The sequence below is a fragment of the Aspergillus fijiensis genome, assembly GCF_003184825.1.
Source record: "Aspergillus fijiensis CBS 313.89 unplaced genomic scaffold BO72scaffold_12, whole genome shotgun sequence".
NCBI lineage: Eukaryota > Fungi > Ascomycota > Eurotiomycetes > Eurotiales > Aspergillaceae > Aspergillus > Aspergillus fijiensis.
This window is the reverse complement of record NW_024468988.1, coordinates 444,291-692,743: the sequence shown is the minus strand read 5'-3', so window position 1 is coordinate 692,743 and position 248,453 is coordinate 444,291. Positions and strand designations below refer to the sequence as shown.

The 248,453-nt window shown below is 51.8% G+C and overlaps 86 protein-coding genes across 86 annotated transcripts in view; 41 read left to right on the top strand and 45 right to left on the bottom strand.

The window, feature by feature from the left end:
- Window positions 1-4,881: 4,881 nt before the first annotated feature.
- Window positions 4,882-6,471, bottom strand: tom40 (TOM complex pore protein TOM40). Its single transcript, XM_040941057.1, has 3 exons — window positions 6,026-6,471; window positions 5,299-5,946; window positions 4,882-5,231 (listed from the first exon to the last, which is right to left on the bottom strand). Exons 1-3 carry the CDS (start codon window positions 6,335-6,337, stop codon window positions 5,124-5,126), a joined length of 1,068 nt encoding a protein of 355 aa, XP_040803804.1. The 5' UTR covers window positions 6,338-6,471; the 3' UTR covers window positions 4,882-5,123.
- Window positions 6,472-7,494: 1,023 nt separating this feature from the next.
- BO72DRAFT_466874 (6PF2K-domain-containing protein) lies at window positions 7,495-13,150 on the top strand (the record flags this gene model as incomplete). Its single annotated transcript, XM_040946799.1, has 14 exons — window positions 7,495-7,508; window positions 7,679-7,867; window positions 7,924-7,959; window positions 8,015-8,112; window positions 8,168-8,337; window positions 8,400-8,480; window positions 8,528-8,635; window positions 8,687-8,806; window positions 8,862-9,236; window positions 9,292-9,468; window positions 9,534-9,755; window positions 10,359-10,362; window positions 10,645-10,802; window positions 10,859-13,150. The coding sequence occupies 14 exons, from the start codon at window positions 7,495-7,497 to the stop codon at window positions 13,148-13,150; spliced, it is 4,044 nt and encodes a 1,347-aa protein (XP_040803803.1).
- Window positions 13,151-13,437: 287 nt separating this feature from the next.
- Window positions 13,438-14,338, bottom strand: BO72DRAFT_466873 (putative ABC transporter; the record flags this gene model as incomplete). Its single annotated transcript, XM_040946798.1, has 2 exons — window positions 13,438-14,144; window positions 14,206-14,338. 2 exons carry the CDS (start codon window positions 14,336-14,338, stop codon window positions 13,438-13,440), a joined length of 840 nt encoding a protein of 279 aa, XP_040803802.1.
- Window positions 14,339-14,756: 418 nt separating this feature from the next.
- Window positions 14,757-16,277, top strand: BO72DRAFT_456968 (tRNA dimethylallyltransferase; the record flags this gene model as incomplete). Its single annotated transcript, XM_040946303.1, has 2 exons — window positions 14,757-14,807; window positions 14,904-16,277. The coding sequence occupies 2 exons, from the start codon at window positions 14,757-14,759 to the stop codon at window positions 16,275-16,277; spliced, it is 1,425 nt and encodes a 474-aa protein (XP_040803801.1).
- A 171-nt stretch (window positions 16,278-16,448) lies between these two features.
- Window positions 16,449-18,628, bottom strand: BO72DRAFT_475964 (DXO/RAI1 family decapping nuclease). The gene is made up of 8 exons (XM_040947363.1): window positions 18,444-18,628; window positions 18,093-18,335; window positions 17,984-18,015; window positions 17,897-17,928; window positions 17,686-17,793; window positions 17,432-17,602; window positions 17,067-17,366; window positions 16,449-16,991 (listed from the first exon to the last, which is right to left on the bottom strand). Exons 1-8 carry the CDS (start codon window positions 18,516-18,518, stop codon window positions 16,846-16,848), a joined length of 1,107 nt encoding a protein of 368 aa, XP_040803800.1. The 5' UTR covers window positions 18,519-18,628; the 3' UTR covers window positions 16,449-16,845.
- A 212-nt stretch (window positions 18,629-18,840) lies between these two features.
- BO72DRAFT_446098 (protein GET4) lies at window positions 18,841-20,726 on the top strand (the record flags this gene model as incomplete). Its single annotated transcript, XM_040944217.1, has 6 exons — window positions 18,841-18,982; window positions 19,075-19,331; window positions 19,434-19,586; window positions 19,645-20,447; window positions 20,497-20,562; window positions 20,628-20,726. Coding segments are annotated over exons 1-4 (1,040 nt in total), but the record flags the coding sequence as incomplete, so codon positions are not given.
- BO72DRAFT_36807 (uncharacterized protein) lies at window positions 20,292-21,120 on the bottom strand. Its single transcript, XM_040940869.1, has 3 exons — window positions 20,628-21,120; window positions 20,497-20,562; window positions 20,292-20,447 (listed from the first exon to the last, which is right to left on the bottom strand). The coding sequence occupies exons 1-3, from the start codon at window positions 21,022-21,024 to the stop codon at window positions 20,350-20,352; spliced, it is 561 nt and encodes a 186-aa protein (XP_040803798.1). The 5' UTR covers window positions 21,025-21,120; the 3' UTR covers window positions 20,292-20,349.
- A 246-nt stretch (window positions 21,121-21,366) lies between these two features.
- Window positions 21,367-23,320, top strand: BO72DRAFT_424763 (replication factor C subunit 4). The gene is made up of 5 exons (XM_040942887.1): window positions 21,367-21,808; window positions 21,862-22,082; window positions 22,135-22,234; window positions 22,293-22,715; window positions 22,775-23,320. The coding sequence occupies exons 1-5, from the start codon at window positions 21,720-21,722 to the stop codon at window positions 22,998-23,000; spliced, it is 1,059 nt and encodes a 352-aa protein (XP_040803797.1). The 5' UTR covers window positions 21,367-21,719; the 3' UTR covers window positions 23,001-23,320.
- On the bottom strand, window positions 23,091-24,524 carry BO72DRAFT_446096 (polysaccharide deacetylase family protein). The gene is made up of 4 exons (XM_040944216.1): window positions 24,277-24,524; window positions 23,588-24,165; window positions 23,422-23,525; window positions 23,091-23,360 (listed from the first exon to the last, which is right to left on the bottom strand). Exons 1-4 carry the CDS (start codon window positions 24,380-24,382, stop codon window positions 23,222-23,224), a joined length of 927 nt encoding a protein of 308 aa, XP_040803796.1. The 5' UTR covers window positions 24,383-24,524; the 3' UTR covers window positions 23,091-23,221.
- A 495-nt stretch (window positions 24,525-25,019) lies between these two features.
- Window positions 25,020-27,167, bottom strand: BO72DRAFT_446094 (acetamidase). Its single transcript, XM_040944215.1, has 6 exons — window positions 26,694-27,167; window positions 26,602-26,623; window positions 26,254-26,526; window positions 26,009-26,203; window positions 25,179-25,956; window positions 25,020-25,037 (listed from the first exon to the last, which is right to left on the bottom strand). Exons 1-6 carry the CDS (start codon window positions 26,945-26,947, stop codon window positions 25,033-25,035), a joined length of 1,527 nt encoding a protein of 508 aa, XP_040803795.1. The 5' UTR covers window positions 26,948-27,167; the 3' UTR covers window positions 25,020-25,032.
- A 531-nt stretch (window positions 27,168-27,698) lies between these two features.
- On the top strand, window positions 27,699-30,221 carry BO72DRAFT_466866 (CeGAL family transcription factor; the record flags this gene model as incomplete). Its single annotated transcript, XM_040946797.1, has 5 exons — window positions 27,699-27,872; window positions 28,020-28,111; window positions 28,190-29,194; window positions 29,256-29,850; window positions 29,937-30,221. 5 exons carry the CDS (start codon window positions 27,699-27,701, stop codon window positions 30,219-30,221), a joined length of 2,151 nt encoding a protein of 716 aa, XP_040803794.1.
- Window positions 30,222-30,871: 650 nt separating this feature from the next.
- BO72DRAFT_373110 (glycoside hydrolase family 32 protein) lies at window positions 30,872-32,754 on the top strand (the record flags this gene model as incomplete). The annotated part of the gene is made up of 2 exons (XM_040941067.1): window positions 30,872-32,315; window positions 32,375-32,754. The coding sequence occupies 2 exons, from the start codon at window positions 30,872-30,874 to the stop codon at window positions 32,752-32,754; spliced, it is 1,824 nt and encodes a 607-aa protein (XP_040803793.1).
- Window positions 32,755-32,816: 62 nt separating this feature from the next.
- Window positions 32,817-35,420, bottom strand: BO72DRAFT_424750 (putative amino acid transporter). The gene is made up of 2 exons (XM_040942886.1): window positions 34,125-35,420; window positions 32,817-34,065 (listed from the first exon to the last, which is right to left on the bottom strand). Exons 1-2 carry the CDS (start codon window positions 35,160-35,162, stop codon window positions 33,268-33,270), a joined length of 1,836 nt encoding a protein of 611 aa, XP_040803792.1. The 5' UTR covers window positions 35,163-35,420; the 3' UTR covers window positions 32,817-33,267.
- Window positions 35,421-35,576: 156 nt separating this feature from the next.
- BO72DRAFT_446090 (cytochrome b5 reductase family protein) lies at window positions 35,577-37,042 on the top strand. The gene has a single exon (XM_040944214.1). It carries the CDS (start codon window positions 35,619-35,621, stop codon window positions 36,822-36,824), a length of 1,206 nt encoding a protein of 401 aa, XP_040803791.1. The 5' UTR covers window positions 35,577-35,618; the 3' UTR covers window positions 36,825-37,042.
- Window positions 36,948-37,639, bottom strand: BO72DRAFT_36604 (uncharacterized protein). Its single transcript, XM_040940775.1, has one exon. It carries the CDS (start codon window positions 37,491-37,493, stop codon window positions 37,071-37,073), a length of 423 nt encoding a protein of 140 aa, XP_040803790.1. The 5' UTR covers window positions 37,494-37,639; the 3' UTR covers window positions 36,948-37,070.
- Window positions 37,640-41,724: 4,085 nt separating this feature from the next.
- On the top strand, window positions 41,725-42,610 carry BO72DRAFT_36594 (uncharacterized protein). Its single transcript, XM_040940773.1, has one exon. The coding sequence runs from the start codon at window positions 42,015-42,017 to the stop codon at window positions 42,546-42,548; it is 534 nt and encodes a 177-aa protein (XP_040803789.1). The 5' UTR covers window positions 41,725-42,014; the 3' UTR covers window positions 42,549-42,610.
- Window positions 42,539-44,965, bottom strand: BO72DRAFT_36599 (tRNA modification GTPase). The gene is made up of 3 exons (XM_040940774.1): window positions 44,643-44,965; window positions 42,836-44,550; window positions 42,539-42,691 (listed from the first exon to the last, which is right to left on the bottom strand). The coding sequence occupies exons 1-3, from the start codon at window positions 44,898-44,900 to the stop codon at window positions 42,673-42,675; spliced, it is 1,992 nt and encodes a 663-aa protein (XP_040803788.1). The 5' UTR covers window positions 44,901-44,965; the 3' UTR covers window positions 42,539-42,672.
- A 686-nt stretch (window positions 44,966-45,651) lies between these two features.
- On the bottom strand, window positions 45,652-51,705 carry BO72DRAFT_505090 (formin sepA). The gene is made up of 2 exons (XM_040949173.1): window positions 46,745-51,705; window positions 45,652-46,681 (listed from the first exon to the last, which is right to left on the bottom strand). The coding sequence occupies exons 1-2, from the start codon at window positions 51,464-51,466 to the stop codon at window positions 45,863-45,865; spliced, it is 5,541 nt and encodes a 1,846-aa protein (XP_040803787.1). The 5' UTR covers window positions 51,467-51,705; the 3' UTR covers window positions 45,652-45,862.
- A 481-nt stretch (window positions 51,706-52,186) lies between these two features.
- On the top strand, window positions 52,187-53,457 carry BO72DRAFT_446087 (uncharacterized protein). Its single transcript, XM_040944213.1, has 2 exons — window positions 52,187-52,610; window positions 52,681-53,457. Exons 1-2 carry the CDS (start codon window positions 52,584-52,586, stop codon window positions 53,092-53,094), a joined length of 441 nt encoding a protein of 146 aa, XP_040803786.1. The 5' UTR covers window positions 52,187-52,583; the 3' UTR covers window positions 53,095-53,457.
- Window positions 53,458-53,530: 73 nt separating this feature from the next.
- On the bottom strand, window positions 53,531-55,562 carry fdh (formate dehydrogenase (NAD+) FDH1). Its single transcript, XM_040944212.1, has 5 exons — window positions 55,540-55,562; window positions 54,937-55,209; window positions 54,684-54,859; window positions 54,057-54,601; window positions 53,531-53,999 (listed from the first exon to the last, which is right to left on the bottom strand). The coding sequence occupies exons 2-5, from the start codon at window positions 55,126-55,128 to the stop codon at window positions 53,653-53,655; spliced, it is 1,260 nt and encodes a 419-aa protein (XP_040803785.1). The 5' UTR covers window positions 55,129-55,209; window positions 55,540-55,562; the 3' UTR covers window positions 53,531-53,652.
- A 1,903-nt stretch (window positions 55,563-57,465) lies between these two features.
- On the bottom strand, window positions 57,466-60,873 carry BO72DRAFT_36467 (leucine--tRNA ligase NAM2). Its single transcript, XM_040940765.1, has 3 exons — window positions 60,282-60,873; window positions 60,054-60,194; window positions 57,466-59,998 (listed from the first exon to the last, which is right to left on the bottom strand). The coding sequence occupies exons 1-3, from the start codon at window positions 60,819-60,821 to the stop codon at window positions 57,680-57,682; spliced, it is 3,000 nt and encodes a 999-aa protein (XP_040803784.1). The 5' UTR covers window positions 60,822-60,873; the 3' UTR covers window positions 57,466-57,679.
- Window positions 60,874-62,350: 1,477 nt separating this feature from the next.
- On the top strand, window positions 62,351-63,227 carry BO72DRAFT_36249 (uncharacterized protein). Its single transcript, XM_040940753.1, has one exon. The coding sequence runs from the start codon at window positions 62,595-62,597 to the stop codon at window positions 63,060-63,062; it is 468 nt and encodes a 155-aa protein (XP_040803783.1). The 5' UTR covers window positions 62,351-62,594; the 3' UTR covers window positions 63,063-63,227.
- Window positions 63,228-64,022: 795 nt separating this feature from the next.
- Window positions 64,023-66,765, top strand: BO72DRAFT_36273 (putative serine-rich protein). Its single transcript, XM_040940755.1, has 3 exons — window positions 64,023-66,243; window positions 66,307-66,503; window positions 66,555-66,765. The coding sequence occupies exons 1-3, from the start codon at window positions 64,368-64,370 to the stop codon at window positions 66,591-66,593; spliced, it is 2,112 nt and encodes a 703-aa protein (XP_040803782.1). The 5' UTR covers window positions 64,023-64,367; the 3' UTR covers window positions 66,594-66,765.
- A 1,115-nt stretch (window positions 66,766-67,880) lies between these two features.
- On the bottom strand, window positions 67,881-69,770 carry BO72DRAFT_466856 (lysophospholipid acyltransferase; the record flags this gene model as incomplete). Its single annotated transcript, XM_040946796.1, has 4 exons — window positions 67,881-68,374; window positions 68,430-69,548; window positions 69,631-69,675; window positions 69,749-69,770. 4 exons carry the CDS (start codon window positions 69,768-69,770, stop codon window positions 67,881-67,883), a joined length of 1,680 nt encoding a protein of 559 aa, XP_040803781.1.
- A 520-nt stretch (window positions 69,771-70,290) lies between these two features.
- BO72DRAFT_446078 (Sec1 family protein) lies at window positions 70,291-72,266 on the top strand. The gene is made up of 3 exons (XM_040944211.1): window positions 70,291-70,420; window positions 70,488-71,513; window positions 71,585-72,266. Exons 2-3 carry the CDS (start codon window positions 70,581-70,583, stop codon window positions 72,221-72,223), a joined length of 1,572 nt encoding a protein of 523 aa, XP_040803780.1. The 5' UTR covers window positions 70,291-70,420; window positions 70,488-70,580; the 3' UTR covers window positions 72,224-72,266.
- Window positions 72,267-72,607: 341 nt separating this feature from the next.
- On the bottom strand, window positions 72,608-77,621 carry BO72DRAFT_424718 (TRAPPII-specific subunit TRS120). Its single transcript, XM_040942885.1, has 3 exons — window positions 77,172-77,621; window positions 76,087-77,072; window positions 72,608-76,031 (listed from the first exon to the last, which is right to left on the bottom strand). The coding sequence occupies exons 1-3, from the start codon at window positions 77,335-77,337 to the stop codon at window positions 72,732-72,734; spliced, it is 4,452 nt and encodes a 1,483-aa protein (XP_040803779.1). The 5' UTR covers window positions 77,338-77,621; the 3' UTR covers window positions 72,608-72,731.
- Window positions 77,622-77,785: 164 nt separating this feature from the next.
- On the top strand, window positions 77,786-83,817 carry BO72DRAFT_399796 (histidine kinase-like ATPase domain-containing protein). The gene is made up of 3 exons (XM_040942139.1): window positions 77,786-78,315; window positions 78,374-83,407; window positions 83,467-83,817. Exons 1-3 carry the CDS (start codon window positions 78,188-78,190, stop codon window positions 83,534-83,536), a joined length of 5,232 nt encoding a protein of 1,743 aa, XP_040803778.1. The 5' UTR covers window positions 77,786-78,187; the 3' UTR covers window positions 83,537-83,817.
- Window positions 83,818-84,037: 220 nt separating this feature from the next.
- Window positions 84,038-88,718, top strand: pabA (aminodeoxychorismate synthase pabA). The gene is made up of 5 exons (XM_040947362.1): window positions 84,038-84,275; window positions 84,345-86,701; window positions 87,226-87,357; window positions 87,436-87,797; window positions 87,881-88,718. The coding sequence occupies exons 1-5, from the start codon at window positions 84,250-84,252 to the stop codon at window positions 88,427-88,429; spliced, it is 3,426 nt and encodes a 1,141-aa protein (XP_040803777.1). The 5' UTR covers window positions 84,038-84,249; the 3' UTR covers window positions 88,430-88,718.
- Window positions 88,719-88,750: 32 nt separating this feature from the next.
- Window positions 88,751-89,966, bottom strand: pre5 (proteasome core particle subunit alpha 6). Its single transcript, XM_040944210.1, has 3 exons — window positions 89,829-89,966; window positions 89,629-89,740; window positions 88,751-89,506 (listed from the first exon to the last, which is right to left on the bottom strand). The coding sequence occupies exons 1-3, from the start codon at window positions 89,864-89,866 to the stop codon at window positions 88,865-88,867; spliced, it is 792 nt and encodes a 263-aa protein (XP_040803776.1). The 5' UTR covers window positions 89,867-89,966; the 3' UTR covers window positions 88,751-88,864.
- A 267-nt stretch (window positions 89,967-90,233) lies between these two features.
- On the top strand, window positions 90,234-91,378 carry BO72DRAFT_446071 (Vps55 family protein). The gene is made up of 3 exons (XM_040944209.1): window positions 90,234-90,528; window positions 90,603-90,816; window positions 90,965-91,378. Exons 1-3 carry the CDS (start codon window positions 90,490-90,492, stop codon window positions 91,096-91,098), a joined length of 387 nt encoding a protein of 128 aa, XP_040803775.1. The 5' UTR covers window positions 90,234-90,489; the 3' UTR covers window positions 91,099-91,378.
- A 181-nt stretch (window positions 91,379-91,559) lies between these two features.
- On the top strand, window positions 91,560-93,248 carry BO72DRAFT_525928 (uncharacterized protein). Its single transcript, XM_040949993.1, has 2 exons — window positions 91,560-91,685; window positions 91,742-93,248. The coding sequence occupies exons 1-2, from the start codon at window positions 91,634-91,636 to the stop codon at window positions 93,130-93,132; spliced, it is 1,443 nt and encodes a 480-aa protein (XP_040803774.1). The 5' UTR covers window positions 91,560-91,633; the 3' UTR covers window positions 93,133-93,248.
- A 277-nt stretch (window positions 93,249-93,525) lies between these two features.
- BO72DRAFT_446068 (UPF0220 family protein) lies at window positions 93,526-94,766 on the top strand. Its single transcript, XM_040944208.1, has 4 exons — window positions 93,526-93,696; window positions 93,806-94,066; window positions 94,193-94,290; window positions 94,359-94,766. The coding sequence occupies exons 1-4, from the start codon at window positions 93,598-93,600 to the stop codon at window positions 94,420-94,422; spliced, it is 522 nt and encodes a 173-aa protein (XP_040803773.1). The 5' UTR covers window positions 93,526-93,597; the 3' UTR covers window positions 94,423-94,766.
- Window positions 94,767-95,385: 619 nt separating this feature from the next.
- On the bottom strand, window positions 95,386-96,114 carry fes1 (Hsp70 nucleotide exchange factor FES1; the record flags this gene model as incomplete). The annotated part of the gene is made up of 2 exons (XM_040948434.1): window positions 95,386-95,628; window positions 95,683-96,114. The coding sequence occupies 2 exons, from the start codon at window positions 96,112-96,114 to the stop codon at window positions 95,386-95,388; spliced, it is 675 nt and encodes a 224-aa protein (XP_040803772.1).
- A 3,250-nt stretch (window positions 96,115-99,364) lies between these two features.
- On the top strand, window positions 99,365-100,303 carry act1 (actin ACT1; the record flags this gene model as incomplete). Its single annotated transcript, XM_040941065.1, has 2 exons — window positions 99,365-100,018; window positions 100,073-100,303. 2 exons carry the CDS (start codon window positions 99,365-99,367, stop codon window positions 100,301-100,303), a joined length of 885 nt encoding a protein of 294 aa, XP_040803771.1.
- A 973-nt stretch (window positions 100,304-101,276) lies between these two features.
- Window positions 101,277-104,617, bottom strand: ade1 (bifunctional aminoimidazole ribotide synthase/glycinamide ribotide synthase). Its single transcript, XM_040944207.1, has 4 exons — window positions 104,252-104,617; window positions 103,862-104,186; window positions 103,261-103,788; window positions 101,277-103,208 (listed from the first exon to the last, which is right to left on the bottom strand). Exons 2-4 carry the CDS (start codon window positions 104,139-104,141, stop codon window positions 101,566-101,568), a joined length of 2,451 nt encoding a protein of 816 aa, XP_040803770.1. The 5' UTR covers window positions 104,142-104,186; window positions 104,252-104,617; the 3' UTR covers window positions 101,277-101,565.
- A 290-nt stretch (window positions 104,618-104,907) lies between these two features.
- BO72DRAFT_424683 (Pet127 family protein) lies at window positions 104,908-107,886 on the top strand. Its single transcript, XM_040942884.1, has 3 exons — window positions 104,908-105,423; window positions 105,497-105,560; window positions 105,627-107,886. Exons 1-3 carry the CDS (start codon window positions 105,015-105,017, stop codon window positions 107,455-107,457), a joined length of 2,304 nt encoding a protein of 767 aa, XP_040803769.1. The 5' UTR covers window positions 104,908-105,014; the 3' UTR covers window positions 107,458-107,886.
- Window positions 107,616-108,060, bottom strand: BO72DRAFT_35892 (uncharacterized protein). Its single transcript, XM_040940740.1, has one exon. The coding sequence runs from the start codon at window positions 108,020-108,022 to the stop codon at window positions 107,774-107,776; it is 249 nt and encodes an 82-aa protein (XP_040803768.1). The 5' UTR covers window positions 108,023-108,060; the 3' UTR covers window positions 107,616-107,773.
- A 260-nt stretch (window positions 108,061-108,320) lies between these two features.
- Window positions 108,321-108,967, bottom strand: BO72DRAFT_35876 (uncharacterized protein). The gene has a single exon (XM_040940739.1). It carries the CDS (start codon window positions 108,830-108,832, stop codon window positions 108,494-108,496), a length of 339 nt encoding a protein of 112 aa, XP_040803767.1. The 5' UTR covers window positions 108,833-108,967; the 3' UTR covers window positions 108,321-108,493.
- Window positions 108,968-109,101: 134 nt separating this feature from the next.
- BO72DRAFT_373210 (uncharacterized protein) lies at window positions 109,102-112,992 on the bottom strand (the record flags this gene model as incomplete). Its single annotated transcript, XM_040941073.1, has 1 exon — window positions 109,102-112,992. The coding sequence occupies one exon, from the start codon at window positions 112,990-112,992 to the stop codon at window positions 109,102-109,104; it is 3,891 nt and encodes a 1,296-aa protein (XP_040803766.1).
- A 93-nt stretch (window positions 112,993-113,085) lies between these two features.
- On the bottom strand, window positions 113,086-113,838 carry BO72DRAFT_35863 (uncharacterized protein). Its single transcript, XM_040940738.1, has one exon. The coding sequence runs from the start codon at window positions 113,585-113,587 to the stop codon at window positions 113,180-113,182; it is 408 nt and encodes a 135-aa protein (XP_040803765.1). The 5' UTR covers window positions 113,588-113,838; the 3' UTR covers window positions 113,086-113,179.
- Window positions 113,839-114,858: 1,020 nt separating this feature from the next.
- Window positions 114,859-115,340, top strand: BO72DRAFT_35830 (uncharacterized protein). Its single transcript, XM_040940734.1, has one exon. The coding sequence runs from the start codon at window positions 114,891-114,893 to the stop codon at window positions 115,203-115,205; it is 315 nt and encodes a 104-aa protein (XP_040803764.1). The 5' UTR covers window positions 114,859-114,890; the 3' UTR covers window positions 115,206-115,340.
- A 665-nt stretch (window positions 115,341-116,005) lies between these two features.
- BO72DRAFT_525921 (uncharacterized protein) lies at window positions 116,006-116,963 on the bottom strand. The gene is made up of 2 exons (XM_040949992.1): window positions 116,703-116,963; window positions 116,006-116,647 (listed from the first exon to the last, which is right to left on the bottom strand). The coding sequence occupies exons 1-2, from the start codon at window positions 116,793-116,795 to the stop codon at window positions 116,270-116,272; spliced, it is 471 nt and encodes a 156-aa protein (XP_040803763.1). The 5' UTR covers window positions 116,796-116,963; the 3' UTR covers window positions 116,006-116,269.
- A 156-nt stretch (window positions 116,964-117,119) lies between these two features.
- Window positions 117,120-118,312, top strand: his3 (imidazoleglycerol-phosphate dehydratase HIS3). The gene is made up of 2 exons (XM_040944206.1): window positions 117,120-117,649; window positions 117,772-118,312. Exons 1-2 carry the CDS (start codon window positions 117,331-117,333, stop codon window positions 118,185-118,187), a joined length of 735 nt encoding a protein of 244 aa, XP_040803762.1. The 5' UTR covers window positions 117,120-117,330; the 3' UTR covers window positions 118,188-118,312.
- A 92-nt stretch (window positions 118,313-118,404) lies between these two features.
- Window positions 118,405-119,217, bottom strand: BO72DRAFT_466840 (uncharacterized protein; the record flags this gene model as incomplete). Its single annotated transcript, XM_040946795.1, has 2 exons — window positions 118,405-118,712; window positions 118,881-119,217. The coding sequence occupies 2 exons, from the start codon at window positions 119,215-119,217 to the stop codon at window positions 118,405-118,407; spliced, it is 645 nt and encodes a 214-aa protein (XP_040803761.1).
- A 1,049-nt stretch (window positions 119,218-120,266) lies between these two features.
- BO72DRAFT_35769 (glycosyltransferase family 32 protein) lies at window positions 120,267-121,884 on the bottom strand. The gene is made up of 3 exons (XM_040940730.1): window positions 121,279-121,884; window positions 121,061-121,216; window positions 120,267-121,009 (listed from the first exon to the last, which is right to left on the bottom strand). Exons 1-3 carry the CDS (start codon window positions 121,555-121,557, stop codon window positions 120,365-120,367), a joined length of 1,080 nt encoding a protein of 359 aa, XP_040803760.1. The 5' UTR covers window positions 121,558-121,884; the 3' UTR covers window positions 120,267-120,364.
- Window positions 121,853-122,758, bottom strand: BO72DRAFT_35780 (uncharacterized protein). Its single transcript, XM_040940731.1, has one exon. It carries the CDS (start codon window positions 122,683-122,685, stop codon window positions 122,212-122,214), a length of 474 nt encoding a protein of 157 aa, XP_040803759.1. The 5' UTR covers window positions 122,686-122,758; the 3' UTR covers window positions 121,853-122,211.
- Window positions 122,759-127,033: 4,275 nt separating this feature from the next.
- Window positions 127,034-127,855, bottom strand: derA (putative ER-associated proteolytic system protein Der1; the record flags this gene model as incomplete). The annotated part of the gene is made up of 2 exons (XM_040946302.1): window positions 127,034-127,570; window positions 127,667-127,855. 2 exons carry the CDS (start codon window positions 127,853-127,855, stop codon window positions 127,034-127,036), a joined length of 726 nt encoding a protein of 241 aa, XP_040803758.1.
- Window positions 127,856-128,511: 656 nt separating this feature from the next.
- BO72DRAFT_35711 (histone H3 family protein) lies at window positions 128,512-129,658 on the top strand. The gene is made up of 2 exons (XM_040940727.1): window positions 128,512-128,997; window positions 129,054-129,658. The coding sequence occupies exons 1-2, from the start codon at window positions 128,760-128,762 to the stop codon at window positions 129,398-129,400; spliced, it is 585 nt and encodes a 194-aa protein (XP_040803757.1). The 5' UTR covers window positions 128,512-128,759; the 3' UTR covers window positions 129,401-129,658.
- Window positions 129,659-130,832: 1,174 nt separating this feature from the next.
- BO72DRAFT_466836 (uncharacterized protein) lies at window positions 130,833-135,573 on the bottom strand (the record flags this gene model as incomplete). The annotated part of the gene is made up of 7 exons (XM_040946794.1): window positions 130,833-131,683; window positions 131,751-132,403; window positions 132,453-132,568; window positions 132,619-132,636; window positions 132,694-132,804; window positions 132,860-133,865; window positions 134,426-135,573. The coding sequence occupies 7 exons, from the start codon at window positions 135,571-135,573 to the stop codon at window positions 130,833-130,835; spliced, it is 3,903 nt and encodes a 1,300-aa protein (XP_040803756.1).
- Window positions 135,574-136,578: 1,005 nt separating this feature from the next.
- Window positions 136,579-138,617, top strand: BO72DRAFT_35669 (putative hydrolase, alpha/beta fold family). The gene is made up of 6 exons (XM_040940726.1): window positions 136,579-137,570; window positions 137,626-137,786; window positions 137,843-137,923; window positions 137,980-138,103; window positions 138,160-138,288; window positions 138,339-138,617. The coding sequence occupies exons 1-6, from the start codon at window positions 136,785-136,787 to the stop codon at window positions 138,522-138,524; spliced, it is 1,467 nt and encodes a 488-aa protein (XP_040803755.1). The 5' UTR covers window positions 136,579-136,784; the 3' UTR covers window positions 138,525-138,617.
- loc1 lies at window positions 138,606-139,705 on the bottom strand. The gene is made up of 3 exons (XM_040942883.1): window positions 139,146-139,705; window positions 138,908-139,057; window positions 138,606-138,835 (listed from the first exon to the last, which is right to left on the bottom strand). The coding sequence occupies exons 1-3, from the start codon at window positions 139,434-139,436 to the stop codon at window positions 138,710-138,712; spliced, it is 567 nt and encodes a 188-aa protein (XP_040803754.1). The 5' UTR covers window positions 139,437-139,705; the 3' UTR covers window positions 138,606-138,709.
- A 110-nt stretch (window positions 139,706-139,815) lies between these two features.
- On the top strand, window positions 139,816-141,099 carry BO72DRAFT_446046 (putative NADH-ubiquinone oxidoreductase B14 subunit). Its single transcript, XM_040944205.1, has 4 exons — window positions 139,816-139,983; window positions 140,121-140,182; window positions 140,405-140,551; window positions 140,781-141,099. Exons 1-4 carry the CDS (start codon window positions 139,941-139,943, stop codon window positions 140,898-140,900), a joined length of 372 nt encoding a protein of 123 aa, XP_040803753.1. The 5' UTR covers window positions 139,816-139,940; the 3' UTR covers window positions 140,901-141,099.
- Window positions 141,100-141,551: 452 nt separating this feature from the next.
- Window positions 141,552-142,722, bottom strand: BO72DRAFT_446044 (DNA-directed RNA polymerase core subunit RPC19). The gene is made up of 5 exons (XM_040944204.1): window positions 142,534-142,722; window positions 142,265-142,443; window positions 142,099-142,190; window positions 141,895-141,971; window positions 141,552-141,790 (listed from the first exon to the last, which is right to left on the bottom strand). Exons 2-5 carry the CDS (start codon window positions 142,373-142,375, stop codon window positions 141,657-141,659), a joined length of 414 nt encoding a protein of 137 aa, XP_040803752.1. The 5' UTR covers window positions 142,376-142,443; window positions 142,534-142,722; the 3' UTR covers window positions 141,552-141,656.
- Window positions 142,723-148,448: 5,726 nt separating this feature from the next.
- Window positions 148,449-150,414, top strand: BO72DRAFT_35548 (uncharacterized protein). The gene is made up of 2 exons (XM_040940719.1): window positions 148,449-149,058; window positions 149,115-150,414. Exons 1-2 carry the CDS (start codon window positions 148,853-148,855, stop codon window positions 150,322-150,324), a joined length of 1,416 nt encoding a protein of 471 aa, XP_040803751.1. The 5' UTR covers window positions 148,449-148,852; the 3' UTR covers window positions 150,325-150,414.
- BO72DRAFT_35549 (uncharacterized protein) lies at window positions 150,415-151,075 on the top strand. Its single transcript, XM_040940720.1, has one exon. The coding sequence runs from the start codon at window positions 150,505-150,507 to the stop codon at window positions 150,991-150,993; it is 489 nt and encodes a 162-aa protein (XP_040803750.1). The 5' UTR covers window positions 150,415-150,504; the 3' UTR covers window positions 150,994-151,075.
- Window positions 151,076-151,156: 81 nt separating this feature from the next.
- rrp36 (putative pre-rRNA processing protein) lies at window positions 151,157-152,290 on the bottom strand (the record flags this gene model as incomplete). The annotated part of the gene is made up of 2 exons (XM_040941071.1): window positions 151,157-152,026; window positions 152,111-152,290. The coding sequence occupies 2 exons, from the start codon at window positions 152,288-152,290 to the stop codon at window positions 151,157-151,159; spliced, it is 1,050 nt and encodes a 349-aa protein (XP_040803749.1).
- Window positions 152,291-152,531: 241 nt separating this feature from the next.
- Window positions 152,532-154,987, top strand: BO72DRAFT_399718 (NIF domain protein). The gene is made up of 2 exons (XM_040942137.1): window positions 152,532-152,716; window positions 152,778-154,987. Exons 1-2 carry the CDS (start codon window positions 152,645-152,647, stop codon window positions 154,719-154,721), a joined length of 2,016 nt encoding a protein of 671 aa, XP_040803748.1. The 5' UTR covers window positions 152,532-152,644; the 3' UTR covers window positions 154,722-154,987.
- Window positions 154,988-155,689: 702 nt separating this feature from the next.
- BO72DRAFT_505058 (putative translation elongation factor eEF-1 subunit gamma) lies at window positions 155,690-157,361 on the bottom strand (the record flags this gene model as incomplete). The annotated part of the gene is made up of 3 exons (XM_040949172.1): window positions 155,690-156,852; window positions 157,068-157,269; window positions 157,332-157,361. 3 exons carry the CDS (start codon window positions 157,359-157,361, stop codon window positions 155,843-155,845), a joined length of 1,242 nt encoding a protein of 413 aa, XP_040803747.1. The 3' UTR covers window positions 155,690-155,842.
- A 302-nt stretch (window positions 157,362-157,663) lies between these two features.
- On the top strand, window positions 157,664-159,015 carry BO72DRAFT_446039 (mitochondrial 37S ribosomal protein uS9m). Its single transcript, XM_040944203.1, has 2 exons — window positions 157,664-158,620; window positions 158,677-159,015. The coding sequence occupies exons 1-2, from the start codon at window positions 157,750-157,752 to the stop codon at window positions 158,766-158,768; spliced, it is 963 nt and encodes a 320-aa protein (XP_040803746.1). The 5' UTR covers window positions 157,664-157,749; the 3' UTR covers window positions 158,769-159,015.
- A 5,161-nt stretch (window positions 159,016-164,176) lies between these two features.
- On the top strand, window positions 164,177-166,024 carry BO72DRAFT_35456 (uncharacterized protein). The gene is made up of 3 exons (XM_040940713.1): window positions 164,177-165,274; window positions 165,510-165,776; window positions 165,842-166,024. The coding sequence occupies exons 1-3, from the start codon at window positions 164,344-164,346 to the stop codon at window positions 165,919-165,921; spliced, it is 1,278 nt and encodes a 425-aa protein (XP_040803745.1). The 5' UTR covers window positions 164,177-164,343; the 3' UTR covers window positions 165,922-166,024.
- Window positions 166,025-168,977: 2,953 nt separating this feature from the next.
- On the top strand, window positions 168,978-171,064 carry BO72DRAFT_446036 (Zn(II)2Cys6 transcription factor). Its single transcript, XM_040944202.1, has 3 exons — window positions 168,978-169,338; window positions 169,396-169,431; window positions 169,509-171,064. The coding sequence occupies exons 1-3, from the start codon at window positions 169,232-169,234 to the stop codon at window positions 170,962-170,964; spliced, it is 1,599 nt and encodes a 532-aa protein (XP_040803744.1). The 5' UTR covers window positions 168,978-169,231; the 3' UTR covers window positions 170,965-171,064.
- Window positions 171,065-172,224: 1,160 nt separating this feature from the next.
- cnaB (calcineurin regulatory subunit B) lies at window positions 172,225-173,139 on the bottom strand (the record flags this gene model as incomplete). The annotated part of the gene is made up of 4 exons (XM_040941059.1): window positions 172,225-172,636; window positions 172,784-172,857; window positions 172,925-172,977; window positions 173,031-173,139. 4 exons carry the CDS (start codon window positions 173,137-173,139, stop codon window positions 172,225-172,227), a joined length of 648 nt encoding a protein of 215 aa, XP_040803743.1.
- A 353-nt stretch (window positions 173,140-173,492) lies between these two features.
- Window positions 173,493-176,055, top strand: BO72DRAFT_399701 (enhancer of polycomb-like protein 1). Its single transcript, XM_040942136.1, has 4 exons — window positions 173,493-173,832; window positions 173,973-174,455; window positions 174,512-174,808; window positions 174,862-176,055. Exons 1-4 carry the CDS (start codon window positions 173,674-173,676, stop codon window positions 175,660-175,662), a joined length of 1,740 nt encoding a protein of 579 aa, XP_040803742.1. The 5' UTR covers window positions 173,493-173,673; the 3' UTR covers window positions 175,663-176,055.
- Window positions 176,056-176,126: 71 nt separating this feature from the next.
- Window positions 176,127-178,125, bottom strand: BO72DRAFT_475915 (ribosomal lysine N-methyltransferase; the record flags this gene model as incomplete). Its single annotated transcript, XM_040947361.1, has 4 exons — window positions 177,675-178,125; window positions 176,967-177,559; window positions 176,679-176,906; window positions 176,127-176,618 (listed from the first exon to the last, which is right to left on the bottom strand). The coding sequence occupies exons 1-4, from the start codon at window positions 177,823-177,825 to the stop codon at window positions 176,127-176,129; spliced, it is 1,464 nt and encodes a 487-aa protein (XP_040803741.1). The 5' UTR covers window positions 177,826-178,125.
- A 129-nt stretch (window positions 178,126-178,254) lies between these two features.
- Window positions 178,255-180,159, top strand: kae1 (O-sialoglycoprotein endopeptidase). Its single transcript, XM_040944201.1, has 2 exons — window positions 178,255-178,830; window positions 179,057-180,159. The coding sequence occupies exons 1-2, from the start codon at window positions 178,479-178,481 to the stop codon at window positions 179,782-179,784; spliced, it is 1,080 nt and encodes a 359-aa protein (XP_040803740.1). The 5' UTR covers window positions 178,255-178,478; the 3' UTR covers window positions 179,785-180,159.
- Window positions 180,160-180,266: 107 nt separating this feature from the next.
- BO72DRAFT_446031 (putative Snf1 kinase complex beta-subunit Gal83) lies at window positions 180,267-182,481 on the bottom strand. The gene is made up of 3 exons (XM_040944200.1): window positions 181,411-182,481; window positions 180,649-181,246; window positions 180,267-180,576 (listed from the first exon to the last, which is right to left on the bottom strand). The coding sequence occupies exons 1-3, from the start codon at window positions 182,133-182,135 to the stop codon at window positions 180,529-180,531; spliced, it is 1,371 nt and encodes a 456-aa protein (XP_040803739.1). The 5' UTR covers window positions 182,136-182,481; the 3' UTR covers window positions 180,267-180,528.
- Window positions 182,482-182,920: 439 nt separating this feature from the next.
- BO72DRAFT_35277 (uncharacterized protein) lies at window positions 182,921-183,732 on the top strand. Its single transcript, XM_040940703.1, has 2 exons — window positions 182,921-183,221; window positions 183,295-183,732. The coding sequence occupies exons 1-2, from the start codon at window positions 183,048-183,050 to the stop codon at window positions 183,625-183,627; spliced, it is 507 nt and encodes a 168-aa protein (XP_040803738.1). The 5' UTR covers window positions 182,921-183,047; the 3' UTR covers window positions 183,628-183,732.
- Window positions 183,733-184,314: 582 nt separating this feature from the next.
- BO72DRAFT_35284 (alpha-mannosyltransferase) lies at window positions 184,315-186,345 on the top strand. The gene has a single exon (XM_040940704.1). The coding sequence runs from the start codon at window positions 184,550-184,552 to the stop codon at window positions 186,089-186,091; it is 1,542 nt and encodes a 513-aa protein (XP_040803737.1). The 5' UTR covers window positions 184,315-184,549; the 3' UTR covers window positions 186,092-186,345.
- BO72DRAFT_475911 (protein kinase COQ8) lies at window positions 186,301-188,855 on the bottom strand. The gene is made up of 3 exons (XM_040947360.1): window positions 187,926-188,855; window positions 187,584-187,866; window positions 186,301-187,533 (listed from the first exon to the last, which is right to left on the bottom strand). The coding sequence occupies exons 1-3, from the start codon at window positions 188,727-188,729 to the stop codon at window positions 186,437-186,439; spliced, it is 2,184 nt and encodes a 727-aa protein (XP_040803736.1). The 5' UTR covers window positions 188,730-188,855; the 3' UTR covers window positions 186,301-186,436.
- A 170-nt stretch (window positions 188,856-189,025) lies between these two features.
- Window positions 189,026-190,541, top strand: BO72DRAFT_446028 (urease accessory protein UreF). The gene is made up of 2 exons (XM_040944199.1): window positions 189,026-189,416; window positions 189,484-190,541. The coding sequence occupies exons 1-2, from the start codon at window positions 189,224-189,226 to the stop codon at window positions 190,302-190,304; spliced, it is 1,014 nt and encodes a 337-aa protein (XP_040803735.1). The 5' UTR covers window positions 189,026-189,223; the 3' UTR covers window positions 190,305-190,541.
- A 221-nt stretch (window positions 190,542-190,762) lies between these two features.
- On the bottom strand, window positions 190,763-193,662 carry BO72DRAFT_35220 (E3 ubiquitin-protein ligase BRE1). Its single transcript, XM_040940700.1, has 6 exons — window positions 193,322-193,662; window positions 193,049-193,192; window positions 192,942-192,993; window positions 192,337-192,884; window positions 191,211-192,284; window positions 190,763-191,156 (listed from the first exon to the last, which is right to left on the bottom strand). The coding sequence occupies exons 1-6, from the start codon at window positions 193,508-193,510 to the stop codon at window positions 190,983-190,985; spliced, it is 2,181 nt and encodes a 726-aa protein (XP_040803734.1). The 5' UTR covers window positions 193,511-193,662; the 3' UTR covers window positions 190,763-190,982.
- Window positions 193,663-193,850: 188 nt separating this feature from the next.
- Window positions 193,851-195,962, top strand: BO72DRAFT_35200 (transcription factor TFIIIB subunit BDP1). Its single transcript, XM_040940698.1, has 2 exons — window positions 193,851-194,018; window positions 194,098-195,962. Exons 1-2 carry the CDS (start codon window positions 193,991-193,993, stop codon window positions 195,807-195,809), a joined length of 1,740 nt encoding a protein of 579 aa, XP_040803733.1. The 5' UTR covers window positions 193,851-193,990; the 3' UTR covers window positions 195,810-195,962.
- BO72DRAFT_446024 (DUF1183 domain protein) lies at window positions 195,868-197,387 on the bottom strand. The gene has a single exon (XM_040944198.1). It carries the CDS (start codon window positions 197,094-197,096, stop codon window positions 196,116-196,118), a length of 981 nt encoding a protein of 326 aa, XP_040803732.1. The 5' UTR covers window positions 197,097-197,387; the 3' UTR covers window positions 195,868-196,115.
- Window positions 197,388-197,507: 120 nt separating this feature from the next.
- mmm1 (ERMES complex subunit MMM1) lies at window positions 197,508-199,328 on the top strand. Its single transcript, XM_040944197.1, has 3 exons — window positions 197,508-197,587; window positions 197,657-197,681; window positions 197,772-199,328. The coding sequence occupies exons 1-3, from the start codon at window positions 197,569-197,571 to the stop codon at window positions 199,195-199,197; spliced, it is 1,470 nt and encodes a 489-aa protein (XP_040803731.1). The 5' UTR covers window positions 197,508-197,568; the 3' UTR covers window positions 199,198-199,328.
- Window positions 199,329-199,357: 29 nt separating this feature from the next.
- Window positions 199,358-200,330, bottom strand: BO72DRAFT_424590 (acireductone dioxygenase (Ni2+-requiring)). Its single transcript, XM_040942882.1, has 3 exons — window positions 200,186-200,330; window positions 199,712-200,083; window positions 199,358-199,611 (listed from the first exon to the last, which is right to left on the bottom strand). The coding sequence occupies exons 1-3, from the start codon at window positions 200,213-200,215 to the stop codon at window positions 199,477-199,479; spliced, it is 537 nt and encodes a 178-aa protein (XP_040803730.1). The 5' UTR covers window positions 200,216-200,330; the 3' UTR covers window positions 199,358-199,476.
- Window positions 200,331-200,522: 192 nt separating this feature from the next.
- BO72DRAFT_35026 (cardiolipin synthase) lies at window positions 200,523-202,281 on the bottom strand. Its single transcript, XM_040940689.1, has 5 exons — window positions 201,990-202,281; window positions 201,816-201,935; window positions 201,399-201,721; window positions 201,059-201,323; window positions 200,523-200,766 (listed from the first exon to the last, which is right to left on the bottom strand). The coding sequence occupies exons 1-5, from the start codon at window positions 202,181-202,183 to the stop codon at window positions 200,643-200,645; spliced, it is 1,026 nt and encodes a 341-aa protein (XP_040803729.1). The 5' UTR covers window positions 202,184-202,281; the 3' UTR covers window positions 200,523-200,642.
- Window positions 202,282-220,329: 18,048 nt separating this feature from the next.
- BO72DRAFT_446018 (camp independent regulatory protein) lies at window positions 220,330-222,441 on the top strand. Its single transcript, XM_040944196.1, has one exon. The coding sequence runs from the start codon at window positions 220,745-220,747 to the stop codon at window positions 222,152-222,154; it is 1,410 nt and encodes a 469-aa protein (XP_040803728.1). The 5' UTR covers window positions 220,330-220,744; the 3' UTR covers window positions 222,155-222,441.
- Window positions 222,442-223,492: 1,051 nt separating this feature from the next.
- Window positions 223,493-223,897, bottom strand: BO72DRAFT_446016 (uncharacterized protein). The gene has a single exon (XM_040944195.1). The coding sequence runs from the start codon at window positions 223,834-223,836 to the stop codon at window positions 223,594-223,596; it is 243 nt and encodes an 80-aa protein (XP_040803727.1). The 5' UTR covers window positions 223,837-223,897; the 3' UTR covers window positions 223,493-223,593.
- A 1,529-nt stretch (window positions 223,898-225,426) lies between these two features.
- BO72DRAFT_373020 (uncharacterized protein) lies at window positions 225,427-226,035 on the top strand (the record flags this gene model as incomplete). Its single annotated transcript, XM_040941064.1, has 2 exons — window positions 225,427-225,526; window positions 225,587-226,035. Coding segments are annotated over 2 exons (549 nt in total), but the record flags the coding sequence as incomplete, so codon positions are not given.
- Window positions 226,036-226,111: 76 nt separating this feature from the next.
- On the bottom strand, window positions 226,112-227,545 carry BO72DRAFT_372885 (uncharacterized protein; the record flags this gene model as incomplete). Its single annotated transcript, XM_040941058.1, has 2 exons — window positions 226,112-226,474; window positions 226,532-227,545. 2 exons carry the CDS (start codon window positions 227,543-227,545, stop codon window positions 226,112-226,114), a joined length of 1,377 nt encoding a protein of 458 aa, XP_040803725.1.
- Window positions 227,546-230,656: 3,111 nt separating this feature from the next.
- On the top strand, window positions 230,657-235,957 carry atrF (ABC drug exporter AtrF). The gene is made up of 3 exons (XM_040940674.1): window positions 230,657-234,668; window positions 234,718-235,101; window positions 235,156-235,957. Exons 1-3 carry the CDS (start codon window positions 230,970-230,972, stop codon window positions 235,693-235,695), a joined length of 4,623 nt encoding a protein of 1,540 aa, XP_040803724.1. The 5' UTR covers window positions 230,657-230,969; the 3' UTR covers window positions 235,696-235,957.
- Window positions 235,958-235,978: 21 nt separating this feature from the next.
- On the bottom strand, window positions 235,979-239,203 carry BO72DRAFT_446012 (uncharacterized protein). The gene is made up of 8 exons (XM_040944194.1): window positions 237,988-239,203; window positions 237,728-237,919; window positions 237,500-237,678; window positions 237,328-237,439; window positions 237,197-237,257; window positions 236,838-237,124; window positions 236,645-236,754; window positions 235,979-236,517 (listed from the first exon to the last, which is right to left on the bottom strand). Exons 1-8 carry the CDS (start codon window positions 238,954-238,956, stop codon window positions 236,226-236,228), a joined length of 2,202 nt encoding a protein of 733 aa, XP_040803723.1. The 5' UTR covers window positions 238,957-239,203; the 3' UTR covers window positions 235,979-236,225.
- Window positions 239,204-239,957: 754 nt separating this feature from the next.
- BO72DRAFT_466807 (proteasome assembly chaperone 3) lies at window positions 239,958-240,480 on the bottom strand (the record flags this gene model as incomplete). The annotated part of the gene is made up of 2 exons (XM_040946793.1): window positions 239,958-240,254; window positions 240,307-240,480. The coding sequence occupies 2 exons, from the start codon at window positions 240,478-240,480 to the stop codon at window positions 239,958-239,960; spliced, it is 471 nt and encodes a 156-aa protein (XP_040803722.1).
- Window positions 240,481-240,743: 263 nt separating this feature from the next.
- On the top strand, window positions 240,744-244,506 carry BO72DRAFT_399647 (ATP-dependent RNA helicase ECM16). The gene is made up of 2 exons (XM_040942134.1): window positions 240,744-241,022; window positions 241,079-244,506. Exons 1-2 carry the CDS (start codon window positions 240,819-240,821, stop codon window positions 244,466-244,468), a joined length of 3,594 nt encoding a protein of 1,197 aa, XP_040803721.1. The 5' UTR covers window positions 240,744-240,818; the 3' UTR covers window positions 244,469-244,506.
- cwc21 (U2-type spliceosomal complex subunit CWC21) lies at window positions 244,499-245,612 on the bottom strand. The gene is made up of 2 exons (XM_040940671.1): window positions 245,192-245,612; window positions 244,499-245,041 (listed from the first exon to the last, which is right to left on the bottom strand). The coding sequence occupies exons 1-2, from the start codon at window positions 245,465-245,467 to the stop codon at window positions 244,724-244,726; spliced, it is 594 nt and encodes a 197-aa protein (XP_040803720.1). The 5' UTR covers window positions 245,468-245,612; the 3' UTR covers window positions 244,499-244,723.
- Window positions 245,613-246,602: 990 nt separating this feature from the next.
- Window positions 246,603-248,453, bottom strand: part of BO72DRAFT_466804 (mRNA-binding protein PUF3) — a gene marked incomplete at both ends in the record, with an annotated part of 2,923 nt that continues 1,072 nt past the window's right edge. Inside the window, 4 exons of the mRNA XM_040946792.1 lie at window positions 246,603-247,030; window positions 247,082-247,637; window positions 247,697-247,975; window positions 248,026-248,453. The exon at window positions 248,026-248,453 is cut by the window's right edge and continues 885 nt beyond it. Coding sequence (XP_040803719.1) covers window positions 246,603-247,030; window positions 247,082-247,637; window positions 247,697-247,975; window positions 248,026-248,453 — 1,691 coding nt within the window. The remainder of the gene's footprint in view (window positions 247,031-247,081; window positions 247,638-247,696; window positions 247,976-248,025) is intronic.

Below are 248,453 nucleotides of genomic sequence, written 5' to 3'. Positions count from 1 at the left end.
GACGCAAGGTATAGTACAGTACATACACTAAGTTCATATTTAGTATAACCCAGGTGACTATTGGAGAGAACGCCGCCTGAGCCCCATTGTTATGACCAGGCTTCACACCCAAGTGCTAGAATTTATGCATTGTTTTCACAAAGAGCTGGTCAACATCACCTGAAAAGGTCACTACAGATGGGTGAGGGCAGAGCGAGGCTTGTATCCCGCTTGAATGCGTCCCCTCAATATACCTACCAAGCAACGAGGGTTATGATGACTACTCGCAGGTAACTTAGACTTGGATGGCGGACCTGGCGAGGAACCGCGAGGATTGGGCGAGAACAGCCACTGCTCCATGGGCAGATGACCTTGGGCCTTAAGTGTTTGGGTATAAGATCACATAAGGCGGAAATGACCTTGATGGATTTCGGGTTTCCACCATATTTGAACCTTCTAGAGAGATCTTATAATGCAGGAATAATAGATCCTGAGCCAAAACCTACTGTAGCGTCATTCCTGGCAACGGTAACGGCCTCAATGAGAAGAGCTATGACGCATAAATACTACGAGTAAGTACCAGGAAGTTTAGGTAGTTGGTTTAGCACACTTCCTCTATCTTCACAGATTAAGATGTTATCTGTCCCTGCAGTAGGTAAGAAAGAGAAGAGAAGAAAAAAATGAAGGGAGGTGAGTGGGGAAAGGGAAGGGAAGGGGGGGGCGCAGAAGCGGTGGGGCTAAGGAGAGATTTCGGGGGGGGGGGGGTGGAATCAGGTGACCGGGCGCTCAGCACTAGGAGCACATGACATAGACTATTTAATGTTAGTTAGTAGTTGTATACGAAGTACCTAGTGCTCACTACAGGTAATTAAATCAGGTAGTGTAAGTTAGTAAACTAGAAACTGGTGGTAGTTAGGTACGGAGTAATCTGGGTAGATGTCTAGCTGAGTCCGGACCATCGATGTCATGACCCAAGGAATCTTTTTGTACATACTATGTAAGTACTTCGTACTCAGCAAGTAACCATGGGGCGTAGTGAACTCATGAAGTCCCAGTGACAGGTTGAGCAGACTACTACTACCTTAGTAGGCTTGGTCTACACTGTCTTTTACCATCACCTGCTGTTATTGGTTTGCTCCATGTCAAGTGACCATCCGTGATTTTCACCCTAGTACTTTGTTGATTGGTGGTTCCAGCGGACTCAGCCTCTTCAATCTCAGTTCATGGAGAGAGATAAATTTCAGGGTACAGGTACGAAGTAATAGCTTACTGTAAGCTGTAATAAATAATGCAGGCTGTGTAAGTATACAATACTATACATTAACCATGTACTATATGCATGGGTTTTAATCGTACGTGCTTTGCCCCTTCCCCAAATCCCCTTTACCCCCACCAGGCTTTCCCCGCCACAATTCCACAGGCCACAGCACCCTTTCCATGCTCGAGTGCAATCTAGATTATGGCGCTGGCGCTGCCCTTTTGTTATCCACAACCTATGCCATCTTCTCCGACTCTGTCTAGTGATATAATGATAACATATATAGAGAAGTGGGTTCTATAGATTGACTCGCCTCTTTTGCCCAAAGCACGTTGCTATTTGGAGCATGGCCGACTTGAATCCTTTCGCCACAAGAACTGAAGGGGAATTGATCCCAGGAGGATATGGAGCTTATGGCTGCTGTCCCAATTGTGGCAGAGACCAAGAATGCTAGGGATGGTTGTGAGAGTTGGTAGTCATACATTAGTATAGATTTAAGCTAACTCTAGAGTGTTTAATATGATGCCTTGACTTTCCTTAAGAAAGACAGGTAGTTTATACCAGTGATCCCTTGGCCCTCGCTGATATTGACGTTCGCAAAGACTCTTCGGCGCGCCAAAACCAGCAGTCCGTAGCCTACTCATCATCCTATTCGTTTGCAATGCAATGGGACATATACATAGTACGATGGAATTGTGAGTTTCTGACCAGTGAGCATGTTTTAGACAGCTAGCTAATTTTGGCATTCTGTAGGCATTATGCGAGACAATGTTACCCAGGACTGATAGGATAACTTTTGAATAGATGACGTGGGTAGGCGGATTCTATGAACAGGTTGTGACTAGTGGTACTTGGTAGTAGCTAGTCGGAATAACAAGCAAATCTATTCCAGCCTGCACTTGCATGGCTGCTCAAATCAAGTATACTCTCAACTACAATACTGTACATGAATTAGGAGATTGCCGATGACACTAGCGATTATTAATCGTTTGAGAACTTGCCAAGATGGGAGCAGCTATGTACGCAGCTGGTGTCTCAAGTTATATCACAAACAGGCTCTTTTCATTGAGTCAGGAAAATACCTGGAATTGTTCCCTCGAACCCAGGCTTCACGATGGTACTGTGCAGTAGCATTACTGAAGTATTATTTGGCTATCCTCTCAAGACATAAAGCTCCATCAGAAGATTTTCTGACGAAAAGATGCAGTACTAGCAATCATGGCACAGCTCTTTGTGGACAGTGGATACTGTTTCTACTACATAGGGCTAACTGTCCAGCCTATCTTCTCGGAGCATAACCACGTGTATAGTAGGGCATTTTGTCAAGACTTAACCACCAAGCGCAGACTGAGACTAGAACCAAAGCTTTGCCTTTACCTCCGCTGATACAGGGTTCATTCTCATTTGTGTGAATTGAAGTTACGGAATTTGTCTTTCTCCTTTCACCTATTTAATCAGCCCAAAGGATCTCGACTTGAAGATGTTTCCCCAACTCTGCCCGCTGCTAGAGGCAGTAGCCCACCTGGCAGGCAATGCTCTCCCAGACCAATCCTGGGTGATTTCGAGATGTCGGGCGAGCGTCTAGACGCAATACCTACAGTGATCACTGACCAGGACTGGGGGGAGGGGGGGTTGTTGCACCTTCAGGTGACTTCTGCTGATTATCATTGCAGTAGACACAAATTGCGCCAGTGCTGTCTACGGCCGATCATAGGCAGCTGCTTACTGACTACTGCGCATTATTAAGTTAGCCCACAGCATAATGTGCTATAATAGTCCAACACAGTAATTCTTGAGCTTAGGATTTACCATGTCAAGATCCTGAATCTTGTGGGAATGGATCCGGAAGGTTTTCTTTCTTGAGATTCTCTCATTCACAAGGGTGGGAGAGAAGCGGGTAAATGGCACGCACATACCTAACTTATGGGTATAAAGAAGCTGTAAGATGATGTCACAGTGGGGAAAAGAGGGGAGGCGCCGTTTTACAAGTGATAACTCACTCGAGTATCACTTTTTCTCAGCCATTTTTTTTTTACCAAATCCAATCTTCTTTCCCGCCCCTCGGTTTAAACGTGGGACCAGGATTCCGCCACACTCAATCTCATGGTAATTAGCTTGGATGTAGCTTTAGATGTCATTGTGGAGCGAGTGTCAATTCTCAGATTCCAAGCAGGACATGATATTGTCGCATGGACTCTACAGTACAGCACAAACCGTGACTTGTAGAGTGATAATCGGGTACGTTGTTTGAAACCAAGGGCCCTACACTGGATGATGGGATATGGGCTAATCTTACCCTACCATGGAAGGGCATAGTCCAAGTGGATGTACTATTAGGTGTTACCGTGTTAGATTGAAGCAGTGATCCGCCCCCCCCCCCCTCCCCCCAAGGGGAGTGAATAACTTCGATACCTTTCCCCGAATTTTCCTTCCAGGCTAGACTAGATGACTGTCAATTGAACTTCGGGTCCATGCACTTGGTCATAACAACATGTCACGATTACTTCTCTTCCCAAACAATAAGTGATGTGTGATTGACACTTAGGAACTTTCTCCAGATGTCACGCTTCTCGGGAGGCTTATTATGGCCCATCACACAAGTCCTTTTTTCTTCGGCGAGCCGAACTATTGGGGGTGGGGATTATTGGAACTAGTCTACGTAGTAATAAGTTAGTTTCCTTAGCCTACTTAGTATGGTTGAGTACAAAATACTAATGTATGACTTTGTGTGATCAGATTTTGAGATCGATTACAGAGTACTCGTACTTCTGGCTGGGAATGACTCGGTGGCGCCGCAGAAGAAGTCATGAACCTCGTTGGACTGAGTTGAGGCCTGTAGCAAGTACTTTACCTTACGGTAGTTGGAACTCATGGGTTAACTACTAGGTACCTTGGTTTAAGCTAAAACAATCCCAGCAAAGGCCCTATCAAGTGCTGCTCAACAGAGGTCCTCCACTAGAATAATACGTATCCGGTTTAAATCATTACGAAAACCGTACTGTACGTAAATCTCAGCGCTGCTTTCTTCAAAAATCTATTCTGAGCTGATACAGATTGCTGATATCCTTCACAATCATCATATGTACGCAGGACTCCAGTGCCTCAGCTCCGAATGTACAGAATTACTTTTATGTCTTATTCTCCCATCCTCGTTACAACCAATATCAGGGAGTTGACCTTAACCTCACTTGCATGCCAGCCAGAGAAATGGAGTGATACGTACAGGCCATCCCATCCATGGTATAAATTTCTCATTATGCAATATCGATTAGGTGCTGTCGATTGATGTCTTTGAATGAACGTCTCTGAGGAGATCTTCTGCGGTATATATGTTCCCTTGCCCACCTTATCCTTCTGACCACACGAAATCCACATGAAGGGGACAGTGTGAAGAATTGGCATGACTGCACTTGTTCCTGTGCTGCCGTCAAGGCCAAAGGTTCTGGGTTATGCAAGCGTCCGCATTCATTTTACATTGTCCCATCTATGATGCATCAGGTAACAGAAACCATTCCAACAGGTGATGCTTCCATGGACACCGAGCAGGTCTGTTCGTCTGCCGAGATAGTCACTGAGAAAAGGTAAGAAAACAGAAAAATAAGAAAAACCATGGGACCGAAATCATGAACAGAATAGATATCAGCGGCGGCTGAATCAAGAAAGCATCTATACAAAATTGGTCCCATACGTCAAAGCGACTGCAGTAAACCGCGTTCAAGGGGATTAACCGTAGATAACACACCACCTTCCGAACATACATATGGAAAGAGAAGAGCTACTAAAACAGACTGAAGAATATATGAGCCAGGGGCAGGCCGAATGCGAGAGCTCCTAGCTCCCACGCCCGAGTGGGAGTCATTAGCCCCAGCTACGTTCTAGGGCGTGCTTAGAAAGGAGGAGGGATCATGCCCTGGGCCTCAACTTTCTCTTGCTGCTCCATCAATTCCTCGCCAGCGATCTCGAGGGAAACAGCAAGACCGAGCTTGGCCGTTTGCTAACAGAGAGACAAGCATTAGTGTGACAATTTCAACGAAAGCTGTATTTTGTTAAGTGCGACTCACCTTGGCCTGATCAATCTCGCCGGCGAAAGTAAGAGCAATAGGCATGGCTATCCGCTTCTCGAGAAGGCAGCTGACCTTTCCGGCACTGTCGACCTGAGCACGGAACGTAGAAGCGCGGAAGTCATACTTAGCACCGATGGCAGTAGTGCCATCACGGCTAGGACCACCCATCAGCGCAGCAGCCGCATTGGGAGCGAACTGCAGGTTCATATCGACACCAGCCTCAACCCGCTCAGAAAGCTTCTTCCAGTAAGAGGCAGTCAGGACACCCTGAGCCTGAAGTTGTGCGCTAGCAATCCAGTCGTTGGCCTTGTAACGGGCACTATACGACAGGGCACTTTCCGGACGAGTGTTCATACCCTGGCGCTGCCAGATTGCTTCAAAACCAAGTGCTAGACTGGGCGTAACGGATTGGAGATAGCTGCCAACGAAGATTCCAGTGAGGCCCCCATCCAAGAGAGATGGGTTGAAAGCCTTGAGAGAAGCGGAGAAATCATCACCGGTGTAGTCCTGGTCGACCTGAATGAGGGCCTGACTGGAACCAGCCATAATCTGAGTGTTGGTCTTGGTGACCAACTTGGGGGTCCAGCGGTAGTTGGCGACAGCAGCGAGTCCACCATCGCTTCCGATGTTACCTTGCATAAAGACCTGTATGAATCAGCAACGAGGACCGTTAGCATACTTCATGAAGTGTAGCGAGGGTATCTTAAATCAGAGAAAGGTTTACCTTCGGACTTCCATACATAGCGGAGAAGTTGTACGGAGGCAGGTTCCCGGACGAGCCCATCGAGAACGCATGCGATACACGGAACAAGGGAGACATCCCGAAGACCTTAGTCAAATCGGCTCGAAGACCCGTGAACATGAAGTTTGACAGCAGAACATCCTTTTGCACCTCCCGGGCGATGTTTTCCACAGTTCCGGGGTTGGATAGACCGAGGGCAGCCCTGCGCTCGGAGAACGAGGAGTATGCATCCTTGAGGGCTGCGGCAACGGAATTGTCCGTCAAAAAAGATGGAGGAGCCAAATAATCGGACATTGTGAAGTATTGCGGAGGAAAAACAAGGTCGGTATACTCGAGTGGAAGAAAGCGGACGTTGGAACGTGACGCGGCCGTCCTTGTGATGGAAAGATGGGGAAGGACAAGGCTAGGAAAGATGAGTTCTTGACACCAGCCCTAAAAAGAAGACCGAAGAATCCAAGAGCAACCGCGGCAGTTGCAAAGTCAGGTATCGAGGAAAGTACCTGACCTGCTCGGGGAGGTAGGGGGAAGGGGGTGGGAAGAAGAAGAGGAGGAGCAGGGAATGTCAAACACCGAGGTAGAATTGGTGGTGAGGTTTCAGTTGATGGACGATTGAAGCCCAGAGCTTTCGGGACTGAAAAAAGTCGCTCACCATCGCTTTTCCGCCCGGGCTACGGCTCAGGTATCTGCGGTCCGCCGGAGCCAGACTTAGTGAGAACCAGCCTCGGATGCTCGGACTTTCAGTTCCGCCGGAATGACCTAATCAACCTAATTACTCATGCACCTAACTACCTACGCCGTAGTAACTTAGTTACGTACTCCGAGTAGTACGGCCCGGGTAAGCCTGAGTGCCATCGTTAGCCAAACCACCAACCGACCAACCTCGAACTGGACGGAACCTTGTTAACTTTTACTGCATTGTTGAGTTGACTAACTAGTTAAGGCAGTTGAATTAGTCACCATTTACACATGCATCTCGACATTCTATCTTATCCAGTTCTTGTACAGTATAGTACAGAAGTACCGTTTTATCTTCTATATTGTCTTCAAACTATCATTCACAGCCTTCATCAGCCTGAATCTCCCCTATCCTGTCACGATCATTATGTCCCAATGATAGAATCGCTTCATTGGGTGTGGTTTTTCTGACTATGAGTATCTGGTAATTATCGTGTACTTACTCGAGGTATGTACAGCTGAGTACTGTACCCACGTACTAGAGACACAGTCCGCTGCCTGGTTGGGCCGAGCTCGTGCTGCTCCATCTCCTTCTCTAATCTCGAATGCCGAGTGCTGGAACCTACCTGCCTGCCTTCCTTTGACTCCAGCTTTCACCCTCCATAACCTTTCCTTATTAATCCCGCCAGGTCTTCTTCAACATCGACATAGAAATTGTTCGTTGTCGTGCTGTTCATTACCAGTGTCAAAAAAACTCATACTTCTCCCTTAACATCATGGACACATTACTGTAAGCCCCCTTCTCCCCGCCATCTCGTGCCATTCTCCGATCCATTATGAGTCTGGCTCCTGCGCACTCGCCTGTGCCTACCCATACCGCTTACACCTTATGCGACGTGGATAGTCCCACAGCAAGCAAAACTGGTTGTCGATGCTACCTGGTTCTCTAACATGGATTAGAACTGCTGACATTATCGCCAATTCCCCGCGTTTCCGACGGAAGTCTTCTACCTTCGTCGATGCGATCCATGACTTACCCGAGAAGGCCGATCTAGCTCCGGCCCAGCTCTACAGTACCGAGTCAGGACGGCTTTTCCACTCCGGCCGAATCGTCATCATCACCGTGGGGTTACCGGCGAGGGGTAAAACGTTTGTGATACCTAAGCCACTCGTATGTTTCCTTTGGCTCGCTGACGCTTGATCAGACATATGTCTGTAGCTCTAGCGCGATATCTACGATGGTAGGTCGATTCTTCCACGGGAGATTCGCTGAGACTAGCGCTTAAGATATCCCAGGTTAGGCGTGAAAACCAGAATATTTCATCTAGGAGATTATAGACGTGCAACCATTCCCTTTGGCCAGGATATTCCAGATGACTACTTCTTCGTGAACGGTAAGCACCAAGTTGCAGTTCTTGCATCTTTCCTCAAAGTACTCATGCCGCACAGCATCCGCTTCATCGGTCCTCTTAAGACAAAAGATTGTGAAACGGTGTCGGGAAGATATTTATCAGTTTCTGAACCATGAAAATGGACAGATAGCCATTTACGACGCCGTCAATCCATTGGCATCCGGTCGGCGATCACTCGCAAAAGAATTTGCTAAGCATGACATTGAGGTGAGTTGTCTGGGATGTATGCTTTGGGTCTCTTCGATTATTTTGACCCCTTCCCCCATTAGACACTATTCATCGAGTCGTGGTGTGACGACGAGCGCATAATCGAAGAAAACGTCCGAAGGGTCAAAATATCCTCACCCGATGTAAGTGCTTCCCGAACTTTTTGCACGAGATCCTAATTCTTGTATAGTATGTGGGCTGGAGCTCGGAAGATGCTGTGAAACATTACCTGACTCGGATAGCCGCTCGTATTCCTCAATTTCAGTCAATGGAGGAGACGGATCTGAATTATATCAAGGTACTTTCAGTAGCCCTTCTGAGGCCATCTGCTCTCGCTAATCACAAATAGATGATGAATGCTGGGGAAAGGTTAATTGTGAACAATCGAAGCTTCGGCTATCTCTCCAACAGAATAGTGTTCTATCTCCTCAATCTTCACATCAAATCCAGACACACATACTTTGCACGAGTAAGTCTGGAGGATTGTATCTGTTTTATATATTTCAAAGGCTGAAAATCACCAGGCTGGCGTATCACTGGAAGCGGATTCTTATAAAGCAGATGCCTCGCTGTCTGAGCAGGGCGAAGACTACGCGAAGAAGATGACGGAGTCCTTGCTGAGGCATAGGGAGTCTGAAAGGCAAGCAATGATCGACGAGGGAGAACCGAGTTACGAGTTAAAACCACTTACTGTCTGGACCTCCACACGAAGAAGGACAGTTGAGACGGCTAAGTATCTCCATGAAAAAGGATACAAAGTGCGACAGAGATCTCAGATGAGCCAATTAAACCCGGGAGTTTGCGAGAAGATGTCAGAGGCAAAGATCCGTCAGGAGTATCCGGAAGAGGTTGCAAAACACGAACTTGACCCCTACCATCATCGGTATCCGCGGGCGGAGGTGAATCGCCCTGCTATCTCAAAAGTATTATCATAGTAGCTGACAGCAATGACAGTCATACCATGACCTTGCAGTTCGACTCGAACCTATCATTCTAGAGCTCGAGCGTGAACAAAACGATTTGCTGATTATCGCACATGAAAGCGTGCTGAGAGTCTTATACGGGTACCTGATGGCCTGCAATGCTGCGGATATCCCATTCTTGGATTTCCCTCGTGATGAGATTATTGAAGTAAGCCCAATCAAAAGCCTTTGAGGTTCATTTGAGATGAATGTCCATCTGACCGGTCCTTCTAGATCATACCCGAAAGCTATCAAAACGAAGCACGCAGGGTCCATATCTCTGGCCTTCCCAGAGAAATCGTCCCCGGTTCTCCTCAGGACATCAAGATCCCTGTGCCCCCCAGCGGAGTAACAACCCCTTTGGCTGCTGATCTTGGCAGCCCGCGCGAGGGTCTCTCGACTCCCCAGAGCGGTCTCCGAACCCCGCGCGAACCGGAAAGAATCTCACAGCAGCATGTTGAAGACGTTGTCTAGTATATACATTGGTTATCATGCACATGGTACCATGGGCGTTGTTGGTGTCGGGCAGATCCTCATATATCAAAAAGGACTCGGCACTAGCCGCCGTGGAGCGTAGAAACAAAGACGATATTATCGCCTGATTGAAGCTCATAAGTTTCCTCCCCTTCGAGCTCCCAGTCGGCATCGTTGATCAAGACTAGGATTCCGGGGCGCCTAGTGAATATATATATATATACGGTCAGTCGGCCTTGCTCTCATGCCGGTCCTCGGACAGACGTACACATTATCTTCTAGTATGAACAATTCTTTTCGTTGATCTTTCATGAGGTTTTCGACTAAGTATGCAAGAAGGTAGGACACATTTGGTCGGTTGCCATCGCTGAGCCGAGAAGGAAGGGTGATGCTGTGCTTGCGCTCGTTGGCGAACAAGATTTCTAGGCCCCCGCTATAAAGCAAAGCGAAGCAGTCAGTGAATCATGCCCGGGTCAGCTCTACAATTATGTAGAGAAAAGGGGGAAACTCAACGTGAACTCAACCGTGAGCGAAAGGGATGTGGAGTCTGAAGAGTTTGCTTCCATGATCGGAAGGAAAGGATAGATCGGTAGATTTGATGGATAGATAGGATACTCGGAGTGAGTTTGACCGTGATCTTGAAAGAGTTCGCCGAGTAAGAGGCAAGAAGACGAAAAGGACGCTGCTGGTGTCCAGTACTCCGTACTTAGTTGTTAGCCTTATCGATAAGCTTCCCCCCTCCCTCTCCAGCACAAAAAGTCAGTCGATTTGCAACAGACCGCCTGCCCCCGCTTCTCTTACCTGTTCGTCCGTGCATCTGAGATTGATTCAGTTCTGACACCAAGCGGTTGTTCATTACCTCCCTTTCCAGACCTGTTGGGCTCCGAATTCACCAGCTCAATGGTCTCTGTCACCACTGAGTACGTTAGCGTTGGGGGCAATAGGCATCCCGCCGCCGCCGATTGGGATGTCCGGACTGGCGTGCTTGCCTTCGGTGCCGATAACAATGTAGCACTGTGGAACCCAAATGTGAGTGCTCATTTATCAATAGCTTTCCTTTCATTCATTGCCTGACCCAAATACAGGATAGTACGCAGCGCGGAGTCTATTCACTCCTTGTCGGCCACACCGACAAGGTCAGCGCCGTTCGATTCTACACCTGCCCTACTACAGACGCTAAATACCTTTTGACCGGGTCAGTCGACCATACAATCCGCCTATGGCGAGCGCACTCAGCCGACTCGCGTCAATACGTGCACGTGAATACCCTGGAAGGCCATACTGGTTCAATCAATACCATCGCCGTGGCTGACGGGCACGACATCGTGGCAACGGGAGCCGCTGATGGAACCGTCAAAGTATGGAAGATTCATGCTCAGGGCGAAGCGAAGGGCGAGCTGCTCAAGTCAATATTCATGAAGCCACGGTTCTTTCCACTGGCCTTGGCATTGAGCCCTCTTCAATCGGAGTCGGATACCAGACCCGTCGCCTTAGCGGTTGCAGGCACCACCAATGCCGTGCAAATTTACGTGGCGGAGAATACCCATACAGCTCTTGAATTCAGGCTCTCGGCTGTGTTGTCTGGACATGAGGCTTGGGTACGGTCCTTGAATTTCACGTTAGACAAGCAGAGCGCAGCCGGTGACATTCTGCTGGCCTCGGCGAGTCAAGACAAATATGTCCGACTTTGGAGACTGCAGCGTGGGGGGGCTACTTCTACTGCTCCGGCCGATTACGGTGACCCCATGATAGGTGGCGTTGAGACAACTCTTTCGAACAAAGCCCACCAATTCGAGGTAACCGGGCTGAAATTCTCTGTCACCTTTGAAGCGCTACTTTTCGGAAACGAGGACTGGATCTACACCGCCAACTGGAATCCCAATCCAGAGCGCCAGCAGCTCCTCACTTCCTCGGCTGATAATACATTAACCATTTGGGAGCAAGATCCTGCTTCCGGGGTGTGGCTCTCCGCCGAGAGGATGGGAGAGATTAGCGTCCAGAAAGGCTCAACAACCGCTACTGGCAGTACGGGTGGGTTTTGGATTGGCCTCTGGTCTCCAGATGGCACACAGGTTGTCAGCCTCGGTCGTACCGGTAGTTGGCGAGCATGGAAATATGATGCAGCATCTGACTTGTGGGTGCAATCTCTTGGGATTTCTGGACATGTACGGTCGGTCAATGGCGTGCAATGGGAGCCTTCTGGCGGATACCTCCTGTCGACTAGCGCCGACCAAACCACGCGCCTTCATGCCAAATGGGAGCGCGAAGGACTTCAGTCTTGGCATGAGTTCTCCCGTCCTCAAATACATGGGTACGACCTGAACTGTATCGATACTCTAGGACCGGCTAGATTTGTGTCTGGCGCAGACGAGAAGCTGTTGCGGGTTTTCAATGAGCCTCGACCAATTGCGCAACTACTGGGGAGGCTCTCCGGTTTCAAGCAATCCGAGGAGGTTCAACTGCCTGACGCAGCCGAGATCCCTGTGCTGGGTTTGTCAAACCAAGCTCCGGCTGACGATGCCCCCGGAGGAGAGGAGGAAACAGATAACGCATATATGGAAAAGACACAGGCTATCTCAACGGCACTGCTAGAGTCGAATCAACCGCCATTGGAGGATCAACTGGCTCGTCACACCCTATGGCCCGAGCATGAGAAGTTATATGGCCACGGCTATGAAATTTCTGCCGTAGCCGTTAGCCACGACCGCACGCTTATCGCCACGGCCTGCAAAGCGAGCTCGATTGACCATGCGGTGGTTCGTTTATATGACACTTCCGACTGGCATGAGATTCGGCCCTCCCTTGCCGCTCATACATTGACCATCACAAGTCTCTGTTTCTCTAGTGATGACCAGCATCTTCTCAGCGTTGGTCGTGACAGACAATGGGCTGTGTACAAGCGCAGCGAGCAAGACCCCTCAACCTTCTCAATACTGACGAACAATCCCAAGGGTCATTCGCGTATGATTCTCGACGCCGCATGGGCTCCGATATCACAGACTCCTATCTTCGCGACTGCTGGCCGCGACAAGTCAGTGAAGGTCTGGCAAATGCATGACGGTGCATGCGAATGCAAGGCGACAATCCCCTTGGATACCCCCGTAACTGCCATCTCATTCCTTTCGAGTATACAGAAGAATTCGTTCATTCTCGCCGCGGGCGAAGAGAGCGGGGAGCTGTCTATCCACCGGATTGCCATCGGCAGTCTGCAAATTAGTCACCTGGCAAGCGTTGACAAGCTCAAATCGCCGTCCAAGGCCATTACCCAACTTTCCTGGCGGCCGGGCCAGAAGGAAGCGGCGCCACATTTCGTGCTTGCCGTGGCCAGTGAAGATACCTCGCTGCGCATATATGATTTCTCGGATTTGGTTTTATGAACGGAAGATTGGTATATCCAGGTACACGTAGTATATCCGCAGTAGAGGACAATGATGAAAGCCATCAAAGAAAAAATGAAGTAAATACCATTCATTAGATCATCTGCATGTTGAAAAACGCCCGGAGGAGTGGGTTGAATGTATCCGCTTGTTCTAGATATCTTGAAATTGAAAGTTACCGTGTATCGGCCATGATGGTTGAATTGTGCGCGCCATGGAAATAGGGCAAGGCCAAGGTAGAGAGTGCAAACACTAGAAAAGAAAGAGAAGATGAGAAGTGGCATACATCACGGCCGCTTTTCAAGCCCATAACCACCCAGGCCATCTAGTGACGGGTAGGTTTTGGCCTGGCCCTGATATCCATTTCGGGGACCTCTGTGCCGAAGATCCTCCGTGAGCCATTTGAGCACCAGCTCGCCCAGCTGAGTATTCTGGGACGACTCTTTGACCTCATCATGGAACTTCTCGATAGGACCCCATTGGCGAACGGTGCCTAGATGCATGTGGACCAGATGCGTGGGCCACAGGGACAAATTGTCTAAAATGTGAGTGGCATACACGATGGAGCAGGGTCTGGATTCTGTTTCGCGCTTCAAGAACCCCAGGAAATTGGCCCGGGAGAGCAGGTCCAGATCGACGGTGATTTCATCAAGCAGGAGAACCCGCCAGGGACGGAGCAAGCCCATCGCAAGCTGCACGCGGCGACGCTCTCCATCCGACACGGCGTGCATGCGCCACCGGAGATCGATGTCGAGTATCTCGACCAGCTCGTCCCGGCGTTCTGGGTAGGCGTTACCGCCGACCGATGCAAGTAGAGTGGGCACGTCGATGTCGGTCCGGACAATGTTGTTCAGGACCCATTCCATGCCGAGATAAGTGACGCCTTCCAAACCATCTTTGAATGGGTCTTTGCCGGCCACGGTGATGGTGTCCGTTGGGGCCAGACGCTTTCCGGACAGGAGGCGTAGGAGTGTGGTCTTGCCGGCACCGTTGGCTAGGAAGATGTTAATCTCCTAGAAGATGAATATGGTCACTTTACCCCGCAGCGAGCTTACCTCCAATGAGTAGAGTACGACTGCCGGACGGTACGTTCAGATTGATATCCGTCAAGCCTGATGATCCATCGGGAAACTTGAAAGATAGGTTTCTCACCTCGATTGAGGGGAGATGGAGATCGGAGTCAGCCATGGAAGAAGAAGACCGAGATATTGGTCGGTATATATGGATAGCCCTTTGGTCCCTTTCCACAGAGTCAAGCAATTTATTTAACGAATTGAAGTCAATTGATTGAAAGCTGGGAGATCGGCGGGACAAGCAGATCAGGCAAGGCCGCAAGAGGGGGGGAGGGAACGAGCGATAAAAGATAAGATCTTGATCCTTGATGAGGTAAGAAACCCGTGGGTGCGATTTTCTCCCTCTCGTTCGCCGATTCTTTCCCCGCAATATTTTGTGTTTCTGGGAGACGGCACCGAGCACCCACAGCCTTGTCATCTCTGAGGTCGGGTATATTTTTCCAGGCCAAAATGCTAAGTGTGGTCTGGTTCTGTACCTCATGCGACATCTTCTCCGGCAACTGTTCTCTAGTTTTCACTCGTCTCCACCAGTCATGAAACCTCTCATCGCTGTCGTCGGAGCGACAGGTACTGGCAAGTCGAAGGTAAGCAAGAATCGAGAATCAGTAGAAGAGAACTAAACAGCAAGAAGGCTATGCTTATGCATTTAGTCAAACTCATTTATTAACGGCTACAGATAGCTTGCAGTTGACTTGGCCTCGCGCTTCAATGGCGAAATCATCAATGGTGATGCAATGCAAATGTACCGCGGCCTCCCGATCATCACCAATCAAATCCCTCCCGAGGAACGTAACGGTATTCCGCATCATTTACTGAGCTGTGTAGAAATAGAGGAAGAGCCATGGTGGATCGGTCGATTCAAACAGGACAGTCTTCGGCTAATTGACGAGATCCACGCCAAGGGGAAACTTCCGATTCTAGTCGGAGGCACACATTACTACACACAAGCCGTGCTCTTCAACGACCAACTGGTTGATGCAGATCAAGATTTCAGTGATGATGATCCGGTTCTCCGGGATGACAACAGTGACCGGGACTCACCGACCAAATGGCCGATTCTCGACGCTACTCCAGAAGTGATGTTGCAGAAACTCAAAGAAGTCGACCCGGTCATGGCGGCCAGATGGCACCCAAATGATGCCCGCAAAATCCGGCGCTCTTTGGAGATCTACTTCCAAACTGGGCGCCCCGCCTCTGAAGTCTACGCAGAACAACAGCGGCTGAAACAGGCTGACATGGCGCGCAACAGCCTTTCTCTTGGCGTGGGCCGTTTGCGATACCCGACAATGATTTTCTGGGTGCACTCGGAGAAGGAAATGCTTAATTCTCGATTGGAAAAGCGCGTGGACTCGATGGTAGACCAAGGGCTCATGGAGGAAGCTAGACGCATGTTTGATTTTTCTCTGGAGAAGAAAAAGCAGGGCGATCCGGTCGATCACACGCGAGGCGTATGGGTTTCCATTGGCTACAAGGAGCTGGCGCCGTACTTCGATGCCCTCTATAAGGGTTTCATGAGCGAGTTGGACTTGGAGGCATTGAAAAGAGCCTGCGTCGGGTCCATCAAGTCTGCAACGCGACAATACGCCGTGTCACAAATTAAATGGATACGAAATAAGCTATGGAAAGCTATTGCCGATGCAGGCGCGACTGATCATCTCTACCTCCTGGATAGCACGAACGTCGAGGCATGGAAGGAGACTATCACACAGCCGTCAGAGGAATTGGTACGAGCTCTGCTGAATGGTGAATCCACTCCCGATCCCAAGTCACTATCAGAGCTTGCTAGAACCGTCCTGAGTGCAAAAGAGGCGCAGCCGCAGAGAGATTCCACCGCCTATATGAAATGTATAACGTGCAATGTCTGCAAGAAGACAATGCAAGGCAGCGAGCAATGGGATATTCACATCAATGGGAATGTACATAAGAGAGCTCTCAAAAGTGCTGCCAAGAAGGCTGCACGTGATGCGTACCTCCGGAAACGGCAGGATAGCCTCACCTCAGATGTTCTACCAGATATTAGCAGTGAAGCCGCGATCAAAGAAGACGCAGGGTAAATGCCACTATCAATGGTTGCTGTACGATTTCTACTCTTGCGCGCTGAGGGTACATAAGATACTCTCGGTGTTCAGCTGTGATACAGACTCGTTGCTGTGCTGTATATCAGTGAACGAGATTACAGACCGTAAATCAGAGGACATTTTCAATATGTAACCACCAGACTAGATATTCTAAGGACAGACACTTCTCATCCCGAGGATTCAGAGTGAAAGAAGGTTAGCCACAGGAGACATACACGCTTTACGATGCTTGACATTCGATCAGATCTAGCTGGGACATATGTGGGTCTTCGAATGTAGGACATCGGGTAAGCCGTGGCGGACTACAATTCACCACGGAATTGATCCCGTCAGCCCTCTGACCAGGAACATAAGTGCGCAGGCGCCTTCTTGTGCCAAAGACATTTGTCACTGGGGGATGCACATATCTCGCAATGCGAATTTTTGGACCAAGAATCGACATCAGATAAGAGCCAATGGCGACCGTTCATAATTTCGGCTTCTCGTTCATCAAGCCTCTGAACAATTCGCTATAGATAACCAGGCTTTAACGAGCCTGAGTTTCTCATATTGTGGTCCTCCAAGCTGAAAAGGCCGGAGAGATGATGTCGCCAGTCCCACTATCCTCCACTTTGAAGACCTCGATGACTGAGGATCTCTCACGTTTGACTATCCTCCACGTCCCTTCCTCCTGAATGGTGGATTTAAGCCCTGGTTTCGTTAGTTCTAAATCTTGAGGTGATAGTGTTTAAGGACCGCATGAGGATTGAGTGGGCCTTTTCCTACATTGCAGAAATTCAGCAGTGAAATTGATGCATATATTTCCGTCCCAGGTCGCTCGTCCCACCTTCTTGACCTTGCCTGGTATGCTGGCGGTGTCCAATTCCTCAAGACGGTGGACAATTCCTTGCTGGTCTCGAAACCCGACGATAATTCGAGGCACGCCAAGAAGGAATGATTGAGCCCAGAACTTGAGAAGCTTCCTTTCGTATTTGACCATGTCCCGGTCATTCCTGATCTCGGCCGAGGTTTTCAGTTCTACCCAGTTGATCGGGTCCTCCTTCCGGTCCGGTTTGCGGTCCCATACTTAACACACGTGGTTATTTCATGTCAGGTATCAGTTATCTGATAGACCCTTTGCAATCACTTACTAGCATCCACTTCGCCCCCAATGACAAGTTTGGTGCGACCTATCGCAGTCCGCACCACGGAGCAATACTGGGCCTTGTTGTTCACAACAAGCTCTTCTCGATCTTCAATCTCCTGACGAGGACTTGGATCCCATGGTTGGTTGAGTAACGATATTGTTTCAAATTTGTAGCCTACATCAATCAGTGTCAATTTGGCGAATGATACCCGAAGAGCCCCGACAGCATTCGGACTCGGCCGTGGAAGACAACTGTACCCCAGTATGCCATTAGCTCTTGAGAAGCCATACCAGGGGGCATTCTCTGATTCTTCTGGATCCGCTTCTGCTCATTTTTGTAGCTGTTGTTCTCTTCAATAAAGCTAGAAATTATCAGGACCCGCACATAGCCGACTGGAGCATACGCACATAGTTCCCTAACAAGGTTGTCAACGACTTAGCATAGTTAAAGCTGGGGGTCAATGATAGCTTACTTGGTACAAGGTCGCGTTCATCTCAAACCTGTAACGGGGTTAACTCAATGATGTTAGAGCTTCACGGAACGGCCGAGACACACCCGTTCATATTGTCAAAGGGAGCCGTCAGTATCTATGCCTCCAGTGGTACATTAGCACCGAGCCTTTGGCAAGGCAGTATCGCCCACATTCGTTAGATATCATACCGACCTTGGTCATCATTCCTCTCCAAGTGATGATATCAGCTTCGCATTTGTTTCCCGTATCCTGTTCTAGAGCTATGATGGTTTCGAGCAATGCATCGAGATGCTCGTCGGCGAAATCATCTAGCTTCTGGAAGGATTCGAACCCCCGGTTCAGATCTGCAGGGAGATGCGGTGTGTAGTAGTATTTCAAGGAGGACTCTCCCAGATGGAACTCATGATTATCGTCATAGGAAAAACATGCGATTTCCTGGCCATGTTCAATACCAATCTCAACTATCCAAGTCTAGAAAGGGATTGTGGAAGAGGCGTAGGTAGGGGCAGGCAGGTAATAAGTGTAGTGTTAGTTGGTACTTACCTTAGGACGTCGAATTGCGGCACTGGCTCCGTAGAAGCGGCCAATGGGTTGAATATCAAACACTTTCCGGTCCATTAGGAGGTTAACTTAATTCTCAAGACGCAATAGCATCCAAGATCATAATCGATAAAGTGATAGGTGGGCGTACAGTACAGGCCCAAGTAAAAAACCACGTACAGTACAATATATGTACTGACTGTACGGAGACTCAGTCTGAGTTCGCTCCGCCCGCCCTTCTGGAAGAAGCCAAGCGCGCATTGCTATTCTTGCGTTCCCCCACCCCCCACCACCAAATGTCGCCTGCTATCCGACTCCTTCTTCCTTCCTTTTCTTTTTGCTGAGCAAGCTTGACGTCCGAAGTTACCTTCTCAAACTCGCGACTACACTTTCCGATTATATCGTGTCCTGTTCATCGAGACACTCGGTCCAGCTTGTTCCCAGGCATTCATCAAGGTCGTCACCGCAGAGCCTCCTTGAGGTAGTCTCCACTACAACATGACCTCACGCATTGAGAAGACCATCGCTCGACAGCAAGAGAAGTGAGTCAACCCACCTCGCGCATCCAATAACAACTTGCACAAGCCAAGACGAAATTGTTAACAGCTAACCATGTTTTGCCGTCGTCTTCCAGAATCGCTTCTGGTGCATATTACGAAGCTCATCAACAACTACGAGTCATCGCCGCGCGTTATATTAAACAAGCCAACTACGATGTGGCGGCAGAACTATTAGCTAGTGGCGCTGCAGCCCTCTTGAAAGCCGGCTCCCAGCAGGGTGCTTCCGCTAGTGGCGGAGACCTTGCTATCATGCTGGTCGTCGAGGTGTACATCAAGGCGGGTTGGGAGATTACCCCCGGCGATGATGATACTGAAGGACGAAGTCGCAAGAGTAAGTTTTGCATACAGTGTCAACCTCGAATAGGCTGCCATTTGTCACCATCTATACCAAGACTTCACTCGGAACAAAGCTGACGGGCAATGTCAATAATAGAGCGATTGGTCGAGCTTCTGCACGCCTTCCCACCCGAGGAACCTACACGGAAAAGGTTTATCCAAGAGATGATCGGATGGAGTGGTCGTTTTGGCCCCCTGGAGAGAGGAGACCCCGAATTGCATCATGCTGCTGGATCAGTATACGCCGAGGGTATGTGAATCACATTACATATCGAAGACCAGACAGTTCTCTAATCTGAAGCTTATAGACCATGAACCATATGACGCTGAGAAGCATCTTATTTTCGGTACCTCAGAATCGGCCGAGACTCTGGCGAAACTTGAATACGAGTGGTACACTCATGACGATCCGCATACGGCAGCTATCTACGCATCTCGTGCCGTATTCCCATACCTTCTCATCGGAAACCTTCGCAACGCCAACAAAGCCTTTCTTATCTTCACGTCAAAGCTTTCCTCCTCGAATCCATCACTCGGCGTACAAGACGTCAGCAGCGCTAGCTCTGACGTGCGGGTCTATCCCGCGCTCCCTTTGCTGAACTTCATAAGCATGCTCCTCCTCACGATACAGCGTGGCAGTTCGGATCTTTTCAAGCAGCTGACCGCTCATTATGCATCCCACATTCGAGAGGTGGGCATCTGGGACGAAGCCCTGGCTCAGCTGGGTGAGCAATATTTCGGAATCAAAATTCCGAGGCAAAGTAACCCCCTGCTAGACATGATGGGCAGCATGCTTTTCGGAGGTGGTCAGGATACTGCCGGTGCCCGGACGGCACCTCAAGGACGAGCGGGTTCGAAAAGGGCCGAGGCGCCCCCTGCGAGTATGGAGCTTGACTAGTTTGAGGCTGACGGGAACTTCCGCAATGTAAATCAATGCAGTTCACATACATCATCCACCAAGCGTCATGATAGGCGTAATGATAGGCATAAGGCATGTAACCACCGTGAAGATTCTAGATACTGGAGTCGACCTCGGGTTCGTACATCCAATTATCTTCCTCCAAAGCGGCAACTTTGTTACGAAGGCTCTGCTGGATAAGCGTCAAGATTTCTATCTCCAATTAGCTTCGGCCTCTCTAACGGCTGTCGAAAAGACTTGCCAGCTGGCTCACTACTCATACGCCTGCTCTTGTTTCGATACATTTCAGACAAACTGGCTTCGATCTCTATGGTGAATTAGCATGGTCTTGTATGCAGGGCATGGCAATGAGGCTTCAGCACGAATGCTTACTCTCTTTCTCTCGTCTTGAGATATCGGTCTGGTTTGTAGCATCGATTGTTGCGGCCCCGGAACCGCCCTGGGCACCTACGTCTTCTATACCCTCCATTTCATCACCCCCATTGCCAATCAAAGCGGGGGGAACCGGAATGTCGAGCTTGTAGCCACCGTTCTTGTCTCGGGCCACAATTTCCCCCCCATCGACGGGGCCGGAACTCAAGGACGAGGCTGAGTCCGAGGACATCGAGGGTGCCATCTGCGCGGATTGAACCGGGACCCCGTGAGTAGCACTGCTCTGCGCAGAGGAGCTAGAAGGAGCCACCGAGCCAGGGCGTCTGCTGAGATGATGGTGAAAGAGATTGCGGCGGACAGAAGTCGTTCCCATGGTGAAGATTACAGGAAAGAGCATTCACTGGTTGAGATGAAAGTGTTGTAGTAATGGTGAGGTAAAGTAAGCGTTGTCCCGGAAGTTGGTAGAGCGCCTAGTGGTCATAAAAGTAATAAACAAGGTCTTGTAAAGTAATACAGACGCGATAAATATAAGTTGCAGAAGTTGCAGTAGTAATAAAGGTTCTTGGAGTAGCAGGTTACTCTTGAAACATCAGCAGTCCCAGAGACTTATGATGTGGTGGGTGCATACTCCGTGCCATGCATGCAGCAGTGATCGAAAATGGAAGAAATATGGAAAGCGGAGGCGGGAATACAATCGGTCTGTTTGCCAACTGGCCAACCGGACCCCATGTGATCCTGAAACGACAGAAAAAGATAGATCGATAGATTCGTGCATCGTCGACGGGTACTAACTTGCACAAAAAGAGTGCACTGTGGAACTACTAAGTTGCTTGTGGGAGCGAAAGAAAACAAGAGAGAAGCCTTTACAATCACAGCCTCTGGTCACTGCACCGGCAACAATCAATTACAACTCCTTTGGGCAAACCCCGCATGTCCGATCCGACGCGTCTCCGCCTTGACCTGCGCGCGTCTTCCTTTTGCCGAGCCATACCCAGTCTTTATTGATAAACCATCTGCCTTATTCGCATACCACACAGACTAGCCTGTTAACCGTGACAGCTCGATTCATTTTCCTTCTCACCCATAATCTACATGGCTCAGGCAGAATCTTCAGCTAGCGCTGCCCGCAATGGACTCAAACCCCATACGGCCGGCGCTCCTCCCGACTACGAGCTCCCTTGGTATGACGCCGCCACGATGACCAAGGGACCAAGGAACTAATATTGTGTCGCAGGGTTGAGAAGTACCGCCCGATCTTCCTAGATGATATTGTGGGCAACACCGAAACGGTTGAACGATTGAAGATTATCGCCAAAGATGGGAATATGCCACACGTTATAATTTCTGGCATGCCTGGTATCGGAAAGACAACCTCGATTCTGTGCTTGGCAAGGCAATTGCTGGGAGATGCATACAAGGAGGCTGTGCTTGAGCTGAACGCCAGTGATGAAAGAGGTATGCCCACCTCTGAGCGGCGGCCTGCACAATTTTTGACATTTCTCATTAGGTATTGATGTTGTGCGCAACCGGATCAAGGGCTTCGCCCAGAAGAAAGTCACCCTGCCTCCTGGCCGTCACAAGATAGTGATCTTGGACGAGGCAGATAGGTACGAGCCCGTGATTCACCTCAAACGCAGCTCCTCGCCATTAACGGACAGTATATAGTATGACGTCTGGTGCCCAACAAGCGCTACGACGTACCATGGAGATCTACTCGTCTACAACTCGATTCGCCTTTGCATGCAATCAATCGAACAAGATTATCGAGCCCATTCAATCCCGATGTGCCATCCTTCGTTATGCCCGGTTGACAGACGGCCAGGTCGTGAAGCGGTTGAAACAGGTGTGTGACGCCGAGCAGGTGGAACATAACGAGGAAGGAATTGCTGCATTGGTATTCAGCGCAGAGGGAGACATGCGGCAAGCCATTAACAACCTCCAAAGTACATGGTCAGGGTTTGGCTTTGTCAGCGGGGACAATGTCTTCAGGGTGGTCGATAGCCCACACCCCATCAAGGTTCAAGCCATGATCAAAGCCTGCTGGGAAGGGAAGGTGGACGTTGCTCTCGACACACTCAACGAGCTGTGGTATGTCTCTTCCTAGGCCTATCACCGACATCGCGCTGTGATACTAACGAGTATGTCAGGGACCTGGGATATTCTTCACATGATATCATCAGCACTATGTTCCGAGTAACCAAGACCATTCCCTCTCTGTCAGAACATTCCAAGCTCGAGTTCATTCGTGAGATTGGTTTTACACACATGCGCATCCTGGACGGTGTACAATCCGTGCTGCAGCTAAGCGGTTGCGTCTCTAAGCTTTGCAAGATCAACATGAAACCCCAGCTTTTTGAGCCACCGAGGAGCTGAAAGCTCGGGTTTTACTGCCGAAGAATTGCATTTAAGTGGCGTTAGTGGCATCAGTGTAGGATATTGTGGCAGGTTCATTCATCAGTTATCTAGCATTTCACTTCAAAAGAGGTCCGGATTATATACAATGTCAGGGTACTAGCTGAAGGAACTACTCTTTGGCTGCAGTTGATTCAATACTTCCTGGGAGAGCGCAGTGGTCTCATGCAGTCAGGTTTTCGTCAAGCCTGCTTTAGAGGCATGGGAGCTTCAGGCATTCTTGCCCCTTCGGGTGGCTTGTTCTTGCTCTTGAACTCGTCGCACATTTGCTCGAATGTCACCCATTCTACGCCTTCGTGCTTGTTGATATGCTCAATGATTCTGTCATTGTTAGCGCCCAGCTGCAAAGCTACGACTGAGACATAGAACCGCGCCAACTCACCTCTCATGCATTAGGAGCACATGCGGACGTCCAGACACATCGGGATGTATGGTCATCGGGAAAACAAACTCGTCGTACTCGCGGTAGAAGTAGTCAAAGTGATCCTAGATCGTCACGGGTCATCAGCTCAGCTCATGTCAAAGACAAGGAACTTTAGCACACCAACCTTCCAGATGTCCTCAATGTCTCTTGGATTCACCCATCCATGGCTGTTCGGTGCCGATTTGATGAACATCATCGGCGGCAAGTCATCGATGTACCAATTTCCGGGGATCTCGACAAGTCCTGTATCCTGGCCCCGGACGAGGGGCTTCATCCACGTCTCAGCCTTCTGCTTATAGTCGATCTTAGTCCACGAGTCGCCTGTTCGCAGCCAGTACATCTGGCAATCATGATGAGACATGGAATGATCGTACTCGATTCCATAGGAAAGCAGCAGATCAGCCATTTCTTTGCTCGTTTCCCACCATGGAGCAACGATGCCTCGTGGCGGCTTGCCGCAGAAATTATATATCATATGGTAGGTCTTGTCCAGGATGTCACGCTGTTGCTCGATAGTCATGTCGGTTGGGTTCTCGTGGCTATATCCGTGGAGACCGATCTCGTGGCCCTGATCGCGGACCATGGCGCACTCTTCCGGAAAGGTCTCAAGCGAATGACCGGGGATGAACCATGTCGCTTTGATGCCATACTTCTCGAATAGCTTCAGCAGTCGCGTTGTGCCGATATGGCCGGCAAAGAGGCCTGGGAAACCGTCCTGATCAGCAGAGCTTTGGTGGGAAGAAGATAGAACAGAGGGTCAAGTGGCCACTACCACTGTTCTTGCTGGAGAGACTGATAATGTCGGTTTCCTACCTCGACTGATGTCATTGGAACTGTCCTCTCCGCCATATGACCCCAGCCATCCGGCTACAGCGTCGATATCTACTCCGTAGCTGACCAAAACACGCTTCTTGCCCATTGCGCTATGTTGCTGGATGATGGTCTGAAATGATGGGAGGTATGTTTGGGGATAAGGAAAGAACGAGCTGCGAACTTAAATCATTCGCGCTTCAATCTTATCGTTTGCTGCGCATGGCGGACGGACCTGCCGCTAAGAGTGGGGAGGAAGAGGGGAAGCTTCGAAGACACGGAGATAGGATGATGATAAGTGCCTCTGATAAGGCCCGGGAGATAAGCCCAGCAAACGCTCTTTCGGTAAACGGGGCCAGGTTCGAGTCGGATCTGGTCAGATCACTTATATTCGAGTCACTTACTTCCTAATTAACCTCTCGACCAAGCTCAACTCACATCATTGAGCCAACTTGTCAAGGGTCAGGACCTCATGAACGTTACCTAGACACGATGTATCCTCCGACGTCCTTGATCATTAGTTACGAGTTACTCTTACTTCCTGGATTTCTACCCCAAATCCCCTTCCCAGGCCGCCTCCAACTCGTGCCGAACCTGACCCCAACTGCCCCAATAGCTACGACGCTAAATTGGAGGCGGGTGCAGATAAAAGGTGGGGGTTGACATGATCTGACCGGCAAAGAAATATTAACTAACTACTCCGTAGTTGATTAGACTATTGAGCAATCACAATGAGTGTCCGTATGCAGAATTACCATGTCATGGTATGGATCATGCTCCTTCAGCGATAGCACATGCTTTCTTCCAAAGGATTTCAATGGCACTCGCTGCGCCTAGTACCACCTCCTCTTCCAGTTTCCTGCCAATCACCTGGAGACTAACTGGATGACCATCCATGGCCCTAGCATCGTACAATTGCCAGTTCCATGCATCAAGCTCGTTCCTTGGCTGATAGTCGGCCGGTAGCTCATCCCGGTCCGCCCTGACTCGATCTACAGGGAATGTGACGGCAGGATAGTCGAGAAAGTTCCAGATCTTTGTGTAACCAACCCACCGTATACTCCGGTGGGGAATGGCTGGATGAGGTGTCGTTGGAGCCAGAAGTATGTCAACGTGCTTACCCGAGGGAGAGAGGGTCGCGTTCCACTTGTTGAGATATCGCTCTTGTAGAGCAACCTTTCTCTTGTTGAGCTGCCAATACTCATAGACAGAGACAGCCTTGCCGCGGTTGACGAGCGCTTCAACGTGGGGCATATAAGGCTCCCCCGCCGCATCGACATCGCGACGGACGTCTTCACCTCCATCAACAGTGTAGAATAAGTCCATGAGGCGGATACACTCCAGATGGTCCGACGCGTCCCATGTCACTATGTCGTGACCGTGCGCCTTTAACACAGTAGAAAGCTCACGGAGAGCTCGTGCGATGGGCGGATGGACCCTCACGACCATATCATCCACGACCAGGCCAATAGTCATAGGTCGACTTTGGATTTCTTGGAAAGCGTTCTCGTTCCAAGGAAGCGGTGGGCATTTCGGATCAAACAACCATGGCTTAGCATCGATTAAGGCTCGACTTACATAGCAGAGTGACGATAGGTCCCTCCCCATGGGACCAACAGATGAAGGAACGTGCTCCTGTCCTTCAGTTGAAACGGGAACTCCGTGGTAAGGAAGCCTGCTACTCTGGTGCGGAGTTAGTCTTCAACTTTGCTATGGCTTCGAGATCCGGCCTTACACTGGGTTTCAAGCCATACAGTCCCATGAGACTCTGCGGGATTCTGATGCTCCCACCGATGTCTGTTCCAAACCCTAAGAGAGAACCGCGCAGTGCCAAAAGCGCAGCTTCTCCTCCAGTCGAGCCGCCCGGCGTAAGTGCAGGGTCCCGCGGATTGGTTGTTAGGCCCCAGAGGGGATTTTCCGTCTCAGCCCACTATTGAATCCGTTAGTCTCCGGAGCGTTTGAACTGGACAGGGGTTGCACCATAATGCTTTGTGGTAAGTTCGTCTTGGCCAACACAACAGCACCCATGTCTTTCAGTAACCGAACCAAGATTGCATCTTGGGCAGCGGGCGCAAACGAGCGGCCCACGTAGCCCAGTGTGCTATCGACCCCTTTGATGTTGAACTGGTCCTTCAGCGTGACCGGAATACCATGCAGGGGACCTTTGACTTTGCCAGTCCGTTGAAACTCGCGATCCAAGTCCCTGGCTTGTACCAAGGCTTCCTCGAAGGTAACCTCTGTAAAGCAGTTTGTCTAGTGGGTTGCTCCTGTCAGTACCCCGTGATCGAGTTCGCCGTTATCCATCATATGGTCCAATCCCATGCTCACCAATTGATGCGCCACCACAGCTCTGATTAGACGTACTATAGTATCAGCATGTGGTCGGATTATCTTCGCGCTCGCGGCGTGAACAGGTGTACCTTTTGATGTAGGCTAGGATGGTCTGCTCCGCAGTGATTCTTCCGGTCTTCAATTGCTCGAAAAGCTGAAGAGCACTGTCAATGTCGGTAATCTCCTCAAAGCCGGATGCATCATGCAGGCAGGTGCGCTCATGAACATTGTACACGCGAGGAAAACGTTGATCAATATCGGCGACAATGTAGGGTTTTATCTTTTGATCTCGCAGACAACGCTTTTTAGCGACGACCTGTTCCCACGGCTGTAAATTTCTCATAGTTGACGATATAAGAAGACTTGATGATTGGGCTGCTTAGTCAAGCTCAGGTCAATTGTCGATTTTAGAAAGGAGGGAGACAGAGAGGGAAAGAGTGAGAGGGTGAGAGAATCTGGTGCTTTCACACCTGTTTTATATGCCGGTCATGAAGGGCAATCCAGTGTCAATTCCACCAGTTGGGACTCGAATGATAACCAACTACTACTCAGTAGCGATAAGCAGTACATGAGACAGTTGCAATTGATTGGACCCAGGCCCGATTTCAGGACCTGAGAAGTGTACTTCAAGGTTACGTACGTAGGTATACCTACTTGGTAGTAGTTTTATCTACGATAATCACACAGGGAGCTGAATTACAGTACCAGTACTAGGTCTACGGAGTGGAGTGTGTATGAGCGGGTACTGTACTGTGCTCTGTACTGTAAAGTACCAGAGAATGATACTGATTATCTTCGGTGGGGATTGAATGGCGGGCGGAGTTTTTTGCCTTTTCCCCGCTCAACTTTTTCTCTCGTTATTTTCCCCGGCTTCCTGGCACCTGCAGTCCCGCCCGCCGCCGACCGATCGGATTGAACATCCAGCCTCCAACCCACTCCTCCCATACCATCCCACTCCTGCTGGCTTGCTTACTTGCTCATACGTAACTTACTACTTACTACTTGCTTGCTTGGCCATGATGGTCTGACCGTCTGAGAGACCTTGCATTCTGCTGTGCAACAATTGTGTTCTCCATTGGGAATATGCCACAATCATGAACCAGCCACGCTCGGATGTTGCCGCAACATCGTCATCATCATCATCAACAACAAACACAACAACATCATCTTCGTCAGTGACTGGTGCCATCCGCACAGAATCCCGAAGGAAGGCATTGGGAGCTGTTGCGAAGCGCGCGTGTGATCAGTGCAAATTTCGGAAAATCAAGGCGTGTGATCTCTTCCTTATTTCCCCCCATTCTTGTTCCTTTCACTTCTTCGCTCACCGCCCGCCCCCCTTCTTCCCCTCTCTCCTCCCCCTCTCCCGCAGCAACTGTGGAGACTTGCAACTAACCTACCTGTCTTTGTGACGACAGTGCAGCTTGTCACAACCATGTCGAGCTTGTGTATCTATGGGCTTTGAGTGCACGTTTTTCCAGCCTCAGAAGAAAAGAGGCCCCACTGGCCAGTGAGTGCATCCATCCGCTCTCTTAGTCATCTTCATTGGAATATTCTCATCTTACCTATCGTATTTCGGAACTCATAGCCGAGTATCCCAGATTCGGCAACAACAAAATAACCTCTCATTGAACCACCCCCCAGCTCAGGGAGCATCGAATTCGTTCCCAAATGCTTTCCCTTACCATCCAAATTCCTCGTCTCGAGGTGATCAGGTTCCCCAGGCCCTTCGAACTCAATCCTGGCCCATTCCAAGCGAAAACCCAGTATCCATAGAGCTCGCTCCTTCAAGTGCGACTCCATCCATACAGCCAGGCTGGAGCACAGACGCTTCCGAGTCACAAAGCAATGGTGGGATTTGCTGGAACGAGCGCAATGATGTAGAATACTGGCTTCCAGATACCCTGGACGCTCAATTGCCCGTGTTTGACTTCCCGGGGAACAACATCCTCTTGAAAACGTCGCTTCCCTCCATTATCGAGACCCATTCAACCTCCGCAAGCCTACAGGCGCCGACTATACCTTCGACGGGTGCTACAGCACCGAAAACAGATATTGTACCGCCAGACTCTCATCATTTGCAAATGGTGTGGCCTGCGTCAATTGTTGAAGCTAATATGATCCCGTGGATTGATATTTACTTTGATCGTCTGCACCCTACTCTGCCAGTCCTGAACCGCGCGGCTCTATTCATCCGCATGTTGGCTCACGAACACCGGAGAAACCCTCAATTCGGCGCAATGTTGTTAGCGCTGTGTGCCTTTTCTCTCACGCAACCGATCGAGATACAGGAGCGTCCGACGTCCTCCTCCCGAGCGAGCCAAGCGAGATCCATGATGCATGAAGCGACAAAGATGCGGAGCTGTTCTGATTTCGGTGAGCATCCCACCATCGAGGCTGTCCTAACCAGCTTCTACCTATTCGGTTGTCTTTTTGGTAGCAATCAGCATAATGCGGCTTGGCTTCGCCTGCGGGAAGCCCTAGATCTCGCGGCTACAATGGGTCTCAACAATCCAGATTCATATCAAGATTTACCTAGCGAGGAAAAAGGCCAGCGACTACGGACTTACCTAGTCTTATCAATCACCGAAAGGTAGGCTGTCTGATAGCGCTATGGACTTGATCCTTATGCTAATTGGTAACCATTTGTGAAGGGCGTATGCGTTACAACGCAGGCATCCGATTACCTTCTGGGGCAGGCCGGGCTTTAGTATGCGGCCTGTTCATGACTTCATTCACACTGCCACCCACAGTTTGGTGTCTGGTATCATCGTCCACAATGAAAAGGACGCAGAGGGGATGATGGGGTTGGCCCGCTTGATGGAGTTGTTCGATGCCATTGATGAGGATGTCGTTGACTGCTGGAACCAACAGTGTAGTATCCAAGCTGGTTATTGCGAACAGCTCACAGCGGCAAAGGCATTGGTGATTCACCAGAACCTCAACCGTGTCAGCGAATCCGAGCTATACAAAGGTTACAATTGGTTCGAAAGCTCCAAGTTAGCTCACGGTGGTGATCAAAACCGCCCTACAATCGGTTTAAGAGAGACACAAAGTGCAGATGTTTTCATCACCAAGAAGTGGCTCCAGAACCGGATATGGGTCCTTTGCTCCACTCATGGTTTCTTACGGCCCGTATCCGAGCACCGTGAACTCTGTCTTGATTTCGCTGTAACGCTTGCACAAGAGACGTTAGATATATGTCGAGCCCTACCTTTGAGCTCCATGGAGGCCCACGGAATAGGCTTGGTATGTGGTAACCTCGTGTTTAATCTTCCCTTTTGTCTCTCTTTTTGGTTATTTGTCTTTTCCTGTCGTGTTATTAACCAAATCAGGTGGAAAAACTCTATGACATCGTAGTTGGGGCCATCAGCGTACTATACAATATCCAGATGCCCCTCGCCAAGGGCATTACCGTGCCACCTCCCGCGGGAATAATACCGAACATGCAGCTCCCCATCTCTCATATGTCCGATGGTGGAACGTCTACCAAATCGTTGGCAGGAGATTATCTGCTTCTGCTTAACACACTCCGTGGGGGCAACCATCCTTTCATGGACAAGTATAAGGCACTCTTGAGCTCCGTTCATACGACTAACGATACCTGGGCAGCGCAATAGCTTATTACTACGCCGAATGTGGAAAAAAGCCTACAAACTGTTGCCATCACTCTAGTTGGTTACCCGTGCTGCAGAGTCATGGCTCGCAGACAGAAAACATCGAGGTTGAGAATCATTCACGTTCCATGCGACTGGAAGGATGACGGCGCAGTGAAGCCCATAGTTATATGGGCGGGCTAGAAATGGGTACCTTTTTCGGCCATTGACACCATACATTATCCCCAGGCGATAATGATGATGATGATGATGATGGTAGCACCGCCAGTCTGTAGGGCGAGTGCTTGTGCTGTGCCTGAGGTGTACGGGATAGCGTTTTGTCGCTCGCATTACGCCCGCATCAAATATCCTAGATTTGTATCAATAAATAAGTCGAGTAGGCTCCAGCATGCTGATGTCACTCCAAAAAATATGGACTCAAGGATGGACAAACCATGTGAGAAGAATCGAAAACCCTGTGATGTGGTTACATATCTCGAGAGAGGGCAATAGATAATTGACAACTTGAGCTCGAGCTAGCTGGCGGATGACGAAGACGAGTTTTGCCGAGGATCCGCCGGGAGGCCTTCGTCCAGCTTCAAGCTATGTGTTTAGAAACGTAACCCTGCTGCACATTGCAGCGATACAAGCATTTTCAATCCCATATCGCCGCCATGCACTGCCCCCCGTCCTTGTCAGATCATACGAGCCTCCATCAAGAGACATTTTCTGAACAGACCGAACAGTGGCGCCCATCGTTCCACATCACTGCGCCCAATGGATGGCTGAATGACCCGTGTGGATTGACATACGATCCCACCACTGGTCTCTATCACCTGTCGTTTCAATGGAACCCCAAGGGAAATGATTGGGGGAATATATCGTGGGCACACTGTACATCATCTGATCTGCTCACCTGGAAACAAGCCCAGGAGCCGTGTCTAACCCCCTCGGCCGAGTATGACAAGTGCGGTGTGTTTACCGGTTGCCGGAGACCTGGTACGATCTATGGGGAGTCTGGGGCCCTCACTGCGATATATACCTCAGTGAAATGCTTACCCATTCATTATGCACGACCCTATGTGGCCGGCTCCGAATCGATCAGTCTTGCAACTTCCACCGACGGAGGGACAACATGGCAGCGTCTTGAATGCAACCCAATCGTGTCAGGGCCCCCTGATCATCTTTCCGTCACAGGCTGGAGGGACCCTTTTATCGCTCAATGGCCATTTATCCTACAACAGCCCGGAGCCCTAGCATCTTCGGATCTGTGTGGGTTCGTTTCCGGGGGCATTGTCGGAGAGACCCCGACTGTCTTTGTCTACTCAGTAAACCCACAGGATCTGCGAGAGTGGAGCTATGTAGGATGCTTGGCTCATATTGGACTTCACTCTCGACCATCCCGCTGGTCGGGCGACCTAGGGGTCAACTGGGAGGTTGCGAATTTCGTCTCGCTGACGGACGACCAGAACCGACCCCGGAACTTCATCATCATGGGGGCCGAGGGCGTGTCAACACGAGGCAAGCCTCGGAGAAGAGCAGCCAGAGCACAGCTTTGGATGTCCATCGAGCCCTCTCCCGGGATCAGGACGCAACAGCAGCCCCTTGCAACTTTTGCCTATTCGGGCATTTTTGACCACGGTTGCGGATACGCGGCCAATTCGTTCTGGGATCCCGTCACCTCACAACACGTTGTCTACTGCTGGATCGCAGAAGACAGTCTCTCCGATCAAATTCGACATCAGCAGGGATGGAGTGGGACACTTTCCATCCCTAGGGTCGTGAACATAATGACACTGCACCGCGTGATGCGCGCGCGCTGCGCGGAGCTCACCGCTATCACATCTATAGAGTCCGAAGCTGATTTCAGAGGAACATGCACCGTTCGCACCCTGGGTATAAGACCAGATGCTAGAATCGAGAAGCTTCGAAGCAATGCGCACAGAAGCCACCTAGCTAATATGTCTCTACAAAACCCCGCCAAGCTAGCTGCATCACCAGGCACCAGCATCTCTATAGCGACGAGCAAGTGGGAACTTCAAGCCGAGATATCCGTCAGAAAGAACTGCAGCCAAGTGGGACTGTTCATAGTTCATGGCATAGGTATGGATGGCACTTGTGATATCGACCATTGGAAGTAAGTTTCTTCGAGGCCTCTTGCTGACTGTCTAGCAAAGATGCTCAACGTCGCACTACTTTGTCGTGGAACGTACATCAAGAGACGTTCATCATCACCCGCCCTTCACCTCCCGATCCTGAGATAGACCATGACCCGGAGAGTGCGCCGCATACTCTCTTCACTTATGAGACCGAGCAAGGCGAGCTACGGGAGGAGACGCTCCGGATCCATGCATTCTGGGATACTAGTGTGCTGGAAGTCTTCGTCAACGAGAGAACGGTCATCTCGACCCGAATCTACCTCATGCCGGCCGACCAAAAGCGATCCATATTGCAGTTCTTCGCAATGGGGAGAGATGTTCAGACACAGCCTTCGGTGGAGGATAGTCCTGCCCTTCTTTTAGAAGCAAATATATGGGACGGACTGGTTGCGACATGATCACTGCAAGCTAAGGTGTTGAGGCACCGAAGATATTATCTAAATATTAATCAATATTATATATTCTCTATCATACATATGTGTTTGAGTAATGCTTGATCAACATAACAAAATGCAATCGTGTCAACCCATGCTCCGAATCTCTATATCAATGCCAACAACTCATGCAGATCCAAGAAAAAAAAGCCCTCGGGACCCGGCTCGCCCGTTGTTCGAGTGGTATCCATTTGTGGCCCAAAGTAAGCAATTAAGACGCAACCTTATAGAAAAAAGAAAGCAACAAGGTCCCCCGCTCTCCTTCACAACAAGTATCCGAAGAATGCGAATGGGTATCATCAAGTCATAGTGGCCTTACAGCACAATCCGTCTTCTCGTCCGATGCAGACTTTCCTTGAATATAATGCACAACAAAAATGAGGTGAACGGCAGAGCTACAGCGAGGAAGATGGATGAAATTATGTAGTTGAGGAGGTCGGGCATTAGAGGAGTCTGTCATTCATAAGTAGAGGAAAGTCACCGGAAAGTTCGCTGCCAGAATTTCCAGCTGGGCAGCGCTTTGTGTCCGTCACGCTTATAAATACGCCAGTAGTAGACGGGAACACCGGCGATAATAAAAGCGACCACGATCAAGGTCTGCAGCGGTTCTGCAATGACGGCGCGGCTGAGCAGAAACAGACTCACACAGCAGAAGATGATCGGAGTCGATATCCAGGTCTTGTAAGGTCGTTGCAAGTACGGCTCGCGCACCCGGAGCACGATCAAGCCTAACACAGTCAGAAAATAGAATGTGTAGCCGGCGACTCCGTAAAACGTGACGAGCGTCTTGAACTCGCCAACAACGATATAGACCACCGTAAGAGCGCTGTTGAGGGCCATCGCATTGATGGGGGTGAACCCGATCTGCGTGCCGGCGCCGCACAGCCGGGAAAGTGACTTGCTCAACCAAGACCGGTGTTGAAGGCGGTTAGAGGAAGTGCCGCGTGTCCACAAAGTACCAAAGACTTCAGGTAGATAACCTTCTTTTCCGGCCGCGTAGACCAATCGACCACTGGTGAAGGTCGTGGCGTTCAGGGCACCAAAACAACTTGCGGACACAATCAGTGCAAAGATGAGAGCACCCACATGACCGAAGACTTTGTCGCCGAACTGTACCGCAATGGCATTGCTCGCTTCAATGGTCGCTTGGGGCAGGACGAGGATGTAGGCGACGTTGGCAAGGATGTAAGATAGGATGACTAACGGCATGGCTGTGTGAATCACCCGTGGCAGGTCCCGGTTAGGGTTTTTGAATTCCCCGGTAACATAGTTGGTCTAGATGAGTTCGTGTTAGAGATCGCAACGGCATGAGGGGTATGAGAGAAAAGGCATACATTGTCCCAGCCATCGAATGCCCAAAGCCCCGCGTACAGAGCCAGCGCCCATGCGGAAACGTCGATATTTGTACCCTCGAACCAGCCAGTCTTCCATTCCTTGTTGGCACTTCCAGTTGAGGAGAGGCCTGTGATAGCTACCACTATGCCGATAATTGTGACAGCCAGCAATGCAACAAACTTGAAGAACATAAACAAGTCTCCAATGCGTGCGGCCACCCGTGTAGAGATGCAATTCAGCAGAGTCACAACAAAGAGTCCACCAAAGGCAACGGCCTTGTTTATCCATGGGTTGATGGTTTCAACCTCGGCTCCCACTACTGCGCGCACGACATACTCTCCGAAGATGATGGCGATGATGGCAGCGCTGCCGGGCTTCAACACGAGAACAGCACACCAGGTGAACAGAAAACCCGCCAATTCTCCGAATATCTTCGCGAGATACACTTGAGATCCTCCATTCAGCGGGATAGCTCCGCCCAGCTCTGCATAACTGGCTGCTCCGGTCCATGCCAGCAACCCAGCAACCACCCACGCAATGAGCGACGCCCCTGGCGAACCCGCATTGACATTGACCTGGCTAGGAGAGGAGAAGATTCCAGAGCCAATGACCAGGCCAACAACGAGGGACAGACCGTTCAAGTAGGTCAAGGTCTTGTTTCGCTCCAGCGATCCGTCAGCTAGGCCAGCCTCTCCGTCCAAGGCGGACGGGGCTCCCAAAGGGGCATACCCGCCCGTAGTCTGCGATAAGGGAAAGAGCGTCGCCCCGAAATCGAAAGCGGAGGAGACTGAGTATGAGCGCGCGGATCGAGGTCGATTGGTAGAAGATTGTGCGGGAAGCTGAGTACTGGTTAAAGGGTCTTCTTCGTCTAAGGAGAGCTTGCGCGAAGAGAAAACGCCCGAGGGAGAGGAGGAGCAGGAAGATCGAGGACCAGAATCTGGCGATGAGGCTAGCGAGGCAAGCTCTAGAGAATCCCGGGGTGGTGCATGGTAACTGTCCGACCTCGAACCGGGGTTGGAAAAGGCTATCTGGGACATGCCTTTTGCCAGAGGTCAGGGGTGGTTAGTATTTTGGAGTGAAGCGGAGGTGAATGGCGAGCAGTGACAGAGCACGGGCTGTGTCCATGCCAATGTTGAGGTCGTGTGATGAGTGACGTTGTATTCGTAAACTAGACAAGAAATAATACACAACACTTAACACAGAAAAAGTAAAGGAGAAAGGAGAAGAATTAGAGAAGAAGCAAGTGTAATTGAGAGCAAGGGTAAGGTGGAGGAGAGAATAGGACTGAATAGATGAATGAATGAATAAACGAAACCATGAATGAGTCTCTGTAACATGAATTGAGCACAGACGGTCGGGCAGGGTGCGTGGTTAGCTCGATCAGGCTTAGTGCCGAGGGATCCATCTCCAGTCCCTGATTTTAATCAACTTTTAATCCAACTTTTGATAACTTCTTCCCTATGTTCTCGAATCTCGTTCCTCTCTCTTCACCCATGAAGCCCCGGATTTCTAGTCAGGGCTTTTCTCGGTATGATCGGTACAATGTGTCCTCCATCGGTGGAAGGCTGCTGACGAGAAGCCCCCAATTTTATACCTCGTCCTCCGCCTCCGCCTCCGCCTTTGCATCCTCCTCCGCATCCTCCTCCTCCTCCTCCTCTTCTTCTTCTCCTCCGCCGCCACCTAGATCACGTCGATGGGTGCAAGTGGCCCTTGTCACAACGGCTGCCGCCGGTATTGGCGCATATATCCGATCCGAACACGGTTCTCGGTCATCAACCTTGTCTCCCGCTCAATTCACTCTATACTATTTAGTATCGCGGGAACCCGTGTCGTCGTCGGGGAGCATTTTCACTCTACAGCCACCCAAGGTAGATGGGAGCAACCGCGCCGTTTACGAGGAAGCATGGACAACGGGAATATGGAGTGTGATGTTTAAGCAGCCCCAACTGCAGATCGGAAGAGACTATACTCCCCTTCCCTCAACCTCGCCAGATGAAGAGGAGGATGAATGCTTGCGGTTCTTCATCCGGCGAGACCCCCATGGCGAAGTTTCTCGCTATCTCCACAGCCTCGATATGGGCTCACCCATAGAAGTGCGTGGCCCTAGGGTCGAATGCGGGATCCCACCGAGCACGCAACACATTCTCTTCATTGCTGGTGGGACCGGAATTGCCCCGGCGTTGCAAGCCGCACACACTCTTCTTCGTCGCACAGATCAGACTTGTAAACCTAGAATTCATATTCTCTGGGCTAATCGAAACCGAGACGACTGTTTGGGGGGAATCAATGACACAATAGTGACTCCAGCTCCGCGGAGGTCGTGGTTCTTTGGTCGTTCAACTCCACCAGCAGCCAGCCCAGCCCCGGCCGCATCGCCTCTCAACCAGACTCGGTCCCTCATTGTCCGAGAGCTGGAGGCTCTCCGGGCGCAATATCCTGGCCAGATGACCGTGGACTATTTTGTCGACGAAGAAGGTAGTGCCATTGGCAAGCAGGCGATCCTGGATTTCACTAATTCGGTCGGCTTGCCGTCTCCCAAACCCAGGCAAGGCAATCTGATCCTTGTGTCTGGACCAGAAGGCTTCATCAGTTATATGGCAGGACCTAAGCTGTGGGCCGAGGGAATGGAATTACAAGGACCACTTCGAGGAATCATTGAAGAGCTTGATCTGAAGGACTGGGTTGTATGGAAGCTGTGAGGCCGTTCTATGTACGCTATAAATATAAGGATAGAGGACAGTAGGTAAACAAGGATGATTTCAAGCCCCGCGTAGATATGTATAACCTAACGTTATTCGTAGGTACAGTAACGGTGGGTAAATAGTCAGTATGAGTCCAGCTATTGACGGTGCGGAAAGACAAGGATTGAGGGCTGTTCTCTGATTGGGGTCCGACCAGAACAAGGTTGTGGAGTCGGGCTGTTTATTCCATAATTACTCCGTAGACTACGTACTATAATATTGTTGTTCATTGAAATAAGCCCAGACACCATACGTCGTACTACGCCGTAAAGACCTCTTTCTCTTCTTTTCCTCTCTCCCCCCAACCCTACCAAGCCATTGTTCGGGGAACTCCTCAACTCGACCCCTCCAACTCATATATCTCGTAAAGGCGCCGTCAGCGCGCTGATAGCGCGCTATCAATGCGCGCAGGCGCGCCTGGGCGCCAGCCTTGAGGGGAGAAGACCATCGACCAGTTTCCGAGGGAAAGGCCGAGGATAACGCAGGTCTGACCGAAATGTATCCCAGCTTCCTCGAGCACAGCTCTGTGGAGATCGTGTCCTGTGAGGCGATCAACCGATTAGTACCACTGTACAGGACCTCGTACGTGGATAAAGTTCCGGGGGGAGATCGATGCCTTGCTCCCATGAACAGGCGGCCACCGCCATTTGACTCAGCACCCTCTTGATATTTATTATCTTCTCGCGTAGCGGCATAAATAAGGCCCTCCGTCCCTTAGAAGCGTTGCGCTCCATCGAATCAGCCATCATCGCGAAGTTTATTACAGGGGTGCTGACCATAAGCCGTTCAGCTGGCGTGCGGGCTGGATTCTGGCATGCGATGTTTGGAGGAAAGCCAATTCAGACATCAGGAAAGGCCCAAGCAGACGACCAAGTGAATACACACAAGGTTGGCAGCTGCCTCCGAACATGCAGGAGCTTATTGTAAAGATGACCGGTAACTTATGGCCGTCGGGAGTAGCGGAGTGGAGTTAATGGTGTGATCAGTGCTCTTTGAAGGAAGGCAGGAGAATAAAATCAGAAGAACACGAGCGAAGAGAGCAAAAGCAAAAGAAAATTGAAGAATAGAATGTCCAGTCATGTCATATCCTCTCTTCAGCTTTTGGTGAGACGAATTGTCTTGGTGGGTAAGTACTAGTAGAAAGATCGGTGGAGGAAGAGCTGAGGAATTTCTGCATGCATGCGGGAGGTACGTATGTATTACCTAGGTAAGGATATGTAGACAGATACAGACCATCGAGAAAATACGAGTGGAAGGAGTACGAGATACGGAGTACGGAGTACGCCAGGCTCAGTAGATAGACTACTAAATTGGGTAGTAAGTGGTGGTAACTTGGAATTTGGAACAGTACTCCGTACCTTACCGGCCTGATCTTCTTCGTCTTCTCAGCTTCCTCCTCCTCCTCCTCCTCCTCCTCTTCCTCTTTCTGCAGATCTGACCCGCTGTATTTCCCCGACCGACGCGTTTACAATTGCTTCAGCGAGAAGCTGACATCACACCGCTGCATGATTGGGCCACGTACAAGTCAATGCTCCAGATCGAGCTGAGCAGTAGCCCTGCAGTCAAGGAAGCTCTTCCGGACAATTCAATCCAAACTGCGCTGACACTTGGCACATCGGGCCATGACGCTGCACAGATTGGGTTCCGAGCATGCGCAAGGTAGATAACCAATGTTGAGACCATGGATGAGTTCGGCTAAGACAAGAACAGCCATTTAATTCTCTCTTTCTCTGCTCTGCTGCAGAAAAGTATCAATGACCAATGACTCGGTTAATGCGAAACCAGCCCAGTCAGACCTCTTCTGAGCAGGTCTACCATCCATTACGACGAACAGACAATCGCAGAACAATCCACAGGCTTTACCAGAACGGTATAACCCGGCGGACATTTAGTGACTACGCATCCTCTCGCACAGCGCCTGGTAGCATGAATCGTCGCTCATCCGCTCCAGTGAGCACTCGATCGGAATTCGAAAAGGCCTGGAGGAATGACCTCCCCGATACGCAGCCTTCGCAGCCACTAGAGGCTCTCGCGACGACGACAGATATTCATCTTTCTCGCCGTGATCGTAGGAACAGCAGTATTCCGTACGACAGACAATCTAGCGAAGCTGCGTCGGGCTTACACACGTTAGAAACAAATTGCCTGGTGCTTCCACTCCGCCTGTATCCTACGACAACTGGCCCCTCTGAAGGCCACAAGCGGAGCGTATCTCATACTCCGCAACCCGTTCATTCGAGTCCAACCCAGACACGCCGGTGGCAATCGGACGCGACTGGCTCGCCGCGGGTGTCTCGTACATCGGGCTCACGACGTGAGAGAATTCGGTCCATCATTCGACAGTTCAGACGACCTAGCTGGCCCGCAACAACCCCATCTTGCCCCGCTCGTAGTCGCACGGAGCGACGGGTCTATGCGAGGAACATAGGGACGAGTAACGACTTGACCTCAGCCGATAATTCAACTGCACCGTTATTGGTTGAATTGTCTCAGACCGGATCTCGAGCTGACATTGCGCAACTTCTCGAGAATGGTCATGATATTGAAGCTCGTCACATGTCCACTCGCCGAACGGCATTACTTGTCGCATCTCAGAACGCAAACGAAGAAGTCGTAGAGCTGTTGCTTCAAAGGAACGCGCGAGTGGATGCCACCGATAAATCCGGATCGACGGCTTTGCATCTAGCAGCTTCCCGCGGCCACTGTAACGTTTTGGAGCTGCTTCTACCCGAATTTCTAGATATCGACGTGCGGAACTCTAATGGCCAAACAGCCCTCTGGCTGGCAGCGTATTATGGCCACGTTGATGCGGCGCGCCTGCTGATCGCATGCCATGCTAAGCTCAATGCGCGAGCAGACAGCCAGACTACTGCGCTGCATGCTGCCGCAAAACAAGGTGATGCAGCGATCATTCACCTTCTGGTTTCAGCAGGTGCAGACGTGGAAGCGAAGGACGGGATGATGATGACGGCACTGCATTATGCTTGCGAGGCTGGTCATCTCAGGGCTATTGAATTACTCCTTGATAGCAAAGCGAATATCGATGCGGCTGGAAACGATCGCAGAACACCTCTCATCTGCGCAGCCGCTACGGGCCAACTGTTTGCAGTCCAATTGCTGTTGAAGCGGAAGGCCTCGGTTCGGTGCCTTGATGATGCTTCAATGACGGCCTTGCACTGGGCCGCTTTTAACGGGCATACCGAGGTTGTGAATGCATTGAGCCTAAAGAAGACTGTGTTGGCTAAAACAAACATCGCTGGTCGAACGGTTCTCCATCTAGCAGCGATGAACGGACAATTCGCAGTTGTTGAGCATCTCATTCGCAAAAACTTGCCTCTAGAAGCTCGCTGCCACACCGGCTTCACGCCACTTCACTACGCATGTATAGCAAACAGCTTGGAAGTCGCCAGATTGCTGCTCATATCGGGCGCCGATATAGAAGCTTGCGTTAGCCCCGACCTACGGAGGTCTGTCCACATAGCGGCTGCTGATGGATCCATGGGTCTACTCAATTTGCTTTGTGACAAGGGGGCTTCTCTGAAAGCTCGCGACTCTGTGGGAGATCGCGCGCTCTGCGTGGCATGTCGGTACGGTCATGCTGCTGCCGTGCAGAACTTCCTAGACCGAGGGTCACCCATCTACCTACCATATGAAGAGATGTCCGAGGAGGATTCCCCATTGTGTTTAGCAGCGATGGGAGGGCATCTTCCTGTGGTCACTCTATTGCTTCAACGGGGTGCATTGGCCGCCAAGCGCGATGAAAGGGGCTGGCCGCCCTACCGACATGCCGCTTACTACGGACACCCTGACGTGTTGCGGTTACTCCTCTCCTGCGATCTCACATCAGCAAAGGAGGATGCTGATTTAGGACTTACGGTGGACCGCATTGGCTTTGCCCCTTCGGCAAGCATCTCCGACGAGCGAAAGCTGGAGGTGCAGAACCTGTTGTATCGGATACACCAGTCAACTCCGTCGAGATTTGACGTCGTACCTTCTTGGACTTTTTCTTTTCCAGCGGAAAAACACGATCAAGCTTTGCATCGACCAGCGCCGGCCTTCTGGTCCGATTCTCCAATGGAGACCCATACCGCCCCAAAAACAACCATAATCCCCCAGGAACTACCCGGGACTTTAGAACAAGGGCTACCCACAAGCCGATCCCACACCCCGGAGCATATGCGTCGAGAAGCCAGCCCTAACCATGGACCCTTGAGACTCAGTGGCATGCCAGGGGCCTTCCTCGTAGAAGAACAGGCGTTTGTTCCCGCGAACGAACATCCAATGCTTAGGTCTAGCGCGCGACCCCACCTTGACTCATCTAGGAAACCCGGAGGGATCAGTCTTCCCTTGGAGACAACATTCGCTCGAACGAAAGGACCGACTTTCTTGCCGGAATCGCCAAGCTCAGTCATCGACCCGCGTTGTGCCAGATACTCCTTGTCATCCATCTGGATGTCAAGCCCAGTGTATCAGAGGGAATCCGAGGAGGACGAACACTGGGACTCAGAATCGTCTCTCTCATCAGTATACACGGCGTTGGAGGGTGAAGCATTTGAGCTTGCCGTGTGAGAGGTCTCTCTGCCTCTCCTTCTTGTCTCTCTTTTGCAATTCATCTTGCTCAAGGATGAGGAACCATGTGTTTGAACGAGACCACAATGCAGAAAGGCCTGTGATCAGGCTCAGGCTTTGTGTTAGTTCTGTTGTGCCATTTATTTATTTATTTAAGACATCCACCTCATGCAAGTCTCGCTTCTACTGGGTCCCTGGTATACAAATATTAGCCACGGCCTATTTACACATCGAATTGGGTCCCCGACCCAGCGCTTTGCAGCACAATCCTGCCTACACCGCATCAATAACATCATCGTGACTATGGCTTGGAGCTTGTCTTAAATGTTCCCAAACAAAGCCACTCATGCAGCGACAGAGCGAAGAACAAAACGGAGATCGTTCCCGGGGAAATGGTCCGTGGCAAACGAACGCCTGGTAAGGCCAATGGCCTTGGAGGTGGAGAGACAATTAAGTATTATTAGGGAACACCGTGCATACCTAACTTGTTGTTCCAATGATCTGGCTCCTAAGCCCTACTTGTCCACGGTCAGTTGGGCGTGCATAGCTCTCTTTGTATTTTAGAGATCTCAAAGTCAAATGAACGAAGTCTCTATAAAAGCATGGATGGGATCGAGCGACCATGATGCCTATCTTCCTCTCTCATCATACGTCTATCAAATACATCCCGTGTTGTCGCTGGCTTGGATCCGGTCCAAGCTGATTTCATCACTTTCCTGTTCCAGCCTATCTTCGAGACGTTTCCTAGGGCCAGGTCGGTCGGTGTCCAACATACTTTTCCCCCTTACCAACTTGCGAATTGTGCCTCCCATTCGCACATCAAGACACGGTCCTCATCGCGGCTCATCCCCCTCAACTGACCTTTCATGTGTACTGTCACATTGTCAGCATTCCCGCCCATCCATCTCAACTGTACCTCCCATCGCTGTTATACCTCAGAAAATGGGACCATCCAGAGAGCCTTCTTTGACCATGGAGTCCATGGGTCGAGGCGGACATAACGCCCCCACGTCATCAACCTCCTCCTCGACCTCGACCGCAGCCGAACCGATGGGTATGCAAGGCCGGGGCGGGTATAACGATGTGAACGATAAAGCAGGGACCAACCAGTAGAATGCTCGCGAGGTTCCCGGCTGCGGAACAGCATCACCGAATGGAAGGGAGAAGTCTAGGCTGCGGTTGGCAGTGCCAGAAGATAGAAAAAAAAAGAATTTCTCAGGGCTAGCAGCAGTCGTGTTTATTTCCCAACGCAGAATCTGTTACCGCACGCCACCCCCTCCCCGGTGATTAGCCATGTAATTTGTTTGGAAGCGCAGAAATGTGTTGTTTGTTTGTTGAACATATTAGAACGAAGAAAAAGGGATAGACCTGAAAAGAAAGAATGGTGGGAGACAACGTACTTTTCGAACACCACCCCCAGGACATCCTCCACGTCGCCACTCTCATCTTTACCCGTGATCTTGGCCAGGGCATCGGCCGCGGAACGGAGGTGCTCGGCCGCGGTGACGATGTCGACTTCTTCCTCGGACTCGTGTGTAAGATGGTGATGGTTTGATGGTTGAGTCTGGTTCATGAACGCGTCTAGATCCTCCAGGCAGCGTTGTAGGTTCGAGCTCTGTCGGTGGGTGACGCCCAGAGAATCCTCCCAGTAGGACCGGTCGTACTGGCCGTTGGCATCCTCCTCGATCCCCGTCGGGGAAGCCAGTTCCTCAAACGTAGCGATCAACCCCTGTAGAAAGCGCTGGATATGGCCCGGATCGTGCTCCGCCACCGGGCCAGAGACGGAGCCCGTCTCCCGGCGGGCATCCATGCAGGAGATCCCGAACACGCGCCGGTCGGGCACAGCAGGGAACAGAGTACGGACGGTGGCAAGCAGCTGATCCGGGAGGCGATCCAGGCCGGGCAACCGGTCACACTTGTTGATCGCAACGACGACGCAGCGGCCGGCGCGCGCGCACTCATTAGCCGCATCAACGACTTCTGGTTCAACTGCCAACCGCGAAGAAGCACTCGCACTCCCCTCCTCCTCCTCCTCCTCCTCCTCCTCCTCCTCCTTCTCCTCCTTCTCCAACGAGACGACCACAACGACAACATCCGACTCCAACGCCCTAGCCTTAGCCCTCCGGATGCCCTCTTTCTCAACCGCCCCGATCACCACATTCCGAGCCGCCGCGGAGCTCCTCCCATCATCATCGTCCTCCAAAACATCCTCCGACCGGATCCCCGCCATATCACCCAGCCGCACGAACCAACCCCCAACATCCACCCCAACATCGACGATATCCCTCGTAGTCCCTTCCTCGGTACTGACGATGGCGGCCTCGCGGCCCACCACCCGGTTCAGCAACGAGCTCTTGCCCGCATTGGGGGCCCCCAGCAACGCCACGCGGATCCCGCTCCGCAGCAACTCGCCCTTGGCGGCATTGCCGATATGCAGCTGGATCTGCGCCTGGAGGGCGCGCACCTGCCGGCCCACGGACCCAACCAGCTCGCGCGGCGATTCGTCGAAATGCTGGTCCTCGGCGAAGTCGATCAGCGCCTCCAGCTCGCCGCGCGCGTACAGCAGCTGATGCCGCCACTGCTCGTAGCGTTGCGACAGCGCGCCGCCTTGCTCACCACTGCCGCTGCTGCTCGCCGCACGCACGGCGATCCGTCGCTGCTGCTCCGTCTCCGCGTGCAGGATATCCCCCAGCGCTTCGATCTGGGGGAGGTCCAGCCGGTTGTTGAGGAAGGCCCGGCGCGTGAATTCGCCTGCCTCGGCGTAGCGGATCGTTCCTCCCCCTCCTCCTCTTCTGGAGGGGGGTCCCAGGGGGACTTGGGGATCCTTCGGGTTTGTTGTTGTGGTTGTTGTAGACATTGAGGACGGTGACGAGGATGGCCGGTTGATGTTCGCGATCGCGGTCAATACGGATTTAACGATCGCCGAACCCCCGTGCAAGTGAAGTTCGAGCACGTCTTCCCCTGTCACGGTTCGGGGGCCGGGGAAGTATAGCACCAACGCTGCGGCGTCGAGGATGGTGTTCGAGGATGGAGGGTGGAGAGGGTCGTAGAGCGTGCGGACGGCGGCGTGACGGGCACGGGGAAGGGGCGCAAAGGGGGAGAGAGCATTGTAAATCTACAAGATGTAAGGTTAGTTAGTGGTTGACAGGACAGGTCTCGATGAGCGCTGAAACTGAAAGCGAAATGAATGCGGGTCAAGATGTATACCTGCACGCATGCTGGACCAGATACTCGCACGACGGCGATAGCGGCTCGCCCGGGAGCGGTGGAGAGGGCATAAATTGTGGAGTCGGCATCAAAGAGTGAGAAATCCGGGCGAGAGGCTGAGAAGCAGCGGCGTAGTGATGGATTTAATAGTAGTAGTGGTGCCGGAGAGCGTCTCGACAAAACAGCTCGATTCGGGGGCGGCAACGATGGGCGGGCGGCAGCAGCCCACCGCAGGGTTCGAAGATTGAAGCCTCGCATGCGCAAAAGGGTATCAGTCGCTGAGAACCAATAATTGCCTCATAAAGCTGGACAGTTGGGGTAAAGGATGGCTCGAATGTTGGCGCAAAATGCCGCGGATGTAGGGATCACGTGCAGTCGGTCCCACCCTCGTCGGTATCATTACACTCAGACACTCACTCATACAAGCATGATAAGTACAGTACTCTGTATTCGCATTAGATGTTACGGGTCCCATATTCTGGGAACCACTCTGCGTACGCACTAAGCTTGGTAAACCAGTAGATGTAGTAGGAAAAGGTCATATCACAGGGACCCTGCGCCCCTTCGTCACGCCTGCGCACCGAAAGACACACGGCCATACGCCTCACAATCCTCCTCCGCCAGAGATATGCAACTGTCGCCGGAACGACATCCAGATATAATAAACAAGAAGAAACCAATGAAAAGCCGAGTATGTACACAGACAGAAAATGAAGACCGAAGTTGATAAAAAAAAAAAAGAAAGGGGGAAATGTCAGAGGCTATGAATCGCTGGGAGATCAAGGAGATGGAAAGCATGATGTATGCAGGGTCAAGGAGAAACGAAAATAGGAAAGTGAAAATGTACTCGGGAAACGAATGCAACAGCTTGGTGCAAGGAGGAACGAATCAAAGCAGTAGCCACGAAGGAAAGGATATCAAACCTCCAATCCCACTTGGCATCGCCGCTTGACAGCCCTCGAAGAAGATCAGAAGAAATGAAGACAGACGTGTCTGAAACACGCAGCCAGGGGAACATCATACACATAGTGACATCTTCCGAGACGGCATGGGTTGGTCTATCAAACATTAGATTAGGAAAGAAGGAATACGATTAGTTCATACAACAAATGCACGGAAGGGCGAAACGTGCGTTGCGAAGTTGGAAATGGGATGGGGGGAAAGAGGGACATGGAGTGGAGAAATATGAGGCAGTGGTCGATTTACTCCACGGATTTTGTTTAGGGAGAACCTTCACTGGGCTTGTCATCGCCAGGTAACTGTAGCTTTTGGTCGGCGGTTGGCGATACCACAATAGATGGTGTCAAGGGTGTTCGAGGAGTTGTGTCATCTCCGTCTCGAGGACTGGGAAAACTCACATCATCCGGTTCAATCGGATCTGTCTGGGGAGGGGAAAGTGGTTCGGACGCAGAGGCTACCACCGAGCCATCGGCGCTGTCTTTGCTGGTACCAGAGGCACCGTTGCGTCTCCGCAGCCTGCGTTTACGCCGCTCTTCCTCGGCTGTCTCACGTCTTCTTCTTTGACGCTCACCGTCAACATTGTCCCGTAGACCCTGCAGCATGCTTGCAGCCCGGTCCGCAACGTCTTCGCTTTCTGACACATGCTGAGCATCTTGGCTCGATGTCTCAGGAGCTTCGGACTCCAAAACCGGAGGACTTAGAAGACCCGTGTTGGCCGAGTTGGCATCGACTGCACCCGCGTTGCTCGTTTCATTGCTGCCAGTCTCTTCAATCTGTCCGGCTTCTGCGCCTTCAGACCCAGCGGGATCTGGCATTTTCTGTCCCGAAGCCACGCGGACCTGATGTCTCTCCTTCAAACGGGCGCGACGCCGACGATCGCGCTGATCCCTGGCCTGAGGAGCCGCCGCACGCAGCTTCTCCAAAAGTGAATCCATAGCACCGCTCGTGGCGGGGGACTGTGGCCCTTCTGTAGCTGTACCGGCGCCATTTGCCAGACCTGCATTAACCCGCTTGCGAGACAGAGATGCTTCGATGCGTTTCCGATTCTCTTCCAGACTGATGTTCTTCTCCTTAGATTTCTGGACATTGATATCACGGTTAGAAAAAAAAGCCTTCGACGCAAAGCAATTGCATGTACTTACCCTCCACTCCAGCAAGAATGTAGCCAACTTGGCGAAGAAATCCCGCCTGGCGCCTTCATCCGTGTTATCCTCGCCGTAGAACACCATGATATCATCATAGCTCTTGACCATCTCGTCCAGGTAAAGTTGCATCTGCTCGGCCTTGCGACGAGCATCCTTCATGCTTCTTTGAACGATTTGACTGACCCGATCCTGAGGATGGAATTTCTTCGGATCACTGAGATTGCCAGCGTCCAAGCTGGCTTGGACGTTCTTAATGTTGTCTATGTACTTCTTAGCATCCGTGCGCAGTTGGTCGACGTTGAGCTTCTGAATGGCGACAACGCCGTTGATCTCATCCACAAAGCCCTCCCACTCGGGATACTGGTTTCGAACGATTCGCTCCACTAGATCGGCGAATGTAGTCTCGTTCTTATCATCCTTCACCATACCGAGGCGTGCGAGTGAGCTCAGTTTGAAACCTTGAGCTTGCTTATTGGCATCGTTCATGAAATTACCAATGTCCAAGATCAAGCCAAGAACATTCATTAGGGCCACGGAGTCTCTCAGAGACTCGCTGACCTGCACGACTTGCTGCAGTTTGGCGGAGATATGCTCATAGTCTGGCTCATACGAGCGTGTCAACGCAAGAGCACGCATTCTTGCCTTCCAATAATGGTGCAGCTCGAACGCGGTATAAAGGTAGATCTGGTCTTCGCGCGTGAGCTCAGTTGGATCCTGCTCCCGCTCGGCGCTGGCAGCATCTGGACCGGTCCAGTCTCTACTGTATGGCGCCATAGACTTTGAGATATTCTCGGGTATGGTGCACATTTCATCCCTCTGTAAGAAATCCATGACGACCAGGTTGTCGAGAATCTCCGTGTCGCAATGGATAATCATCCGTACAACATCGTCCGCAGGGAACTGAGAGAATTTGGCCATAGCAATCTGGAAAGTCTTGGATAGCTCGTTGGAGATGAGTTGTTTCTTATCCGTACGCTGTTTGCCTCCCGCGCCCTTGCCGAAGATCTTGGTCTCTTTTGCCATGAACAGTCTCTCGACTTCATCCAAGACTCCCTTCTTCGCCAGCTCCACATACTTCTCCTCCTTTGCTTGAGCTGTAGGAGCATGAGATGCCCACACGGTCACCTGCGGAGTATCGACCTTATCCCAATGAAGTGCCTTGAGTTTCTTCTTAGGCCGGATAGATGGCATGAGAGCTGTCTGGTGATGAGGAAGAGCTTGGGAAGCCATGTAGTTTGCGCGCCAACCTCCGAATCCACCAGCACCAGGCGGTGGAGGGGGTGGAGGGGCACCGAAAGAAGCACCGGGAGGAGGAGGGGGTGGTGGAGGCCCAGGTCTTCCACCGGGCGGCGGGGGAGGGGGGGGCGGAGGGGGCGGGAACCCTGATTTTCCTGGTGGAGGAGGAGGGGGCGGAGGGGGCGGAGGTGGGATCCCAACAGCTCCTGGAGGCGGAGGCGGAGGCGGAGGAGGGGGAGGAGCGAACCCCAGCCCTCCTGGCGCAGGAGGAGGTGGTGGTGGAGGAGGAGCGAACCCCAGCCCTCCTGGCGCAGGAGGAGGCGGAGGCGAGGGTGGGGGTGGAGGAGCAGGAGCAGGAGCACCTTTATTCTCGACCTTTTCAGTTGCACCCTCGACCCTGGCTCCTTCTTGTTGTGAACTGGCAGGGCGATCTTCTGTTCCAGGTTCAGCAAGTTTGTTGTCCACGGAGCCATTTGTGACAGCATCGTCAGCCTCCTCAGCGTCAATCTTAGGAACCTTCGAGGCGATTTCTCCCAGGAGACCGTTGGCTTGCTTAGGATTGACTTTGGGTCGATGAAGATCAACAAGGCGTGCTTTTTCGTATACGACCTCACCGGACTCGTCGACTGGCGTCTGAATCTCGGAACTGTCGTCTTGGTCCATGCCCGGTAGATGGCTTCTCTTCCGGTGAACCGATCCGAAGGCGTTGACGTCCAGGCCTTGACCTGTCCGTTGTCCAAACTCATTGTCGGCATCGGCTTCGCCATCCATCTGCTCTCGAAGCTCACGCAGTCTATCTGAGGTGACATGTTGACCCCATACCTTGCCCTCCAGCTTGAACTGTGTCTTAGTCCGCTCGAGCTGCATCTCCAATCGCTCCAAGAGCTTCTCTCGGTCGAGGATGCCTCTCATCTGTGAAGGATCCGCTTCGGCCATGTTGCTCTTCTTGGCAGTAGATGCAGCTATATCCTGGGCGTCTCGGAGCATCAGGTAGAGTTCTCGAGTTTCCAGCTCATTCCGCTGTAACTCTTGAGCCCGTAGCCTCTGAACATCCGCAAGCTCCGCCTGCATCACTTCCTCACGTCTCCGTTGCAGCTCAATGATCCCTGTCTGCTCATCAATCTGTTTCTGCAGCTTCTTAACCAAGCCATCTGCGCCAAGCTCTACCTGGGCCTTCATCTCATCGCGCTCCGCAAGAGCAGCCTCCGCGATCTGACGAGCTTCCAAAGATTCATCGTAAGCTCGTCTTGCCTCGGAGTCTGTATGCAGGCGGTCCAAAAGACTTTGCACGGTGAAGGTCAACCCTTGTCGGAGGTCAAGATCAGGAAGCCTACGGTCCATAGCGACATAGCTGAGCATAGCATCCACCAGCTGGTACATACGAAGACCATCCTCGCCAGAATTCTCCCGGATCAGGAGCATGTGCTGCATGGCCGATAGAAAGTAATCATGGGCCCGAGTGCCCTGTATCCTGGCGGTGATGGCATCTGTGATTTGCAAAGGATCACTCATATCCTTGACCTCGCCCTCGATGCTGTCCTTCATACTGCTGCTCTCCCGTTGCAGCAGGTCTTCGTAGTCAATGGCTTCATTCTCCCTGAACCGTTCAATTTGCTTATCGATGACCTCGTACTGAAAGCCTTCCATCTTGGTCATGAGGCGCTTGATGCCGCAAGAAATGAACTGAGCCCTAATATGACAGCGGAGCTGCAAGTCGCTCTGGGGCGCATCCACCAACATATTGATGAGCAGCATGGTTGAAACAGCATATTCCATGAGATGGTTCTCCATGCCTATGCCGCCGCTGCGATATTCTTCACTTGCGCCAACCAGGCTGCCCATTTTCCCTCGGCCATCAATGGTCACCTCCACAATACGCATCCAGGCGTCGAAACGGCCGGTTTCCCCATGATGATTCTTAACATGGTCCATAGCCTGGAGGACCTTCTGGTGCCCATGGCCCTCGGCCCAGTGACAGAGAAAGGTTAAGACTTCACTGACCAGCTTTCGCGTATTCAATCGAGGAGATAGCAGTGAGCTAACAAGAGCCACAATGACCTGTTGATGTGCGAGAGCATCGTCTGCTCCATATTTGTTGTTCATCAAGGCCTTCAAACATTTGACGATGTCATATTCACGATCCAGATCCTTATCCCCTGTCGGGGGAGCTGGGACGACACCTGTAGCCTTCCTTCGATTGATCTTGGCAAGCACGTTTGTCAAAGCGATTTGACCCTGCGCCTCAACAAAAGCCTTGACCCAACTGATTGGCTGCGTTCGTAGACTGACACTTAGACTGGCCAGCTGTTTCGAGGTGATTGAATCGTCCATAACCTTCTTCACATACCACTCGGGGCTTCCCTCCTCATCAGCGCGTTCCAGAATACCCGAGGGTCCATCATGGCCGTGAGTCTGCCGAGCATTCTGCCGCCGCTTCTGTTCCCCCTGTATCTCCGTCAACCGGTCCTGGTGCACCAAGGTCCACTTTTTCGAAGCCGGATAAGCGAGCATCTGTCGTTTGGCCTGCTCCGGGAGGTTCTGCCATCCTCGTTTCTGCATCAGCTCGATAAACAGTTGATCCACCACTCGATCGTCCCTCGGTCGGGCGAGATATTGCTCCTGGTTAACCGGAATCTTGGGTGGTTGAGCGGGCTGGGTCGATTGCCATGCTGCCTGTGCATTCGACAGGCGGCCGGAACTGCCATTTGATGCGTAGGTTGTGCGATCGGCGGAATGCGAAGGTGTCAGCGTGCGCGAAGAGCTCTCTGATGCATAATAGCTTGAACCCCGAGTATTAGATGACATCGACGAATGAACACTAAGCTGGTCGAAGGACAAGCGCGATTGCGCCGATGAATCTAATGTAGAGGAGGAGCTGTGGCTAAAGCCAGTATTGGCTGCAGAGCTGCCCGGGCGTCCCCACTGTTGATATCGAGCACCCTTATCCCCCGATGTACTTCCCGTCATGGTCACATTCAAGCCATGCGGAGGTGGCCGGGGGCCAGTTGGGTGCGACGAAGCGCTGTTGATGGTGGTGGTGGTGGTGGTGGTGTTATTGTTGGGGACGCTGGCCGGGTTCCATGCCGGGTACTGGTGATAGTCGCTGTTTCCTTTGGCGAGATGGTTCGGCGACGGTTCTTTACGTGAGGACGAACTAGGTCTTGAGAGGTGATCAACGGGAACAGGCGATCGGGTATCGGCGGGCAAGCTCTCGTAGGGAATCGAAGTCAGGACACCTGCGGTCATGGACACGCCACTGGGATCGAACTCGTGGGGATAGTCCACGGACTGGACGGAGGACCGCTTGGAATGGCGGGATGAGCGAGAGTCGGGGGCGCTTCCAGGAGGCGCCAGACTATCGTGCGAGCCATGCGGGTCGTATCGTTCGTCTACCGACTTCTCTTTGTGCAACTTCCTCCCAAAGAACGACTTCCCAGCGGAGGTCTGTCTCGATTTTTCAGGCGCAGACGTGCTGGTTGGCATCTTGACGAACGTCGCTTGGGAGATGCAAAGCGCAGCATGAGCGAAATCCGCTGAGGAAAGAGTAGGCTGGAAAGAGCGCTAATGATAATCTTTCCTTCCGTCCTAACGACTCGTCCGATTTCCGGGGGTTGTCGTTAATTGAGGATTCGAATGAGAGGAAGAAATTAAGAAACAGAAAGAGAGAGGGGAAAATAAAAGAAGATCCAAGGCGCCAGCGTAGGACCTTGCACTCCTGAATTGACTAGAAGGAAATTATTATTACCCGCAGCGGAGCGGGCGTAAGAGTAAAAGAGGGAGGGAGGAGGGAGGGAGGAGGAGGGAGGGAGGGGGAGAGAAGAGAGAGAGAGAGAGGTGGGAATTCCGCCTTCTGAACACCGCGGAGATTCCCCAAATGTATGTATGAATCGCAAACGAAGGGAAAAAGGCGATCTATTCTGAGTCAAGAGATTCAGATTTCCACCTAGTAGGGCTATCCTGTTTCAGCAGTGGAAAATAGAAACCCTTTTAGGATGTGGTTTAGTGGCTGGAGTCTTTTTGCATGTCAGGACTGTGAAGCACGGGGCATCAGGGGGGCGGCATGATTGAAGAGCGGCTCTAGAACACCACCAGTGGCTCTCCCCAGAGTAACAGTACTGCCACGTGATATGATATGATTCTATCTTTTGTCCTGCCACTGCACTTCACTGCACGTACACCCTTGACCGCCTACCATTCTCAGCCCTGAGTACTAAGTTACTTGAAGGTGGGACTGCCATGGCGGTATCACGTGCACGGAGGTTATCGGCGGCCTCATCGGAGCAGGTGAGTGGAAAGAATAAAATAATAGCCAGACCAGACCATGTGCTGTTCCCTTGTGCTGTTAAATTTCCCGGATGGTTGAACTTCTGTATCTGTGGAGATCTCTGGTTACTATGGCAGTTTAATTTTCTGTCTTTTGGGGATTGGATCACACAGCCTTGCGTCGTGCATTGTTCACCCGCTTGCGATTGCTGCTGCCTTCTCCTATTCCTCCTCCTCCTCTTCCTCTTCCGCTTCCGCTTCCTCTTTCTGCTGGGGAGTAGACGATACACGACAAGCGCCGATTTCCTCGGGCCCGGACGGACACTTGCAAGCCAAGATGGGTTCCGCATCGAATTTTGCAAAGGTGAACCTCTTCCTCCATCAGTCCTCATATCTGACTCGTCACGGCCCTAACAGACGGCTTCCTTGCGCAGACGATGATCATCCCCGCGGTGATCTCGCTCACCCTTTATCTCCTTTTCTCCTTCGTGATCATCCCCTTCTTTCAACGTTATCATCAACGATACTCGCAGTATCTGCCGCTCCACACGATCTCCGCCCACACGTTGACCCTTCGGGACCGCATCGCCGATGCCATCATGCGCCGGTTCTTGCCCTCATCGTGGCAGCGGCAGCATCTAGCCGACCAGGACGACAACATCAGTATATACGATGAAGAGGGCGAGATTATGGTGGGGATGGACATGGATGTAGAGCGAAGAGGAGCCCTCGAACGGCAACGCAACTCAGTCGTCGATTCTGGGAGACGACTCAGTCGGGAACTCGAGGCCGGGTTCATGGATGACAGTGAGGACGAGGAAGAGGACCATCCGCAGTCTCGACGCTAGTTTTGGCAATAATCCGCTTTCCATGCCTTAATACCTATAGAGATCTTTACGGAATGCTGTCACTAACTCACTCCTACATGTCACTGAGGATGTCATCACGTCTTTGCGCAGCCAGCTGGGCCACAATATCTACAGTGCTCGAAGTGGAAACCACCCGTATAAGTTATGTTATGTAGCTAAGTTAATTTTAACTTAGAGTCTAGTAGGCTGAAGCGGCCATTGACTCGCACAGAACAGGTGCTGCATGAAAACCGCAACTCCGGATGAATGGGTCCATTGCGGCGGCACGGGGGAGTTATCTTATTGCGGAAGGAATCCAGATATAGAGAACTGTCAAGGCGTCGCCAGAAAAGTCTATGTCAGTGCTCAACATTCCAAGCTTACGAAGGTGTGGGGCAGCTTCGGAAACAGCCCGATGCCATGCGCAAAGAAATTTGAACTGAAGATATTTGTATTTTGAAGGTATCATAAATAGCTAAATCGTCAAGGAGACGTTCAAACCAGGAACATATGCCGAACTATTCGAGTCATGTGGTTCATATTAATGTCCTCCGGGGTCTAAGCCTTGTTGCGCTGACCGTAGGCGCGAGTGACATAGTCACCATTGTGGACGATGAGGTCCTCGTTTCTGTAGTCGTGGCGACCGGAGAAGTAGCTCTCGAGAATAGCCTTGGTGCCGTTGGCATAACGGATCTGGGCGTCGATGGAGGTACCGGACATGTGGGGAACCATGGCGTTGCCGCCGCCCCAGGGGCCCTGGACGTAGCGCAGAGGGTGATCCTTGGGGGCGGGCTGAGGGAACCAGACATCACCTCCGTAGCCTCTCAAGTGACCAGACTTGACGGCCTCGGCGACGTCCTCCTTGACAACGATGGCACCACGAGCGGTGTTGATGAGCCAAGAGCCTGGAGAGTTGTATTAGTGTCTGAGATTCTATGCCGATTCGAAAAGTGGCATCTTACCCTTCTTCATCTTGGAGATGAGGTCCTTGTTGAACAGACCACGAGTCTTCTCGTGCAGAGGGCAGTTGATGGTAACGACATCACACTGAGCGAGCATCTCCTCGAGGTCGTCAACACGGCGGCAGCCGATCTCCTTCTCGACCTCAGGGGAGAGAGGCTGGTAGTCGTAGTAGAGCAGCTCCTTGCAGTCGAAAGGCTTGAGACGGCGCAGGACACGCTCACCGATGCGGCCGACAGCGACAGTTCCGACGACCTTGTTCTCCAAATCGTACTCGTTCTTGGCAACGGCAGCAACGTCCCATTCGCCGTTACGGATCTGCTCATGGGCAGGAACGAAGTTGCGGACTAGGGTGAGGATAGTCATGACAACGTGCTCCGCAACGGAGACAACATTGCAGCCAGTGACTTCGGCAACAGTGATACCGCCATTGGTCTTGTTGGCGGCGTTGAGGTCGACGTGGTCGGAGCCAACACCGGCAGTGACGGCGATCTTGAGGTTCTTGGCCTTGGCCAAACGCTCCGCGGTGAGGTAACCGGGGTGGAAGCTGAACCGACCGAGTTAGTGGCTAAAAGTGTTGCTGGGGGGGGGGCATAACGGGAAGTGTTATGTTAAGGGAAGCCACATACGGGGTGGTGATGATGACTTCGGCATCAACGAGCTCCTTGTCGAAAGTGGAGTTCTCACCCTCCTTGTCAGAGGTGGTGACCAAAGTGTGGCCCTGGTCCTCCAGCCACTTTCTCAAACCAAGCTCGTTCTCAGTGGTACCCAGAAGACCAGGCTGCTGCTTGGCGTGCTCACCGCCCTAATCATTGTTTGTTAGTTGATGTTTTGTCGTCATTGATGGATCAGGGCCGAGGCCGAAGCCGAAGACGGACTTACGTCATAGAGAACCATAAGAACCTTGCCCTGTAGATTGGCCGAGGCGGTTAGCGTACGTGCACCAGCAATGGAGTTGGCCAAAGGCGAGGTCCGAAAGGGACTGCTGCCCGCCGATGCGAGAGGGCCTCTGCTCGAAAGAAGAGAAGTCGCAGGCCGTCGAAGTTGACGGGAGACGGAGCGCATAAATACCATTTTGAAAGAGTAGAGTCAAATTGACTGATGATTTGATGGATGGATTGAGTGAGAGAGAAAGAACTGAAGGATCTTGTCGACCTACAAAGCGGAGGGTCAGCTTGCCATTATATATACCCAGTAGCGATTAAAGAAGTTGGAGAAGGCAAGGTAAGATTCTGGCCCGCAGCCAACACCAGCGTTACGGCCTGCCAGTGATCGGAAGCCTTTGCGAGCTGGATGCAATGCAACAAGGACGAGCGGGGAACGATGACAGACAGAAGTGGATACCAAACTGCCTGCAATATTACTGCACTGGCTGGCTGGGAAGAAAATCTCCAAAAAAAAATATAAATAAAAAATAAAAAAGCTGCAGACTGCACTGCAGGCAAGAATTGTCTCAAAAACGACGCTGAGGGGAAATCGACTTACCGAAAGCGGGATGGAAACTGATTAAGCGTGGACCTTGGTAGCAAGGAAGACAATGGGAAGATGACCCAAGAATGATGATAAGATGAGATGATAGGAGAGACACTGATGGTGAATGGAAGTCAGAACTTAAAGGGCGGGGAATTTGGCCAAATTTATAGGTCCATTTTCATACGTTCTCACCGAGTTGGCTTTCCCTCCCCCCTCTCTCTCTCTCGTGATTGTACTGTACTACTGTACTGATTGTACTTGATGGATACCTTACCTTAGGTACTACCCCATTATTGCTATTCTAGGTAGGGTACAGTACACTCAGGGCTATCCGTTCCTCCGTCTTCCGGCGAGAGGGAGCGGAGGAGAGGGGAGGAGAGGGGAGGGGAGGGGAGGAGAGGGGGTGTCGCAGGCAGGCAGTGTGGGTATGGGTACAGTACAGTAAGACTCGGAAAGAGGGGTGGATCAACTACCACCAGCCAACCTTGAAACCATGGCAGATGGCAGATCATCCCAGTTAGGGGTTCACCAAGCTTTCTCCGCACACGGGACTCCCTCCCGTCTTTGCGGTCGTTAGGTTGACAGTCAATGCTATGTAAATTAGTACTAAACTCAAGTACTCCGTAAAGTGAAATGGTCAGAGTAGTTAGACTATCCTGGAACTCAATCCTCGATTACAGGGAGCGATCCGATCTGTCGGTGCACGTTTGTATCACCCTATTATCTAAACAATCAATGTACACACACAGTACACTACACATACGATGTCACTATGCTCCAAGGGTACAAAGCTCATGCGGGGATCTGGAATGCAATGCAAATGTAACTACGGAGAAGTTACAGAGTACAGTAGACTACAGTAGCCGTGGTGAGCCGATGAGGGGGAATCCGAGCAAGGGCCGAGCCTGTGCCAGATAACTCGGAGCTAGATACGGCTCAGTACTGTACCTGGCAGGGCGATCAGCAGCATTGCCGCGGCGCTACTGCAGAGTTGAGTCGGGACTACGACTAGATTATGAATGGATCTTTTGTCTCGATTTAGACAATCAACGGACAGAATTACTGTTTTGTCTGGCTGTCACTTGGGTACCTAGCACGGAGAATGGACTGGAATCTTACCTACCTGGTAGTACCATCCGTTCATCCATGATTGTCCCGCATTTCACCCAGTTCGGATAGCTCCATCTTTTCCCCTCACGAGGGGAAGACTGCCTGTCATAGCATGGCGGCAGTGAGGGGTAATTTTGGTCTCCCCGCATGGCCTCCCAAATGCTGTCTCTCATAGCAGGCCAGGACCCCATGTGAAAATGCTGCGGGCGAAAAGTCGCTTCATTTCATTCTGTGTAGCTCAGTACAATATTGACACACAGAACAGACATGTATGTGTCTACTAGAGCTTGACTCTCCCCTTACATTGAGTTTCGTCGTGGGGTGGTCAGCGCAAGCGCAGTCCGATAACCGATAACTAACAAATTACTGACGACCCAAGCTTGAGCGTTCTTCTACCTTCCCCCCGACCGAAGCGATTTTTCCCCCAAATGCGATTCCTCCACTTCCTGGAAACCGAAATTCGACCGCATTACCTCCGGCACTGGTTCTCTGGGAGAGAATCTTCAAGTGACGTTGATGTCCTGGAAGAGAACCACATTGGAGTCTCCATAATTTGAGACAGACGTCACGCCCGACCCCGACCGCGGCGGCGGCGGCAGCATGAGGGGAAACCATCCGTCTGTTCCCCACCACCAGCGTGTCTGCGTGTCTGCCTCCTCATTGCCCACACCCATTGCCCTGCCGGTCTTGCCGCATCACACGATACGCCCGTCTGCTCGTTGACCCGAACTGTTGAAACACCCCCCTTCGGACTCACGAAGCGCTTGCGATGCCCTGTGGCCAATACACAGTACCGGGCGAAAGGGCCCTTGTTCAAGGTGTCGCAAGCTTCAAACTTGGGTGGAATTTCTACTGATTTCGAGACAACAATGTGCACGAACCACAATTTTTGTTTCGCTTCTTGAGATCGGAGTGGGTATATTCTATTCACCCCATTAGGATGTCTTCTATCTATAGTACAATTTTTCCGAATAATAAGCAGCGCATGCTTCGCGTGAAACACGGAACATGATTCGAAGCTTCTGGCGATATGATGTCGCTTCTAAAATACAACATTGACCACCTTGCCGCCTTTGACAACAATTACTCGTCGCCGCTTCTCCCAGTCGTTCTTCTCCCGCAGCCATGTTCGTCCTTCGTCGGTTTCTAGAATGCGACTGATAATCCAGTCTTGTTCATCTGTGGTGTTCGCGTTGGCTTCGGTGGTCGTGGGCGAAAGTCGCTGTGGGATGTTCACACTGAATCGCAATTTCCCGTTAACTTGAACCGCAACAGTCTGCCCTCCTCGTGCGGACAGTATGTTGGCCTCGGCGGGAGCCAAAAGGGGTGTGGGCCAGTTGCAGTCGAATATACTTGGGATAGCTGCCGTTTCCGAAGCGGCGTCGGCTGAGTTCCGCGTCACCACCGAGCCGTTTAGGATCTCCCAGCACTCGGAGGCAAGAGCCGGAGCAATTGGCGAGAGTAGACGAAGTAGGGACGAAACAGTCAGGTAGAGAACTTCGGGTGAGGTGGGGGTGGATGATACAAGAGCATTGGTCAGCTTGGTCAGGTCAGAAACGACGGTGTTCAGGCCATAGCGATTGGTCTCAATGCAGTTGGTGATGGAACATATGGTTCGATGTGTGGTAAGGAGAGCGTTAGCATCACCATCAGCCAGGCGTTGGAGGGCCCCGGGCAGCGCAAGCGCATGGCCGGAAGATGCCTTCAAGTCCGATATGCCCAACGCAATTGATGAAGAAGACAACGTTTTCTGGGTGTCAGTAACGAGCTTCCAGAGCCGGCCAAACCAGCGCTCCATACCAACAATCTTCGTCTCGTCCCATTCCAGCACCTCGCTGACCGGGGCGGAAAAGAGGACATGGGCGCGAATAGTATCTGCGCCATACTTCAAAGCACACCCAGTCGGGTCGACACCGTTGTGCTTACTTTTCGACATCTTTTCAAAGGATATCGCTGGCGTAACTTGCGTTCCTTTGATAAGTGGTTTATCTGGATTTGACAGGTCCAGCTCGGAAGGAAGGAGGAATTTGCCTGTAGATGGATCCGAGAATGTCTTGCCATGCACCATACCCTGTGAAAGGAGGGACTTGAAGGGTTCAAATGGACCCGACACATTTCCAGCGCGAGCTAACTCTGGAAATAATTCGGACTCTGAGAGAAATTTGTAGATGAACCGGGCGTAGAGAAGGTGCAAGATCGCGTGCTCAACGCCGCCAACGTAGATATCAACCGGTCGCGCCACAGAAGGCGAAAAGGGCGATTGTTTGTTTTTTGGGTCCAAGAATCGGAGATAGTACCACGAAGAGTCAACGAAGGTGTCCATGGTATCCGTGTCTCGCTTGGCTGAGTGGCCGCAGCTTGGGCATTGCGTGTTCACCCAGTCGTGCGATGATTCGAGAGGGTTGCCCTTCTTGCCCTTCAGCCAGTCGCCTTCGATCTTGGGTAGTTTGACGGGAAGCTGATCTGACGGGACGGGAACAGGACCGCAACTATCACAATGGATGATGGGAATCGGAGTACCCCAGTAACGCTGTCGGCTGATCAGCCAGTCTCTCAGTCTCCATTGTTCCACAAAGTCCCCGCGGCCAAGTTGCTTGAGATCGTTAACGATCTGCTTCTTGGCGTCACTGGAATGTAGATCCTGGTACTTCCAACACATGGAATTGAGATAACCTTCCTGCGTGAATGCCTTTGCGTCATTCGACGAAACGACACTGGTCTTTGATTCGTCTGGCTTGCCTTCCCGTCGAGGCCCGATGACAACAGGTATAGACTCCGGGTTTACGTTCTCCTTGAAAAACGCAAGATCTCGAGCATCGTGACCAGGGACTCCCATCACTGCGCCTTCACCATAGTCACTCAAAACGTAGGGCGCTGCAAAGATAGGTAGCTGCCGAGCAACGTGAGGACTTTCCTTATCAATAACATGTAAAGGATGGGAGGCAGTCAGGGTAGTCAATTTGTAGCCAGCTTTCGAATCTGCTGGAAGCGAAGCAGCAGTGTCGAGGAACTTCTGCAGCTCAAAGTCCTTCTTCGTGGACTCTAGGACGAGGGGATGATTCAGAGACAAGGCGAGGTACTCAACTCCGTAAAGAGTATCCGGTCGTGTTGTGAACACGCCGATGTCAGTATTTGCGACTTGCTTGCCATCAATGGCGACTGGGAATCGGATGTTCGCGCCCTGCGACTTTCCTAGCCAGTTTCTCTGCATTGAGAGCACACGTTCTGGCCATTCGCCAGACAAGGAGTCCAGGTCCTTGAGGAGCATTTCCTTGAAAGCTGTAATACGAAAAAACCACTGTTTAAGTTTCAGTTTTTCGACCTTCGCGCCGGAGCGCCACGAGCAACCGTTGGCATCAACCTAGTTCCGCGGTCAGTCCAACGGCCATGAGGGCTCCTAACATCTCAACACCCACCTGCTCATTCGCGAGTACCGTTTTGTCTACGGGATCATAGTTCACGACCGCTTCATCCTGATATGCGAGGCCCTTCTCGTATAGCATTAAAAATATCCGTTGCGTGTGTTCGTAGAATTCCGGTGAGCAAGTCGCGAATTCCTGCATGTTCGAGTAAACATCAGTGTTGTTCTCACGGTAGAGAGAAGAGCATCAGAAAGAGGTGGAAATTTTCCGGTAACCACTCACAGACTCCCAGTCGAAAGAGGTCGATATGCTCCGTAACTGTTCCTTCATCTTCGACATGTTGCTGTTGGTCCATTCCGCCGGGTCTATCCCCCGCTCAATCGCCGCATTCTCTGCTGGCAGCCCGAATGCATCCCACCCCATTGGATGTAGAACATCGTGTCCTCGCATGCGATAGAACCGAGCCAGCACATCTGAGATGGTATACACCCGCAGATGGCCCATGTGTAAGGTTCCCGACGGGTAAGGGAACATAGACAGAACGTAAGACTTGGGCTTCGCTTCTGTTCCCTGGGTATCTCCCGCAGTATTGCGTTCAGATTGACAATTGGCAGAGTCCGCTTGCCATTTTGCCTGCCATTTCTTGTCAAGCGCTAACAAATCGAGTTTTCTAGTGATAGATGCTGCCGTTGGCGTGGTGGTCGTCGCATGTCTCGAGAAACTGGAGGAAACGGGGATCGGGTGGGGTTTGGTGCAATTCCACGGTCTTTGTCTCAGAACCGACCGTATATGGCCTGAGCGAGAACGTAGAAGGGCTTGCATTATGTTCGTTTCATCATTCACTTGTTGCGGTCCTTACTGTGAGCTAGCGAACGTCGGCTGTTCTGGGAGACTCTTCGCATCAATCGTCATCGTATCCGTCGGTTTGGCCTAGCCCAGAAAGGCTTAGCTCACATAGCACCGCAATGCAGCTTGGCTATGCTAGTAATTAGTCATGAAGCTCGATTCATAACTAACCTAACTACGGAATACTTATTCAATTTACTGAACTACTTACGACAAAGCCTCAACCACTTCAGCATCTCGCCGTATCGACATGTTTTGCACCTCACGGGGGCTGTCTCAATATCTTAGACTATTGTCCTCTTTTTCTTCGGTCTAGTTTCAGCTTTGTTGCTTCTGTCGAGTGAAGACCGACTATTGAAGGACTATCGGTGCCGAGCAATATATTTTAATTATATTATGCAGAGCGCTGGCTGCAAAGCAATCAGGGACATAATCCGACTGGCGCTAAAGGGGAAATGTTCGTGCCTATGCACCATATGATTATGATCATCCTATACACTGGTACATATCATATTGTTTAAAGTGGACGATTGCAGGTATGCGTCACCAAGAATAACTAGGTATAGGCCTGCAATGTGTTAAGTATCGAAGTACTATCCGGAGGACTCCAGGCTAGGTAAAGGCATTCATTCAGGAGAAGGTCCACTGGTCCAGACTCCAGAGTCTCCCTTGGATCTTGCTTCAGCTCCCCTGTACTAATCCAGATCTGGCTTGGAGCAGATTCGATCTTTGAACCATGGATCGGGAGAGCATCAAACTTCGATAGAACAACGTGAAACACTCTAGAACTCGTTCGTTCATCGTTCTTCTAACTGCTATCCCGGGAAGTCGAAACGGGTCTGAAAGAAGGTCAACCTATGGAGTATATCAACCTGTACAGTCTCGCCCTCTCAAATATCCAGCCCAAGTGGGACCTTCGAAAAGAAAGAAGGAGGAATGACGAGAGAGTTTCAGTAGGAAAAAGGCTCGAATGACGATCACAGGTGCCATTTTAAGGATTAACGCAGTCAGAAATAGATTTCGATACTCGGAACATCCCCTGAGCTTGAGGTACACAGTATGAGTATGCTAGTACTGGAGTATGTACTGAGTACAAACGTACATACACCATACATCTTAGCCGGCGAGGCGATGACGAAGAAGGAAGCTTGCTTCATGGTGCCTGAGGATCATCCCGCAACCGGGACGGAACCACGCAGTTCTTTCTGTCTGGATCGAGATTCCATCTCGCGGCTAGTAAGTACGGAGTACTGTATGTAATATTAGTCTAGGTACTCATACATCTTCACCTCCACCTTCCCCCCTCAAGACCTCAAGACACACCCCGGGCCTCTCCTTCCAACTTCCTCTTTCCTCCTTCTCCATTCATGAATCTCTCCCCTATTTTAACTGCCTCCTTCACATTTGGTATTTCCGATCGACATCTGCGAAAGATGGAGCCCAAGATCTGCCATCCGTGGATTCAGGGTTCTGTGTGCCGTCTGGTCGTCGTCTTCGTCCTCTATGAACAACCCCACTGTCATCCTCGGGCGCCGCGGTAATATGAGTAATAAGCAAACTTTGGTACCTCACCTTCACTAAGTTGGTTGACAGACTCCACTTGGGATGAGTTGGCAAGTTTAGGGAGAAAAAGCCAGGAAGGATCCGTGGCTCCGACGACCGACAACGGTACTGTACGGAGTACGTTTTCTGCCAAGTGCCAATTGCCCCTGACGATTATCATTGGGCCAGCTGCGAGCAAAAAAGACCATGATATTTTTCTCCACTGCCAATGAAACCTTCTGGAATCGTTGGCCTCCCTTTTTATTCTTGCCCACACGACAACTTGCTATTATTCCTGCGGTGGAGCTGGACCACCGCAGGTGGACTCAGGTCCTCGAGGTCTTCCACGCTAGCACGAATACTACCTCCACGATTTGGACTCGTCACATTATAATCGATGCCCTCGTGGAGACTGATGAGAGGTTAAGCCGCCCCCTCCTCTCCCCGCCTGTGATCGAGTCGTACGGCGTACAACAAGGTAGGCTAGGGCCTAGAGTACTTTCGGCGTGCAGAACAGAATATGCACTTCTTATAATATGTACATACGATCAAGCGGACCTTGCATTGCCAGTGAATCATGGCCAACCGACTGGCTTGCGTCTACCGTGCCCACAGTTGACTTTTAAATGGTGCTGCTTCTCACTCCACTTCGCAATCTTCGAACTAATGGTCTGAGTCCATTCAACTTTGGGTCGGGGGGAGGGTGGAAGGCGGATATTCTTAGATCAACGCGAAGCGAAATGACCTCAGCCAGGCTTCAATCTCGTTCGCAGCAGAGCACAAATCCGTACTTGTCTTTGAGTTCCGGAGACATGTCGATCTGCGACATTTGTCTTGGATCCGAACGGCGAAAGAATAATGTTTGGAGCCGGGAGGGAGACTATCAAGATTCGAGAGAAACCGTACTGTCCATCGGGCCAGACCCTCTCACACCCTTTCTCCCTGGCGGCCATCCCGCGCCATCCCGCTAGCTGTCCGTCCCCCTCGCAAGTTTCGAGGCGACCATGGGCGGAGCAGGTAGGCCACCGTCTGCCCAAAGGGAAGTCGGAAAAAGCGACGAGCTGCAGGCTGCAGGACCATCCCTTTTGACCACCAATCGTGCGGTTTCAAATGGCGCTCTAGAGCGTGCAGTCTGCATGACCCCCCTGGATCGAGTAGTATCCCTGTTCCGGAAGCCAAAGAGAAGAGGGGTGCAAAGACAAGTCTCTTCATCTCTCTTCATCTCTCTTCATCTATTGATCTCATCCATGGTTCACCGCCGCTGGGAACCCGGACTCCGGGGCGTTTAAATATTACGGCTTAGTCCGGCCTGGTCGTTTCAGATTGTGGTCCCCTTTCCTCCAGTCCTCCTTCCTTTCGCCGCTCTTTTCGAATCGTTCTTTGATTATTTTCCTGGTCTCGGGTTAGACACTCTTTTACTATTCCAGTCATTATTCTCTCGTTAATATCGCTCCCCGCCCTTATTAAGCTGGCTCCATTGGGGGTCTTGACTCGCTCTCGCTAATCCAACTCCGGGCATTTTTTCGGTCGGATCCACTCTCCCTTGGCTGTAGTGCCCCGGTGGACAGCTTAGTTACGCTCCCTTAAACCATCGCGTCGTCGTTTCTGTGTCGAGACATTCTTCATTGCATCATAAAATTCTATAGACCACAACAAACATTAACGGGGCCATCGCCGGCAACTGCGGGTTGTCAATCGCTCCATCGAGCGGTCCGTTGTGTGGTCGCTTGGTGCCCCGAACCGAGCTGATGATCGAAGATCATCTTGAATCTCCATTCTTCGCCGTCTCCAGTCCCAGACCCCCCAGTCGGGCGTGAGCGTTTTGTCTTTTCTGTTCTTTAATCTACGTTTCTTGCTTCTTGTGAACTCCGTGTCGTCGATTATACCGCCAGCCTTACCGGGTCGCCGCCCGCAGGTTTAATCGACAGCCCGACCTTAATAACTGGTGTATAGTGATAATAATGAACTAATCTGCACAACATGCGCTCGACCGGACCTTCAACGAGTCTCCCAGCACGGAGAGCTCTCCACGAGCGCAATCCGTCCCAGACGAACGAGTCCTCCCCACCAGCGTCCCTCCGAGCCTCGAGTAATAAACACGCCGGTCAGGAAGAACACGATGTGTACTCAGCTACGCCGTATCCGACCAAGCCCGAGCAGATTCTCCTCCCGCGGCCCGGAAAAGGACATGAATTTATCCCGGATTCCCGATTCCATCTCGACGAAGCACCGGATCATTATGCTGGGAATACCTCGACGGAGTTAAGCCACATCGCCGACAGCAGCTTTTTCCAGCGGTCCGCCAGTGATCCTTGGGATTTATCCTCGACGTTCGATGCCGCAAACACCCCGTCGCAAGTATGGGAAGACGATCCGTTGTCGAGCAAGTCATCATTCCCCGATCTCTTGCCTCCAGAAGACAAACCCAGCGGCCCCAAGTCCGATTCCGCTTCTATTGCCGCTTATTCAGATGAGGAACCGAATACATTACCCCTGGTCCCTCCAACAATCAAGCCCGTGATGTCACGAACCTCATCGCGTCACCCATCTGGTCCGGAAATCCTTGGCTCAGGCCATTCTAGCCCGAACGTGGTTCCTATCGGACCTCCATCTAGTCCGAACTTCGTGGCCCTCGACAACTCGAGTTTGAACTTTGTGCGCCTTGGTGCCTCTTCAAATCCAGGCTCGGTTACTCGATCTAACTCCTTATCGTCTTTAAATTCCTTGGGAACGGTCATCAGGTATATCGGAGCGGCTCAATGGACTCACGGTTCATCCTCCGAACAATCGAGCTCGCTTTCGCGTTCACGCTCACAGTCATTCCGGTCTAATCCCTCCAATCAGGTGCACCCAGTCCAATCGAACTCAACGCTTCCACGCGGGCGGAGCCATTCTCGCTCTCTCACATCCTCATCGCGGAGCGGGCCGAATTCCGATATCCAGGCGATCGTCGACAGCGGGGTTTTCTTGCAATATCCGACAATACGCGCTCCTTCATCGTCAAGCTCAAGGGTCGATGTATCTACTTCCGAGGTTGTCGCGGAGCCCATCCCCCCGGAACCTACCACTGATTTCTCTTCGGATCGCTTCAAAACTCATTTGTCGACAGTCACATCTCGATGGTCGGCAGAGTGCGATTCGAACTATGCTGAAGGATCTAGCAACAACTCTCTGGCAGAGCCTAGACGGCCTTCTCCAGCCCTGGTCCGCCCAAAGCCAACGTCTTCATCTGTGTGGCTTGTGAATGAAGTGGAGGACTCGGACGGCGACGAACAGCAGGACGATGTGGCAAACTTGCCCGCGCGCCCCTCGAACCCAGCAGTGCCCAGCAGCCTTTCGTCCGGATCTAGATCCCGACGAAGCAGTATGCGAAGCACCAAGCGGCCGGGAACAAGTTCGACCATCCATAACATTTTGCCCAACTGGGCTAGGATGTACTATGGGCGCTCCGAAGCGCAACCTGCCCAATCAGGTTTACCCACGGTAGAGGGAAGTCGCCCACCATCCTTACGGCCAGCTACGGCGAGTACAAATGGCGCTCTTTACCGCATGCCCACAGCTCACAGCCATACTCGAACAATGACTAGTGACCTCCGAAGCGTACGGTGGGAGGCACCACCGAGCGATCCACGCGACCCTCGAAGCCATTGGGTAAAAGATCCAGAACTCGAAAGAAGGGACACCCGCAATCGGCTACGCAGCAGCTGGTCGCCACACCTGTTGCCTGATCGACGTGCGACGGGCCCACGGAAGGGCACGCGGGGAGCTCCATCCCTCGACTCCAGGATGGAACCTCTATTCGGTCGGCGAAATATCCAAGTCTGGTCATTTTGTGTTGGGTTCATCTTCCCTCTTGGTAAGTATCAGCCTGGTACCTACGCAGTCTAACTGCAACATGTGCTTACTCTGCGCTCGTTAGCCTGGCTGGTCGCCTCATTCCTCCCTTTGCCGAAACAATCGGAAATGGTCATGCAGGATGACCCCGAGTCCCAGCTCGAAACAAGCCTACGTATGCGACTTTTCGACCTTCAGAGAAGACGCTACGAAAATGCCCGATGGTGGAGAAAGCTCAACCGGTGGATGAACCCTTTGGGATTAGTAATCGTCACAATTGTGGTAAGTACTGCATGAGCCATGCTCCTGCTTCCTCGACTAACAATATGGCAGATCACTTTAGCAGTTGTCGGTACAACAGTGGGCTTCTAGGGTTGATCAAAAACCTGAGCCCCCTGTTCTATGTTCTTTGCAAGTCCATCGCGCTTGCAGCTTCTGCCTGATCAGGGCGCCGAGGTACATCGGCTGCCTTGGCGCTCCCTGCGCAGGCCATGCCTGCGCCTGCATTGCATTGTGTATGCTCGAATTGACTTTCGCATCGCAATGCTTGGAGTCGACTATTTTTACCTGTTTATACCCCTTCATACGCCTTGATTCCACCTGAGCGCCGCCTGCTCGATGCGCCTGCAATTATACTCGCATTCGGCTTCCTCTGCCCCACGGCTGCTTGGTATATCATATTTACATATCACTCTCGACACGACTGGCATGACGTGATGTTTATAATGTTTTTTCTATCATATTTTCTGGAGATCAGTCTCATATTTCCTCGACAAATAGGTGTTGGTCCTCTATCTTATGTCTATCCGCACTATACCGAAACCGTCTATCTGGTCAAGTTCATTGGGGTTATTCGATTATCTGCAAAGTGCATGCATAGCGTTGGAAGTATCTGGGGTTTCACGACGCACGATGGATATATGTTACTGTTCTTTCTTTCATTTGTCTATTTTCATGTCGCCCTTCTCGATGCCCGGGTGCTGGTGAGAATGATTTCTCTGCGGTTCGAGTTGGGATTCACGAACTATATAGCAAAATCAACACATAGGTAAATATATATATGAGACGATGGTTAAATTAGACAACGGTGCTTAGGTAGATCATCTAGATGGTAGGCGAGATTTCTTCCAACGGATACGGAGAATGGTTGCTCAGCCAGTAATGGACCCGGTCTCATTGAGTGACGATAAACAACAGATCACGGACATTAAGCCATAGTTCAGGAAAGACAACCAACTGGATTCCAAAACGTCACAAATCAAGCAGCGTCGCTCAATATTGATACAAACAAAGGACCCGAGATAAACATGCGCAAACACGCGAGCGCCGGGAGCCAAAACACAAAATCTAAAGTTACAGAGTAAGTTCTAAAAGAGCGGCGATAGACCTTGTCTACCACGCAACCGGCGCTGAATCAGCCGAGGTGGCCAGCCTCCCCCATCCCCCCGCCCATCCAGCGCGCGCATAAGTCACCGGTCTTTAAACGGCCAAATGATGGAAAAACCATCTGACCGTATCGAGTTCGCACTGGTGACACTAATAAGGAGAACATAAAGAAAGAGAAGGCGCCGATCATGTGAAGGGAGACATTCAACAATAAATGAATGACCCGTCCATACAATGCATTACCACCTCTCAAATGTAGAGGAATCCTGAGAATCAGGGAAGCTTACGCCCGATCTTGTTCTCGACCGCGACTTTCAGCTCTTCGCCCGTGGGCATAGTAGCGACACTGCCGCGCCTGCGACGGGACTCGATCTCAGCTATGATCTCCTGGACAGCGCCATCGAATTCCTGCATGGCGTCGCTGGGGAGACCGAGTGTGGGCGGTTGTTGCAGCGACTCGGTGCTGGCCGTGCGAGGGGCGTGTGGCGGGTGACTGGTGCCGCGGGCTTTAAGGTTCTTGACGAGGATAGCCTTGGCGGGGCTGGCGAAAAAGACGATCGTGAGAACATTGCTGACGATGCCGTAGAAGTAGACGCTGCGCCAGACGGCGACAGAGGTGCCGAAGGAGAGGAAGATGAAAGGCATCACCGTGAAGGACATGGTAATTTGAGTGAGGAGCCAGCTCACGATATCATAATAGCGCTTGTAGGGGCCAGGCTTGCTGCCATCAGGAGTGAGGAAGAAGGGCCGGACATGACGGCGGAAGTCTGAGGTTCGATCAGTATAAAGGGTCCGCAGTGGGTGGAGAATCTGGGCTCTTACTTTTGGCGGCGGTCTGGATGATGGAGCCGAGAACGAAGGTCATATAGTAACCAGGGTAGAAGCCGTGCCAGAATGCACTGGTGGTGAAGGTGGCCATGCTGGCACGGAATCCAGGCTTCTTGCCCTTTGGAGTGACACGCAGGTAGACGTAGTTCCGCAACCAGTGGTTAGTGTTCTTGTTCCAGCTGCCCAGGTAGCCGTGGGAGTTCTGAGCTGTCTCGAGACTCCATGGATCCACATTCTCGAGCCGGTTCCAGAAGACTGTGCCCGACTTGGGGTCGAAACCGTTGTATCCCATGCCAGAGAGGATACAGGCACCCTCTGTCAGCGACCAGACACCATAGTACTTGCATCGGGCGGCAAAGCCGACCATGTGCATGATGAAGACCCGTCTGAGGAAGGAGTAGTTCATGTAGCCCTCTCCGAGTAAAGTGTCTCGGCTGTACAGGGAGCCTAGTTGCAGGAAAACCAGAATCCAGACTAATCCAACTAAAGCTTTCTTCGTAGCAGGCGTGCCGCTTCTGGGGATCTTTCGCTTCTTCCGGGTCGGGGGCACCTTCGAGGGATCGGTTCCAGGAGGTACATCGAACAGAGTCGTGTCAATCCAGCGGCGGTAGTCGACATAGTCGAAAGCCGGGCCAGCGAAGAGAGATGGGAAGAAGAGCACATAGCCCACATAATCCAGAAGACTAGGGAACTGAGTGATCGCGGCGTACTTCTGGGCATCCGAGAGCTGGCTTTGCGGCAACCGACCATCATGAACGTTCCAGCAAAACGCGGAAAGCTTCATGACCAGGACCATCTGAGCGCCTGTAATATCCACCACCTGCGCATCGTCGACGATTTGGCGATAAATATGATTGATGGACATGTGGCCCATCAGGAAGACGAAACCAATCCATGGCATCAAGGATCCATCGATGTAGTAGGCGATCAGGTAAATACCAGCGGAGCTATAGGCCAAAGTGCGAAGACCATCCCACAAATCGAAGAGGCCAACAATGTAGAACAGCGATACGGCGATGATGAAAACGTTCTTCTTCCAGGGCTGAGCATCGGGGATTCGCTTCAACAGGCCGGCCAAAGGATATGAGAGGAGGAATGACGCAATGAGCTTGACTGTGCCGAGGGAACCAAACAAGCGCGGAAATCAGCACTGCGCGCAAGTCCAACAAATGGGGAGTATGGAGTATAAACAAACGCTCATCAATGGAAGCTCCTGTTGCCCTTGCGGGATAGTCGAACACTGGTACCAACAGGGGGGGGTCAGTCTACCTCTCTTTGGAGGCCATGGGGGAAAGTGGCGGCGAGCGACATACGGAGATCTATAAAGGGCAACATGATGTTGCAGGAGCAATGGAGGGAATAAATGTAGGATAGTAGTGATCAATACTAATTAGTAGAAAGGAAACGAGATGTGTATGAGTGCGGTGAATAAAGACATTTGAGAAGGAGGAGAAAAAAAAAAGAAGAAGGGGAAAAGAAAAAAGAAAAAAAGCCACCCAAAAGTGTTGAGATGCGAAAAACAAAAAAAGGCGAGCTGGTACTCCGTACTGTACAGTACTTACTCTCCATCACATGGGCATCGTCATCTGTTTCTTCCCGCTGCTTGGCATCTTCTCGGGCTTCTCCTTCTTCTTCCCTTTCTTCTCTACATCTCCACTTCGTGTCAACAACCCGTCCCATTTCCACCCCAAACGTCTTTCTTGTCGCTCACGCGCGCCCCCTGTTCACATCATCCTTGATGTCGCCAATTCCTTCTGGTTCTGATTCCTGAGTTTCATCTTAACTTCGCTTGCTGCACTCCTCCCTCCCTCCTCCTCCTCCTCCTTTCCCCACTTTCCCCAACACTCCCCGGTCGCCCAACATGGACGTTGTTGCCGCGGTTTCGGGATACATCTCCAAGATGGTCACCGCAGGCGACTCTTCGTCTTCGGCTTCGGCTTCGGGCTCTTCATCCTCGGCCAAGATGAAGATCTTGCTCCTTGACAGTGAGACAGTGGGACTTGCGCAGATCGTGTCGAATAGACGCCGTATGTGCTAACGGCTCTGGAATAGGTCCCCATTGTCTCCACCGCCATTACTCAGTCCGCCCTGTTGAATCATGAAGTCTATCTGATTGATCGGATTGATAATGCTTCTCGGGAACGAATGCGACATTTACGGTGCCTGTGTTTCATACGACCATCCCCCACCTCTATCCAATTCCTGATCGACGAGCTTCGCGAACCGAGGTACGGGGAATACTATATCCACCTCAGCAATATTATCCGCAAATCCTCACTCGAGAGGCTTGCCGAAGCCGACTCCCATGAAGTCGTTCGCCTGGTCCAGGAGCACTTCGCAGATTTCCTCGTGATCAACCCGGATTTGTGCTCCTTGAACCTTGGATTCCCTCAGCAGCGGTTATGGAGCCAGTCGCCAGATTTGTGGAACCCCGATGCCCTACAGAGAGCCACGGAAGGCGTCATTGCCATCCTATTGTCCTTGAAAAAGAACCCGTTGATTCGCTACGAGAAGAACAGCCTGTTGGCCAAGAAACTGGCCACCGAGGTCCGCTACCAGTTGACCCAAGAGGAACAGCTATTCAATTTTCGCAAGACGGATACGCCGCCGATACTATTGATCTTGGACCGTCGAGATGATCCCATCACGCCGCTACTCACACAATGGACTTACCAGGCCATGGTGCATGAATTGATGGGCATCCACAATGGTCGAGTGGATCTGAGAGACGTGCCCGAAATCCGACCGGAGCTGCGGGAAATCGTTCTTTCTCAAGACCAGGATCCCTTCTTCAAGAAGAATATGTATCAGAACTTTGGCGATCTGGGCCAGAACATCAAAGAATACGTGGAGCAATATCAGGCGAAGACGCACAGCACAATGAACATCGAATCGATTGCAGACATGAAACGCTTTGTTGAAGACTATCCCGAATTTCGCAAGCTTTCCGGGAATGTTAGCAAGCATGTTACCCTGGTTGGCGAGCTGAGCAGACGCGTGGGTGAAGAGGATCTTCTGGACGTGAGTGAGCTGGAACAGAGTTTGGCTTGTAATGACAACCACGCGAATGACCTCAAGGTATGCATCAATATGGTTACATCTGAACTAACCTAGCACCCAAGGATACCCGATTGACCACATATTTACAGAATCTCCAAAGAGTAATACAATTACCAAAGGTGTCAGCTGAGAGCAAGTTACGGCTAGTGGCATTGTATGCCATCCGGTATGAGAAACAGCCCAACAATGCTCTTCCAATTCTCCTGGACCTGCTGGTCACTGCGGGCGATGTTCCTTCGTACAAAGTCAACATAATCCCCAAATTACTCGCTTATCACCATTCCTTGCAGGCGCCTCCGGTCGCTGGTGGCTTCTCAGACTTGTTCGAGTCCACCTCCTTGTTCTCTGGTGCGCGAGATCGCTTTAAGGGACTCAAAGGTGTAGAGAACGTCTACACGCAACATTCGCCGCGCTTAGAAGCCACGCTTCAGAACCTGATCAAAGGTCGATTGAGGGAACTCCAGTACCCCTTTCTCGAGGGCGGGGGCCATACCCGAGACAAGCCTCAGGACATAATAATCTTCATGGTTGGTGGCACAACCTACGAAGAAGCCAAAATGGTCGCTCAAGTCAACGCTAGCTCGCCTGGAGTGCGGGTGGTTTTGGGTGGCACAACCATTCACAATAGCACAAGCTTCCTGGAAGAAGTTGATGATGCTGTGAGCGGTTGGCCCGAGCCCGGGCCCTCGACTGCCGCTGGACGGTTGCAGAGGGCTATCGGGCATTAGGTATATTCATGGGGGCTCCATTATTAATATATCCATTGTTAATTCTCCATCTGTAGCATGCTACTTTGCACTTTGTACCGTCAGTCTGGACTTTACAAACTCGCACTCAAGATCGCGGCGGCTGTAAAGCTAAGCGGGGCTGTAATGACATGAGGCGCGATCACCAAGTAGAACTATTGTAGGTATTTGCAGAGCCTACACAGAGTAATGTGAATCGTCTGAGACCGGCACACCAGCCAACATCATCGACCGCTCTACAGTTACAGTTATGCCGTCATTTGGCGGGGCTATCCGAAGCATTAGTCCGAGGTGCGAGAAGCATGCTTAATCATCTCGACAGCCTGCATAGGAACACAGTAAGGAACATGAGAAGGAGAGAGAGGGCGAGAGAGGGTATATATGTATTACGTCTAAAGAAACAGTTCTCCTTATACATAAGCTGAATCGAGGGGAGGCATTTATCCATCTATTTATTGTGTGTGCTCCTATCTCTTGATCGCTTGGCGTTTCAATCATGAGCTTTCATAACACAGGTCTCTTTGGCGTGCCAGATGCGACGCTTTTTGGCCACGTCCGCACCGAAAGTATCGGTGATGATACCGTCTGCGTCATGGAAGGCGGCCGCTTGCGCAGCCGCCGAATGGGCGTCGCCGCCTTCGCCTCCAGGCTCCGACTTGGGCGCCAGGAGGCGAAGCTCCTCGACTGTGGCGCCGAACTCATACTCGCCCCGGCAGAGAGCCGTGACGCCGACGGAGGCGGTCGTACTTTCCCCACCATTGAGAACGGGGAGCACCTGCTGCAGCATGCCGGTCCAGGCGAGACGCCGCGAGAGGTCTAGGGCCACGTTGCTGGGCTGGTGGCGGAGACTGGGCTGCAGCCGCAGGAGGGAGTGTAGGGGCCTGTTCGAGCGGTTGAGGATCGTGACGGTGAGGTTTAGCAGCTCGTCCGTGCGGACGTCGTACTTGGAGTTTCCGGTGCGGACGGCCGCGGCAGTACTGGTTGACTCATCATCGGGCAGCATGGGTTCCAGGGTGTAGGTCACGCCGATGTCGTCGGATCGGAACGCGTCGACCATGCGGGCGTTGAACCGGAGGTTGCGAAGGTCGATGATCCCAACGCGGCCTCCGGCTTTCTCTTTCCAGTGTCCGGATACCCTGCGGATGAGCTCCTCGCGATACCAGAATGCTTCGCGGGAGGCCGCCTCGGCGTCAAAGGAAAGCTTGTGGGCGCTGACGACGAATTGACGCTTCACGCCCGTGTTCAGTATAGGGATTGATGCGTGGGGGTTCTCTAGGTGAACCCGAGGAAGTACGAGAACGAAGCGAGATGTTTGCCCCGGTTGCAGTTCTCCATGCACAGTATACTGGCCCTCTGAGTCAGCAGCAACGTCGTGGGCTGAAACCTGCTCAGACTCTACAGGCTGCTCCTGGACCTCCAAGGACACGGACAAAGGGTTGGGCCAGGCGTTGCGCAGGTCTAGTAGGCAGATGCAGTGATCAGGTCCGTACTTGCCGTGGGCAAGATGGGAAAGCACCGGTGAGATGGCACCGGTATCAAGGGATTGGCTATCGTCAGAGTCGCCTTCCACAATGCCATTTTTACGACTCCACCAGGCAAAGTCACTACTGAGTGGTAAGATATCACACCGTGCGATCTCAACACTGGCATTGACCGTAGCAGTAAGCGGGACAAACAGTTGGCGGGTATAGAAGACATCAGGCAAACCGCCGTCCGACATGCCAAGGTACGAATAATCGATTTGCACGGTAGTGTCCTGCAAGCCGGGCTTTCCGATAATTTCGATGGTGAACGTAGCACTTTGACCTGCCGGGATCGAGTGGTCTTCAGGGTTCGAACCTTGCCGGCGCCAGCGCAGCGCAGGTCTGGTGAGGTTCAATTCCAGCTCATAAATTTCGACAGGAAGGAGGTCTTTGTTGCTAAGCGCTGACTGCACCTGTCTGGTTGTGGAGTCCTGGAAAGTAAATAAGATTAAATTAAGCGGGCACGGTGACGCATTGCGAAGCGTAATCTCAAAGGAGCTGAGTTCGCCTTCGAGTACCATGATTGCTGACTGGGAAAGAGACAACGACTCAATTGCTAGAGAAGGTTGTTTACCAATGACCCTGACTTCGCAGGCCGAAGTGTCAGGGCCCTTCTTGGGTATTATTGTTTTACCGTCTCTGGAGGTGGTCGAACTCCAGGACAGAGGACGATCCACTGCAGGCTTCTTAGCAGCAAGCCCTGTGCGTTTAAATTTCACTTCTGTCTCTGGCTTCCATAATGACTGAAAGATCGGGAATTTGCGCTCCCTGCAGTGCCTGACCTTGACAATGCAGCCAGTAATGTTGAGCGCACCTTCTTCAAGGGCTTGCCCGTAAACAGTGATTTTTTGCAAGGAAAGAGGAGGCACCAACACCCACTCGGCCACAGCATCCAAAGGCACGCCATCGCCATCCAGGCTGAGCTTCTCGATTTCTAGCTCGAAGTCATAAGGATTCTGAAGCGAGACTTGGAATGCCGCATATTCACCCGCAACCATCAGAACCTCAGAAGCCTTGGTATTTGCCTTCGCGAAGGGATTATAGAGAAACGGATCCTTGGCTGACTTTTCGCGATCCGCTGCAACGGCATCCAGATCTGTTTTGGAGTGACGAACAGGTCGTCTGGGATCCGGGAGGGGCAAAAGCTCAACACCCCGTACTAAGAAGTCATCCCAATATTCCGCTTCCAGCTCGGATGCGCCTAATCTCTTGGCCGCGCCAACAGTTCGTTTGATGTTATTCAAGAGCCGAATCTGCTCGTCACGAGACAGGCAAGGCGGGTTGAGTTGGGTCTCTGCGAGCATCAGGTCCCCTCGAATGGTTTGAAGAAGTTCAACTGTGAAACGAAGCACACCATCAAAATCTGGGAGTGCCTCACATGAGCTGATAGCTGCCTTAAGAACATCGATTTTGAGGTTGAGGTCCCCATACTGATCCAAGTTAGCATGCCGGAAAGATCGTTCGACAATTGCGGCCACGGAGTCATAGTCAGGGAAAGCATCGTTTGTACTAATAGTAGATGATCGTCTTTTTTCCCATTCGCGATACGACGATGGCTGCACGCCATATGTGTCCCCTATGACAGCGAGTAGCGAACGCATACTTTCTTCCATGTTGCCTGGGCCAAGGTCAAGAGCGTTGATATCAAACGCGGTGTCTGTCAAAGACGCCAGCCCAGCAGCAGGATGGACCCCCACTTCTGCTGCGCCAATCTTACGCGCTTGTACGAGGGTGGGAATCATAAGCGAGAGAAGTTCTCGTAGCAAAAACGCCTTCTTTCGTGGTAGATCGAGAATGTTTAAGACGGATATCACACCCACAGTGATAGGTATGGCATCAGTGGGAGGGAGATCTGACCCAGGAGATAGAGGTAATGCGCGGAAAAGGAAGTTTGCAATCTCAGACTTCCGAAGCATGTTGAGTCCACGGGGCCGCTCCGGGCGGAGTAAAGGCATCAGAGGCTCGTTTGTGACGATGTTCTTCAGCGCTACATCGTCCAAAGCACCATCACGAATTCGTGCGGCCGCCAATAACCTTGCCAGACGGACGACAGTCTCGGAATAGACTAGCTGAGGCAATGGTTCATCGGTGATATTAGCGGCGCGATTATAAAGATTCAGTATATTGTTCGAAAGATCTGGGAGTAGGTTGGACAGGTTCTGAAGAGATATGATCCGGTTCCCTGCGGAGGACGAACTCGAGTCAAAGGTAGTATTGTATGACAGCTTCGATGACTTGTCGGACACGGGGTAGCATACAGGTGGTATCTTTTCGGCGTAAGTGACAAACAATCAGCGGCAAAATCCATCCCAAGTGACATACCTGAAAGTCCATCCCAGCCCAAGCGAGCATCAGCAGACAAAGAAGAATGGATTCCAGCGCTTTGGCATGCCACACATAGTCACTACTGGCTCTTGCATTGGATGCAGCCTCGACAAGCTCTTTGAGAGCATCAGGCCATCTGCCTGCCTGGAGAAATAATGTTCCAACAACCACACCTATACGTCCTTTGATCCGGTTTTTTGTTCGGTCTGTTGCGCTCATGCCGCTTACCGACATGCGATCACGACTGTGCTCTTTTGACGATGGGAGCGAATGTGGCTTGCTTATTGAGTTGGAGCGGTTGGCTAGTTGAATTGACCGGGTTATTTCGTCGAATGTAGTAGGCGTCTCATGGTCACCAGGAGCAGGCGAACCTTGGTTAGAGCTTCGGGCCGACTCTGATGCACCGTTGGGATTGGACGGTAGCTGCGCAGGCATCGTCATCCGGTGAAATAGGCGATCTGTTGGGCGCGGGCGTATGTCGGGCCCTCGATGTGGGCCCCAAGATGATGCCCTAGGGGAATTGATAGTAGGAATACTTTGAATGGTCTTGGCGAACTCATCTAATTCGGATAGGAGCAAAGATGTTATGTCGCATAATACCGTTTTCATTGTAGTAGCTTTGGACGCTTCGGGTCGCGGCACCCATGAAACATTATCCGGGCCATTGAACAGTTTCTCGACGCCGTCATAGTCAAATATCAGAAGCTGGTGTACCAATGCCCTCAGGTTAGTCTGCTTTAGTGTTTCCAGCTCCTGTCGAAGTCGCTCCATTTCGGTTGGCTCGGGGGGCCGATCGACTGCTGAGGATTTATCCCCGTTTTTTGTATCTTCACCTAGTTCTGCTCCATCGGCAATCGCGATTACCACCAAAGGCTCACGGAATATTTCGAAGGGAAACAGCTCCAAGTGGGACGTGGGCGGTACGGAATAGGTGAGGTCATAGAGAATCATCCCGGTAGGGAACGCCAGCGGGGAGAACATGTCTATTGAGAGAAATTAGCTGTTTAGTGTGATTGTCGATTATTGCTGCTCAGAGGGAGTGTAATCAATTGGAGCGCCATGGAAATAATTTGTTAACATACTTCGATTTGGGCGCGCATCGGGACTAATATCACCCAAGCGGACAACATTCTCGGCTTGAAGTCTTGCAGCAAAGCTCAGGAACCGGGATCGCCTGATTCTGCCAATGGGCAGCAAAAGGGCCCTCAGACGCACTGGGGCAATGGGAGAGAGAGGATCGACCCCCATTATGTCGTCCGTATCCGGTTGATGCAGTCGCGTTCAAGGCTGTACGCAAGACTGCTTCCAAGCACGGCGGGCAGGCGGGCAGGCGGGCAGGCGGCCGGAGGTCATACGAAGCGCTATGCACGACGCAATGGTGAGTGATAGGTAGGTAGGTAGGTATTGGTCAAGGTAAGCTTGAACACTGGTTGGCTCTCTGTAATTGTTAGTACCTCGTAATCTTGGGTCACCTTGACCAAGGAAACGACATGCATCGAAGCATGACCGACAGATGAACAACAACCCCGGAATTGATGAATTGGTTGATGCTGGCACCGAGTCGGAGTGTTTACCGCCCGCCCCTCTCCCCCTGCTGACATAATGACTAACTAAGCTAACTTATCTATCAGCTGGTTCAAGTTCAGTCAGTCAGTCAGATAAGAGACTGTTCCCTGATAAACGATTTAACTCCGCGGTTGTCTCCGTCGGTTTACCTACAAAGCAGTCAGTCGCCATCGGACTCGGTCCCAGTCAGACAGGGATCCCTGCTCCCGACTCTCTCAACTCTTCCCCTTTTCCTCTTTTCCATGTCTGCTCTGTGCTGTTTATAGCTCTCTTTCTTTGTTTCCAAACAACCTTTTGTACGCTGGTGCCTGCGTTGCCATGGAATGAAGCTCTAGATCTTTTGCGTTGTTGTCTTTCTTTTGCCCAGGTTTCAGCCACCTTGGATAATAATTGACCTCAAGTCACCCAATAACTTGACCTTCCTCGAAATCTCTCTCGGTTGCATCTGTCTGAGAATATTCCATCCCCGAGGGTTCTCTTTTCAAATCATCGGGTCATTCGTCCGTAATATTCTTCCTGTCAGCCTGCGAAGATGGCGCAGAAGATCGATTTTAATGCGCTCAGGGCGCGCACTTTGGGGTCTGGGAACGATGAGGAGGCGGTCACAGTGGACACAAGGGGCTTGATCTCGAAAGTTCTTGCGCGATACTCGGGCAAATGGTAAATATCTTCTAAACCCTTTGGACTCGACGGATTATCGCTGATGCCATACGAACAGGACTGTCCTGCGCGAAATGATACAGAATGCCGCGGATGCGAACGCCAGGAAAGTAACTATCAAATTCGAGACACTGCCTTCAACCACGGTACCCTTGCCTCCAGCTCCCGATGAAAACACCTTGATTAAGCATACGATCTCCCATCATACTCTTAAACGCCTCCTCATATCGAACAACGGTCTTCCTTTTAGTGAAAAAGATTGGTCAAGGCTGAAACGTATTGCTGATGGAAATCCTGATGAAACTAAAATCGGAGCATTTGGCGTCGGCTTCTACAGTGTCTTTGACGATTGTGAGGAGCCTTTCGTATCATCCGGAAAGGAGGCAATGGCCTTCTATTGGAAAGGAAACGCACTTTTTACACGCCGGTTACAGCTGAACGAAGACGCCAACCCCGAGACCACATTCGTTCTGGACTATCGCAATGACTCCACCCCAATCCCTTCGCTGATGCAGTTATGCCAGTTCTTGTCCAGCAGTCTTACTTTTGTCAGTCTAGAAGGTATAGACTTGTGGCTAGACGACTGGAAAGTGCTGCAACTTTCCAAAAAGACAGCCCCAAGTGTTGACCTTGTCATTCCAAGAGACATCGATACAAAGACGCCTCACGGATTGATGAAAATCCAATCGGTTACTCGGGAAGTTGCCCAGGTTGACGCTGAGTGGATGCGAGTTGTCGAATGGAAACCAAACCTAAGCATCTTCAGCGAGGGCCTCCGTGATACTACAGGCTCGTTACGTACCTTCTTCTCACGACTCACTGGCCAAAAAAGCTCGGAAAAGCCGTTGAAGACCGAAGCCACTGATAATGTGAGCGACATCGGCGAGATGATCAAGACCTCAAAGGCATCTGTCTTCCTTCACATCAACACTGCTAGTATTCAAGCGTCTGTCAGTCAATCATTGAGCAGTGAACTTGAAAGAGCAACTCGGAAACCACCACCGAAGAAATCGACAATCGCTATCTTGACACCTTCATATGATACTACTTTAGCCTCCAGAGCTTCCGGCCTGGACTCTGAGATTCTTGCCTCTATACTTCCTTCGAAAGATGGAAGGATCTTCATAGGTTTCCCTACCCATCAAACAACAGGCCTCAATGCTCATATATCGGCACCGTCTGTGATTCCCACAGTCGAGAGGGAGAGTATCGATCTCAACACTCGATATATCAGCAAGTGGAACCTTGAAATGCTAAGGGCGGCCGGCATCATCTGTCGTATTGCCTGGACTGCGGAAATGGCATCCATAAAATCCAGGATACACCCCGGAAAGAATGATTCTAACTTAACCAAGATCCGCAAAGATGATATAATCGACATACTCCCCGAGGCCATCCATACCGCAAATCAATTTGTGTTTCGTGAATCGACCCCATCTTCCGTGCTGGGGCAGACAATAGAAGACGCGTTCTGGACGTGCAACAAAAGCTCCTCGATTGAAGTTCTGTCAACGTGCGGTGTAATTCAGAGCCATCAAGCACGCATAGCTCCCAAAGATCTCAGTTTCATGGATTCGATTCCAGTTTTGCCAGATGCTTTCGTGACAGGTGCTAAAGATTTTGTCAAGAAATTGACGGACTTTGGCCTGGTGACTGACATCACTGTGTCTGACATTAAGAAAGAGTTGGAGCGCACTACGTTGCGTTCCAATCAAGTCAACGAGTTTCTTGCCTGGCTCAGTCGGAAGGCTGTTGCGGGTCAGCTCGATACTTATTCCGTTCAAAGTATCCTTAGTGTTGCAGTGGCAAGCGACGAAGAGAACGCCGACTCACAGGCCAAACTGATTGTCTTTGCGGGTATCGAAAGCTTTCTGAATCCGCAAAGAATACCAGCAAGCTTGCCATTGCCACCATCCGTGGCACCGTTTAAATTCACGAAGAACCTTGGAAACAGAGAGCTGGAGGCCATGGGATGGACAGAATTGCAGGTCGTCACCTGGATCCTTTGGCTGGTTGAAAATGCCGGCAATCGAAACATGCTCTCAGCAGCTCATGATATTACTCAGAATCCGTCATTTTCCGCGCAGGTTCTTCCTGTCATATCGAAGCAATGGGAGTACTTTAGTCCGACATCGAAGCAAACAGTGAGCAATGTGCTGCAATCGAAAACCATTATTCCAACCAAGCTGGGAATGAAGACTCCACCCGAAACATATTTCTCTTCTGTTCGACTATTCGATGATTTACCTGTTATTCACGGTCTTAACGGTGTCAAGGAGAAGTTTCTGGCATCTTTGGGAGTTCGTAAAACAGTTGAACTTGGAGTTATTTTCGAACGTCTTCTGAACTCATCTGAGTCTTCGGACCCAGGAAACAACAGCGAGCGGAGGTGGAGCCATGTCGATTTAATACGCTATCTAGTATCTGTTCAAGCAGACATACCTTCGAAGGATATCAAGAGGCTCAAGGACACGAGCCTTTGCCCAGCTGAATACCGCGATGGGCAGACTTCTAATGAATCCAAGCGCGCTGAGACAACGCGCTTTAAGATATGCGAATTGTTTGAGCCCAAAGATTCACTTCGTGCGCTTGGATTGCCAATTATTCAGTGGCCTGGAAAATATCGACCTAGCAGCAATGAGGGTAAATTTTTATCAATGCTTGGCTTAAGGGCTTCTCCATCCGCTGCAGACTTAGTTGATATTTTGGCGAGAGCAGCCTCAGAGAAGGACTGGAGTTTGCACACAAGAGCCATGTCATATTACATCGCCGAGTATCATACAAGCGGCTATGCTATATTCGACTGTGGCGCAATCAAGGTTCCATTCCTACCTGTCGAAGGGTCAGACACTTTAAGCACCCCTGGGAAATGTTTCACTGAAGAGGGTGCTACACTATTTGGTTTTCAGATTCTCCGGAAAGATCTTCATCCCCATGCCTCAAAGTTTGGAGTAAAAGAGCATCCTGCTTTGAGCGATTGTTTAGATTGCCTTATACGCCTGCCGCCATCTACAAAAAGGGACGCCCGGGTGGTATTCAAGTACCTTGCCGGAAGGGTATCGGAACTCAGATCCCGGGACATCGATCGTGTTAGCAATGCTCAGATTGTGCCCGTCTCGACTGCTCATGGTACAATGGACAAGAAGTCTTCTGTGCGGCATGTGGCGCCCAAGCTCTGTTATCTGGGAGAAGGCGAGGATTACAAGGATATATTTGATTTCGTCGATTTCGATCAGGAAGCCAATCTATTCCTTATGGCAGTGGGATCCAAGCGTGAGCCAACGAAAACCGAGCTTGCGCATATGCTAGTAAGAGAGCCTGCAAGAGTATCGGCCACTTTCCAAAGTGCAGATAAGTATCTCAAGTTGCTTAGAACACTTGCAGAGCATCTCCCGGTGCTCAAGAAAGACCGGGAATTGTTTCTGGAGATGAAACGATCTGCGTTTCTTCTATCCAGCAGAGACATAACGTCTCTCGCTCAGGTGAATGTCAGCAATGATGTTGCGGGCTCAGAAGACGAAGACGAAGAACAGAGCATCAAGGAGTGGACTCTGACCGTCGCCAAGGATGCTGTGGTTGTGGATGACTTTCAAAGTTTCAATTTGTTCAAGGAACATGTTTTGGCCGCTCCACAAGAAGAGCTTCTAGAGAACTTCTACCTTTCTTTGGGAGCAGTGCCGCTGAGCAGCCTCGTCGAAGAGCGCGCTCATTGGGGTGCAGTGGCAGCCGATCAGAGTCCAGCAACTAAATTACAAAAGTTGATTCACGAACGCACGAGACTCTTTCTGCATGACCAATCGTCGGATTCCATACGACATGATGTACGCTGGCTCGAAAAACATCTACAAGTCCAGGTGGTACAATCCATTTCCCTCACACGATCTCTCAAGGGACGGCGTATATCTCATACTCAGAAACGAAGTGCAATCATCACCCAGCAGCCATCGCGAAACTGGATGCTGTGGATATGTCCGGGCAGATACGATCTCTATGAAATAAGTCAGGCTCTGGTACATCTCATTCTTGCTAGACCGAAGCTTCATTCGACTTTGACCCTGGAAATGCTCCTCAAGACTGATCTTTTGGAGTTGAAAGCTCGCGGGTACAATGTAGAACGTATTCTCAAGCAGAAGGCCCAGGAAGCAAGGGTGGCAGAAGACAGGCGACAGAAGCAGCTTGAGGAGGAACGACAGCGCTTGCAGGAAAGAGAAGCCGCCTGGGCTCAAGGCCAGGCTCAGGTTCAGAGCCAGAGTCAGATACGCTCGCACGCAACGGAAGATGGGCGGCAACTCATGCCAGGGGACTTCCCAGATTCTCCCTCGAGCAGGAATTTTACCCGTGATATGCAGGTTGAAAGGTCGGATCAGGCCCAAGACCAGAAGCCGCGCGGGTTTCTGGCCAATTTGACCAAGCGGTTTGGGCTTGAGGGTAACCGGTCACCTTGGAATGCCCTCAATGGGGAGTCTTCGAACACGCCAGTCCCTGGACCCTCTGAAAATGCTACACCTCCTCCGCCTTACTCCGTCCAAGATCCACAGCAAAAATCTCGTCCGGAAGCACCGGTCGCTGCCAACTCTCCTCATCACCTTCAATCCGAATTGCTTTCGGCGGTTCAGGCGTGTCGACCCCATGGTTCGTCCGATGTCTACACCCGACCACAAACGAATCAGGTTACCGAAACCAAGTCCTACTGCGATGAGAAACCAAGCCACGATCTTGAATTTGTGGCTACCCTTGCTTGCGGCATCCATGTGCTGTTTGTCAAAACCCTTCCAGACCGATCGGCCTTCCTGGCAAAGAACAGTCTTGGAATCAACGTCTTCGCATCCCTGCTGATCGACTGTGCTGATGTCTTTTCCCTCCGCTTCGACATTATCAGCGTCTTCTATGACCCCGGAAAGACCATTGCTTTCAATCGGGCCGGTAGCATTTTCTGCAATTACTTCTTCTTCCAGCAGCTGCACGAGAAGCAGCTGCTCCAAAACTCTGCCGGCGCTCGATCCGAAGCACTGATTTATTGGTGGGTGATCTTGTGCCATGAACTGGCGCACAATCTTGTCGAGGATCACAGTTCTGCACACAGTTTCTACACGTAAGTTCATTCCGTCCTCAATTTTAAGAGGATGATTCCAGGTACTAACAATGGTGCAGTGAAGGATTCGTTGCGCAGTACTTCCCTAAAATAGCAGCCAGGCTAGTGACCCCCAATCAGGGAAATTGAACCTCGAGCGGAGGTTGATGATGATGATGATTTGGCATTGGTCACCTCTTTGGTTCAGTCTTCGTTGAGTTGGGTTTAGACAGACATATAACGTCTACTGTGGATCATGCTATCACGGAATTGTTCGGCATAGATTAAGCGTCAGATGACTTCCCATAAGTCTATAATATAGCTCTAGCTGGTGTCGAATACTCGAGTCCAATCCAGAGGATGCGGGGCGTCTTCAGGGCTTGGCTTTATGGCTATCATGTATTACATTCGTGGTGAATAGGGATAGATAGACCTACGCATAGTAAATACATACCTATCTATTTTTCTAGAAAGTATATATCATGTGTACAGTAAATTAAATTGAATTTGAGGTATAATACTATGTACAAGTGGCGGCGATGAAGTTCGGACCGAAGCAGATCTTAAAGTTTTCCTCCGGTATTTTCAGGAACCGAGCGGGTGTATTCCGTACGGACTGTAAAGTTACTATGGACTACTAGCGTTGCCACTCTTGGAGTGGCGGATTCTGCATCTTTTCCTGATCGTCGTTCTTTATCTGATAGTCAATCCACCTCCACTCCCCTCCCCCTCCTCCTTTCAATGATCTCCCTCTTATTATGCATTTGAATGCATCCATGCTGTTCAATATCTCTTTGTCTTAATCTCTGTTATCACATTCTGGGTCTGCCTGCAGACCTCTTCTCAAATTTCGGTGTCCTAACATGGCTCCCTCGTTGGGATTCTGGGAGTCAGCAAGCGAAGGCCAGGCACCTACTATAAGCCATGATGCTGCTACTTCACGTGCACTTCCACCCAGGAACATCTTGTACATTGATGCATATGACTCCTTCTCCTACAATGTCGTCGCCATGCTGGAAGAAGTTCTCAAGGCCACAGTCTCAGTCTTGAGAATTGACTCATCATGGCCCAATGGCAACATGGCCGACTATGTGCAGCGTTTCGAGGCCGTCGTTCTTGGGCCTGGTCCGGGCGATCCTCACATTCCTCAAGACGTGGGGATCATGAGAGACATCTGGAAACTGGATGGCAGGAACCAACTACCTATCTTTGGAATATGCCTTGGCTTCCAGAGTTTATGTCTGCACCACGGGGCTTCGATTCGTCGACTTTCATATCCCATTCACGGGCAGGTCCGTCGCGTTCAGACAGCACAGGAGGACATCTTTCGAGATGTTCAGGAGCTGGAAGTCACACTGTATCACTCGCTGTACGCTGACATGAAGTCATTCGTCTCCGATGATGGTCACCACAATGATTTTGTTGCGCAAGATCTGGATCTCCTTGCCTGGCTGTCTCTTGAGCAAGACGGCGCACCCCATCAGACACGAATTCCAATGGCTGTTCGCCACAGGAAGAAGCCATTCTGGGCCGTTCAATTTCATCCTGAATCCTGCAAGTCAGATAGAAAAGCATGCAGCGACCTGCTCAAAAAGTGGTGGGCTGCGGCTCTCCGATACAACAAACTGAATGGACGAGGCAGCTACAGTAGCATGTCAATTGTCGCGCCTAAGTCTTCCGGTGACCTGCCATCTATCCCGGACATTGTCCATACTATGTTAGAGTGGAGTGCGTCAACATCGAGTCACTCCTCCTCCCGAACTTTTGAGTCCCAGCAACTAGGAGCCGAGACAATCTGCGAGGCTCTCAATAGTCCGGGGTCGGCAGCTGTCATTTTCAAGTCCAACGGCCGGTACAGCATCATATCTGTACCTAGCTCCAACACTTGGAGGCTCGAATACTATGCGCAGAATGAACGTCTGCTCTTAGAGAAGTTATCAGTCGGCAGCACGAAGAGCTCACCCAGTGATCACCAAACCACAATCGAGGATTGCTTGTCAGCATCTCGGTTCTGGAGCGCACTCAAGTTCCTCATGGATGCCAAAAAAGTGCTTACGGGTGATGATACGGTCCCATTTTGGGCCGGCTTTTTGGGTTACTTTTCTTACGAAATGGGGCTGGCTTCCATTGCCCGTCCAAAAAGTCACGAACAGGATTTCCAAGGGACGCATGCCGCAGGAGCCGGTGGTCCCTCGAGCAATCCTGCAGATGCCAGCTTATTATGGACTGAAAGGAGTGTGGTCGTTGATCATCACACTGGCCGCGTCACCATCCAGTCTACTTGTGCGACGGATGATTTGGCCAATGGATGGCTGGATGAGACATTGACGTCTCTCCAAAGGCTTGCAACTTCTGACAGACCCGCTGAAACCGAAGGTACGATGACAGATTCGCAATCTTTGGATCGCATTCTTGAGCAGGGTGTGGTGCGATTCCCGGATCGGCAAATTTACCAGGACCAATTCGATGCCTGTCGTGCACAACTACTAGCTGGCGAATCTTACGAACTATGTCTTACCAATGAGACTACCATAACATTGCCCTCAGCAGAAAGCAATAGTGGCCGCAAGGAGTTTCCTTGGAAACTGTACCGGCGTCTTCAGAAACATAACCCTGCCGCCTTCAGTGCTTATGCCAGACTAGGAAACCTCAAGATTGTCAGCAGCAGCCCTGAATGTTTCCTGAACTGGGACCGTCACTCTCGGTTAGAAATGAAACCAATGAAAGGAACTGTGAGGAAGACGAACGACATGACTCTTGAAAAGGCACGCGAAATCCTAGGCACGACCAAAGAGATAGCAGAGAATCTTATGATTGCAGATCTCATCCGACACGACCTTTACGGTATCTGTGGCTCGGGAGGGGTGCATGTGGAGAAGCTTCTCGAGGTAGAAGACCATGGGCGCGTCTACCAAATGATCACGCATGTCATAGGAGAGGTCGACCCAAACCGACCTGGCTTTGCGGCTCAAGATATGCCACAATTATATTCAAACGGCATGTCAGCATATGGTCTAACGGCGCTGCAGCAATGCTTCCCACCTGGCTCTATGACCGGTGCGCCGAAGGAACGATCGTGCTTGCACCTTTCCTCGATTGAGGGTCGAAACCGGGGAGTCTATTCTGGTGCAATGGGTTTTCTTGATCTCGGTGGTGGAGGGAGCTTCTCGGTCCTGATACGCACCGCCTTTACATGTGCTGGCGACGATGATGTCGAACAGGTCTGGCGCATCGGCGCAGGCGGCGCAGTCACCATTCTTAGCACTGCTGAAGGCGAATGGGAGGAGATGTTAACCAAGTTGAGAACAGTCCTTGGTGCATTCGTGCCGCTTGATTGTCGGCCCATAAAGAATGCCTAGCATGCTTCATTGCCCTCTACCATACTAACATACATTTCTTTACTTTGATTGATTGCAAAAGAGACGTTGCAGAAAATCGCATTCAACATCTACCATATACTGTGCGGCGTTTGGTTTCATTTGCATCGCGGGCAGGCCATGCCCGCAGCTTTAGCGGATTTGTTTTCACACTGATTCTATTCAACAAGATACCCTACTAGCATGTTGCGACTCGATTACAACACTTGGAATCTATATAAATTCCCTACAGAATCTCTTCCTATTCACATTTACCTCATTGTAGTTGTAGCCTTTTTTGTTATTTACAGCACAATACATTCAACAACTGATCGACGTTGGATGCAAACACGCCAAACATCGTCACCTCCGCGGAGAGTTGCCTCGGACGATCTCTCCAGCTTCGTTCTCTGTCACTTCTTTGACACTGATAGAGTCTCGTAGCACATTGCACATCTATTTCATAGCTACCCAAGTCTCCAGGAAAGCCTAGGGAACATTGTGCGAGCTTACCGAACACCATGGCAACCGCACCAGAGTCCTCACTGGAGGAAATCCTATGGCGATCCCCGCCGCACGTGCAGATGATGGGAGGCTATCTCCATTCGAATAACAGTATGACTTCCTACTAGGCAGTCACACGATGTACTGTATCTTCGTTCTCTCTATGCTGACTGTCTCTCCAATGACTAGTCCTCTTCTACTTTGCCGAATCCCCCTTCTTCGATCCCACATCCAACAATGCCTCCCTCGCGATCCAAGCCAACTACAATGAAGCCTTCCGGCAATTCATCGAGACCCGCGAAGCCTTCGAAGGCCGGCTCGCCACGATGCAGGGCCTAGAATTCATCGTCTCGTACGATCCACTCCAGGCCGCCGCGCAACCGGACGGGCGATTCGCACATGAGCCCTCCAACATCTGGGTGATCCGGAAGCAGACGCGGCGCAAGCGAGCCGGACAAGAGGACGAGGTGGAGGTCCTCTCCACCTACTTTATCGTCGGCGATTGCATCTACATGGCACCATCAGTGGCAAGTGTCATTGGGAACCGAATCGTAAGGCTGCCCCCCTGCCTTCTTCATCCTTTCATAAGGCGTCTTGTCTCATAACTGCTCACTCTGTTCGAACCATGGCATAGCTTTCGGCCGTGACCTCTCTCACCAGCCTCCTCAAAACAGCATCCACCCTACCCACCTTCACACCGTCACACGGACACACCTATCTCCCGCCATCGGCCAAACAACCCGACTCAGCCGCTCAAGCAGCCGGCACCGCCGCAGCGCAGCAGAGCAAAGAGAACACGCCGATGCCCGACGCGCCAACGAAGGCGCCTCTTGTCGGATTGCAGGTGGCGCAGACGGGCGGCTCCGTGTACCAAGATACCCGAACGCTGGCGGAGTCGTTCAGTCTGCTGACGCGGTACGGGGATGAGTTCATGGATGAGAACCCGCTGGTCGGCGAACCGGGGTCGTTCCTCATGTCCAAGGCCGGGGATGCAGCGGCGGCGGCGGGCGGGATGAATAAACAGGGCCCAAATGCCGGTGGTGGTGCAACGGCTGCAAGAGTACCCACGCCGCAAGTCAGGGTGGATACACCAGGGAGGGGCTCGGAGAAGGGAGCTGCGACGCCGTCCGCCGGGCTGGAGGATAATAGATCAAGGAAGAAGAAGGTTAAGGTGGGGGTCTAAGTTGAGGTCCGGGGTTGGGTTCCGGGTGGGGAGAGTATGATACCCGTTTCACTTATTATCTATCTGGGCTTGCTTAAGGGTGCTACGTAGCTATTCTTGGGACGGGTACTGTGAAGCACTTGCCATTCAGTGGTTTCATGCTGGAGCGGGGTTTCCTTCTGCATCTCCACATTGGCTTGCATTGTATTGAATATCCAAGCACATATTCTCCCGAGGAATGGGATGCCGTGCACAATGGTTATGAGGTGTCTTCCGGTCTACAATGACATGCCCAAGAGCTATGGCTGCCCTATAATATAACCTTACAGGTTCTTCTTATTCGATGAAGGTTATAGGGTAACATGAGATTATCCCGATTCATGACTATAACTATCAGAAGGTAAATTCATTTAGAGGAATCGAAGCTAGGTGGGGCACCGTCCCCCCATCCACGCTCTATGAGTCCACCTCCATCGTCTCGGCCTCTTTCGTCTCCTCGCCGGCTTCCGACCGCTCCAAAGCGTCCAGCAGAGGTACGAGCAGCTGGCCCTCGTATAGCTTGAAGCTCTCGATCCTACCCCTGGCACCCTCGGGAGCCAGACCCACCACGCCGACGGAGGTGTTATCCACTGTCAACTCCTTATCCTGGGAAAGGGTCTCCTTGAGGGCTTGCAGGCCGTGGGTGATGAGCTCGTCGCGCGTGGAGCCGGCGATCTTCTCCAAGTTGCGCTCGAGATAGGTCCGGGCCATCTGGGAGCGGGCGCCAATGGCACAGGCCACCATCTCCTGGGTCATGCCCGAGGGCTGGAACTCGAACAGGTGGGGACCGGCGTCGTCGACGCCGGCCACGAGCAGGCCGACACCGTAGGGCCGCTTGCCGTAATGTTGGGTGTTCGTTTGAGCGCGGTCGCCGATCTGGCTGACGATGCGGTCGACGGGCAAGGGGCGGCCGTAGGTCATCCGGGAACCCAGTGACTGCTGCTTCATGAAATTGGAGAGCACCCGAGCGTCCGAGGCGAGACCGGCGATGGCAATGCCCATGTGGGAGTCGATTTCGATGATCTTCTTCTGGTATGACGAGAGCTCTTCGGCATTACGCTGGGAAGGGGGGCAAGGAGATGGGGCAAGATGTCAGCTTTGTGAGGTCTTCTATTTGTAAGGGGGAAAAAGAGAATGAAGAACACTTCATGGGGTTGGGAAAGTAGCCAGAGTAGTCATACCTTCAAGCCGACGAGCACGGCATGTGTCTTGTTGACCAGTCCCACCACCACGGATCCTTGCTTCACGGCTTCCTGTGCGTATTCAACCTGGAATATCCGACCTTGCGGGGAGCTGTGCGCATAGTCCCTGATTAGCACAGCACTGAAGGTGTCTTTGCGTTGGGTCTTGAAGGACGAGAGAAGCTGGCGATAATACATACAAGGTGACGGCATCGTTGTCGTAGTTGTTTCTGAACATGGCGGGAAAATGTGATGAGGATCGGGTTTCAAAGGAGGAGTCAAGGGATTGAAGAGTAGTCCGATCAGGGAAAAGAGGTAGGAGATGAGTGGTAGTGGGGGGAGAACAGGAAAGAATGAAGCGAGATAGAGTGATAGTAGTAAGTAGGAGGAGGTTCGGACAGGCAGAGAGCAACTGACGCGGTGACGGCCAGCGAGAGCAAGAGAGAGCAAGAACGAGAGCTTCCCGCCGCTAGTCAATTAGCAGCAGCAGTAAGCTGACCTCCGCCGCTCCGCAGTTGATGATTGTTGCCTGAGGCTGTCAGCACCAGCACCAGCACCAGTCCAGCGCCCGGACGTCACTGACTACTACTCGTAGTCCATCCAGCTAAGCTTGTATCACCCATACCTACCTGCCTGCCTATCCCCAACTCCCTCCCCATTCTTCTTACTCACTTTCCCTTCTAGTTTTGGGTTTGCCAGGCAGTCGATCCACAACCCTTATTCTCTTTTACTGCATCTTGCTTGATACCACTTGCTCAGCGTCTTCTGACCTTCCTCACTCTCCACTACTCTCCCCCTCAACAAAGCTATTATTCCCTATCGACCCCTCCTCCTCACACCGACTGGGGCTTCTCCGCAACCATGACCGCCGGACTCAGAACAATCATCGCACTCTCCTTTGTATGCGCGCTTCTAATTCTTTGGTCCTTTCATAAATCACCTGCTTGCGCCTACTAATGCATTTCATCCAATAGGTCCTTGCCATTGGTTTTCTTCTTGTAATCCTGTCTTCGGCTCTCTGGCACAACTTCCTACCGTTGCTTGTTGTTGCGACTTATGTGGTTGCGCCCCTGCCCAACTGGATCTGCTCACGATGCGCCAATCCGGATGACTTTATGGACAGCTCCGGCAACGCAGCTGCCGACTTTGGCCGCTTCATGACCGGTTTCTTGGTTTTGATGGGTATTGGTGAGTTCGCACTTTTCGATCCCGGAAGCATGATCTGCGAGCGCCCCTGTCAATATCTGGTGACGAGAGCTTTGGCTCACGGTGCTTGCGATGCCGGATTTACTTCTTGAGACCGTCCGAGGCAGCTAACCAAATTTACTCGATCCAGCTCTCCCAGCCGCCCTTGCGCATTGCGGTGCGATCGAAATTCCCGCCATGGTCATGTCAATTGTTGGAGGTCTCCTCATCTACGGAACTATCATCAGCTTCTCGATGTTCTTCAAGGAGCAGGAGGACTTCTGAAAGCCGAGCGCCGTGCTTTCCAGCAAGGCAGGCTTCGCGTTGGATACCCACCCTGCAGAATGTTTCTCCACCTAGCATGAACCTAACCCCCCCCAATGTGTCTACCAACTTTTCATATTTTTCACGAGCCATCGATATGATTTACCGTTCCGTAGGAGTATTACGGTGACTTTGCGTGTGTTTATGGGGTTTGCTATGATTTTGTGTTTGTCATTTGGCGATGCGGTAGATGTATTATAGCTACTATGCACCTATATAGAATATTGGCAGTACGGGCCTATCTCATTGCCGGTAAGATCATCCGATGTAGATTACCAAGTTGTCCGGATCACCTCGTCATGCGGCGATGCGTTCCGCCTTGAGCATATAATGGGATCACGTGGGATCGCGCTCCGGCGGCGCGTTCGTGTAAAAATACCCGCCGGACATCGACCAGCTCGGAACTTTTTGTACTTACGATTCACAATTCTCCCGTTACCCGATAAACCTTGAGTTCACGATATGTGAGTTGCTTGTATAGTTCTAGATACGCAGAATGGATGTCTGGACTGGCACGATCGTCTTAGAGGGCGGAGCACAACTCCACGGTAAGCCGAATCCGACAAAACTGCTTGCGTGCATCTCCTAAGTTTTTTGTATTCAGGTCTACGACTAGTCGATAGATCATCCAACTGGCAATCTGATCTTTCAAAAGAATCATGTCTCAGCTTGCGCTGCTTCGTAAATCCGGCGCTTATACCCCTCCACGCGCGATCTGGTCCTAACCTTGAACTCCATGCGGGGAACCCCGAGACTACAATATGGCTCAAGGACAAGTTGACGAGTACTATCTGGCTGGAAGAAAACGAGCTTGACCGGCTGCAAATATTTCAGTGCCCGGTTGGTCTGCTTGTTCGTGTCGACAACGGCGCACCAGCCAAAGTCTCCAGTACCGGCACAACCGACCTATTGATCCACGGCGTCCTCTCAACGACAGCCTCCTCCGAAAGGCCTCCCACCCCACCTGGATCGTCATCATCAGATCTGGAAGATCAGGTTCGATCTACCACCAAACAAGAGCTTAGAATCTACGCTACTCCCATATCCGTATCTCTAATCACCAGAGCACAATCCGCGTCCGCACCTCCCAACACGGACGACTCCATACACGATGACGAGTTCGCTCACTTTCTCCCGGACATCTACTCTCCAAGCCCCAAACGCAAACGAGTTGCCACTCTCTTCGATTCTGTCACACAGCATCATAAAAGAGTCCGGCAGAAGGGCGGCGAAGCGGTGTCGCAATTAATGGCACACTCACTCTCGCACGCCTCCCAACAGCAACTCCAAGCGCTACGGATCAAGCGCGAATCCGAGGAACCTTCTCTTCCTCAGATCGAACGCATTGCATCGCAGCGAGCACGGTCCCTTTCCATTGGAGGGAGCATTGCAGGGAAGACGCTCGAGTCTCGATTCGATGCCTCTCGACTCAGCAGCAGACGAGGCCATCTGCGGGATCTTGGCTCTCGGAAAGGTACGCCCAATCCGTTCATCGACTCCACCACCACCACCACTACAACTTCGTCCACTTACAAACGAGACTGTGGATCGTCACCCTCACTACCGCCGGGAGGCAAAGTTGAATATCCGACGACACCAAAAGACGCCGGGGCAATCATTGCCGAGAATAAGAACACAATCACGCGGACGATCTTGACGTGCATGCGGCTTTATGGCTTCAACCGACCTACTGCGACACGCTCGGGAGGTTCCAGTAGACCGCAAACCGGGACCGGACCGGGATATCAGGACGAGACGCCGGAGGAGAAAGATCCGCGCATAGTAGCAGATGCCGGGCCAAATGCGGATGAAGATGAATTCAAGGCCATGTATCACGCGACCTATCGCGCGTCAACGTTCGCTTTGCGGAAGTATCTGAAGGAGACGGCAGCCGCAGAAGAACCTGGGCTGGTGGGGCTGCCACCATTGTTGGAGAAAGCGAAGGCAATGACGTGCATTGATGAGTTCTTGCGACTATTCTGCGAGGAGAACTAAGCCTGGCTGGTACAGGTGATGAATAATGAGTTATGATAAATACATAGTAAGCAGTGCTGGGTTGGTAGGGTCAAGTTGTTCGAGGGTGTAATAAAGTACGCGTGAAACTCTGGGATCACTTTGAAACAAAAATATGATACCACAATATCGAATGACATAATTGAAATCAATCTATGGATAGAACATGATTGTTGAGTGTGCATTGTACACAATGGCCAGGAATGTATACATGCAACACTCGACCGGCCGATGATTCTTCCGAGCTCCGACCGGGCAAGCAACTGCATCATCGCCGGCAAGCTAGCGCGAATGACCGCAACCTGCCGATAACCAGCCCGAACATCTTCTACTACCTACTCCGTACCTTGACTATTTACGTCCAACTCAGCGACTACGATCTCACCTCCACCACCATCTTTTCACTCACTCACTCACTCACTTACATCTTGATCAGCTTGGGCAAACATGGACGTCTCCAACAACCGCCTCTTCCGATGGTCCAAGCCTGAATGGCTCAACAACTCCGCCGTCCGCAATGCAGGCGTCTACACCTCCGGCGCACTGGTAAGCTTTCACCTTCAGTCCCTCTCCCTTCGCGTCCCCGGTCTACCCTTTCGTAATACCATACACTTGGAAGCCGATGTGATATTAATATCAAAATGTACCGAACCAGTTCTCCCTAGGCTTCTTCTTCCTCATCGACGCGGCCGCCTTCTCGCACAGCGCCAAGAACGGCTCCAGCGTGCACGTGAAATTCGTCGACTGGATCCCCGGCATCTGCTCGGCGCTGGGGATGCTGGTGATCAATTCGATCGAGAAGTCCCGGCTGCATGCGGATAGCTTCAGTTACAGCGGGAGTGGGGTCGCGTGGAAGGCGCGGTTTGTCTTGTTTCTGGGGTTCGCGCTGTTGGCCGGGGGGTTGGCGGGGAGTGTGGTATGTTTGTTCCTTTGTGTTCTTTTGTGTTTCTCCGTTGGGCTTGGGCTTGGGACCTTACGGGCAGGGGGCATGGGCATCTGATGCCTTTAGAAGGGAATTGGCACGCTAACAATTGCTTCGCAGACGGTCATGGTACTCAAGTATCTGATCAAGTCGTACCCGTTTCCCACCTTGTATTTTGGAATCGCCAATGTCATTGCTAATGGGTTGGTGATGTTGAGGTATGTCTCCTTTTCTCTGGTGGCGGTTTTGGTCAATGGTCAGTGGGGGACTAATGCTGTTGGTGTAGTTCGGTGGTGCTCTGGGTTTCGCAGAACATTGAAGACGATTATACCTATAATTTGGCTCTATGAATGAAAATCAAGGGTTGGAGTGGATGAAGAGGGATATAGTGGGTGGCTTTGCAGCGAGGATGGGTTCACTACTGGACCTAGGGAGGGAGGTTATGATTTCAGGTTGATCAATTGGACTCTGGTGCTTTCTCTTTGCGTGATTGGCGTTATGTTTTATGTTGCCTTTAATTGCATTTGTTGGTTGGTCTTGTTTGTATGTGGTTCGTTTAGCCTGTCAAATCGCGCATGGTTATTCATCTATTTGATACATGTTCTCAGATGATATATCTAGTAACAGTGTATGCCTGATGGCAACATTGACTGCTTATGCACACTTATCTTGGTAATGATAGGAGCAAAGGGCACAAATCGTTGAGTGGCCATGATTGCATACATGAGTGTTGCCTATGGTGCATTCTTTAGGCCACCGCAAACTTCCTACCAATATAAGTCCACGATGTATACGTATTGCCAAGAATAGGAAACGTCAGAACCGATAGGCTGAAAGATATATTCTGCGTAAACAAGACTTCTTTTCCTTGAACCTGTGTAAAATGTTCATTGTTCATTGCAACAAATAATCAAAATACGCATTAAAAAAAGTGGGTATATTCTCATGCATAGCAGTAAGGGCTCATGACATGCAGAGCCATGTAAGCGGATGATCCCGCCCCAAGTGCGGGACATGATCTGGTTCATAGAGGTCCAGGTCCCATCATGGACCCAAGCCAAGTGCTTGTCACCAGGCACTTTTATTCCCAGATCGACAGGCAACTTTATCAGCAGCCAGGAAAGACGCTCTGGTAGATATGCAATCGCCTGATTGTGCTCGGAAGCAGTTCAACGTCGGCGAGCTGTGAATATGTTCCGGTAATTTATGATTCGACAAGCCGAATAACCCGGCCTTCACGGCCGTACAGCTAGTGGCGATTTCGTGCAGGGCGTGCGACAACCTCATAATATCGGCCTTCAGAGCCAAGCCGCTCAAGCAGACTCAACCTGGTGAGCACGCAGCTTGTCCATGAGCGCATCCACAGCATCCATGTCGCCAGCGTCGATCTTGTCGCGAGAGTAGCCCTCAGGCAGGCTCTTGGTCACTTCATCCATGGCAGGTTGGTAGTTGCGGACCGCGGAGGAGATGGCGTAGATGGCCTTCTTGCGAACATTGGGGGTAGAATCGGTGGTGGAGATCGTCACAAGCTTCGGAAGGGCGTTGAGAACGACGAGCTGACATTGTCGTTAGATTTTAGGCAGAGAGGCGTTGAGGGGGGGGGGACATACCTTATCCTGTGCCTTCTCATTATTCTGCACCGCAGTTCCAATACACCAGGCGGCCATGCGTCTCATCTCTGCCTCCTCGTGCTGCAGCAACTCCACCAAAGGAGTCCACAGGCCCAAGGGCTCCAGGTTGTTGGCATTATCAATGCCCTCAATCAGCTGCTCGAAGTTGTCGAACGCGATCAGCTTGTTCTCGAGATCCACCTCATCGGAGCGCAGAGCCTCCATAGACGCTTTCATCAGGTCGGCGTCGGTGGGACCGCCGAAGAGCGCAGAAAGCATCTCGGGATTGAGACCACGCGAAGCGGCGCTGGAGGGCTGTGGGGTACCATCAGCAGCAGCAGCAGCAGCCCCGGTGTTGTCACCTTCGTCGGTGCGGTTCTCGGTCGAAGCTTTGATGCTCCATTTGAGCAGGTTGTTCATGTTGGCGTCCATCTTGAGGAGGTTTTTAGATCAGAAAGCTGTAGGATATTTCGAAAAATAGATAGATCAGTCGTGACTGGAACTTAAATATGTACTATTACAGAACAAGCAGGAATGAATCGGTCGTGGGGAATAATTATGGGTATGGTGGTGTTGAAGAAGTAGGAGACGTCCCGGCCACTCTCAATGACTGACAATTTGGCGGGCGGAAAAAAAATTGGAGTGACGTTCGGGAGGGATCCAGAGGGTTCATGCGGTTCCTGCTACCTTCCACTCTCTTCCATCGCCAGCTTACATTGGCAATAGCTAGCAATCAAGGGCTATTACTACCATTCAATCATGCATTTGGTCAATGTCTATTCCAAAGTCACTTACGCTTCTAGGCTCGATATCTTCTCTCTGGGGACGGTAATTGCTTTCGATTCGGTTGAGCAATGCTGGCGATGAATACCCCGCCATCGGATACCCCGCGATGCGGTCATTTGTGATATCAGATCAAGAAACAGTCAACCGTTAAAACACATCGTGCCATTCGTCTGACATTGCATGTACGTCCTTGGTTGTCGTGATTAGGCGAACACCAAAACCTTACATCCTCGAGGATAAGCAATTGGTCTAGGTGCTCGTTGAATCGGCCCCTCTCCTTAACCCCCCATCCCCCAAAAGAATCACATTAGGGGCGGTTATGAATGATCAGGCATCAGTCGATCGATTGTCGCCCATTACCAACGAAGCACTAATCGTTACATTGAATTTCGGGGGTTTGTCGAGCTTCCTCCGAAAATTGACCCTCTTTCCGGTCGGGTCAGAAATGAAGAAAGACGATCATGGACCCGTTCAGGGACACCGAGCACAAATGACAGAGTACGCTAGAAAACGTCCAGATGAATGAGGGGCCGACACTTTACGTGAAGTCAATAAACAACCCCCCTTAGACTACTACGGACTTAAGAGCTCGACTGGGGCTCCATTCTTTCGAATCGAAGGAAAGGGGAGGGATCCAGAAGCCGGAGGGGCCTTCCGACCGTCCGACTATCAGGAGTTTAGGAAGAGGGGAGGGAAGGGGGGGGGGGGGGGGTTTCGCCAGGTCAGCAGTCGGACAGTCGGACAGTCAGACGGTCAGGCTCAGCGATCGTGACGTAGGATGATCCATCGATAGGGAAAGGGTTAAGGGATGGATAAAAAGAGGAGGGGGGGGATGGAGCGATGATGATTCCTTGGCCTAGACTAGACTAAGCTATTATTATCGCGCGTGGCATCATCGGACATCATTCAGCAACCTGTTCTCTGGTCCGGAAGGCGGCGACGACAGCAACCCTGGATCAGGATCGATTGTGCCCCACGAGGGATGCGCAATGCGCAATGCTTTTACTCCAGACTTTCCGCAGCAACAATCATTCTGCCTGAAGGCAACCACTATTTGAATGTTAGATGTGTGTGTGTGGAAGGGATTGATGGGTGTGTATATAAGATGGAGAGGAAGAAGGGGGGGGGGATGGATCATGGATGAGAATCCATTGAGCTCGTGGTTCGGAAATCGTATTCGCATTACACATTTACACATTTACCTCCTCCCATCTCCAGTACCCGGTTTTTCCACCCCCCCCCCCCCCAATTGTGAGGCCGTCCCCGAATTGGGTAGTGTGGCGGTGACAGCAACTGGCACTAAAGACTCACTAAGTTGAGCTGGTGCAATCAACGAACTGCTTTACACTCAAACTAGACTCAGACCAGTCTAGACAAACAGACAAACCCCCACTATCTCTTTCTCTCCCTCTTTCCTCCTTTTCCCCCTCCTTCTGTCTCCCCTGTCCCAGAAGGACAACTATACAGTACTGTTACCGAGGAGTTCAGTACACAACTCCCTCTTCCTCCTCCTGAGACCACCAGATCTAGGAAAATAAAACCCCCCTCACCCGTAAGTAAGAGCTCAAGAACCCAATGCCTACCTACCCATCAATTGATTTAATCCACTAATTGTTAGCAAAGGTTTTTAATTTGTGGCGGTTGTCTTATTCTTGTTCTTGTCTTGTTCTGTCTTGTGTTGTTGTGTTGTGTTTGCTGACTACGCACCCTCACCCGCCGACCTCCTAAACTCACAGCCTTTCCCTTTCCCTCTCTTGCCTCTTTCTCTGTGTCTGGTGCTCTCCCAATAACTCACTCAACTCTCTTTCCCGCCTTCTCTCTCCTTCTCTCTCCCTCTCCCTCTTCCTTTCTTACCTCTTCGTCTATCTCTCTCTCTCCTTCCCCTCTCCCATCTCATCACCACCCACCCACCCAACCTCACCACCACCACCACAAACCACCCTCCTCTCCTCTAATTCTCTTCTCTCTTTTCTTTTTCTTTCCGTAGTTCGATTCTTAATCCCACAGTCACCATGGAAGGTAAGCTTTCGGCCACCTTGCGTCTCTCGCTTGCTTCCCTGAGCTCTCCCCTGAAACCGTCCTCTCCCCTCCCCCCCCCCCCCCCTCCGTCTCATCTCCATCATGATTCACCAACTTCACATTTTTGCATTTTGCTAACTGTCTTCTCTTCAAATTTATAGAGGAAGTTGCTGCTCTCGTCATTGACAATGGGTATGTTCTGAGATTGCTGATGGTTTCTGGCAATGGAGCTTGTTTCTTGTGTTCCGCCCATGCTGGGGGGTGAGATGGCAAAACATACGTGTCGGCTCCGGTCGCGACACTGAACAATCCCCGGTTGCCAACGTACTTGCCTGAATCTCCCCTCTCAAGCCAAGGGAAATATGAGAGCCATTGAGCTTCAACCATCATTCATCCGAAGCTCCTACTAACTGGTCTTCTCCAGTTCGGGTATGTGCAAGGCCGGTTTCGCCGGTGACGATGCTCCCCGTGCCGTCTTCCGTAAGTCATTCCCCCTCCCCCCACCAGTTTTTCGGACTACCCCTCCCGACCCTCGTGATGGCCACCCCCTCTGCAAGGCATGCTTTCATAGCTCCCTTGCATTGAGTTGGCATTATTGCGGGGGAGGAGAGCGGGCGGTGAATCGCCTCCCCTTTCTGCCATCATTCTAGGATACTAACCATTGCCTACAGCCTCCATTGTCGGTCGTCCCCGTCACCATGGGTAAAGCTTCCCCTTTTCAATCCGAAATGGGCTTCCATGAATCTAATGAATTCGCAGTATCATGATTGGTATGGGTCAGAAGGACTCCTACGTCGGTGATGAGGCACAGTCCAAGCGTGGTATTCTCACCCTCAGATATCCCATCGAGCACGGTGTTGTCACGAACTGGGATGACATGGAGAAGATCTGGCACCACACCTTCTACAACGAGCTCCGTGTCGCCCCTGAGGAGCACCCCGTCCTCTTGACCGAAGCCCCCATCAACCCCAAGTCCAACCGTGAGAAGATGACCCAGATCGTCTTCGAGACCTTCAACGCCCCCGCCTTCTACGTCTCCATTCAGGCTGTCCTGTCGCTGTACGCCTCCGGTCGTACTACTGGTATCGTTCTGGACTCTGGTGACGGTGTCACTCACGTCGTCCCCATCTACGAGGGTTTCGCCCTCCCCCACGCCATCTCGCGTGTCGACATGGCCGGTCGTGACCTGACGGACTACCTCATGAAGATCTTGGCCGAGCGTGGTTACACTTTCTCCACTACCGCTGAGCGTGAAATTGTCCGTGACATCAAGGAGAAGCTTTGCTACGTCGCCCTCGACTTCGAGCAGGAGATCCAGACCGCCTCCCAGAGCTCCAGCCTCGAGAAGTCTTACGAGCTTCCTGACGGTCAGGTTATCACCATTGGTAACGAGCGCTTCCGTGCTCCTGAGGCTCTCTTCCAGCCCAGCGTTCTGGGTCTCGAAAGCGGTGGTATCCACGTCACCACCTTCAACTCCATCATGAAGTGTGATGTTGATGTCCGTAAGGATCTGTACGGCAACATTGTCATGGTGAGTTTCTGTGTTTGATTGTTCCCTCATGAGCGCTCACTAATGATGAATTAGTCCGGTGGTACTACCATGTACCCTGGTATCTCCGACCGTATGCAGAAGGAGATCACCGCCCTTGCTCCTTCCTCGATGAAGGTCAAGATCATTGCTCCTCCCGAGCGCAAGTACTCCGTCTGGATCGGTGGTTCCATCCTGGCCTCCCTCTCCACCTTCCAGCAAATGTGGATCTCCAAGCAGGAGTACGACGAGAGCGGTCCCTCCATCGTCCACCGCAAGTGCTTCTAAGGTATGTTGTGTTCTTCTGTGGTGAACTGGTACGTATGCTAATCTTTTGTAGCTCTTGCGCGTGATTCGTTTCGTACTCTCATATTCCCTCATGTATCAAAAGACCCGACGGAGACACTGGTGACTGGCGGGCCCTCTCTGACTCGCACTAGGAGGAAGATCGCCTGAAAAAGGAACTTTTATTTTAGCTGTCGAATAGAGATGGTTTTTACTTTTTTTTTTCATTTTGAAACACGCTTGCCACTTGGCCCAGGGCCACCATCCCTGGCCACCGCCCGGAAAATCCGGCGACAAGCGGACCAGGCAATGGTGTAGGACCGAGATGTATATGGGACTTGTGGTCAGTCTGGGGAAAACTCTCTTCATATAAGTCTTTTACACTCGTGTTTAAGTCTTGCACGCGTATTCCTTCTCAGCTGTGACACTATGAATTGCTACTGCAAATATGATGTCTCCGCAAACCTGCTTACCGTAGTCACGCCTGCCGTAGCTGCTGACGAATGAGTTCTGCGCGGGTCGAATGTTCATCATCTCGTGATCCTGGTAGTCCATGGCGGAATTTACCCCGACTTTGTTTGCAGTCAATGTTCGTGCATATGATTTGAGGTTTGAGGCTCTGACCATGATGTCATCTTCTCTTGGCCGGCTGGGACCTTCTCATCTACCGGGCAAATGACCAGGCTAAGTGATTATTGTGTCTTGCAGGTACTGTTGGCTCTGGGGTTATCAGCATCGACCTACTGTCTGTCTGCCTTGCACGTGATTTGAACTAGGTTCAGTGCTGGTTGAACATGGCTGTTTTATAGATTTAGCAGGAGGATAGAACAAAGTCTATTTACTCGAAGCATTATGAGTAAGATAGTGGGGAGACATGAAGTAATTTCAACTCTTCAGGACGAGAAACATGTCCGCTGTCCGACAGGAGTAGATGAGAGTTTTCTTTTTTTTGCATGTATTGCATGTTGATAACCAGGTTCAGAATCCACAAATTAGATAAATGTTCATGCTCGTGTGGGGCTCGAACAAAGAAATCATGTCACTCTCATTGAGAGGAGGTATATGTAATAAAATCATAAATACATCCAAGAAACAAACCAGGCAAACCATGCTCTGGTGGCACAAATCGTAATAAACATCAATCACACCGCTCCCTCATCTAAACATAATCCCGAGGAAGTACTTTTCATTCAAGTTTTAAGAGAAAGGGAAAAAAGAAAAACCAATTATTGCAGCAGTTGGTATGAATCATTTCAGGATAAGGTTTAAGCGTCCCAGCTCTCCAACCCAGTGAGGACACATCCCTCCTCGCCCTCTTTTCTGGCCTGGAGCTCTCCGATCTCATAGACGGTCTCACCCTCCTTCTGGAGGAGGTCCTTGACGGCAGCCTCGGAGCCCTTCTCGACGGCAATAACCATACCGACACCGCAGTTGAAGGCGCGGGCCATTTCAATGGCCTCGACGTTTCCGGTCTGCTTGAGCCAGGCGAAGACCGAGGGCAGCTTCCAGCCCTCCACGTTGATGTGTGCGGTCAGGGTTGAGGGCAACATACGGGGAACGTTGTCAACCAGACCGCCACCGGTAATGTGAGCAAGACCCTTGATGGCGGAAGAGTTGGGAGCGGTGGGGGTGGCGGAGGGAATAGAGAGGGCTTTGAGAAGGGGCTTCACGTAGATACGAGTGGGAGTGAGAAGGGCCTGGCCGAGTGTCTGGGGCCCGGTGGCAGAGGGCATGGTGAAGGGAGCGGCGGCATCGTAGCTAAGGCCGGAGCGTTCAACGACCTTGCGGACCAGCGAGTAGCCGTTGGAGTGAGGGCCAGAGGAGGCCAGAGCCAGCAGCACGTCACCGGCCGTCATGGCCGCGGTCTCGGGAAGGATAGGCCGGGCGTTGGGGCCCGTAGTGTTGATGGCACCGACGGCGGCACCAACGGCATCGTAGGTGTTGTCGACGAAAAGACCGGGCATCTCGGCGGTTTCACCACCAATCAGGGCACAGCCAGCCTGAACACAGCCATCGGCGACACCGGTGACGAAGGCGGCGGCCGTGGGCACGTCCAGGTGACCGCAGGAGTAGCAGTCGAGGAAGAAGAGGGGCTCCGCACCCTGAACAACCAAGTCGTTGACGTTCATGGCGACAAGGTCAATACCCACGGTGTTGTGTACACCGGCCGCGTGAGCGATCTTGAGCTTGGTGCCGACACCGTCAATGGCACCGATCAGGGTCGGGGAGTTGGGGTCGTAGGCGGAGTTGGCGGCGGCGAGGGAGAAGAGGCCACCAAAGCCACCGATCACGGCGTCAGTACCAGGACGCTTGGTCTTGGCGACAGAGCTCTTGATTTGGTTGACGAGGTCGTTGCCAGCATCAATGGAAACACCCGCAGCGGCGTAGGTGAGTGATTCCTTCTGGGCGGCAGCGGCATCGCGCTGGCGGAATGCCCGATGGGCGATGTCCTTGCGGTAGAACATGTCCTCGAAGTGAATGGTGGAGATACCCTCATAGCTCTTGCGGACAGCCTCTTCAAGGCTGGAAGCGGTCGCGGTGGACGCAATGACACGGCCACCGGCGGTCTGCAACTCGCCGTTGACAAGGTTGGTGCCGGCGTGGAAAATGAGGGTCCCTTCGGCGGGAGAGTCAAGAGTGATCTTCTTGCCCTTGGCGTAAGAGCCAGGGTAGCCACCAGCGACGGCAATGACCGTGGTGGAGAAGTTGGGCTTGATCTTGATGGAAACACCGTCAAGCCAGTGTTCCGTGCAGGCAACCATGATCTCGGCCAAATCGGTATCATCGCTGAGCAGGGGCAGCAGGGTCTGGGTCTCGGGGTCCCCGCCACGAACATTGTACTCGAGGACCTTGGGGCCGTCCTTGGTCATCATCAAACCGGTAAAGAGAATGCCGACGAAAGGGAAGCCTGGAAGACGTATTAGTGTGATGCAGACACCAAAGGAGGGATGATGGCGGACCGTCTCTTCTCATGCCGTCAACAGATGGCTGCACAATGGTGCGGTCGATCTCATCCAGCACGGCCTTGGAGGAAATGGGGGTCGGGGCGTAGCAGCCCATGCCACCGGTGTTGGGGCCCTGGTCCCCGTCAAAGATGCGCTTGTGATCCTGGGCAGCCGGAAGAGAACGGATGGTGTAGCCGTCGGAGAAAGTGAGAACACTGAGTTCATCCCCCTCCAGGTATTCCTCGATAACGACCTCGCTGCCAGCCTTACCAAACTGGTTCTCAACCATCATCTCACGAAGAGCCTGGTGGGCTTCCTCCTTCGTGGTAGGGATGATGACACCCTTACCACCGGCCAGGCCGTCGGCCTTGATCACGACCTGGTGGGAAACGGAGTCGAGATACTGGCGAGCGGGCTCATATTCATAAAAGTTCTCGTAGGCGGCAGTGGGAATGTTGTGGCGCTTCATGAAATCCTTCGAGAAGGTCTTGGAGCCCTCCATGCGGGCAGCGGCCTTGGAGGGACCAAAGCATCGGATACCGACTGTTTGTGACCGTGGTTAGTAAGGCGGCGCTGACTTCTGTGGCTTGAATTTGTGTTTGTTGAGAAAACTCACCGGCCTGGAAATAACCCTGGATGCCGTCCACTAGGGGAGCCTCAGGACCAGGTACCACCAGGTTCACGCCGTTCTGTTGGGCGAAGGCCACTAGTCCGGGGTAATCATCGCCCTTGACGTTGGCGTTCTGAATCTTGTCTGAGGCACCGCTGCCGGTACCGCCGTTTCCGGGAGCGACGAAGACGGTGTCGACGCGAGGCGACTGGCTCAATTTCCAGGCCAGCGCATGTTCACGACCGCCATTGCCGACAATGAGCACGCGCAACCGCTCGGTAGTCATGATGAGAGAAGGGGGGAGGGGGAGGCGCGACGGGCTCGAGTGAACCTGAGGGATTGGGTCGAAATTAGTATGGGACGGGACAGAGATGGTGGGGTGGTGGTGGTGGTTACAGGTTGGGACGGTAAGAGTCAATTGCAGTCGGAGATAGGGAAGGAACAGGATAAACGAAGGGAAAGAAGACAAAGAGGAAGAGGAAAAGATGAGCGATGCTTGGGAGGGTGACGGGAAAGACAGAAGCTCTCATAGAGAGAGAGGAGGAGGAGGGGGGGGTTGAGTCAGTCAATACTCAAGAGTCAAAGTGGAGTCTCTCTTGTCTTTCTCCATCTTTGTCTCTGGTATGAATCTGACGGATTCCCATACAGTAATTTCTCAATGTCTGCACCAATCTGAAGACGAGCTTAAGCAACTCACCTAGCAAGCGACCTGCGCGGGAATAAAAAGAAAGGGATGAATTCAAACAGCGCACGAAGTTGACGGTTGAGGGATGGTGGGGGAAGTTTTAAAAGTCAAATCGTCGGTCTTCTTTTTTTTTTTTTTAGCAGCGATGTCGGATTTTGCCTGGGTTGGCCGCCCGGCGGGGAAGCGGTGATTTGCCCCGACCCCGGATTGATAGGATTGGCCTGAGTGTCTAGGCGGTCGGGTCTTCTCACCGCCTCCGCTGGCAGAAAGGATTCGACTGTTGAACCTGGCAAAGCGGCAAAAAAAAAATAGTGATAAGAGCAACAACCAACAACTTTTGCCGCCTGCCGCCCCGGAGGTTTCAATTCTTCTCATCTGGTCCATCGTCCATTTCGTTTTGGTCTTTCTACATTTCCTCCATATCCTTGTCTTCACCTTCACATAGAACTCGGTTCCCCCTTGATATAGCCCTGAATGCTTCGGGCTTCGTGGCGGTCCGCCGTGACCCCCACGAGGGGTCACGTCTGCTGGTCGTGTCTTTCCCGTGGCTTGACTGCGCCTCCGCATCAGCAGTTATGGGCGCGTTCTTTCCAGAGCAGGTCTCGCCTGCGCTCCCAGGCTTCGGCTAGCACCGAGACTGAGAGCCTGCCTAATCCTCCGGCTCCCAATCAGTCCGACATTAATCAACAGCTTGGATCGGAGCCGCAGTCAGGATCGCATCCTAAGGCTGATCACAATGAGGTCTCCAGAGAAGACGGCTTGCCCAAAGAAGCTTCTGACAAAAAGGAGCCGGATCTTGAATCACCCGGGGGAAGGACTACGGTTTTTGCTAGAACAACACAAACCACTTCTGGTAAACTCAAAGCGCGACAATCTCTAAAACGTACGTGTGATACGAGCTTCCCTCGCGAGCCTGAGCCGGAGAATGAATTCTTCATGAACTGACTGTTGTGCAGCGCTCCCAGTCAAAACAGCGGATGTTCCCGGCCTAGCATTTGGACTGGATCGAGTTTTGTTCAAGTAAGAGCCACCCTCTCTGTTCAAGGCGTGACCATGATATAGCTGCGAGACCTAACAATTGTTCAGCCAGGGAGTTTACACGCTGCGAGACCCAAGATCCAGAGTTTACAACTTCGATCCGTACTTGGGTTCCATTATGCCGGTTACCGAATTTGACTTCCAAGCTTTGAAAGATTACATCACATCCTCCAAGGATAAACAATTGCACTCGCTCGCGCGCGAGGCGGGCAGGAGATATATTGGATCCTCTTCGAGTATGACTTCCGTGCTATCGCACTTTCACTACCTGCTGTCCGCTTGGCGACCCGTCGACACTAGCAGCTTGTCTCAGGGCTTCAGTGAAGAATTGAAGACTTTCACGCGGCTCTTGCGAGCGCCTGCCGCCATGTTCCTGCACTATCAGGATGGCGTCTATGCTATTGATGCCGACAAGGAATTCGACTCAGCAAATATCCTAATGAACCTGGGTAAATCGATGGAGAAGCTACTCACGCTGCCCAAGTCGGATTTTGAGCGCTATCGACGGTCCAGCGCCAACAAGATCACCCCCGAGGAAGAGAATGCGATTCCGGAATCTTACCACTATTCGACACTCGGCGACTTCCTAATGCGTTCGCAATTAGACGCGCACGATCCACGACTCCCCGGTACCGGCATGTTCGATCTGAAGACCCGTGCCGTGGTGTCAATTCGGATGGATGCGCGTAACTTTGAGCATGGCCTGGGTTATGAGATCCGCCGGCCCCTCGGGTTGTACGAATCGTATGAGCGTGAATATTATGATATGATTCGAGCTGCCTTCCTCAAGTACTCGCTGCAGGTACGCGTCGGGCGTATGGACGGCATTTTCGTTGCATTCCACAATATCGAGCGTATCTTCGGTTTCCAATATATTTCCTTGAACGAGATGGACAAGGCGCTACACGGCCAATTCAAACTCGACTTGGGTGATCGCGAATTCGAACTCAGCATTCAGCTTTGGAATGACATCCTGAACCGTGTCACGAAAGCCTTCCCTAAGCAGTCACTTCGTTTCCATTTCGAAACACGTGGTAATCGCCCTGGCGCGAAGCCCCACATGTATATCTTCGCGGAACCCGTCACGGCAGACGAAATCGCGGCAATACAGAACAAGAACAAGGAGGCCATTGACGCCTATCAGAAACGCGTTTTGAATTTGCCCGATGAGCCGGTGGTGGAGTCGGCCAAGGACGAAGGCGAAGATGAGGCCGTCGAGGATGAAGATCCGAAATATGACACTACCTTGAAAGACCCTACTGACGCCGTGGCGGAAGGGGCGGAAGATGAGGATTACTTCTGTCTGGACAGCAAGCCTGAAATTGATACGACCAAGAAGCTCTTTGCTGCTGTGCTCACAATCGACAATTACGTGAACGATAAGTTGGTCCCCAGACCTGAGAATTTCGGTAGGAAGGATAAGTGGGAGGTCTCTTACAAGATCGATCACCTGGACCCAGAGGATTCGCAGACGCATCGGATGTATGCTCATTGTCAGAAACGTCGCCGGGATGCTCTCGATTTCGAGAAATCGGACGGACTCACTCCCTATCTAAAGAAGCTCCGTTCAATTTCTCAGGCTGGTCGCCGTTACCGTGAGCGGGAGAATCAACGCGATCGGAAAAATGCGCCTGTTGTCTATCGCACGCTCCCCCCTACGGGCATTGGATCTCCTATCAAGGTACATGTCCGCCACCTAAAGTTGACTGAGAAGGGCAGTAAACAGGCCGCCAAAAAACCTCACAAGAAGGCTTCCCAGAAGCATACCACCAAGCCCGCCGGCAAACCTCGGCCCACCAAGAAGACCAGCGAGTCCCCTCCCGAGCCAGAGCCATCTGCTGAGCAGCCTGCCCAGCAGACCTCCACTCAGGAGAATTAGCCATCGGAGGAGTCCAGATCTCATCCAATCCCACCACCATTACCACCACTACCATCATCATCATCATCATCATCATCATCATCATCATCATCATCATCATTCAGTCGAAGATTTCGGTCGGAAAATTCTTTGGCATGTAACTTTTACCAAAATCAACTCATTTTCAGATAGGGGCCTGTGTAATTTCAACGCGCATATTTGTGCTGGATAGGAGTTGAGTGATTCCCAAGATTAGAAAGCAATTGATTTTCCTCTTGTCCATCTACTATTGAGTTTCTTTCGTCGGATCTATATAATACGAAACCATTCATCTCTCTTATCTTTCTATCTTTCTTTCTATCTTTCTTTCTCTCTCTAACCCTGACCCTCCAATCCCGCCGCTCTTTTCACAGACCCTATGAGGTGGTATTCTTGCGGGACAAGTAGAAGTGGATACCTCGATCTTATTGTGTATTGTAGGTATAGTACCATAGTATGGAATGGATGGCAGCGTCCGGCCCATATCCCCCGGCTGAATATGTAATCCGACCAATAAGCTGATTGATGGAAGGCACGACCGAGTCATGTTCTTCTCAAGACGGGTTCAATGATGAAAGGATGGAGGGGCGGAGTGTACAGAAAGAACAATAGTGACTGGATAAGAGATCAAACTTTGGTTCTGCAAGTGGACGGATGACTCGTGTGAAAGATCAGTTAAGTCAGTCGAGTTAGTCGAGTCGCTACAACAAATAGATCTACCCTGGGGCTTTTGTGGCACCAGGCACTGGGATCTCATCCTACAAGCGTAGCGGAGGTAGATCTCCCCTTGAGAATGCAGGAACTTCGAGTTGGTCATCATAATGAGTGCAAAAATGTACAGCCGCTGAGAATCCATTCATTTGACTTCTGACTTCGGAAGACTCGTGAGAGTCAACAATGCTAACTAGTTACAAACCCACTCATTCACCGTGAGTATCATCATTCTTTTTGTTCAGCCCACCCTATCTCGCGTTCAATCCCGCTTGCTAGGGTGGATGAAAGGTATATTCTATTGACATTAACAATTATGGGCATCATGGGGTCCGCAAAGAGAAAGAGACAAAATGTATCCGACAAACTTGGAATGCGCCTCACTGGAAACCCAAAGATGCTCAAACATCTCTCGATGGAACTGTTGATTTGAACGCCGCCTAGCCGATGCGCCAACCACGCAGGATGATGCAGAAAATGAGAAGGGAAAAAAGTTCAAAGTTGTCCTGCTTTTCTCTCCGCCATCTGCCTTTCCTGAGGCGGGCCGGAGTAGAAAAGTCAGGATCAGTGTCGTGAGAAGAGAAAAGGAACGAAAAAAGTATGGATGATATGGGACAGCACCAGATACTGATGACCAAACTGGCATAAAACCCAGGAGATCCAAAACCAGGTCAGGGCTGAGTGTCGAAAAGGAGTGAAATGCTCGAAGGTGGGCGAAGCCACGTAAAAAGGAACAAAAGCACAGGCGTGCCTTGTAGAACAAGTGGAAGCAAAAGCGAATTGAGAGTAGTGGGGGGAGGTATCACGCAACAGTGGCAGGAAAATCGCGTTTCTTTCGACTAGCGAAAACAGCTTGATATGGTTGTCTCGTCGTTAGATTCATTAAATCATGTCCTTGGGACGAGAATGGCCGGCTTATCGGAAATTATCCAATTCAAGATGAGGAGGTGCCCAGTCCAGTCTTGGTGGCCGATCATTTGATACACACACTGCACCAGACCTCATTTTCTCCATTCTTTTGCGTTCTTTGGATGCACCACTGCTCAAGAACCCCCTCAAGGTTGAGGATGCCGATCCGTAGGTGCTTCGCGTACTTGTGCCGGTTCCCGTAGAAACAGTGCTGGAGCTGCGGGCACTGCGAACGCTGCTGGTCTTGTTCACCACCGGAGGTATGGCTGGAACTGGCACTGCCAAACGAGGGTTGGAGCCCGTGAATTCAAGAGGCAGGAATGACTGGCTTCCATAATCTGCTAATGAGAAGGGGGCTGTTTGCGGGCGTTCACGAAGCTCAGCGACCAAGCTACTCTCGGCGTCAAGGCTGTTGAACATTTCCAGATGAGTCTTCGGGCTGGTACCTCCATCATCGGGCTGCGGTGGTGGTTGGATTTCATTGGTCGATACCGTTACATCCAGTTTCAAGTTATCGAGCATCAGTCCCAGCGTTGTTGCAGTAGCCGGCCGCCCTTCGCTGGAATTGTCATCGTCGAGCTCGGCGCTACCATCGTCCAAGCCATGCGCCAGGTTGTAGTTTCGAAACAGGTATCGGCGCAGGCGCGCGACCTCTGCGTCCCACTTTTGGTTCAATGATTGCAAGATGACTTCGACATCTTGTTGCATCAAAGAAGCATCCGCAGGGGAGAGCAGGTTGGAAGTTGAGGCACCCGAACGGTGAAGAGATGATGGCTGCTGTTTGGATAGTTTGCTGCTACTCGAGCTTTTGTTGGTTATGGCAGCCTGGATCGAGCGACGTATAGAACTGGTGGTTGAGCTCTGAGCCAAGCCGACGTCCCGCTTAACGCTCTCAACTTCTCGCCGCACCCGTTCAAGAGACTGGACCCGGTCTCGGTCCATGCAGGAAAGACTCAGTAAGGATCGGTTTCGCTGCAGACCATTCACCAGGACCGTGAACGACTGAAGGTTGATGTCGTTATTCTCACAGTAAACCTCGCGCAGACAGTCATTAGCTTCCAGCACAGATGCAAGGGTGTTTGCGCCCTGCAAACCAAGTTTCTGATGTTCTATCCTCAAGACTTGCAGAGACTTGTTCTTCTTCAAGCCAGTGAGGGCCAGATTGAGACCGATCCCAAACCGGGCGACATCCAAGTGCGCGCTCTCCCCACTGATGTCCAAATCTTCTAGCGTCTCGTTTTCCTCGAACATTAGCTGTAGTGCCTTGCAAGTCTCCGGCCCGGCATCGTAGGGCAGGGACGCTTTCGAGATATCCAGGTATTTCAGAGAACGATTCACCCGTAGAGCTTCGACTAACTCTTGGAACTGCTCCTCTTTCTTAAAATCAATCATCCGCATAGACAAGTGCGTTGGAGTCTTGTTCTGAGCTATGGCGTCGAATAGATACGAGCAACCCTGATCAAGGCGGTTCTCGTTTACATGCAGATGCAGGTTGCGAGACTCAAGGACCGCCATAGAATGCAGGAAAATCGCCACATCCTGACCACTCAGACCACACTGGTCGAATTTGACAACGCGCAAGCCTTGGGAGCGATCGCTAGCCAGATACGTGGCAATAGCGTCAACGGTCTGCCGGTTGACAGCTGTCCGGCTCAGCGAAAGTTCCTCAAGGCGCCAGTTGATTAATGTCTCAGGCGTGAGAAGTGGCTCCGGACCGGATGTGCGCGAGATTCGCGACAAGTCCAGAGTCTTGATGTGGCTGAAGTAACCAAGATACTGCGGAAGGATATCCGGGGTCAGGCGACCTTGTACGCCGGAAATGTTGATCGCCTCCAACGTGTGCGACTGAGCAACGACGGTTGACAGTAGCAAGTCCAGATCGTGCACAGATAGGCCACAATTGCCCACTTCAAGTGCCCGCATATGACTTCCTCGCTGCGAGGCCGCATCGACAAGATAGTCCAAGTCGGAATCTCCCAGTTTGATGCCATTGAGAACAACCCAGTCCACGCTCGTCAGCTCTCGACGACATATCGGAAAGATCGCCTCTGGGATACCACAGCCGGGGTCATGACTTTCACTATCAGACTTGGGGACGCGGCTCAGTGTGTAGGAAAAGTCAAGGCGTCTGAGCCATTTGCTCTTCAGTGTCAAGGCCCGAACTTCTTGAGATAAAACAGATAGGTCCTCTTGCCCGGGAATGTGAATGGTCGCACCAGCACGGCTCAGAAGAGCATCTTTGTCTGTCCCATGCGTGTCGCGCAGCCCCTGGAGAGCATCCAAGCTCACTCCGCTGAATGAAATCGCACGGAAAGACTCGTTGTAGCGCAAGGCCCGCAAAACGGCGATCAATTCCAAAGCCGTATACTTCCGACGTGCTGAAGGAGGCAGTAGCTTGAAACAGGGAGCATCGTCACATTGCATGTCGATCGTATATCGGATGTTAGACGTATCGATGTCGTAGCTGGCAGAATAAGCAACCAAGGTTCGGTCGAAGCAACCGAAATCTTCGTCAAGATCTACCGGGGGGAAATTGTTTTCATTGTCGAGGTCTCGGGGAACGATGAAGTCATAAGGCTGCTTGAGCCATAACGGTCGCAAGAATTCCGTCTGTTGTCTGATCCAGAACGCAACCTCCAAAGAATGAACGGATGCAAGGAAAACGGAGAATGGTTTGCGAAGGGGCAAGCGAAATGTCAGATGTAAGCTATCGTCCCCCCACTCCATCGACAGGCAGGTCAAATTCATGAGTCCAAAGGACGTTGCAGCGTCCAAGTCGCTCAACGATACCACAGAGCTGCGACTGGAGATTTTGTGTAGGGGAATAAGATGGAGTTTGTGAGAACCCAGAGCAAGGTAACAACCGGTAGGTGAGAGTTTGGTGAGATCCTCCGACGAGGCCCGCGTCGGAGATTTGCTGGATGCCATCTGGATGACTCGGAACATGCGAAACGTCTCGGGGTCGTAGTCCCGTTCGTAGTCCAGCATTCGCACCACACAGTCCACCGTCTTTCGGTCAAACGGTAATGGGTCTGCTCCTCGGATCAGCTCCGCCGCGGAGCGAATGCCCACCATCCATAAGTTGAGTTCCTGAAAATCCGGCGTCTGCATCTGAATAAAGGTGGCTTTCTGTGCTCGCTCATCGACATAGGCGACCTCCACTGTGGACGACGGCCGACCATCGTCCAACATGTAAACTGCAATGATGCTATTCAGGGCAATTCCGGAAGAGTTATCGCCAGGCATCCCCAGCTGCGGATCCTGCATCGAGCTGATGGAGACGACGGACTGACGATTGCTTGCCAGGGACCGGGAGTAAGACGAGGGGATAGATGGAAACATGTCGGCGGCTTTGCTCTGATTCTTGAACCGGACCAGGTGGGTATCGGTCAGGACCAAGTAGTGACTCTTCTTTCGCCACATGCCGCCTGTGATCTGAATTTCGCCATGGTGCAAGATAATGGAACCGATACCTTGCCGGATGTCGGGGTTGTCTTCGTCCAGGGAGCTGGCTTTGGAGCGGCCAAGGGAGCGGTCGTCATCTTCCAACGAATGAAGGGAGCGCAGCGAACCGAAAACCGAGGCCCGTCTCTTCTGCATCGACTTGCGTCGAGAGCGCGGGCCCTCTAGGGCTGGCGGGGGCATCATGCATGCTGTCGATTCCGAATCGGCGGTGCCGGGACGACGCAGGGTGTAGCTGGTGCCGGCTCTTGGCGGACTGGGGTTCCGGACCCCAAAGAAGCCAGAGTTGCGGCGTGATTTCTTTTTCGAGGCTTGAGCATCCTCCGAGGGCGATCGTTGGTGTACTGCGGGGTCGGACAGGGAAGAGGTTGTGAAGGATGGGCTAAAGACGCTCAGGCTTTTTCTCCGCTCTTTCTTCCCCAGAAGGTCGGCCATGACGGGGATTTAGGGGAAGGATGAGGGCGGAGAAAAGGGGTGAAGAGAAGGTGGGAAGAAGCGCTCGAAATGCGAAAGGAGGGAGTGATGGAGGAAGCTAGCTAGCTAGCTAGCTGCAGCAATCACGGGCAGTAAGCGGCAGCAGTGGTCAGATGGTGGTGGTAGGATTGGGTTTGTTTGTTTTTTTTTAAAGAAAGGATATCACATTGAGAGGCCGAAAATGGGGTCTCACTGGAGAAATGCAGAAAGCGAAAGGATGGCGACTGTTAGCATGAATCATGACCGATGGCGATAAGAGAGAGATTTTGAGGGGGGGAGTGGGTGGAAAGGAAGGAGAGTGGAGAGAGTGTGAGAGGGAGGAGTATGATGGGTTTGGGGCAGAGGAGATTGGAGCAAGACACAGGCAGGAGTGATTGAAACCCCAGCGGTTGACTAGTGACTTAGAGAGGTGGAGCTGGGCGCGGATGCACCAAATGAGGAGCCACGGGCAGGGGGGGAAGGAGGGGGAACAACGCAGGAGGAGAGAAGGGAAGGGAAAAGAAAAAGAAAAAAAAAACAAAAAGAAAAAGAAAAAGGTGGAACATACAGCAGCCATCAAGGCAGTTGGAATTGCGAAATTGGTAGGTGAACTTGGGTAGTTCAAGGTAAGGCTCAATACCAGATGGAGTCAAAGAAGAAGGGGGGAGAGAGGGAATTGAATGAGTAAAGAGAAGGATCTTTCGTTGACCTTCGCGATAAACTGAATGTCAATGTCAACAATCGCAAAAAGACCACTTGAAGCCAGGAAATCAGATTTGTGTCAAAACCGAATGATATGGTAACAGATAGCAGAAGAAGAGAATGTATGTGTGGAGGAGGTCAAAACAAGAACCGGCAAACCCCCAGACCCGTGGATCGAAGTTCGGAGACCGTCAGTTGGTTTAAATGGAGGGGGGGAATGGTGGGTGGAAAGAGGGGATGAGAAGATCGGAGTGGACGGCGATCTGCTTAGAGTATAACTTGATAGACGTGTAGATCAAGCCGGGAGATGAGGTCGTCGTCACCGTGATGATTTCAACCTCTTCCTCATACATTCGCACAAGCTGTCAAATCCCCAGATGGTCGACCGGACACGGAAGGTGTTTGTCAATCCCACGAGGGGGGGAGGAGGGGGAGAGAGAGAAAGAAAGAGCGAGACAGCAGAAAAAGAAGCAGAAGAGCTCACCAATCTGTGTAATAAGAATTTTGCTCACCACTATTACTTCTACTGGGTAGTGTCTGGTCTGGGTGGCGATTCCCTTAGAGGAGGATATGGAGCTTGGGAGGGCAACTAGCAACGGTGACAATGCCAATGCCAATGCCAACGACAATGACAATCAATGACAATTGAAGGCGCCCCCGGATGAGGCAAGCAAGAGATGCAAACAGAAGGTCAGGTGCTCATGTATTCAGGTACTCAGGTACAGCTTCAAAGCGATTGTTTAGAATTTGAGTATTAGCGTTCCAGTTCCAGTTCCAGTGTTCCTGACAGGGACAATCCGGAGAATATCAATTATTGGATCCCGGATCCAGGCAAATGATGTCAGTGTCGAGAGAGTCTCTTCCCGCAAACGATCGTCCAACAAACCCTGACAAACCAACTCTGCCAACCCCCTGCGAACAGCATCCAACATGTAAATGTGACGAGGGAAGTAAACTCAAATCCAATTGTTGAGTGGAATTGAAGTCATTGTATCAGTCGAAGTGAGGGGAAATCAGGGGGTAGTAATCCGTGGAGTTTTTTCTCAACGAGGATATGTGAGGGAGGACCAAAACGGAAATGGTTCCCTCCTCGGTCTCTCAGAACAACTAGGACTTCTTCTTATTTCTACTTTATTCATATATCTTCTATTGTTCAATATCACCTCCTAATCGTGAAAATGTCAGTACTACTAGACAATCAGAACCATCCACACACTTCTTCTATGCCAAGTCACCACTTCCACCAACAACAGATAGCAATTCGGACCGCCTCACCAGCCCAAAACTCCGTTCATCTCGGGTTGCCTTCCCAGCCGAAATTTCCACCGAGTAGTCACTGTCGCCGCTCGCTTAATGAAGGGAATACAAATCAGGTACTCTCCCCGACCGTAGAAATCTTCTTCCTCTTCTTTTCTCTTTTGTCTTACCCTGCCATTCCCCTCCTTTTAGTCCCACTCAGCACCCCAGATAACTCAGAAGCTGCCCCCCCCTAAAGCCCTCCAGGCGATCAATGGTGGACTGCAAAGTGTGAAACGCGTTCGAGAAGCCGATCTCCAGCCGCGTCATTGGCGCTACGTCGGACGCCTGTCGAGCTAGAACAGGAGAGAAGCTCCACTTTCGCCCCCCAGTGGCCTGCATCATCTTCGCCCGGCGCACCGCGGCTCTTAAACTAGTCGACTAGACTACTAGTAGACTAGACTACGACGGTTTAGGGTCGGAGCTGTGCCCACGGTCTGGATCGTAGCTTCTGGCATGACATGCTCTCTACTCCGTACTAACGAGAAAGAAGGCGAGGTCCGCGCGAGGGCAAGAGATCGACGATGTTCTAGCCGGGTCGGTTGGGGGATTTATTTTTGATTTGGAGGACTGTTTGACTTTTGACATTTTCACCGCCTCGTTTGGTCGTTTCTTTTCTTTCTTCTTGTCCATCACTGAGGCTTGGCTAAGGGGGGACAACGAGGGGGGGAAAAAAAGCAAAGACGATGGTGCAGGTGCAGGGAGGCAAGAACCCATTCCGGCGAACGCCCGTTCCAATGGATCGTATTTACCCCTGAATCGGGCTCCTCTCATCTTAAACTCGCGATCTACTCCGTACAATGTATACCACAGGCCGGCTCGCGTACCCGAAGATCCTCCCGGGCTCTCCACAATGGCAGGTCAGACACTCAGACTGGTCAGCCTTTTGTCTCGGCGGTTTGCCAGTCAGTCCCCTGGTGGGTGGTTGTTTGCTTACCCATCTACGTGGTGCTCTAGTTCGCTATCGGCTGGACCCTTGGTGGCTGACCGATTCCGGCGCTGGCTTGGGTAGGTAGCGTGTTCCAGGTTGGGTCGAAGTGCGTTTCGCGAGAACCCTTCAAACACGGTAGTTTCCATAGAGTGGAGCATGGGATGGAGATTGCCGACAAGAAAATGAATCTAGAAGAGTGGCTATGCTGTGGTTTTGCAAGTCAGTCTAGATGGTCGATTCTATCTTCGTTCTGGCTACTGTCGCTGCCGCTGTAAATGGATCCGGCGCAGCCCGCCTCGCTCCGGGTATCGTTAACGAGGACATACCAACCTAGTCGAGACCCTTGGCAGCTCTCTCGGCCTGAAGCTTCTCCGCCCGCTTCACCTTGCGCACGAACTTGATGTATTCATCCACCCGTTTCTCGGCCCAGATATATCCACCGAGCGTCATGGCCCCGATTTGCAGGAAGACTTTGAACTGCGGCGTCAGTCCGCGATAGACGCGAGAGGCCGGAGACAGCCAGTCGGAGAAGCCCTCCAGGGGCCGATGGAACAGTCGAGAACGAATGTAGTCTCTGGAGAACGGCGACTGTTTCGGTCGCGCGGAGTTGGGCGGTTGCGAGGGGACTGGTGCAGACGATGCGGGGGAGAATTTGAAGGGATGTGGGAGAATCATGATCATGTGTGCGATGATTGAGACGGAGCCGAACTATGATCTGAGTCAATAGCTTGGAAGAGCGGTCCAGGGAAAGTATCGATCATACTCGGAATGCACCCGTAAGAAACCCCCGAACGGCCTCGGAGGTGATGTGCTCGGGCGGTTCGACTTCATGCCTCTGCCAGGAGGGGGGTGGCATATTGGCGGTAGTGTATCAAGAGTATGCTGATCCAGAGAACTGAAACGGTATCAATGTGGAAAGTAGCTACAGTAATTCCAATCAATCACTATAGGTGAGAGACAGCACGAGGTGATGAATGCGATCACTTGAACTTGAACTGGTTCATGCAGGACAAGAAAGAAATTGGAGGGCCATCATATGACGCAGTGAATCCCGGGGAGGGGAAGGGAAGCATATCCCGCCGCGGAAATACTGAACTTCCGACTGGGAATGCGGGCGGGATTTGTTCCGCCCCGCGAAATTCTGAGTCAAATTGGAGATAAGTGAGTAGGTAATCGAATCACCGCCCCTCGATTTCAATCCACTCCACCTCACAGCATCCACTGCCCACTGCCAGGTGCCTCCAGGTTGAATTCAGGATTGAGCCCTGCCAACCTACCAACCGATAATCGCATCAATCCATCCTAACCATCCATCTTCAATTCCCCCCCCAAAAAAAGAACAGAAAAAGGTTCATACGACCGTGGTCGAACCCCATCACCTCACGTTCACAATGTCTCTCCCCGCCCGCACCGCATCCATCTCCCGCAGCACCAACGAGACCAAGATCCAGGTCTCGCTCTCCCTGGACGGCGGCATCCTGCCCCCCTACGAACCCAGCCAACACTTCCCCGCGCCGACCGACCCCGCGGAGGCCGAAGCCGCGAAGAAGGGCATTGTCCCGCCCAAGGATGCCGCACACGCCACCCAGTTCACCCCGACGCAGCAGATCACCGTGAGCACGGGCATTGGGTTCTTGGATCACATGCTGCACGCGCTGGCGAAGCACTCGGGCTGGAGTCTGGCGGTCCGCGCCAAGGGAGATCTATACAGTACGTTTTTCTTACCCGATCTCTCGAAGCATTCGGTGTCCCGTGGGGGGGACCTGTGTTGTTTTCATTACCCCCTACCTAAAGGATCGATGAACTGAACATTGCTTTGTGCGTGATTATAGTCGACGACCACCACACAACTGAAGACACTTTCCTCGCCGTTGGATCGGCATTCACCGAGGCTCTGGGCGCGCGACAGTCGCTGGCGCGGTTCGGGCGCGGGGACGCGCCGCTGGACGAGGCTCTGTCGTGGGCGGTGATCGATCTGTCCAGCCGGCCGTGGGCGGTCATCAACCTGGGATTCCGTCGGGAGAAGATCGGGGATCTGAGCACGGAGATGATCACCCACGGTTTGCAGAGTTTCGCCCAGGCGGCCGGCGTGACGCTGCACGTGGGCTGCACCTATGGCGACAACGACCACCACCGGGCGGAGAGTGCGTTCAAGGCGCTGGCCGTGGCGATTCGGGCGGCGTGCACAAGACGGGTTGCAGGCGAGGTCGGCGCGGGCGATGTTGTGAGTACCAAGGGAGTTTTGTAGATTGCAAGAGGGTTGAATTGCGATTCGTTTTAAAAATGATAGACCAAGTCATACCGTGTCATATTGTTGTTACACCTAGGAGATATCACCTTCTAATGCTATCCCTCCCGCACCCACCAACCCAATCTATCTCATCAACCTAATAAACTCTCCAAAGACATCGGAACAACAACACCACCCCCGAATCCCCCTCCCCAAAAAGGACAACACCACCCCCTCAAACCCCCAGAGCCTCAACAGCCCGACTCCAATAAGCCTTCCGATCATCATTCGCAGCCGTCCCAACGCAGCCGGTAATGAAAGCCTCCCAGCCCGCCTGGGTCCCCTGCTGCAACTGGCCGCGCACACTGGCAGTACACTGCGTGGTCAGGAACCACGCTCCGGAGCCAAAGTCATACTCCGGGACCGCGCGCAACAGATCCAACGTCCCCGCCGGGTCCCCGTTGACGGCCTTCAGCGAGTCGGCGAGGGCGGGGATCGACGCCGCGTATTTGGCATTGAAGGCGGGGGATTGCATGTTCCGAGCTAGGTGGACCGGACAATCCGTCAACATATAATCCTTATTCTTCGCTCTCAACAAGAAAACCATGCGAAAGGGATGGAGGAAGAGAAGAAACACAATATATGGAGAGAGGAAAGTAGACTGAGAAAACTACAAACCCCCCCCAAAAAACAAAAGGTGTAAGCACTTACTGCCCTGGCCCGCAACACCCGGGAAATGATTCTTGTTGTACTTGAAATCCCCACTTTCGAAGGCCATCAAGCCAATCACCGCCGCCTGCTCGGCTTTATTGGTCACCCCGTAGGTTTGGAAGGATTTAGAGATACTGGAGGCGGCGGTGTCGGAGGTGGCACACTCGCCGGCGGCCGGGGCGTTGGCGCAGGTGTTGGAGGTGGGGGCGATGGTTTGGATCTGCTCGCTGGTGATTTGCGTCGAATCCCGGGTACACAGCTGTCCCTGGCCCGTGGGGGCGGCGTGAATCAAGAGAGGGGAGAGGAGAAGGATGTTGGTGAGGGAAAAGGTCTTCATCGTGGATGGTTTGTATGTAAGTAGTATGTATGTAGCTTAAAAGCAACCAAGAAAGTAGGGTTAGGGTAATGGGTAAGGTAGTAAGTAGTTGTAAGTTATGCAACGGAACTCCAAGTCACTGAATGAATCTATCGATAGAGAATTCAATTCCCAACAGACAAACAGGAAAATCAAGGGGCTTAAGAATCTCTCAGAAATCTGCCTATGTCACCTCCCTCGAGCGCCCAGAGTATGCCTGGCCATGATTGACATTCCTTCAGGATGAAGACCCCTCAGAAATATGTGGAGCAGACCCTCGTACTCTGTCAATCTTCCCCGCCAACCACGCCCTGAAGATCCCTTCAGCCCAACATCCTGTGCGGCTGTGTGTCATCCTTCAACTCCAACTCCCACCTTGCGCCTCATGATTGGAGTCGACCCTGAGGCGAAGTGAAATCAAGTGGGATCAAGTGGGAACCTTCCTCCGTCTATAAATTGTTTTCAGTCGGCAGTGCGCTTATTCCGCCCTGCGCCACGCTTATTGGTCCATGCTGAATGGCCAAGTGTTTCACCGGTCCGTGACTGATCTCAACCCTCGTATACCCAACTGTGTAGGTAACTGATTCACTCTTAACTACCGCACATATAACCTCTATATTGATGCGGACAGTGCTAAAATATGCTGATCGTCATAGTAGGATGGCAAGCCACCACAGGATTTCATTCAGCGGTCCCAGCAGCACCAGGCATCTGTGACTGGAATTTCAAACAACTCTCTACCCAAAATCAATCGCAAGTCTATGGGTGGGGCTGGAAAGAGTAAAAGGTGTGAAAGGGTAAGCAGACAGTGAAGAATCGAAGGCAAAAAAAAAAAAAAAAGTGTAAGACATCCAAGAAAGAAAGCCAGATACGACACACGTGCGCTGCCTTGCAGAACGCCCGCGCATAGATCAAAGTATCTTGCCAAAACATGTACAAGGAACCCTATGCTTGGAAAGCATCTCGGTCAAAACCCATGCCCCCCTCCCGAACTCCGTACATGCACTTCAGAAACTGGACGAAATTTCCCGACGAAATCAGGAGACATTAAAATGGTAGAGGAAAAGTAGGATGTCATCAAGTCCCAACGCGAAAAGACTGTAAAGGTACGCGTTGTAAGTCGAAACGCTTAATCACGACGACTATAAAGTTCATAGGAAGTTTCCGTAACACCGTTCGCTTCTTCATCTTCCTTGAAGCTGACCCGGCGAAGCAGAGTGGGCATCATCCGACGCGACATTCTTGTCGGGGAAGGTAACCGAGATCCCGTCACGAAAGAAGGAATCTTTGCATAACGGTAGCGGTACTTCGAACCAAGCACCATAACCCGAACATAGAGCCACCAGAGGGAGAATCCGACCACGGCAGCCAGAATGAATCCGAGAACGGTGAGGAACATCCAGTGCTGGCCCATCCAGAAGATCAGACGGGCGTCTTTGCCATGCCAGCTGTTCCCCACGTGGTGAGTGAAGAAACTCCACGAGTGCTTGTTGTACTCGTCCTTCATCAAGATGCGCACACGTGCCGATTCGCTCGGAAGGGTTTGCATGTATTCCTTCCAAATCACCGAGAGGAAGAGTGGGCCGGTGGAGTACATCACGGTGATATACGGCAGAAGCCAATGGCGGTCATAAGACTGCAATAGCTCGATCACGCGCAAGAAAAAGGGATGCTGTGGAACAGAGCCCATCGCGTCATTGGAGATACCGGTGGGAACAGTGCGGCGCACCCAAGCAGGGTAGGCGAGAAGAGGATCTAGGCGACGGTTGCATCCCTGCGGATCGGTCAATAACATGGTCATCAGCGAGAGAAAAGGGGTACGCACATCGTCAAGGTCAATGTAGGTGCCACCGTAGTGGGCCAGAACAAAGTATCTAATCGAATCTGCCCGCTGAATCGGGTACTTGTAGCCATCGAACGTCTCGAGAAACCAGGGATATTCGTTGGCGATAAACTCGCGCGACTTCTCGTTCGTCCACAGCTGTTTCGGGCAAGCTTGTGTTAGTCTCAGGTATAAATCTTGAACAATGGCAAGTGGCATACAATGTACTCGTAGTCAGGGTGCAAGTCAATGCAGCTCTGCTGAGCTTCTCTCCACACCTCGGGGATCGTCTCGTTTTTGTAGGTCTGGTGGATAATTTTGGGGATGATTTGCGGCCGCTGTTCGATTAAACTGGAATTCGGCGAGGGGAGCTCGGCACGATGAATGGCGTCGGCGGAAGCATCTTCCACGAGCAGCGACAGAAGCGTGAACACACTGCGCACCAGAAAGGTGACTATGAGGAGGTTGACGAGGAGGAAAATCAAGACACCGCGCCGCATGATGAAAGACGGAGTAGGAGGTCTGAAGGACACCTCCTGTAAAGGTAAACTGGAACAATTGCCGGAATTAAGAAGCGCTGCAAGGATGCAGAATTTAATTGATGCGAGTCTAGTGTGTCGTAGCGTCGTCGTGTTGACCGCAGCGGGAAGGAACGAAAGGGCCGCGAGAACGATATACCCAAACTACAACACTTCCAGATTTCCCCGCAGTATAAACACAGCGGCGGCGAGAAAGCAATGCGGGGTGGACGATAGACGAAAACCCTTATTGTCCTTGAAGACCAGACAACATGGGACGTCGAGGGTCAGGTCGAGAAATTGCGATGCAATGCAATGGCAATGAAGAAGAGAAAAAAACGTTGAGGTTGAAGGGAGGTCGAATTTAGGAATGACGGCCGTGAGACTTCCTGGTAACGTTTCCCCCTTTTCCTTTTTGAGTTACCCTGGATGGAGACCGGTCTGATGGTTTAAAGGATCAAAGCTCGCACAGGTAACCAAACAAGGCAAGGACTGGCGTCGTGGTAGTAGTAGTAGTGGTAGTAGTAGTAATAATGAAGAAAGGAAAGGGAATGGAGCAGTGACCACGGGGAAGGCAGGTGGTGATAGATAAAGTGGTGATTATTATTAGGTTCCCGTAGTGAACCAAGCCCCCAGTCAAGACGCTGGGATTGGGAAGCGTGGGGGGTGGATAAATTTATTTGGGGGAAAAAAGTGACAACAAGAGGAGGCACGAAAGAGAATTGATTGAATAGGTATGGAGAGAGGGGATCGATTTAACCAGGTGGACAAATAATAGGAAAGGAGTGCGTAATTTACTGGTCCATCGACTGGGACAAAAAGAAGGACTATGTGATAGGCAGAGAGTAAAAAGAAAGCTAGGCGAGCCAAAGGAACGAACGGTGCCTTAGCAACAAAGCCGTAAGAAATAATATTTAAGGTAGAGAGTGTGGCGGAAAAAAAAGACAATGGATTGACTAGTTTAAGAGAGAAGGGGATCCTTTTTGGGGGGGGGGGGGAGGTTGTTGAGGAGAAGACGGAGAAAGCGAGCGGAAGAGAGAGAGACACCGCGCGAAGCGTCAACAACGGCCCATGGTTTAACTGGGTCTTACTGGAGAAGGAGGGGGGCATCCGTCACCCAAACCAGGGGATGAAATGGGTGTGTGAAAGGGGAGGGAGGAAGAGGGGAGATGGAAGGGGGGGGGGGGCTAACAGTGGGGGAAAGGAAGAGAGAGAGAGAGAGAGAGAGACTGGGAGACTGAGAGAAGTGGAAAGTGGATCCTAGACCCATCATGAATCCTTTTTTCCTTTTTCCACCGCCTGTTGTTTGGGGAAAGGTTTGCGTTGCTGCCAGTGCTAAGCCTCCGCCACTAGATCATTTTCAGTGAAGTCGGTCTCCTCCTCTACTAGATTGGGACTAGACTTGAGAGGCAACTTTAGTCTGTGGTACTAGTACTAGACGGTACTTAGGCTAGGAACCGTACTCGTTTAGTGGGAAGTTAGTTGTCTCGGTAGTGGTTCCTCTTCTCCTCTGTCTGGGTTCTCGGGGCAATGCTGAATCCCGTCTGCAGTGCTGCTGCTTCGACATACATCATCGCCTACTCCGTACATTATTGCACTGCCTACAGACATTACGGTTGTCCATCAAGTGTCAACTCCACTAATAACCAATCACTGACAGTCAGGCCCATTCCTCGAGGCGAACAAGATGCGTTGCCACTTGGCAGGTGGTTATACGGGGCCTCGAAGAAACTCGCTCATTCTTTCCTCCCACCGCCTCAAGGCTCAAGAGTCAACACGTTGAATAACGTTCGAGAATTTAGTCGAGTGCGCTAATCATTTCCAGCCTCGCTGTGGTGGGAAAGCATGGTGCCAGATATCCACTCTTTGATTGGTGCCGCGGAAATAGGCCCCAAAAGCACAGCCATCACGGCTCGGCCAAATGATATCCCACCGCGGCGTTGGCAACCACCCCGGGGAGAGGGGGGGGGGCGGAACTTCAATTCTGGTACGGTAGACGATTACATGAGTAGTAAGGTCAATAACAATTGAGATTGCATCCAGAGGTTTGGTCAGGTAGTAGAGCCTTGTGAAATCATGATTGACACTAGGAGGTGATATTAGCGGGAAATCATGACATCCCCTGCTCGGGCGTCGATTGTTGAATTCTTGTTGGGGAGGAAATCCAATGATCTGATCATGTCTATACGTAGCCTTGTACATGCAAGTCGGAGAATTTAGGTGGGCAATAGTGAGTACAGATTGAAAAAGCCCTAACCTACTAGTCTATTGATGAATCGATCTCAATTCTGATCATTGTTATTGCGACCGCATTCGAGTGTTTGTGTCAATAGTACGGAGAACTTCGTAGTTAGGTGTTTGACAGTCAAGCGAATTTCCCGCTGACTAAGACCGTGGTCCTGAGTTGACTACTGTCTTTAACTTCTCAATCCCTGACGAAGTTCCTTACTTGGCTGATTTCAGCTCAAAAGCTGCGTGTGTCAGGTCAGCATGCGGGATGCAGTTGATCTCGGGTCTCGCAATGCTCATTGCCCCGGAGCATGCTTCCAAGGATCTAAGTTTGGAACGGAGGTAAAACACCCCAATGCCCCCGGCTTGCGCATGCAGGTCTGCTGCATAAAGAAGCCGACAGATAGAACCAATTTACCTTTCCAATGCTATTGGCTGGTGGCTCATACTGTATTCATGCAGGTTTAGGCGACTTCACTTCCTACGACCTCTATCAGTGTGCGTGCGACAAGCACCTTGTGACAACAAGATCCTCGACATTGAAGACAGTGCACTAGCACGGATCCTATCACATGGTGACATTATCGCGAAAGAGTGAGAGGAATCGAAGATAAGAAGCGGGGCATAAACAATAACATGAGCAACAACAGGACCCCTCTAGGCAGAAGAAAAACCAGGCCAGCCAGTTCCAAGGTCGACGGTTGCTTGCCACACAGTACGTAGTAGAATAGGTTCCAGGATTCCCAGCCACAACGAGTGTGTGGCACTACATCATCATCGTCTCTGTGCACGACCGTTCATCACAGGCTGAGCCTCGTTGAGTATTCCAAGGCCAGCCAACAACCGAACCAAACTCCGTCGGAACGGGTATGCATTTACGAGTACGATTCCCGGCGACCGGGCGACTTTCCCGCCGACTCGCCGACCGACTCTCTGGATTCTGGAATGGGTGGGACCTCGACTAGTGAACTGCTTCCTCCGGGCTCCACAAACCTGTGAGTGAGGTTTGACAGATGGAGATTTGGGATATCAATTCGAGAGATTATTCGTCTAGTCGAGCTGAGTCGAGTCGGATGAGCATCAAAGCTACCGAGTGTAATAGAACAGGAGGATGTATGTATCCGTGTGAGCAGCTGACCCTCCATTCGACCTCTCGAAGATAGTGACACCTGATTGTTTTGCCACTCTCCGTAGAGGGGGACAAATTTACTCGTGAAGAGCAAAAAAAAAAAGAAGAAAAAAAAAAAAGAGAGTTATCCCCAGATTTGACCCAACCTCGGCTCTCTTGCTAGACGACCCTCGACAAAACCATTTCTAAACACCGAGAAAACCAAAAGGAATCGCCCGGTCGGTCCACTCTTCCTTCAATGGCTTCCCCGTCGACCCACGGCTTGTCAAGGTTCCATGCTTTAAGTCAGATCCTTTCGTCCTACTCGCCGATTAGACTGTCAGACGCGTGGACAAGCAGATGGTGCCGTGGTGGATGTTGAGCTAGACCAGCTAATTTATTACCGGCTGTTTCACCTTTTCGTTACAACTTCCAAGGACAATTTCTTCGGTCGCTCGTCGCCGGGCGGTGGATTTCTGCCGACCGCATTCAGACTGTACCTTCGTACTCGTACACTGCCTTGAGCAGCAACAATGCCAAGGTGTTGAGTACAGAAATACTGTACACATGGACAACGATCCAGACCTCGCCCCCCGATATTCGAAATCTTGGCTTCATATGCAACAGAAATGAAACATCCCCCTTAACTTGGTCTCTTTTGTGGGCGACGGATAGATACTCCCGGCGTACACCGAAGTTCCCCTCCCCAGCTGGACCCTGCCCCTTGCGACCACCCGTTGCACCTCAATTCAAGAAGCAGCGACGATCAATTCTCCTACTGTACGAATAGATTCGCGACTTCGCACATCGCAGTTTAATCCCACGATAATCCTCCTACCTAAAATGTACTGTAGTGCCTCCGTACATGATTACTCAATTCTTACCTCTGGATAATCAATTTCTCTGCCTGAGGCAGGAAAAGGGACTTTCTACATTTGTACATTACGTCGTCGGTCTCTCCCAACAACCCTGCATCCCGTGTCTGGCCACAAAGTGACAATAGCATCATCTTCACCCACCCCACCTGCATGGTTGATTTTCTCCCCCGGTTGTCGCCGTGGGAAACCCGGACGCCGCTTATGAAATTTGGATGCTATACCCTAGGGATGGACCAACCAATGCGAGGTGGTTGGTGATCAACAGGTCTAGCGAATGATGATCATGACGTGGGCCAAGGAAGAAGGTCCTGGCTTCGCTGGGAACCCTGACCGATTTCTCGTGAAAGATCCATTGTGTAGAGACGGCCAGTGTGGTGGCACATGGATGGAGATGCGATAGGTGAGAGATCCAAGCGCAAGGCCAGAGTCGAATGACTTTATCACATATAACGTTAGTAACTTGCATAGTATGTCGTCGGCGGCGGTTAAGCCCACCCGCTCCCCGATCATGCGGAGATTTTCTACCCCGGCATTGGGGATCTACAGTACACGTGGGCAGGCCAGCCAGCCGTTCAGTACCCTGCCATGCAGTCTAAGGCACATACTTACTTAGCATCAGTTATCCTCCCCACCTTCTCATTTGCTGGAGGACCTATTTGAGTTCTCTTCTTTCCGAAACCATATCACAACGTGATCAATGTTTGCATTACAACAGGGGTATATCCAATGTAACTCGCTAAAGAGCTCAACGTGCAAAAGAAACAATGTCACAAAGTCCTCCGACAGATGCCTAGGTCACGCTTATCCACCGGGCATCTTCGGCTCGAGACTTTCATTCCCCTTTTAAAAGACCACATCTTTCGCTCGACCTAGCCAGCAAATGAGTTTGATGCTTGCGCCCACGTGCAACATATCGACAATGCGACAGGCTGCATAGCACCCCCAGGTAGTCAAACAAGAAAGCGATAGTGGCGCAAATAGCCCTTGCACCGCATCACCATACCATATCAAATGACCTCCCGACGCATCTGAGTGAGTGACCCAACATGCAGAGATGCTGCCATTATCGAAGGGTTGTTTGAATTCTGTACTTTCAAGTGCGCATGTCCCCTGCACATCGCGGTCTTCAATCGAGAAATTTTCTGGTTGGGAAGAGACTCGTGTGCTTCAGAGGTGATAGGGCCTCGGTCGGCGATTTTCACGGCATGCATTCCACTTGCAAGTCTCAGCCTTCGTCAACCGCTCATCGAATTTCGGGTGCGGCGGCGGCAGTGGCAGCGAGACCACCATTCCCATCGCCAGTCGCGGGCTCAAACAGACGTACCCACCAGGCCGGGGGATCGAAAGGCCGATGTCCACCATGCAGCGATGGGTAGACATCATTAAAGAAGTACCAGACATGTCCGACCACAACACCGCAGATTTCGTCCTTGGGCACAATCCCGTGGACGACCAGGCTGAACGCCATCAACACCCAGGGGAGATAGGGCGCCGAGAACACCAACATCCCGAGGAAGCTCAGACGAGTGTCCGGGTTGCGACGGCTCCAGATGTACACAAGACTCGATGAGAGGGCGCTTCCCAAGAAAGGCAGCGAGAGAAATGGCGAAAGCAAAAGAAGAGAGGCCATGGCGTAGAACAGCAGCCAAGAGAAATGAGCGGGCGACCGACCCGACGACTCTTCTAGAAGGCGCGAGTACCGCTGCAAGAAGAAGACATGGAACAATAGATCGAGGTTCAATGGTCCAAAGTAGAGGAAAGTGGTCAGTAAGCGCCAGTACTGCGCACCACGGTTAGCTGAAGCGTCGTCACTATCACTATCACTAAACGACAGGCAGCGGTCGCCTGCCTTTGCTCCGGACTGCGCGCAACATACCTGAGATTTTACATATACGGCGCGAAAGCTGTAGAATAGCTGAAAGGGAGTAAGGACATGGCACTGAACCAATACCGAAGTGACAACGGTGGCCGCTGTCCACCAGCGTGTCACGGGAGGCATTTCATAGAACCATTGTTCAAGCGGAAATTGGCCAGCCTGCCCGCCGTTACCCCAGATGGCGGCCATTGTGTTCTGGAGTGGAGTATGTTAGTCTTGAAGGTGCAGATGCGGAATGGATGAGCGAGATTGAGATGTTCTATCTCTTCTCTAAGTACTGTAGGTAAGATAAGAGTAGCAATTGATTGGAGAAGCTGAGGAATTGGCACGGGATGGGTTGGGAAGAGAAAGTAAAGGAATGGGATAGGATCGATGGTGAGGTACGGAGTAGGCCACTTGACAACTGATAAGATTGGGAGGTGTGCTGTGCTGTGCTGAGCTGAGCTGATAAGTTAAGGTACTCACTGGCGGAAAAGACAGAGAAAGAGCTTCCAGCTAGCTGGCCTTTTTGCCTGAGGCCAGATCACAGCTCCTCAGTAAGCGGATGGCTTATTAATCACTTAGTAAGCTATCCAAACTCACACGCGCGCGCTTGAAGCCGAGACGAAACGCGGTCCCCCACGCGTCACTCATGGAAATAATGCAGGTGGCTGGGATCTCCAAATCCCACCTTCATCCGATTGCATACACTTTACGGAGTACTTCCGTACTTACAATAACTTAACCACCGTTTACCAGTTTTCTGAGCCCTTTCATCCCCAACCCAACTTAGAATTGCAACAAAAGTCTGCAGAGTCTACCAAGCAAGGCTGTCCTGGCGGTTCGTGACGGACCAAAGCTAAAAAAAAAATCAAAACAAACGGTGCAACAACAACAATAACAACAACATTCTTGGCTCTCGAGACTTGTCTTCCCTGCCACGCCTCTTTAACTTGCACTCGCACAATAAGACTCGATTCCACCCGGAAACTCACGGTCATACCCAAGTGGTTGACCGTCTGCAAGCTGCAGCAGGAGGGACTCGTGCCAATTCTCTCACATTGACCACTTTGTTCGTCATCCCCGGGTATACCGAATAAACACAGATTTCAACATGCCTCCTAAGACAGGGCGCGGTCGCAAGTCAATTGCTGGGCCACGGAAATCAACCGCCGCCGCCGCCGCCGCCGCCACTACTGCTGCTGCTACTGATGATGGTGCCGCCGCTGCTGCCGGCCCGTCAACTGCCCCAGCTGCGACGACCACAACCCCGGCCGCTCGCGGGCGTAAACCTGCGGGTGTCACCAAAGGCAAGCGACCGGCTAAAGCGCCCAGGACATCCAATGTTGAACGTATGTTTGCCCTCCTCGACCGTCTCCAGAACCAAGCATCTGACAGGATCCTATAGCGGGTGATCCCACCCCCACAGGTCGTCGTCGCCGGTACAAACCTGGAACGGTTGCCCTGAAGGAGATCCGCCATTACCAACGCTCATTCGACCTGCTCATCCGAAAGCTGCCATTCGCGCGACTGGTTCGCGAGGTTGCCTTGGATCTTCTCCCCGCCGAAGTCGGCTCCGAGCTGCGCTGGCAATCGCATGCGATCTTGGCTCTTCAGGAAGCCGCCGAGGCGTTTCTGGTCCATCTTTTCGAGGACACCAATCTCTGTGCCATCCATGCCAAGCGCGTGACCATCATGCAGAAGGATATCCAGCTTGCTCGACGCATCCGGGGTGTCTGGGGTGGTCTGGGTTAGACGGGGTTCTCTTTTTCCAACATGCTTGAAATAAGAAAAAAACAACATCCGATCTCATTTCATTAATGTCGTCTCTTGCTGTTCCATCTTCTATCTGACGGACAATGGTTGGTTAGAGCTTATAACCCGTTTTCAGGACCACCTGAGATCATCGGAACAGAATGAAGCAGCAGTCGAGCTAAAAGGTAGCGGGCTCTCGTGGAACACATCAAAAGCGTCTTTATTTAATCCGAGATCTCGACCTCTAAATCACCACTCCTCCAGAATTCACCCACTCAACCTTCGCATGCGGGATCTTCCCGGCTCGAAGATCTCACTTTGTCTCCTCAGATTCTACCTACCGTTCTCTTTGTTCCCGAGACTCGACTTGCATACCTTCTGTTCTATCAAAACTCTCAGGGGGTTCCGGATTATGTTGTTTTGCGTCATCGCTTTCCCTTTCCTTACTCAGCTGGGTGTATAGGGCTTCTTGCGCGCAGGCGTACGGAGAAAATCCAAGGTGAACGGAGTTACAAATGTCAAATTTCCCCCCATCTATCTATTTATCGATAGATTTGATAATCCAAGTCAGCCATCGACCCGCGACGGCGACGATCTGGTATAGCGGGTGTGTTTCTATGGTGTTTCCTTTTTTTTTGAATGTTGTCCCTCGTTTGTCTGTCGCGGCGGTGATCGGTGCCTCCTTTTCTGGCTAGCTGTCAGGCAGCTCTAGACGGCCTGATGATCTATGCACTACTGGGCATGTCTGGACTACATTCATGTTGATCGTACTCGTGCGCGCCTTGCGCATGCGCATGCGCATGATGCATGTGTATCAAAATACAATGAAGCATATCCAACCTAATCTGTTTAATCACTGCTGTTTGTCGAACATGCTTCATTCTCAGGCTGGTCAGGGGCCGTAGGTTAGTCCTAGGGTTGCGGTTCATTTTTTAGCCATCTACTTTGCTTGTCCGGCGTCACCGAGGGTATGGAATTATTCAATACCCGTATGGGAAGTGGGAGTGATTCGCGTTGCGACTTTTGGGAGACGTGTTCCCCAATGATGAATTACTAGTATATGGCCGTGTACGCGAGATCCCTTAAACGGTATCGCAAACAAAAGAAAATGACATCTCAACACCCGCGCACACAGAGAACCAGAATGGTACCAGTTGATGAAAGCGAGCCCAATTTTGGGGGGCTACGGGCTCTATCTTGTCGCAACAATGATACTATGAGAGCATACACGCCAAATATGGGCGATCGTAGATGATGAAGTAGCACGATAACCCACCCAGTCAGAAAACCCCAACCCAAGCCAACCCCTAGAAAATGAGAAAGGACATAAGACGCTCTATATCAGGACAATACAATGAGACATCACATGCACACACACACACACACACTCTCTCTCTCTCTCTCTCTGACAAATAACCAGATCTACCTTCCATTAGACAGCCCTCCTTAGGGCCGCCGGTAAGCCGTTCATCACCCGATGGCCTTCCTCTCTCACTCCCAAGGCTTCTTCGTTCTTGCCTTGCCGTTCCAGCGTCTCCGCGAGCATTTCGTCGGTGACGCTGACCCAAAGGCGGTCGTTGGCCTTTCGGGCCATGGCGCGACCGGCCCGGGCGCTCTTCTCGGCCTGCTCGCCGACGACGCCGCGGAAGTATTTCCAGCTCATGAAAGTGAGGGTCATGCAGGTAATCTGGCTGTTGTTGATGGCTGTGGCCGATTGTAGGGCTTGTTGAAGGTGTTGTTTGGTTTGAATGGTTGATTCGGTCTGCACGGTAGCGCAGACGAGGTAATAGGCGGCTTGGATGTATTTACTGGGGCTAGATGTACAAAAAGGTTCGACGGTGGCTAGGATGGCGGGGAGTTGGTGATGAGACGGGTGAGATGGTTCGCTGAGGATGAGGACGGTGTTTAGCGCGGATAGTATCGCAAGGTCCCGGCGGGGGTCGTTGCGCGCGCCTTTGCTGGTGGTGGCGGACGAGGAGTGCAGAGAGAGGGTTGTGGACTGGAACGCCTGGAGGGCTGCATCCAAATCGCCTGTCGCTTGGGCGATGGCGCCGCTCGCGTAGTCCATCATGCATTTGATGGTCTCCGGAAGCTGGCCACCGAGACCTAGGGCTTCTTGTCGCAATTCGTGTAACGTTTTCGTGGCCAGATCCCAGTCGGTGCGACCGCAGGCGAGAAAGACTTGTTGAACGAGGAGACTGCAGTAGAGGGTTCGGCGCCATTCGACGCGTCTGTTTGCATTTACCACAGACTCAGTAATTTCTTGTGGCGCTTTGAAACTTCCTGCAGGCAGCCGGGTCAGTGTGAGGTCAAGAGAAAGAAAGAGAACCACAAATCGCAGCCGACTAACCTTTTACCATGCGTATGCCCTCTTGGAGGAACTTCTCCGCTTTGCGTCCGTCATAGGAGTTTTTGCAGCTGAGAGTGATGGAGCTGAGGAAATAGCAAAGTGCATACAGGTCGTGTTGCGGGAGCCAATTGAAGCTCAACAATAGGGTGCCGCTCTGTACCTGGAGAATATCCCCGGTGTCAATGGAAGAAGGACCAGCCGACTTGCCACTCAGAGGGATGGAGAAGGACCCGTCATCGCGCCAGTTTGAGTCATTTAATCGCTCATCCATCATGTCTTGCATGACTTTCAGCTTCTGAGACGATTGGTTGACGTCGTAGTCCAAAAGACTACAGCATATGTCGACAATCTGGACCAGCGTCGTCAGCTGCGGAATGTGACGAAGATCATCGTTCAACTGATGGCTTCGTGCTGCCGCCACTGCGCGTTGAGCCTGCTCGATCGCGTCGGACCCGGTGCCTTGCTGCAAATGTGCAAGGGCTTCTATTATAGCAGACATAGCTGAAACGGCCTTGTCACCATTGCGATGGGCCATGCTGGCTATTTTATGGAGGTGTTGTAGTGCTGAGACAGAATCTTGATGGGCGTGGGAAGAGAATGAGAGCGATGCGCGAAGGAAGCGAAAGGCATATTCCCAGGCCGAATGGCGATAACTGCTGATGTTAGTAAGAATCTCCAACGTTCGCGATTTGAGGAACTCACGCTTCGACATCTTGTATCATGCCATCGACGGCTTTCATTGAGGCCTTCGGGTTCGTCTTGTGTAGCATCCGAGCCAAGAGATGCTGCATACTATACTTCAGATCTAACATGCGGTTCTAGTCCGGTGTAAGCTTGAATCATTCATCATCTGCTCGGATTTACCTACGCGCTCACACAAATCAATCTGGAACAGACCTTAGCCATGGCACTCGAGAAGTGGGGGCAGAGAATGAATACATACGCCTTTGCTCAAAGCTGTCTCAGCCTCGAGATCATTGTCTGTTTCCTCGAACAGAATCCGCGCATAGCGCAACCGCACAAGAGCCTCAACTCGAGGTTGAAGTCTCCAGTTCTAAATTAGGTTAACGACCATAGAGAACAAGTCTGACTCAAGCTATCTCTCATACCTTTAATACCGCCTCTAAGCATCCGAGACCTGTTGCCACCAGTTTATAGTACTCTTCCATGTCCATCTCCCGTCTTAGCAAGGCCACCATGGTCCCATGGCTGTGCGCCGCGTCGAGATACTCATCCGCCATAGCCAACAGCAACAGCTGGTAGTCGGGGGTCTTGGCCGATTTCTGTGTGGAGGATTTCATCGGGTGCTGCGGTGTTTGTTTGGGGGTGGGTTTTTTGGGGGACTGTCGCTGCAGCTTCTGCTGCACATCTGGTGAAGGTGCAGGAATGAGCACCTGGACGGGCTTTGGGGATGGAGCCGATGGGGTTGCAGACACGGACTTAGTCGCAGCCACTTTAGCAGCGATGGGGATAGCAGCAACGGGCGCGGCGATCACAGGTGATGCTGGAACAGGTGGTGCTGATACGGGTGGTGCCGACACAGAGGGTGCTGACACAGATGGTGCAGAGACCACTGGTGGATTCGACGTAGCTTGGGCGTTCTTGTTGTAGGAGGCCTGATTCCCTGGGTCGGGGCTTGGATCGGCATAGTAGGCAGGCTGAGCAGGGGTCGAAGTGGAAAGTATAGGGGAATGTATGCTGTCAGTGGCAGTGACTGCAGGTTTCGCGTTGTACTGGGACGAAGTGTGTGAGAATCGGGGAGGTGAGGTAGCCGGAAGAGGGGGCGGTTGGAACAGCTCGGAGGGATTCACATATTGTGGTTGCTGCTGCTGTGACTGTTGCTGTGGTTGCTGCGGAGCGTAGGGTTGAGTGTAGGTAGGATAGGCCGGGATCATGACCTGAGGGTAGACAATCTGTTTGCCATATTGATATGGCGAAGCAGTCGTGTTGACATTGTTATCGTAAAGGAGCTGCTGCGGGTGGATGGTCTGCTGGTGGTGGAGCGGGAGATTGGGGGGGTGTTGCATGTATTGCGAAGGATATTGGCCGTTGTGGGGTGGTGGGTAGCTCATCGCCCCAGGACGCAGAAGATGCTCATTTATCCACTGCGCTCTGCTAATCCCGATTGTAAGTAGCTGTGCTGAGGGAGACTGGAAGTTGGGAATTCCTTTTGCGCGGTCACTGCTTCTTGCGGTCCTGGTCTTCTTGAACAATCGCGCGGCCATGTCCGTTTCCGCGTCGGGTTCGGAGAAACCTCCCCACGCGGTCCGATCAGTCAGGATGGTCAGGTGGGGAACTTGAAGGGATGTCTTGACCCCTTGGGAATTTAGTCCCAGTATTTTTATAATTATTGAACATTCTCTGCTCTAAGTTCATCGATACTGACAATTCATCTTCAGCTGTTTACATGAACATATAACTGCGGACAAAAGTTTGCACAGAGCCCAAAGGAAGATATATAGTAAGTATAGCAGCCCCTACTCCTCCTACCCAAGCCCAACTCAACACAAACTTGAAAAAATAAAAAAATAAAAAAAAAACCACAACACCACACAGGATTGACTGTGGACATAATCAAATAGACCCCGAACCACGCCCAGCGCCATTCATTCTAGGGAGCGCATTCGCCAATTTTCTATATCATGTTGATTGAAGAGTATAATTGGTTGAGCGACTGGTCTTGCATCGCAGGCTCAAGTATGTTCATCCCCAAAGTCGGGGCTTCTTCCAGAGGAGGATGTTCTCGAATAGTCCAAGGACACATCTCACTGCAATTGGTAGCATCAAACAGATTCTCCGCGGGGTGTATCCGCTGAGAAGCCCATGCCTGATCGGGAACCGAACTTGTGCCTCCAAGGCACCTTTCGGTCCAGAAATGGTAGGTAGCTTTGTCCATCACCTCATCTATCCGACAGGGCTGTTTGCGAGGACACCTCAAAGAGGCGTTGCATGTGTTGCAGACTGATATCCGCTTGCACGAGGCACAGTGGCTGTCATAGAGACGACAGATGGTGGTCTGACAGACACTGGATAACCACAAGTCGACTGATCGGTGAGCGCATCCAAAGCGAGGGGTGATGTGTTCTTCTCTGCCAAGCTGGCCAGTCCCTGTTGTCATATGATACTCTGTATGTATCCTCAACAAGTCGTCTTGGTCCAGCTCAGGATAGATCGCAATCTCAAGCTGCGTGGATCCATAGTTTTCCTTGCAGGAGTGCCAGCAAAAGCGCTGCTGCTGAATGCCGCTCCCAAACTGCAGGGTAAGGGCGTCCACTGATCTCTGTCGGGTCTTCAAAAGCTGTACGAGATCCGTCTTGTCCTGGAAGGTGAGCTTCTTGCATGGGCATAGATCCACGATGCCCGCAGAGTTACCCAAGTTGCATGCTCGCTCATCGGACTTCCGTCTCAGCTCGCGAGGAGGGAACGAGCTCCGTAGATGTAATTTTAAGCATTTCGAGCAGGCCCGCCAGCGGCCGTCTTCCAGCAGATTGATGAATTGCCACCGCGGGGTGACGAAATTGTGGCCATTCCGGTAGTGGTGAAAAAGTGGTGCGAAGTCGCGATTGAAGTGGAGAGCTTTGGCTCCCAGGATCGCCCCGGATATTGAGTAGAGTCGCTTGCATGTCAGCGCTAGGCAAGCCTCGGGTATTACCGATAGATGGGAAATGATCGCCAATAGTAGTTCGGTTGGCAGTTCGAGAAGGAAGCATCGCCCGCTAGAATCGAAATCCCTACCCTTTCCTGCGGTTTGACTCCGCGTCCACCGATTCATTTTGGCGATGATCTTCACTTTTTCGGCAGCGCGACGTAAGCTATATGCCATATCGAGCGGGACACTGGGCCCTAAATCATGGATTGCCGCGGCCAAGAATGATTTGTTGAATGGTTCCCAGCTGAGGCGCTTATTTCTTCTGGTTTGATTCTCTGTCGAAATCCTACAAAAGCTCATCGGTGAAGAAAAAGCGAGCCTGTTTTCTGCTGGCTCACGGGCATCATGATGTACTAGAAGTAAAAAATATGGTATCAAGCGGACCACATGACGAAAGGAATCAAAACCAGAGAAGAGACACAAGAAGGAGGGCCTCTTGACCTTGAAGTAGTTCACACGCAAGGCTGTCGATTCGCACGCAAACGGAGCACGCGCCAGGGTCACAGTGGAAGAAGTAATCAAGCTTCCATGCGACAAGATCCTGTGTCGGCGCAGGGAGAAGAGGGCAGCTCTACCCAAGGCCGCATCGAACCAGAGGCGTGTTCCGAATCCAAATCATGGTAAATTTCTGAGTGGAAAGCCACCCAACCGCGACCAGGCGCGGAGAGTCTATGATGCTATTCCACCGAACTCTATACTAAACTTCCGCATCCGGGGCTGGCTTACCGGATCGAGAAGCTTAAAAGTGCCGAACCACCTGCAACCCTTACCCTGCCCTGTGAGAATGCTGCTGTATCTCTGAAAATAGGAGAAGCAGGACAGCAACTCAGTGTAGCACAGTCCACAGGGAATGGGGGGATGGGGGGATGGGGGGATGACAGAAAAGCAGCGATAAGCAATGCGACTGAGAGTAGAAGAGCCCGATTTGGGGGCGCTTGTCCAAATGACGTCTTCCTGCATTTCCTCATGATCTCCACTAAAAGTGACTAACTATAGCGGGTAAGACACAATGAGTCAGCAACCGAGCTGACTGATCGGCACGATAAGGCCACTGATAAGATGATTGATTAGTGATATTGCCCCTTTTGGCAATCAAGCCGAGGCTCCTCTTGAAGAAAAAGAAGAAATTCATGTGAGGTGACGACAGCCTGGAATGCAAAGTCTACTTCCTCACTTGGAGAATTCTCTGTTATTTACTTATCAATTGGACAGGATTTAGCAAGTACAATCATATCAAGTTCGTCTCTTGTTATTGAAATTCTAGAACCAGTGTTTAGAGCGATCTTTCAGGCTTGGGTAAACGAACAACTTTCCCTCCCCCTTGGTTTACAGTTTACATTTCGCATGTTTCGCCGCTGCCTCGGAGTCTAGCCCCTTCTACCGTCATGTCGCCTGTTGACATCTCTCCCTTTAGCGTCCTGAGCACATTATCTATCCCTCTTCTTTTCTCGGGTCTGCTAGCCATGGCCTTATTTTCCTGGGCTCGCCCACGTGGTCGGGTCTCCTTCTACAGCGCCAAAGACAATAACCTCATCTTGACCCGGAAAAATGGCAAGTCTGGTGCCAAGGAACAGGTAGCGCTGGCAGATCTCTGTCGCACAGCCACACCAGCAACCTGTGATCTCAATCCATTCCTCTTCAATGGTCACCTTCAGACCGCTTGGACAGCAGTCAAGTATGATAGCGTTCCGGTTTACTACAAGAGATGGATGTTCGAGGCGGACAACCAGATGTTCGATGGGCATTTTGCCGTGGATTTCGTCGTAGATCCCTACGAGCCGTCCAAGAATGATCAGACCTCTGACCCAGAGAGAAAGTATACTCTGCCTGAGGGACTACCGGAGAGGACCTCATTCTTTACCGAAGACGAATTCACGGCGCTTCCATCGGACGATACCAAGCCTATGCTGGTTGTTCTGCACGGCCTGAGCGGCGGATCACATGAGGTATACCTGCGCCATGTGGTTGCGCCTCTGATCCAGGATAAATCGTGGGAAGCGTGCGTTATCAATTCTCGGGGCTGTTCGCAAACCAAGATCACCACCAATATACTCTACAATGCCCGCGCCACGTGGGATGTCCGTCAGGCTGTCAAATGGCTACGGAAGACGTTCCCGAATCGGCCCCTTTTCGGAATCGGCTTCTCCTTGGGCGCAAACATCCTCACTAACGTGAGTTTTGAGCACGTGCTTTATCTGGAATCAGCGACTAATGCATCGGTTATAGTACCTGGGCGAAGAGGGAGATGCCTGCCAGCTGAAAGCAGCGGTGCTTTGTGCTAGCCCCTGGAATTTGGAGGTCAGCTCGGAGTACTTGAAGAGCAGCTGGTTGGGACTTCAGGTATACAGCAAGGTGATGGGATCGAGCATGAAGAAGCTTTTCGAACAGTATGTGATAAGACCTCAGCTCGTCTGTCAGCTATCATACTAACTAACGATGCCAGGCATGTGGAGTCGGTCGCCTCAAATCCACTGGTCAACGTCGAAGAAATCAGGAACGTCACTTATTTGCACGAATTCGACCGGTAATGGACTGTCCTGGGCAGACTTGCTTTTCAACTGCTGACTCCATTACTTTTAGAGCGCTGCAATGCCCTGCATGGGGTTACCCAACGGAAGGTGCTTACTATCGTGATGCCTCTTCCATCGACTCTATGCTTGGAATCAAGATTCCTTTCTTCGTAATCCAGGCCGAAGATGACCCGGTAAGCAGCAGCACCCTTAACTTTCGAACCGCTTTCATGTGCTGACGGCCGAGTAGATTGCTTGCGCAAAGGCTCTGCCATATGGAGAAATCGCCAGAACCCCGTATGGTGTCATGGCGACCACCTCCTGGGGAGGCCATCTCGGCTGGTTTGAGTTTGGTGGTGACAGGTGGTTTGTCAAACCGGTACGTTGTTCGCCTCGACTTTTGTTGTTCCGGCCTATTGACTATTCAAGGTTTCCAATTTCCTTAACCTCATGGCCAAGGAAGTGGATCACACCATTCCAGGCACGGTTGAGCACCCCGATCGCCTCCCGCCTTACATTGCGCGACCTGCGCAATACAGCGATAAGACGCCTAAGCCGCTTTTCGGCCCTGTGCGGCGCAAGCTGGATATCAAGATCGTACCCTCTTCACCCTAGAGACGCATCATGTGCGAGTACTTCTAGCGGATCTGGAGGGTCGCATACTTCAGAAGTTGGGGGATTGTTCATCATGAATGCATGCAATTGTTTTGGCAGGATATAGACCGTTGAAACGCCAGAGACCCATCTAGATACATAGACCTGATATAGACAGCATTACTTTTATACAAAATGAAACGAAATCAAGCAAATGAGACGCTCTTTCTCTTGCCCTTCGATTTGGACGACTTGTCGGGTACGGAGTCCGCTTTGTCGGCTTTAGGGCCGCCCTTGTGCTTCTTATTGCGAATCGATTGTTTTACCTCTTCCTGTTCCCCGCATCCTTTGTCAATAACTTCCAAACACAAACACACATTTGAAATGATTTGCAAGATACGTACCAGCTTGTTCTTTTTCTCCGCGTGCCTGGCCTCGGCCTCCTTCCTCTTCGCCTCACGGATCTCCTCCAATTGACGGGCCTTCATTAGCTTCGACTCGATCTGACCCTCCCTGTCGGCATTAACCATGGCAAGAATCGTCATCATTCCCTCCTGTAAGAAGCGACCAAAGATCAGCAAAAAAGTCCAGTCAACGGTCCCCACGATCACAGATCTCCATATGTGGTGAGAAATCACATACCGCATCGTCCACGAAAGTTTTGCCCTTCTTCTTGCCCTTGGGCTTCACCACACCCACGGGCGTGATCATGTTCAACTGAGGCAGGTCCAATTCCTTCTCGGTGTATTCCCTCTTCTTCGTCTTCTTCAGCAGGCTGGATTCCGTGCGCGCTTTCGACTTGACTTCCTTGGGCGGCGGGCGCTTGACGTTCTTCTTGCTCACTTTCGTCGCGGACGAGAGAGGCTTGCTCTTGGCGTCTCCCTTGGACGACGAAGGGCCCTTGCCCTTGGCTGAGGACTTTGTCGGGGCCATCTTGTGGTCTTGGTCTTGTTTTTGGAGGAAGAAAAAAAAAGTTAAGAACACCGGGGTGTTGATGCGGCTGAGAAAGCTGAAGAGGTGAAAATTCGAAAAAAAAGCGGGCGATGAGAACGTCTATGTCCACAAAGACAATAGAGCCACAAATTCCTCGGGATCACCTGCGTATATCTCCTTGACACAGAAACAAACGATCCGAATTTGCAGAAGTTTAACACAGTCCAAATGAATGAAGATCATAAAACAACACCCTCTGTCCCCCAAGCTTTGCGCCCCCGAAAAAAGAATAACTTTTGAAAGAGGCAGGCGGTGAGGTGGGGGAACGGCGGCAACCTCCAGACTAGACCCCCATTCGATCTCCTCCCAATCCCGTCAACGCTAAACTCTCAAGGCGTCCGTCTCGAGCAGAACAGAGAAACTTACCCACTCTTCTCTATCTCTTCGCCAAATCTCGGAGTCCAAGGCTGTGCCCATCAATTGCCTCATTTCCCCATTGTCAGGATGACCATTAACCCCACATTCCTCGCCCAGCGCACTCGCTCCTGTACGTGAACATCCCAATCCCTCACAACAATCCTTCCACACCCCCCCTCCGATCCACCGGTGGTCCGGCGCCCTTAGAAATTGGCGCGACGTCAATGGCCGGAACTCACAGGCTGACCTTGAAAAACCCGTGTATAGCTGCCAACCTGGCCGAGGCGAAGCGTCGTGTCATCCGGTCCTACAGAGAATGGCTTAGAGCGGTTAGTCTTCGACACTCTTGGAATAATTGATGCATTTCGGAATTGCTGGTTTTTTGTTGTCATCGTCGTCTCTTGTCACCTTTGGTTGGAGGGAGGGAGCTCTTTCGCCAGGGCGCGCAGAAGAGCCCGCGGGGACCGCGAGACGAGAAACTTCACCTCGAAAACATACCCGAGAGAGACCTCCCGAGCTGACTATTGACATGATGCGATGTCTTCGATTAGTCCCCCGAGATCCAGACTATGTACTCCCTGGACATGCCCGTTTCCGCCATCCGGACGAAGATTCGCCAGGAGTTCGAGAAGCACCGTTACGTCAGCCAATTGAATGTGATCGACGTGCTGTTGTACCAGAGCCACGCCGAGTTCCAGGTGAGTTTGGACTTTTGTTGTTGTCTTCTCTATGTGGTCAATGCGATAGGATATGTGGGTTGGGGATGTTCGGGGTGTTTATGCGGCATGTTGTATGTGGGATCGGAGAGCTTGAATGGCTCATCAATTCCATGCAATATACCCACCCCCCGAAACCTCCACGACTTCCAGCACGTCGCATCACATATACCAATAACCAGACCAACTAATCTTGGGCTTTATCATACAGGAAACCCTCAACTACTGGAAGCAGCTGTCGCACGTGATGAAGTACTTCCGGCCGGAGGAGGAGCCCGGTGCTCGCCTCCCCCCCAACTTTATCTCCGGCTTCTTGGAAGGCCGCAATTAATCTCATGTTTCCCATTTTCTTCAAATCATCCCGCAGCATTGAAAGTTTTTTTTATTCCTTTTAGTTATGAGAACAACCCTGGGCTTAGACCCGTGAACTGATAGATCCGGGTAGAGGGTATGAGTGTGCGCTCGCGCTCTATGTAAATATGGTGTTGTTGTTAGATTAAGCAATGGACTCGTGTATCACGAGGTGTAGGGTCGTTCTGTGTGTGGCTTGTCCGGGTTTAGCAGTGGAGGTGCTCTTCACATGACGTAAAGATCCATTAAGGTTAGGGGGTAGTAGTATGGCTCTACCATGCATGCCATGTTACCTACTAGCACATGTTTGACTCCGCATCGGTCAACTTCTACAAGTACAAGCGTGGGAGAGAAGAGGCATATCAAGAAGATTAGCTAAAAAGCAAGATACCATCTGCGCCATGCATTACCACATCTAGTCCAGCCCAGACACCGCATGACCAGAATCGACAGCAAGCTCAATCCGCATTCGTTAATCTATACTATACGCAGACACTTAACCTCAAGTACCCCCGAGCTCACTCGTAGTAAAAATAGGTACTATCTCCCTCCCAACCGAGAAAACACACCGCTCAATGCGCACACACACACACGGAGGAAAAAGCTCAATCATGTAGAAAGTGTTGGGGTCATTATGACAACCTAAATCATGCAAACTTTTCTCTAAATACAACGCCAAGATGAAAGACCAACTAATCCCAAAAGATTTACAAGGAAAACAACAAAAAGGACGGATCTACGACTCCATGCGATCAACCTTGGACGCGTTGAACTCATCGCGCGCAACGGTGAACTTGTCCGTGACGACATCGCACAGGTCCATCAGGGTATCCAGACCCTTCTCCAGGGCTTCGACGGCCGTTGTCGTATCTGGATTATCCGTTAGTTCTTTTACAGTTGCTGTATATAACCGGTTTGGCCTAATCCCTTGGGTGGGCGAGATATAAGCCGCGGGGGGGGGGGAGAATGCGTACCATAAGTCTGGATTCTCAGGTTCATCTTCGTCTCTGAAGGGTGAGGGATGGTATAACCGCAGAATTCAACTTGGGGGCTGTTTCACATGTTAGCCAGACTCCATCCATTTTACACTTCCTTGAGTCCCTAGTGGGATCCGAGGGCCCAAGGAAGATATCCAGGGACGGATCCAGGGTTGGATGGGCGGTCAGGGTTATCCTCACTTCTTCATGATCGCGTATCGTAGCGCATTACCCAGGGTGTGTCCCTCTCCATCGAACTGGAATGATGCGGCGGTTTCGGTGGCTCCGGGTAACTTCACAGGAGCTGTTAGATATTTGGGTTGTATGGTATAAGCGGCTGGAGAGAAAGGGTGGAGGTGGGACGTACGACGACAATGCGCTTATCTTCCAACTCGAGGACGTCTTCCTGCTCGTGCTGTTGCTCCGGGGCGGCGTCCATCATGGACTGGTCGTTTTCTTGGTCGACGGAGCCGGGCATTGTGAATTTCGAGGGTGGGGATGGGATTGAGACCGGTGGACGTTTGAGTGAAGCTGAGGAGTATATTACTAGAGGGATTGTTAGATATCAAGTCGTTGGCAGGAATGGGAGGTTGTTCTGGGTTGCGCTGGTTTAAAGGGCTGAGTTCATAGGCATACCTCTCTCTCTCTCTCTCTCTGGTAGAGGTGAAGCGGGGTATAGAAAGTGGGTTGTGCGCGTGGGGAGTGGGAGGTTGCACCAGACGTCAAAAACTATCGCACAGGAAGCCCTAGTAGCGAGAAGAAGTAGTCAGGACCAACGGTCGCAAGGAATCATAAATATGTTAGGGAGGATTTGCTATTGCGATGGCTATTGTCGCGGCGGAGAGAAAAATGCAAAAAATCGGTTTTATCGATGGTTGACCGCCTTGGGATGGGAGACATGCTACATCACCGCCTTCTGTGTTGGTACAGCTTATTCTCGTTCTGGGTGAGATAGCTATGCTACCGCATTGAAGTATTCTATGTTCTATGGGAACTGGCTAGGATGCTTGTAGTTAATGGCCATGAAGCTTTGTCAGACCGTTACAGTCTGTTGTATTGTTATTATCTTTGGTGGTGAGTTCCGAGACTTTACTTTCTCCTCCACGATCGATTGCCATGTCCTCTGCAGGAGACGTGAATTGAGGAGTAGGAAAATGAATCATTGACTGACGATGATGAACTCCATTATCAAACCTGCTCTGGGTAGCACGCTTTTGTGGGTGTGGCATACTTTACTACTTCTAGAATACAGCTCTTGCCTGTCAATTGCACATCGAGAAAGACTATGCCATAGCATACTATCCCAAGTTGAATAGGTTAAACAGGCTCTTCAATATAGCAGCGAGATGCAGCTCTCTGGTGCGTAGACCATCAATTGACACAGTGACTTCGAGCCTAGAAGCGACTAGTAATGACAGTCAGAATGCCCTTGCCAAGTAAACACTAGCTATAATATAGAGCAAGTATAGTTGGTCAATTATGTGAACCTGACTGTTTAACTTTGAATGATACTATTCTTGACAGCTTCTTATTGGGATCAGCCAGGACCATATCGCTTGACTCAGACCACCTTGCCCACTGTCCACATGGGAGGATCAATATTAGCAACAGGACCGTGCAGACGGGCGACGTTGGGACTAGAATCTGCGCGGCGCAAATGAGAACGAAGAGTCTCGTGTTTGTAATATCAATCGGTAGTACAAGAATGGAGAGACCAAGTGATGCGATATAGGAACTCTACTTGTTGCCATGCTCAAGTAGCAATTGGTAAGGTAAAGGGGTTCATGGTATATGTGCATGGAATTGACGCACACTTACCCAAAATCACGGCATCAATGCAAGATAACCGGTTCTGGTATTGCTTGGCGACGGTTTCAGTTCTCGAGCATGCTTAGAACCTGTACTGTACGGAGGTCTACCCGTGCTTCGGCGATGAGAAAAGTATCACTTCTCGACAGTACATAAAATTGAAACAGTACTCCGTAGTCGATTTTGCATGTTGGTGCCGAGACCGACCTGGATAATGAGCTTCTGACGTCTAAACGAACCAACAGCCGACGGGGAGTAGAATGAATTGGTTGGCCATAAGCAGTGTGTGTCTCATGCGCGAGCCGACGACTGTATACAAACTTCAATCGGCCCCTCATTCTCCAAGCAAATTGAAACAAGCATCATTCCGAAGACGAGGATGTCCCACGGCACGCCAAAGCTACTATCGATAAGTTAGCGAGTTTCCTTTCCCTGAGACGGGAGAGGATTGGAGGGGGGATTCGACTCGACCCATACTCCTTACCAGAAGTGGTTTCTCGACCTGATTTGCAAGGTGGACAAGACACGTGGGACCTGCCCCATACTAATTTGTGTGATCCGCAAATACTCCATCGAGTCCATCCAGGCTTTGGATGATGCTGAACGTTGATAGCCCTTGATACTCAGTAATATTGTACAGTAGCTCGATGTCACTCGATGATTGGCTATCATACTTGAAGTTAGTAAAATGACATTCATCGCAGTTCCAAACGATATTCACCCTCATCACTTACTACGTACTAGGTACGGATGACCAATTTGTCAATTTGTCCCGGAAGCTGTGAGAAAAGTGGTCCCATCATCTCACTCCTCTCTCCCTCTCCGTGCATCGCGGAAATGAGGGGTGGAGCAATAATCAATATGTGCTACACTATTTCCCGTGAGAATCAATTGATACGCTCCGACGGATGGTTTCAGGCAGCATCAGTTGCACCATTGCCGGAACAAAACCAACCAAAAAAAAAAAAAAAAACAATGATTCAGTAGCATCATCAGATCAGTAGTAGAGAGAAGGGGAGGTGGATTGACTCGGTTCCATGCAAATCCTCATCCTCTTGTCTCGACCCAGCATCTGCTGGGGGAAAGGGTCCATTCTATGTATCTTGCTCGTTCTCTTCCGTACTCCGTAGTTCTATTTGTTGTTATCATCCACCGTGGATGACTGCGCCCCCTCGGGTAGGTTCATGTATGTACAACAACCCCCGAAATCGGTTGCCCCTCCCTCCAAGCCCAATTGCAACGGTAACAGGGATTGATTGATCCATTGCAGTAGTTCTTATAGTTCGCTGCATGTCTAGCATTGGTGCATGATCCCACCAGTAGGCAGGAAACTTTCTCCCACCGGAGTCGACCCATTAATCCCTTCATGATTAGCATGGTAAACAACAGATCATTGCTAATCAAGAACAATCTTGGCATACTAGATCAATGGTGTTGTCTGGCTCTGGACTCATTTTGGATCCTATACCAATTTCGCTTCGCACTAGATCCTAAAGAGGAGATCATATCGCGTAGTCTCGATACACTGAACCACTCCAATGAGTCAATTGATTAATTTAAAATTTGATTGCCGCGTTCCTAAGACCTGCGCTATCTGAGCGCGACAGTACCGTAGTTTCCTATCGCAGGAAGCGAGCTAATCGCAGTGACAGGCTTGAAGCTGGTCCGTGTCTTCAGCCATTTCCAAATTGGGTCATATGCTTGGTAAGAATCTCTAGTTAGTTAAACAGTGCCCACGAGCTGTACTCCGTACATATTGCACTCGGAGCGGAATATAAAAGACTCGTGTGAGGTCGCCGGTCGACCCGAGGGGTTGACAGGCTCGTTCTAGACAAAGATTGTTGCGGTTGGGAACAAGGGCTTAATCCTCTCATCGACTAGATGATCCCCTGCATGCAACACTCGGTATCTCACCCTCCCTGTTCTGGATTCATCTTAATTCTACAATTGTTTTCAGTTATAGAGATTTCATGAGACTGCTGTCGGCCAAAACATGGGTGGGTACTCCGTATGCCTAGACAATAAGTACGTAAAGCAAAGCATACATAAAGTCTGGATCAGACTCTTTCTCTACGCAATGACACGCATCTTTCTACGTCTTATTTGTGTCATCCAGTTGTGGTCGAGTGACACTTTGACCCGCTTCGGATTAGGACAAGGACAAAAGCCGATCACGGGATGACGGTCGATGCACCGTGGGAAAAAAAAAGGGCTGGCTTATTGTTTGTGCAGTTTCGTAGGGTCAAGAGGAAGCGAACGTGGGGAAATGTGAGATATCGAGTTCGGATAAATTTCCAGGCTTGAATAGAACCTCATTATTGTCCATTCTGCTACTGCTGCTGCCACTGCCACCATCCAAATTTGAAAATCAGAGGAGAGGAGGCTGAGGGGGGGCCATGACCCATCCATCTGACAGAAAGTGGGCTCGGTTGGGGCCAGGGCCAGGGGACACTAACTCACTATTGTTTCCACCAGTTTGGCGCCAGTAGGTTTTGGTGATGGTGAGGGAGGCTGGCGTCGCAGGTGGTCTGGGTTTGCCACCCAGGGGGTGGAGAGGGTGGAGGACGGAGGTGGGAGGGAGGAAATTCCAACTGGGTCATGGTTCGTGGCCGTGATGAAGCTCGGATGCTCGTTCCGTTTGACTATTTCCAGACTTTCAGGTCTGTTTTGCGGTTTGCGTTTTGCGTTTTGCGCGGTAGTCAGGACAAAGAACTCAGATAGTACCTACTGTACTTTTGTGACTGTGTATGACACTCGTTAGACTAGTCCAGGTATGATCAATGCTCTGGAGAATAAGCAGCAGTCTCAGCTGTTCTTTATTGTACTGTAGTTCCCAGCTTATCAGCAGTTCTCTTGTTTGTTCAGGTCGGAAGCCGGATGGGAGGGGGGGATCGCACTAGGTTGGTTAGTTTACTACTACTAGTTGTGTTAGTCCGCGGGGTTAGTCAGCGTTTCGCTGATAACTAACTAATAGTCACCTACACAGTAGTTACTCAGTAGCTATGCTGTATGTGCTGTACCTGGCCATCATTCATTCATTTAATTCTACGTGTCTTCATATTCTCAGTCAGTACTTATTACAGCATAGTACTGTCTCCAACTACCTGTTGACTTATTCAACTTTCTTATATATACACCAACCTAGCATAAGTATGGTACATCCAGATGAGTACAAGGCCCCGAAGGGTGTGATTACTGCCAATTGTCACAAGTGTGTCACATCTTCGGCGACAAGCCCTGGGCGGAAACAAACCATGTCTCAGCTGGTGCCAATCAGATGAAATCCTCTCCACTTGGTCTGAGCATCCAGGAGGGATTGTTAGGAATTATCTCCGTTCCTCAATGGCTACTTGCCTTCACTGCTTACCATTCTGGATGCCTCCCAGCCGGTTTTTCCTGTGTTTTGTTTCTCCTTCCTCTGCTCCCCCCCTCACTCTTTGCTGTTGACAGTCCATACAAAGTAATGAGATAGATAGATTGATACATACGTAGTGTAGGACCCGATCATTCTCATGCTGAAGAGCTTTAGTGCCTGTGGTATGAGTATGAGTATGAGTACATGTACCCGCTATGTTGTCTCTTTCTGTTCTGTATGCAACCGATATTCAACCCACGCCTGAATACGATTCTACTTCCCCCACATCCATTTGAGTGCCTCGTCGCTCCAATTTCAGCCCAATTCCCACTCCCTCGTTTGATGATACTGATGATGATTGAGATCATTCCCTTTATACTCTAGCCTAACTTTGACTTTTTTTATATTTTTTTCTTAATTCCTTTTTCTATTTTTCCTTTGCTATTTGACCCTTCGTCAGATTCATGTAGGAATTTTTATTGAATTTAATCCATACTTCTTCTTTAAATTGGACCCAGCTGCAAGCTCTGATTGATGAGGACGGGGTGGTGAATTGTACCTCTTTGAGTGCCGTAATGTAGTTCTTTATGCCACCGTCTCATCGAGATTGACTCGGCCCTGTTTTCTTTTCTCCCCACCACTTACTCTCACAGTCTCACTCCTCTTTCCCCCCTCCCCCCCCCCCCCCCCCCCCAAAGTCAAACATACATCCTTATTAATTAGTGCCACTCCATAACTACATACAATAATTTCTCGGCCTGTTTTCTGTTGTCTTTCATTTTGAACTTGTTCTTCCTCCTCCCTCTTCTTTTCCCTCTTCTTCTTCCTCTTCCTCTTCCTTTTCGTCCCCTTCGTTTCTCATCTAACCCAATCCTTTGGTGCAAGCAGTTAGATCTGGTTGACTTGCTTTGTTCTGTCTTTTGCGGGCCAAGTTCACCGATATCATATCCATATCCATCGATTCGAGCCAACAATTCTCGCATTGGGGGCCAGACCGGATGAGATTCTCTGACCGACCTCTAACCGTTGTCACACTGCCGCCAGCCCGGCCAGCTTTAGTTAAACCGCCTCCCCCAATAACTCTTTGACCACTCCAATCCAATCCATTCTCCTACTTCTCTCTCCCACCACCTACCACTATTTACCTACCTACTCATCTTACTACCTTACTACCCTCACTCACCCTTCTTCTGTTTGAGCGCAATTTGGGTCAAGGTGCCACATTGGCCGCCGCCGGCTTCTCTTTTCCTCTACCCTACCTCCTCCTACCCTTCATCTCTACTCCATTCTCCCTCTTCGTCCTCCCCCCTCTGTGCTGGTCGTTCCTTGTTTGGGCTGGACCCGTCCGTTCTTCTCTTTCCTCTTCCTCCGGAGCTTATCTACCGACCAAAGTACCTTCGTGTCCCTCCACTACGCTACGCTACACTACGCCACGCACGCTTTCAATCACCCTACGAGTCGTCCACCCGATTAGCCGCCGACGCTCCCCGAGCTCGCTCAACCGCGCGCTCTTCTTTGGTCAACATCGTTCCTCAATTTTGATACTACACAACACATATCATCGAAAATTATTTGAATCTCCGGCTAGTCAAGCTGTGAGACCTTGGGTGGTACAGGCTTCAAACCGTATATATACAGTGGCTGTGTGAGACAGCAACCCGAGAGGGTATCTGTTCAGTTCAAGATTGGATCGGCGTGAAAGCTATCTCTGCTGTTGAGAGCTTTGCCAAGGAGTCGCACTTGCTTCGACCTGCTGCATCTTATTTCGCCCGATCATCTTCCTTCATCAGTATGTCCACCGCGGTTGCGCCGGTCCAGGCTGCTCCGCTCACTTCGCCGCGCATGACCCGTGACTTGAGTCCGAAGAATTGCCCAACTCTGGCGCCCGCGACTTCGAATAATCAGAACAGCACTACGCCTCCTCGGTTGTCTGGACCATCACGGGATGGCTCGTTAACTCAAAGCTCACCCGCAGGAAGGAAACCGACCTCCCCATCGTGAGTATTCGACGTCAAGTGCTTGTGAGTCGTCGAGGATGCTAATAACCAGCCAGGTCGCAAAACGGAATAAATTCTTCGAAAGTCATAGTTAAGAAGGAGCCACCCTCATCGCCCGCAATGCAGTCCCATACTCGACCCCGTCCCCGACGACTTGATCTCTCCACTAGTCTCCCAAACTCGGGGGGTTTGTCTGCCCGGGCCCCAGGCGGTCCGATGACTGCCCGGGATGGCCTCAACATGCAGAACGTCGGAATCGCGTGCTTGTCGCCGGGCTTCCAAACCCACAACCCAGTCATGAGGGAGCAACTCCAACGGAGTTTGTCAGTCCGTGATCAGCAGAGATCCATCATCGAGTCGCGTCTACAGAAATCGGCCAAGGACGATGGGCCAGAGGGAATCAAACCATCGGACTCGTTTGGGCTACCCAAGACCGCTGCCTCGAAGCGGAGACCACCGGGGTTGTCCATCGTACCTCCATCTGCGGCTCAATTCGCGAATGAGCGTGTGATCCAATCCGCACCACTGAACCAAACGTTTACAGGCCGCCATGAGCCACAGCCATTGACCCGCCATATCGTCAACCAGAGTCCTACTCTGGGATCCACGTCTCATATTCACCATGTTCCTGCCACCCAAACGAACAACCGCCTTCCACCACTCTCGGATGTGTTTGGATCGGACGCTCTGGGCGGTCGCGAAAGGGAAATCAATCGGGGACCTTTCTACCCCGGCGCATCCGGTGCCAGCTCATCGCAATCAAACAATTTACCGCCCATCCCGTCTCCCAGGATGTCCCGTGAATCCGCTCAAATTCCCAAGCGCCCAAGAGAGTATCGCTCTGCTGAAGAAGCTGTCCAGGAGATGTCCGGTGGCCGGGAAGAGCTTCTGCCTCGCATTGTGCACTACGGCGGCCACCAACCGCCAACTCCACCGTCTCCGCGGATTGCTAATGGTCCCCCCAAATCTGGCGCACCTCATCCGGAGATGACGCCGGCAACAAATGTGCAACCACAGCCAGCTCTGTATCATTCGGAAAGGTCTGCCCGTCGCCGCTCTCGAAACGAGTACGAGCATGAGCATGGAAGTCCTCCACTCGGCCACGGTCCCGAGCAACACTATCGTCCGAATCCAGCTCTGGCGTCTGGTGCAAGTACCAGGCGTGGTCCATTTGGTGCTGGTAGAGACTCGCCCGAAACCCAAAGAAAGAAGAAGGAAGAATTTCTTAGTCTTTGCGCCCGAGCATGGGATTTATTCCATTCTTGAAAGACCAGTGCGTCGTCTCTGCATCCTATCACCTGAAGGGTAGCTTCACCCAGTCGCCAGGGTTACCGTCCGATATGCGCCACATAACATAACATGTGCTTGTTGGCCGGGCAGTTCAGTTAGACTCCGGCGGAAGCCTTACACCCAGGTGAGGATCTGTCCTGAGTTACATGTGGGAACATGTTTCGAGAACTCTGCGTTCTCGGCATGACGAATATGCATACTACGACCATTTCTATGAACATGCATGATCAGTTGCTCCTAGACCGGAAGGAGAACTGGACTACTTCCAGCATCTTGAGTTATCTTCTTCTCTGCATCCTATACCACACCGCAGACAGCATTTTAAGTTGTCATCCTTGTCAAAGTTTCTGCTCTATCTCATTCATGATTCCGTTCTGCATACACTCATTTCATCACCTACATCCAAGCTTATGGAATTCACTGGCTATGAGGCGTTTGTTATCAGGTTGTGTTGGTCTCAGAACCATGTCTATATCGTTAGGGACTTCATCTTCTGGTGGTCCGTGTTGTGTCTATGATTGCTCTTTCTTCCACTCGATGTTCATATTTGCGATACCAACGTTCTGTTCGTTTTCTTCTCCACCAAGTCTTATTGGACATTTCACTCTTCTCTCATCCTTATTTCTACCCCGATACTCACGATAATACTTTGGTTGCTATGCTGGGCTGAAATCATCGAAGCCGGGCAAAACACGGTAATTCTGGATAATGATAGGTAATACCATTTTGGGTATACTGGTATGTGGTCTGCATAATTATGTACACAAATGAATTCCTCTATGAGCGGTAGCAAAAGACGCAATTCACATTAAGCAAGCCGGCGACGCTTGAAACCCCCTCCGTGGTCTCTGGGTGCATCGTCGTCGGCCAGAGCTCGACGCTCCATAGGCATTTCTTTCCTTTCTTTCGCGGCGGTCTTCTTTCGTCTCCTCTCAAGTGCCTTTGTGCGGTCTTTGGAGTTCATAGTCTCGTACTTCTGAAGCAGGACCTGCTTCTTAAGCTCCGACTTCTTCATGTAGTACGGGGTGCTCTTCTTTCCTTCGCGGATGAGCTGCTTCTCCTTCTTCTTGTGATCGGCCAAGATATCCCTCTCTCGCTTTCTGTTCTCCATTGCACGGAGTCGATCCTGAGTCGATCGAATCTCTCGCTTCAAGGCTTCCTTCTGGACAGGGTTCTTCGTCTTGGCGTACTGTGCCTTCAGCTCTTTGAGCTCATCTGCACGGTACTCGTCGAGGAAGGCATAGGCGTCCTTGATACCCTGAGTATTTCCCCGACCACCCTGGCTGGTCACAGTCGGGTCAAAGCGTGGATCTCGGGATTTGGGTATGCTCGGGGGCTCGACGACCGTGCGCTTGCGAGAAACGGCGTACTTGGAAGATTGCACCATGGGCGCGTGTTTGGAAGAGCGAGAAGGCTTCTCCGAATCCTTCGACTTTGGCAATGCTTGCCGTTTCTGCTCCCGAGCTTCGCGGATTCGAGCTCTAATATCGTCGAGGGGGGACGGCGCTGCAGTGGCTTCATCTGTACTCCTGGCGGCGGCCTTTGCGGCACGTTTCGCTTTCGGACCTAGGGATGCTTGCGCTTTGGCTAACGCGCCAAATGAAATGCTACCAAGAGAGGCCTGGACATCATCCTCGGGGGCATCGCCGTCGCTCTCGCTATCGTCTGAACCGTCATCCTCTGAAGCGTCGAAGACTTCGTCTGACTGTGTTATGGGTCAGCGATCCGTGGGATTTGATGCTACGGCGTTGAGGATACCAACCAGATCATCATTGTCGACATTGTCCTCATCGAGAGAACCGTCGCTGGCGTTGTCGGAGTCCGAGTGGTCCGATGGCGCAAGGTCACTAGCCTCCTCGGAACCGGAACCGTCTGAGTAAACCTCTTCGTCTTCCTCGGGAAGCGCTCGCACCCGGCGATTGAGAAGATCTGATATGGCCATTTTGGTTTGTGCGAAGAATAAAGAACTGGGTATTAGTGATAGTGATAAGAAAATCCAACTTTTGCCGTATGGCGGTGAAGATGCGATGCGGAGCAGGAAAAAAAAAAAAAGAATGGCTCCAATTCTGCCGGAATTTGGGGGGCGGTCGTCAAGGCGGCTCGTCGGTGATTGGTTTGTGGGGAAACTGATCGCGATTTTTCCCCTGGTCCGTCCGCATCGCGACGGAATGATTGATTGCTCCGCCCATCGCTGGCCACTCTGCACCTCGCTCGCTCGCTCACTCACTCTCCTTTGCCATATTTGCTCTTACTGCAGTCTCTACTGTGCCCATGCAAGTTACTAACCGGCATCTCCATGCTAGCCCCAAGGCCAGCTCCCTCTGAATACGTCAAGCTCGATCGAATGTTTCGAAGCGGGGCCGTCTGTGTATGCATGGCCTGACAAGCATTAACCGTTTTTAACTACTTTCGCTGACGATGTTGTACAGATTTCGCAACCCAGTCTCATTCTCACTTCTCGAGTCCGGCTCTCATCTCTCCCGAGATTATACCATCGTTCATATCCATCGTATCTGTCTCGTGATAGCACATCGCGCTCTGAAATGGGGACTGAAGGTGGATTCGAGCGCGGCTCTAACGGGACCGGTTGGGGTGGTCCTCACAAGCCTTCCAACAATGCCAATCCCAACAACCCGGCTCCCTGGAGACCCTACCATGGCCGCTGGAGCTCGAAGACTACACATGCAGACCAATCCGGCACGCAAACACCAGGTAACACATCGCAAGATCGACCACGAAGACACGGCCCACGAAGAAACAATAGACCAGCCGATAGACGACCAAAGCAACACCATGGGGCGATCGCGTCACCTCATGGGGCTGCGCCATTGCAGTCACTTCAGGGACAGGCTGCGACAAGCCATGCAGGTTCCATGGGCAATGTCAATACCACGAACCCGTCTTTCGTGTTTCCACCTGCACCGGGTGTGATGAATGCAAATGGCAGTACAATGCCTCCGCTGCCGTTTCTGATGCCGAATGTACCAATGCCACAGGATTTCTTCACACAGAATATGCCAGAACAACAGCCATCCTTTCAACAGAACACGTCTTTTCAGCCACAGCAACAGTTTACACCCATGTTCAATTCTTCCTCATACCCTTCATTTGGGGTTCCGGCATCGTGGAATGATTTCACAAACTTTACGAGCCAGCTACTACCCATGCCACCTCCCCCCCTGATGAACATGGGGATGCCAAACCCATTGTTAGCGATGTCAATGCTCGACCCTCTCGCCTTTCGTACACCTTTTCAGCAGGAAGCAGCTCCTAATCAGGAGCAGCAGCAAGAGCAGCAGCAGCAAGAGCAGTCGAATAAAGGTCAATATACGTCTTGCAAGCCACTGACACCTCCATCTCCCACGGCGGAATATCTTCAGCAATCATCTCTTCCCCCGAAGCGAAACGAGTCTTCGAAACCCCTCCTCGTCATCCTTGACTTAAATGGCACTCTTGTCCACCGCAAACATCGTGGGTTTCCGCCCTCTTTCGTTGAACGCGCCGGCCTGAACCGTTTCCGCCAGGGTCTCCTGGAAAAGTACAAGGTCATGGTCTGGTCGAGCTCGCAACCCTTCACGGTCTCAAACCTCTGCCACAGAATCTTTCCGGGCAAGAGCCGAAAACAGCTTGTCGCCGAATGGGGCCGCGACAAATTCCCGCTCACGGGCTTGCAGTACAAATCCAAAACCCAGGTTTACAAGACTTTGGATACCGTCTGGCGCGATCCGTCCATCCAGGCGTCGTATCCCAGGTTCCGCGGGAAGGAATCCCAACCGGCGGAGATACCGCGGTGGGATCGGACCAACACCATCCTCATCGACGACAGCAAGCTCAAAGCCATCTCGGAGCCGTACAACATCCTGGAGATTCCCGAATTCACAGGCGACCGGGGTCCGGGCGACAACCAAACCCTCACCAGAGTGCTGCTGCTGCTGGAGGAATTGTCCAGGTATGACGATGTCAGCCAGGCGTTGCATCTTTGGAGCACGACGCTGGCGGAGACCGGCCAGACGTGCATCCTCGACATCTTGCGCACCCTCCCGCGAAGCCAGCCGCAGGTACCCAAGGAACCTGGGTCGCCCCGCGACGAGGTTGCAAAAGCCCGCGCCGAGCGTCGCAGAGCCCGCAAGCAGGAGAAGAAAGCCGCCCGAGCTTCTGCGGCGGCGAGCGCGACTTTCTTCACAGCCCAAGCCCCAGCCCAAGCCCCAGCCCCAGCCTTAGCCCCAGCCTTAGCCCCAACAGCCCGCTCCCCGTCCCCCGCCACATCCCTCGATTCCGAGCACCATTCCCTCTCCCCGGATACATCCGTCAGGTCCGATACTCAAAACGATCTTCTCGATAAACTAGAGGCATCGCTCAACCGTCAAGATTAATCCCGAAAGGAGGTGGGGTGTTGGTTGTATGGCTCATCTGTCCATCAAAACTAGACGGTACTGTACATAAAGGCCGTTTCCGCTCTGTCCTGTCATCTCTGTATATGTACTTGCGAAGAGATATAGCGCGGTGTCCTGGAGTGTGTGTTTGGATGTCATTCGTCTGAAAACATTTGTGTCGCCTGTTTGATTTTAGACTATGCTAGATGATTACATAGAGAAAGAAGTGCATGGGAACTAAATCGATTGATCATATCTCATCTGCCTGGTTTGCAGATGCATGTTCAGTGGTTTTTCTTGAAGATCATCTAGTCTACCTTATACCCATCTAAATATTCGACTACTTCCTCTGGTTGAGTACGTATCTAGGCGTACAGGTGTTTAGTGTAGTGACTTTTTCTATCGATGGGCTTTATACAGTTTTTTTACGGTACACCCCTCTGACCGCGGAGGAAGAACAAAAACAAAAGTCAGTTAGATGCGGCTGGGTGAGATAGGCGCTTCGTTGCACGTAGCTGGGTATGCACATAGTCGATCAAGTTTGCCCTCGGCGTGAGTGATGCGCCAACTGGTGAACCACTAGTAAATAAGAAAATCTAGGTCCCACCAAGTACAGAGACCTAGTGTGCATCGTTTAATACGACAGCATCTTGACAGATGGACAAGAATCAGGATGAGAGTATGCGAAAGAACAACAAAGCTTTGATGTTCATTGTTTTGAGCCTTGGCAGACTACTGTACTGCTATCATCCATGTAGAAATCATGAGCATGACATGACGCATGAAAAAGTGGGTAAAAAAGCTTTTATGAGGTGAGTGAAGATTGAATCACAAAAACCAAGACCATCGGGGAGGGGGGATGTTGGAGAAACAGTTAAGAGATTTAGGACGCGGAAAGAAAGTGAGGCACAGGGGGACGGCAGAATTGGTGTCCGTGCCTCACACTTTCTACCGGATGCCTTGGGCGGATGCGAAGGGGGATGGGACATGGGAAGATTATGTTTTGTGCTCATCTACAAGGCTCACTCATCGCCAGGAGAATAAAGGAAAAGGGGATATCATCATCATCAATGAGTCGGCACTAAGGCACAGCTACGACAACCTGAAGTGGGTGCACTAGCTTATTTGAAGACGTGGCCGTCAACGCAGGGGTACTCCTTGCCGTCAATGACGACGGGGACATCCCAGGCCCACATGTCCTCAACGAGCTTGCGGTCAGCCTCGTTGGTGTGGTCGAGCTTGACGAACTCGTAGCTCTCCCAGTCGGGGGCGACCTCGAAAGCGGGCTTGAAGTCCTGGCCACGGACAAGGAAGACACCGCGGATGACGCAGTCGTAGTTGGCACCATAGACCTGCTGGGAACCGAAGAGGTACTTGCGGGAAGCCTCAAGACGGTTGTGGAAACCACCGATCAGGTTGTTGGCCATGAAGGTAAGCTTGAGCTCGTTGTCGTACTTGTAGTTGACGGACCACAGAGAGAACTCCTCGGGCTTGTAGTTGGCCCAGAACCAGGGCAGAGCAACGGGACGGGTGTCCTCGTTGGAGTAGGTGCGCTTCAGCTCGTCAAGGACGAACTCGGGACGACCAAGAGCCTCGAGAGGGTGCTTGGCCTTCTTCTCCTCAGCGGGCTTCTCCTCAGCGGGAGCGGCGGCAGCGGCAGCGGGGGCAGAAGCAGCCTTGGGCTTCTCCTCCTTCTTGGGGGGAGTGTACTTGATGGCCTCCTCAACGAAGACGGGGTTCTCGACAACAGCCTTGAAGGCGGGCTGGCTGATGATGGTGTTGTACCACCGGAGGAAGGGGACGTGCTCGTCACGGAACTTCTTGTCCAAGACGGTGGAGAAGAGACGGGTGCAGAGAGCGGCGACGAAGAAATCAGCCAGGGAGATACGCTCACCAACCAGATAGGTGTTGGCAGTGAGGTAGGAGTTAAGAACGCCAGCGTTCTTCAGGGCGAGCTTGGAAGCATCCTCAACGTTCTTCTTGTTGTAAGGGTCGAGGCCGAGAAGGGGGCGGAACCAGCCAGCGAAGCGGGGCATAAGCTCAGCGTTGGCGAAGGACAACCAACGGAGGATGGAAGCATAGTCCTGCTTGGTCTTACCCAAGAGGGTGGTCTTCTCGTTCTGGGAAGTCACTTGAGGCAAGTTAGTTTGCAAAACTTCAAGGACAGTCAAGTGACAAATAGATATTCAACCCGAAGAGGGGTAACAATTGATCAGAGTTCAACGTTATCAACACAGTTTGTTTTTTTTACCATTCTGACAGGGATAACTAATAGATGAATCTCATCATGTCGAGGATGGGGGTGAAAAGCATGCAGATAGGGAAAGAAAAACCATCAAAACGTACCATAGACGGCGATGGCAATGACCTCGGACAGAGTGTAGCCGTTGGCACCCTCGAAGGCAGGGATCTTGCCGAGGGGCTGGATGCGGCGGTACTCCTCAGACTGGTTGAAAGCAGCAGCAGAGTTAGGCTCAGTCTTGACAAGCTCCAGCTCGACGTCGTTAGCCTTAGCGGCAACGAGGACGGCGATGGTGCGAGCGTTCTCCTATTCATCATCATGTTAGCTGCAGGGTTTCGTTGATCGGAAGAGCTGCGCATGAAACATACAAGAGAACCGTAGAGCTTTCCGAAGGCCATTGCGAGGGATGTGTGGGATGAGGAAGAGAAAAGGAGAGAGAGGGAGGGGAGGGGAAGAGGAGGGAAAAAAGGAATGAGGGGAAGAAGAAAATGGATGGTGAAATTTGTGCGAATCAAAGAGCATCGGGACCGGAGGAATGATTCCTGCGTCCACGTGACCTCGAATCTGGAAAAACCTCAGGAAATGCCCGCAACACCCCAACACTGCCAAAAGCGATTGTTTCCGCCCCGAGCAGGAAACAATCACTCACTCACTCACCCACCGCGCACTCTCCTCCGGCGAACCCGCTCCGCGTGTCGCTCCTCCCCCCCCCCCCCCGAAAAATCCATCCCCGGCAGGCGTCGAATACCTCTTCCTCCAGGCTTCCGTCAGCCGTCTCGCCGCACAATGGCCTGGCAGAATCCCAATGGTCTTGTGCAGGCTATGCACTCCATCCGTCAAGCAGCTCCTCTTCGGCCTGTTCTCCAGCGCTCCGTGATCTCCAGATCGCCCATATGGTCGAGCTCGACGACGACCAGCCTCCCCAAGAACCTCAATGGCAAGCGAACATACGCGACTGAAGAGACTCCCACTTCATTCACGGCCGCTCCTCCTCTTGACTTCAAGGATCCCAGAATCAGACCTGCTCGGCTTGTGCCCGCATCTCCGTCCTACTTCTCCGGCAACCCCAAGTTCATCGACCATTTATTGAATCTGGAAGGCATTCTCGCCGCAAATGCCAATCTGCCAACCGTGGAGAACAGCCAGGCGCCTCGGATGGCGTGGCTTAAACTACCGCAGTTTCGTGATTTTGTCGGGGAGCAAGTGCCGACCAAGAAGTACAAGGGCCTTCTCAAAATCCTGCAGCGTCTCAACCGAATTGATCCCGAGCTCATGCCGGAAAATGTTGGGCGGACGATAAAGCAGTTTGTTCGTCCGGGTAATCCGTACGCTAACAAACCTGCGCCGGCTACGGTGGATGAGATGGGTCGTGCTCGCGGCCGGGGCAAGCGCAAGTCTTCCTCGGCAGTGGCTTTCCTGGTTGAGGGTGATGGCGAGGTGAGGGTGAATGGAAAGACATTGGTCGAGGCCTTCCCTCGAGTACATGATCGCGAGAGTGCCACCTGGGCCCTCCGAAGTACGTCGCGGCTGGACAAGTATAATGTGTGGGCTCAAGTCCAGGGCGGAGGAACTACCGGGCAGGCAGAAGCCATCACACTGGCGGTTGCACGAGCGCTGCTGGTTCACGAGCCCGCTCTGAAGCCTGCGCTCCGCAAGGGTACGTATCCCTGCCGCCCATCACAACCATTCTTTACTGACCAATTGATCTTGCAGCCGGTGTCATCACGGTCGACGCCCGTCGCGTGGAGAGAAAGAAGCCCGGTCACGTCAAGGCGCGCAAGATGCCTACCTGGGTCAAGAGATGAAAGTGTGGTCGAGATCGGCATCCTCTCGCGTGGGGGGAGGGGGCCTGGATCTTTTCTTTGTACTTCTACTTCCTTGCTGTATTATTCGATTTGGCCTTGTGATTTTTTCTCCACGAAAGTATATCCAGTATTGCAAGCATACTCACCAGGTGTCACGGAAGTCGTTTCAGGACACGACACGGCATGTCTTCGGCGACCGGCATGTAACTATTGGCATAAAAGCAATAAACCGAATTTTGGTGCAGACCCCGGTGTTACCGCAGCAGAAAGACGAGCTTGGGATTGGATCAGGCAGACATGCGCCATTGACTAAGATCACTGCCGGCGATCAAGGGTTTGTCCCACTCTGCGCCATATTGAATCCAATCCCCTAACAGGAAGATTGCATTCTGCCGTAGGCTAAGATCGCCAGACACAGAGTTCGGAGAAGTCAACTCCTTCACTGAAGAAGCAACAGATTCTCAACCAAGCACCTTGTGGTCCCGGAAGTGAGACGGTAATTTGTTCTGAAACAACCAGCAAGGTGCAGAACAGTCATGTCTCTCATCGTGTTTCGCAAGTGTATTGCGTTTCGACCATTGCATTCGGCCTGATGATGCCAGCTAGGGTTCTGTGGCACCATGAGCTCGAACGGACGGGGCAGTCTCCGTTGCCGAACAGAAATTTCAGAAATTGGTCAGTCGGCGATCAGTCGGTGACTTTTTGGAAAGAACAGGTTCGTGGACTAGAGGCAGCGGATGGTTCCTCTCCGAGAGCTCAAACAGTCTACCGACTTGCGTTCGCTATACAGCGCGATACCCATCTACTTGACTCATGCGATGCGCCCACGAGACTCGCAGTAACCACAGACAAGAGGACACGATTTGGAGACAACACAGACCATCCGATGGGAACCGTCATCCGTCATCAGTCATCAGCTCCATTGGGAATTCTCTGCCCACCTGCTGCGGGTGAAGGCCTCGGCAGCCAAATCAGAACCTTCTTGCCTGCTCTGACACCCACGTCGCCATGGCCATCGTCATCTCATGGCTCGGAATGACGACCATTGGACGCTGGGTGAGAGACAAAGTGGTCATCCTAGTGTGGCTGAAGAGACTGCCAAGGCCCTCATTAGACCAATTGGAGATGGTGGGAAGAGAGAAAATTGACAGGTAGGAAGGGGTAGAGAGTGTGGACACGGTGGAGATAGGAAGGGAGAATCATGATTGACTGATGCAGGAGAAGAGAAATGATGGAGTAGAGGTCTAATTGTAACTGGAATAGTGTTTGTAGTATGCCCAGTGCCACCAGGTGAAGATAGCAGGCTGTTTCATACTGACTGGAAAGGGACGGTAGGAAAAAAGGCCGGGGAGAGCTGGTACTTCAAAGGTACTTCATAGGTATCTTCTCTTTGTACCTTCTTCACAAGTCCTCAGGAAGTACTAACTTATATTGTACTTGGTACATTTTGAAGGTACTCCTTTGAAAGCAGTATGCAGCATGCTGAATGACAGGACGTTCAGATCCACAATCGGCACAAGCACCGGCTGTCTGGACCGGCACGAGGCCTGCATGCTCTTTCTAGTCTATCACTTTTGATAATCGCCCGTGACGAGGAAGAAGGAGGGGTGAGGCTTTCTCCGCCTCACTTCTCCTTTCTCTTCTCACCCTCACCCTCTCTCTCTCTCTCTCTCTCTCTCCGGAGATCGTCCAATACCTCACTCACTTCGACAATTTGGAATTTCGTCATCACGGACTGTGACTTCCGGCCCCGAATTTGGCACTATCTGTCTAGCCCTAATAAAAGCCGTCTCTCTTTAGGTGATCGTCACGTCATACTACTACGTACATAGTACCTTAACCATTGAACTCATCAAATTCATCGGGGACCACCCCTGACGAGACTCCGTCCTTCGGATGATAAGTCCCCGAAGTGCAAACGGTGCAAATCCGAAGGGATTGATTGAGGGAATGAAGACAAGGAAGAAAGAAAGCAGGCAAGCAAGCACGAACGAGCAAGAAGAAAGCAAGAGAGGACCGAGCGGGCTCCACCTGCGAGCAACTCCGAGAAGGCTGCTTTAGCTTGTCTCGATGGGCGCGATGCCGATCCCCCTGGCTACCATAAGCATCGCCTCCATTGGCTGCTTCTTTAGTGCACGACCTTCCCAGCACGCTGGAAGGTGTGCGACTCGGCGGCTTAGCCAAGCACCACAGTAACTACCGTACTCCGTACACTAACTACTACCTTAGTTAGTGACTACCTTACCTAGTAGGTACAGTTTGCCAGGTGGTACGGTACCTACCATACCTACCTGTACCCGGTAGTTAGGACAGGTACAGTACAACAAGTACAGTGCATTGATGACCCTTCTTAGATAGGGACTTTTAAACTCGGCGCTGTGTTGGTAATTGTCAGTCTTAGACCTCATGTCGAACTTGGGAATTGCGGCTAATCTAGGTCATCTTGGATAGTTGCAGACATTACAAACCAAAGTCTGACACCTCGAAATCCCCCAATCATCCAAGATCTTGGGTTGGACCAGATCGCCTGTGAGCGCATGGTCCCTCCCTCTCTTGTCCATATGGAATCGGCCTCCGTCCATCAGCTCAATCCTTCGACTCTCTGTGGTCAATCCGGGCAGCAGCCGATCCACCTCCCAGGTCCCCGGTATCCTTGCGTCCCAGAAAGCGGTTCTTCCCGTGGTTCTAGTATACTATACCTTTCCTTCTTCTTCCTTGTAAGCCTGACTGACGGTCCATCGCAAGTGTATTTCATGAGACTGGACCCCGGCTCTATTGCCTCACTCATTCTTTATACGATTTAGCCCGGCATGTCTCGCCTTGTTCCTTCGGTATCTACTCCTTCCGTTCGATCGGGATTTTCCACAACCTTGGTTGGCTCTTTGCCACTCCAACCACCGCCTCACGGACGGACATACATTGGAGCCTGGTGGATGGTTCCTGGAATGGTGTGGTGCATGGACCCAGGACGATCACCGAAATAGCGTTTCGGGAGGGCTTAACTCTAAGGCCCTCGGGGAAGTCGGCTCAGGGCAGCGGGAAAAAAAATAAAAAAGTCAGAAGTTCAGAACGGATCCTTCCAATTGCAATTATTTGGAATGATTGATGGATGGGGCTCAGCTAAAAACAATTCTAGCGATTAGACTAGTCCCAGCGACAGTCTTCATTGGGCCTGCTACCAACTCTGGGTGTCTGGATCCGGGTGATTAACCTTATCGGATTCTTGGAGAAAGTGCCATGATGGCTGCTGCTGCTGCTGCTGCTGCTACTACTGCACCTGCACCTGCAAGGTCGAGGAAATGTCTAGGCATTGTTAGTACCGCACAGAGTACTTTTTGTTTTTCTTTCATTCCTTTTGGGATCGATTTATTATTATTTTCCACTCAGAAGTCCCAAATAGCCCCGCCTCGTGTCTGAATTATCCCCGTCACGATCCCTTTGGGCTGGCAGGGAGCCCACGAATCACACGGCGCCTGGCCCTTTTTTAATCGGTTCCATTATTGTTCTCCCATGTCATAAAATCTGATGGATCGGAATCAGCTACCCCTCTTGGGCGTCATCATATCCACTCTGCTTGCCTCCGTCAGCCGCCCTCATGGTCCTGAAAGCCCGTAATGCACGCCTTGGACTACCCAGAGTCCCGACGGATTGGTCGACAGAAGAAATGACTGATGATCAGCTGGCTGGTAGTCAGCCCCCGTCCCCCCCCCCCGGTAGTGCGTCTACCGAGACCATTGTATGCGCCTGTATCTAGTGTGTACCGTCGACATGGGTTTGGGCTTCTTGGTGGAGCGAGGAAGTGGCTGAGGGTTTCAAGGGGGCTCGATCGATGTTCATCGTGGGGAGTAGATTGGGCTCTCAACAATAATCTATACGTGACTCTGGGTAGCACTCGTCAATCTAGTTCTGAGGCGAGGTTCGAGAAGGAAATCGAACGACTTGCTCGATCATTCTTTCGCACAAATCTAAATCTCATCTCTTCATGCAGTTGGTCATCATAATAGGCCAGAAAATACCTAGAAAGGCCCCCGGGGAAGCAATTTTAAGTCTAGGGAAATGTGAAAAAAAAACTGGTAAAATTCGAACTTGAACAATCCCGGAAGGGTGAATTGGTCTCCATCATCAGTCCTAGCTAGTAGTTTGATTGACCTGACTGACTGACTGATTGATTGATTGATTGCCTACTTGACTGATTGATGGATGGGATAGATGCTACTAGACAATAGGCTCTCTGCTCATCATTTCTTTTTCTCTCTTTCTCCATCTGCCAATTCTTGTCCCCCCCCTTCCGTACAGTGAGTTTTCCAGCTTTCCCTTCCTTTCCTTTTAGTGTCATTTGTTTTCTTCCTCGTTTCTCGCGCTTCGTGGATCGGTGACGATATTCTTCCTCCCTTCCCCTTCTCGAGGATCATTCTTTTTCTTGCTTGTTTTTTTTTTTCCTACTCTTATTTTTTATTTTAATTTTTATTTTTTAATTCAGCTTTTTTCTTCTTTTTCACTCTCCGATTCCTGCTTTTTCAATCTTCTTGGATACTTCTCTCCGATCATCCTCTCCGCTCCCCACCGCAGGCGCAAGAGAAGCCCGAGCAGAAACCTGATACAGGCGCTCGCTTCGCCCGTTCCATTGTTCACAACATGCTGCTAACCTGAACCCGAACGACCTGAATCACTCGGCCCCCAGAGGACTTTTTGATGAGTCTCAGTGGATCAAGATTGTCCTTGCTATGGGGCTGATTCACAGGTTCCTCCAGCTACTGGGAACTGTACTATAAGTAATCCGTGCATCCCAGTCCTTTGCTTCCTCCGCTGCTGGTCCTCCCCCACTCTACAGCCCCTCCATTTCAGTAGCTGGGATCCGAAGCAAGCAAGCAAGCAAGCAAGCAAGCCACTGAGATTGACTCCCAATATCTACCTATCTTCCTTTGGGCTGCAAACAAAGGGGCCGTCACCACTCCATCTAACTTCATTGGTTCTACTTCCACCCACCTCCTTCTCGAGTTATAATTCCCCTGCATCTTTCCACGCGGACCCTTCCTGCACTGCCATTCCTGCACGGTGCTTACTGCGGTTAAGGGTTTCGTTCTTCTTCTCGGATGATCTTGCACTCTCGACCATACATATAAATCTAGCCATAATATCACTGTCTGGCGGTGTGACTAAAGCATACATACTCTGCTTCCAACCAACCAGTTGGCGGAAGCGTCGTCTTCCCTCACAGGTGCGCAGGTGGTTTTTGAATAGTTTGATGATTGACATTGAACATAGCTGATTCGTGAATGGTTCCATCTAGATCGTGTGGGCTGGTTGTACCAGCGTCCCTGTGCGGAAGTGACACACCGTGGGGTCTCCGCGCGCTTACCTGCGAATCTTGTTGGCTTGAATCTCAACTCCCTGCCAGCAAATCAAAGCGACTACGCGCGCGAGATTGCAAGTGACGGTGACTCTGCTTCAGACTGAAAGAATAAAAAAAAACCTCCCCAAAGGTCGATCTCTCGCCAAGCTGGACTCTTACGCAAGCCCGCCCCTGTCCCCGTCAGCGCATTGGTCCTTTGACCTCGATCCAGTGCGTCGGGGGATGGATGGCGATATCCTGCGCATGAAGCAGCATGATGTAAATGCCCGCTTTGCAACCAGAACCGGGATGTCCCGTCGTGGTGCAGCGGACCGGTTCAGACAGGCTGGGGCCCCATCAGCAGCACGTGGAGGTGATGCATCCTCGCACGCCACGGGGCGTCCCCGGATGTCCACCTACCTGGACTATGGATACACAGAGAGTCCCTTCCAGGGCGGTCCGTTGCAGGGGAACGAGTTGCAACCATACCCCCCGACGTTGCGCGACCAGCAACAGCGCCAGCAGCACCCGTCAGTGCACCAGCCTTTAGCTTCCTACGACTCCGAAATGGTATACGACCTCAGTGGACAACAGGGCCCAACCCAAGCCACGTACGAGGTGGTGCCACCACCATACTCGGCACGGCAATCTGCAGCGATGGAAGCCCTGTCCAGCCAGTTTGGTGTTCCACAATATTTCCCTCCAAATGAACCGACAGGCACTGGGGTTCCAGCAGTAGGGCCGCCTTACTTGCCGTCGACAGTCCCGCTTTCCGCTTATAATCCGCCGCCGCCAGGGGGCATGGGACGCTCGAGCGTAACGCACTTTTATCAAGCCAATATGGCCGGTTTGACCTCCATCGGCCCTGGCGAACGAATGGAGCAACAGCAGCAACAGCAGCAGCAGCAGCCTTCGCCCCCGCCGCCACCGCAACAACAACATCAACAACAACAACCGCAACAACCGCAACCACCACCATCGCAACAACCACAACAACAGCTCCAACAGATCCCACGGACGGACTTCCAATCAGCCAACGTGAGGGAAGTGTATGCACAATTTCAATGCGCGGTGCAAGGAACATTTGACAATACGCGCGCTGGCCGATTGGTGGAGGCCAGCCGATCACTCTTAGAAATCTCCGAATGGCTTGTGACTAATGCGCGGGAGCTCGGTATGTTTTCCTTTAGCGTCCAACCCAGCGGGTCTCGCCAGTCTAGACTCCACCTTCCTCTCTCCTGGACCGGTCCACGCCATGCATGTACTGCGTAAGTAATTAGAATCACCTTGAGAATCAAAGGTACATGGTCGTCTGCTGCTGGCATCAGCCCACGGAGAGGATAGGGTAGGGTGGGGCGGCTGAGCAAGTGCCCTTGCGGATTGTGAAACTGATGGTCAGCAATGTATAGGAGTGCTCCGAGATGAGCAGACATTCTACGCCGATCGACTACAACTCTGGAATGATTTCAATATCTGCTGGCTTGCCCTCTGCCAAAAGCAAAAAGATATGGCCGAGGAACTGTTCCAGACAGGACGTCAGCCACCACAGACCAGTCTCCTCAGCAATGAAGCCATGGACAACCTGGGTAAAGAGCTGATCCAGCTATGCGATCGAATGGAACAGCATGGACTCGTCGATTATCAGCTTGGGATCTGGGAGGAAGAGATTCTCTCTGGTAAGTGTTTGCCAATCGAAACATCAATCGGAGACAAGAAGTTTAATTAATGATCGATGCGGCAGTCCTAGGCCAATGTCTCGATATTGTGGAAGACCGGCTCGACTTCTTCCGTTCGCACGCAGTAACTGTAGCCTCCCGGTGATCCACCAGGAAGCTCGAATCTCCTGAATGTCGCGGACCTCCACTAGCGAGTAGCGACATTGACCTGACACCTGAGACCGAGCTCGACTTAGGGCCCGCGTACTTTTGGAGAAGGCTCCTCTAATGCAGGTACTAAATTAGTTAGCTCCTGCCGGAGCGAGGCCGGGGCGACGAACTATCGATTGACAGTCTTACTGTCCGGCTCTCATGTCCTCCACCTTTTATGAGTACTTTCGACTTGCGGTCGGGCTCCATAAAATCTGGTCCCCGGGTAAGACCACCAATTTAATCCCTATTCCTTCGGGGTTGGTGGTTGGCCTAGCCCCGCTGGCTCACTCTCAGAGGCTGAAGCCCACATGGCATTCTCGGAAATATTATCCTCATGCCTCCTTGTCAGGTACCAAGACCGCTCAAACCCGACTATCTACAATGGTCCTTTTTTTTTTGTCTAGGCCGACAGCGGTGGAAGAAAAAGCGCTGATTTACACGAACACGCAATTGTAAAATCACTTTTTTAGTTGTTCTGGCGTTCAGGGCTGAGGAGATGCCACCGTCACGCAGCACACGGGTCACTTTTCTATTATGAAGTTAATGTTCCACATATAGGATGAACGATGGATGGATGAACGAACGAAAGGGGGACCAGGCGCATTCGAAAATGCGGTTATAGATATTTATCCTCTCACATATTACTATACAGTACTCATCTCAACATAGCCACTGGACATACCTATTTCACATGTGTTCCTTTCATCTCGGTAGCCAGTTGACGCCGGAAAGCTGTGCCTACACCTTCACTTCTCTGATCGAGCCCTCGGTAAAATATGGGTGGTAGGTTTGACTCTCTTGGATAATCAACCTATTCTGAATACGGCAAGTACAGAGATTGCCCGTAAATGGGCGGTTCGCTTGTTCAGCCCGTATCTCAGAACATCCGCTCAGTGGATGCATATCTCCACCCAGCATTTCCGAAAAAGTATCGAGAGCAGTTCGCGAACGCCAAAACCAGCCAGAAGAGATGGCAAAGGTCCGAAATTCGTTTTTTCTTCTTGCGATACGTACAGTATACTTGTTGCCCCAAGATTCCCGTACTTTTTGCACATTACGATCCCTCCAGATCGAGGAAACATGGTTGGTTGATCGAACCGAGTCGATAGAATGGATATCGCCATGTGTCCTCCCCCCCCCCCCCCCCTTCCCGGGGGCTTCTTGTTCCTGAATCGAGGCAGGCGCTAAACTGGATCTTGCCTCCAGCATGAGGCAAGCAGCGGAACAATGAGCATAGTGTTGCCTTCGATCGAGTAGATCATGTACTTGTACTCAATGCTCAGGGGATCGATCTGTTTCCGATCCGGTCATATCTCCGCAGCCCCGTGACTCCTAGCCCACGCCCCCCCCCCCGGAAGGGTAGAGAGAAGAGCCACGCAAGCATCGCAAGCATCGAGCAGATCATCCCGATGGAGTGGTGATGGTGGTGTGGGGGGGGCAAGGGGAAAGGGGAAAGGAATCTGACATCTCGTCTAGATCTCCTCCCGTCCGAGAGTCATCCCGGTTCCTGGGACTATGATATTTTTTTTCATCGAATAATTTCCGTTCATTTGATTCTTTCCTTTTCAGCCCCCAGGAAGGATCTTAGGGCGATCACTAGTACCTAGGGTCTCGGAGGTACCTGGTTTGGGAATCGTGGGTAGAGTCACCTCGTGGATCGCGGGTTGGGCGTGAATCTGCCTGACTGATGTGATAAAGTACGGTGCCTTGGTTTGGCTGGGGAGCTCGGTTCGATTGGGGGAGTAGATCATGTTGGAGGGTATGCTGGATTTGGGGTCTGGTGGATTGGTTTTGTGTTTTCCGTAGGGGCAGGGGATCAGGCTGAACTTTTTGAGCTGTGCTTTGGGTTAAATTGTCCGTGATTATTTTGTAGGATAATCACATGAAAGGTAAACTTGGGCCTGGGCACTACATATCACTACGGATGAATTGGTTCACTCACAATCCTCGGTCATAGTCAATCGGACTACATCCTCATCCACATCGGTGATCAAGCTGCATCTACATACACATCAATGAGCTTGAGCGGCAGTGCGACGATAACGAGGGCTAAGGCCATTCCATTTCATCTGCATATGCTCTGGGGCAGAAATAGGACCTTCATCCAGTGCTGCTGTACCATGGTCACCTACAGCCTCATGCGATATCAAATCTCAGGTCTACCCTCACTTCTCCAAGGGGTATTCGTGGACGACAGGGTGTACTGAGATCGACTGCTTCCCAAGATCGAGAATGAGTAAGTATAGTCTGCACGACCATCAGAGCAGCACTGTGCTTCGATGATCTGAGCGCCCAGCTAAGGTCGAGTTGTAGAACGACATGGACGTGGTTGTTAGAACTAGAACCCTTCCAGCAACTAACTTAATGCGAGACAGCTCAATGGTTAGTGAAGACGAGGAGTATAAGTCCACCAGGTGACAGACAACGAGCCGTGAAAGAATCCCTGATACTGACTACTGTATGAGACATCACTATTGTTAATGCAATGGATGCCTACATCAATATAGTAACCTACAAACGCATGCAGTATTTGATAAACGGGATGATGCAGGTGAGCTTGCGTTGGCCGGCAACTTCATTCCCAAGTACTGAGACTTACTTGCCGCGGGATGCACCGAAGAAGTCAGTGCTCAGGTTCGAACCTCAATTCATGGCCTTGGTGGATGCTAAGTTAGCTTATATTACACTGTGCATTGCTGCTGGTGACTTCTCGCGCCCTGAAAGTCTTGGGATGACGCTTGGACGGAGGTGTTTCGAACTCGACTGATGACGTCTTCAAGGATGCTTGTTCGAGGTGGGGAGTGATTGAGAGACTGCCGTCTGAGAAAGTGGTTTATAGCCAGGAGACTAAGGCTCAGGGACCTGGAAGGAAGAGATCTTCTGATATACTCGTATAGCGGACATGGAATGAGATGTGGAGAAGACTAAATCCGTAGGGCACGTGACCCCGTCATTTCTTTGTGACAGCGGATCTTATCACTTCAAGCCGAGCGATTCTCCTTCCATTCTCAGCGATTGCTCAGACGCTAGGATGCAGCGGATCCCTCGGCTTCATGGCTTGTCTTTTCCAATCATACCATGCTCAGTGGCTTAATTCCTCCTCAAATCATCATGTCTCTGCCTGCATGTCGTATTTATTTATTCCTGGTTCACCGACAGTCTGGCTTGGCGCCAGCTGCCTAAGAGGACATTTCGTTTATGCTCACCTGCATTGACCTGGTGGTTGTTTGCTGGTCCACTATCGTTGCCATAGAATCAGTCTAATGGCGCCCACCGCGATGGGAGAAAGTTCTTCTCGTTTAAACAAGTCCGGCAGGGTAAGGCTGAAACAGTGGGCCCCGAAAGTCAAATCGGGTTGTATAACATGCAGGTATGCCTCGTGGGAAGATCGAATGACTCCGAAATAAGTGCCCACTGACCTCCTAAGGATACGACGCATCAAGTGCGACGAGACGAAACCGAGGTGAGAGAAAGATTTATCCGGTTCGATCTAGTGAATCTCGCTGTTCCAGCCCGGTCTGACGCCCACAAACATGGTAGCTGCACGAGATGCACATCGACCGGAAGAAACTGCGATGGCTACGGCGATCTTGCTCTCAAGCAGATGATCAAGCCACCACACCTGTTGCAGATGTCCTCGGCCTGGGAACAGGTCTCCGGCAACACGATCGAGATCGAGAACTTTGCTTTCTTCCGCTCCGTCACCACCACCGACCTAGCGGGCTTCTTCGATATTGGCTTCTGGACCGGCAAACTGCTCCAGCTGGCGCACCAGTATCCAGCCCTCTGGCATGCCATGACCGCGCTGGCATGTGTACACCACGACTTTGTGACTGATCGAACCCCGAGCACCGTCGCACGGGTCGGCGACACTCCGAACATGGGTTTCGCCTTGGTGCAATTCAACAAATCCATCCAATCACTCCGAGAGCTGCTTTCGAGGCCCAGTGTGACGCGTCTGGACAAAGTAGTGGCGCTCAGCACCTGTCTCTTGTTCACCTGCATGGCGAGTCTACAGGGCCGTCAATGGCAGGCCTTTGTGCATATCAACTCGGGTCTCAAGATGTTCCATCACTGGGACTTGGGAGTCAGGAAAAGCAAAAGACTAGACCATGATCGGGAGGTCGATCTGTTACTGGTGGCCTTTACGCAACTCGATACCCAAGCCCGCCCATACCTCCCCAACCAAAGGAACAATTTTCAGTGGACAGACAGCCAAATTGTCCTGTCATCCGCCAAGGAGCCATTCCGATCCCTGCTGGACGCATATCTCTCCCTAGAAGTTCACTTCAACAGTCTGATGCGACTCATGATGAGCAAGGAATTCGCCAACCCCGCTCGCGTTGCTGAGAACCTCGTCAAGAAGCAGAAATGCGCCGACGACTTCGAACAGTGGGACGTCAGGCTGAGCGGCTTTGTATCCAGCGCGGCTCCTTCCGAGACAGATGACCGGGCCCTCGACCTGCTCTACATCCGTCGCATCTTCGCACACGTGTTCCTGTCCCTCGATTTCACCAAAGGCGAGCTGTGCCATGACGACTTCTTCGAAGATTACAAGCGCATGCTCAATCTGGCCACGAAGCTGTTAGATGACCTGAACTCGACCCCTCAAGCGAGCAAAAACACCTCGCATCCCAACTTCTGTCTGTCAACCACCGTGGCCGAGCCATTGTTTCTCATTGCGACTCGCTGCCGGGAACCCACAGTCCGTCGCAATGCACTACGCTTACTTCAGCGATACCCGCGCCGCGAGGGGATCTGCGAGGGGATGGTCGCCGCAAAGATCGCCGAGACGATGATTGACATTGAGGAGAAGGGGTGTCATGGAGGACAAGCGGACTCGTGTACAACAGGACAGTGGGTGTGTGGGGTTCACCGCGTGGCGATCGTGAACTTTATCCTAGTAGCGGAAAAGCAGATCAAGATCCAGATCCAGACCGTCGAGGATTTGATGCTGGGGAGGGCCGAGAGGGTCCTGGTTACTAGTTACTGGTAATCTTTTTCTAGAATACTGTACATAGATCGGGTGTGAACCGTATATCCTCTTCTAGCGATCCAGCTCGAGCACTCAGGATAGTCAGGATAGTATAGTAGGGTGATTACTATCCCTTCGTTGAAATCACTTAGTATCCTAGTCTTGCTTGCCTGATAGAGTAGATTGATGAACCTCAACCCTGAGGGGAAATCAGGAGCTATACATTCGCCGCATCTGGGAACCCGGTTCCGATCTGATTGAATACGCGTACCCAGATTCCTCTGATCTACTTGGGGCGTCGAATGAGCCAGCCTGCAAAACCGTGACTCCACAAGAGCGACATGGAGCTGAACGTTGTCGTTAGCTTCAGCTAATCGAATCCCGTTGTGCCCCTCCAAGTACTACCTAGTCACACTACGCATGCTCGGAGTCAAGTTACCTCTCTCTCCTTGATGACTAACTGGTATTGCTATTGGTTTGGTTATCTTAGGGCGCTGTCCAGGTTGCTTCCGCGCAGACAAGGTGCTTAAGGTAGTTAGTCTTCAGCCCATGGGCGGTTTTTGTTCTCTGGGTTGGTTGATATTTATCATCTATGCGAAGTTACCCAGATTCTAGGAGCAGATGCCCGCAGACCATGATTTTGATGCAGCAAGACTTCGTATGAAAAACATATTCGCTAATAGTAATGTATGTAATTAGTCATTCCTATTTACACTCGCCCCTTCCTGCTCCGAATCCAGGGGGGGAGGCACGAGGAATAGAGCCCAACCCCAGAAGTATTCATGCACTGCATTGCTAGTTCAAAGATCGTAAAGGGAAGGGCGCTGGCGGAAAGCGAAGCGGAGGATTGGTCTATGCAGGCGAAAGAGCTCGAGGGGTGAGGGGGTCCGTCATCGCTATCATAATCATGTCAAAGCGAAGCGGTGGAGTTTGGAGGGAGTCGTTCGTTAGTTCAGTTGAGGTTGGCGAAGTCGAGATGCAGGGCAGATAGCAGCCGCGATCGCAGTCGCAGTCGCAGTTGTAGCGGTAGCAGGAGATTGCAAGAATGAAGGTCAAGTTCCATGTCGAATCGCAAAGGGTAATATTTCGAGGGGAAAGATAACAGCGCAGAGACGGGAAAGGGAATCACGAATTGTCGTATGACACACACACGCACGCGCGCGCACACACACACCAGAACAAAATACCCATGAAATTGAGATCAAAGACACACCACCCTCTCGACTTCCAAAGTCATGGGTACACACCACTTATCATCCGACCAACGACTAGATGGAATCTTTACCACCCCGGCAAGTTAGCACCACCCGGATCAAAACGGTCGACGAAGCAGAACCAAAAGAGGTGGGCGAACATACTCAACGTCATACTCAAACTAACGTCCGTATTCTCCACCATTTCCGTAAACTCCTCAAAGCTGATCTTCCCATCGCCATCCTTATCGGCCTCCATGATCGTCTTGTCGACGATCTGTTGCAGCTGCACATCCTTCAGGTTGTTGCCGACCATCATCTTCAGGACGATGAAGAGCTCGCCGTTGGAGATGTATCCGTCGCGGTCGATGTCGTACACCTTGAATGCAAACCGAAGCTTCTCCTCCTTGTTGCCCTTGGAGCTGAAGGCCGACAGCCCGGAAACGAATTCTTGGAAGTCGACGTCGCCGCCACCGTCCTCGTCGAAGATGGCGATCATTCTTTTTTTCGGTGGAAGTTAGAGTCTGTGATGGATCTCTGGGGTGGGTAGTGAGATGATAGTGGGGTAAGGCGGCAGAGGTGAAGCGGGGGTGTGAATTGCATCAGGCATGGTAGGTCAAAGGAAAGTGAGGGAGAGGACGAAGTACCTCGTGGCGAGTGGGTTGGATGATACTTGAGGCAAAGAAAGGAATTCATCGCGATCAATAGTACCGGAACTATCCTGTTGAATCACACAGAGTTGTGTCAGAATGGAGTCACATGTAAGACGCCGCACGATCAAGACAAACCTTATCCAGCTTCATGAAGCGCTTGCGGAGACGGTCAACTTCATCACGATCGACTACACTTCATTAGTTTCACACGATAACCGTTCTCTCGAAAGGCTTGACCCACAGTTGGAGGCAGAAACTATGTTGTCGAGAAGCTGAGAGGTGCCGACCGAGCCCCTGCGGCGGCGCGCATCGTACAGGGCGGCATTGTTGGGCTCACTGGAATGGTCCATGGTGTGGGCTTTTGTTTTGAGCGGAATGTAAAGGGGAAAGGGTGTTAATGGCCAATGAAATTCTTGTCTGTTCAACGCGATTCAACCAGGAACCACAACCGGTGAAAGAAACGAGGCAATCAGAAAGCTGCACAAGAACTAGATTTACTCCAACAAGTACGGAGTAGATGAATGCCGAATGCGGGAGGGAGCGAGAGGGACGGAGAACAGAGGAGACTCCCCCGGCAGGCGACACAGACCAAAACGGCACTTTGATATCGACCAGCCCCGCACTAACCCGAAACAGACAGGCAAGCGAACCCCTGAGGCCGTGCACCGGTCCAAAACAGGCCACTGCCGGGTGACATTGCAACGTCAACTCATCCGCCAGTGCAAAGACTACGAGATTTCCATCGTCCATATCCCCCCCTTAACCATCCACTGCCATCACAAAAATACGTCTACGTGCTTTCGCATGATCAGACCTATCTACTGATACCAATTTTGGGTCCCCCATCCCATGGTCAGCGGCCGATCTCGCGCCCCAAAGTTCGTATGACTAGGTACGGGGGTATGGGGAGGACGCGCCCGAAAAAGCTCACCTCCAAGGCCTCCATCCCCATAGTCCGCGAACATGAGATAGATCTTATCGAGGATGAGATCCAAAATGCCCTTCAGCAGATTGAGACCGGTGTCGAGAAGGCGGAGGAGTCGGTGAGTCGTGTTCTCCCCCATCTACCGCTGGAATCCCTGCATATGTCACGTGACATCATCGCGAACCTCACCCGTCGTGAAAATTTTGCACCCGCCAGTCCAGGCCACAACCACAGCCCGCTGACGCCTACCTTCTACAGGAATTCCATCTGCAGGTCGCTATCAGTGCCGCCGCCCAGGGCAAAGTAAAAGATGCCCATATTCCGACCCCGGAGACCGTCCTCAGTAACCTCCGATATGACGAGCTCTACCCTCCAGTCTTCTCGCAGCCAGCGACATACATCCGCTTCTCCTCCACCGTCGAGGACTGCTGCGGACCTCCATATTGCATGAACGAGGACGATGATGTGTTCCTTAAGAACTTCAACCAAAAGCGCGATGCCGCCAACCAATGCACAGAAGACAACTTCGAGGAAGTCATGAGCTTCTTCGAATTGACGTCGAGGAAAGAGCAGCCGTATGCTTGTGTAGATAACTCTCCGGTCATGAGTTTCGAAGAATTCCAGGAGGCGATGGACCCAGCCGTAGACGACAGCGTAAAGCGTTTCGCCAAGGACATATATGACTACTGGAAGTCGCGACGCATCAGCGGTGGGAATGAGCCTCTGCTCCCGACACCAAAGGTGAGTCCCTGGCGCAAGAAGCGGCAAAGGTTATCCGATCCGCTAACAGTTCACAGGCTGAAGCTGGTCGGGAAGCTGATGATACCGACCCGTACGTCTGCTTCCGAAGGCGCGAGGTGCGGCAGACCCGCAAGACTCGTGGCAGAGATGCGCAAAGTGCGGACAAACTGCGACGGCTCAGAAAGGAACTGGAAGATGCTCGGCAGTTGGTTGCACTTGTACGTCAGCGTGAGTTGGCGCGCAAGGAGATGCTCGCCGTCGAACGGCAGGTCTTCCTGCAGAGATCCGAGGTCAAGGATATGAAGAGGAAACTCAATATCAAGGACGACGACGAGGATCTTATTAACCAGAGAGTAAGAATGATCATGACCTGCTTTCAAGCCATATATACTGACCATGCCACCAGCCCAAGAAGAAGCCGGTAGAGGCACCTGCTGTGCAGCGCCCAGCACCTCCCCAGCTGCGCATGCCCCCCAAGGCGGCCACGCAGCCAGCAGAAGACCTGCAGCTACTGGACGATGTCCAAGCGGAGAAAGAAAACGAGATCATCCGCGACATCAAGCAGAACATCACGAAGCACATCAAGTGGAACGAGGGTTATGTGGATTTCACACGAGCACCGCTCTCCCCGTCACCTGATCGGACGTTCGATGCTGCATTCCGCCCTGCAATCACCACCCAGTTACCGACGCCACCATCGTCGGAGTCATCCGACAACATGCCGGATTCAGCCATAGATACCCGCAGTGCCATTGCCCTCCCGAATAAATTAGCCCCCCATGCCATGGAACTGAGCGAGGACACGAGCAAGATGCCCTCATTCCGGAGACGTATAGGACGCGGGGGTCGTTTGTTCATCGATCGCCGAAACCTTGCGGCTCGTTGTAGAGTTGAACTGGATCCGTGGAAGGCTGATCGATTCAAGTACGATCAGGAAGATTCAGATGAGGAGCTCGATTATGTGAGGGACCAATTCGATATCCAGATCATGCAACATCGAGCCATCATGGCGGCAAAAGCTCGCGATCAAGCAGCAGCGGCAGCGGTTCAAGCTCATGCGCAGGCGCAGGCAGCTCAAGCCCAGGCCCAGGCCCAAGCTCAACGAAAGTTGCAGGCCGAACAGACCACGGCCAGCAGCAATTCACCAAGCGGGGGGCAAGCAGGGGGATCTAATCCCGGGCCTGGTGCCGCTGTCTCCACGTCTTGAGATGTGAGCTGGATCTCTTCTCTCGTTTTCTCCTCTCCCACATCTTGATCTTCCACCCCGTATCCTTTTAATTTTTTCAACCCCATGTTCAGCATCTGGCAGGCGTCATCTGTCATTTCCCCTTTTACCTTACCTGTACTTTTACTCACGCCATACCCTCATCACCCTTTTATTTTTCCTGAAACGCGGGGAAGCATATGAGATCCGGGATAACGTCGCCGGATTGATGCGCTTTTCTTATGACATGACCCCTGATCTTATGCAATTGCCACTGTACATAGCCTGTTCTGTCCCTCTTTCTCTTTCTTCACTTGAGCAGTCGATAGACTCTGTACGAATAGCGAAGCGACGAGGTTAGTAACGAAGAAAACAAGAATAATATCAATTAAGATGAAAGAAAAAAGAAAATGAAGACTTTTCTGTAAATTTCGAATATAGTCAAAGATGAGGGGTAATCAAGAGCTTCAAGATCTGAAAGCCTTGGGGCGTCTCGATTCGTCGTGGTCGTCGTTGGCAGGGCGCTTGGCCGCGGTCCCGTTAGCCTGATTGCTGATTTGGTTGTTGAGCATCGTAAAGAGATTTTGCAGAACTTCTTTCTCGCCAAGGCGGACTTGAATAGCCATCGCCTTGCGGCGCATGTATGTATCAGCAGGGTTGAGGGCGGCTGGCTGGCTCAATTGAGCGAGAAGCTCCTGGTCTTGTGCGATGGTTGTTGGGTAGTGCGCTTGGTTGAGCTCCAGCGCTCTACCAAGTATGGTAGCTTCGGCTTCGCCAAATGTCGGCTTGGGAGGCTTGTTCTTGGACATCTGCTTCTGCAGAAGTTCTGGCGACAGCGATAGAGTCTTGAGCAACAGAAGCAATTCATCCTGGAGGATGTCTGTCAACTGATCTTCAGGGGAGGGTCTTGGGATGGCATAGCCGTCATCAAGGAGTTCCAACTCTTCTAGGAACCGGAGCTATGGTAAACATTAGCATGGGCAAGTTGGAAGCAGCAGACCTTGGAAACAGGAGTATACCGGAGGTTGCAATTCAACATCAGCATTCGAAAGACCCGCTGCCTGACATATATTGCTGAGGGATACCTCGATGACATCGAACGGAGCATAATTGTCGGTGACATACCCGTACCGTCGCAGGAGGTCTGACCGGGGGATCTCTCCGTAGTCATTGAAAATCTCCTCGCCAGCTCCGATAGGTTTGATAGCTTTCATAACAAGAATCTCTTCTTCTTGGAAGATGCGAGCCTGTATAGACGCATTAGTTAGGGCTATGAGGCTCCCCATAATAGATGGAAGGTCACCTACATTGTTTCGATTGGCATCTGCGTTGAGCAGATCGGCCAAAGGGACCATGCCTTTAGACGACTGTCCTTCCTCTTCGTCTGAAACATAGCCATCTTCTCCATCGCGTTCATCTTCATCCTCAGGCTTCTCGATATCAAATGCATAGGCCATGATAAGCGACCCCATGGTATGAGCCAGGTGGAGGAGAGCTTGCGTACCGACATCTCCTTCAAAAGAGGCTAAACCGTCGATGGGAGGGAACAGGGAAGGGTTTGCCCGTACAATGGGGGCTACGGTCTTGAGTATGGATTCTTCTGCGCCCTGTCGTCCGATCTTGTTCACGATGGCGCTGCCTTGAAGCTCCGCAAGTTCGGCTGGGGACCAAAACATCAGGGTGTCAAAATTCCGAGGAAGGACTCTGAAGTACTGCGCCCATGGGGACTGATCACCGCGAAGATACTCATAGATCATGACCACCATGAGAGAAAGCCATGGCCCAAGTTCCTCCAGGTCGTGGGAGACCAGGCCCTTCAACTTCGAATTCTGAACGGAGAGGACATGGGCGCGGGGGATGGTGAAAAGCTCTTCGCCTTCTTCGAGATCGAGTCGAGCCACTGGTAGAGTGACACGAGAATATCAGAGAGGGGAAGACTTCCACAAAGCAGGCATACAATGAGATAAGACCCATGCGGAACAAAAATCTCGTTTTAGGGAGGGTGGGAAACATACCGACACCTCGGCCGGCGCCGCTGGCCCTCAGATCAGCGATCTGAATCTTAGGGTTCAACTTGACGCCCGGGAGACTAGACAGCCAGGTGATGAACTCATCTGATTGTTGCTGGAAGTGATTTGCGTCTGGAAAATGGGTAGTGGAGGACATGATGTGGGACGACAAGAGGTCAAGTTGTGTGGTGTGAATTGGCTGTCACACCAAAGAAAAAGGAAATTGAGCAACCCCCCACCGTCTAGCAGCCGCGGAAATTCAAGGGGAGACGGAAATGAATCCCAAGAGAACAGGGGGGAGAGGATGGAGAAAGGTATGGCGTGGTTGATAGAAGTGTCACGAGAAGGAGGAGGGGGGGGAAGGTGAAGAGAGAATGGGAGAAAATGGGGGGTGGGTAAGTAGACCTGAGTAATTAGTAGTTAACTTAGCGACGCTGATAGACCGAGTAGTCCTAACTTACTCCTCTCCGTACTAACCTACCACTTTTGAGTGACAGGCAGTTCTTAGTTCTAACTACCTTAGTACTTTGTCTGTACCGCCGGATAAACGCTGCGGCGGATTTGCCGTCCCAAACTCTGGCGACCAATCGATAACGTTGCTGATAAAGCCGAACCAGGCCCGAATTTGCCCCTCCATCACTGGCTCAGCTCGACCAGGCGGCCTTCGCGATTCATTTTTTGAACAGCTTCTCCGAAGCGGTGATCTGTCGGCTTAGCTTGCAAATCGTTCAATCGATTTGGAATCCTTTTTGCGCAGAAACCCTAGTCATTCTATACTCCTCTACTCTGCGTTGCGCTGCGCCTTCCACCATGATTGCCGTCGGAATCGAAGGCTCTGCCAACAAAGTCGGAGTGGGCATTATCTTCCACCCGGAGGATGGCAGCACCCCGCAGGTGCTTGCGAACGTGCGGCACACCTATGTCACTCCTCCCGGGGAGGGCTTCCTACCCAAGGACACTGCCCGCCACCATCGCGCCTGGGTGGTGAAACTGGTCAAGCAAGCCCTGCAAGATGCGCGGGTCTCTGTCAAGGATGTTGACTGTATTTGTTACACCAAGGGTCCTGGCATGGGCGCCCCTTTGCAGAGTTGTGCCATTGCCGCGCGCATGTTGAGTCTACTTTGGGGCAAGGAGCTGGTGGGAGTCAACCACTGTGTTGGACGTAAGTACAACGTCGTCATCTCTGCAAGCCCGTTATCAAGATCTTCTTCCATAGGGGTGCCTTGTGGGGAAAGACGCGACGCATTGGCCCCCGTCTAATATCTCCAACTCTTCATCTGCCCCCCTCCCCCCTTTTCTTCTACCCACCCTTGACCCTCCTTGGAGATCTTGATCACAAAAAGCCGCAATTGATCCACCGCCGCGTCGCTAACCCTAAGCTTGAACAGACATTGAAATGGGTCGGGCCATCACCGGCGCCACGAACCCAGTCGTCCTCTACGTCTCCGGCGGAAACACCCAAGTGATCGCATACAGCTCGCAGAGGTACCGCATCTTCGGCGAGACCCTTGACATCGCCGTCGGAAACTGTCTGGACCGCTTCGCACGCACGCTACACATCTCCAATGACCCTGCGCCGGGTTATAATATTGAACAGTTGGCCAAGAAGGGCAAGCGACTCGTGGATCTGCCCTACACCGTCAAGGGAATGGACATTTCCATGTCTGGAGTTTTGGCAGCGATTGATGCGCTGGCCGTCCAGTACGGACTCAATGGGGAGTGGGACGAAAAAGATGACAGCGCGGACTCTGCCCAAGGGGAAGCAGACGATGGGAAGCCGACTCGTGCGGATTTGTGCTTCTCACTGCAGGAAACCGTCTACTCTATGCTGGTGGAGATCACGGAACGTGCGATGGCGCATGTTGGATCGAAGGAAGTGCTGATTGTCGGTGGGGTGGGATGCAATGAACGGTTGCAAGAGATGATGGGTATCATGGCTCGCGACCGCGGGGGCACCGTACATGCCACGGATGAGCGATACTGCATCGACAACGGCATTATGATTGCCCAGGCCGGTCTGATGGCCTACAAAACTGGCTTCCGGACGCCGCTTAAGGACGCCACTTGTACGCAACGGTTCCGCACGGATGAGGTTCTAGTGAAATGGAGGGATTGAAACGTGTGCCGATCTGATTAAGAGTTATGATTCTCATGATATAAGTAATAGAACTTAGACAAATGTCTTGAACGATGCCGCAGGGTTCGGCGCTTGAAAGCCATACTTAGGTTGACACTGCAAGATGAGTAGTCAATCGCTCACCGACTGATCGCTCCTTCTATTTCTATATCAAAGACTACAACCAAGACCCAGATAGTTTTGCGCCGGAAGCTGTGGGGATAATGTGTCATTTGCGGACTGACCGGCCCCGCTTCGATATCGAGGAACTGGGTAGAAGCTTGTTTCGAGGATACATCACACAACTATTTGTATGAAGTAAGGCGAGAACGCCAAGGTACCACAGGACCGTTGGCCGGCACTCAGGAGGGCTCAGTTATCAGCCGATTCTAATCACTAGTCATACACCACCTCAATAACAGAGCAACATCGAGCAGGGAAGCAGACCCCTGCATCTCAGGTTTATTGTCCCAAGCAGATCGGGGGTATTCAAGATCCAGTGTGCTTGGATTGCATGCCCAATTATATGTGGATCTATGGTACTCTAGACTTCTTGGCAATAAAACGCAATGGAAGTCAAATATCCGTAATTCTCAAATCATCTATTTCATATGGATGAGTTTTACAGCGAGCTCCATGCTGCATAAGACAGACTTTCCCGTGGATTTGGATACCGAGTCAATACTCACACTGTTCGGGCCATGCAGTGGAGAGAGCAGTCAAAGGAGTCGATTCTATCTGTAGTTACTCCGAGATATCTCCTGTAGGCTTGTACAAAATTGTCGTAACATACTGCACAAGTTTGAGTCAATATCATACAAGGAACACTAGGGGAAGAATACCAATTACAGACGATGGACTTACCTTTCGCTTGTACCTAGTTGTCACACTAGTGGCCAAAACACCGTTCTTGATGCTGCTTGTGGCAAGATGGTTTAGCACCGTGTGGTTGGGATAGTTCAATACACTGCTATCATCCTTCATCGGTGTAGTGCCGTTCAGGATGGACTTCCCGAGGAAGAGTGGTAGACTTGGTGGCGTTGGAGCATCCCCAACGATATTGACAGCTTGCTGATACTCGGGCGCTTCCTCTTCTTTGTCCAGGTCGAGAAGAAACTGGGGAATAATACCGCGGAAATCACCAAGAGGTATCTCCTCCTCTGGCTCTTCTTTATCAGATTGATCATCCACGGTGGAACCACCCTCCTGATCGGGAGTGGCAGGGTCAGGTAGGACCTGAGGCGGACGAATACCCGGGGGAACCGAGCCCTTGTCGCTCTCTCTCCGCCCCCGATTAATGTCATCGGCACTGATCTCGATATAGTTGACCAAGTGGTTCGTGAAGTCCACCGCCGTCGGAAGAGTATCAGAAGCCCGCATTTCGTTGTCGACAATAAATTTAAGATGATGGGTACCCGGACGGAGATTTAATCTAGCTGACATGACGCCTGGGTTGTTCTCACTGCTCCAGAGATAATTCATCAGTCTTCGAAAGCCAGGTAGCTAGTGACGATGGAAAGCGGCAGCCGCAAGTCCTCTAGCCAAAGCACCACAGTTCAAAACAACATACGAGCTGGCAGAGATCGAGCAATCGGTGCTGAGACCCGTGCGGTGATAGTCACGTACCTTCTGTGTAGACGGAACTTCTTCTCCCAATTCACGAATGTTCCAGTTACATAGACCTTGTCTCCAGGCCCAGTCCACTCAATGGTAGTCGGCACTGCCCTTCCCACTCCGCTAGGCGTAAAAGGCTGAAGCTCGTCCAATATCTCATCATCCTCCACAGTGGTGCTTCCTTGACTCGGGTGCCTTTGCTCAATATGTTCGTCCAAAAGCTGGTCGACGGGCAGCGACTCCATATAACCATCTTCTCGACCAACAGTTGTAGCATCGCCAATGGGTAGCGGCATTCGCGGAGGGCGCTGGAGATGAACGGAGGCGCTGTAATATACATTTGGCGGCGCCCCAGAGGGCGCCATGGGGTCGTTCCTAGCAGTGGCTCGAGAAACAGGAACTTGTACTGGGTTAGAAGGGTCAGGCGAAGGGATGTCACCATCGCGAAGGTCTGCTTTTTTGGGAGTCGGACGATCTGCGGTTCTTGTTGCGGAGTCGGCGACATTGCGGGATTGTAGGCGTTGTTGAACCGAATGGTGGCTTTGCGATGTTGCATAACCCTTTGCGGTCTCTCTGGTGGCCGGAGGATCGGCTGCGGAAGCCTTAGTGGTACCCGATGAGGCATTGACCGAAGGTCGACGATGTACCCTTTTGTCACTCGCGGGTGCCGTTAGGCCCGAGTGACCCGAGGGGGTTTGGGCGTCTCCGGCCGGGCCCTTGGAAGGATTGTTGCCCATTTGAACAGCAAATACCGAGACACTTATTAATCAAAGGAGTGAAGCTGAGAGTCTCAGGGTATGTAGTAAGACGCTGCACAGAGGACGTTTAAGAAAGGCGCATACAAAAAGATGCCAGCATCCGGAGGACGGCCTCTGACGGCGGAGGGGTAATGGAATTCTGAGAATAATAAGAGATCGACAACTGGGTAGAGAACACCTTGTAATGATCGACAGACGTAGCACAGTAAATGAGGGGAAATAAGTAGCAAATGTATCTTGGGAAATAAGAAGAGTCCAGATCAACAGAGGCGAGTGGAGGATATCGCAACGGGGAGATGCTGATGGGTTGCCGCGTTGATGATTGATGATGTCGATGTCGTTCGACCCCAGACTAGTACTAGAGAGGAGACAAGTCTGGGCCAGGAAGGGAGACTTAGGGCTTAGGGTTGCGGACTGTTTTGACTGATGAGTCTCAATTCTATCCCTGATCCCCGCTTTTCCCATCATCGATCGGCTTTCGCTCCGGCCGCTATATTACTCCGTCAGTAATTATTATTGTTTGCCGGTAGTTGTACCGAAGTTGAGACCCAGCCTTTTACTACAGTACCGTCCTGTCCAGTCAACAGCCCCCTTACACATTGAACTGTACAGTACACTATCATCCTGCACTCCGTAATCGGATGAGGTCCTTCCAGTTCGAAGCGGACGCCCGTCCATCGCACCTGCTTCACTTACTAAAAATCGCGGGGAATATCCGCCCTTCTGCCGCCTCCGACCGCTTGACATAAGCAGATTACCAGCCTCCCCTTGACATGATGGACGCTCTAGGCACGCCCGCGACAGTTCCTAAGCTGTTTAATATACTCTGGACTGCTGAGCTGAGGTGAGACTAGTCCTGGTAGGAGGGTCTCATCGCTTTAGATTGAGCACATGGCTTGGCTGTCAATTCTGCGGGGCTGCTTCAATGCCTTATTCTATCCTACTCTTTACCTAGTGCGCGGGGCATATACACTGCTGCGCATTCTGACCTCGCCGTTGAGAGCATTGAGCTATTTCGCGGTTCAAATCATCCTGCTGCCTTTGAGGATACTTGTCAAGCTTGAGGTACGTACCTAGATCGTGTGCTTTGTCCCTCTAGTATCGCAAGAAGAAGAGAGAGCTCATATGATGCTCGCAGGCCCTATTTGCCTTCCTTGCGATTGCCATCCTGGCAGGAGTCGGCATTGGATTGATCTTGTTCGGCACGACTACAATTACCGTCGAGACAGCAGATCGGCTGGTAAAGTTTATACTGGGTACCGCTGCCCGAAAGTTCTATGGGAATGACGATGATCTCCCCGACGACACTGCGAAGACGACGCCTTCTGCAAGCGATCCCAGTACTGAGGATGACTACTTCACAGCTTGGCACGGGAGGCAAGCTTCGAGGGATCTAAGGAAGGCTGCTCTTCTAGCCGACACGATTGTCGAGGAAGAGGAGGCCAGCCGCAGCTCGAGTCATTCTAGATAAAAGTCCTTTAAATCCAAAGCAACGAAGCCATGATGCATTGTACAGTCCTAACATGCTTCTTCACGAACCACGTTTGCTAGTGATGCAATTGATCTGATTAGTTTAGCGGGCTACGGGTGCAGTCAAATGTCAGGTGTCCGTGGTTGAAGGCCTGGCCCTACCGTGCGGACACTTACCGGAAGGAAACATGGGGAATGCTACCTCAGCAAAATGATCGCCCATCGGCCCGCATTCGCACATCCAGCATTTCACATTCTCCCTTATCCATCATCTCATCCATCCGATTACTTCCCCTCAAATTACGTGGGACGTAGGCGAGAGTATCAAACATGCTTGAGTCACTTTCGGATTGTGATTTGTGATCTCTGGATGATTCACTCATGCTTTTCTGGTGCCAGGAACCTGGGTTCACCATGCCCTAACTACATGAAACGCTGGATGGGTTTATGGTGACATTGAGCATGAGACGATAATGGTGAGCGTCATACCCGGTGTTTCCGCGAATCTCGGATTGCAGCAAATCCATCCATTCTCACCTATGGAACTCAGGCGGACCTGTATCTCCTCGATCAATTCGAAACCTTATTTTTTATTTCTGCTCATGATGACGACCTATTTTCACTACGTATCCTCCTACTTGCTCATCCTCCAAGCAACATTGTGTGCCTCCTGCAGTGGTTTGCATCCAAGTTTGTCTCTCGCGCCTCCATTTAGCGCCTGTAAAGCATTGAGTCTTCATACAAGCCCAACAGACGCAGAGAACATATCAATTTGAATTTTCTTTGCTGTGAATCTTGCGACTGTACAAATTTTCCGCCCTCGGGTGTGACAAAGTTGCAGTAGAGACCCGATTCAAAGGGTGCTTGACCAACACCAGTCTCACTACCCTAAGATCCACCTGATCCATGAATTCTAGAGAGCAATGTTTCCCAGTCGCGCGGCGTTGCGCATACGCATCATTCTGGCGGGCCTATTCCTCGTGTTGATATGCAGCCAGTCTTTCTCGCGCTGGCACAATCAGGGTGATGTACCCGAAGCCACCTCCACCGATGATCCAACTGTACTCCGACAAGCTCAACTCACCTGGCGTCATGCTACTGAAGGCCACATCGAATTCTGGCGTCAATTCCAACCCCTGCTGACCACTTACGAACCAAAATGCCTACCCCCTCTGAGGCTGGGAATGGCACCATCAATTCGGTTCGAGCAGGCAGACCCTTACGACCAAACCGAGTTCCTGGATCTCCTCCCCATGGACATTGAGGACCTGCAACAGACGCATCGGGGCTTCCTGGACGCAATCCAGACTACGCCGCCTCAACTGAACTACACGCGCAACACGCGCGGTCTCGTGTCCACCGCAGGAGGATCCTACCTCCCCGTGCTCGTGCTATCGCTTCGCATGCTCCGGCGCACCGGCTCCCAGCTCCCAGTCGAAGTCTTCCTCGCCAGCGAAGACGAGTACGAGACGTACATCTGCGACGTGACCCTGCCCTCGCTGAACGCGCAATGCATCGTGCTCTCAACCATCCTCAACGCGATCCCGCACTCCATCCACATCCAGAAGTACCAATTCAAGCTCTTCGCGATGCTCTTTTCCTCCTTCGAAGAGATCCTCTTCCTCGACGCGGACGCCTACGCGCTCTTCCCCCCGGAAACCCTCTTCACGCGCGACCCCTTCCTCACGCACGGCCTGATCACCTGGCCCGACTTCTGGGCCACGACGATCTCCCCATCCTACTACGCGATCACAGGGCAACCGACCCCGAGACCGCCGACGCGCCCGTCCAGCGAATCCGGCGAGGTGCTCCTCTCGAAAAGAACGCACCTGCGCACCCTCCTCCTCAGCACTTACTACAACATCCACGGCCCGGAGTTCTACTACCCGCTGCTGTCGCAGGGCGCCGCCGGCGAAGGCGACAAGGAGACCTTCGTCGCCGCGGCCCTGGCCCTCGCGGAGCCGCACTACCAGGTCGCCGAGCCCCTCTGCGCCATCGGCCACACCACGCAGCGCGGCGGCGGCTTCGCCGGCTCCGCCATGGTGCAGTTCGATCCCGCGGAGGACTTTGATCGTCATCACCACCGTGCTGATACACCAAAACCCCAGCCACAAGCGCACGGCTTCTTCCTGTCCACCAATAATGACAGCACGACCCGTAGCACCCCGCGGGCCTTCTTCATCCACGCCAACTACCCGAAATTCGATCCCGCCACCGTCTTCGACGCGCACGAGGTCAACCCCGCCATCGGCGACGATGGCCGCTACACCCGCGCCTGGACCGGGCCGCCGGAGATCATCCGGGCGTTCGGCCGCGACGTCGAGAAGGAGTTCTGGGAGGAGATCCGGTGGACGGCGTGCGAGCTCGAGGGGAAGTTTCGCTCCTGGGAAGGGAAGAAGGGGATCTGCAAGAGGGTGAAGAAGTACTACCAGGCGATGTATGGGGGACGATGGTGGGGTTGGTAGCTTTGGAGGGTTGAGGTGCGGCTGTTTGCGCCCATTCAACTAATAACCTGTTGAACTGGAGAAATTCTAGGGGTTTTAGGTTGGCTATGGTTTGGACAGCTTGAATGCCCCATGATGGGCGGCGGTTCTTGGCGGTGTCGTGTCTTATCGTCCGCGGGTTATGCGCCTCTATACTTGCTAGATTGAATCGTGGAACGTGTCCAAGTCATGTCCATATTCATACACAACATCTATCTTAAATATACAAGAGTTGAAAAGATCTTCTATCCTTGCTAAGCCAGAAACGAGACAAATCCCCTCGAAATGTTTTTAAAGGACCCCCACCACTCGCTATATCCCGTCAGTTCAATTCAGCCCCTTCGCCTCCGCCCTCCGAATCGCCTCCCGGAACAACTCCTTGCAAGGAACCCGACTCCCCAACCGAGCGCAGAGCAAGAACGCCCCGCTCAACTTGCGATGCAGGCTATAAGTCTCCTCCGGGGGCGGCGTGAGCCGCTCGCGAATCATGACGGGGATCAGCGCGCGCACGCGGTCGGTGATGGTCTGGTCCCGGAAGTCATAGACGTCGGGCGAGGTCTCCATGAAGGGCTCGGCGATGGTGATGACGGAGGTGACGTGGGCATCGACCATCGCCTGGCTCTCGTGGCCGGTCAGGTAGCCCAGCTCGAGAGAGAAGCGGCGGCAGGCGTCACGGTCGTTGCTGGAGGCGGCGACGAGGGTGCGGACGTACTTGGTGATAAACTCGGTCGGGTAGGCGCGCGAGGCGCCGAAGTCCAGCAGCTCGAGGCGGTCGGTGCGCGCGTTGTAGAGGAAGTTGGTCCAGTTGGGGTCCGTCTGCATGTATCGGAACTCGGTGATCTCGCGCAGGCAGAGGCGCATGATCTGCGTGCCGATCCAGTCGCGCTGGGCCTGCGTGAAGTCCTGGATCTTGGTCACGGCGATGCCCTCCAGGCGCTCCATGGTGAGCACCTGCTTGCCGGACGCTTCGGGAATGATCTCGGGAATGAGGAAGACGGGGTCGTCGCGGAGGAGTTCGCGGAAGCGGTTCGCCGATTCGGCTTCGCGGATGTAGTCGCATTCCCAGGCGAGTTCGGTGCGAGCGTTCTCAATGGTCTTGTCGAGGTAGAGGCCTCGGGGGAGGAGGCGGGATGCCGTGAGGAGGATGGAGAGGTTGTTGAGGTCGGAGTCGATGGAGTCGGCTACCCCGGGGTATTGGATCTTGACAGCCACGGGTTGGCCGGTACGTTTCAGAACGGCACTGTGCACCTGTCCGATGGAGGCAGCGGCCATGGGAATATCGTCGAAAGAAGAGAATAGATCGCGCCAGTCCGGCCCAAGGTTGTCGGTCAGCACCTTGTCGCGTTGCGAGGCAGGCATGTAGTCTGCTCGGTCTTGGACTCGTTGGAGGACTTGATGGATAGCTTCAGGAAGCATCTTTGTGTCTGTGAACTTCATTAGACTGGAAAAATCGAAGCCCGGAGGGTGCGCATACCTTGAATACTCATCATCTGTCCTAACTTCAGGGCAGCTCCGCGCATCTTGGACAATTTAGCTACAAGCCGCTCCGTGTTCGCAGCACTGAACATGAGCGACCCGGATGATTCGGCTTGACTGCCTGTGACCCTGCGAAGACCCTCGCCCATGGCACCCCACGCCATTGAAGTGGCCAGTCCGCCGTACTGCCATAATCTCCCGATGCGGGATGATGGGACACGGGACTCAACCATCTTGTATGTGTTCTGGTTCTTCAAGGCGGCAGCCGTTTCTGGCTCTGTCTGCGTGGGAATGTCAGCTTTTCATTCATTGCAGGACCAAACCACCCTGCTCAACATACCGCCGCTGCCGCTTCCGCGACCATCTCCCCCACAGCACGGGCTTCTTCTTTCTCCTGTTCGATTTGATTCGCATGCTCTGCCCGAGGCACTGCGCCCGCCTGCTTGTACCGCATATCCGCCGCCGGCTTCCGAGACATCATCCTTGCGACTCTGGGACTGTGAAAGATATCCTTCATCATCTCTTCCGGGATTTCGGTCGGTTCGGTCGTATTTGTGGTTACAGCCTGATCTACCGAGGCAGTCTTCACTGGGGATTGGAACACATCCGCATTGATATCTCTATCGGAACCGATTTGTGTGTCATTCGCTTTCTTAGGCAACTTCATCCGGGGAAGCCCCGAGTCACCCGCTGCGGAGTGCTTGGGAGGTTCGTAGAACACATCCTGTTGTTGACTGACATCCAAAGGACTCGCCTGTCCGCTCCCATTGTGGTCCGCCACCCTCGAAGGAATCTGAGCTTCCGCCTGTCTTTGTGCTTGCCGCGCCCCCTCGGGGGAGAGATCGGATGTCGCACTGCTGGTGGTGGTGGTCGGGGTCGGCTCCGCGTAGCTCGATGCGGTCGTGGGTGCTGACTCGGACGGACGGTAGGGTTCGGGATCGGGTTCATTGAATCGTCTGGCTAGTGCAGCTGCAGCTTGCGCCGAGAGACACAGGCCATCAACCTGGCTCTTGATGCCCTTGGTGAGGGAGGAAGTGCGGGTGTATAGATCTATCTGGCGTTGGCGGATGGCGAGATGCCTCGCCGCCACTGTCCCAGCGACATTGCACAATTGAATGACGTCTAAGAGACGCTTGCCCGACATTGTTTGTGTACGTCTGTAAGGTGTATATAAAAGGTGGCCGTTCAATCCCCCAGGCTTATTCTGTGCGCATGATTCGATCAGATGGAGAGCGATAATCTATCCAGAAACCGGTAAGTTAAATCCGGAATAGATGAACGCATTGGTGGAAATCGCATGGGCTGTAATTCCCGCCCGCGACCGGGATGCTTTTTCTGCCGGGGCTCACCGCGGAGAAACTTGGCTTCTTACGTATCTTGTTTACTTGATTTATCTCGACTTTCCTCCCGGTCAGCTCCGAGTCCGATGGGACCCGTTATCGGCACTTCAACCGATAAGGGGAATTTGAGCAAAAAAAAGATGGCGCAGCTGGCGGGGAAGGGGATTTCGCCTTGAAAGAGGTAGATATAACAAAGCGCCACTCCCCCCTTGCCGGGCATCATGAATTGTCAATTGTTGCTCTCCCTCCCCAAGAAACCTCCTCCCCTACCTTGGATAGCTTGCCGAACACCCCCCAAATGGCCGTCAAAATCACCACTCGAGACCTAGAGCAGGAGATCATCGATCTCGAGTCCCGTCTACAACATGCTCGGAAACGTCTAGCATTGGCATCGTCCTCCCCTTCCACACCGCTACCGCCGTACAATAACCACCACCACCACCACCACCACGATGATGGCGACTCCGACTATGACACGACTCCCACCAAGGGTATGTACATACATACATACCCCCATCTACAAAACGTGAACCCCTCCTGATTCACCAAACCACACAGACAGCACAGCAGCAGTACCACCACCACCCTCAATCCCGATTTCGCACGCGCTTCTTCTCCTCTCCGACTCCGCCCTCCCGCTGGGCTCCTTCGCCTACTCCAGCGGTCTGGAATCCTACCTAGCCCACAACAAACCGCTCCCCCGCACTGTCACCCCCGTGGCCTCGTTCCATCGCTTCCTGAAGCTCTCGATCGCCTCGATGGCCAGCACCTCCATCCCTTACGTGCTGGCCGCATACCGGAACCCGGAGGAGCTGGAGACGCTGGACAACGACATGGACGCCTCGACGCCCTGCATCGTGGCGCAGCGCGCGAGCGTCGCCCAGGGCCGGGCGTTGATCGGGGTCTGGGAGCGCGCGTTCCGGGCCTCCTACACAACAACAACAACAACAACAACAACAACAACAACAACAACAACAACCCTCACCCCCGCCGCGGCGGCCGCGGTGCAGGCCATCTCCGATTTCTCGGACGCGTTGAAGCTGTGCGGCGATACGGCGGACGAGCTGGGGCCCAAGGGCCATCTGGCGCCGCTGTGGGGGGTCGTGTGCTCGGCCATGGGCATGGATGCCCGCCAGACGGCGTATGTGTTCATGGTGAACCACGCCAAGGCGGTGCTGAGTGCGGCGGTGCGGGCCTCGGTCATGGGCCCGTATCAGGCGCAGAGCGTGCTGGCCAGTCGGCGTCTGCAGGACATGATCACCGAACGCATCGACAAGGAATGGGATACCCCCGTCGAGGACGCCGGGCAGATCGTACCGCCGTTGGATCTGTGGGTGGGCAGACACGAGCTGCTGTACAGTCGGATCTTCAATTCCTGATCACACCCACCACCAACCGCACCAAGCATATTTGCATTTTTCTGGAGTCATTCGTTATTTTGGAGTAGGGGCATTGGTCGTTTTGTAATTTCATGGCAGGTCAGCGCAAGAGTCTGGGTAATGGCGGAATTTTTCTTTTTGAGCATTGGATAAATCTGGGCTGCGTTCAGCATCTTTGTTCGGTCTCTTTCATCAATATAGTTATCTTTTCTAAAGTTAATCCTACATGTGAGCTGCATACCTCATCTCAACTTCACGTGGGTATCCAAGGAGGACGCCTCGAAACACAAACATGGAATCGAATAAAACGAACAGAAAAAAGGAAAATGGAATCAAACCGGTAACCCGAAGACCAACAACCCGGCCAATATGCAAAGAAGATATCTGATCAAAAAGGAACAGATCTGAATCGAACGCCGGCCTTCTTGAGAATCCTATCCTGCTAAACACACAGTAAAACACCGCACCATGAGCCTTTTTCCATAATTAGAGAAAGATATGGGGTAGAAAGAGAAAAAAGAAAAAAAGAAAGGAAAAGGGTAATAAAACGGACATAAAAAGAAAAATCGGGAGAAAGAACGGCAAAATGGCAAGTCGGAAGGATAATAGGGAAGGGGAAAGGGGAAAGGTAGAGAGACTATGATACAAGAGATTTATAAACGGAGAGGTGACATCAGATCACAGAGTGATATGCATGTAGTCGTTGTTGCCGAAGGACTTGTTGCAGTTAGGGCACTTGCGTGACCGCGAGGTAAGACGTTCTTCGACACAATCCTTGCAGAAGACGTGGCCGCAAGTCTTGATCGCAGTATTTTTGAAATTCCGGCGACAAACTGTACAGAGAGCAAGCGTCTACAGAATTGTTAGCAATGGAAACTTTTTGCAATGATAAGACGTGGTACTGACCCGCAGCATCTCATATTCAGATGACTGGTTGCCAAGACTCTTGTTCTTCCAGCTGTCTAGACTCTTCTTCGTGTCCGCCAGGGTAGCCTTCAAGCCCTCGACTTCCGTTTCGGCTTTACGACAAGCACTGGCTGTACTGGAAAGTGTCGAATCTTTGGATGCGGACAACACCTTGAGATCCGCCACTTGCCTGTTCAGACCCTCGATTGTGATATTGTTTTCCGTGATTTGTTGTTGCGCGGCGTGGTTCTTGGCAATCAAGCTATTCAATGCTTCCTTGGTCTCACTCACTTGCTTTTCCATGTTCGCAAGCAAATTTCGAGTTGCAGCTTCCGATTCCTTCAGCTGCGTGACAATGTCCGAACTCTTGGAGTTCTGCATACGCAAAGTGCGAACCTCCAACTCCCGAGCTTCCTTGCTTTTCATTGCAGCGAAGTATTTTTGATCTGCTTTGGACTTCTCCGCAATGAGTCGTGCGACCTTCTCCTCCAGAGCGCCGAAATCGGTGACTTTCTGCGAAGCCAGAGACGAGTACTTTTTGCAAGCAATTTGCATCGAGGATAATTCGGTGTTGAGCATCGCGTATTGGCGCTCTAGGTTGCGGAATCGAGTACGCAACTCTTCGGTTGAGATTTCATCGACACTCGGTGCGGCGGCCTTCTCCTTCTCAACTTCGACACGCAAGCGCTCCACCTCGGATTCCAGGGCTGCGATTCGAGCTTGGCCTGCATCTGCGAGTTCCTGGACTTTGATGGCCGTGGTTTTCTCCTGCTCCTGCGCAGCCTTTCGCATCTGTTGATCCGCCAATAATTCGTCGCGCGCATTCCGTATCCGTGCCAAATCCGTCTCAGCCCGCATCAGTTGCGCTTCCCTCTCGGCAATTACACTCTGCGTCTCCTCGTCAACCTGATTGCGGTATGCAGTTCGTTCCGACCGTAGTTTCGCCGCTTCTTCACGAAGCTGTACATTAGTCGCCTCTAAATGGTTTATTCGAGTGACAACATCGTCGTATTGAGATCTCAACTGTTTGAACAGGTCTGTGCTTGCATAATCATCATCCGTCAATCGTGTATGCTACGCCTATGTTAGTGCTTCCCGGCTGAGAGAACATGCGCAAGGAGCATACCTTGATATTCAAGTCAGTGATTTGGCTTAACAATTTGGCGTTCTCGGCCTCCAATTTCTGGAGCTGTTCCTTTTGCCTTTCCGAGATGGCCGCGAGTTTGTTGTGGGCTTCGTCCAACGCAGGGCTTCGTTCACCACTTGGAGTTGCGCCATTCGAGGCTGACGGTTCGTCCCGCTGTCCAGATGCACTATCACCCCCGGGCCGCTGGGCACCCAGTATATACTGCTTTTCGAGTTTGGCGACAGTGACGCTCCGTGCACGATCAAGTTTCTTCTCGGCGACCATGTAACGTAGAGATGCCTCCTCCAAACTCTCCTCTAGCTGCTGCTTTTCCGCCAACGCCTTCTCGAGATCGCTGATAGTGGCCTTCTCTTCCGCAAGTTTCTTTGCGAGTTGGGTCTGCAACTCTGAGACCTCGGGCGAGACTTTCGCCGATTTAGACGAGACGCTCGAAATTATTTTCCGGATATCCTCCGACCGAGATTTAAGATGTTTCTCAAATTTCTCATTATCGTCAAACAAGAGACTGCTTTGGAAAGACGAGGGTTCTGTGGAAGAATTAGTGGCTGGTTGTAGAGCAACTGGGGGCCTCACGGCGGACCCACCCTTGGCATCTTCTTCCGGAGCGCCCATGAGTATTTTAACCTCATCGATCAACTTGACGAGCATCAGCCTTGCACACAGAGCGAGCAAAATACGGAGATCTACTCACTTGTTTGTACCAGGCATCGATAATACGTAGGTGATCATTATGGTTGGTGGTCGACTTGGATAACTCTTTCAACTTGGCCTCAAGGGACACCTTCTCCCGCTTGTACTCCTGCATCTGGCGCCATATTGCGTCTTTTTGGAATCGCTGCGACGAAGAGACGTCAGTATCTCGCCAGGTTGAGTCCACGGTCCAGTCGACTTTGGCGTTGGGAAGGGTTTCTAGGGTAACCCTTGGGGTAAGTTGACACCCACGTGGGCTATTCGTGGCACTCACCTCGAGATCATCCTTCCAGGGCATGTCAGCATCGGGGTGCGGCTTGCTACCACCATTGACAGAAGTCGCCTGCTTCTTCAATGGTGGAGTCGAGTCGTTGTGGTCATAAGCAGCGGCTCTTTTCCGGTCTTCCATCGTGACAAAACCGGAATCGGAAGATGCGACGGGGGATGCTTCGGCGGCCGGCATCAGTGGCTACAGAGGCATAAGTGAATTAGAGGCCGTCACCACTGAGCAGCAACGAGCCGAAAGCCGAGACCGCAAGAAAATCCGACCGTAGAAGATATGGTGATGAGGGTGGTGTGGTGATGAGTAGAGTGAGTGAATAGAGAGGGGGTGAGGGGGGGGGAAGAGGGTATGTGCTGGATGGGGTTTGGGGGTTTATGTGTAAAGAAGGTTGAGATAAGCAAGACTTGAGGAAAGCCAGGAGGATTTTCGGCCTGGGAGTTTGCGTTTCTAGCGCCTCCCACGTGACCCCGTCCACTTTCCCCGGGTGTTCAGCAGATCTGGGCATCTAGACTCGACTCAACTCGACTCAACTCTCATCTATCATTCACTCTCATTTGTGCCCCTTTGGTCATTCACGCAAATACTCCCTCATTAAATCGACTTTCTTACCAGCGAATACATATTGGCGATGACCTAATTTGATCAGAATTGTTATTCGGGATGAAGTCTTTTTCCAGCTCGGTCATCAGTAAGTTTTCTTTTTCCTTCTCCTCCCTCGGATTCCGATTCCCACTGTGACTCGTATCTAATCTTTCTTGCTTCGCTAGATAAGTCGGGCAAGAAGTTTGCTCCCAAGGCGCCCGCCCGACGCGCCCCAGCTCCCCCTCCACCACGGCGGCCCAGTGTTGCGTCGCAACCGTCTGCTTCCCAGACACCGCAGCCAGCGACCGCGACAGCCACACCTGAGCCAGGCCCTTCTACCACCTCTGTCCAACAGACAGCTGCCGTTGACACAATCACCATCGAAACACCAGACGCGGCCCCAAAGAAGAAAATCCGACCCTCGTTGTCTGCGACCGCGATCGCAATACCCCAACCGAAACGGAAGCCTTCTGTCTCGGCAGCGCCTCCCAAGATCGCAGAAGTAGTATCACCACCTTCTCAACCCACCCCGCCTAGTACCGCACCTACCGAACTTGCGCCTCAATCTTCAATCAATGAACCCTCGACAACGCGCGCCGATAGCAGTAGGGACGTCAGCCCAACGCACGTGGTAGAGCGCCGTGCTGAAGAGGCCGCTGCTCCACAAAGTCGCGTGCGCCGTCCCGCAGATGTCGCTATCGAAATTCGCCCTACCAAACGACCCAGGACCAATTCGGTGGCTAAGGCCTCTATCCCACCTCCTACCGCTCCTACAGAACCCCCAGTGACCGAGTTTCCTCTTCCAACGCCTCCCGCTTCTCAAGCCACCGCTATAGACACTCAAGAACCGACAGAAAGTCAGACAGAAACAGAGTCGCAGACGCCCGCCCCTACTACGCAGCCGCGAAAAGTGGTTAAGGTGCGAAGGAAATCTGTCAAGGAAGGGAATGGTGAGAATGCGACGGGCAAGAAGAAAGAAAGAAAGACTCGTACGCGGAAGAAGCGCGAGCCGACTCCTGAGGGTTCCGAGAATGTCGAGATCGCCCCTGGTCTCATTAAAATGTCGGAATTATGCAAGGACCTCCGAACCGGAAAACTTTCTAAGAGAGAAACTGAACTTCGTATCCTTGATCAAGCTGAGCAAGAGCGCAAACAGCGCGCACAGCAAGAAGGAGACACTGAGGTTCCAGTCAAGGCCAATGGAAATGAGGCCACGCCAGCAATTGAAGGAAACAGCATGCTTGACAACAAATCTCAAGCTGGACCGGTGATGCGCATTGTGAACGGAGAAATCGTGCTCGATACTGCTTCCTTGCAAGTTGACCGCCATGCGGATGCCGCACGAAATGCTGGCGCGCTGGAGGACGTCGTGGAAAACACACTCACTCGGAAGATCAACCAGTCTACTTACGGAAAACGTTCCAAAACCGAGTCCTGGGATGAGGAAATGACGGATTTATTTTATCGAGGGTTGCGTATCTTCGGCACCGATTTCATGATGATCAGCAAACTTTTTCCGGGGAGAAGCAGGCGGCAGATCAAGTTAAAGTTTAACAATGAAGAGCGCCGCGACCCCTTGCGCATCAAGGATACCCTTCTCGGTCCACGGGAGAGTATTGACATCAATACCTATTCCCAAATGACCAACACGGTGTATGATGATCCCAAAGTCATACAACAACAACTAGACGAAGAACGGAAACAGATGGAGGAACAGCATGCCAAAGAGAAGGAGGCTCAAGAAGCACTGCTTCGCAATCCGGATGGTGCGGCTGAAGGAGCTGGTCAAAATGGTGATATGCCTGCTAAGTTCAAACGACCCAGCCGGAGGCAGGCGATGAAAGCTATGGCCGGTGGAACAGAGGAGGTATTGGGCACGATCGACGACGTGCCTTGAGGTTCCATGCCATGCATGCGGTGCATTATTCTGGCGGAGTTCCTATAGATGCGGCAACATACAGGCGTTATGTGCTTCGTGTTACGATGAAGGAAGCTGGGAAAGCAGGTACCGGAGGTGTCTGATTTTCGAGGTATTTCCTGAGGGGTTTCCCCTTGGATACCTATGCTTACCCTAATCTAGGCATCAATACAACCGCCATGTGGCTCCTTCATTTAGAAGACTTGTTTACTCCATGAACTAGCACCAAGTCATCCGAATCAGAGTCACAGCCCACCCACTTTCTCCACGCCAATCCCCCACCCTTCAACGGCGTCTAGTCGAGCCAAACCCAGTACTTGTGGACGTACTTGAAAACTGCGGCGAGCGCGAGCGCGACCCTGAGCTACCTTCGCCGGGGTCGTCCCATCTCGTGAAAGATGGAGTGCGCCTTTGCCTGAAAGTTGTGGTGCGACGACGGTTTCTGCTTCCCAGGCCATAGCCAGCCGCAGCGCCGCCCAAAGCACCTGTCCAAAACCCGGGTCTCCATGGTTCAGAGGCAGGAGCAGGATCCGGACAACTGGAACTGGTATAGGGAGGGGGAGGATCACGAGGGTAGGGGCCGCCGCCGCCACCACCACCACCACCTCCTCCTCCTCCCCATCCACCCCAGCCGCGACCGAGCCCTCCAGCCCGTCGACCTCCGCGTAGGCCAAAACAATCTCTCAGCATGGGCAGCATTATCAGGAAGAAACACGCCATCATAAATCCGAAGAAAATCAGATTTCCCAGTGTTGAAAACACGCCCCTCCAGCCAGATAGGTCTAGGTCGACGTCCGCCGGCCAGAAATCGCTATCCTGCCTTCCTGAGCCGAACCGCTCATCTCCCACCTCCGTCAGTAACAAGCGATATTCAACACCGCAGCTTCCCTTCAAGACCCATTTATCATCAGCGTCCCTATAACCCTCGCACACTACGTCGGTTGATCCAAGCTTGAACTCCGGTGGGAGCGAGGCAGTGCACGTCCACTGGATGTCCTCATCGTCGTAGTCGTAGCCTTCGTTAGTGCATCGCATCGTATCGATGGGGTATAGGTTGCAGATGCGCTTGGAGGGACCGATGCATTTCAACTGAGGGATGGGCGAGACTCGCCGAGAGGTGGTTAGGCGATTTGCGCGCAGAGTGAGTGAGTGGACGCGGGAGAGGAGGATGGCATCTCTGCCTGGTGGTTGCTGTGATCGGCCATATGATAGGAGCGGCTGTGAGAGGAGAAGGAAGAGGAACTGTAATAGGCGAGAGTGGCGCATGATGGATGTGATTGTTGGTCTCGAGCTCGAGAGTCAGTTGAAGAATGCGGGATGAGAATTCTTGGAATCTGCGGTGGATTTTTCAGTCAAGAGGCATCATATGAGAGCAACCGTGTCAGCAAATAGTGAGTGAATGAAGGAGTGGTCTGAAGCTGATCTCCAGCTTGTGGCTGAATTTATTGTGCAACCTAGTCAATGCACAACATGTCCTTTCCAGCAGATGAAAGCTTCCATGGAACAGTAATAATGATAAAAAATAACTAGTTACTAACGGAGGGTGACTCCGATCTGATAAATGGAAGAGAGTGAGTGACCAGACAGACAAAGAATCTAATCGGCTTAGCGCGCATCGGAGGCGGAATCTCGACGGCGCCGCCGCCCACTTGCCGTTCGCCTCTTAGCTTAGCTTCAAGTTCCCAGCAGCAGTGGCAATGGCTAATGGGTAGCATCTCAAAGGCGACAGTGTGCTCTAATGATGTGTTACCAACAAGGTGTGTGTTTTTGGCCTGTCTTCCTGGGTTGTCCTTGAGCTGTCTGACTGACCTTCGATGTGAAACCAGCCGAGCCCGTCCCGGCGCAATCCTCGTACGTCACTACTCTCATATTAATATAGCCTGCCCGCCGGTGGTCGTAGTGGCTCAAGGAAGGGAGGACTAAAGGCTAACAGGTATCTAGCCTATCTTTCACACAGGGATTCTTGCTCGGGCAGTTATCCGTGGTCTTACTGATCGGCGCCTTCATCAAATTCTTCATTTTCGGCGAAGCACCACCACCACCCTCGCGCGGGCTCTCGCACCGAACCTCCACCCACCGGCGGTCGAATTCGATCTACAACCTTGGCCCGAATGAGACCAACTCGACCAACTCGCGATCGCTCCGGGAGAAACCGTCGAATTCGAACGTCCTCCGCCCGGTCCCTTCCTCGTCGACCAACACGCAGTCGATCCTCCGCAAAACCTACTACAGTTCCATCCCCCCGAACCTCACCTCCAAGCATGGCCGGCACCGGATCCACCACTCCTCCCACCAGCCCGAGTCCCTGGACTGGTTCAACGTGCTGATCGCGCAGACGATCGCGCAGTACCGACAGACGGCATACCTGCTGAAGGACTCGCCGACCTCCTCGATCCTGAGCTCGCTCAACGCCGCCCTGAACAACCCGGAGAAGAAGCCCTCGTTCATCGACAAGATCGCGGTGACGGACATCTCCCTTGGGGAGGAGTTCCCGATCTTCAGCAACTGCCGCATCATCGCGGTCGATGACCCGAACTCCGACGGCGGCCGCCTGCAGGCGCTGATGGACGTCGACCTGAGCGACGACAACCTCTCCATCGCGGTCGAAACGTCGCTGTTGCTCAACTACCCCAAGCCCTGCTCCGCCATCCTGCCGGTGGCACTTTCGGTCTCGGTGGTTCGCTTCTCGGGCACTCTGTGCATCTCGCTGGTCCCCGCCTCCACGGAACCTCTCCATACTCCCACCCCGTCCCCGTCGCCGCCCACGGCCGATGGAACCAAGAACCCTTCCGGGGAAGGTGCTCCACCGCCTTCCGTCGCCGTTGAGGAGGAGGGAGCCGATGCCTCGTCCCTTCCGAAGACGGGCACCCCGAAAAGCAACGTGGCCTTCTCCTTCCTCCCGGACTACCGTCTCGATCTGTCGGTCCGGTCGCTGATCGGCTCCCGGAGTCGTCTCCAGGATGTCCCCAAGGTCGCTCAGCTGGTGGAGGCCCGGGTGCATGCGTGGTTCGAGGAGCGCGTGGTCGAGCCCCGGGTGCAGGTGGTGGGGCTGCCGGATCTGTGGCCGCGCATGGGCCGAACGGGGGTCCGGACGGGCGAGGAGGCCGAGACGGCGTCGAACGGCGCGTCCCGCGGAGGGGGCGGCGGCGGCGGCGCCTGCGCCATGTCGGATCACTTGAGTGCGCATGAGACGGAGGGACTGCGGTTCCGGGGTGGGCTGGCGTCGCGGCCGCAGTTCGACAGCGTGTCGCGGACTTCCAGCTACAACGTGGAGACGGGGGACCTGCGGCCGCCGAGTATGGTGCGGGAGGAGAGTTCGGGGGGGTTGAGTGATCTGCACATGCCAGGGTCATTGGGGGGGCAATAGTTTGGTGTATTTAGTAGTTGACGATCGACTCGACCTCAGGATAACGATGCTGTCTATCCTCTAGGGAACAATCGCATTTAGCGAGTGATGACTTAAAAGATAACAATGAGAAGAATAAGAATCAACTTGGGTGTCATAATTTCATGTGCCTATTCTATATACATCCCACCGCATCCCATACCTCCTCCTGCTGCTGCTGCTGCTGCTCTCCACCCACCCATTACCCAAAATGCCAACCACCCATCGATCCACCACCCATCTTACCCGGAATCAACCCCCTCAAACCGCAGCAACAGCCGCCTTCCCCAGGGACCCCAAATACCCAACCCGATGCGGATTCCCATCCAACTCCTCACTCCGATTCAACGGCGTCCACTTCGGTTCCTCCTGAAACAACCGCATCGCCTTGATATACTGTAGTCAGAAAAAAAAAACAACGTTAGCCCAGCCCCAACCCTTTCCAGCCCCGTTCCCCCCCCCCTTCAAAGCCTCCAAGGGAAGAAAAAGAACATACATCGCCCTCATCCACCGTAAACCGATGATAAATCCCGGCGGGCAGGATGATCAGATCATCCTTCTCGAGCTGGATGCGCACCCACTCGTCCTCCTGGCCGCGGACATCGAAGTACCCGCGGCCGTCGCGGATGTACCGGATCTCCTCGTCCTCGTGCAGGTGCTCGTGGAAGAAGCTCTTGACTTTGGCCTCGTACGCGTCGCCCATCGTCGTCGGCGACACCGTGATCTCGTCCCGGTTCTTGTAGCCCCGCGCGGCCGCCAGGGCGTCCACGTCCGCCAGCGAGGGCAGGTGGTGGTAAATCACCCCTAGGGTGGCGAGGTAGGATTCGGTGACCGGGCGGGCGCTGTCGTGGGGGAGGCGTTGGTCGCCCTTTTTTCTTGGGTTAGTTTTGGTTTGGAGGGTTGAGGGGTAGAGGGGTAGAGGGGGAGGGGGGCTGTTGGTTTGAGGACGGGAGGGGATGGCACTGCTTACCGGCTTGTTGTCGTACCAGTAGGCTTTCATTTTGGTGTTTTGGAAAGGGGGGAGTCTGTAAAGAAGCTGAAGTTGACGTTGAATGAAAGATGAAGAGGGTTGGAGGTTAAGTTGATCAAGTACTCAACTAAGTTGCCGGCCGGCGGGGAAGGTCAGAGTTCAGACCTCCGATGGAAATGCGCCGGTGCTGCTGCTGATTCCCCGCCCTACTATTGGTCCGTGGGAAAATCTTGCGTCGGCTTCCAGATGTCGCCATTACATCAGCAGAGCACATCAGCTGGTTTCTACTCAGTACTCATAACTATAAGGATAGCATACTACTTCTGGGAGTTTATAGTAAGTCCATATGGTGTCTAACATGCATTGAAACTTCAAACGACATATGCTCAGATGCAAGCCCCGATCAAAGTATGCGACCTATGTACATACATCAACTCACCACTATATATTCCCCCATTTACTTCTTCCCCGCAGCTCGAGCAATGCGCTTCTGGACCTCCTCTTTCGTCAAGATCTTGACGGCGTCCTTGGAAAACACGTAGCTGAGACCGGACCAGATCGTGGTTCCGGCAACGAGATATCTGTCTTTGTCAGCATGTACCTTTCCAGTGAGAATAGCGACTAAGAATTTTTTTAAAAAAAAAAAAAAAGAGTGACTCAAAAAACATACAACAGAAGGGATTCGCTGGTGGTCACCCACCCAACTACTAACCTCCCGGCGTGTGGCTTGAGTACGGCTGAGCGGACGGGAAGCCCTATTTTCCACACCCTGTGGTCGTATGTGTTGAACACTCTCCAAGTACCGTTCTTATGCCGCACCACACAACAAAACACAACCAACAACAAAAATATAACGAGAAGAGTGGCACTCACTGAAATGCGGTCATGGCTTCCTTCAAATGCCACGCATCAATCACCGTCTCTGGAAGCACGGGCATCCCGATTGCACTACCCACGAGGAGAAGCTGCAACGCAGTGTTGACCTTGGAGACTGTCGTGGGTTTGACCTCGGCAGAGGGGAGAGAAAAATCCCAGTACCGGGCCATGGTCTTGGGCGGAGGAAGAGAGATCCATCGGTAGTAGATGGCCGAGAGCGCCAGGCCCACGTCACGGCCGAGGATAATGGCGGCGAGCCAGACTGTCATAGAAACATGTCAGCTTTCCTGCCTCACGACTGGTTATAGTGGATCGTCAACCGCAAACGATGGCTTACCAGGAATAGATCCATTGACAGCCAAACAAGCGACACCGATCGTCATCAGTAGTTTGTCAGCCATGGGATCGATGATCGTCCCGACGACCGTCTGCAGGTTCCATCGGCGTGCAATCCAGCCATCCACAAGATCCGTGATGCCGGCGTATGCGAACAGACCCAATGCAGCCGTGTGGTGGCCTTGCACGAGGAAGTATCCTACCAAAGGAGCCGCAACTAAACGGGTGAGAGTGAGGATGTTGGGAACAGTGTAGATGTTCTCGTGGGTGGTGGGTCTAGGGATCTTAGACAGAATAGCCGCAGTTTTGGACTTGGGCTCAGTGCTGTGTTTATGTCAGGATTCCACGAGACACAGGTCATCGGTATCGCCCCCCCCTCCCCAAATGGGAGATGATTCAAGCCAGGAGAGAAACCTACTTTTGGGTCTCTTTCGGGTCGGTCGACTTCTGCGCCGACCACCTTTTCTGCTGGACAGTGAACCGTGCCCACTGCGACGACTCCTTTGTACAGAGATTACTACTTCTCTTCATTCGTAAGCTAGACATGGGTTTAGAACTCGACTTCCGGCTGAAGTAGGAAACAAAATCGCACCTTGCCTGAGTCAACGGCGAGCGACAGCCTGGCGCGAGGGCCGAGAAGCTACGCGCTCCAGCTACTTGCAGCGTCTGCGATCCTTTCCTGGGCACGGAGCCATGTCCGAGAGACGGGAATGGGAGCACGCAAGGCAAGCGGGGGAGTTGCCTAGAGGCCCGTATAGATCCCTGCAAAGCCATGATGACTGTCATGATGCGGTTACGGTATAATGGGACTTGGCGCAGAATGCACGAATGGTGAATGTATGCGATAAGTGCGTTAAGACAGAAATGCTAGCACGAAACGAGAGCAGTCATATCAGATGTCGGTTTCCAAGGAAATCTGGTCATATAACCGTGCGGTGAGGACGGAATGCAGTACACCATGCAAAGCCCGTGGATAGAAGTGCTCAGGATCGCGAATGTTTTGGTAATGTTTCGATCCGTGTCAGAGAAGGTGATGTAATTGTATATTGACCTTCACAAGCGGCCAGATTATCCGACTCCCGGTACACTCCCACGCACGTGAGGTCTCGGCTTAGACGGCGATAAGTGTGATCTGAGGACCAATTGCCATCCACGAAGCGGCAGCCCACCGACTTGGGATGGCCGAGTGGTACAAATGGGGTCGAGGCTCGAAATGAGCTGGCAGAGGGGATGGAGAGGAGTGTATACATGCTGATGGAGACCAGTGATGGGAGAAAATGGCAGCGGAACAAAGTTAGTCCGCAGTCATGTGATTGTATAAATGGTAGAAGGCATTCTGGCAATGTAGGTCCAGGATTTCTATTTATCCTCGTCTGAAGATCAGGCTCTTGGTGTCAGACACAGTAACAGGCGAGTCAGTAGCGTCTATAGAGTGTGGTTCTCACTTGCATACAGCATTTAGGAAGAACTCGATATCATCCATCGCAACAACATATACCAGAGCTGAGCTTGGATGAGAATTTGAGGAACGTGGTCATATCCTATTGCATTGAGTCCTCCCAAATAACCCCAGTCTATAACCCGGGGGATCAAGTAGCTAATTATGACTTCACATGCTGGCCTACCAAGCAAAAATTGAGTGAAAGTTGACAGTTCGCAGCGAACACATACATACATCCTCCGACGCAACCTAAAAACTGAAGAAGAGACGTGGCAGCCTACTTTGACCGACTGATGCTCGGAGCTATATCTCCTCAAAAATTAATGTCTGACAATGAAAAGCACACTGGGCCAGCCTGTACTGTCTCTTCCAACAAAGCATTGAATGCCCGTCATTACACTTTCCACTACTGGTAGCAAGGAGCCGAGAGTTTGCGATTTAGATTAAGAACCAACTCAAAGCAGGGATGATCACTCGCAGACGCAATGCCCGCTGTCAGTATAGGAAAAGTATATATGTTAGCATGGGCGGTTATCAGCGCATACACTCAGTGGACTATTGAGTTGAATGGCTGCAGCCCATATCTCCTTATCCCTCTTGTAAAGACCGAGAAGAAGACTTGCGACCGGAAATGCTGATCTAGAGGCTGTTATCATGAAGAGAGAGTTACCTCCCTAGGCTGAGTTCTTTGCGAGGCCGATATTGCAGCCACAGACTGCTATAATCGTGGCTAAGCGTCCTTGACTGGCGTACATAGAACTCAATCGATCGAGGAGTCTCTCGACATGGAAAAAAAGCCCCCTAAAATAAGGAGGTCTACGTTGATAGACACCATACTGATTGGAAATCGAGCGGTATCTCAAGTCGGCAGAGAGTCACGACAAGAACAACATCGCATCTACTCCGCAAGTCTTAGAGCTTACCTTTCGTACAACACACGCAAACATAGACCCCAAAGCTCATATCTCATGGCTCGTTTGTCTTCCGAGATCCCGTACAATCGGCTCCGTGCCTAGAGCTTGACGTGGCATTCAGGAAGGTCTCCTTCCAATCCAGACAGAACATGCTGACCATATCCGCGAGAAGAGAACAAGGGGCGTTCAATGTTCAGGCTCTTCAGAGGTCATAGGCTAGCGCCGAGAAGGACACTTCATCCTACGACTGCCCTGGGCTCGGCTTCTGGCAGCCTTTCGGTCAGCCATGAAGAACGAACGCAATGCTTCCAAAAGTACGGGTTGCGCACGACGAACCACACCAGGCAAATGGAGAGGGCGGCTCGGGAGAGCGCGACTATAGCCTCGCCACTCTGTTGTGCTCACCATAAGCTGAGGCTTATAACAGGCGGTCAAGATGTCTGAGACATGGACACGACACTGAATGGGAACGGGCTAATCCGAGATACCCGAATCATGAATCCCGTTTGTTCATTGACTGCCCCTACGGGCACAATGTCCACCGAATCCCGATGTGAGAGCATCCGTTTTTGATCCTCGTATGCGTGTTGCAGATATTCAAGCCGGCCTGGCCTGTTTCTCCCACGATAGATTCCCGAGGCCTTGCTCCTAGTGACGTAACATATGCATTTTGAGCCGTCACGCATTGCTTAGAATGTAGAGCTCTCGGCCGTGTTGAGAATCCGTGCACGCGTGTATCTGCTCCACTTCCAACCCACTCGAAGAATTTGCACTGCGCACATGACATGAAGCCGTAGCACAGTGGTGGGAATATGTTCCGGTAGTTGGAGGACTAAAACCGGTTTTGCTTCGATTATATCGATCGATAGTCAGTATAACTCGTTAGCCCACGCAGCTCGCTTAGGTGCTACTGTGCTAATAGCCCAACGACTGCATGGTAGACATGCAGATATGCGATCGAGCTTGCGACCAACAACAACGGGGACTCCGATATAGTGCGGAGATCCCGTGCCCGGTAGGGAGGGGCGTAGGAGCTAGGCAGAAAGCCACGACGATCCGCAGCAATGCTTACAAAAAGCTCATCGTGCGTCGCGGTGCTGCAAGGGTAACGTCCATAGTACCATATATCCGAGTGCCCTCCCTGCCAGGCCCAATGCCCAACATGCCGCTGGCTTGCCTGCCCGCTGGGTAAGTCAAAATGTTGACAGCCATGTGATTGACACAGCCATCAGGCACGCCCGAGCAGGACTGTCACACCTAGGTGGGCTGATCAGCCTCCCGGAAGTATCTCTCCGGGGGGGGGGGGGGGGGGGAGGATGTGAACGGGTGTTCCGGGTTTACAGGAGGAGACATTGGACGTGGATCACTGGACTGGTCTAGATATCCGTTAGTCTTCAAACAACTCAACCGGTACAAGAACCACTTGCTCCCTGCCATCGGATCAGAGACCAGGGAGAACAAAGAAAGAGTAGATAGAGGAGAGAAGCCTTGCTTCGTCCTGCAGGCAGGCTGAGCCCATAATGTCAGTGCGCACGACAAAATCCATCGTCGTATGTACCTCCGTTGCAGATTGGGTATCCACACAGGGCGCAGGAAAGATCGGACTGTTGACGAAACGGGATAAACAGAAGTGACCTCATAAAGTCTTGGGAGGATCGTCTTACGCAACGCGAAGACAGACGAACAAAGATCTGAAGGCGATCCTAGCACATACCGGCTGAAGATGAGGAGAGAGGGGGAAACCTGTCCAGATCAGATTGGCTTTGAGTTTTTTTTGCCCCTTGCATCTTTCTTTGTTCGAAGCGAGTGAGCGACAGCTGGGATCTCGGATCTGACAATATCAACCGGCGGACACATTGAACTAAACTCACCTCAGACAGGCAATGGGGTAGGAGACTTTGTGACTACCGTACGTTAAGTTAGTAGGTACCGATATGAGTAGCGGTGGGAATAGTAGTACTTACTGTACTCCGTACGGATTGCGGTACTTTCAACCGAGGAGCTCCGGTTCAGGCCGATCGTGTCAAAGTGGGCTGACAAGCCGAGACTGGAGAGAATTCACCATACCTACTCCGTACTCCGTAGACTGCGCGCCAACTGCTGATCCCTGGAGAAAACTCCTTTGTTGTTAGTCTATCTCCGAGAATGTGCTTCGATGATGAAGATGCTCGTTCACCGGAGGTTTCTGGTCTGCCTGTTGTTTCCCGGCGCCTTACGGAAAGCAGTCAGTTTACCGTGGAAGGGTTTCCCAGGCCACTCACTGACTTGCTGAAGCACGGCTCGCCGAGACCAGACAGACCACCCGATAAGGTTACAAAGACCCTGAACTACCATAGGAAAAGACTACTTACTGCCAAAGGGGTTGATGTTTTCGAATCGAGGTAGATTCGGTATATACAACAAGCACATGACTCGCCAAATCCCGTAACAAAATCCCCAACTCCACACCTACAAACCATTCACTTAGTTACTGGTTGTAGTTAGTTAGTTAGTCAATGGAGATTTGTGATCTCGCACAAAGTTAATTTGACACCTACTGCACAGAGACGAAGGTTTAAGAATGAGCCTCCTCCTATCCTGCAGCCAGCAAGCAAGTAGCGGGGCAACGCTGCATTGGCAGATTGAAAGAAGCTACCTAGTATCTACTATATACAGTACGAGATCCTGGCAGTCAATGGAGGGGAAAAAGGAAAATCATGTTCGTCGTTTATCATTTCATAGTTCATACTAGCGAGAGCCCATGAATCCTCCCTGCCCTGGAACAAGCAGGTCATGTTTTGAGTCTGCCTAAGTGCCCGTTTAAAGCTTAATTACCATGGCCGGCCCTTTTTTATTTTTTATTTTTTAGCCCTTTTTTCATTCTGTTTTTGCAAACATTAATTTCTTTCTTCACACTTCAGTGCTAACACTTTGTTCTCAGTGTCTTCTGTACAAATTGTTGATGATCAGCACACATCCCAGGCAGCATAGGATTAGGACCGCAAATGTGCCCTAGTATAATCGACCAATATCATCATCTTGAAAGAAAGGGGGTTCACAGCCTATATTGAAACGAGCTATAGATTCCCACCGTATTAAATGTCCATTGATCTACAATTAGCAGCTCGAACCAAACTAGTCCCGAGTCCCGGCCACCGATTCATGCGCGGGTCCCCGGTGGCTGTGGCTCAGGCTACTAACGCAACCCGGCCTTTCTCCCTTCAGAAACACCGTGAGAGAAGTGTGTGTGTGTGTGTGTAGAACTAAACGAGCGCTCCTATCAACATGCCACTCGAGTTTCTTGGCTATGGCTAGCTCGGTCGAAAGACCCTTTTCTTCTCTGATGGCCCAGAAAGAGAGGAAGAGGAAGGAGGCTGGAACGCAACCTGAACGCCACTTCGAAAGGCTGGAAGACACACTAATCCTTCTTTCCTTCTTCCCTTCTTCATCAATTGGCTTCTACTAGAAGAGCAAGCGTCAACGTCTCCAATTGCTTGCCCCCTCCCCCTTCCTGTCCATGCGGATAAATGGTACGACTGTCTCCAGTGGAGCGGACTCCAAGTCAGCAAAGGTATGCAGGTAGATCGCCAGTTTGAACCTCATGGAAAGAGGGATTTTCTCTCTCTCTCTCTCTTGTCAGTCTTTCCTTTTATGTCGATGTGCTAGTACTACCTCAGCCCGCGTTCTTCCATGCAAGTCCTCGGGCTACGGTGTACTGTACCATGATACCCACTAACCCCTTGTCGCAAGCTATATAATATCGGCTTATCGACAGGGAATAGAGAAAGAAAAGAGCCATCAATGTGAGCGCCTGAGAGGAAGATGGATGTACGCACTGCATTCATTTCCAACCCCACTTTCACTGGCGCTAAAGTCGAGCTTTTCTGTAAAGTCCGACCCCTAAGTGACTGCCTAATTACTAGTCAGGACTAGAAAGAAACCAATCTAGGATTTACAAGTGCGTACTGTACCTTACTACCTACGGCAACACTAGTAAGGGTTGCACACATGGATCTTGGTGATGGACGCTACGAGGCGCGGTGCCAAGACCCAGGCTAGGAATCCTTCTGAAATAACCGATGACATCAAAGCACATTCTTCCAAGGGGTGTGTGACAGGAAGCCGCCCCCAAGGGAGCCAGGCGATAGGCTCAAGCGGGATGGATGGATTAGTTAACGGAGGAGATGTTTGAGAAAGGAGTTGTAAGTCCGTTCTTAATGGTCCTAGACTAAAAGTCCTTGAGAAAGGGACAAGGAGGTCTAGGACGGGCTGTTGTCTCGAAGCTGTCGCAGAGATTACCGTAAAAGTAATAACTTTGAGACACGCGCAGGCGCCCGAGCCACGTTTTTTTGACTGATGGTCGGGATCTGGATCCCTGACTAGAATGTGGGGAATAGAAAGCAGAGTGACGAAGGCAAGCAGTGGTAGACTACTGGGAGGGGGAAGGCCGTCTAGTCTTGATTAACCTGGGCTAGGATGGGATTTTTTTTCTTTGGCGCGGCTTCTGAAGGGAGGAACCGGTGCATATGACGAAGATACTATAGTTATTTAGTTAGTTAGGAGGAGTGGTTACAGGGCTGGAAAGCATACTCCCTGGAGAGGTTCAGCGGGCTCAGCTTAAAGGACTTACTCCCTAGTTGGGCACCCGGCTCAATCCTACCTAGTACCAGTAGGGCATACACCGCCAGGCGACACACCTCGTTAATTAGTGTCGGTTACGCGCGGCTGATAGAGCGCTCGCTTGGGAATGCAAGCTGAAATGAACGTGTAGGTAATGGAACCTCCGGTAGGAGGGGCCAGCAACTAAGATCGAAGGAGGGCAAAAGGAAATGAGATAATGAGAGGCAAAAGAAAGCATCAAACAAGCAAGGGGGTGGTGCCTACTTAGTAGGTAGGAACAACACAAACAAGATCTAGAAGCTTGCGCTGACTGGCCTAGTAGTCTGGAGGGAGGGACCACCTACTCTATCGGGTCCAGATGCATGCTGGATGGCAAAAAAGCAAAGACCGCATGACTAACCCGCGCTATCTTCATTTCATAAGTTTATATTGGTCGAGAGACTCGAGACCAGTGGCAGGAATAAGGTCCATGTGCGAAGGTAATGCTGAATGGCCCATGGAAAATTTATCAGCATATTGTGATGTGCTTTAGTTAGGAGCAACGCTAAGAAATACGACTAAGTTCTAGCTGGTTGACCTTGGGATCAACACTGCATCATTAGATGGAAAAAAGCCACCATCTAACTCATGGTTAGTAGTCCGTGACAAGTAAGCGACTAACCACTGTTAACCTAGCTGCTTTTCTCTCCCTTTGGATGGAGCCATAAATGCTACACCAGCACTAATTCGTCAGACTAAACAGCCTAGCAATCTTGCGGTCAGTTATCTTGATCGGCCACATGGCCATGATTAACATTGATCAATTAGTCTCGCATCCTCAGAAGGAAGGTGGTTTAGTGCGCATAAAACGATGCGCAACTGCCAGGGCGTAGGTGCTGAGCATTCATTGTCAGCTAGTACTCTAGATATCCGTGTTCTCCGCTAGCTTGACCTACACTACTGTACATACGCCTGCCGGTTGTGTACGACAGCAGTACTCCATAGAACAGGACCTCTTTTCTATCATCATGAAAGGGTCCCAAGAAGACTGCTTGTGTGTCACCCCCAGCTTTTATACTCTCTTACCCTCTTAGGCGAAGCGAAGTATAATTTGACTGTAGTAGTGCATACAGTCAAGATTCTGTCAGACCTGCGCAGCGACTGTGAACTGTGAAACATCAAGACCGACATTTCTAAGTTCTGACATGGTCCAATTCCAGTGCTTATCACCAGCAAAGATGGACTGCTGATGATCATTATTATTCTCCATTCTGCAAGACCCGCTCACGGAGTGTGCACAGCTCGGACGGTGAAGTGTACGACAGATCATACCAAGTTGGTCCACCCTACGACCGACCATTGAGCGACAACCGGCCGATAGCACAACACAATAAAATGTTCAGGTGTGGGGGAAACAAAAACAGCCGGTGACAATTGCAATTGTTGGGGGGAAGGAAGAGCGGTCGATGGCGTCGGCGTACCGAGGATTCCCTTTGGGATCACCATTGAAAAGGAAGTAGCCAAGACCCTATGGCTAATAATAATAAGAAGATAAATGAAAGCCAGCCAGTCATTGACTTGCTTGCCAATGGGTGTCCACCCGTGGGTTGGTTATCAAGTTAGGTATTTACTACTAACTCAGTACATACACAAACAGTCACGGGTACGGAGTAACCCGGTGTTCTCCTTGATCCATTTTATTTTCACTGTCTGGGAAATTGTAGCAGCTGGGAGTCAAGAGATCGACCGAAACAGAATTGAAGCAGCCTGAGGCTCAGCAGGTTCAACAGGTCCAGCAGGCTCAGCGCTGACTTTCTCCGCATTCAACCACCACGCATGAATGCTTAAACTTGTGGTTGATCTCAAACCCGCCCGGACGAGCGCTATCCGGAACTATTGCCAGCAGTGGATCCCTCGTCGGATTTAGGGCCCATAACATGGGAGCGGCCGACCGATCACCATAACTGGTTTCACTACGGAGTACAGTGACTACTAGCCTAAAGGTACAGTATTGTACGTAAATGTACTCCGTACTTTGTAGTTACTCGGTCCGAACTCGACCCTCAATACTGGAGCAAAGTCATAGACAAGGATGGACGCTAATTTGACCATCATGGATCCGATCCGTCTCTCAATCTCCCCAGCCCGCCAGGTACTTAGTAGCAATCAAAATATCCAAGCCTTTAACTGGTACCTGGCTCGTCCAGCCCCGCTTTCACACGGCGATAATTTAGTAGGTAGTTTACCGGTAGTTAACTAAGTTAGTGACTTCGTCGCTTCATTTCACTCACCATTTCCAAAGCTTGGAACTTGAGCCTCCGGTCCGATTCCTTAGTTTGAATTTTCCTCTAGTACTTACCGAGTAGTGGATATGCTGCAGATGATCATGTCGAGTATCCCCGACGCCCAGGTACGTACAGGTACAGTACGTGTGCCGGACTGAAGCGCAGCATGAGGAAGCAATGCCAAATGAATACAATGTGACAGAGTCGCGTCTGTCTTTTGATGACTGATCGGAGCTTTCACAAGAAACACCAGGCTCTCGACAAACCAGCAGTAAATTATGGGCCAGTAGCGAAATACATCGTAGTTCTCACGAGCCTTAGACACCTTTTCCCCAAGGTTGGCCCGCTCCCTTTCTTGGAAGATGACCTCCGGGATCGAATCACCTTGCTACACGAGCTAGAGTCGAAGCGTTGTGCATCCCAGTTCCATGCAGGATAACAAAGCTGGGAACCTATCGTCAGGATGCCCATCTCGAATTTACCACAGCCTCTGAATCCCTCGGGAACGTAGGTCATTCACATCCCGCGTATGGGATAGAAAGCTCTTAATTAGCATGGATGGGATTCGATGGCAGTAGTGGACAAGACCGAATTGTGCACGATTGTGACTACTGACTTTTGAGTGATTGGATACTTGTGGCTGAGTGTTACTGATGGTCGGAAGCAATTGCCAGAGCATGCTTCCTATCCGGTGTGCAGTGCTGCCATGCATTACTTGAATAGGTCTCTTGCGTCCCGCGTGCAGAAGAGGCGTTCTATACTGTGCCCTGCATGGATCCCTGATTCCTGGATAGGATCACTAGCGAGACGCTGTCGACACTCCTTTGTCTTCTACGGTAGCAAAGGCGTTACCAATAACACCAGCACTATTGAGATTCCACCTCGCTCTTAGATCAATGCATTGCTTGTTGCTTTTTTTGTGGTTACTCTACTCAGGTCCCCACACCGAATCTTCTCCTTTGTATACGGAGGCGATTTGATATACCTAAATTGCAATAATAATAATAATCTTCTACTTCTTTTCATGTTGAATAATGATGGGGGAAAAGAAAACGGCGTCGGAGAGAAGGCGCTTGACCCAGGTTGTTGTTGAAGTGTTAAATTCTTAGATTACAATGATCTACTATACAGTACCGACTAGTACTAGTTAATACTAGTGCGGTGCTGATGAACTCGTGTCTGCTTTACGTCGCCCCGTTCTGGCCTCCTTGGGCGGACATTCTTAGGATGAAGGTGGGGATGATCGCCTGTATCGCCTGTATCGCCTGTATCGCCTGTAAAAGATCCAGTCCACCCTGTCATTGTGCGGCATTTCTCTGCTGAGTGGATGAAATGTCAATTGGGAGCGCCACATCCTTCTTTCACTCGTCCTCTGCTTTTTTGCCATTCATCCTTCTGCCCGCCCCTCCCTTTCCCAAGTTCCCCTTCTCTCTTTCGTCCGACTGGAGTCTAGAGAGCTGGTACAGCTAGCGACTAGCAGTAGTCTAAGGTGCTCCGTACCACTCAACAAATCCCTTTCTTTGCCTTGTCTGTTCTAGGACGATCCGCTCAACCACCAACCCAGTTCACCATCATGATCGATGGGTACCTAGTACCTAGTACTACAGTACGGTATTCACCTGGCCTGGCGTACTGTACTCGCCCAATCAAAACATTTCCCTTGGGTGCCTGCCAATAAACCCCCAATGGGGTAATAAGACTCATGGGTTAAGCCGAAAAGTCAGAAAAAATTAGCCAGTCTCCTTCATATCTTGTGGAGCTGGCTGATCTCCCAGGTCTGTGGTTCACCGTTCGTGGCGCTGCTCGATGCATTTGACGCTGAGCGAATCGCCAAGCGCTTATTTTCCTGTTACGAACAACTTGAACTGTTCAATTCCCCCCCCCCATCCCCCCTCTTTAACCACCGCGCGGACGTGCGCAGTGCGCGAAGGGGAAGACATCCATCAGTTGACCAGGGAGAGAGGGGCACGTCTATCCAGTCAAAGACATTTGTGCACTGCTGCGGTGGGGACTCAGTCTAAGCCCGGAAAAAGAGGCACGGACAGTGTTTTATTCTATGGCACCGGACCCAGACCACTTCACATCCGCCTTCCTTCGAACCAAAAACAATGGATGAATGGATAGATGGATGGACGGATACGAAACGACACGTACATCAACACTCGACCGTATGCAAATGGGCAATAGGAGACAGGCCCCGAGCCCACGCACTGCTGAGATTTATCCTTTTTGGCTGGTGCATATCCTTCTCGTTCTTTTCTAAGCCTGAACAAGTCTGCGAAGGACCACTGATCACACGCAGTGTGTGGCTGGCTATTACATACTAGTACTGTACCCGTGACTTGAGTACCGGTAACTACAAGGTAGGCCAGGGAGTTTGAACCAGCCATTGGCTTCTCTCTCCCGGCCGAAGCCGTCCCGAGGCTGTGGTTCCAGACACGAGGGGAGAGAGCAGCTGTCTCATGTGGCAATTCCCGAGTGAGAGATGCTACTGTACTGTGTGTACAAACTACCCAATGTATCCTGGATGAGCAGAACTCCGTACTATACGTGTCTTCACTCACCCTCATATAAAAGACCTATGCACCACTCACTCAGTGAGACATTTGAGTCCAGCTACATGGTAGTTATAATACTCAAAATCAACGGACAGTGATGCAACTTGGTCTCGTAACTCCAGCATATTGACTTGCCCATCGCTACCATACCGTGATTCTTGCAGCTGCCAGCTGCATGCAATGTGTGCGTTATACCAATCTCTGTTAGCAGAGTCTCCGGAAGCAGTCTCCTTCTCCGCAGGATAGTCATTTCTTTAGGCGTTTCCCCCCGCGAGCTGACATCTTCTGCCTCCACGACACTGGGAGAGAAGGCGCATTGTCAACTTTCTCGAGGTTACAGACAAAAAGAGTTACCACGATCAAAATTTATCAAGAGGAGATCTCACTTAGCAAAGGTGAAAAGACCCTAGCAACAGGTTTGGGGGAGCATGGGGCCTTGTTGCTGGCCCATTGCTGGCCCACCGCCTTCGGAATCGTAAAATGGACCTGTCAAACGAAACTCACTTCGAAGATCCCCGAACCCCAGATCTCGCTTGCCTAGTCGAGTGCAGGACAAACATCAAATAATGACGACTCAGCAGCTTCTGGGGGCCGCGAAGCGAAGGCTATATACTCGTACATGTGTACGGTCGAAAGAGTCTAGTCGATTCCAGATCCGCTGCTTTTCCCCATAATTGAATTGAGTTTCGACAAGCACGCGATCGTCTGCTCACCCGCTTTGTCGGGTCGTCCCCAGCGGAGCTGCCGAACCCATCACAGTCCTGTGATCCATCATCACCTGTCTCTGGCCTGAGTTCTACAAACTCTCATGATGCAATTTTACCCCCCGCTACAAAACTGCAGTGACCTGGCTGTGGCCTTAAGCTTCCAACCAGGTGCCTCGGGAAGTCGACTCGGGCGGGCAGACCATCTCTCGACGATAACAAATAACACCACAGAAACGCCGTAGCTCTGGAACTGCTGGGGGATCTCCCGCGAAGGTTTTCGTGACTGTCCAATATAAACTCTAGGAACGACATCCCCTGAATCCTGACAAAGTTACCGATGATTCTAGTCGACCCAGCTCGAAACGCATTGATGGGTCGACAAGGCATTATCGGGACTTCCGGCTGTTTCCTCGCACCCCGACTGCACTGTACATTAACTTTACTACCTACAGTACCCAACGTGATCGTCATTGTGGGGGACGACCTGTCGCCTCTTTGCCGCTTGGGTTCTCCCTTCCACTTTTCCTTCCTTCCTACCCACCTCACGCCTGTCTCCACCTACTTCGTATCCATCGTGGCAGAGATGTCATGGCCCGTTACTAATGAATTGAGCGGGAATTCTCCGGTCGTCGACTGACTCGAGCTGCGCAATCATCCTTACCTTGGGCATTCCTGTTGGTGAGGACTCCTGAGTCTCTGCACGGATCCCGATGGAGGCTGACTGGAAGTTCCCACCGATCCAGTTGGACGCAAAGGAGTCCATAGTCCGCTGGTATGGACGTCCAAGATAAAGAGGGGTGATGTCCCTGACCCAGCTAATCGAAAGACTACGGACGCCTCCTGCAAAAGCCTTCACAAGCAACATTCCCTCTCCTCTGATCTACATCACTGTCGACCAAAAGGACATGGTGATCGGACATCGATGATGCGAGGTGGAAGTTGGCTGGCGCACAGTCCCCTTCGCACTCTCCCGGTAACGAATCGCGACCTACTTGTTAGCCGTTACAGGTCACCCCCCCTCCCCAATCGTTGCGTTGTCACCCACCGCTGAGCGGATTTCTGGGAGCGACCAACGCCGCCGCTGTCTCTTCGTCACCATGGGTTGAGCGCTCAGTGGATTTGTTTGACTAGGAAGCCCAGATCAAGAATTCCTGGAGACTCAACCAAGATAAGCAGGCGCATTAGGACCTAGCATATGTGAATTGCTCCGGTGTCTTCTGAGAGCCACCGCCAAAGGGCATCCCTCATCTATCCGGCGTGGCGTCTTGGTTAGTTCTCTCTACTTGCGTTGATTAAAGACTGGTGGGAATACTGGCCTGGTCGGCGGCGCTGTTGGTCGCAGCCTTAGGCCGCGGTGGGCTTAGGAGTGCGTTTGCCTGTTTGGGACAGTCAGACTCCGTCCCGAACGAAGGAATAGAGTAGCCTGTCTCCATTCGATGTGTAGCATGGATGGATTCAATGCACTGTACATCAAATGGAGAGTCCTAATTCTCCAGACCCTCTTCCTGGGACCAATCTGAGGCCTTCCCGCTGCTACGCCATGCAATAATGACCCGTCCTTCTTTGCGCCGGAGATCTGAGTCCTTGGCGGCCGTTGCTAGTCTCACCCTTCGGTTCGACTGAGTTGTTCTCTCATTCGATTGATTAATTAAATATGGAGACAGAATTAGTAGTCCTGGGAGGGTCGATCAAACCAAGACTACTTACCCAGTATCTCCAAAACACTGAAGTTGCAATTGACAATCAAGGGTGATAAATAACTTGGACCTCTTCATATATTTTGCTATGTGTGGAGTTAGTAACTCAGACGGTGGGACGTTATTTAAATTTGTGATGTAATTGCTAGTAATCTTGGTGAGGTTTCGGGATTGCGATGCGAAGCATGACGATGAATTTTTTTTCTGGGCAGTGGCTGAGGGAACAGTGACGGGTAATGACTACTTGAGTACAGCACCGAGTAGTCTAGAATAGTGAGTAAGTGACAAGTAATAAGTACAGTATATAGCTTAACTAAATAAACAGACCACATCCCATCTCCAGAGTTGAGCAGCAGTGGACGTCCACTTCACTGAGAAATACTGAGTGTAGCAGTAGTTACAGCGGTAGTAGCATCAGCAGCAGCAGCAGCAGCAGGCTCGATGACCGGTGCACATCAATACCTCGTCAGGGGCGGAGCCGTGGTTGGATGGGCTGGGCTCCACCCGCTGCAGCCAACCCCTCACTCAATCCGTCCGTGGATGTTCACGGGCCAAGCGCTGTTAGCTTAGCGAGACTGAGAGGGGAATGGATCATAGATGAGGAAGTGACTGGAAACCAGCCAGGCTGACTGACTGACTGACTGACTGACAGATAGACATCATGGGATGGGATGGTCATCCAAAGAGAGCGAGATTGTCCGATGCTTCACAATAAATCTCTCCGAAGAATGATTGATTGATTGATTGATTGCTTTCTTACTCCCTCATCCCATCATCCCACCATCATTCCAAGAAAGATCCGGTGACCTGCTCGGACACGATACAAGATAATCAGTCCATGCTCACAAGTGCATGTTCTCTCTCTCTCTCCCTCTCTGTGCGCCAGGCGGCTTACACGCTCTCACATACTATATGTGTGCATGTACAGCACCTACATAGTACCAGCAATTAGTTAGTTACCCGAAGACACAGCCTCCCCCTCCTCTGCTAGGCCTTTCTCCCAAGCCGACCCCCCTGGGCCCTAGGTCTATCTGTTTAATTTGATCCTCATCATCCCGCAGGTGATGCTAGTGCTGCTAGTAGAGATATATTAGGAAGTTAGGATTAAAGCAGGAGTGGGTGGATTGAGTGTGGTCTAAGGATCTCATCTTAATATAATCAAATATAACTAGTACTCATGTATTATGGATACCCCAGTTTAAGAAGCTCCACCTTTCGCTCCCATGGTACAGGGACGAAGACTATTGCTACACTAGATCTACAACGATGGGCTAGAGTGAAGTGGGATGGGGGTGGATGTGTGACTGGTAACTTACTGTGTACTGTACTCCGTAGATATTGCGACCACTGATTTACTATGCCTGGTTCAATTGATCTGACAGCACTGCTTCCTCTCAGCAGTAAATCAATCACCAGCCACTCAATCCTATGAGTACTAGTACTGAGTACTAATTTGATCGAGTCTCATTGGATCTGCGACTTTTAAATGTATCTCCCCCCCAAATTTACCTCCTACCTCCCTCTCCACGTTCAGGTTAATCCTTCGAGGTTCCTCTTAAGTCCGTCCTTGGCCCCTTCCCGAATCTATCCGCTTTTTCCATCGTCCATCACCATCATCGCCATCATAATTTCCCATCTTTTCTCTTCCTTCCCAGTGTCCATCACTCTGGTGCAGTACCTGCCATTAACGCCTTTAGTCTTTCTGGGGCTCGTTTGGCTCTTGTCGCATCCCTACGTTTTATCTTCCTCTAACGATCCACTCTTACTTCCTTTTCGTGTAGTTTAATTCTCGCACTTCTGCTAGTCAAACTCGTGTGCCCTCGTTACTATCCGTTGTGTCGGGCGAGGCTCGTTGTTTCGTGTTTGGCATCACTCGGAACACGGAGAAGACAAAGCAGCAGGCGGGTGGAAGCAAGAAAGTTGCGCAAAAGGATATCGAACGTCAAAATTAGCTGCTTCAGCAGCTAAGGTTGTGTCCCCCAAGGAGCGAGGTGAAACGGGGTACCTGCTTTTCCCATCCCCGCCGGGTTTGCCTCAATTTCTTCAGTAAGTCAATCAGTCAGTCTGTCAGTCAGTCTCCCCTGAACCTCCACTTGCTTGCTTGATTTCCATCCTCTACGCATCATCATTATGTATGGGCTTGAGTTGGGTTCCTGATTTGGTTGTTATGTTCGTTTTTATTGAGGTTGTAATTTTCTCCTGACCTTTTTTTCTTCTTACTCATTTTTTTTCTTCACTTCGTCTCCCCCCTAAACATCCTCGTGGATGATAATGTCATTAGTGAAAGTCGTGTGTCATCTATTTCATGGTTCCATATTTCCCCCCCAGTTGGTAGTCTCACTCTCCTAAACTACTGTCTGCTCTTGCTCTGCTCCATGTTCCTCCCTCCTGCCCCTCTCTCTCTTCCCCCCTCTCTTTCTTCGCAGCTATTCTGGTTCTCACTTTCTTCGGTCCATGTAATTTCTTCCCGGCCTCAGTTTCTCTGGGTTCCGTCTCTATTTGTGGTTGTATGAATCATTTAAGTCCTTCCTTTTACATCGCTGGGTGGGTTTGCCGTCTAGACTGTCGGGCCTTACCGTCTGGTCTTCGGGGGAGGGAATGAGGGAGGAGCCTGGGAAGAGGAGCAGTTGATGGACCCGCGATGGGCTTCATGGGCCGGGGGAGATCCACTGTTGCCAGTCCTCTGGCGGGCTCGTCCTCCTCCTTGGGATCACTAGTTGCACCCACCCATCCGTCTTTCGTCTTCTACCTCTTTGGTTCTGCTCGGACCTAGTCTACCAGTCTGGGTCGCCCCCCTCTCTTTTCTCCCCGCTGCATACGCCGGTCGCTCGCTCGCTCTCAATCACTATTCTGAGAGTAGAGCGAGCCTGCGCGCGAGGGGAATGGAAAGAGATTGGGGGAGAGAGGGAAATCTCTCCGGGCTACCACTACAATCCACTCACTATCCAGTGTCCAGTGTCCATCGTCCACCGTCCACAACAGTCCTATCTGTCTGTCTGTCTCTTGACTCTTTTAGCAAGAGTAAGACCCCGTCTGGCCGTTTGGCGTTCCCTGCAACACCCGCTCCATACCCGGCTCTGGTCTAGTCTGACTGGCCTTTCCACTCATTCATTATTGCCTGCGATGTTTCCTGGTTTTTCTGATCACCAGGAAGGGGTTGCCGCCTCGATCTTTTCTTATTTTTCTTTTTTTATTTTTTGGGGTTATTCTTCTCGTCGCTTTTTTTTTTATTTCCTTATTATTATTTTATCTCACTTTCCCATTTTATTTTTTTTGAGCTGAGGGGGAAAAATGATTTTTTACCCTTCCTTTCTCAATAAAAATAAACAGTGGATGATTTTGATTTTATTATTTTATTTCCCACTTTACTTTTCTTACCTTTAATCTCTTTCTCTTGGTTTATCCCCCTATAGCCATTACTAAAGCGCTACTCTAAAGAGAGAAGAGGAAACACCAGAGGCAGAGCAAGAGCAAAGCAGAGCAGAGCAGAAGCAGATCCTCTTACTATACCTTACTGGGAGAATCCACCAGTGAATCTGCCAATATTATATCTTTCCCCCGCCTGGGTTACTTTAATTCTATCTCTCTCCCCTGCTGTGATCATCATTATTATTATCATTATCATCATCATCATCATCATCACCACCATTATCATCACCACCATCACTACCAACACCAGTGCTCATCTTTATACTACCAAACTACCACTACTTATATTTGTTTGGTTGTGTTTTAATCTACCTTTCTGTTCTTGTGCTACTAGGGTTGTACGTCTATTGTCCCTTCCTCCTACCATCGGAACTCACTACTTCCCCTCCTCACCTTCCACGGAGCATCTGGAACACTTCTTTTTTTCTCTAATCTTTATTTCCACGTTCGGTATCTTTTTGAATATTTTGTTTCATATGGCACCGGTGACAGTTGTGAACTTCAGTGTGGATAGATTGGCTTACATACCTGCTCCGAAACAGGCCTTGAACAGCACAGCAGCAGCAGCAGCTCCTCCAGTGTAAGCTGAGCTGGACTCTCTCTCTCTCGCTCTCTTCTTTTACTTCTACTTCTTTTTCGTTTCTTCCTGATCAATTTACTCTTCTCTATTTTTGTGTGGGTGTTGGTGTGTTGTGTGCTTCTTTGCCCTCTTCTCTCTACTCACCCACCCACTCACTCACTTTGATTGATCGCTTGATCGCTTGATCGGCCATCAATTGAGTTCACCATTCAACCCTGGACCAAGCGACTTAAACTCCCTGTCAAAACAGGCTTCGACTTGCCAGCAGAAAGCTTGGGAATTGCCGCAGCTTTGGACTTGGTCAGGTTGGAGAGTAAACCTACCTACCTACCTACCTACCTACCTACTCCTCGATCCGATCGTTATCCGTGGAACCGCAGCTCCAGTCGACCCAGAAAGTCGCTAGGGCCAGACGCTTGCTCTCTCTCCAGATTCCCACCTTTTCCACCTTTTCCATCCTTTCCACCTTTCTTTTACGAGGAGTGATTTGAGAAAGGACGGGCCCGTGCTCGCTGTCGATCCGGGTCACCCAAGTCTGGTGGTCCTTAAACTCAGCTCAAGAAAGAGGGGGATTTTAAACTTGCGCCATCGACCCTTTTCTACGGTTCGCCCGTCGACTGTGAGCTCTTTTCGACTCTCGACTTGTCATTCTCTCCGACTCTTTCCTTTCCTTACTGCCAACCACCAACTGCTTCTTACCTACTCTCTCCCCTCCACCACCACCACCACCCTCCCCCCCCTCCCCTCCTCCAACCTAATCCCCTTCCCCCCGCCTACTCTCCCCTAAAGGTTAATTTCGCCTCCCCCTCCCTGTTTCTTGGTGCTATTACCTTGAAGCTTTGCCATTTTCTGCTTGTGTGCTTGTGTGTGTGTCTCCCGCATACTGGCAAGACATCAAATAGTGGAAGCGAGCACAAAGTCCCTGAGCAAAGCCTTTTGGCAGCTGTTATCCCGAATTCGTTCCTTTTACACTTCAAATCTCCTCACGGCTGTTCTTTCCTTTTCGTGCTTGGGGAAACCCGAACTTCCAGTGATAACATCCCGGTCGACCTAGCCGTGTTGCTGGGAAACCTTGATCTTCGGTGGCCTTAACTTTGATCCGATTTACCTCCTGGACCCCCTTTCAACTAGGTTCGAACCTTCAGACAAAGGCAAACAATGGTCAACGGCACCACCACGGTGCTGGAGCCCACCTTTATGGGATATGTTGCAACAACACAGGATGCGCTGATTCTGTTTGAAGCCTGTCTCACAGGCGTCCTGCACCATGTCCCTCGTCGCCCCCACGATCGGGAACGGAGCCACCTCGTTCGCAGCGGCAGCGTCTTCATCTACGAGGAGAATTCGTCGGGAATCAAGCGATGGACGGATGGGGTGACTTGGAGTCCCAGTCGTATCCTGGGCAACTTCCTGGTGTACCGAGAGCTGGAGAAGCCCTTTCCGCCAGGGGAGAAGAAGAGAGCGATGAAGAAGGCCAATCGGCGCCCGGTGCCGTCGACGCGACCGGGGGAGCCGTATCCGCGACAGGATAGTAACGGAGGCTATTCTCCTTCCTCGACAACCGGGCCTTTTGGCGATAGACCGCATCAGTCCGACGTGGAACGTGCGCTGGTGGGCTCGCTGGTGGATTCGTACGGTTTTAAGGATTCGGGGTTGGTTAAGAAGACGATGAGCGTAACGGTCTCCGGAGTGACGCATCACCTGGTGTCTTATTACAGCGTGGACGATGTGCTCCGAGGGATGCTGAATCCGCCATCGGTGGTCGAATCGCTGAGATATATCCGGCCCCGTGCAGAACTAACGCAGAAGCAAAGCTTCCGGGCCCCCATTGATGATGTGGAAACTGGAGGGTTGGAGAATCCGAATGACCCGTCGCATGCGCTATACGGTTACCGACCTCACGCTCCAGGCTATGCAATGACGAACTCGCATCCCGACTTCTACATGCACCCGCCTTATGCGGCGATCCATCCGCCCCAGTCCACACCAATACCTGGATACTCGATGGGAGGGTCGATTCCGGCACAATCCGCCCCCAATCCATATCTGCCTGCACCATCCGCCCCTACTCAAATCCCACAGAAACCGGAGGACTACACGCAGTTCCGACAGCCTTCGTATGGCACCAGCTTTGATGCGCTCGGCCACAACCCTCTATCCTCGTCAATCCCGTCGGTTCTCAACACTGCCATGCCGAGTTCCTTGAGCGACCGCAACCGATCCCATTCCGACCACAGCCCGTCCGCCTACCGCAACTCATCGATATCCTCGCGCAGCGTGGCCACGGACGCAACGTCACCGATCGATCCCTCGACTCCTGCTACATACTCGCGGGGCGGGAGTTTCAGTCTGGGCCCGCTTGACGGGTCGCATCAGCATCTGGAACACCGGGGGCTTGGGGGATTTGACCCAGGCATTTCGCGTCGGGAGTCGGGCCCTATTCCTACGCCTTACTACACGGGCGGGGACCGACATCAATATTACGTGGGGGCCACGGCCCCGGGCGCACACTCCGGGTATCCAGTGTCGACGTGGACCACGGCACCACCCGCGCAACCTCAGATCTGATTTTTCTCTTTCGTCTTGTCTCATGTTGTATTCGCTCGTTTAGCCTTCACTTCTCCCTAACCCACTTTTTTTCTATACGATTTTTTTATTCTCCAGAAGGGCGGCAATTTGGGAATAGATTATGCATATATGCTGTGGATGATTACCCGGATGAAGAAATCGCTCTAGAGGAGGTATGGGCGGCTTTTTTTCTTTTCTTTTTCTTTTTTTTTTTTTTCTTTCTTTGATTCCTTTGACTACGATGATACGATGCAGATCAAAATACCTATCTCGTCTTTCTTTTCACTTGTTCACTGGGGTTTTTGATCTTCTGCGGGGGTTTTCTTCTTTCATGTGGTCATGAGCAATGGGTTGGCTTGGGTGGCATGGTCCAGGGGCGGTTATCTGAATTCATTCTTTGCTTGTTGCTATTGCCATTACTATTTAAGTTGCTGTTGCTGGATTGATGATGATCATGCTATCATATTCTTAGTGTTACATGTTACATAAGGGCCATGGGGTCGTGTACATTGAACAGCAATGATAGGTGCTATCAGCTTGGATTGATATTGTAGTTGACTGGAGGTTGATCTTGCGTGTTGCCTGGTTGCATCTTTGGTTGCATCTCTTTGGTGGGTGGGTGAGGTGAGAGATTTATACGATGATAGTCTTCTTTTTGTTCAGTTCCTTGAGAGAATCTCCGGAAACTCGGGTACAACTTACCCACAATTCAACCAAGTCAATCGAATAGTCTCATTTCGAGCCAGCTATGCGATTCTCAACGCTCCTATCCCTCCCCCACTGGCTATGGGGAGGAGGCCTGGAAGTCAGATCACTGAAGGAGGAGCCGATACTACGGAGGGTGATCACGCTCCGCGACGACGGACTGAGCGTATCCAGCAGAATCGATCGTGGCGAGATCGCATCCGGGCCATTCATCCTTCAGCAAGATGGTCTTTCGCTCCGGGGGAACACACGGGGAACACACGGGGAACAACAACGGGGAAACATATTGGGGATGCAGTGGGTAAGGTAGTTAGAGGGTGAGCTTGTTTCCGGGTGTTGTTATCTATCCATACTCCCTGGAGAGGATGCAGATGCCGCGTTAGATTAAGTTGCCATTGCCATTGGCACCGATGAACTTCCAGGGCTACGCCTGCTACAGTACCGTACCGTACAGTGCGGTCCCTACAAGCATCTCTCTCCACCACCATCTCCATCCCAAAACTGGAAGTAGAGCTCCCCCCCCCCCGGGCCATGAACCGTTCCACCAACTCCTCTCTCCACCGGAGGCACCTGCATCGCCGCAACACCGCCGCCTGCCCCGGGTCCGTGGATCAATCGTCGACGGGGTAGGGCATGGTGGTTGGCGGGGTGGATGTCGGTTTTGGGGACTTTGTTTGGGTGGTGTTGTTTTGTGGTGTTTTGGGGCTGATGTTGCTTGGATGGATGGTTGGGGTCTATGCTGAAATCTCTATACATGGGTTCTGGTAAAGGGAGAGAGAGTTGTATGGTTGTTTGGGGGGTGGTTTTTTTGAGAGTGGGGTGGTGGTAGGGGTTCTATTTTGGAGATCTGGAGAGGGAGGTTGTGGTGATAATGATGATGATGTTGTTGTTGTGGTGTATGAGTATAATAGCCAAGGGGATGAAGGGTCCATGATTGTACTGTACTTGGTAGTATATAGTCTTGGTTGTTTGGTCATTGAGAGATAGGGATGGCGAAAGGGAACAAGGGGCAGGGTGGTCTTCTCTATCGGGCTTCTGTGGTTGCTTTTTGAGGAACGGTGGATCTGCAGGAGAATTATCAGTAGCAGCACCTAACTTACCTAGTAAGGCACTGAGGATATTGATTATTCTTTTAGATCGGATGTTGTACTCAAGTAGACTGGACCTCACTTCCACCTTGATCTCCACCATGATCAGACTGGGAGTCTAACTAGTAGATTTCCCGCCTACCAGCCAAAAAAAGAAATAGATCCATCCAACGAGTCAGGTCAATTGATAAATCTCGAATGACACATAAATAGGTTACAGTACACACTCATGGTCATGATTCAGATGGATGAATCGACTCAATCGAGACTCCATGATCCAACTGTGGATCCGAACCAATTCCCAGAACAGGCAGGTCGATTTTGTGTTCACGGTGCACTGTGCTGCGCTACGGTTGCTCCAGTAAGTGGGAAATCCATTGTGATGATCCACTTGGGGTGGTTCTCCACACGGTGGAGAACCTGCTTTCCACTAGGCGCTAGTCAGGAGGAGGACGTTGGCCAGTCACCGAGCGTGGGATTACTTGGATTATTCAGAGGGTGCTTATTCACCGCAGCGGGTGTTGGCTAACTACCTTGTTGAGTAGCTATCGCTGAGCGGGGTTTGATGATAAGAGGAGGGTCAGTATTGTGGGTCTTGGGTTATACCATGATCTTGTTCGTTCTGGTAATGGGGGAGCTCTCGAGAGCATACTGTGTAGACTGTCTTCGGGAGGACGCTTTGACCCGTCAACTTGTGGTGGTTTGTGAAAGCGGTATTATCGCCATGGTACCTAGTTCCGGGATGGCTAGACGAGGGTGCTTGATTCGTATAGAGGATTGTTTTGTTGTCACTAGATGACTATTGCTATTGCTATTGCTATTGCAATGTGCCTTCAGTCATGCATCACCGGCCCTTCCACGGTATATAGTGCTTTGACTTGCAGTATAGGGACTCCTCTCCAGCTATCTCAGGCCCTTATAATATCTTGATCACGTCAATGTCAGCACTGCCATCTACCTCTATGCTTAGCACTCATATCTAAGAGTGACTCACTCTCTTAGAGATATGGCATGACAGTCCCGGATCCACTCCATGTTATATGCGATCGATCTATCATCACTAATGCTAAAGCTGCCCCTGTCTATCCAGTCCCATGAACCACACATCCCACGAACGACGCCCCAACCAGGACCCGGAATCCACACCCAGAACCCAATCTTCCGTCGTAGAGCACGACACCGTCGTTGACGAGGGCAAAGCCCTATCCCATGTCCGTGTTCAGAACATGTACGTTGAGGCAGATTCTCCCGAAGGGGGAATCTGCCGCTGCGTGATGCTGTATTTGGGAAGGTGAAAAGAAGGGGGGTCTGGGGGTTCTCCCCCAGGATGCTGCTGCTGCTGCTGCGGCTGCCACTAAGGATGATGGTGATGATGCGCCTGTGGATTTAGTGATTTGCGCGATGTCGGTTCGTGGTTACCTCCGTTACCGTACTTGTGCAAGGGGCTCGAGGCTGGCAGCCCGCTGACTCTGGTATAAGGCGCAGTGGTTCTCCATGCGGGAATTTTGGGAGCAGATGCAACTCACAGTCAAGACAAGAGGGACGGTGGCGATTTGGACTTGTGCGTCGCTTTATTCTCGTACGTTCCTCCGGCGGAGAGGGGGCGATTTGGACGCGTTTGAGCCGATCAAGGTGCCAGATCCTACTACGCCCAATGCGAGAGCCGTTCAGAGGGCGCTCTCTCACCTTGAAGATGTGGTGCTCGCGCCGTTTGAACCCCCCTCGAATCGGCTTTCGACGTCCTTGTATGATACTCTTCCTCTACCGTGGACGGTGAGTCCGCCGGTGGAAGGGTTCGCGGAAAGCCGATTCACGCGCATGGAGTGGAATCGCGGGGGTGCGGTAAAGGATGGAGGGGATTTTCTGGTGCGGCAGTTGCAGAATTTGGAGGAGTTGGGAAGGGGTCTTGGGTCGGCGAGTATGGTGAAGCGATGGCGACAGGCGAATCCTGACCTTGCTTGGACTGATGCGGATTGTGTGACGGCTGCGATAGACGAGGTTCGGAAGGCGTCGAAGGACGGAGGGTGGGTTGAGAGCCAAAATATAAGAAGAGGCTCGGGGGTTGTATTCTTGTTCAAGAAAGACTAGAATTCTAAAACAGTAGTTCGGGTATATCATGCTGGGAAATGCTGGGACGAGCAAGACGTCCAAATGCAAACTTCAACTAGCCACTCTGGCCTTGACTACAGTCGCTCTGACCTCGACTGCTCCGACGAGTTTGTCGCATGCTCTTACGCTCCTCCATTTTCGTCTCCCGAATTGTGGTCAGTTCGGACGCCACCTGTGTATGCTTCGTGCTCTGGTCGTTGTCTAACAACAGCCGCATCGTGAATGAGCCCGGGTCAAAGCCTGCCATCGAAGGCACAGAAGCCTGGTCCAGTGCCGTCCTTCTCGCCAGCTCCCAGGCAGCATTGGCCGGAGCGGGGATCTTGGCCACGCCCCCGAGCGGATCGATCATCGTCAAATCGCGCGTCACGTCTCGTCGGATCTCATTGTCGTCTTGGAATAGCCCACCGTCCGGGGAGATCTAACCTGCTTAGCCACCGAATTTGACACCCAGCCTCACCCAAGGGGATATACCTACCCCAGTAGAAAACTTCCGTCCCGGCATATGGACATAGTCATCGAACGAGCTCTCCAGAGCCGCAAAATTGAATCCCCGTTTCGGAGTGACCGGCTCGAACCGCTGGCCTACCTGCACTCGAAAGTCCACCGGCCGTCGTCGCACGGGCTTGTAGCGAGGCAACCCCAACAATAACCCTGGATAACTGCAAACCCAGCTCTGCAGCACCGGCTCGATCTCCAGCGTGAAGTGCACCCGGCTCTCCGCGCGCGGTTTCTGGATCAGCATGGCGAAGGTGAACTCCCGCGGAAGACCCGATCGCTGCAGCGTATTCTCCTCCAGGGACCAGACGATCTCGCCAGCTTCGACGTCGTACTCGCGACCCCGGGGGCTCCTCCGCGACCGGACGGACCCCTGGATGCGCATCATCTCGTACCGCTTGTACCGGCCGTTGATGCCCCCGCTCGGCGACAGACTGGCAATCAGGGGCAGGTCGGCAACCCCCAGTGACCCGCTGAGGCTGTAGTTCCACTGCATGGTCTCCGGAGACACCGCGCCGTAGAGGAGGTGCGGCGCGTGCATCAAGAATCGAGGATTGTTCCGGGCTCGAGCCGCTGCCTCGGAGGATGGGGGGTCCCGACTCCCGTGGACGGATGCGCGGATGGTCGCAGCCTTGAAGCGATGCGACAAGGTGTTGGGCGAGTGGAAGACAAAGGTCACGCCGAGAAAATCCACATGGTCGGCGTCTTGGTTGGAGACGGCGGGGCTGGAGTAGTACCCGTGCTGGAGGCGCTGCACTCGCGCGGTGATGTATGCGTCCCCAGGGAGATGACGCTCGTAGATGCACGCTCCGTTGATGAGAAGACGAGGATTGACGAGGTTGGGATCGGGTAGCGCTGAGTCGGAAGGTGTCTTCGTCTTTTCAGGGGGCTGAGGGGCCAGGGGGCGAGAGGACGGCGGTGCTGCTCCAACGGGCTGTTGCAATGACGCTGGAGAACGATCGATAGTCACCATGGCCACTGTGGGAGACTTCATCCTAGAGGACACTGCTTTTGCGCTGTTACCATCAACCTGGATTCCCATCGCAAGGTTGCCTGTATCGGATCTCCATGGGCAAAGGTAGATCGAGAGACCCCGGGAAACTGGGGTTCAGATCTGGTAGATGGGAATCTGGGGTAGAACTAATTGTGGACTAATTGTGGAAGTCATGATTATAGACAAGGAGTGAGAGTGATCAATGACGACAGCGTTGGCGACCGACGGACGAGGCTTTATCAGGTGAGGGGAGGGAAGCAAGTCAGATGAGGCGATGCGATAACGAACAGCAGACGTCGGCTGCCAAGATGGGCGGAATCAGTCGACGCTTAAGTCGAGTGCTTACAGGAACCAGAGCATGTCAGCTGCTGTTCCTGACTGCGTCTAAGTCTTGCGACCGACGAGAATCTCTTACTGGTTGGTTGATGGTACACGGGTGGGTGATTTGGGTGGATGAGGCTGATCCCGTCACGGTTGGAATTCCTTGGTTGGATCGGCCTAAGGAGTTACTCAAACAATGCTTAGCTATCGCCGTCTCGGCTGATTTACTACCCAGTAGTACACTTAGGCCACATCTTTCTACCGTCATACGCTCGACATGAACTCAAGATCTCTTGAATCTTAGGACAGAAACAATTGTCGATAATCTCGCACAAGTGAACCCTGAATTCTGAAACTAGAATGCCATAATTACTGATGGTCTACGGTGTACGTACAGTTGTCGGAAAGACCGGACTATAACGACCATGTTATATCGCACAAAGTGCCGAATCCACTGGTTCCACATTCACACGTGGGATGTCGTATCAGCTGTTGGCTCACCTTGGCAAGCACTAACCGTGATGCTGTTATGCCTGGCAATAAAGAGTGACAGAAGCAGACATTCTGGCAAGAGGAGTCTCATGAAGCTGTGCTGATGGCTACAAATTACGACATGACAACTCGCCGAGTTCAAAGAGGATAGAGTCTGACGAGCCATGCTGTTGTCCTGAGGGTGTAGACACACCTCCTCTACATTTTGGTGAGTTCAGGCCGGATGCTTGCACAGCTGCCTGGTATGGCTGGATGGCCAGCTGTTGGATCGTCGTGCTTATCTGGTAACAGAATATAACTGGTGCTTGACTATCTTTATCTTCTCAACGGCTTCACAATCGCTTCCTACTGGTGCTTCTCGCGGCCGCGGCGTGTTGCAGCCGAAGGTGGGATTGGAGAGTGATACGGTATACATGAGTAGTCGGCATGTACTTCTGTCGGTCAGAGGAATTGTTTCATCCGCCGTTCATATGCCCTATACCTACCAAAGCAGTGCGGTCAAGCAAGATGCATGCAGGTTGCGAAGGTTGTGCATTCAATGGTGCCGTTCGTCATGTAAGTTAGTTGTCAGCTGGTCGTCTTCCATCCATCCACTGCAGACCGTTGTTGCCGCGGGCTCAATTCACTCTTGCCTATGTTTGAGCGGTGTGGGCGTGCACACAAACGAGGCAGAGTGTGCTGGCTCTCTGTGAATATGACTGATCATCGGCATACAGATCCATAGCAGCCCGCTAAAGAAAACAAAACGGGGATTCGGTTCTGAAGATTATCGGGGTTATGATGCTGACTGACTCGGGAACCGGCCAGTGATCCGCATGCCGACCAAGCTGCATTACTAACGCAACCACAGGCATTGCCCGACCAATCCTGACCTTTAACGAGCAGGTCTGTGTGGAGCCCAGAGAAGATCAACCGGAATGCCCGGCAAGCACTAGACCGGGGCAGAGGGGAGAGAAAGAGGAAAGAGAGTCATCATTGCCTCATTCGTTGGGGGTCGTCGGAATTGGACAGGGAGATGGTGATATGGAAGTCCATCGAAAGGTGAGCGAAGAACGTGATACTGAAACTCACTATACTCTAAGTTTACTACGTGCTCATAGTGGTCTCGAAGTTCTTGGCCCTGATCCGTGCGCTGGGACATTTTGCTCACCATGTCGACTTAGCGGCTCGGCAGATTCCTGGCTGACATCCGGGCAACTGGCAGCCTGCAGAAGACCTATCTATTCCTACCCAGTACTACGAGTATTCGGCTCCGAGGAATGGGTTGTCCTCCGCTCCCAATCGCAATGTCAAGAGTGACTGAGTGATACTGAAATTGATGGAAAGCGGGAACAGAGAGATAGCAAGGAGAATGTTGTGATAACTGTAGAAGGTAGTCCAGTTGATAGGCAGAAGACTGACTGTTTGCAGCCACCAAGACGGGCAATCACCCTTATCGCGGGCACTACGAATGGAATGAATGGAATGAATGGATGGAAGAATGGAAATTGGCTAACCGAAATCAGACCCCGATCTGAGTTGTCTGTCGTAACTCGTAAGCAGCGTGCTGGAGCCCATTAATAATCCTTGAGAGGAATATGAATTCCGGTGAAATGCGCTGACTAGTGAAATTCTGAGTGCCCCAGCGACCAGGCACGGATGACCCGACCAGACCAATCAGAAGCACGGATGACTAAAGCCCGAGGACTTTTTGCAGCTTATCTCCGGTCGAACTTTCTCATGCTTCTTCGGGTCCAGCCGATCTTGAATCAGATACCTCGTCCTTCAACCAATCTCTTTCCCTCCTGATGGCATCCACCGCGCTCATCCTGACTCATTTCGACTCTGGAATTTACCTTCCTTCCCTTCCCTTCCTCCTTTTTTTTTTTTTTTGCAGCTGCGTTATCCGCGCTGCCATCCATCGCCGCCGCCGCCAGCAGCCACCCTTCGATCCACAGTTCGGTTGGCGTCTTCCTCCACCCAGCCCACCTCGTTTCATCCTCTGATTGCAGCCTCGCTGAAGCAGACCCTGTTCTTCTCCACGGCTAGAAGATTCTGACAAATCCACCAGAATTTTTTTCCCTGTGAAAGGTGGCCCACACGGAGTTAATCAGCGCAGACTCGCGGCTTTTAACCATGATGCAACGACCTCCATCAGCAGCCCCTCCTGGCTCTCCCCTATTTATCAAGCTTCCCTGGTCTTCCTGGCGTGGGTGATTCCCATTGCGTTTCTCATTCTATAGACCCTCTCCCCTCCTCTACGCAGGTGCATGTTGGTGAGAGCTCCCAGAGCTCTCATTCAAGTCCCGGCCTCTTATATAATCTTTCTAATTACATCACCTTCTTCCTTTCTTTTCCTCGACGCATTCCGGCGGTAGTTCCGGCTGTACATACCAATTTGCATATATCTCGAATCAAACGATTCGGTATTATTATTTTCCTATCTACATTTTCCTAATCCCTATCTGTTCGTCGCGCAATTGCCCCATTCCAATTGACGTCTGTGGAATTTGAATGCGGTTGCGGCCCGATTGACTTTGACTTCCTAGCACATTGATTGCTACCACACCCGGACTATAGACAGGCTCCGAAAGCGCACCTCGATCTGCCTGCGAGGAAAAACAAGTCAATCATGTCTAACACCACGGCCGAGGGAAGTCGGATGCCGGGCGACTTGCGAGAAATCCCGACAATGACGAATGAAACTCGGCCCGACAGTCACGAAGCAAGCCACCACGTGCCCCATGCCGTCGCCTCCGATCCGTCCCTGTCGACTAGCGATAGCGAGACATCCCAAGAGGGCCACTGGGGAGAGCGGGGCACTGAACCCGTCTCTCGTCGCGGGGCGATGGAGGATTTGGAGGAGATGAGACGGGAGCTGACCAGGCTTAGTCTGCATCGTACTCGTTCCGTCAAAGGCGACGCGCAGCGGCGCCGCTCGAAGGCTTCTCGCGCCGATGAAGAGAAAGCCCTGGAAGGCGACGAACTCTCCGGCTCTACTGAAGGCGACTATGGCGCATTCGACCTGGGCGAATTCCTGATGGGTGGCCATCTCGAACGACGCACAACAGCCGGCGAGCCGGCGAAGAAAGTCGGGGTCGTGTTCAAGAATGTCACCGTCAAGGGAATCGAGACTGGTGCCTCCTTTGTCCGCACTCTCCCCGATGCTGTCATTGGGACCTTTGGCCCCGATTTGTACAAGATCGTCTGCAGGTTCATCCCGCAGCTCCAGTTCGGTCGCAAGCCTCCGGTGAGGGACTTGCTTCATGATTTCACGGGCGCGGTTCGCGAAGGTGAAATGATGTTTGTCCTGGGTAGACCAGGTGCCGGCTGTTCCACCTTCCTGAAGACGATTGCCAACGACCGAGGCGCTTTTGCCGGCGTTGAAGGTGAAATCAGTTACGGTGGTATGTCCGCCGAGGAACAGCACAAACACTTCCGCGGTGAGGTCAACTACAACCAGGAGGATGATCAACACTTCCCGAACTTGACTGTTTGGCAGACTCTGAAATTCTCGCTGATCAACAAGACGAAGAAGCATGATCAGGACAGCATCCCTGTCATCATCGACGCCTTGCTGAAGATGTTTGGTATCTCTCACACGAAAAACACGGTTGTCGGAAACGAATACGTTCGCGGTGTCTCTGGTGGTGAGCGGAAACGTGTCAGTATCGCCGAGACATTGGCAACGAAATCCTCCGTCGTTTGCTGGGACAACTCAACCCGTGGCTTGGATGCCAGTACTGCCTTGGACTACGCAAAGTCACTCCGGATCATGACCGACGTCAGCAAGCGCACCACATTCGTCACCCTATACCAAGCCGGAGAGAGCATTTACGAACTCATGGATAAGGTGATGGTGATCGATTCAGGACGCATGCTCTATCAAGGACCCGCCAGCGAGGCGAGGGAGTACTTTGAGAACCTCGGCTTTGCTTGTCCGGACGGATCGACCACGGCCGATTTTCTCACTTCCCTGTGCGATGTCAATGCCCGTCAATTCCAGCCAGGTCGTGAAGCATCTACTCCCAAGACTGCAGAGGAGCTCGAGGCGGTCTTCCGCCAGAGCAGTGCTTACAGGCGTATCTTAGATGATGTCGCCGGCTATGAGAAGCAGCTCCAGGACACCAACTGCGAGAACACCCGTCGCTTCCAGAAGTCCGTCGCTCAATCCAAGAGTAAAACCGTTTCCAAGAAGTCCCCATACACTGTCTCTCTGGTTCGACAGGTTGCTGCATGTGTGCAGCGTGAGTTCTGGCTGCTGTGGGGTGACAAAACATCACTCTACACCAAATACTTCATCATCTTGTCCAACGCTCTTATCGTCTCCTCTCTGTTCTATGGAGAATCTCTGGATACCAGCGGCGCTTTCTCGCGCGGTGGTGCTCTGTTCTTCTCTATTCTGTTCCTTGGCTGGTTGCAATTGACGGAATTGATGCCTGCGGTCAGTGGACGTGCTATCGTCGCACGTCATAAAGACTATGCATTCTATCGTCCTTCTGCTGTGTCGATCGCTCGTGTTGTGGTGGATTTCCCGGCAATCTTCTGTATGGTCGTTCCTTTCACCATCATCGTCTATTTCATGGCTGGGTTTGATGTGGACGCGTCTAAGTTCTGGATCTACTTCTTGTTCGTGTACACCACCACGTTTTGCATCACCTCAATGTATCGCATGTTCGCGGCGCTGTCCCCGTCAATTGATGACGCGGTTCGGTTCAGTGGTATCGCTTTGAACGTGTTGATCCTGTTCGTTGGCTATGTCATCCCCAAACAGTCCCTCATTGATGGGTCGATCTGGTTCGGATGGCTTTTCTACGTCAACCCGCTCTCTTACAGTTACGAAGCCGTGCTTTCCAACGAATTCGCCAATCGTGTAATGGACTGTGCTCCTTCGATGCTGGTACCCCAAGGTCCGGGCATCGACTCTAGATACCAAGGATGCGCTCTGACTGGTTCTGAACTGGGTTCGACGACCGTTGCGGGAAGCAGTTACATCCAAACGACTTACCAGTTCACTCGTCACCATCTATGGCGTAACTTTGGTGTCGTCATTGCTTTTACCGTCCTCTATATCCTGGTCACTGTTTTTGCAGCCGAAGTTCTCTCGTTCGTTGGTGGCGGAGGTGGTGCGTTGGTATTCAAGCGCTCCCGCCGTGCCAAACAGCTCAAGGCGCAGGCTAGCAAAGGCAACGACGAAGAGAAGATGCAAACCGCGGGCCAGGGACAGTCTCAGTCCGGTGCAAACAGTGAAACCTTCAACCGTATCTCGTCTAGCGACCGAGTGTTCACGTGGTCCAATGTCGAGTATACCGTGCCTTATGGTAATGGAACCCGGAAGCTTCTGAACGGTGTCAATGGTTACGCTAAGCCTGGACTCATGATCGCCCTGATGGGTGCTTCTGGAGCGGGTAAGACGACGCTCCTCAACACTTTGGCCCAACGCCAAAAGATGGGTGTTGTAACGGGTGATATGCTTGTTGATGGCCATCCTCTGGGCACGGACTTCCAACGTGGTACTGGTTTCTGCGAGCAAATGGATCTTCACGACAACACCGCCACTATCCGCGAGGCTCTCGAATTCTCGGCTCTACTCCGTCAGGATAGGGATACTCCTCGTCAGGAGAAAATCGATTACGTCAACCAGATCATCGACCTTCTTGAGCTGGAGGAGATCCAGGATGCCATTATCGGTTCTCTCAATGTCGAGCAGAAGAAGCGGGTGACCATTGGTGTGGAGTTGGCTGCGAAGCCCAGTCTGCTTCTTTTCCTTGATGAACCCACTAGTGGTCTGGACAGTCAAGCGGCGTTCTCCATTGTGCGATTCTTGAAGAAGCTTTCGCAGGCAGGACAGGCTATCGTGTGTACCATCCATCAGCCTTCGTCCATGCTGATCCAGCAATTCGACATGATCTTGGCCTTGAACCCTGGCGGTAACACTTTCTACTTCGGTCCCGTCGGCCATGAGGGCCGCGACGTGAAGAACTACTTTGCCGATCGTGGAGTCGTTTGCCCTCCGTCTAAGAACGTTGCGGAGTTCATTCTCGAAACGGCTGCAAAGGCCACCAAGAAGGATGGCAAAACGTATGACTGGAATGAAGAATGGCAAAGGTCCGAGCAGAACCAGAAGATTTTGGCCGAGATCAAAAATATCCGGGAAGAGCGCAGCAACATTCCCCTTCCCGAGTCGGGTACGACGTACGAATTTGCAGCTCCAGCCATGACGCAGACTTACCATCTCATGATGAGAATTTTCCGGCAATACTGGAGAGATCCTTCCTACTACTACGGAAAGTTGTTTGTCAGCGTCATCATCGGTATCTTCAATGGTTTCGTAAGTACTTCCGATTAATCCAACCTGAATCCCGCACTAACAGTCGCAGACCTTCTGGATGCTGGGCAACTCCATCTCTAGCATGCAAGACCGCATGTTCTCAACCTTCCTGATCATTCTTCTCCCGCCCATTGTTCTGAACAGTCTGGTCCCGAAGTTCTACATGAACCGCGCCCTTTGGGAAGCGCGCGAATACCCGAGCCGTATCTATGGTTGGTTCGCTTTCTGTACCGCCAACATCATTTGCGAGATTCCGATGGCGATCGTGTCCGCTCTGATCTACTGGCTCCTGTGGTACTACCCGGCCGGGTTCCCCACTGATTCCAGCAACGCGGGCTACGTCTTCCTCATGTCGATGCTCTTCTTCCTCTTCCAAGCCAGCTGGGGTCAATGGATCTGTGCCTTTGCCCCCTCCTTCACCGTCATCTCCAACGTAAGCCTCCCCCCCGCATCTTCTCGCCAAGTCCCAGTCTAACATCCCAACCAGGTCCTCCCCTTCTTCTTCGTCATGACCAGTTTGTTCAACGGTGTCGTCCGCCCGTACTCTAACTACCCGGTGTTCTGGAAATACTGGATGTACTACGTCAACCCGGTGACCTGGTGGCTGCGCGGCGTGATCTCGGCCGTCTTTCCCACCGTCACCATCGAGTGCTCCTCCACGGAGACCACCCACTTCAACCCTCCATCCGGCCAGACCTGCGCCAGCTACGCGGGCGACTGGGTCTCCAGCGTCGGGAACGGCTACCTCGCCAACCCGAGCGCCACCGCGGACTGCCAGTACTGCCCCTACGCCAACGGCACCCAGTACATGCACACGCTGAACGTCCACGACGGCGACAAGTGGCGCTGCTTCGGCATCTTTTTGGCCTACGTGATCATCAACTGGGCCCTCGTCTACTTCATGATTTACTGCGTGCGCGTCCGCGGGTGGTCGTTCGGCTTGGGCTTTGTCTTCTCCGCGCTCGGCAAGGTGGTCGGTGGCATCAAGGGGTTGTTCACTAGGAAGAACAAGGGGGAGAAGCAGTGAAGAAACCCCATCTTTGGAATGTTCCAGCAGCGCTTCTTAGTTGTAAGGTTTTTTCTTTTTGTGGCGATGACCTATGAAATCACGTGCCATGTGATTACGGTCGGTGGTGGCCTGGAAGGAGTTCCTTTGGCTCTCTGCAGGCCCAGTTCTATACCCGGTATTTTTCATGCTTTGAGGTATCAGCATTTATTTATTCTACATACCATTATAACAAAAGTACATAATGTGGATAAAAAGAAAGTATCTAGACGGCAATTTTTGTCATGCATCAGCGTGTGTGTTCGTGGTCGAGGGATCTCATTCGTTTTTATGATTGCTGCAGCGGTTTAGAGATAGGACTCGCGCGGGGATGGAAATTACATTTTATGCTCATTCGTCATGTCTTGCTGAAAACCCCGGAAGTTTCGTAATATCATAAGCTAGACAAGTGCTGAAGCGAACCTTTTTTTCTCTGGGAAGGGGCCATAGCTCAAATTCTCCAATCGAAGCACTACTACCTACCACCGGCTGCATACCTTAAGGTATGCATATCAACCTTCCGAAAAGAACCACGGCTTCTTCCCGCCTTCGTAGTATCGCCCCGGCACACGCATCGGCACGGGCACTGTCCCCGCAAACAAGCCTACCAAGCCGCCGCCTGTCCCGTCGTCGTTCTGTGTTTGTGTCTGCGAGGAGGAAGCACTGCTGGTGGTGCTGGTGCTGGTGCTGTTAACAGCACCTGACTTATTACGATTCTCAAAAACGGGGACCACGACCCCACACTCCCAATTGCGACAGTTGAGCTTAGGCTGTTTGGTGGTGCGGTCTAGCACGAGGCGGCCCCTGGATATGGTGCAAATTCTAGATCAGCGACCGTAATCTTGTTTGATTCTTGATAGAGGGGGGGTTATGGGGTATAGGGCAAGGGCGATGAAGACAGGAGGCCCAGGGTTTTCGGCATGTAACGTACCATGCACTTTCCGACAGATTTGCACTTCCGACATACGCCCACGCTTTACATACTTTATTCTTGTCCTGCGGTGCGAGCGGGATGGGCTCATCGGGGCGGACGTAGAGAATCTATTCACATTGGACCCAGTTAACTCAAACTATGTCTTTTTTCTTGGGGATGTTGGGCATAGGAGGGTTTGTGCGGGATATACCTTATTATGCATCAACATTCCGCGGCGTTGGCTCTCGCAGTCGCGGAGGACGTGACGCGGGAACTTGGCGCCTTCGTACCATCTTGACTGAAAGCAGACCGTGCCCGCGCAATTGGGCCCGCCCTTGGAGGCGGCGACGGTGGCTTGCGAGGGGAAGTAGACGCGGAACCGGTCGTCTTTCCATTCTGAGGCTGTGCTGTGGGGGATGAGGGTGGTGGGGTCGGTGAGGTGTCTTGCCGGGGATGTTTTAGACGTGCGGAGGGTTAGGTCGGTTATTCCGGTGTCTCCTGTCGATTGAGATGTTTTGGTTAGTTCTCATGGGGGGCTCTAGGCTGAGGAGGGATGGAAAGTGGGCGAACCCTGGGAGGCGAGGTATATGGATCTGAGGAAGTCGTCGGTGAGAGATCCAAGGGAGGACGTCTGTTGCGGTTGGTTTGGTTAATGATGCTTGGAAGCAATGATAGGTAGAATGGTATAGGACTGTACTTACGACAAAGTCGATGTTCAATGGGTGAGACGTGCGTAAACCCATGCGTTCTACTGCATGCCCAAGACCACAGTAGCCCGTGCGCTCCCATGCAGTTCCTGTATGTGCACCCCCGCTTGTTGTATCCAGTCAGTTCTTGAAGTGTTGTTTTGGCATGCGGGATTAAGCTCCTTACATTGTATGGACAAATGCATATCTGGCAGTCTTCGCAAAGTCAAAGCTCTTCAGCTTCGCGATGATGTTTTCATGTAAAGTGCAGGCTCTGAGAAAGTATACCAGATCTTCATAGAATGCCGTCGCAGGACACTCCTGCTTCTCCACGTCGATTTTCGGCAGGTCGATCAGGAAGACGCTCTGCAAATCTGATTAGCTGTGTCAAAGAACGACATGTCATGTATCATACATTTTCCATGACCCCGTTCATCTCGCCCCAGTCATAGTTGGTCAGGTTGGCGGTGGGCACTGCGATCCGAACATATGTAGGATGGAAAAGCAGCATCAACTTCGAATGCATGCAGTTCACCTGACCATCCATCGGAGGAAAGCAAAGTCGCACATTGCGCAAGGCTGCTGCCTCTGATTCATACTGGCGTTTCTTGGGAGAGGTCAGTTCATAGGTGACACTACGCGAGATCGTCAAAAGTTTGACTGATGGTTACTCACCGTCGCATCGTCCTTGGCTTGCATCATCAGGAGAAAGCGGGTGCTTCTTGGGTCAGTCTTGGAGAATAGCCAATCCAAATCCCACATGAACGAGCTCAATACTGCTAGTTCTAGATCGGCCTTTTGCAACACCTCTTCGATCTTGATATCGTCGCCCCGTCGCGGAAAGCCAGACGCCCATGTCTTCTTGACCGCTCCTTCTGGATATTGCAGAGGTGAAGATGTTAACGCACTGGAGCTGGCGCTAGTAACACTTGCTATTTCGCTGTCCTGGACGGGCTTGCTAATGCGAGGGGTGGGAGTCGCTTCATTCTTCGAGGATTTGGATTCACGCTCGTTGAGTGATGTGTCGTCGGCGGCTTTTCGTTTCGCAAGTCGCGCAAGACGCTCTTGCTCCATCTGTTTCCGATCGAGCCCAAAGATACCGATCGGCCTAACTGGTTCAGCTTGAGTGGCATCATCCCTGATAGTCGTTGTCGAGGTAGAAGCAGAAGTCCGGCTAGCGCTGGCTTGCTCTGTAGCTGCTTGCAGAGCTCCTGGAGGCTGGCTTGATACACTCAGCATGGATGCCGCAATGGCTCTCTTCGTATCATCGTCATCGTCATCGTCATCGTCCAAATCGATCAGCGAAGGGGGGTTCAGGGTCAGATCTGTGCTGGTTTCTCGGACCGTCGGCGGGGACGCAGAGGAGGGATCCTGAAATTCTCTGGACACCTTTAAGGAGAGCGCGATGGCGCGCTTCATGTCCTCGTCTTCCTCATCGTCGGTCTCGGACCCAATGACAGATCTTGATTTGGGATAACAAGGCACCACGTCGTTGTCAGATTCAGACTCAGTTTCACCGGTCAAGTCGACGACAGCCTGTTGACGGCGCCGGGATGGCGTTTCAACCGCAGAATCTCTAATGTCCACCAGAGACGCAGCGATTGCTGCTCGAAGCTCTGGATCATCACCATCTTCTGAGTGCATCTTAAGCAGTCGGGGGGTTAGACACAAGTCAGTTTGGAAGGGGTTGGGGATAGTAGATTAGCCTTTACTTCTGCGGCGGCTGCATTACCGAAACGAGAGTTGTAGTTGCTGTTGTTTACCCAAGCTTGGTGTTCTCGGAGTGTAAATCCCACCAGAGCTGGGGCTGATATCCGCTCTGTGGCAGCTAGAAAGCTTGATAAGAGGAGACTATCTAATCAGAGTATGTTTAAAGGCAGATAGTTGAAAGTGGCAGGTAGTTATGTGAAAAGTTGATGAGCATTTGACCAGATGCTGGGAGCCTCTCTCCGCTAGCACGTGACCAGGCTGACGGAGGGCCGCAGACAATCCCATTCACCTCCACCCTCACTTTCACGGCACAGCACGTTCATGCTAATGACTACAAAGAGAATTCTTAGTTCTGGGCACTATTCGCTACTTAAAGTGTTGTAAGGATGTTAGTTCATTCAGTGCGAGTCGCCGCAACAGAACATGCAAGCCACAGCGAGCTTTGTGATGCTCTTAACAAAGAACTTTCATCTAAGGCTGCGTCTCTAGACCTTAGAATCACTAGACCTAACGATAGATCATATTGCTTTTGTAACCGTTGACAAGACGATCACCCATACCATCTCAAAATCATCTTTGGAGTTCATCCCTCCTAGGGACATTGTTTCGTTGAACAGCCGTTCCCACAGGGCGCAGACTGTCTCCTTCGCATTAGTTCAGCACTCCCTTGATCCTTTACAGCCAGGTTGCGAGTTTGGTTGTCGTACGCATACCGACTCAATGCTCCTGACACTCCATCTGACCTGTCTTCACTTCCTCCAGATCTAGCTGGAGGATATTGGTTTCTGAGGAAACCAAAAAAGTCAATCCTGAGGAAAGAAGAGAAATCTCCACGCGTTCAACCCGGATATCGGATACGAGTATGAACTATGCCGAACAGCCATGGCTTCAAGTCAGCATAGCAGTTGCCGCCTTCGATCTTCTATTCCCACTCCTCAGACGCACTGGAGCACCAGATCAATGATAGCGAAGAAGACATCCCGATCAGCGTCGGCCGTCTCGAGACCAAGCCCAAGAACCAGCAGCCGCTTCTCATCCGGCCTCTTGGTGACAATAGCACTCGCGATCTGCCGAGCATACAGCTGACCAACAACCTCATGACCGGGGGCTCGACCTCCCAGCAGTGACGTAGCGGTCAAGTTGCTAATCGGAAGAAGACTGTCATCCGAAGAATCGGGGATGATGTGGAAACCCTCTGTACCGGGATTCTTGTTCTCTAAGGGGACGTGAAGCTGTGATAGGTCAGTGGAGAAGGTCGGTGCAATGCTTAGACGAATCACAGACCCAGTGGCCGAGTCGACCCTTTTGCGAAATAGTCACCAAGATCCGGTCACTGAATTTGACAAGCATCACATCGGTGGGGATACCATTGATGACTCCGGCGGCTTGTTTTGTGACTGCGGGGAAGGGTAGGTTGATTGGTTCCAGAAGAGGATCAAGATTGACTGCTTCGGCCATGATGGCAAATTGACGATGAGTTCGTAGACTATACCTATGAGGTCACGTAGAACGTCTAGAGTATTATGCCACAATGAGACAAAAATGAAGTACGATCTGATGAAAGCTGTTGGAGCCGCAAGAGGATAGACCTGTAGTTATTCATTCCCCGCCGCCGATCATCACGAAAGGCGGTGAGTATATTTGCCTCACCGCCTGCGGGGCAGAATGGCTCCGCCGCGTAATTTTTTCTCTCCTCATGGATTGAGCATCATCATCACAACTCGAATTTCTCTTATCTTGTGGCCATTTGATCCTGGTAGATTGAGTAGGAGCGATCGCTTCTACCTCCAGACACCATGCCCAAGTTTGTTCCCCGTCAGCGGAAGCAGAAACACCGGCAGCAGGCGGAGTCAACCGCCGGGATAGATACCAATGCTGCCGAAATTTTGCCCGTCTCCAAAAGTGAGAAGGAAGCCAAGCGACAGAAGCTGAAGGAGGAATTGAAGTCGCAGAACCCTACTATATCCTCCAAGAAACAGAAGCGCCTGGATAAGTATATTGTACGTCTTTTGTTGTGCGCTGCTTAGGAGACCCTTTTCTCTAATCTCACTCGCAGGAAACAAAATTGAAGAAAGAGGAGAACATTGAACTGTTGAAGAAGCTCGCGCAAAGCAAGGTCGACACCTCTGCTCTCCAAAGCACGAAGGAACTCGGAAAGCGCAAGAGGCCTGATGAGAGACCGCCCCGGCCCACGACTACGGACCGTAATGCCTCTCACGTCGACTATTCGTCCGGTGACGAGACGGACGATTCGCTACCTCCGGCCAAATCCATTGCCATCGCGAGTACACCTGCAGAGTCCCAAGCAGTGGGCAGCGGCTTGAAACGCCCACTCGAACTCGGACCTGATGGGTTCCCGATCCTCAAAAAGCGGAAACGCGCGCCCAAGAAGAAACCTATAATCACGATATCTATGCCCGAGGTTCCTTGGGACGGATTTGGATCAGATGACGAGGGCGAGGAGGAGGAGGAGGATGAGGCTGATGAAGAACACTCCGGAGAAGACTCAGATGCAACTTCAGAGGATGATACAAGTGAAGATGGCAGCGGCAGCGGGAGTGACGAAGACGAGGACGAGGACGGAGAAAGCAACGATGATGATGAAGAGGAGGATGAGGAGGAGGAAGATGACGGTGAAGACGAAGAGCATACAGACAAAACTAAGTCGCGACTGTCCGCGTTCAAGGATTGGGCTCGGCAGCAAATCAATGAAGCCGTGGGATTCACGCCTGCGACCGTCCCAGTTGTCGCCGAACCGATGCCGTTTATCCCTGAATCAAAGAGACCAGTAAGGAACACAGTCTATGTGGAAGAGCCGCTGCCTCGAGAGCTGCAGGTCACTACTGGAGATCCCAACCGGAAGGCCTTCAGCGTCCAAGTCAATCGTTCCGAGGAAATTCAGCAGGCACGTCTAGGCCTGCCTGTTGTCGGGGAGGAGCAGAAGATTATGGAAGCCATCTACAACAACCCTTCGATCGTGATTTGGGGTGCTACTGGTAGCGGAAAAACCACCCAGCTACCCCAATTCCTGTTCGAAGCAGGCTATGGCCATCCTGACGGACCTAATCCTGGAATTATCGCTGTTACCCAGCCGCGACGAGTTGCTGCTGTCAGTATGGCGAAACGTGTAGGTGATGAGCTGGGTCAATTTTCCGACCGTGTGTCTTATCAGATTCGATTCGACAGTACAGCAACCAGCAAAACCGCCATCAAATTCATGACGGACGGTATCCTCATCCGAGAGATTGCTGAAGACTTCTCATTGAAGAAATACTCTGTCATCGTGATCGATGAAGCCCATGAGCGTAGTGTCAACACAGATATCCTCATTGGCATGGTGAGCCGAATCGTCGATCTCCGGAAATCGATGAGCGAGGAAGACCCGTCTGTCAAGCCCTTGAAACTGGTGATCATGTCTGCTACTCTGCGCATTTCCGATTTCACGCAAAACCCCAGTCTATTCCGCCAAGGACCGCCACCATTGGTGCAGGCTGAGGGTCGTCAGTACCCCGTCACCATTCATTTCTCCAGACGCACCCACCGCGATTATGTCGAAGAGTCTTTCCGCAAAGTGTCGCGCGGCCATCGCAAATTGCCTCCGGGCGGAATTCTTGTATTCCTGACAGGACAGAACGAGATCCGTCAACTTTCCAAGCGGTTGAAGCAGGCCTTCAAGCCTACTCAGCGAGCAGACACCACCCAGGTGAAGGTCCAGATATCGGCCAACGATGCGCCATTGGAGACGGAAGATCTGGAAATCGGCGGTGCCGATTTGTCCGTTCCTGGCGGCGAAGTAGATGACGAAAGTGACTATGAGATCACTGGTTTGGATGAGCCGGACGAAGAAGACGAAGAATTTGATCTGGGCGAAGAGGCCATGAGCTCCACGACTCGGGTCCACGTGTTGCCCCTGTACTCTCAACTTCCGACCAAGGAGCAGCTCAAGATCTTCGAAGAGCCACCAGAGGGCTCGCGTCTCATTGTTCTGGCCACCAACGTGGCGGAGACCAGTTTGACGATCCCTGGCATCAAGTATGTGTTTGACTGCGGCAGAGCTAAGGAGAAGCAATATGATCTGTCTACCGGAGTGCAGAAGTTCCAGATTGAATGGATCAGCAAGGCTAGTGCAAACCAGCGAGCAGGTCGTGCTGGTAGAACTGGACCTGGCCACTGCTACCGCCTCTATTCGTCCGCGATCTACGAGAACGAGTTTGCCGAGTACACCGACCCCGAAATCCTGCGCACGCCGATTGAAGGTGTCGTGCTGCAGATGAAGAGCATGGGTCTGCATAACGTTATCAACTTCCCATTCCCCACGCCCCCTAGCCGGCAAGGCTTGGCCAAGGCCGAAAAGCTGCTGAAGAATCTGGGGGCCCTGACATCGGAGGGCAAGATCACCCAGATCGGTAATCGGCTCTCCACCTACCCTCTGTCTCCTCGATTCGGCAAGATGCTGTACGTTGGCCACCAGCATGGCTGCATGCCGTATGTGATCGCCCTCGTCGCTGCTCTGGCAGTGGGCGACCTCTTTGTCCCTCAGAGTCAGATCGATCCCGTGTCATCGAAATCCAACGAGCACGAAGGGGTGTACACCAACGCGGACCGGCTCGAGGACACGGCGCGGGAGCAACGCCACAAGGACTACGCGCGGGCTCATCGTCTGTTCAGCAAGCATGACGATACATCTGACGCGATGAAATACCTGTCCGCGATCTGCGCCTACGGGTACGCCTCCGACGGGGATTCGTTCTGTGAGAAGATGTTCCTGCGCGCCAAGGCCTTCAAGGAAGCCACCCAGCTCCGCCGTCAACTCACAGATATTGTGCGCACCAACAACCCCGGTCTCGTCGGTGCCTATCAGGCGCGTCTGCCGGAGCCCTCGGAGAAGCAGGTTAAGGCTCTCAAGCAGATCATCACGGCGGGTTTCATCGACAACGTGGCACTCCGCGCCGATCTTGCGCCTGTACCTCCGGAGATGGCCCGGACGCCCAAGCGAGCCATCGACGTCCCGTACTTCACGCTCATGCGGTCGCGCGAGGGCCCGGGCTTGGAACTGAACGAGAAGTGCGTCTATGTGCATCCCTCGTCCATCCTTGCGCAGATGTCCGCCAAGGAGATGCCGCAGTACATTGTCTACTCCCACCTCCAACAATCTTCCCCGTCGGTGGTGGCGGCCGAGCAGACCCCCAAGATCCGGATGTATCCCCTGGCGACACCCAGCGGACTGCAGCTCTCCGCCATCGCCCACAACACGCCGCTGATCGAGTACGGGAAGCCGATCGGCAAGGCGGAGACGATCGAGGGGATCCCCGAGCGCCGCTCATGCTGGGTGATCCCGTCGCTGGTAGGCGAGGCCGGTGGTCCAAGGTGGCCTTTGCCGGCGAAGAAGGTCATCCAGAAGAAGGATCCCAAGGAGGGGTGGGTGATCGAGAAGTTTGTCACTTGAGGCATATATAGCGACGAAGCCCGCAAGCAAAATTTGTGAGCATATAGTTAATGTACAGCTGTGTCTGATCATCGAAGGTACAGTATTGCAGTATCACCCTGCTTAGAGGCGCCGTAAAAAAAAAAAAAAAAAAAAGCAAATCCATAATCTAACGCCCAAACACCCATCAATCCTCCCTTCCCTAGACCCCAGATACAAGCCAAATCATCAGAAGAATCCACCACCCCAAGCAAAAACACCCAACCAGTCCAACAATCAATCCCTCCTTCTCCCCCCCGAGATCTCCCCAGTCTCCCTATCCTCGCGAATCCCCAACGCCCTCCTCAAGCGCTCACTCTCCTCAATCTTAGCCTCCGCCAACTCATGCACCTGATACGACTTGAACTGCTTCTTGGACGGAGGAGGCATATCCCTCTCCCTCTCCCTGCCCCACCGTCTGCCCGCACCACCATTACCCGCATACCCGGCCGCAGCCCTGCCCGCATCCCTCTCCTTCCGCGCCGCAGCCCGCCGCTCCTCCTCCTCCAACTCCCTCAACAACCTCTCCCGTAACCGCTGACACCGCTCCTCGATCTCCTCCTCCGAGAGCGCCCGTTTCCCCTTCCCCTCAGCAGCCTCGCCCTCCTCCTCGTCCTCCCCCTCAGCCTCAGCCTCAGCCTTCTGCTTCTTCACCCCCTCCCCAGCCCCCTTGCCCCCCTTCCCCTCCTCAGCTGCAGCTGCAGCATCCTCCTCTAACCGCTCATTCTCCTCCTCCAACTCCTCCCGTAACTCCATAACCTTGACCTCGACGGCACGGCGCCGGTCATGCTCGAGGATCTGCCGATCCGGCACGCGCTGCTTGAAGCCACCGCCGGCGCCGGCAGCCGAGTTGGCGCCCGAGACGGGCGGGTACGGTTGGCCGTAGCCCGTGGAGCGGGGCTTGATGAAGGCGGCGTTGCGCTGGACGTAGCCCGAGGTGCCGCTGCCGCGCGGGGTGGAGAGGCCGACGTTGGAGGACATTCTTGGAAAGCTTCTGGAAACTGTGTTTCCCTGTCTGTGTTCGCTGATGCTTGTGTGTGTGTGTGTGTGTCTTCTAGATGGTATGGGATGGGTGATGTTGGGATGGGCGAGGTAAGGTGAATGCAATGGTGAGTTGATTGATTGTTCGTTGATCGTTGAGAGGATGTGAGATCGTGGAAGTTCGACTTGAGAGGCGGCCGGTCGCGGTTCGGTTCGATGAGGAGGTATGTGTGGTGCTCAAGATTGGGAGGAAGGTGGTTCGCAAGTTATGTAGTCAGGTCGTCATCAAGATGGACTATCTGGTCAGTGATGTGAAAAAGGTCAAGCAAGCCAGGTATTGTCGTATCTTCCGTGGCGACGGAGCTTCGAGGTTAGTCGTCCAGGTTTCTCTGTCGAAATGGGGCTGCGCAGTTATCGGTCACGTGATGATAACGGAGCTTCACCAGCAATTCGCTTCCTGCCGACATTCCGTACTGTACATACTACGATGTAAATGCGGCCAATCGACCAACACGCCAATACAAAACCATCTCGCGAAATCCAGACACTTCAATTCGTGGTCTGTATACTAGCTAGAGTGCTCAGCCTCTACATGCTCTAGGCATCCCGTATGTTCTCCCTATTTCCAGGTCTCCCATTATGTCCAAGGTCCCACACATTTTGTTAACCATCCGAAGGAATTCAAGCGCGATGCCCCGTAACCCATGTTTCACCAATAACTGACGCCGACCCTTCGTGTTGTTAGGACACAGAGAAACAGGAAATATCGATAGCTATGGAGGCGTGTCCTCATTTTCGTCACAAAGAACTTCAAAGGTAACAGAAGAAAGTACATCCACAAGCAATTAAAGAAGTAGAAAAATAAGTTTCAAGAAGCAAAAGGGGCGGGGGAATAGTAGGAGTAGTAGTAGTAGTAGTAGTAGTGAAATAAAGCAAATGACCTCAAGTCTCCGCCGTGTCCCTGGATATTGCGCCGTCAAGCCATGAAATGTGGGCGGAAAGATGAGGAGCAGTCCCTCCTTCAGGCCCCGGTATGTATACGCCCCGATCAATAATGTCGTTGAAGAACTCAGAACATCGGAAAAATAAAGCTATATTTCAGAGAAAGCAATGTTAGATATAGAGCCGTTGCAATCTATGTCGCCCCAGAGACTTCAACCGAGGCGCTTGAGTCCGCCTCGGCTGATTCGGATTCAGCCAGCGAGGTCACCGTAGCCTTGGGGATATTCTTGAACTCGGAAGAGCTATCTGCGCCGCTTTGGCTATCAGTCGGAGGGGGTGTTGGAGGCGCGGCTCCAACGGGAACCCGGCCGTTTTCGACTCCGTTGACTGCACGCTTCGACGGCTGGGGAGAGGATTTATGCGAGTTCGGCGGGGTGGTCGAGGTGGCTGTGTGAGGGACGGGCCCCTCGGGACCAGGGTGGATCCCAACGATCAATTTCTCAATGGCAACAATCTGCTTCCCGTAACTGTACTTCTTCAGCTGATCAAGCATCGGCTGGATGCGCATCACAAGGGCATATTTCTCCTCGGGCGAGTCTTGTAGTTGACCAAGAATTTTCTCTGGGGAGAGTTAGCAGCTGCAGTTGACTATGCTGAAGAGTGCCAACTTACGGATGACATAGTTGCCGTATTGGTCACGCATCAAGCCGATAAGGGGGGAATCACCCCGATCATTGACACTGGTCAAAGTGTCGATGATCTGTCGACGTTGAGATTGCTCCCCAAACTCAATGCTCTTCTCCACGACGTTACTGGCAAACTTGTGTTTCGAGTAAGTGAGCAACTGGCCGATGACAACATTGATCATGCGCGACCGATCCTTCTCTTCGCCATTCTCGATGACATGTTGAATCACGTAGTTACCAAATTGGTCGGAAATGAGTTTGGCGGTGCAAGGGTGCAATTCGGCCAGGATGGATTCGCGATCGGCTTGCTCACAGTGCTCCAGCATGCGCTGAATGACGCGGCATCCGTATGGGTGGGCCGACAGTTTCTCCACCTGACCCTTGAAGGCATTGATGATGAACTGCACATATTCGGACGGTACTCGCTCAATGGCCTTTTGAATCACATGGTTACCATTCTGATCTCGTACACACTTGAGAACACTCGACTCAAGCTCTTTGACCATGGAAGCTTGTTGATCAGTCAAGATGTGTTCGAGGGCCTATGGAGGGATGTATTAGCAACAATTAATCAGAGAAATGCCATGACACCCAAGCTTACCTTTTGCACCACACGGCACCCATACATCTGGGTAGAAAGAGAAAGAATATGCCCCTTCATTTGATTGGCGAGGACTTTCTTCTGAGTCTGGTTGCCGTGCTCGAAAAGCTTTTGCACCACGTAATTCCCAAAAACATCCGTCATCAGCTGCAAGCTGTTCGACTGGATTTCCCGGAAAACCTGCTCCTTCTCGTCACTGTTGGCAGTCTCGAGTTTCTGCTGGATGAAACGTGACCCGTGCTGATCACCGCTGAATTCGACTATATGACCGTATATATCCTAGAACTGGTCAGCAAGGATGTCATCGTGCAAGGTCAATGGTTACACACCTTCAGGTCATAGCGTTTGTTCCCCTTGCTGTTGGCTCTGAAATCCTCCAGGACAGGGCTCCGGGCAACCTGCGAAGAGAGGTCCTCGCGTTGTCCCCTTTGGAGGAGAGCGGCTGCACCAAGGTGGGCGGCAGGGTGGTATAACCCAGACATGCCATTCACTCGCTGAACTGCTGGATACCCGTTCACATTGATATCGTAACCGGGACTGAAGTTGGCACGCTGAAGAGAGTTTGCGGATTGCTGAGCAAGCTCATGATCAGCGCGCATTCGGCTCAACACCACAGCCGGATTCTCGGGCAGCTGGCTTGCAGATGAGTTTCGGTAATGGGCGCCATTATCGTGTCCGTAAAATGGGCTCTCCATCCGATTATACTCAACGGGTGACAAAGGATGACCCTCCGCGACACGCGACCTGACGGTCTGAT

What these genes read in the sequence shown, in the direction of transcription:
- tom40 (XM_040941057.1), bottom strand. Translation starts at nt 6,337, where the DNA reads ATGTCCGATTATTTGGCTCCTCCATCTTTTTTGACGGACAATTCCGTT. An exon ending in CTATGTATGGAAGTCCGAAG is followed by an intron (nt 5,947 to 6,025) that starts GTAAACCTTTCT and finishes TGATTCATACAG; the next exon opens with GTCTTTATGCAAGGTAACAT. An exon ending in GCGAGATTGATCAGGCCAAG is followed by an intron (nt 5,232 to 5,298) that starts GTGAGTCGCACT and finishes TCTCTCTGTTAG; the next exon opens with CAAACGGCCAAGCTCGGTCT.
- BO72DRAFT_475964 (XM_040947363.1), bottom strand. Translation starts at nt 18,518, where the DNA reads ATGGACCGGAAAGTGTTTGATATTCAACCCATTGGCCGCTTCTACGGA. An exon ending in CCGCAATTCGACGTCCTAAG is followed by an intron (nt 18,336 to 18,443) that starts GTAAGTACCAAC and finishes GAACATGGCCAG; the next exon opens with GAAATCGCATGTTTTTCCTA. An exon ending in CCCTTTGACAATATGAACGG is followed by an intron (nt 17,929 to 17,983) that starts GTGTGTCTCGGC and finishes ACCCCGTTACAG; the next exon opens with GTTTGAGATGAACGCGACCT.
- BO72DRAFT_36807 (XM_040940869.1), bottom strand. Translation starts at nt 21,024, where the DNA reads ATGCTCTTTCCTGTAATCTTCACCATGGGAACGACTTCTGTCCGCCGC. An exon ending in CTCAAGACGAGAGAAAGAGA is followed by an intron (nt 20,563 to 20,627) that starts GTAAGCATTCGT and finishes AATTCACCATAG; the next exon opens with AGATCGAAGCCAGTTTGTCT. An exon ending in TATGAGTAGTGAGCCAGCTG is followed by an intron (nt 20,448 to 20,496) that starts GCAAGTCTTTTC and finishes AATTGGAGATAG; the next exon opens with AAATCTTGACGCTTATCCAG.
- BO72DRAFT_424763 (XM_040942887.1), top strand. Translation starts at nt 21,720, where the DNA reads ATGGCTCAGGCAGAATCTTCAGCTAGCGCTGCCCGCAATGGACTCAAA. An exon ending in CCCGACTACGAGCTCCCTTG is followed by an intron (nt 21,809 to 21,861) that starts GTATGACGCCGC and finishes ATTGTGTCGCAG; the next exon opens with GGTTGAGAAGTACCGCCCGA. An exon ending in ATCTTGGACGAGGCAGATAG is followed by an intron (nt 22,235 to 22,292) that starts GTACGAGCCCGT and finishes GACAGTATATAG; the next exon opens with TATGACGTCTGGTGCCCAAC.
- BO72DRAFT_446096 (XM_040944216.1), bottom strand. Translation starts at nt 24,382, where the DNA reads ATGGGCAAGAAGCGTGTTTTGGTCAGCTACGGAGTAGATATCGACGCT. An exon ending in TTCCAATGACATCAGTCGAG is followed by an intron (nt 24,166 to 24,276) that starts GTAGGAAACCGA and finishes ACGGTTTCCCAG; the next exon opens with GCCTCTTTGCCGGCCATATC. An exon ending in GTGCTCCTAATGCATGAGAG is followed by an intron (nt 23,361 to 23,421) that starts GTGAGTTGGCGC and finishes TAACAATGACAG; the next exon opens with AATCATTGAGCATATCAACA.
- BO72DRAFT_446094 (XM_040944215.1), bottom strand. Translation starts at nt 26,947, where the DNA reads ATGAGAAATTTACAGCCGTGGGAACAGGTCGTCGCTAAAAAGCGTTGT. An exon ending in CTGTGGTGGCGCATCAATTG is followed by an intron (nt 26,527 to 26,601) that starts GTGAGCATGGGA and finishes GCAACCCACTAG; the next exon opens with ACAAACTGCTTTACAGAGGT. An exon ending in TGTATGGCTTGAAACCCAGT is followed by an intron (nt 25,957 to 26,008) that starts GTAAGGCCGGAT and finishes ACTCCGCACCAG; the next exon opens with AGTAGCAGGCTTCCTTACCA.
- BO72DRAFT_424750 (XM_040942886.1), bottom strand. Translation starts at nt 35,162, where the DNA reads ATGTCCCAGATAGCCTTTTCCAACCCCGGTTCGAGGTCGGACAGTTAC. An exon ending in CATTCGATGGCTGGGACAAT is followed by an intron (nt 34,066 to 34,124) that starts GTATGCCTTTTC and finishes GAACTCATCTAG; the next exon opens with ACCAACTATGTTACCGGGGA.
- BO72DRAFT_446090 (XM_040944214.1), top strand. Translation starts at nt 35,619, where the DNA reads ATGAAGCCCCGGATTTCTAGTCAGGGCTTTTCTCGGTATGATCGGTAC.
- BO72DRAFT_36604 (XM_040940775.1), bottom strand. Translation starts at nt 37,493, where the DNA reads ATGGGAGCAAGGCATCGATCTCCCCCCGGAACTTTATCCACGTACGAG.
- BO72DRAFT_36594 (XM_040940773.1), top strand. Translation starts at nt 42,015, where the DNA reads ATGAACGAAGTCTCTATAAAAGCATGGATGGGATCGAGCGACCATGAT.
- BO72DRAFT_36599 (XM_040940774.1), bottom strand. Translation starts at nt 44,900, where the DNA reads ATGCGAGGCTTCAATCTTCGAACCCTGCGGTGGGCTGCTGCCGCCCGC. An exon ending in CTGGTCCAGCATGCGTGCAG is followed by an intron (nt 44,551 to 44,642) that starts GTATACATCTTG and finishes TACATCTTGTAG; the next exon opens with ATTTACAATGCTCTCTCCCC.
- BO72DRAFT_505090 (XM_040949173.1), bottom strand. Translation starts at nt 51,466, where the DNA reads ATGCCAACCAGCACGTCTGCGCCTGAAAAATCGAGACAGACCTCCGCT. An exon ending in CATTCTTGCTGGAGTGGAGG is followed by an intron (nt 46,682 to 46,744) that starts GTAAGTACATGC and finishes ATCAATGTCCAG; the next exon opens with AAATCTAAGGAGAAGAACAT.
- BO72DRAFT_446087 (XM_040944213.1), top strand. Translation starts at nt 52,584, where the DNA reads ATGGGTTCCGCATCGAATTTTGCAAAG. An exon ending in CCGCATCGAATTTTGCAAAG is followed by an intron (nt 52,611 to 52,680) that starts GTGAACCTCTTC and finishes TTCCTTGCGCAG; the next exon opens with ACGATGATCATCCCCGCGGT.
- fdh (XM_040944212.1), bottom strand. Translation starts at nt 55,128, where the DNA reads ATGGTATTTATGCGCTCCGTCTCCCGTCAACTTCGACGGCCTGCGACT. An exon ending in TTCTTATGGTTCTCTATGAC is followed by an intron (nt 54,860 to 54,936) that starts GTAAGTCCGTCT and finishes AACAATGATTAG; the next exon opens with GGCGGTGAGCACGCCAAGCA. An exon ending in GAAGTCATCATCACCACCCC is followed by an intron (nt 54,602 to 54,683) that starts GTATGTGGCTTC and finishes CGGTCGGTTCAG; the next exon opens with CTTCCACCCCGGTTACCTCA.
- BO72DRAFT_36467 (XM_040940765.1), bottom strand. Translation starts at nt 60,821, where the DNA reads ATGCAAGCCCTTCTACGTTCTCGCTCAGGCCATATACGGTCGGTTCTG. An exon ending in CCTCTTTCGACTGGGAGTCT is followed by an intron (nt 60,195 to 60,281) that starts GTGAGTGGTTAC and finishes TCGAACATGCAG; the next exon opens with GAATTCGCGACTTGCTCACC. An exon ending in CGGTACTCGCGAATGAGCAG is followed by an intron (nt 59,999 to 60,053) that starts GTGGGTGTTGAG and finishes CCGCGGAACTAG; the next exon opens with GTTGATGCCAACGGTTGCTC.
- BO72DRAFT_36249 (XM_040940753.1), top strand. Translation starts at nt 62,595, where the DNA reads ATGATATTTTTCTCCACTGCCAATGAAACCTTCTGGAATCGTTGGCCT.
- BO72DRAFT_36273 (XM_040940755.1), top strand. Translation starts at nt 64,368, where the DNA reads ATGCGCTCGACCGGACCTTCAACGAGTCTCCCAGCACGGAGAGCTCTC. An exon ending in TGGGTTCATCTTCCCTCTTG is followed by an intron (nt 66,244 to 66,306) that starts GTAAGTATCAGC and finishes TGCGCTCGTTAG; the next exon opens with CCTGGCTGGTCGCCTCATTC. An exon ending in TAGTAATCGTCACAATTGTG is followed by an intron (nt 66,504 to 66,554) that starts GTAAGTACTGCA and finishes ACAATATGGCAG; the next exon opens with ATCACTTTAGCAGTTGTCGG.
- BO72DRAFT_446078 (XM_040944211.1), top strand. Translation starts at nt 70,581, where the DNA reads ATGCGACATTTACGGTGCCTGTGTTTCATACGACCATCCCCCACCTCT. An exon ending in ACCACGCGAATGACCTCAAG is followed by an intron (nt 71,514 to 71,584) that starts GTATGCATCAAT and finishes ACATATTTACAG; the next exon opens with AATCTCCAAAGAGTAATACA.
- BO72DRAFT_424718 (XM_040942885.1), bottom strand. Translation starts at nt 77,337, where the DNA reads ATGGGGGTCGATCCTCTCTCTCCCATTGCCCCAGTGCGTCTGAGGGCC. An exon ending in CGATGCGCGCCCAAATCGAA is followed by an intron (nt 77,073 to 77,171) that starts GTATGTTAACAA and finishes TTCTCTCAATAG; the next exon opens with ACATGTTCTCCCCGCTGGCG. An exon ending in GGGCTGGGATGGACTTTCAG is followed by an intron (nt 76,032 to 76,086) that starts GTATGTCACTTG and finishes TACGCCGAAAAG; the next exon opens with ATACCACCTGTATGCTACCC.
- BO72DRAFT_399796 (XM_040942139.1), top strand. Translation starts at nt 78,188, where the DNA reads ATGGCGCAGAAGATCGATTTTAATGCGCTCAGGGCGCGCACTTTGGGG. An exon ending in GCGCGATACTCGGGCAAATG is followed by an intron (nt 78,316 to 78,373) that starts GTAAATATCTTC and finishes CCATACGAACAG; the next exon opens with GACTGTCCTGCGCGAAATGA. An exon ending in TCTGCACACAGTTTCTACAC is followed by an intron (nt 83,408 to 83,466) that starts GTAAGTTCATTC and finishes ACAATGGTGCAG; the next exon opens with TGAAGGATTCGTTGCGCAGT.
- pabA (XM_040947362.1), top strand. Translation starts at nt 84,250, where the DNA reads ATGGCTCCCTCGTTGGGATTCTGGGA. An exon ending in CAAGTTGAGAACAGTCCTTG is followed by an intron (nt 86,702 to 87,225) that starts GTGCATTCGTGC and finishes CCAAGTCTCCAG; the next exon opens with GAAAGCCTAGGGAACATTGT. An exon ending in GTGTCATTGGGAACCGAATC is followed by an intron (nt 87,798 to 87,880) that starts GTAAGGCTGCCC and finishes ACCATGGCATAG; the next exon opens with CTTTCGGCCGTGACCTCTCT.
- pre5 (XM_040944210.1), bottom strand. Translation starts at nt 89,866, where the DNA reads ATGTTCAGAAACAACTACGACAACGATGCCGTCACCTT. An exon ending in GACAACGATGCCGTCACCTT is followed by an intron (nt 89,741 to 89,828) that starts GTATGTATTATC and finishes CTATGCGCACAG; the next exon opens with CTCCCCGCAAGGTCGGATAT. An exon ending in CCGTGCTCGTCGGCTTGAAG is followed by an intron (nt 89,507 to 89,628) that starts GTATGACTACTC and finishes CCCCCTTCCCAG; the next exon opens with CGTAATGCCGAAGAGCTCTC.
- BO72DRAFT_446071 (XM_040944209.1), top strand. Translation starts at nt 90,490, where the DNA reads ATGACCGCCGGACTCAGAACAATCATCGCACTCTCCTTT. An exon ending in CAATCATCGCACTCTCCTTT is followed by an intron (nt 90,529 to 90,602) that starts GTATGCGCGCTT and finishes TTCATCCAATAG; the next exon opens with GTCCTTGCCATTGGTTTTCT. An exon ending in CTTGGTTTTGATGGGTATTG is followed by an intron (nt 90,817 to 90,964) that starts GTGAGTTCGCAC and finishes TACTCGATCCAG; the next exon opens with CTCTCCCAGCCGCCCTTGCG.
- BO72DRAFT_525928 (XM_040949993.1), top strand. Translation starts at nt 91,634, where the DNA reads ATGGATGTCTGGACTGGCACGATCGTCTTAGAGGGCGGAGCACAACTC. An exon ending in GGGCGGAGCACAACTCCACG is followed by an intron (nt 91,686 to 91,741) that starts GTAAGCCGAATC and finishes TTTTGTATTCAG; the next exon opens with GTCTACGACTAGTCGATAGA.
- BO72DRAFT_446068 (XM_040944208.1), top strand. Translation starts at nt 93,598, where the DNA reads ATGGACGTCTCCAACAACCGCCTCTTCCGATGGTCCAAGCCTGAATGG. An exon ending in GGGGGTTGGCGGGGAGTGTG is followed by an intron (nt 94,067 to 94,192) that starts GTATGTTTGTTC and finishes ATTGCTTCGCAG; the next exon opens with ACGGTCATGGTACTCAAGTA. An exon ending in AATGGGTTGGTGATGTTGAG is followed by an intron (nt 94,291 to 94,358) that starts GTATGTCTCCTT and finishes CTGTTGGTGTAG; the next exon opens with TTCGGTGGTGCTCTGGGTTT.
- ade1 (XM_040944207.1), bottom strand. Translation starts at nt 104,141, where the DNA reads ATGACTACCGAGCGGTTGCGCGTGCTCATTGTCGGCAATGGCGGTCGT. An exon ending in CCAGGGTTATTTCCAGGCCG is followed by an intron (nt 103,789 to 103,861) that starts GTGAGTTTTCTC and finishes GGTCACAAACAG; the next exon opens with TCGGTATCCGATGCTTTGGT. An exon ending in TGACGGCATGAGAAGAGACG is followed by an intron (nt 103,209 to 103,260) that starts GTCCGCCATCAT and finishes TACGTCTTCCAG; the next exon opens with GCTTCCCTTTCGTCGGCATT.
- BO72DRAFT_424683 (XM_040942884.1), top strand. Translation starts at nt 105,015, where the DNA reads ATGCTTCGGGCTTCGTGGCGGTCCGCCGTGACCCCCACGAGGGGTCAC. An exon ending in AGCGCGACAATCTCTAAAAC is followed by an intron (nt 105,424 to 105,496) that starts GTACGTGTGATA and finishes ACTGTTGTGCAG; the next exon opens with CGCTCCCAGTCAAAACAGCG. An exon ending in CTGGATCGAGTTTTGTTCAA is followed by an intron (nt 105,561 to 105,626) that starts GTAAGAGCCACC and finishes ACAATTGTTCAG; the next exon opens with CCAGGGAGTTTACACGCTGC.
- BO72DRAFT_35892 (XM_040940740.1), bottom strand. Translation starts at nt 108,022, where the DNA reads ATGACTCGGTCGTGCCTTCCATCAATCAGCTTATTGGTCGGATTACAT.
- BO72DRAFT_35876 (XM_040940739.1), bottom strand. Translation starts at nt 108,832, where the DNA reads ATGCCAGTTTGGTCATCAGTATCTGGTGCTGTCCCATATCATCCATAC.
- BO72DRAFT_35863 (XM_040940738.1), bottom strand. Translation starts at nt 113,587, where the DNA reads ATGGCTGCTGTATGTTCCACCTTTTTCTTTTTCTTTTTGTTTTTTTTT.
- BO72DRAFT_35830 (XM_040940734.1), top strand. Translation starts at nt 114,891, where the DNA reads ATGTCAGTACTACTAGACAATCAGAACCATCCACACACTTCTTCTATG.
- BO72DRAFT_525921 (XM_040949992.1), bottom strand. Translation starts at nt 116,795, where the DNA reads ATGCCACCCCCCTCCTGGCAGAGGCATGAAGTCGAACCGCCCGAGCAC. An exon ending in TTCTTACGGGTGCATTCCGA is followed by an intron (nt 116,648 to 116,702) that starts GTATGATCGATA and finishes CTCAGATCATAG; the next exon opens with TTCGGCTCCGTCTCAATCAT.
- his3 (XM_040944206.1), top strand. Translation starts at nt 117,331, where the DNA reads ATGTCTCTCCCCGCCCGCACCGCATCCATCTCCCGCAGCACCAACGAG. An exon ending in CGCCAAGGGAGATCTATACA is followed by an intron (nt 117,650 to 117,771) that starts GTACGTTTTTCT and finishes GCGTGATTATAG; the next exon opens with TCGACGACCACCACACAACT.
- BO72DRAFT_35769 (XM_040940730.1), bottom strand. Translation starts at nt 121,557, where the DNA reads ATGCGGCGCGGTGTCTTGATTTTCCTCCTCGTCAACCTCCTCATAGTC. An exon ending in ACCCTGACTACGAGTACATT is followed by an intron (nt 121,217 to 121,278) that starts GTATGCCACTTG and finishes TGCCCGAAACAG; the next exon opens with CTGTGGACGAACGAGAAGTC. An exon ending in CCTACATTGACCTTGACGAT is followed by an intron (nt 121,010 to 121,060) that starts GTGCGTACCCCT and finishes ACCGATCCGCAG; the next exon opens with GGATGCAACCGTCGCCTAGA.
- BO72DRAFT_35780 (XM_040940731.1), bottom strand. Translation starts at nt 122,685, where the DNA reads ATGCCCCCCTCCTTCTCCAGTAAGACCCAGTTAAACCATGGGCCGTTG.
- BO72DRAFT_35711 (XM_040940727.1), top strand. Translation starts at nt 128,760, where the DNA reads ATGCCTCCTAAGACAGGGCGCGGTCGCAAGTCAATTGCTGGGCCACGG. An exon ending in CAGGACATCCAATGTTGAAC is followed by an intron (nt 128,998 to 129,053) that starts GTATGTTTGCCC and finishes AGGATCCTATAG; the next exon opens with CGGGTGATCCCACCCCCACA.
- BO72DRAFT_35669 (XM_040940726.1), top strand. Translation starts at nt 136,785, where the DNA reads ATGTCGCCTGTTGACATCTCTCCCTTTAGCGTCCTGAGCACATTATCT. An exon ending in GCGCAAACATCCTCACTAAC is followed by an intron (nt 137,571 to 137,625) that starts GTGAGTTTTGAG and finishes CATCGGTTATAG; the next exon opens with TACCTGGGCGAAGAGGGAGA. An exon ending in ATGAAGAAGCTTTTCGAACA is followed by an intron (nt 137,787 to 137,842) that starts GTATGTGATAAG and finishes TAACGATGCCAG; the next exon opens with GCATGTGGAGTCGGTCGCCT.
- loc1 (XM_040942883.1), bottom strand. Translation starts at nt 139,436, where the DNA reads ATGGCCCCGACAAAGTCCTCAGCCAAGGGCAAGGGCCCTTCGTCGTCC. An exon ending in AAACTTTCGTGGACGATGCG is followed by an intron (nt 139,058 to 139,145) that starts GTATGTGATTTC and finishes CGCTTCTTACAG; the next exon opens with GAGGGAATGATGACGATTCT. An exon ending in CGGAGAAAAAGAACAAGCTG is followed by an intron (nt 138,836 to 138,907) that starts GTACGTATCTTG and finishes TGCGGGGAACAG; the next exon opens with GAAGAGGTAAAACAATCGAT.
- BO72DRAFT_446046 (XM_040944205.1), top strand. Translation starts at nt 139,941, where the DNA reads ATGACCATTAACCCCACATTCCTCGCCCAGCGCACTCGCTCCT. An exon ending in CGCCCAGCGCACTCGCTCCT is followed by an intron (nt 139,984 to 140,120) that starts GTACGTGAACAT and finishes ACCCGTGTATAG; the next exon opens with CTGCCAACCTGGCCGAGGCG. An exon ending in AGAGCCACGCCGAGTTCCAG is followed by an intron (nt 140,552 to 140,780) that starts GTGAGTTTGGAC and finishes TTTATCATACAG; the next exon opens with GAAACCCTCAACTACTGGAA.
- BO72DRAFT_446044 (XM_040944204.1), bottom strand. Translation starts at nt 142,375, where the DNA reads ATGCCCGGCTCCGTCGACCAAGAAAACGACCAGTCCATGATGGACGCC. An exon ending in CGATACGCGATCATGAAGAA is followed by an intron (nt 141,972 to 142,098) that starts GTGAGGATAACC and finishes CATGTGAAACAG; the next exon opens with CCCCCAAGTTGAATTCTGCG. An exon ending in CCTGAGAATCCAGACTTATG is followed by an intron (nt 141,791 to 141,894) that starts GTACGCATTCTC and finishes CGGATAATCCAG; the next exon opens with ATACGACAACGGCCGTCGAA.
- BO72DRAFT_35548 (XM_040940719.1), top strand. Translation starts at nt 148,853, where the DNA reads ATGTCCACCGCGGTTGCGCCGGTCCAGGCTGCTCCGCTCACTTCGCCG. An exon ending in AGGAAACCGACCTCCCCATC is followed by an intron (nt 149,059 to 149,114) that starts GTGAGTATTCGA and finishes ATAACCAGCCAG; the next exon opens with GTCGCAAAACGGAATAAATT.
- BO72DRAFT_35549 (XM_040940720.1), top strand. Translation starts at nt 150,505, where the DNA reads ATGTTTCGAGAACTCTGCGTTCTCGGCATGACGAATATGCATACTACG.
- BO72DRAFT_399718 (XM_040942137.1), top strand. Translation starts at nt 152,645, where the DNA reads ATGCTAGCCCCAAGGCCAGCTCCCTCTGAATACGTCAAGCTCGATCGA. An exon ending in TTCGAAGCGGGGCCGTCTGT is followed by an intron (nt 152,717 to 152,777) that starts GTATGCATGGCC and finishes GATGTTGTACAG; the next exon opens with ATTTCGCAACCCAGTCTCAT.
- BO72DRAFT_446039 (XM_040944203.1), top strand. Translation starts at nt 157,750, where the DNA reads ATGGCCTGGCAGAATCCCAATGGTCTTGTGCAGGCTATGCACTCCATC. An exon ending in GAAGCCTGCGCTCCGCAAGG is followed by an intron (nt 158,621 to 158,676) that starts GTACGTATCCCT and finishes TTGATCTTGCAG; the next exon opens with CCGGTGTCATCACGGTCGAC.
- BO72DRAFT_35456 (XM_040940713.1), top strand. Translation starts at nt 164,344, where the DNA reads ATGGATGGCGATATCCTGCGCATGAAGCAGCATGATGTAAATGCCCGC. An exon ending in GACTAATGCGCGGGAGCTCG is followed by an intron (nt 165,275 to 165,509) that starts GTATGTTTTCCT and finishes AGCAATGTATAG; the next exon opens with GAGTGCTCCGAGATGAGCAG. An exon ending in GGAGGAAGAGATTCTCTCTG is followed by an intron (nt 165,777 to 165,841) that starts GTAAGTGTTTGC and finishes TCGATGCGGCAG; the next exon opens with TCCTAGGCCAATGTCTCGAT.
- BO72DRAFT_446036 (XM_040944202.1), top strand. Translation starts at nt 169,232, where the DNA reads ATGGCGCCCACCGCGATGGGAGAAAGTTCTTCTCGTTTAAACAAGTCC. An exon ending in TCGGGTTGTATAACATGCAG is followed by an intron (nt 169,339 to 169,395) that starts GTATGCCTCGTG and finishes TGACCTCCTAAG; the next exon opens with GATACGACGCATCAAGTGCG. An exon ending in TGCGACGAGACGAAACCGAG is followed by an intron (nt 169,432 to 169,508) that starts GTGAGAGAAAGA and finishes CAAACATGGTAG; the next exon opens with CTGCACGAGATGCACATCGA.
- BO72DRAFT_399701 (XM_040942136.1), top strand. Translation starts at nt 173,674, where the DNA reads ATGACTAGGTACGGGGGTATGGGGAGGACGCGCCCGAAAAAGCTCACC. An exon ending in TCGAGAAGGCGGAGGAGTCG is followed by an intron (nt 173,833 to 173,972) that starts GTGAGTCGTGTT and finishes TACCTTCTACAG; the next exon opens with GAATTCCATCTGCAGGTCGC. An exon ending in CTCTGCTCCCGACACCAAAG is followed by an intron (nt 174,456 to 174,511) that starts GTGAGTCCCTGG and finishes AACAGTTCACAG; the next exon opens with GCTGAAGCTGGTCGGGAAGC.
- kae1 (XM_040944201.1), top strand. Translation starts at nt 178,479, where the DNA reads ATGATTGCCGTCGGAATCGAAGGCTCTGCCAACAAAGTCGGAGTGGGC. An exon ending in AGTCAACCACTGTGTTGGAC is followed by an intron (nt 178,831 to 179,056) that starts GTAAGTACAACG and finishes AAGCTTGAACAG; the next exon opens with ACATTGAAATGGGTCGGGCC.
- BO72DRAFT_446031 (XM_040944200.1), bottom strand. Translation starts at nt 182,135, where the DNA reads ATGGGCAACAATCCTTCCAAGGGCCCGGCCGGAGACGCCCAAACCCCC. An exon ending in AAGTTCCGTCTACACAGAAG is followed by an intron (nt 181,247 to 181,410) that starts GTACGTGACTAT and finishes TCTCTGGAGCAG; the next exon opens with TGAGAACAACCCAGGCGTCA. An exon ending in CAACTAGGTACAAGCGAAAG is followed by an intron (nt 180,577 to 180,648) that starts GTAAGTCCATCG and finishes AAACTTGTGCAG; the next exon opens with TATGTTACGACAATTTTGTA.
- BO72DRAFT_35277 (XM_040940703.1), top strand. Translation starts at nt 183,048, where the DNA reads ATGGCTTGGCTGTCAATTCTGCGGGGCTGCTTCAATGCCTTATTCTAT. An exon ending in GGATACTTGTCAAGCTTGAG is followed by an intron (nt 183,222 to 183,294) that starts GTACGTACCTAG and finishes TGATGCTCGCAG; the next exon opens with GCCCTATTTGCCTTCCTTGC.
- BO72DRAFT_35284 (XM_040940704.1), top strand. Translation starts at nt 184,550, where the DNA reads ATGTTTCCCAGTCGCGCGGCGTTGCGCATACGCATCATTCTGGCGGGC.
- BO72DRAFT_475911 (XM_040947360.1), bottom strand. Translation starts at nt 188,729, where the DNA reads ATGTCGGGCAAGCGTCTCTTAGACGTCATTCAATTGTGCAATGTCGCT. An exon ending in TCGCGGAAGCGGCAGCGGCG is followed by an intron (nt 187,867 to 187,925) that starts GTATGTTGAGCA and finishes ATTCCCACGCAG; the next exon opens with ACAGAGCCAGAAACGGCTGC. An exon ending in ACAGATGATGAGTATTCAAG is followed by an intron (nt 187,534 to 187,583) that starts GTATGCGCACCC and finishes TGAAGTTCACAG; the next exon opens with ACACAAAGATGCTTCCTGAA.
- BO72DRAFT_446028 (XM_040944199.1), top strand. Translation starts at nt 189,224, where the DNA reads ATGGCCGTCAAAATCACCACTCGAGACCTAGAGCAGGAGATCATCGAT. An exon ending in TGACACGACTCCCACCAAGG is followed by an intron (nt 189,417 to 189,483) that starts GTATGTACATAC and finishes CAAACCACACAG; the next exon opens with ACAGCACAGCAGCAGTACCA.
- BO72DRAFT_35220 (XM_040940700.1), bottom strand. Translation starts at nt 193,510, where the DNA reads ATGCCGGCCGCCGAAGCATCCCCCGTCGCATCTTCCGATTCCGGTTTT. An exon ending in TCCGGAAGAAGATGCCAAGG is followed by an intron (nt 192,885 to 192,941) that starts GTGGGTCCGCCG and finishes ATTCTTCCACAG; the next exon opens with AACCCTCGTCTTTCCAAAGC. An exon ending in CTGAATATGAGATGCTGCGG is followed by an intron (nt 191,157 to 191,210) that starts GTCAGTACCACG and finishes ACAATTCTGTAG; the next exon opens with ACGCTTGCTCTCTGTACAGT.
- BO72DRAFT_35200 (XM_040940698.1), top strand. Translation starts at nt 193,991, where the DNA reads ATGAAGTCTTTTTCCAGCTCGGTCATCA. An exon ending in TTTTTCCAGCTCGGTCATCA is followed by an intron (nt 194,019 to 194,097) that starts GTAAGTTTTCTT and finishes TTGCTTCGCTAG; the next exon opens with ATAAGTCGGGCAAGAAGTTT.
- BO72DRAFT_446024 (XM_040944198.1), bottom strand. Translation starts at nt 197,096, where the DNA reads ATGCGCCACTCTCGCCTATTACAGTTCCTCTTCCTTCTCCTCTCACAG.
- mmm1 (XM_040944197.1), top strand. An exon ending in CCCGTCCCGGCGCAATCCTC is followed by an intron (nt 197,682 to 197,771) that starts GTACGTCACTAC and finishes ACAGGTATCTAG; the next exon opens with CCTATCTTTCACACAGGGAT.
- BO72DRAFT_424590 (XM_040942882.1), bottom strand. Translation starts at nt 200,215, where the DNA reads ATGAAAGCCTACTGGTACGACAACAAGCCG. An exon ending in ACTGGTACGACAACAAGCCG is followed by an intron (nt 200,084 to 200,185) that starts GTAAGCAGTGCC and finishes CCAAGAAAAAAG; the next exon opens with GGCGACCAACGCCTCCCCCA. An exon ending in TTACGGTGGATGAGGGCGAT is followed by an intron (nt 199,612 to 199,711) that starts GTATGTTCTTTT and finishes TTCTGACTACAG; the next exon opens with TATATCAAGGCGATGCGGTT.
- BO72DRAFT_35026 (XM_040940689.1), bottom strand. Translation starts at nt 202,183, where the DNA reads ATGACAGTCATCATGGCTTTGCAGGGATCTATACGGGCCTCTAGGCAA. An exon ending in GACCCGAAAGAGACCCAAAA is followed by an intron (nt 201,722 to 201,815) that starts GTAGGTTTCTCT and finishes ACATAAACACAG; the next exon opens with CACTGAGCCCAAGTCCAAAA. An exon ending in TGTCAATGGATCTATTCCTG is followed by an intron (nt 201,324 to 201,398) that starts GTAAGCCATCGT and finishes TTTCTATGACAG; the next exon opens with TCTGGCTCGCCGCCATTATC.
- BO72DRAFT_446018 (XM_040944196.1), top strand. Translation starts at nt 220,745, where the DNA reads ATGGTCAACGGCACCACCACGGTGCTGGAGCCCACCTTTATGGGATAT.
- BO72DRAFT_446016 (XM_040944195.1), bottom strand. Translation starts at nt 223,836, where the DNA reads ATGACCAAACAACCAAGACTATATACTACCAAGTACAGTACAATCATG.
- atrF (XM_040940674.1), top strand. Translation starts at nt 230,970, where the DNA reads ATGTCTAACACCACGGCCGAGGGAAGTCGGATGCCGGGCGACTTGCGA. An exon ending in TCGGTATCTTCAATGGTTTC is followed by an intron (nt 234,669 to 234,717) that starts GTAAGTACTTCC and finishes TAACAGTCGCAG; the next exon opens with ACCTTCTGGATGCTGGGCAA. An exon ending in CCTTCACCGTCATCTCCAAC is followed by an intron (nt 235,102 to 235,155) that starts GTAAGCCTCCCC and finishes CATCCCAACCAG; the next exon opens with GTCCTCCCCTTCTTCTTCGT.
- BO72DRAFT_446012 (XM_040944194.1), bottom strand. Translation starts at nt 238,956, where the DNA reads ATGCACTCAGAAGATGGTGATGATCCAGAGCTTCGAGCAGCAATCGCT. An exon ending in TGAACGGGGTCATGGAAAAT is followed by an intron (nt 237,679 to 237,727) that starts GTATGATACATG and finishes TCAGATTTGCAG; the next exon opens with AGCGTCTTCCTGATCGACCT. An exon ending in TATGCATTTGTCCATACAAT is followed by an intron (nt 237,440 to 237,499) that starts GTAAGGAGCTTA and finishes GGATACAACAAG; the next exon opens with CGGGGGTGCACATACAGGAA.
- BO72DRAFT_399647 (XM_040942134.1), top strand. Translation starts at nt 240,819, where the DNA reads ATGCCCAAGTTTGTTCCCCGTCAGCGGAAGCAGAAACACCGGCAGCAG. An exon ending in AGCGCCTGGATAAGTATATT is followed by an intron (nt 241,023 to 241,078) that starts GTACGTCTTTTG and finishes TCTCACTCGCAG; the next exon opens with GAAACAAAATTGAAGAAAGA.
- cwc21 (XM_040940671.1), bottom strand. Translation starts at nt 245,467, where the DNA reads ATGTCCTCCAACGTCGGCCTCTCCACCCCGCGCGGCAGCGGCACCTCG. An exon ending in ATGAGCGGTTAGAGGAGGAT is followed by an intron (nt 245,042 to 245,191) that starts GCTGCAGCTGCA and finishes TCGGAGGAGGAG; the next exon opens with ATCGAGGAGCGGTGTCAGCG.